The sequence below is a fragment of the Erithacus rubecula genome (assembly GCF_903797595.1).
Source record: "Erithacus rubecula genome assembly, chromosome: 17".
Taxonomy (NCBI): domain Eukaryota; kingdom Metazoa; phylum Chordata; class Aves; order Passeriformes; family Muscicapidae; genus Erithacus; species Erithacus rubecula.
The window spans coordinates 7,171,695-7,458,037 of record NC_136669.1 but is presented as its reverse complement, the minus strand read 5'-3'; the positions used below and the strand labels follow the sequence as shown (position 1 = coordinate 7,458,037).

General features: G+C 47.8%; 4 protein-coding genes and 1 long non-coding RNA gene across 6 annotated transcripts in view; 2 read left to right on the top strand and 3 right to left on the bottom strand.

The window, feature by feature from the left end:
• The window catches only part of LOC306809562 (uncharacterized protein), a 12,903-nt gene extending 6,036 nt beyond the window's left edge, over positions 1-6,867 (bottom strand). The window contains exons 1-8 of one of the 2 annotated variants that reach the window (XM_079321200.1): positions 6,791-6,867; positions 4,785-5,122; positions 4,264-4,393; positions 4,044-4,137; positions 2,986-3,136; positions 2,569-2,731; positions 1,783-1,908; positions 748-816 (exon numbers count right to left, since the gene is read on the bottom strand). In XM_079321200.1, the coding sequence (XP_079177326.1) occupies positions 748-816; positions 1,783-1,908; positions 2,569-2,731; positions 2,986-3,136; positions 4,044-4,137; positions 4,264-4,393; positions 4,785-4,956 (905 nt within the window). In that variant the 5' untranslated portion in view covers positions 4,957-5,122; positions 6,791-6,867. Of the gene's footprint in view, positions 1-747; positions 817-1,782; positions 1,909-2,568; positions 2,732-2,985; positions 3,137-4,043; positions 4,138-4,263; positions 4,394-4,784; positions 5,123-6,514; positions 6,643-6,790 lie in introns of those variants that run through there. The other variant, XM_079321201.1, reaches the window with a different exon arrangement.
• Positions 6,868-40,279: 33,412 nt separating this feature from the next.
• On the bottom strand, positions 40,280-42,192 carry LOC306809103. The gene is made up of 2 exons (XR_013776166.1): positions 41,922-42,192; positions 40,280-41,355 (listed from the first exon to the last, which is right to left on the bottom strand). It is a non-coding gene; the product is annotated as an uncharacterized lncRNA (long non-coding RNA).
• A 3,262-nt stretch (positions 42,193-45,454) lies between these two features.
• Positions 45,455-174,938, bottom strand: LMF1 (lipase maturation factor 1). Its single transcript, XM_079320266.1, has 9 exons — positions 174,764-174,938; positions 140,316-140,464; positions 128,826-128,891; positions 93,141-93,308; positions 68,975-69,143; positions 65,189-65,342; positions 62,100-62,283; positions 53,753-53,865; positions 45,455-46,129 (listed from the first exon to the last, which is right to left on the bottom strand). The coding sequence occupies exons 1-9, from the start codon at positions 174,834-174,836 to the stop codon at positions 45,955-45,957; spliced, it is 1,251 nt and encodes a 416-aa protein (XP_079176392.1). The 5' UTR covers positions 174,837-174,938; the 3' UTR covers positions 45,455-45,954.
• A 16,005-nt stretch (positions 174,939-190,943) lies between these two features.
• On the top strand, positions 190,944-194,698 carry SOX8 (SRY-box transcription factor 8). The gene is made up of 3 exons (XM_079320860.1): positions 190,944-191,644; positions 192,686-192,924; positions 193,766-194,698. The coding sequence occupies exons 1-3, from the start codon at positions 191,196-191,198 to the stop codon at positions 194,494-194,496; spliced, it is 1,419 nt and encodes a 472-aa protein (XP_079176986.1). The 5' UTR covers positions 190,944-191,195; the 3' UTR covers positions 194,497-194,698.
• An 88,377-nt stretch (positions 194,699-283,075) lies between these two features.
• Positions 283,076-286,343, top strand: part of C1QTNF8 (C1q and TNF related 8) — a 6,786-nt gene continuing 3,518 nt past the window's right edge. Inside the window, exon 1 of the mRNA XM_079321198.1 lies at positions 283,076-283,132. The gene's annotated coding sequence lies outside the window, so the exon portion shown is untranslated. The remainder of the gene's footprint in view (positions 283,133-286,343) is intronic.

The following is a 286,343-nucleotide window of genomic DNA, read 5'->3' as shown; positions in this document are numbered from 1 at the left end:
CAATTCCAAAAGGATATTTTCAAATGAGGGGAGCTGTCTTTTTAAATCATATTAGAAACTACACAAGTTTGGTTTTTTTTTGTTTGGATCTCTACTTGAATTTCTGCTTTAAGTTTTGTAGTGAATAATGAAATTATTGTGCTGTGATTCTGTTTAAGTTTTAAAACAAAGATCTCCAAGAAATGTGCACAGCAAACACCTCAAACTGTGCTGGACCTGAGCTCCTGCACCTTCCCTGCTACTGGAACCATTTTTGTATTAATTGATAAGTGGAGATAAAAAAGAAAAGTTTACTCTTCAAAATTTTGTCAGGGAGGTAAAGACAAACTCTTCCCTTTTTTTGTTCCAAGTAAGAAATTAAAAAAAAAATCACAAATAGCAATTTAAAATGCAAAGTGCTGAAGGATTTAGGTTGTAGCTGTCATTAGCTCCAGAAAAGCTGAGAATATAGAACTGGGTTGGAAAAAATTGAATTCTTCACTCATCAACCTTCAGTGGCAGGTGAATTTGAAGGGAAAGGTGAAGGATGGAGCTAAAATGGGAAGTGAGTTCAGCCAGAGGAGCTGGGTGTCCTCATTCTCCAGCCTCTGGGGGAGCTTTTCCTGCTCCTTCCCAGGGGAATCCTGCTGTGACCTCTCCCAGCCACTCTTTACTCCTTGGTGTAACAACCAGAACAGATGATTTGTCACCCAGAACACATTTTAGAGCCAAGCAGAAAGTCTGAGCCAGCAAGGACACCAGGGTTACCTTTGGAACAGAAATGGGACAGCAATCCTTATGGAAGCAGTGTGGCCAAGGTTCTGACAGTTCTTAAGCCTGGAAAAAAACAGCACTAATTAATGCCTGCCTCCCCTTCCTGCTTTTTCCCCTTCTCTCTACTCAACTGTTGAGGAAAACTTTTAAAGGAAAACTCTTGGAAGCTGGCATGCTGATAGAAATTCCTGCAAAAACTGAAGTGCAGAATTCCCAGCTAACAAATGCAGCAAACCTGGCTCACTCCTCAGCAGAACTGCAGGGCAGCTGCTGCTTCAAACCAATCCACACATCATTTCCTTCTCTTTTACCAAAACCCCTGAATTTAAACCCCAAAATGTTCAGGTTTCACAAAGCAAAGCTCTGTAATGCTGAAGAATGTTTTGCTGAGTTGCTAAGTGTAACTTGGAAGTTTTAAGTTAGGTTAAATGCTGTTGAAGTGTTACTCCCCTGAAATTATTCAAGTTAATTTTTAAGCCAAGATTAAGTTAGGTCTAAGTGCTGATTCTTTGGTGAATTGTTAAGCCTAAGGTATAATTTAAAGTATTGTTAAGTGGCAATGCTGTTAAGCTTTTAAGGCTGAGTTCCTTTTAATCTTTGCTGTTCCTTTTGTCCCACACTCCCCTCAGTGGTTCTCAGCTCATTTTCTTTTCTGAATGCCTGGACTAGGTTTGGTTTTGTTGTTGTTTGTTTTCCTTTTTTGTCCCTAAGATCTCCTGTAAGCAGTGGAGCAAATCTTTCCAACCAACTTTGTTGTTTCATATTAAATCTGGCTTTCCCTTGGCAGGGATTTTTTTGATAATCTCAGACTCTCATTCCTGCTTAACTTCACCTTCTCACATCCAACCTCTTCTTTTCCCCAAAATCTCACTTCTCCCTCAATGTGTTCATCCTCCTCCTGCTGTTCTGCAGCCTGGGCTGGGATTTTTACACTTCCCTCACTGCTAATAAACAAACCCCCAGGATTCTGTCACTAATTCCCCTCCCCTGGAGGGAAGAAGGAAGATTCTCAGTGGGCCAGGTACTCACAGAGCAGGGTCTTTGTGCAGGGCAATCTGTTTAGCTGCTCCCAGCAGCATGACAGCAGCAGCTTTGGGGCTTTCTTGTTCTGCCTGATTTAAAAATCTTGTTACCAGCTCAAAAACATCAGAATACCTGAAAAAGTCAAGTGGCCTGTGAGATCAAGGGTCAGCAACAACAGACTTCCTAAAAAAACTGCTAGCTGTGGTCATCCCACAGCTTGAGAGCAATCCAGAGCCCAGCTTTGCCTTCAGAGGATCTCCAGCACTCTGAGAAGGTGCTGGCACAACCAGTACTTTGGGTATTTTGAAGGTTTCTTATACCAGTGAGAAGGTGAAACTCATTCTGAGGAAGAAATTAATAAAAAATTCAGAATCCCAGAATGGTTTGGGTTGGAAAGAACCTTAAATTCTGACCCCAACATCTTCCACCATCCCAGGTTGCTCCAGGCCCTGTCCAGCCTGGCCTTGGGCACTCCCAGGGATGCAGAAGCAGCCACAGCTGCTCTGGGAATCTGTGCCAGTCTCCCTACCCTCCCAGGGAAGGATTTTTTCCCAATATCCCACCTAAAGCCACCCCAAAACCCAGGCCTTAGGTCCCCACTGCCCCAGGTTATAATAATCAGAGACCATCAGGTGTCCTGCACAGCACAGGAGATTTAAACACACATTTAAGAGAGATTTTAAACTACACCCAAGTACAATTCACCTTGCTGACCTCTCTCAACTCTGTTTTTGCTGTCTCAGGTGCCACAATTCTGATTACCCTGACAACCCCAAATCTGTTGGGACTTACTTGTACACCACCTCCATGTTCTGTGAGCTGCACACATTGCACTGCCCCAGGGGCAGCTTTGGCTGGCAGCAGCATTCATGTCCTGGGGAACACAACCTTTCCCCTGTCAGGTATTTGTTATAGGCCACAGAAAGATCCTTGATGAATTTTTCTAGGAGATCTCCTAAGAGACAAGACAGAAAAAAAAAATGCACAAAGAGTTTTGCCTGTTTTTTTCAAAATCAAAAGCTCCCCATATGAAATTATTTAGGATAAAAAAGTTCCCCATGTGAAATTATTTAGGGAATTGTTTGCATCCAGTTTTATTGGTCAGGAAAGATTTGATGCTGATGCTGGGATATTGGGATTAGGTGTTTTGGGAGCACAGCACCCAGGAGGGCTGAGCAGCCCCAGGATTTTTGGGAACACAGCACCCACCCCCACGCCTCAGCTCTGTGTCCAGCTCCAGCAGTTCCAAGTTGAAGGTGGCCAGGACTCCAGCCAGGGCAAAGTTCCTCTGGGCCTTCCAGAAGTTGCTTTTGTTGTGGGCATTGCAGTGGCACAGGGAAGGGGTTGTCCAGAGTGAGCACTGTGTCAGAAAATAAAATAAATAAAAAAAAAACAGGAAGATTGGATTTTTGTGTTTTGCCCTCAGCACTGAGTGAGAGGTTACAACTCCTTTTGTCCTTGCACCTATAAATATTTTGGCAGGCAACAATTTGATATCATGGCAATCATTAAAAAAAAAGCCATTTATTGATTAACTCTCCCTGCTGAGCCCTTCACAGAGACCTCAGGGCTGGAAACTGGGAACAGAGCCTTGTCTTTGCATGTTCACCCCAACCCTGCTCACAGCTCCTCTGAAACTCACAATAGATCCAAGCAAATAAATCACCCCACACAATTCCTTGCACTCCTGACTCCTCTGAGCACAGTCTAAAAAGCTGACATTTCTCTAATTCATTTTAAAAAAAGTCTGATTTAGTGATCTGGTTTTATGACATGCACTGTGTGCCCAAAGTGAACAGGATATCAATAAATAACAAACAACTGCATGTTTACTCCAACTGCCTGAACTAGAAATAAACCCCACCAGAACCACACTTTTAGTGGTTATGAGGAATTATTAATCAAATTTCCTCTATTATTCTCTCAGAGCCCTTAACTCTACTTCTGGGAGGGTAGAATTACTGACTCCTAATCTATCCTGTTTCTTTGCCAGCTTTAATTCAGGTACCTTGTTACTGTGCACTGCTTTGTGTAGCCTGCAGGAGTTCCTTGTTTTATCCTGTGTAATAAAAGCCCTTTCTCTGTTCCCTCCTGTCTACTCAATAACTCATTTGTGAAATATTAGACCTGAAAAACTCATGAGCTAGAGGTATTTAGGCACAATCACCTGAGCAGAGCTGCCAAAAATCTGAGCCTGAGGTAGGGCTTGCCTAAAGCTCTCATTTAATCCACAATTTTGTCCCCTGCAAGCTGTGGCCTGCCCTTACCTCAGCAGCCAGTTTGTCACAGATGTAGCAGTAGCACTGCTCACAAATATCTGCATTTTTCCCAAGGGGGGAGCAAGTGTCACTCTCTCTTCTCCTGCAAGGTTAGAAAGCAGAAGGTTATTTAGGAAAATCCCATCCTGACCCAGCTGTGGTGCTGCTCCCAGCTGTTGCAAAGCTCAGTGTGGGGAGCCCAAAGGGGATTGCCCAGCCCTGCACATACTCAAAGGGGTGAGTGGTGCAGTCATGTCTGGCATGAGGCATCACATTTGCTTGTTTACAGTAGGTAACCACTAAATCCCCTTCCTCATCCACCAGTTCTTCTGATTTCTTCTCTTCCAGGGGAGATTTCTCTGCAGGGAAGAGAGCAGGAGGTGTAAAGCAGTGTACAGTGTAAAGATACTAATTTCTAACTTCTTTACAAATTACTGATATTTAGTTTTTGAACACTTTAAAGCACTTTTTTTTTTTTTAATTTGACAGAATAGCATACAAAACTTCCATGAACTCTCAAACCAGAGGGCATGAAATCATAAAGGACCCAGCTGACATTGAAAAGGCCCAGCCTGAGCATAATTTGAACAATCAGTGCCATCAAAGATATCCCTACAGACTGGGGAGCTCCTCCTGGTTTTATTCACTTGTGCAGCACAAGGACAGATTTTAAGCATAACACAGAATTACTTCAGTTTATTCCCCAAATCTTTCAGGGAACTGCAGCAGCAGCAAGGGAACAGCTCTTACCCTGTGGCTCTACAAACAGGACAGAACTCCCTTGGGTGTTCTCCCCTTCATCATCATCATCATCATCACTGATCAGGATTACATTCTCCTCCTCCTTTTCTGATGGCCACATGCCCACCAGCTTCCAAACTGGAACTACTTGGCAGCCACCAGGGTAACACTGACTGTCCATTTGTACTTTTAAGGTGTTTTCCTCAGCAAGGGAAGAAAAAGACTCCTCTGAAACCCAAATTCTTCTTCTCTGTTGGGTAAATGACACTAGAAATGGAGATTTTTCAACCTCAGTGCACTCAGCAGCTCAAAACCCACTGAAGCTTCCATCCAGAGCTTGGAGAACCCTGAAAACAAGGAGAGGAAAAAAGAAGAAATAACTTTAAAATATGAAATGAGCTGTTGTTTGGTGGGGCTGGCTGTGGAATGAGGACAAAGGGATTGAGTTCCCACTGCCAGGGCAGGGTTAGAGGGGATTTGGGGACAAATCCTTTCCTGGCAAAGGTTTCCAGAGCAGCTGTGGCTGCTCCTGGATCCCTGCAAGTGTCCAAAGCCAGGCTGGATGTGCCCTGGAACACCCTGGTCTAGTGGAAGGTGTGGCACACGGTGAGACTGGACTGCTGGAAATGATGCAAGCTTAAATTTGGGACCAATGAACAGGGATTGCTTTGGGTTTTGTGTGTATAAATCTGCAATATTCCTAACAAAAAGCCATCTCTATATGGAATATTTTCTGTACCACATCTCGGCCAGAATAAAGCAAACCCTTGACTCTCTATCACTATGTAGTGATGGGGGGTTTTATCCTTCCTGAATTTTTGCTGACAGGATGAGCTTTAAAGTTCTCCCATCCCAAAATTCCACGATAACAATTCCTGTTCACAACAACCCAGCCACACCAGGAACACCCAGCACAACAGCCCGAATTCCTCTGCCTGTCCCCAAACTCAAACATCTCCACCTCACCCTGTCCCCACAACCAGTGATGGTGCTCCAGCACTCAGGGGGGGGAAAATTTGAAGACTGATGCTGAGAGAGTTTTTCATTAATAATAACAATAAAAATAATCAGCTAAAGAAAGTCCAGGGAGGATTTGAACTTAAGCAGAAGTTGCCTGTGGCAGGGGGTTGGTCTTTAATGTCTCATTTCTTTAATGTCCAAATCCTTCAGTGTCCCTTTCCTTCCATGTCTCTCCCTTCAATGTCCTGTTCCTTTAAAGTTCCATTCCTCCAGTGTCCCTCTTTTTAAAAGCACATTCCTTCCATGTTCTACTCCTCTAGCGTCCCTTTAATGTCCATCCCTTTAGTGTCCCATTCCTTCAATGCCCCATTCCTTCAATGTCCTATTCCTCCAGTGTCCATTTAATGCTCTGTTCCTTCAATGCCCCAATCCTTTATGCCCCATTCCTTTAATGCCCTATTCCTTCAGTATCTCATTTTTTAAATCTCCCATACATTCAATGACCCATTCCTTCAATGCCCCCTTCCTCCAGTATCCCTTTAATGCCCCAATCCTCAAATGCCCCATTCCTTCAGAATCCCATTCCTTTAATTTCCCATTCCTTCCGTGTTCCAATCCTTTAATTCCCATTCCTTCAGTGTCCCAATACTTTAATTCCCATTCCTCCCATGCCTCGTTCCTTCCCCTTCCTCCCACACCCCCAACCCTCCTCACCCAGCCCCAACCGCCTCCTCCCGCGCCCCCAGCCCACCCTCCCCTTCAGATCTCCCCATACCCACTCAGCCCTTCCAGCGGTGCCGTTTTCCCGCAATTCCCGGCGTTTTCCCGCGATTCCCGATGGTTTTCCCGGTGTTTTCCCCGGTGCCGCTTTCCCGCTCCCGCCGCCCGCCACTCTTTGAAGGCCCCGAGCGCTTCCAGGTCGGCGGCCCCGGGGCGGGACCCGCGCGCGCTTCCGCCCTCACAGCGCCCGCCATGTTTGCTGAGGGCACGGCTGGCACCGCTCAAATCCAAACTCGAAATAACCGTGTTTGGTGAGGGCTGGCACAGATACCCACTGAGCCCTTCCAGCCGTGATGTTTTCCCCGAAATTCCCGGTGTTTTCCCCGCAATTCCCGGTGTTTCCCCCGGGGTTGTTTTCCCGCTTCCGCCCTCACAGCGCCCGCCATGTTTGGTGAGGGCACGGCTGGCACCGCTCAAATCAAAACCCTTTAAATGACCGTGTTTGGTGAGGGCACGGGTTGTCACTGCTCAAATCACAAGTATTTTAAACAAAACAATGAAATAAAGGTTCGGTTCTCCTCTAAATTCTGCGGGTGCTGTCCCGTGTCCCTCATGGTGGCCCCGGTCCCGTGAGGCACTCCCGGGACAAGCCGGAGTTCACCGGGAGCCAGAAAAAATCCTGCAAAAATCAACTTTATTCGGATAAGGCAGAGATGTCACTGCGCCACACCTCTGTGGGATCTCTCTGGAGTTTTTGGAAGCTATAACCTCATTTTATCCTCATTTCCCGATCACTTTTCCCTCCTCTTTTCCCCCTTTGCCGAGGCAGTAGGAAAGAACAGTCCCAAATACTAAATATTCCTCCCTTTAACATTCTCCCCTTGTAAAACCATTAATATTAGATTTAAATTGATCCCGAATTAAGTTCATACTCACAAACCGTTCACGTTTTCCCCTAAAGCTCAAACAACTTCACTCTGAAACAAATCTGAGGATTTTAACCCCCCCAGAACTTTGTTGCTTTTTTCAAATTAAATCAGTGAAAACATTAACACGGATTTGTACAATTACTTTGAGCCCCTCCCCACTCTTTCTACCGCGAATTTCTAATTGATTTTTTCATGTTTTGATACATAAAGAGCACAGCTAATTACTGACACACCCACACTATTTTCCTGATTGGTTCTTACACATAATAAGTTCAATTTTTCAGTAGTGGAGACCTTGCCACTCTGCACTGTGGTTGGCCTCACCTCGAATATTTTAAATTATTTTGGTCACCAAAAAGATAAAATATTTATATATATATATATATATAAAATATATTTTGGATGCTCTCTCATAATTTAAAAGAACAAAAGAATAAAAAAAGTATAAGATCAATTTAAATATAGACAATTGATAATAGCTTATAAACAATGCAAAAGAAGGAAGCAAGGCCTTTACAAGAAAAGAGCTTGTAAAAATGTATTTTAAAATAAACTTGTAAAATGGATATACAAGATAGGAGAAGAAGAAAACAAAAATAACACAAAAGGAAAAGTACCAGAGTTAAAGTAGCACAAAAAAAAAAAAAAAAACCCCAAAATTGCTGAGGTCTACAACTATGAAATTGTGCAAACGCTGCAAAACTCTGAAGCAAAATTGTAGCTAAGAAACCCAAAATAAATCTGCAAAATCATTCCATGAAATAATCTGATTGGAAATTTTATTTTATTGTAATTTTTATTTTATTTATAAAAATCTGCTTGCTTGCTTGTGTATTGACCTAACCAAGCATCTTTTGCTTTATATTCTGCCTCCTTTTCTACATTAAACTCTTGCAGTTTTAAAAGAGTGAATTTGATTTCTCACCTTAAAAGCAGCTGGAGGAGGAGACGCTGCCGTTTCTCCTCACCCCTATCGCCACCTTCTGTCGCGACATGAGCGAGGAAAATCCACATCCAGCAGCTGAGGCTTCCCACCAAACACCAGGTGGTACCAGAGCTCCACACAGGAGCTCAAAAAAATCCGAATTTTCAACCCGGCAAAGGGAAGCTGCGATGTCTTAATGTGCTGTTGGCACAGAAAATCGAATTTTCGAAAGGAAAAAGCTGATGGGAGCTGGGAATAAAATAAAGATATTTTCTGCTGGTCAGGGTAACAAGTGTTGGGAATGAAATAAAGATATTTTCTGGTGGTCAGGGTAACAAGTGCAATGTGTTTGTGGTTAAAATTGTTCAGCAAAGCGATGCTGTTGCAGCACCTGGGAGGGAAAGTTGGACTGGTCCAGAGGGAATTTTTCACTATTAATAATAGTTAGTTTCACTAATAATAATAATTAAAGAAAATCTAGGAAGGATTTTAACTTAAGCAGAAGTTGCCCCTGGCAGGGGGTTGAAAGTGGATGTTTAATGTCCTTTCCAGCCCAAACCATTCTGGGATTCTATTCCATGGTTACATCTTCACAATGATTAAATCTTAAAAAATCATCTTACATCTTTAAAATTAATTGTCCTGACACCTTTAATTCCTGATATCCTTAATATTAGGAATTATTTAAACAGCACTGAGAATTGGATCATCTTTTCCTTCAGCCTGAAATATTCATGTATTAAAGAAAAAAAAAAAAAAAAACCCTCTTCCTGCAAATGAATATTTATTCCATGAATAATCTTTAATGTCTTCATGGCTTTCAACACATTTGGGCAAAATGTTTCAAGTTTCTGTGCTTACAAGGACAAAATCTAAACCTGACACCTCAATAGGTGGCCTGATTTCAGCAGTGTGGGGCATTTTCTGCAGACAGAATTTCCTCCCTGTTGCTGTTTCCTTACTTTTAGCAACCTCGAGTAACAGCACAGCAATTTGGGGGAAGGGATGAAGGATGGAGATAGCAGAGAGAAATAACAGCAGGGCTGGCGCTGGGCCGGAAGGTTTTTCTCTAAAACCTCTCTCTCATGCAGAAATTCCTGATCCTCTGCCCATGGTTGGAACTGGGTGAGTTTGAAGGTCCCTTCCAACCCAAACCATCCTGTGATTCCATGATTTTGTGAAGTCCTGGGAGATGATTTTATGGCTAAATATGGTCAGGATTCCAGTGCTGTGCCTGCTCCAAGACACGGGGACATGGCTGGTTCCTCCTTCCAGATGAAGAGTTGGCGGCTGCTGCTTATTTTTAGTGGTGTGGGTGTAAAATATTGAATTTCACCTCGCCTGAGCTCTGTCTGCTCTGCCCTGGTGGGGTTTGTGCCCAGATCCAGCCAAGCTCGAGGTCTGGGGCTGACATCATGGAATCAGACAGTCCTGGGATGGTTTGGGGTGAAAGGGACCTTAAAGCTTGTCCAGTTCCAATCCCAACACCTTCCACTATCCCAGGCTGCTCCAAGCTCTGTCCAGCCTGGCCTTGGACAGTTCCAGGGATCCAGGGGCAGCCACAGCTTCTCTGGGAATCTGCCAGGGCTGCAGTGTGAAAAGGACACCTTGGAATTTGGGGAGCCAAGGCCCCATCACCCTCTCCCAGTGGATTCCTTGCAGGGATTCCCCTCCCAGGGTTCCCCCCAGGATTAGCTCAGCAGGGACACCAAGATCCAGCCATGGCAGCTGTGGTGATCCCAAAGGAGAGGGATTTGGGCCATTGCTGTTTGAGTTTCACCCAAAGCACAGCGCTAACACACATTTCAGTGCTGGAAAGAAAATATTTCCTTCAGCTCTTTCCCCCTGTAATTTCTTTCCTCTCCCAAGACCACATAAAGCAGAATGAGATGCTGTGAGAAGGATGCTTCTCTGGGTAGCTCAGAACACATGAAATGCTCTTTTTTATTATTTTTGTTTTTTTTTCTTGGCAGGATGACAGCCAGGCCAGGGCAGGAGAATCACGTGGAGCCACCGGCGCTGATTCCCGGGAATGAGGAGTGGAGATGCTCCTGCCTCGGCTCAGAGGCAGCCAAGAGCTCTCAATTTAAGAACCAGATGAGTCTGAACCTTGTTGGAATTCCTTCAAAAATCTGCCAGCACTCTCCTCCCTGCCGAAAACCGGATAAATCCCCTTCGTATTCCCGGCTCTGAGCAAGCACTGAAATATTATCAGTGCTCTTTGACACCCTACCTGCCCCTCATCCCACCTGGCTCTCCACAAAATGCATTTCCTCTGCTTTCAGGGGGAAGGAAAAAAGTCAGATTCATTCAAGCCCTGACACTCCTCCAGCACTTGGGTGATCAAATCTCCTCCGGTTTATATTTGATATTTTAATAGGGTTTCCTTTTGGCCCTTTAATGAGTTTTTATTCCCCTCTGTGCATCAGACACTTCGCTCTGACCGACAGTTTTACTCACCCCTTGTGGAGGAATATGAACAGCCAGGACAACCTTTTCTTCCTGTGGCAAGATTTGCTCTGCCAACATTTTTCTTCAGTTTGAAGTTGGGGGGATGTGTCCTGACCTTTTCCTTGCCCATCCTCCAGCCTTGGAGCTGGTGCTGAGGCGGGAACAAACCCAGCCATGCTGTCCCTGCTCTCAGCTCTGCAACGAGCAAGGAGGGAGGAAAAGAGGGAGAAAAATATCCAAAATTAAAGCAAATGTGGGGTTTGGCTCATCTGAGCAGCTGAGTTTTGCTATTTCAGCCTCAGCCCAGGCGTGGGGGACAATTTTATACAGGGTGCAGTGAGTGGGACAGGCTGGGGCTGTCCTTGTGCTTGTGGAGAGCTCCATTCATAGAAATATGGAGTTACTGGAGGGTTTGGGTTGGAAGGGACCTTAAAACCATCCCATTGCTCCCCCAACAGCTTCCACTATCCCAGGCTGCTCCAAACCCCATCCACCCTGGCCTTGGACACTGCCAGGGATCCAGGGACAGCCACAGCTTCTCTGGGAATCTGTGCCAGGGCCTCCCACCCTCCCAGGGAGGAATTCCTTCCCACCTAAATATCCCACCTAAACCATCTCTCTTTGAGTTTCCCCCTTGTTCTGTCACTACAGAAATAATTTCTGACATCCCCAAAGTGAGCATGGAGAGGGAGCAGATCCCATCCTGCAGGGCAGGAGGTGCTCAGTGTCCTGCTGGGAAAATCCCAGATCCCTGAGTGATCCCTAGGAATGAGGCATTGCCAGATCCCATTTTCCCCCATGGATGGCAGCAGTCATTGGTTTCACAGGGGATGTTGGTGCAGGACACGTGGCTGGAGTTCTAAAGGACCCCACACCTCAAGAAATCAGTGCCAGGCCCCCCAAATCCTGCTGGACAAAGAGGGACAATGGGATGTGGGATGGGATGGAGAGGGGGAAAGGCAGAGCCACCCCAGGAACTGACACCCTACATGGGCAGGCTCCTGCTCTGAATGATCCCAGGTTTCTGGAGTTCTCCAGCACAGAAACCCATGGAAAAATTGAAATAAAGCAAATTTTGGGGTAGAAAAGATTGATGTGAAAAATCTGTGAACCCTTTTTTGGGTGTTTTGTTCTGCATTTTAGGAATTCTCTTCTGCTGTCTGCAGGCACAGGGGTCCCAACAGTGCCTTGTGCTTAATTGCACAGATCCAACAGAATTATAGAATTTAAAACCATCTCCATTGAAGGTTCCACATTAAACTTGGGCTTGGTTTTTGATGTTGCAGGAGGCTGATGCTCATCTGCTGAGAATTAGGAGGTTATTATTCTATAATCCAAATTGCCTCTTATCCATAGGCAGAAAATGACAGGAATATTTAAACACAGATTACAAACTTGGTGGCAGAGCTCTGCACCCAGTAGTATCTTGCATTTGATAGCTGCCAATAATTTCAGGCAACTCTTTAACATCTGGCATTACAATTTAATGTCTGGTTTAAGCTGTAACCTTTTTTTCCCCTCTGCTTTTAGAAAAGCTTTTTCTGCTTTGAGAGAATTTTGATTACCAAAGCCTTGCCCAGGACAGATTTATCCCGTGATTTAACATTTTTGATGGAGTCTCATTTTGAATCAGTTGAATAATTGGCAGTGACTTTGGTATTAAACTGATTCATGATGTACATGCAGGCCCTTCAATAATTGAACATTATTGTCTTCATAATGGAAGCCCCTTTCTGACCATTAAAAACTATTGGAAACAGCCTGGTGATCTGCTTTAATTAAAAATAAAGTGCAGAGGATTAGAAATGAGTAGGGATGAGAGGAACTTTGAGCTCCAAGATGGGCTGAGGAGTCCAAAGGCAGGTTGGATGTGCCTTGGAGTAGGTTTAGGAGAGATATTGGAAGAAATTCCTGCCTGGGAGGGTGGTGAGGCCCTGGCACAGATTCCCAGAGGAGCTGTGGCTGTTCCTGGATCCATGGAAGTGTCCAAGGCCAGGCTGGACAGAACTTGGAGCAGCCTGGGACAGTGGAAGGTGTTTGGATTGGAACTGGATGAGCATTAAGGTCTCTTCCACCCCAAACCACTCCAGCATTCTCTGACTAAATAGATTTTTTTTTCCTCTCTGCTTCTTTTGAGAGCTCTTAACTGGGATCAGTTAAAAACCTGGAGAGAGCCTGAGAGGAATCAACAACTCCCAGCACCATGAGGTGTTTTGGGTGAAACTCAAACAGGAATGGCCCAAATCCCTCTCCTTTGGGATCACCACAGCTGCCATGGCTGGATCTTGGTGTCCCTGCTGAGCTGATCCTGGGGGGAGCCCTGGGATGAGAATTCACTGGGAGAGGCTGGTGGGGCCTCAGCTCTCCAAATTCTGAGGTGTCCTTTTCACACTGCAGCCCTCTGGCAGGGCTCTGATCTAACAGGTTTTGCATAGCTGCTAGACATCTTCCTAATAGCATCCCCTGGGAATTCTAAATTTCACTCACAGCCTCTAAATTTTCATTAAGAGCAGTCACACACGGAGAATGATGGATTAGATTTTATTGTTGGAAAATCTCCAGATAAAATTAAAGTGCTTCTTTCTTTTCTGAAACCTTTACCTTTCCCCTGTGGTGCCCTATAAATAAGGTATCAAATAATGTTTATCCTTTTGAATTCTGCCATCTTACATGTTTCATGCTTATTCCTGACCACTTTCCTGCCTCTGAAGAGATGTCACTCTTCAGTTAAATCTCAGGAACAGACAGCTACCTCATGGATTTCATTGTGGGACTGTGTCCCAGAGCCTTCACTTCAACCCAGTATTTATAAATACACCGTTGTCTCCTTCCCTTTCCTGGAAGCCTTTCTTTCATTTCCTTCCTCTTTCCATCAAATTCCCTCTGTCCTTTCTTTTATCCCAGCCTCTCTGTGTCCATCTAATCCTGCAGACAGATGAGGCACAGCTTTGGGATGTGCTGGGATCACGGGGCTGAGGCACTTCCACCTCCACCAGCCAAACCCTGATAAGTGGGATCTGCTCCTGCTGCCCCTGGCCAGCAGATTTTTATAGCAGATGTTGTTTTCTCCTCAGTGATTTTTTTTAAAAAAACCTCACTATTATTTTAGGATTTTAATAGTTTTGAGATGCGTTTAGTCTTCCCTAGAAAAAGCAAGAGCAGTTGGTAAGAAGTGTCCAAGAGCTGGGAATGCTGCTGTGATTCATACTGGTGTCAGCTCAGTTAAATTAAATTCCATGGGGATTTATCCAACCAGGACTCCAAACAAGTTTTAGACAGCACTTCCCACCCCCAAACCTCACACTTCATCTTAGATTAATGCAGAGAAAGGCTGGGGCTGGCCTGAGACACAGCCTTGGCCAAGAGAGGAGGTTCCTGCTTCCCACCACCAGCCCAGGGAACCAAGAGCCTTTCCCAGGGGAGGGAGAAAAGCAGGATTGCAGCAGGTTTGACACAAGCCAGCACTGCCAGGGGGTCCCCATGGCTCAAATAGGGTCGGGGTCCCCTGAGCCTTTACCTCAGAGCATGTCCTGGCTCCAGGATGTCCCTGGATGTCCCCAGCCCAGGAGGTTCTGGCCATTCTTGCAGGTGGGTCCTGGTTTGTGCAGACCCCCAGGACAGGGAATTTTCCTCAAGCACAACCTTCCCAGCCCTCCTGAACCTCTCCTGCTGCTGTTTCCCCACAGCACAGGCTGCTCTCAAAGCTCATTTTCACCATTTTGGGACAATTTCTTCTGATTTATGTAACTTAAATAAGAAGATATTCCACACTGCCACAGAGCCAAATCCTTGTCTCAAAGTGCCTCCAACCGGCCTGGATCAGCCAGGACTCAGCTGCCCTTCTGCTCAGAGAAGAAGGAAAGAATTCCAAGAGGAATAACTTCCCCTGCTCATTATAGTGCCTCTCCCAGGAGCATGAGAGGGAGTTCCACAGGTGGCTGTGGGGGTCAAACTCATTAAGATATTAAGAATTTACACCAGCTGGGCACCAGGCCCTCGGTTTCCCCCCACTTTTGATTTTCCACCCCTGACCTCAGAGCTGCTTCCCAGAGCAAGGACCCCAGGAAGAGCCCACAAACACTCATGGTCATTATCCCTCTGCTTATAAAAAAAAAAAAAAATCTCAAAACTCCTCTCACACCAGAAGAAAAATTACCCACAGGCTGGGGACCAAATAGAACAGGATCCCAGCCTCACCCTCTGCTGCATCTTCATCATCCCAAAGGAAGCATCAAAGGAAAAAAAAAACCCTGGATTTGTTGGCCACTTTTCCAGGTTTGTCTGTGCCCCATTCCACCAGGAAACCCTTGGTGCTTCCAGAGATGAGCCCTCTGAGGGGCAGAGCTGAGGCAAAGCTGCAAAAGGAGGCAATCTTGTAAATCTGGTACCAGAGGTGACCAAGATGTGCCACGGGAATGAGGTCTGAGCCATCCCCTGCCCCACACAGCAGTGCTGGCACCCACAGCTGGGAGAGGTGCCAGGGTTATTTTTGGGCAGGGTTTGTGCAGGTTCCAAGCAGAAAAGGAAACAGGGGGGAGAGATGGAGCTTTGTTTTGAGCAGAGATGTTGGAAAAACATGGAAGTCGTGAGTGAAGAGTTGGAGCAGCCACTCTGAAAGATGGGGAATGCACAGCCATGGACAAACCCAGCTGTCCCAGAGGAGCTCCTGAGCAGCACTGGGATCCCCAGGGATCCCCAGGGATCCCCACTGCAGCTCTGGGTGCAGGATCCAGCTGCAAATCCAGTTCAGTGGAGCAGAGGGGGCTTCCCTAAAGGCCAACCCCCAGTTCAGGACAGAGGGAGAGCAAAGGGCACAGGGAAGCACAGGACCTTTGACTCTCTTTTCATTTGGGAGGGAGGTGTTGATGTTTTAAATGCCAAGATGGATGAAGAATTGGCAGTGTCTTGGATTCATGAGGTCACTGAGAAGCAAAAAAACTCTTTTTCCATGCCTGTGGTAAGAAGGCAGTATTGGGTTAGAAGTGACTTGAGTGATGGCTGGGGCTGGGAAGGGTTCCCAGCACACTCCAGAGGGTGTTTCACAAGGATCAGCTGGACCCCAGCCTGTCCTCATCCTGCTGGTGAGGTCATCCTGCCTCTGCACCCCTCCTTGTCCCCCTGAGGATGGGGCAGAGCAGCTGCAGCTCAGCTCATCGGGCAGAAAATCCTCCTGTTCTTATCCAGTTCCTCTTTGGGACCCTGATATCAGTGCAGAAAATCTTCCTCCTCTTGCCCAGTGCCTCCCCAAGGCTAAGAGTAGAAAATCCTCCCGTTCTTACCTGGTACCTCCCCAAAACTCAGGGTAGAAAATCCTCCTGTTCTTCCTTGGTGCCTCTCTGGGACCCTGATCTCAGAGCAGAAAATCCTCCTGCTCTTGCCCAGTGCCTCTTTGGGACCCCAAACTCAGGGCAGAAAATCCTCCTGTTCTTACTGGTGCCTCCACAAGGTTCTGATCTCAAGGTTTGGGGCTGGGTTTGCTCTGCCTGGCCTGAGCTCTTCACCTCCTGCCTCGTGCCAAGAGCACCCAGAGCTGAGCAGAGCCAAATCCAAGCATTTTTTCATGGGTGAAAATGTTCAGCAAGGTCCTCCCCCCATGTAGGAGCACCTGAGGTATCATAGCTTGTGAGGAGAAGGAAGAATTTATTTTTATTTCCTGGTTTTTCCTGAAATTTTTGGACACTCAAAGGAACAGGACAGAGGACACGTGGGGCTTTATGTTCCCCATGGATGCATTGAATAAATCTGTTCCACTATCCAGAAAGGACAAATCTGGGAGGAATTCCTCATCCTCAAACTCGGAGGGACTTTCTCATCACTGCATTTACAGAGGGTTTTAAGTGACTCTAGTTGGCTTTAGGAAAAGGTACTGCAATTCAGAACCCCAGGGTGCTCTTCCACAAACCCATCCCCTTTCCTGTGCTAATTTTCCTATTCCTAAACTCAGAGTAATTAATACTGAATAACCTCCAAGGGATTTCACAAGTCTCAGTCAAAGATCTGTTCTTTTTCTCCAGTATGGAATTCTGGAAAGAAACTTTTGAGAAAAATCTTATAAAAAATGGACTTTTAGTATTTTTTTCTCCTTCATCAAAAATAAGGTTCTGATTTTTAGCAACAACAATAACCTGAAAAAAGAACCGGGATTAAGTGGAAAGCTCCTTCACTTTCACTCCATTTCTTTTGCCCCTCCACAGGGAAATCCTCAATGCACAGTTCCCAAATGTTAATGAACACCAGCCCTTTCTCGGTACCTTTTAGGGCCTGATTCACCAGGATCATCCATAAATATTCCTTTAAAAACCTTCCTGAGGAACCCCCGAGGGCAGCTGATGTCAGGAAATGTCGGATATTTCTCCCTCTCCTCCTCCAGCCGTTGGTAGCCTGCTCAGAAAAGAACAGATGCGTTAAAAGTTGGGAGATTTACAGCCCCCCACACACCCGGGAGCCATAAAGCCACAATTTGTTCCATTCCCAGAGCAGCCTCTGCCCGCTGCAGGACCTTTCATCGCTGCTGGAAAGCTGCCTTGAAAAAACCCACGGGCTTTTATGGCCACACAAAGTTCAGTTAAAAAAATGGAGATGGGGAAAGGAAGGGATGGATTCACTGCCCCAGTCCTGCTCCTGGGCTTGGGTGATATCCCAAATATATGGGAATATTTATGGGAATGGGGCCTGGAGGGTGGGAATTCCCCCCCTTGTCCCCACCTCAAGTGGCACTGGGAGCAAAAAAATCCTTTCACTGGTGGCACAGCCAGTCTAACAAAACCCAGCCTTGACAAAGGTGTTGTTTGGTGAAGACCAAACTCACCCTCAGATTTTATGGCTTAAGTAGCTTGAAGTGCTTGCAATGCAGCCAGATTTATTCCTTATATCCCGTGCTGGGATTAGCAAATTTCCAGAGGAGCTCCTTGTACTGAGCACCACCCAAACCTGCTTCTCCTCCCACCCACTCCTCTTCTGCTCCCAGGGAGATCCCCCAAAGCACAAAGGGTTAAACCTTTGCCCTGCCCAGTCCAGTCTGCCCTTCCAGCTTCCCCCAGTTGGGAAGGGAAGGATTAGAGGGGGGAGATTTATGGGGAGCCCATCCTGGAGCTTTGATGCTGGGGGAACAGCCCTGCTCCAACAAAGGGGCTGTAAAGCACTGCCCACCACTAAACCTCTGCTGGGGGCAGCCAAATCCCTGCTGGGATTATCCTGGGCTCTGAGAGGCCTTGGAAGGAAAGGCTGCCCCTTTTTTCTGGCTGTATTATTAATAAAGAGCTGGGGAAATCCTCAGGGCTGCCCCGTAAATCTGCCGAGGCTGCGCCGGCTTTGGGGCTGGGAGGAAACGAGGGGGTCGGGAATTGACCTGAATCCCCCATCCCAAACAGGGTGTCTGTGGAGCAGGGAGAGGTGATCCATCCCTGGAATCCTTTGAGATGCTGTTCCAGAGCAGGGAGAGGTGATCCATCCCTGGAATCCTTTGGGATGCTGTTCCAGAGCAGGGAGAGGTGATCCATCCCTGGAATCCTTTGGGATGCTGTTCCAGAGCAGGGAGAGGTGATCCATCCCTGGAATCCTTTGGGATGCTGTTCCAGAGCAGGGAGAGGTGATCCATCCCTGGAATCCTTTGGGATGCTGTTCCAGAGCAGGGAGAGGTGATCCATCCCTGGAATTCCTTGGGATGCTCCTGCAGAACAGGGAGAGGTGATCCATCCCTGGAATCCCTTGGGATGCTGTTCCAGAGCAGGGAGAGGTGATCCATCCCTGGAATTCCTTAAGATGGTCTTCCAGAGCAGAGAGAGGAGATTCATGCCCTGGAATCTCTTGGGATGCTCCTCCATAGAGGCTGGGGAGGAAAAGAAGATCCATGCCCTGGAATTCCTTGGGATGCTGCTCCAGAGGAGCTGGGCAGGGAGAGGAGCCCAGCCTGGAGCCACAGCTGGTCCCAGGTCCCACCAAGCCAGGGGGCTCTGAATGTGTCCCAGGGGATGCAGGGATGGATGCTGGAGGTGGAAACCAGGAGGAACCAGCCCTGGAATGAATGGCTCTGACTTTCATCCAAACCTGTGCAATTCCTTTAACCCCTTCAGATGTCACAGCCCCTCGGGGCCACTGGAACTCACCCAATAAAGAACAACCAAGTGACCTCTTAGAATGGGGTTTTTTCCACCTTTCCACTGGAATTTTTTGGTTTTTTTTAGCAGAGGTGGAGGAATTAATGGCAAAACAGAACTGTTCCATTTCAAGTGAGAAATGGCAAAAAAAATCCTGCTGGCACTTGCCAGCTGAGAAGCAGCTGGTGTTGGATGTGGGCTCAGAGCAAGCTGTGATCCACAGCTCTGGGTTTCCAGAGGGGAGCAGGGATTTACTCCCACCTTGTCACAGTCCCTCAAGACTGCCACAGAACCCCACAAGGCTGTTCCAGGCTGTGTCCCCTGCACTGGGACATTTGCTGTCCCACACTTCTTTCCTCAGACAGCCACAGAACCCTCCCTGCTCCAGGGAAGGCATCACCCAGCCCTTGCTCAGCTTCCCAACATCAGCACCTGTTTGGAGCAGCATCCCAAAAAACCCTGGAGAGCTCAGACCTGGCTGTGCTGTAGAAAAACCAGAAATAAACAAACCTTCCTGACTACCAACAAAACCCAAGCCACGACAACAAACAACAACAGAAAAAGTTCCTTCCTAATTTCAGCTTCTGGTGATAAAATTTTACTTTCATGGAACAGCATGAAATCTGCACAGCCTGAGCAGGGGCTTTTCATAAAAGGCAGAGCTGGTGGAATATCCCAGCCAAGGTGTTTTTATAAGCCAGAAGAAGAGAGACAGAAACACAGAAGGAAAATAATTTTCTTGACTTCCTTCCAGAAAGGAATTTTATTTAGATTTCCTTTAGCCAGCCTGAAACTCTCCTTCCTCTCCTTGCATGGGTTTGATCAGAGCCATCCCAGTGAATCCAAACCTCTCATTTCTCTTTGCATCTGAGCCCCAATGCCTTTAAAATCCTGGAATTTCGAGGGGCAGAGCAATTTGCAGTGGGAATTTGGCTCCCTCTTAGCCCAGAACACAAAGCAGAGTGTGGAAGTTCAGCCCTGCACCCAACCCTGCCCCTCTTCCCGTGAGGATGGGGGGAAAACACTTCCCAACATCCAAATCGATGAGGTTTGAGAGGAGAATAATGTCTGCTAGAGGGCCAGAAACAGCTCTCAGCCCCATGAAAAATGACTTCCAAATGCCCTCTGCTCTGGGGATTTCATGAGGGAAGATGAATCTTTCTATCCCTTTTCCTTTCTTCTTCATTTTTCAACTCTTGACCTCTGCTGGGAGCAGGGAGCTGGCGGGTGAGAGCCCTCAGCAGAGGAAATTCTTCCTCCAGTTCATTTATCTCCGATGCTCTGAGCAGCTGGAGATGCTCCTGTGGCCAAGAGGATGCTGCTCCCAGCCCTGCCCAAAATCCCAAATCCTCCTCCCTGGATTTCAGCTCCAACTTTGCCACTGAGAAGACAAAAGTCAGAGAGGTTTTGGCCCCACTTTGGAGCAGATTTGTAGCCCAAGGCTGATGTATTTAAGGAAATAAGATGGGCATGGGAGGATATTATTGGGAACTGGCTCCCAGGTGCCTCAGACCCAGGAAAGCTGCTCTGGATAACTCCAACTCAAAGCTCTCAGCTCAGACAATGACACCAACCACGAATTCCAGGCACATTTCAAATTTCAGATTTCAAATCCCTAAAAATTCCCGTGACTCCCAACTTTTGTCCAAAGGCAAAATGTTGCCCAATGGTTCCAGCATGGAATTCTGGAATGGTTTGGGTTGAAAGGGAGCTCAGAAATCATCTTGTTCCAGCTCCTGCCATGGGCAGGACACTTTCCACTATCCCAGGTTACTCAGAATTCCCAAGATCGTTGGAAACCACCATGGCAATGGAACCAACAGGGAAAGGAGAATGTGCTTTGAAGCTTTTTGTTTTAGGAGATAATCCAAACTGGAACATCGGGAACCAGAGCTCAGGGGTTGACAGATGAAGAAATTATCTTCTGAAAGAAATTTCTGCTTAGCACCTTATTTATAATTGAGGTGGAAATCACTAAAGTGGGAGGATCTGTGGCTTTCCAACCTCTGGAGATTTTTTGAGGCATCTTAGAGAGCCCCAATCTCACATTTTGTCCACAGAGCAAGGCTGGAATAGGAAAGGAGGGAAAAAAAGAGTGAAAAGGGGATGCTCAGGTGTCTCCCAGCTTTTCTTCTCTCTTGATCTGAACACAAGATCCTGATTTTCCTTCTGTTTTTAGGGAGAGGCAGAATCTGAAGCACCCATTGGATTTCAGCCCTTTTCTCTTGGATTTGCTGTCCCGTTAAAAAGCAGGACATTGAATTCCCAAAATATCAATCTGGGCTTTGCTCCTTAGGAAAATAAAACCCAAGAGGAGAATTTTTATAGGACAATTTGTTGCTCACCATGAAGGCTTGAGGAGGCCAAAGAGCCCAGCCTGCAGCTCTGCTGGGGGAAGGATCCTCCTGCCCTCCTTCCCTTCCAGACACAAACTCCCCTTTGGTTTGGGCAGCTCATGATCCAGGGAAAACACAGCAAGGGCCACTTCTGTTCTTTATGGAGGCAGAAGAGGAAAAGAGGAGCATCCAAAGCTCCCTGTGAGGTGGAAAAGGCGTCCAAGCTCTGCAGCACTGGATGAAACAAAACACACACAAAGCCAGTGAAATGCTGATGGATGTGAGGGGATGGAGCTGCCTGTGTTTGCCTTGGAGAAGGAGCCAGAGGGTTTCAGCTCAGCAGGTGCTGCTTTGGAGCAGAGAGTGGAGTGAGGCAAAGCCCTCCTGCCAGGCTGTTCCTGTGTCCCTGATCCTGGAATCCCAATCCCATTTAATAGACAGGTGATACCCACACAGCTCCTCAGATCCCAATCCCAAGGACAGGTGGTTCTCATACAGCTCCTGCCAGGCTGTTCCTCTGTCCCAGCTCCTCAGATCCCAGTCCCAATCCCAGTCCCAATGGAGCTGCACAGGAAAGAGCCATTGGAGTCCCCTGGTATCTCCAGGAGCCCCATCATGGACCAGACCTTAAATCCCACCCAGTGCCATGGCAGAGACATTTTCCACCATCCCAGGGCTCCCTCCAAGCTGGCTTTGGACACTTCCAGGGATAGAATTCCACCCCAATATCCCATCCAGTAAATCCATTCCCCCTTGGTCACTCCATGCTCCTGGACAAACAGGAACAGCCTCTCCCTGTTTTTTCCTTGGTGTGAACATCTGAAGGGCACAAATATTCCTGGATTGAAGCTTTGCTCTTCCCAGGGCGTTCCTTTGTCTCTGCAAAAGCAGCTCTGGGATCTCCACTGGAGGATTTTCCCTGATGTGGAAGCAACAAGAGGAGATTTCACCTGATGCTGAAACAATGCCATGCACAGAGGGCCACATTGTTCCCCTGCCATTTGGAAGCAATTACCTGCATGTTACATAAAACCTTTATTAAACGAGGGCAGAAATTCGGGAACGTGTTAATCAGGGGCTGAGTGACATCTGCTCCACGGGGCAGCTCTGGGAGCTGCGGGAGGAGGGGTCAGCACTTCCCTGTGATTACCAAAACACATTGGCTCCTTTGGGCGGCCTCCCACCTGTTAATTTTTGCAGATTTATCCTCCCAGGCTCCCGTGTCTCTCGTATTTTCCCTGCACTCAACATCTGCTCCATCCCTGCCTTTCACAGCTCCTCAGGCTTTGCCCCGCTGAGATCCCAAAGCAGCTCCAGCTCCAGCTCGGGCAGTTTGCTGAGCTGATCCAAGGTTTCCCAGGGAAATCCTCATTTTCCCAGGGAAGTCTGGCTCGTTTCTGCCATCAAAAGGGATTTGCAGATGGATTCAAACTTGAAAAACCTAAAAAAGCCACGAGTGGTTTTAGGGACAAACGTGGCTGTCAGAGCAAGGCTTGGTCAAAAAGGGAGTGTGAGGAATGGGATGGAAAATATCCTGGAGAGATGCTCAGGGATTTTGATGAGCTAATCCAAAATTTTCCAGGGAAATCCCATTTTTCCCAAGGAAATCTAGCTCGTTTTTGCCATCAAAAGGGATTTGCAGATGGATTCAAACCTAAAATAATAAAAAAAAAAACAAACAAAAACAACCCAGCAGGTTTAGGGACAAACTTGGTCAGACTTGGGCAGGCTGGGAGTGTGAGGAATGGGGTGGGAAATATCCTGGAGAGATGCTCAGGCATTTTTCTGAACTAATCCAAAGTTTTCCAGAGAAATCCTAATTTTCCCAGCAAAATCTGGGTAATTTCTGCCATCAAAAGGGATTTTACAGATGGATTCAAATCTAAAAAAAAACCCAAAACCTAAACCCAGCAGGTTTAGGGACAAACATTGTGGAGACATGCTCAGGCATTTTTCTGAACTAATCCAAAATTTCCCAGGGAAGGGAAATCTGGCTCGTTTTTGCCATCAAAAGGGATTTGCAGATGGATTAAAACCTAAAATAAAAAAAATCCAGCAGGTTTAGGGAGCATCCTGGAGAGATGCTCAGTGCATTCCCATTCCTGGCTGCTCCTGGAGTCATTCCCTTCACGTGGCAATCCCTCAAATCCTCTGGGAATGCTCAGGCTGGGAATTCTCGGGGAATATTTGGGGTGGGAGGGACCTTAGAGCTCAGCTCATCCCATTTCCACTCTGCCAGGCTGCTCCAGCCCTGTCCTGGCTGCAGGATGGGTTTGGCAGCTTTGGGAAGCCTCAATGACACCAAATTTCACCCCAAGGTGACTTCCCAGAAAATCCTCCTGCAGGTAATTCCCGTGCATTTCCCTGGATTTTGCTCCAAAAACCTCCCATTATCCAGGAGCTTTGTGCTCTGTCAAACCCCATCTCTAATTTATGCTTTTTTGATTATTCTGTTCCCTCACTTCTGCTCTGCTCCCCTGTCCCAATAAAAATTACAGCTTCCATTTATCATTTTTCCAAAGGTTGCCATAAATCCTGCTTGTTCCATCCCTCCCTCGCCTCTCCCAGCTCTGTCCTCCTCCCTCTGGGGTTGTGGCATTGCTGTCACATCCCCTTCCCAGCTTTTTGGAGAAGGAGATAGAAATAAATTTTAAAAATTAAAAATAAAGAATAAAATAATCCCCCAATCCTAAAATCTTTCCAGGCCTGCAGAATGGCTGGAATTCCACACAAATCAAACTCGTGGGGTTTTACAGCAGAATGTCCTGATTTCCCCCCCTTCTTTTTTTTTTTTTTTTTTTTTTTTCAGATAAAATTCTTTCAGGAATTTGCACCAGCTCTAAGAGGCAGGAGTGACACTCAGCCCTCAGAGCCTGTGGGATCAGTGCTCACTTCAGGAGCCTCCTACCTGTTTCCTCCCAGCTCTTTTCCATTCTTTACTTTTCAGATTTTTTATTTTAGATTTTTTTTAGATTATTTTGCCAAAGGTTTTTAATTTCCACTTTTTTTTGGGTTTTTTTTTTTTTTGGTGGTGAGCACACAGAAAGTTGCTCATCCCATGCTCTGCATCCCCCCACTGCAGCACCACGTGCCTGAAAACATCATTCCTCATCAACTCCTGCCTGGAATAATGAAAAGAATTAAGAAAAATGTGGGAATGGCTGCATTTCACAGGGTTTGCAGTCCCAAATTCCTCCTTCCCCAGTGCCCAGGGCTCTTCTAGGATTGGCTTTTCCACAGGGAGCTGCTCCCTCCTTCCACTGGCTGGCCAGGAATCCTTCCTGCTCTCCCAAAACTGCTGAGAGGAACAAAACTTCCTGCTCATTGAGATTTGTATCATTTGTCCAAAATTCCTCCTTTTCCTCCATCTTGGAGCACCACTTCTCCTATTTTTAACATGGACAGAATAAAAAAATCAAGTACAGAGGAGTCAGTACCTGGTGTGGGAGATTCAAGATTTGGTTCAGGAGGAAAATGAGGAATTCTTGCAGAATCCTGGGATGGTTTGGGTTGGAAGGATGGGCAGGGCACCTTCCACTACCCCAGCTTGTCCTGGGGAGCTCCTATCAAACCTGAACACAAGGAGAGAAAACAATTAACACTGAAAATTAATCAACAGGAATTTCTTGGGGAGAATCAAATCTTTTTAAACCCAGCCTTTAAAGAAGCTGCTGTGACTCAAACATGATTTGAAAGCACCAAGCTCTGGCCCAAATGTGTGACCTTGGATGACACCAATCTGCCAGAAAAGCAGGAAAAAGAAAAGGTGTTGCTGATATTTATTTATTTCCTGCTCTGGTTCCTCATCCATCATCAGGGAAATTCGCTCTTGGCAGCGCCGGCCACTTCCTCAAGCACAGCCAAGGTGACCACGAAAATTAGCATCAAATCCCACCAGGGTTTCCATCATGGACACGTTGTTTTTCACTGGACACAAACCCTGAGGTGTTTCCCTGTTATTTTGCATCCCCAGGGGTCAGGCTGTTACTCCAGGCATCGCTCCATGACGGATTTGCCAAATGGGAAAGTGAAATTTTGTGTTTCACCAGAGAATTTTTTTCCCCAACTGAACAACTCAAAGTGGCTGTGCTGCTCCAGATATCAGACAACAAAACTCTGTTTTAACACTCCTTAAAAATAGTTTTTTTAACTTCATGAGAAGTCCTAGAAGAGCAGATTTTGGTCGTGGTTGAGCAGTGCCTCGTGGGTTTGGTCAAGCTGGGAGTGTGAGGAATGGGGTGGAAAAATATCCTGGAGAGATGCTCAGGCATTTTGCTGAACTAATCCAAAGTTTTCTGGGAAAATCCCAATTTTCCCAGTGAAATCTGGCACGTTTCTGCCATCAGAAGGGATTTGTAGATGAATTCAAACCTAAAAAAAAAAAAAAAATCCAGCAGGTTTAGGGAGAAACGTGGCTGTTCACCAGCAGCACCCATGGCCCTGCTGGAGCTCCCACCCCTGGAATTCCCAGCTGGGGAGTGCAGGGATGCTCTGGGAAAAGGGAATTTTTCATCCCAGAATCACTGAGGTTGGATAAGAGCTCCAAAACCATCCAGCTGTGCCTGATCCCCAGAGAGCACTCAGTGCCACCTCCAGGAATTCCTGGGACACTTCCAGGGATGGGGACTCCAAATCTCCCTGGGTAATTCCAATGCCTGAGCACCCTTTCCATGGGGAAATTCTCCCAGAATCCAGCCTGAGCCTCCCCTGAGGCCGTTCCTCTCCTCCTGTCCCTGTTCCCTGGAGCTGATCCCAAATCCCCCTGGCTGTCCTCTCCTGTCAGAACCAGAAATTCCCCCTGATCCCCCTTTTCTCCAGGCTGAGCCCCTTTCCCAGCTCCCTGCTCTTTGTTTCACACCAGGAATGTTCAGCCCCCAATTCCAGAGGGTTTGGATTCCCCATCCCTGAAGGTGTCCAAAGAATTCCTGGATTCCCTCAGGACTGCTGGGCTGGGCACTCAATGACCTTGGAGTTCTTCTCCATCCTAAAAGATTCTGGGATTCCCATCCCCAGGCAAGACTTTGGGAAGTGAAGGCAGGCAGGCTGACCCAGTGGGAGCTCTAATTAATCAGGGTTAATTAATGAAGTGCTATTAAAGTTGGAACATCATCCAGGGATGCTCACCAGGGCAGAGTCCAGGGAATTCTGAGCTTGGAGGGAAGCTGAGGAGCACCTGGAGGTTCCTGAGCCTGTGGGATCCTCATCCTCCTCATCCTCAAGGAATAAAATAGAATAAAAGTGGGGAAAATCCTCATCAGCAACTCGGGGATGGAAATTCCCTGCAGGGATAACCCCAGTGGTGAGCTGGGATGGAATCCCAGCATCCAGAAAGTTGGAAAACATCTGCGAGCCCAAACAGAAACCTAAATAATGTTGGGGTTGGGCAGGTTCGTGTGCCAGGCTGGGCAGGGGTGGGGGGCACTAGAGGGCACTGTCGCCTGCAGATCGTGACAGGGAGGACTCTGAAAGATATCCCGACATCCCAGCTCTGCATCCCGACCTTTGGAGTGAGAGACTGGGCTGGAAAAAACAGCATTTTTAAAAGTAAAAATTAAAATATAAAAATTTACATTATTATTATTAATAATATATGTATATAATAATAGCGTCTATAATAATTAATTCAATATGTACCTCCTAGTATCAGGTATTTAATAACACAGTATCATAGATTTAAAAATAAAACCTTCTCAGGTTGCTGGGAGATGATGTGGGAGATCTGTGGGTGCAATATCCAAACCTTTTCTCCCTGAATATTGCAATAAATGGGATTTTTAGCATCTCCCAACCCACTCAGCCTCGGACCAGCTCCAAAAGTAGTCGATGGATTTCCTGAGTGACCTCACATTCCTGAGTGACCTCACATTCCTGAGTGACCTCATTCCTGCCCCAGTACCCCCAGGAAGGCTGAAGAGGCAGGAAGATCCCAGCTGTGGATCCTGAGGCTCCCATCCCAGCTGAGCTGCCCCTCTGGAGCAGGGGAAGGGCTCCAGGCTGCTCTGGGTGCAGATCCCTCCCAGAGTGTGGCTGAGGCTCTGCTGCTCCTGCTGCTCCTACTCCATCCATCAGGAGATGCTGGAGCCCATCCCAAAGTCCCCAGGGTTTGTTCTGCTGGAATCACCTGGCAGGAAATGAGCTCCCCCCACCTGGAGCTGCTTTCAGAACTTTTCCCAGGTGAGGAGTGACGTGAGCTCAGGAGCTCAGGATGATCTGGGAGGTTTCCATGGAAGCCACAGGTTCCTGCTGCTGGTTGGAGACCCAGGAGAAAAGGGAGAAACAGTTTTTGGGGACCCCCACCGCAGCTGGGTTATCCTGGTGCACCCTCACCCCCCCAGCCAGATTTTATCTCACAGAGATTTATTTCCAGTCTTCTTTTCAAGACATGATGTCAGGATTCTAATAACCTGACTGAGGCAAATCCTGGCTGGAGTTACCATTGTGTTTATCAATTTCCTCCTCTCTTTTCTTTCCTTGTCTCCATTAATCATGGAACAGCACCATGGAAAAGTGCTGTTAGCCCGACCTCCCAGCCAAGGCAGCCTGCTCCCTGCTCCACCGCCTTCTGCTCCATCCAGGTTATTTTTAAAAATTCCCCAGGGATCACAATTGTTGGATCACAGGAGTGAGGAGTGGAAAAGTCCTCTGAGCTCATGGCAGGCTGCAGCTCCCCCAGGCTGGGCTCCCAGCTCGGGAGATTTTCCTGCTCAGAGCAGAGCTCGCGCTCAGCTTTGTGTTGATGTCATGTTGGGAAGGGAAAGGGCAGTGCTGGCCTCAGCTGGGGCTTTGGGGCTGATCTGTGGGGTGGGATGAGGACTGGAACTGCCCTGCCTGGCATGGGGCACACAGGAGCTGGGATTCTGCTCCTGGGAGCTGCCTTGTCCTGCTCCAAACCTCCCAAACCCTCCCCGATGCTCTTCCAGCTCTGGGGCTGGTGAACAACGTGGGCAGCCCAAGTGTGGACAGGCTAATTAGCTGCAGCACGGCTGTTAATTGGTTTTGAGGCAGAAATGGCTCAGCTCTCCTGATCTCCAAGCCTGCTGTGCTCCCTCTGGCACCGTGAAGGGGCTGGGATGGGGCTGGGGGCTCCTGGGGTGCTGGACCTGCCTGGCCAAGGTGCCCAAAGCCCGAGGTGCCCTCCATCCTCAGCTCTACCCCAGCCTTATCTGCCTGCAGTAATCACAAATAATTGGTGGCTCCCCAGTGGCCTGATCTAATAGCAGCACGAATAAAGTTATTTTGAACAGTTGTTCATGAGTTCATCTCCTGGAAAGCCTCGAGCCCAGCTGTTGCTGTGCTTTTGATTAAAAAAAAAAAAAAAAAATTAAACTCAAACTGGGGATTATCGGGGCTAAGCACGTCTCAACCCTCCCTCCTCCCCGTGTCAGGTGCCCGGCCGGGTTATAAACCCCTCTTTGTGCGCGGCTGCCTCGGGCCGTTCTCCCGGAGCTGGCACCGGCACCGCCGCGATTGGCAGCGCTCCGGAATGCGGGAGGGATGGGAGAGGGTGGGGAGAGGGATGGGGAGAGAGGGATGGGGAGAGGGATGGGGAGAGAGGGATGGGGAGAGAGGGATGGGAGAGGGATGGGAGAGGGTGGGGAGAAAGGGATGGGGAGAGAGTGATGGGGAGAGAGGGATGGGAGAGGGATGGGGAGAGAGGGATGGGGAGAGGGATGGGGAGAGAGGGATGGGGAGAGAGGGGGGGGGAGAGGGATGGGGAGAAAGGGATGGGGAGAGTGATGGGGAGAGAGGGATGGGGAGAGAGGGATGGGGACAGGGATGGGGATAGGGATGGGGAGAGAGGGATGGGGAGAGGGATGGGAGAGGGTGGGGAGAGGGATGGGAGAGGGATGGGGAGAGGGATGGGGAGAGAGTGATGGGGAGAGGGATGGGGGGAGAGGGATGGGGAGAGGGATGCAGAGAGAGGGATGGGGTAAGGGATGCAGGGAGAAGGATGCAAGGTGATGGATACGGGGTGAGGGATGCAGGGAGAGGGATGCGGGGTGAGGGATGCAGGGAGAGGGATGCAGGGAGAGGGATGCTGGCAGCGCAGGCAGCTCGCCGTGCCTGGTCCCGCTGGCAGCAGCCAAATGGTCGCCCAGGCTTCCGGCCAAGTGCATTTGTTAATGGTCGGGGTCTGGGGGGCTGCGCGGGGAGAGGAGAATCGAATTCGGCAGGGATGGGGGGAGGAGGGAGCGGGGACGGGACGGGATGGGATGGATGGGATAATGGGATAATGGGATGGGATGGGATGGGATGGGATGGGATGGGATGGGATGGGATGGGATGGGATGGGATGGGATGGGATGGGGTGGGGTGGGATGGGATGGGATGTGGGAGTTGTGGGGATCTCCAGCCCTCAGGAGGGGCTTGGGGACGGTGTGATGGCGAGGGAGCTGCAGCACAAACGTGTCCCCAGAACCCCGCAGTGGCCGTGTCCCCTCCGTGTCACCCCGCAGGGCTGTCCCGGGACATTCCCGGGCTGTGCTACTCTCCCGACCTCTGCAGGCTCCAGGCTCAGCTTTCCCCCGTCCCAATCCCTGCTCTGATAACCCAGGACGGGAATGTTCCCCCTGCCCTGCGCCGAGGTGGCCGCAGGACCCGAACAATCAGAGCTGAGGCTCCAAAAAATCCGCGCTGGAGCAGCCAGAGTGGGGATGATCCAGCTCCCCGCTGGATTTGGGATTTTGTGCCACCCTTGTTCCACCCCTGTGCCCGGCACAGCTCTCACCAACATCTGGCAGCACAAACCCCAACTGGATGCACATCTGGATGGGGGAGGCGCGGGGTCAGCCCCTTCCCACATCTGCAGGTTTTTTGGGCTCTGGCTGATCCCAAACCCTGCCCAGAGCAGCCCCGATGTCTGGGGGAATTCTTGCTGGGGCAGAACAATCGGGGCCTGCACGTTCGGGGATGTTCTTGCTGAGATAGGATAATTAGAGAGAGGATAGGGACAATGAGGAAGAGTTTCACACTTAACTTCCCTTGTCCAATCAATTAGGCAGGAGCAGAGTCACTCCATCCATCCTCCCAAGGAGATCCCACCCCTCCTGAATAAAGACAATTTTCAAATCAGAGCCATGAACTCGCACCAATAATTGTCCAAAGGTTGGCAAAATTTGGGAGCAACACAATGAAAAAAGGGAAAATGAGCAGAAAAAAATCAATACATTCCAAGCTGAACATGCAGAATATTGTAGCTCAAACTGTTAAGAAATGACCAGTTGATAATAAATTAATTAAAATATTAATTCCCAATTTCTGAATCTCTTTCCCCAACAGTTTCAGAAATAAAGACAGGAACCAGTGCAGGTTTCCCTGGGCCAGTTCCACCCAGCCTCCCCCTCTCCTGCATTTCTTGCCCTCCCTTTTATTTTCCTTCTCAGCATCAGCCTCCAAACATCTGGCTGGTGCTGGAGCTGGGAGCTGGAAGCTCCACAATGCAGTGAAAAGGATGTTTTTTTGCTAAAGGATTTGTTTTTGTGCTCTTCCCAACCTTCCCAGAACAGAGACCTTCAGAAAGCCCCTCACAAAGGCTGCTTTCTTCCTCCCCACCACTTTGAAAAGCTGGGTGAGATCCTCACTTATCTGCCTTCACCAGCCTTGTACAAGACAGAGACGGTCAAAAAGGGGGGGAAGCGGTGACTGAAACCCTGGCCAAGTGTTTTGGGTTTTTTTTTTTTTTGTTTCTTTTTTAGCATCTTTTGGCTCAAACTGGAGTTTTGGAGCCCCTCCAGCCTCCTCTGTGCTGGGGGAAGTTGTGGGATCACGAAGATTTAATAGAGACCCCCATTGATTAGAATTCTGATTTTCCCCATATTAAAATTTTTGGAGGTTTTTTTTGTAAAATATTGAACCAGAGTAAATTTGGGGGGAAGTTTAAAGAAGCTGCACTGCTCAGCACACCCTGGGTTCACCTGCTTGGAAAATCCCTCTGAACATCCATCCCCAGCAGCCAAAATACACCAGGGCTGGCTTGGGAATTGGGGCAAGGAATTTCCCTCCTCCAAAATGGTGTCAAAGAGTGGAAGGATCATGGCCAGGAGAGCCAAAGCTGAGGGTGAGACTCAGCTCCATCCTGGGGATGAGAGATTTTGGGGGTGAGAGATTTTTGGGATGAGAGATCCTTGGTGTTGGAATCCTGAATTCTGGATATTTTGAACTTTCTGTGCTTTCTGAACTGACCCCCAAAAGAACACTGCTTGTGATTTGAGGCCTTGGAGAAGGTTTCCAAATTTGATTGATGGAGTTAAAATCACTGGTGTGTAGTTGGAACAGAAGTGTGTAATATCACACAGTAAATAGTTTGAAATTTGAAGTTTTAGAATATAGTAACGGGTATGGGACAAGATGGAGGTTCTTGGGTGTTGGCTCTTCTTCCTTCTTGCTCCTTCTTCTTGGTTTCAGGTAGTAACTTTTGGTTGGACAGTCAGTGCTGCACTACAGGTCACGGGAGCTTGGTCATTGGGTCAAAAGAATAAATAATATAGATGTTAGTTTTTAATTGCATAGTCAGGCCTTAAAATACCTTGTAATGATCAAGATTCAGCTCCATTCTCTCACTTGTGTCTTGATAGCTCTAAGTGCTGCTAAACTCACTGTACTGTAGATAAGAATTAATAAACAACCAAATCTGAGCAAGAAAGCATCTCTTGTGCTTCAATCCTGACTCTGAGTGAAGGCAGGAAAAAAAAGAGAACCTTGTTCAAGACTGGGGATGAGATCCATGGGATGAGAGATCCCTGGGATGAGTTTGGGATGAGAGGTCCCTGGGATGGGTTTGGGATGAGTTTGGGATGAATTTGGGATGAGTTTGGAATGAGAGGTCCCTGGGATGAGGGTCCCTCTGGCTCCAGGGGCTGCCCCAGGGGCTCCCAGCTGCAGCTGGGGCTCTTTGGGATGGGAGGTTGTGGATCTCAGCTCTGTCCCTGCTTCTCCAGGGATAATCAGAGCCAGAGCTCCATTTCCCATCTCACCTCCAGCTGAGGAGCTGGATCCTCTTTCCCAAAGGGCAAATCCCTGTCCTGATCCCCCATTTCTGTTCCTGCTTTGCCCAGCAGATGCAGAGCAGAGCAAATCCTGCTCTTCCAGCCCTCATCCCTCCCCAGGATCCAGCTCAGCCCCAGTCCTTGCACTGGGCTCCACGTGTCCCCACAGCCTTGGCACAGCTCCCAGCTCTGTCCCCTCTGTCCCCACATCTCTTTTGGGGTGTAATCCCCTGCCAGGGATGTCTACAAACACTGGGATTTGTTGTCCTACAGATCTGCACCCCTCAGCTGCCTCAAGATCAACCAAACTCCCCAGGGAATGTCCAGGAGAAAGGGACAGCAGGGATAAAGCTGCTCTGGGTGAGCTTCCTGCTCTTCAGAGCATCCTCATGCAAAATCCCATCCCACAGACAATCCCTGGGAGGGCTCACACCCCTGGAGGAGAGCACAGGGACTCAGGGAACCCAATCAGGGCATTTTTGACCCCATTTGGGAGCAGTGCCCACAACAACACCAAGAGGGAATAACAGGGAATAACCCCAGCCCAGCCCCACTTCCAGATCCTGGAAAACCCTTTTTTGTATTTTTTGCAGCACATCCCTGCTCCTTGCATTCAGCCTGAGAACATATTTTATCTCCTACATAATCACAAGGAGAAAAAAAAAAAAAAAAAAATCCCCTCGCCTTCGAGATTCCCAGACAGTTCACTCAGCATCCTCATGCTACTGATGTAATCCTGGAGGAAAATCCCCTGGGTGTGGGGAGCTGGAGCTGCTCCCAGCCTGTTCTGCACTGGGGTGGGCAGAGCCCCTCAGAGCTGCACCTCTGAACACCCTGGGCAGGTTTTTATGGCCCCGTTTATGCACTTGTTGAGTGCCTAAATTCCCTGTGCCCCCGTGGGGGACGTTAATAGCTCAGCAGAGCTCTTTGCTAATTCCATTTTCTGTCCTTGGCGTTTCAGCTGCAAGAAAAATTAGCCAGGAATAAAAAAGTGACCTCATCATAAACAGCACTGCAGAATCCTGATCAGGTACTGCCTCCAAGCCCCAAAATCTTCACCCTGCACTAAAAACCAGCCTGGCTGAGGTGGAACAAGTGAAACAGGAGATAAGGCTGTGGCACCAGGCCAAGGGGCAGATCTGACCCAAATTGCTCCAAATCCAGCTGGGTGAGTGATTCACCCCTGCAGGGATGCCTGCTTGGAGGGGGTTTGTTTTGTTTGTCCCAGTGCCCTGGTTGTCCAGGGCAGAGCCTGGAGTGGGGTCTGTGCCCTGAGCTGCCTCTGGGACTGCTCTGCTCTGACTGGGCTCAGGAGCCCTGAGTTGTGATGGGACCCATAACTGTCCTGGTCCCATAAATCTATCCTGGTCCCACAACTCTTGTCCTAATCCTATAACTCTGTCCTGATCCCATAGCTCTGTCTGAATCCCACAGCTCTGTCCTGATCCCACAGTTCTGCACTGATCCCATAACCCTGTCCTGGTCCCATAACACTTGTCCCAATCCCATAATTTTTCCTGGTCTCATAGCTCTGTCCTCATCCTGTAGCTCTGTCCTGATCCCATAACCCTATCCCATAACCCTAACCCAATCCCACAATCCTGTCCCAATCCCACAACCCTGTTCTAATCCCATAACCCTACCCCAATCCCATAGCCCTATCCCAATCCCATAACCCTATCCTGATCCCACAACCCTGTCCTGATCCCATAACCCTGTCCCAATCCCATAACCCTGTTGTAATCTCACAACCCAATCCCATAACCCTATCCCATAACCCTATCCCAATCCCATAACCCTATCCCAATCCCATAACCCTATCCCAATCCCCTAACCCTGTCCAAATCCCATAACCCAATCCCATAACCCTATCCCCTAACCCTGTCCCAATCCCATAACCCTGTCCCAATCCCCAGGTGTGGTACTGGTGAGCTGATGGATTTGGCAGGATCCCGAGCATCCCTCCAGCCCAGCCCTGTTTCCATTTTCACTGTCCCATTCCCCCCATCCCCCTGCCCTGTCCCAGGGTTTGTGCCTTCCCTCCAGGCCATTTTCCCAAATATCCTGAACCCAAGTTCCCCTGGAGGCCTGTGGGGCTGGGCAGGGTGGGGACCCTCAGCACCAGCCCAGCTCCATCCCAGGGAGTTTTTGGGATGCACACACAAACCCTGCAGGGCTCAGGGCTTGGCCAGACAGCTGCTGGCACAGTGACCCCAAAAACCACTGAAACAGAAAATACAACAAATTCTACACAGTTCCCTGTCCCTTCCCATTCGGGTTTTGCTTGGATAAATGGTTCCTGAATCAGCCAAGCTGTGTCAAAAATGTCCTTTAATGAAGTGCAGCAGGGCTCTGGCTTTATTTTAATCCCCTGCCTCTCTGAGCCATATTTCCTTTAAAGAGGAGATTTTTTTCCTCCCTGTGTTGTATTTTAACAACACAGTTGCTAGTTTACACCCCCAAAAAGTTGGTGGCACTTCAGGGAGAATAAAACAATAATTTAAAAAAAATAAATTAAAATTAATCTCAGAGGAGGGTGAGGCACAGCCTGAGTAGGATCCTAGAAAGGCTGGAGATGTCCCAAAAAAATTGGGAAGGGTCTGAAAATATCCTGGGGGTGATGAGCACCCAACTTCCATCCTCAGCACTGCTCCAGGGATAATCCCAGGGGACACCACAGGCACCAGGAATGGATTTTGCTGATTAGTCCTGGCTTAATTTGGGCTCTGTTTGGTTAAGCCCAGCCTGGAGTGAGCCAATGTGCAGCAGGGAGGAAAAGCCCTCCTGGCCTCTCAGATCTTCCCTGGGAGAGCCCCACTCAGGGGAACATTAAAGGCTTTTGTTTCCAAGAGCTGTCAAAGCCCTCACCTTTCACAAGCACTAAAACGGCTTGGAGGGGAAAAAAAAATCAACAAAAACTCCAAAAAGATCTGGGAGTGGAATAATAATTCTGGAGTCATAAATCTGAGCCTGTAAATCAAGGATTGACAGGGTGGTCGCTGTAATGTCTTGGGAGTTCAAGTTCGAGGGTTTCTTTCACCTGAGGAAAAGAGGAAAAAAAAAAAAAATCCCTGAGTCTGTGCCCTTCCACTGCAGGGATGCTGTAAATCACCTTAATGTTACACTTTGGCTCTTAAACAGCCCCAAAAGAGCTGAGAGGGAAAGTGGCTGAGTGAAAGAGGACGGGGAGCAAGCTTTGATTTCATAAAATAACCCCAAGCATCCCCTCCCTTAAAAGCAAATCCTTCATTCCCCAAGCCCTGCTGCTGGTCCTGCTGTGCTCACCAGCTCAGGACAGCTTGGCTGCAGCTGGAAAACCACGGGATCAGCCCCTGTGTCCCCATTGGGTGGGATTTGGGGCTGGGGGACCACGAGGTGAGAGTTGGGATGGGGAGGGAGGGATGGGGGTGATGCTCAGAGGATGTGAGCACCCCACCACGGAATCATGAAAAAAATAAACATTGGGAAAGGTTATGAAGGCCAAGTTTGGGTAAATGGAGCAGGGAATGACCTTCAGTGTCCCCATCCATCCTGGGAATAGGGGACATGTCCCAACATGGGCTGGGGTGGCAACGGGGCCACCCCTGAGTGTCACAGGCCACCCTCTGTCCAGGGCAGCTCAGACCCAAACTGGGGCTCTCTGCCCAAACTGGGGCCAAACTGGGGCCATCTCACCCAAACTGGGGCCAAACTGGGGCTCCCTGCTCAAACTGGGGCCAAACTGGGGCCATCTCACCCAAACTGGGGCCAAACTGGGGCCGTCTCACCCAAACTGGGGCTCCCTGCTCAAACTGGGGCCAAATTGGGGCCATCTCACCCAAACTGGCGCCAAACTGGGGCCACCTTACCCGAACTGGGCTCCCTTCCCAAACTGGGGCTAAACTGGGGCTATCTGCTCAAACTGGGGCCAAACTGAGGCCACCTTACCCGAATTGGGTTCCCTTCCCAAACTGGGGTCCCAGCACAGCCCAGCTGGGGCTGCAGCAGCTCCAGCATTTGGGAGGTCCCACAGGAGGAGCCCACCCTGGCCAGCTCACAGAGGGGACACTTGCCCAGCTGGGCCACCAGCCACTGGCTCTCCTCTTGGGAGGGTTTAAAGGGAAGTAGGGAATGGGATGGAAGAAGATGGAGTGAGGAAAAAACCCCAAAACCACACTTGGGCACCGGGCTGTGCCCAGGAGCAGAAATTGAAGAACATTGTGGGTTTGGTGTGGTGGTTTTTGTTGTTTTTTTTTTTCCCCGTGGGTTTACCTGTTTATTTTCCTACTGTTTTGGGGTAAAACAGCTCAAGCTCACCTGAGCATCCTCCCCCTCCATCCCGCCGTGCCCCGGCGGCTCCGGGAGGCTCCGGGAGAGGGAAGAAGGAGGAAGAGGAGGGTAAGGCGCTGGCAGGTGCAGCACAAGTGCGTGCGGGGATCTCTCCTCTCCCTAATCCGCCCTTCAAAGCTGCAGCTGCAGTGTCTGAGCTCCAACAGGTGACACTCAGCTGTCCCCTCCCCGCAGAGCCCCGGGGGGACACAGCATCCCCAAAATTCCATCCTGCCCCGGGGACACCTCCCGGCTCCCAGGGATGGGAGGAAGAATCCGGTGTGGAAAAAATCGGGTGTGGAAACCTCCCCGAGCTGCTGAGAAAGCACCTGAGAAGCTCCAAGTGCATCCCTGGCCTCATGAGAACCTGAGCATCCCATAAAGATTCCCATTCCCGCTGCAAAGCGATGCCCAAATTTCCCACATTCGTGCGTGAAAACACCAAAACGTGACCCCAAATATCCGCCCCCAGCTGCAGCTCCGGGTAAACAACTCCCTCACCTCCAGCCCCCCCAAAAACACCCCTTAAAGCCCGAACGGTGCAGGTGTGGGGGCGGCTCCGAGCCCCATCCCGCAGAGCTCATTAAGCGCCCGGAGCTGTCTGAGCTGCACCATTATCCGAGCAGCCCCCAGCCCCCTTCCCCTCCGCTCATTTCTCCTTATCTGCATATTTTATTGAAAATTAAAATCCTGCCGCGTTTTTCCCAGGGCTCGCGCGGGAAGGATCTTTTCTCGCAGCGCTACTTGACTCCAATTAGTTGGGATAACAAAGCTGCCGCTGTCGGGGGATTATTGACAAATGCTCGAGGGGATAAAAAAAAAAAAGGGGCAGGAGAATGGTCTGTTAAAATGACAGCTTTTAAAGCTGGAAACAAAACGTCCGGGCACGAACAGCGCTGGGGAGACAAGGAAAATATCAATTCCTGGGTTTTTTTTTAATGGTATTTCATTGATCAGCCCCCCAGAACCAGGATTTTGTGTGGTGCTTCCCCCCGGGCCACCAGCAGCATCCTTCCCTGCATCCTGCAGGATGTGCTGGGTGCAAATCCAGGGTGTAAATCCGTCTCATCCCATCCCATCCCATCCCATCCCATCCCATCCCATCCCATCCCATCCCATCCCATCCCAGGTTCCCAAATCCTGTTCCCATGGGCTCCCATCGGCTCCTGCCCCCCCAAACCTGCTCCCCGCAGCTGCACCCCTGCACAAAAGGACTGAGGAGCATTCAGAGCAGCACAACTCCTTCACTGATAACTCCTTCATATTTTTTCCCTGACTTTTTTTTTTCTCCTTAATTTCAGCTAAAAGAATAGAGGGGGTAAAAAATGAAGCGCGCTCCATAAAGGGCAGTGAGTGTTATCCCTGAAAAAAAAAAAAAAAATTATCAATAAAAACTGCACAGAGCTTTTTTTCTTCCCTAGGTGGCTCGGACAGCTGGCTCTTTAAATATTAATCAGGGGCTCATTGATATGCAAATAGGGCGAGAGGGGGAATAATGCTGCTGCAGCTGCGCAGCCCCAGCCCAGTGCTGGCCTCCACTCCAGGATGAATGGGAATATCTGAGGAATATGAATGGGAATATCTGAGGACACAGGTGCAGCGAGCAGGGATCTGCTTTTATTTTTTTTAAATTTGGTGATTTGTGAGTGATGCCCCATAGAGCCCCAATGGGGCAATCTTCCCCCTCCTGATGCTCCCAGCCCACTGAACAAGTGATTTATCATTGATAATTAGTTATTAATAATTAATAGATTGGAATCCTGAGACACTGAGGCAGATATTTTTTGACAACAAAAGCCCAGTTCCCAAAGTTTGGTGGAATTTTTTCATCTCTTTGCCCCTGCAGTAGAACAGAGAGGTCAAGAACCAGCACCAGACAGGCCAGAATTTGAGTCAGAAAATAAAACTCTGTGTCCAGGAAGAATTTAATTTTTCTGGGAATGACCCAGCACACAACCCTGGCCTTGATGCCACCCTGCCACGAAATCTTGTGATTGTGCTGCACTGTTCCCTCTCAGCCTCGCTGGCCTCTTGCCCTGACACTTGGCCAGCTCAAATCAGCCCTGCTGGCCCCGCTCCAGCTGATGGGAGAGGGATTATTTATTGTTCCCTTCCCAGAACCAGCAGTAAACAGGAAAGATGGGGCATCCCCCCATCCTCTGTGTCCCCGTGTTGTCACCTCATTCTCAGTGATGTCCCATCCCAAGTGACAGCTCTGGTGGTGGCATCTGTGACCTGCAGGTGTTGGGGTGGCACCCCCTGTCTCTCTTGCCCTGATGTGGGGGCCAGAATCGAGGCCAGCAGCTGCTGGGTGTCACTGCTGGGTGATCTGGGAGGTGGGACAGGGGGGGGTGGCCACGAGGGACAGGGTGGGGTGGCCACACTGAGCTGCCCACCCCAGGAACCTCAGCCAGCACTGAATTCTTGCCCTGTGCTCCTGCAGTGCCCATGGAGGGGGCACGGGGGACAAGGGGAAGGTGGGGCAGAGCCCTGGGCAGCATCTCACCCCAAAACCACCCCAAAGGCTCCACTCACACAGGTGGCTGTCCCCTGCTGTTTGTCACAGAATTACAGAATCATGGGATGCCCTCAGCTGCATCCACAGGGATCATCCAAATCCTGAGTGGGTCTGAAGAATGGGGAAAAAAAACCAAACCCAAACAAACCTCCCACCAAACCCCACTGATTTAAACACAACCCTTGTGAAGGGACTCTCCCACCCCTGGGACCATTCCCCCCTTCCACCACTCCATCCCCACCCCACCCCACGGGCACATCCTGCCCTGCCTCCCCCTCCTGCTCCCGGGGGTTTGCAGGTCTGCCTGCCGTGGCTGCCATCCTCTCCCCCTGCCCAGCCTGCTGATGGACGGGCGGGTGCTGCTGTACCAGGCACTGCAGCTGCTCCCGCGGGCAGATGGCAGCTCAGCCACAGCTGCAGCAGCTGGATGGGACAAAGGCACCCAAAATGCTGCAGCCAGGGAGACAGGGGTGTCTCTGAATTCTGCAGGGAGAAATCAGAGTGCAGCGATTGAATGAAAGCCTTTGGGTGGATTGAAGTATGGCAAGACACTCTCACATAAAGTAGACGTGTAAGTTTAAGTTTTAGGATAAATAAGTGAGTCAGTAAATTTTAGTATGAGCTCTAATGCTTTTAGTAAGTGAAAGGTTCAAATGCCAGAGAAGTGTGAGTTCTAGTGAAGACTGAAAAATATATTAATGTTTTCTGTGGAGACTCCAGGAATGTAGTTTTAAACATAATAGAGCTGTAGTAAGAATATTGCTTACATTTTTCAGATAAAATAAGACACGTTGAATGCAGAGTTTATACATAACCTAATGTGTTAAGAAATTAAAATTCTAGTATGTTGCATTTTAGGCTATGGGAGAGCAGCAAAAAGGATAATGCAACATAGTTCCTCATGCAATGGAGAAGTAAAGGAGGGAAAGAGCTTTATTAAAGAAACACTACACATATATATGTGAAAAACAAAATAGAAAAGACTTACTGGTCAAAGAAGGCAACACCTCTTTGAAAACATGCTTTAAGCAAAACAGCACATCCCTCATTCACCCTGCAGGTGTTTAATCATTGTTATATTTCCTTGTCCTTGAGCAGCCTGAGAAAGGCAAGGCTTCAAGGCTGCTTTTCCCCTGGTTCCCAGCAGTATCCAACAGCACTAACAGGTTAAGGAGTGGTGTCTGAGTTTGTCTCAGCTTATTGGGAAGATTCTACATAAGAGCTTGCACTGGGGACAGCTGGTGCTTTTTGCTTTTTGCTTTTGCTTTGCTCTCCCATCATCATCAACAGCCAAGAAGAAGGCAGGAGCTGCCACAGCAGCATCAGCTTCCCAGGACCCTGACAGGAGCAGCTTCTGCTTCTATCTGGACTTTATACCAAAAATTAGCATGAGCTGTGCCTTTGGAGACTGATGTGCTTCTGCAATAAATAACCTTTCAGCAACTATTAACTGCTTCGCTCATTTAAAAAAACAACCCAACGAAGTTGGTGCCCAGAGCACTGGAGGTCATTAACCTGACAAGAAATCCCTCTGACAGGCAAGGAGAGATGAGGATGGGCACCAGGGACAGGCAGGGAAAGCTCAGCTGGGACAGCCAGGCATGGGCAGGGTGGCGTCAAGGTCAGGGTTGTGTGCTGGGTCATTCCCAGAAAAATTAAATTTTTCCTGGACACAGAGTTTTATTTTCTCACTCAAACTTTGGTGCTGGTTCTTGGCCTCCGTGTTCTATGGGCAAAAAGATGAAAAAATTCCACCAAACTTTGGGAACTGGTTTTTGTCACCAAACAATATCTGCCTTAGTGTCTTAGGATTCCAATCTATTAATTATTAATAACTAATTATCAATGATAAATCACTGATTATTCTAGTTCTTTTATTTCCCCGGGGTTTGCCTCTTCCCACTTTGTTGGGAGCAAACCTGGATGCACAACCTGGGGTGCTGATCCCCCTTCCTGCTCAGACCCTGCTCCAGGGGAGCAGCTGGCTCTGGGATTTGGCCCAGGGGATGAGGATTAATGAACCAATTAACTGCTCCAGCCCCAGGGCAGCACCTGGGGTCACACAGGATGGCAAATCCCAGTCCTGCCTCGCCCTGGGAGCTCATCCTGCAGATCCAACTCCAACCCCGATGTGATGCTGCTTCCCTAAAAGATTTTTTTCCCTAAAAATCCTTTATCCACCCTGAGGAGCAGCAGAGCTGGCCTGTGATCCCAAAAAGATCAAGCCTGGAGCTGCTGTGGGAGGATGGAGCTGTGCTGGAGGAGGCTGGGATGAGGCTGACACCAACATTCCTGGGGGATCTTCTTTCCCTGGATCTCCTTCATGAACAAAAGCTTTGGGAGCGTGTGTGGCTGGGCCAGACAGGGAATAAACAGGGATTAGAGCCAGGATTGGGCTCTTTTCCCTTGAAATCCAACTCCTTGTCTTCCTGCACCATCCTGGGAGTGCTCCATCCCCTCCCTGCCACCATCAGCTGGGAAAAGCAGCTTTTCCAGGAGATTTTACAGCTAGACCAGCCTTGTTCTGTTTCCCTGTGCCTGTGGCAGAGCAGTGCTGGAGCTGGAATATCCCAGAATGGTTTGGGGTGGGAGGGACCTTAAAATCCATCTTGTTCCACTCCCTTCCACCACCCCAAGCCCCATCCAACCACTTGGAACACAACACTTGGAAGTGTTGACTTCCAAGAACATTTTTTCCAACCAGGGAATGATGCTTCTCAAATTCAGAACCCCAAACTTCCTCTTCAGCCCTAAACCACGGTGTGTCCCTACATTTGTCAGTGAACACCAGAATTTCCACCTCTATAAAGCTGGAAAAAAAAAAAAAAAAACCAGTCTGGCTTGTTCCATGCTCTGTAATGAGCAATTATTCCTTTCCAAAGCCCAATGAAATCAAACCCATTCCCATAATCACCTACTGGATTTTATCAGCATGTTTGGGTTACGCTTTGCCCCTTTGGCTAATTCCTAATTGATTCTTTAATCCTGACAAGTTTTTTATTGCCTGATACAAGAGGGATTTAGCCCTCCCAAACCCTGGGAGACGCAGGACATGGGGCAGGGATGACCTCATCCCAAGCCAAGGCTTTATTTGATAATCTATCAGTTATTTATTATTGTAAGTAACCACTTGCAGGTGCTGTGGGATTGTCCCAAAGCTCAGCCCTGTGCAATCCTACCCAGAGTTGCTACTGCACAGGGAGAGGGATCCAGCCTGCCAGGGAAATGGGGGAATGAGGGGATGGGCATGGCAAAAACTGGGAAAAATGGGGCAGAATGTGGGGGGAAAATGGGGGAGAATCCATAGAAAAATGGGGGAGAATGTGGGGAAAAACGGGGCAGAATCTGTGGAACAATGAGGCAAAATCTGTGGAAAAATGGGGCAGAATTAATGGAAAATGAGGCAAAATCTCTAGGAAAATGGGGCAAAATCTGTGGAAAATGAGGCAGAATCTGTGGGAAAATGGGGCAGAATTATTGGAAAATGAGGCAGAATCTGGGGGAAAATGGGGGAAAATCTGTGGGAAAACTGGGGAAAATCTGTGATAAAATGGGGAAAAATCTGTGTAAAAATGGGGCAGAATCCATGGAAAATGGTGCAGAATTTGCAGGAAAATGGGGCTGAATCTGTGGAAAATGGGGCAAAATCTGTAGAAAAATGCAGCAGAATCTGTAGGAAAATGAGGCAAAATCTGTGTAAAAATGGGGCAGAATCCATGGAAAATGTGCAGAATTTGCAGGAAAATGGGGCTGAATCTGTGGAAAATGGGGCAAAATCTGTAGAAAAATGCAGCAGAATCTGTAGGAAAATGAGGCAAAATCTGTGTAAAAATGGGGCAGAATCCATGGAAAATGGGGCAGATTTGGTGGAAAAATGAGGCAAAATCTGTGGAATAATGGAACAAAATCTGTGTAAAAATGGGGCAGTCTGTGGAAAATGGTGCAAAATCTGTGGGAAAATTGGGCAGAATCGGTGGAAAATGGGGCAAAATCCATGGAAAATGAGGCAAAGTCTGTGTAAAAAAGAGGCAAAATCTGTGGAAAAATGGGGCAAAGTCTATGGAAAAATGAGGCAAAATCTGTGGAAAAACGGGGTAAAATCTGTGGAAAATGAGGCAAAAATCCCTGGAAAAACGGGGCAAATTCTGTGGGAAAACAAAGCAAAGTCTGTGGGAAAATGGGACAGGAGTTTGTCCTGTCCACCTTACTGGAAGAGTTTAGGTGGGATGGGCACCCCAGGCAGGTGCAGCACCTGGGAGCCCAAATCCAGCCTAATGTCCCAAAGCTGCCACTCCAGGCTGACCTGGCAAGGGCATCCCTCCCAAACCATTCCCAACCTTCCAGTCCTGGGGAATGCTGCTCCCACTGGAGCCCCAGTGAGGGGTGGTGACAGAAATGTCACAGCACAGCTAAAACCCCAAAAGGGGGCTTTTAACATCAATGAATCAAAATGAATCCTGCTCTGATGCTGGAGCTGGAGATTTCTCTGGGATAGAGGCACTGAAGTGTTTCCCCAGTGGGGAAGGGGCTGGGGGTGCCCCCAGGCTGAGCAGAGAAGGTGCATTCCCAAATTATCCGCCCCTTGTTGTCTGCCCAAGCTCCTTCAACCAAGCAACACCCTCAGGAAAGCTGGAAAATGGGATTTTGAGTGGCAAGACCCCGTTGTGGCTCCAATTTTAACCCCAACTGGGGGGGAAGAAAAAGGCAGGGACTTGGGAGAATAATTTTTTCATTAAAATCAAAATCTATCCATAATGAAAATAGACTTGGAATGGGAAAAGTTGAGTGCAAATGGAAGCTTTTAAATATTCCTTTGACTGACAATAACCTGAAGACCCTCCAGGAACTCCAGCCTGGAATAATCAGATTAAATGGAAACTAATATACGATCCTGAAATTCATCCCATGCTGCTCTAAACTTGGAGCAGCTGGATAATTTTGCCTACAGGTTTGTGCCTCCTGCCCAGCAGTTCACACAGAATTGTTTGGCCAAACTTAATCTACCAGGAAGGAAAAAAAAAAAAAAAAGCTTTTCCCTTTCATATGTGTTAAAGCAAAGCCAGCTTTTCCAAGCAGCTGGGAGCAGGGAATGGATATGGCTGCAGGTATTTCCTATGGGAATTCCCAGCCTGATATTTGGCTGCTTTAAAAATCAATTACTCTGATTTATAAAAGATCCAGGAATGAGGAATTCTTGGTGTTGGTGCAGTGTGGGTGTTGGTGGGGATAATTCCAGCATGGGCACAAACTCACCTCCAGCAGCTCTTCCACAGGGACACATTCCCAAAACACAAACCAAATCCATGTTTTTAGAGGAAGGGTTGAAAATGGAACCTAGGTGGATCCAGGGATTCCCAGAGAAGCTGTGGCTGCCCCTGGATCCTTGGGAATACCCCAGGCCAGGCTGGAGCTGCTCAGGATGGACATGGGGTGACCACCTGGCCTTGTCCTGCCTGTCTCAGCTCTGGAATTTCCTTGGACCTCACAGAGAAACGGGAGGAGAAAGTGGGATGAGCTGGGAAAACACAGCCAGAGAAAAGCATCATCCCAGGGGGATCAGCCCATTGAAGGACCCAAATCCTGCACTCCAGAGCTTCTGGAGAAGGGGGTGGGACCTCAGAGACATCAGAGCTGGCAGGAGCAGATCCCAGTTGGGTTTTCCTCCCCACAGATTCCCTGTGCTGCAGAGTTTTCCTTCCAGTGCTGAACTCTGGGATAAAAACTCTCCACAAAACTCTGCCACTGAACAGATAACACAACGTGGTTCTGATTTTCTCCCACCTCACAATAATTGTTCCTTTTCTTTTTAAAATTCTTGTCCCAGGGAAGCATTTCCAATGGAATCCCCTCCTGCCCCTTCAGATGGGTTTTATCTTCCAGGCACTGCTCAGGAGCAGAGCAGGGAGCTTGGATTGAAAAAAAAAAAGCTTAACAAGCATCAAACAGGAATGGGAATGTTGGTCTGGGATCCATTATCCCTGACCCAGAGGTTGGAAAGCAAAAGAAATTCATTAAACTGGGGAGAGGAGAGGCCAGTACTGTTGGGTGCCAGTGTCCAGTCCTTGGGGGGTGCCTGGGGGGTGTCATCCATCCCCTGTCACCCATCCCCTGTCACCCAGCAGGGCTGGATCCACTGGAGAAGGAGCAGCTTGGAAGGAAAATCCACTGGAACCATGAGGGAGCCCTGTGTAAATTCACCCTGGAACCCACAGGAGAAGAGGAGGGAGAATTCTCCTCTCACAGTCCTGGATCCCCAGGATGGGATCAGCCATGGATTCCCCCCAAAAAACAAACAAATGCCAGGACTCACCTCATTCCTCACCTGCCACCCCATTCCCATGGGAGCTGCCTTGTTCCTGATGAGCCACATCAGGGCAGTCACTGAGGCTCCTTCTTTATTTCCCTTTTTAGCACTTCCAGGAAAAATAAAAAACCAGTGAAGCTTCTGCTAGTTACCCAAGAATTGTTTGCTTTAATCCCTTTCCAGGAACACGCTTCCACTGGTGCCCATTTGCTACATGTGGTCAAAAAGGTGGGAAAAACCATGGAAAAGGGCATTCTTGTGTCTGCATCCAGAGCCCACACAACCCCAGAGATCTCTCCTGGTTTGTTTTCCCCTGTTTTTGTTCCAAACCCCCATTCAGCTGCTTTTGGCAACACCAACACCTCCCCCAAAACCAACCATGGTTATTTGCTTGCCTTTTTTCCAAATTCCAGTGGAATTCCTGAATGGCAAAAGAACAGTGAGGTGAGAAAAAGCAGCTCAAAAAGCAAGTGGGCAAATTGGCTGGGAATATTTTGGAAAATAGGTGTGAAAAAAGATATGGAGAAAAAATAGAGAGGCAGGAAATTTTTAGAATCTCCTTTTGGAAGATTCCAAAATTTTTTGGAAGGGAGTTGCTTGTTCTCCTCTTCTTAGCTGGTCCCTCTTGTTCTGGCCATGCTTTTCCCTCAGTCCTTTTGGGGAAAAGGCCAATTCCTGTCCTCAAAGAACTTCTTGAGGCCCTGCAGGTTGACAGGGGGGAAATAGGGGCCGATCCTTTTCCTGATCCACCACTTCCCATCGCTGGCGTGCTTCCCCCAGGGCTGGCTGAACTTGTACCTGAAGTGTTCCCCCCGGATCCACCTGTGGGACACAGAAACAGCAGCTCAGGGTTTGGCATGACTGCTGGGGAGAGGCTTGTACTGTGTTTTTATTCCCTTGGGATTGGTGTTTGGGAGCCTTTGTGGATGGAGAGATCAGCTTGTGGGTGCTCAACATCCTGATACTGCATCCATCCATCCATCCATCCATCCATCCATCCATCCATCCATCCATCCATCCATCCATCCATCCATCATCCATCCATCCATCATCCATTCATCCATCATCCATCCATCCATCCATCCATCCATCCATCCATCCATCCATCCATCCATCCATCCATCCATCCATGCATCTATCATTCACCCATCATCCATCCATCCATCATCCATTCATCCATCATCCATCCATCCATCCATCATCCACCATCCATCCATCATCCATCCATCCATCTATCATCCACCCATCATCCATCCATTCATCCATCCATCCATCCATCCATCCATCCATCCATCCATCCATCCATCATCCATCCATCCATCCATCCATCCATCCCTCTTTGGGATGCCCACAGCCAGCAGCAGTGACTCTGGCCAGGCTTTGAGGAGCTCCCAGGCTCCTCCTGATGTCATTTAGGAATCCAGTTGTGCCTCGGGAATGATGCACGAGGAGCTTTACCACCCCTGCCCTGAGCACTCCCCGCACCTTTCCACGTTAAATATGAAAGAATAACAACCAAAGCAGGAATAATAGGATTTTTTTTCCTTTCTCAGAGCCATTTCTGCCTGGGATATTTCAGAGCAGGGAGCTGAGCCCCAGCACCCCCTGCCCCGCCAGCGCGGCTCTGAGCGCATCTGTTTTCCGGCTGCTCCAGGAGCTGACAGCAAAGGAGGTTTGAAAGCAGTGCAGAAAGCAACATTCATCAGTGTCAGGAAACACTCTGGAGCTGCCCATGCTGCTGGATCCAGGGGGTTTGTCCCCCTTGATGTAGGACATGCTGACAAGGGCCGGAGCGGCGCCCGCGCCGGAGCATCGCCGGGCGAGTCCATAAAATAGCCACAAAATAAAACTGTCAAAGTCATGTCAGTGCTCATTTAAACCTGCTCTGCTCTGCTAGGAAAATACAGACCCTGCTACTGAGCAGGGCACCGCAGCTGTGGGGTCCCTGGAGCGGCCAGCAAGGTCCTTCCTGCTGCTGAAATAATTAGGGACGGCTCCGACGCTTTGGGGAGTGGGGCAGGGTGAGGGGCTCGGAGGAAACTGCACACAAGCCAAGGGTGGCTGCCAGTAAAGCTCTGTTTGAGTCCTGCTGGCACCCAGGAGGGATTTTTCCTACAAAACTATGGGAATATGGGATGCCCAGGGAGGTTTGGAGGTGTCCAACCCTGGAGGTGTCCAAGGAACTCCTGGAGGTGGCACTCAATGCTCTGGGCTGGGGACAAGGGGGGCATGGGGCACAGCTGGGATTTGCTGGACTCAAAGGTCTTTTCCAGCCTCAGTGATCCTGGGATTCTGTGTTCATCACACCCATCATGTTTTCCAGACAAGCTGTGGCTGCCCCTGGATCTCTGGGAATGTCCATGGACAGGGTTTGGAGCAGCCTGGGACAGTGGAAGGTGTCCCTGTGCCTATGGCAGGGGTGGCACTAGATGAGTTTTAAGATCCCTTCTATCCCAAACCATTCCATGATTCTTGATTCAATGACCCCCATTTTCCCCCCTCCTTTGAGGATGAAGGAAGAAAACAGGGAAAAGGAGCCCTGAGTGGAATTTGGGGAGCACCAACCTGCATCTGACCCCCACAAACGCTGCCCTGCAGCTGCTGCCTGCATTCCAGCCTCCCTGCACTCCCTCTTTTCCCTGCTTTCTGAGGCTGCAAAAGCCAAACAGGGGCTGAAGTGTTATTCCCACAGGGTTTCCTTTGCAGGAGCACAAAATTCCTGTTAATAACTGGAGTGTTACTGAACAGTCCCTGAGGCTCCAGGTAGCCACTCCACAATGATTGGAGATTTCCAAGCTGTGCTGTCTGTCTGCTCTCTGGAATTCCCAAAACATTTCCACCTCCAGTCTCAGATCCACCTCTCAAAAATGCTTCAGAGGCTGATTTTATGGCAATCCAAGCATCCCTCCACCTGCCATCCTGATACTTTGGGGTTTTTCCTTCATTAAGTGACTGCAGAGCACCTCCCAAGCTGGTCCCATTTCTGGATATTCCCAAAATAAACGTGGAAAACCTGGAAGCCAGGAGAGAATATTTCCTTTCCAGGCTCAGGATGTAAAAGCTGCAGCATTTAATACCCACTGGAGCCCCTCATTTCAGGGCTCACAGAGTTTACAAGCTCTGCCAATGTTTATAACCTGCTTGGGTGCCTCAATCCTGGAATTATGGGGTTTTCCAGCTCCTCCAGTGCTGGTCCTGCTCCCTCTTCCCAGGATTCAAGGAGGGAAGTTGCCACAAACTGACAGCCCCAAGTCCATCCCTCCAGCAGAGTTTGGGCAGATTTGGGGTTTCCACAAAGATCTCCTGGCAGCTGGAAGGGATCCACAGGTTTTGGAGCCTCCCTGATGCAGGAGACTGAGCCTGCAGGAATTCCCTGATTCCTGCTCTGGAGAAACAGCAACAGCAGCTTCAGGATATCAGGAAGAGCTGCCTGACCTCAGCAGGATGTCCCAGGTACTCAGAGAAGGATGAGGACAGAGGGGCAGAGTGGAATGGGTTAACTGCACCACCTAATTAATGACTTGTGTTCATTTTCTTCTGTCTTCACTCAGAGTCAGGATTAAAAACATGAGGGAGATGAATTTTCTCGTGTTTGGGCTTGGTTGTTTATTAAATCTCATCTGAAGTACAGACAGTTCTGCAACACTTCTAGTTACCAGCTAAAATCAAGTAAAATGGAGGTGAATTTAGCTAGCTACAAGGATTTTACAGCTAAATAGTCCAATAGATGATTTACACCTATGTTATTTATGCTTTTGACCCAATAACCAAACCCCTGTGACCCTCAGTGCAGCACCAACTGTCCAAGCAGGAACTATCTGAAATCATGAAGAAGAAGGAATAAGAAGACTGAAAGACACAACCCCCCAAAACCTCCATCTTGTCCCATTCCTATTACTGCATTATAAAAGCCTCAAATGTAAAACCCTTCACCATGTGAGATCACACACTTCCACTTCACCACACAGCCATGATTTTAACTCCATCACTCAAATTTGGAAGCCTTCTCCAAGGCATCAAGTCAAAAGCAGTGTTCTCCAGGGGGTCAGTGCCAGAAAGCACAGAAAGCTCCCAGGATTTTGGGATCCAACAGCAGAGGAGCCATGGCAAGGTGGGGAAGGGTGACCCCAGCCCCCAGCAGCTTCCCAGGATTTACAGAGCAAACACAACCTGGCAGCTCCTCCTGGCTCCCTGGGAAACAACTGGCACCAGCTCCCATTAAAAACTGGTTTTAAACTGAAGGATTTCCATGGGATATTGGGCAGGAATTCCTCCCTGGGAGGATGGGGAGGCCCTGGCACAGATTACCAGAGAAGCTGTGGCTGCTCCTGGATCCTGGAGATATCCAAGGCCAGGTTGGATGGGGTCTAGTGGAGAATGTCCCTGCCCATGGCAAGGGTGGCATTCCAAGGACTTTTCCAGGAAATGGAAAGAGGGAAAAGGGACAAAAGGGACCTTTGGGCAACTTCTGATCCAACAGCAGTGCCAGCAGAGCAATGGCATTGATGGAGGAGGGAGGATTGAGCCACCACAAGGATTTTTCTGGGCATCCCCACTGGACTGGGCAAGGTGGGGAGGCCAGAAAGGCTAAAAATAATCAGGATGATTTTTAAAATCAATATTTTGCCCCGAGCAGATGCCTGGCAGCAGCTGCCCTGCAGTGCTCGTATATCAGCCCCTCCTGACATCTCCCAACTGGATGTGTTAAAAATTAGCAGCAATATTGGAGTTGTTGGGATGGGGGCCTAAATCTCCCAGACAGCTGAAATTAGTTCCAGAGGGTGCAGCTGTCTCCCTGCAACAGCTGAGGGGTTCCAGGGAAAAAACCACTGGTGCTTTCTGTTAGAATTAATGGCCTGACAAGGCAAGGAGGGGTGGGAGAGGGATGGAGGAATGAAAGAAAGCAAAACATGGGGTGTCTTTTTGGGTTATTGGGGATTTTTTTTTTTTTTTGGTGTTTTATCTCAAAGTTCCCTGCTCTGTTGTAAATAAGCTGGTGGGAAGTCCAAATTCATCAGGGTAGCATTGCTCCAGCATTGCTGTTGGTGGGAAGGGAGCATTAATTCATCTAAATTTAGGGAATCAGGGCAGTTTTGGGGTTGTTTGTTAGTGCTGCTGATCCTGAGGTTCTTGCAAGGTTTGGTCCCACAGAGTTGGAGCATCCCACAGGCAGCTGATCCTCAAAATCCCCTTGGGAAGTGGCACAGTGGGGATTTCCCTCTCTGGATTTCTCTTTCTGGATTTCCCTCTCTGGATGGGTTAGAAAGGGTGGGACAACACCAAGGGCAGAACAAACTGTGGGGGAAAAATCCAAACCTGGCTCCAGATGGATCCAAAGCTGGAATTTACCCTGCCAAGGAAAAGAGATCCCATGGCCACCAGATTTCCCAACTTGGGGGGAATTCTGCCAGTTTGGGATGAGCTCTGCCTTCCCTGAAATCCTGAGCTGTTCTTCCCTGAAGAAAACCCCTTAAACTTCTCTTCAGCACTGTGGGATTTAATTCTGCTAATAGCTGAGAGATTCATTTCCACCTAATCCCAGTGATGCCTGGATTTTCCAGGAATTTCCACTCCCTGCCTGCTCCAGAGTCACCTTTATCCCTCTGGGGAGGGTCCAAGCCCCAAACTGGCTTCTGCAAAGTGCAAATATGACCAAGCTCTTCCCATGGCTTGGGCTGACTCCATAGATCCCAGCCCAGCTATAAAGTCCAGGTACTTTCAAATGGGAGATAAAATCAAACTCAGTAAAAAACAATCCCAAATGCCACATTCTTTAAAGCAGCTCCCTCAAAACCACCACAACAAATCCAGCTCTTCACACCCATGGTGGGGCTTTTCCAACAAAGTGCTACTTTAATTGGAATAAAAATCCTGAAGTGACCATGATTTAATACCAGAGACACCACACAGTCCCAAAATCCTGGGGCTTTTTTCCCCCTCCTGTGGGCTAAATCTGAATTTTGTTTCCTTTGATTGCTGCAGCCTTTTCCATGGTGTGTTCAACACTTCTTAATTTCTCAGCCCAAGCCCTCCTGTTCAGATTTATGAGGGCTGGGCTTTTATGAACTATCCACTGCCCCAGAATATTTGGGAAATCCACATTCCCCAAACATCACTGGCCTTGAGGTCCAAGCTTCCCACTCAGCCAGGCTGGGCCCTCAACAATGCCCTCATTTTTAATCACTCACCTGTTTCTCATTTGAAGTTTATCACACTTGAAAAAATACTATAATTTCTTGAGTTGTAAAGAACCCTCCAAACTTTGGTCTCCGAAATTTCATTTCGAAGGCATTAACTCATTCTGAAAGTCCCTTGGCTATTTAAGGTGTAGAGTTTCCATTAACAGAACAAACTCTGTGGAGGATGGAGCACAAGGTTCTTATGGAAAACAGTCCCTTCCCCTAATTATTTAGTCTAGCAGGGAATGAAAATAATTGAGTCTCAAAATTCCCTTTAGAGTGGAGGGAGGGAGGAATAATGGTAGGAAAATTAGGAGTTTTTTCCACCCAGCTACTGTGGTGGGAATGAAGGGATCCCTAAAGTTGGCAGCAAACTTTTCCCTCAACCTGGATTAAAGTCCAGGATTGTGGAATTACAGGATCAGAGATGGTTTGGGATGGTTAAAAATCATTCCAAGGGCACTGGGTTTGAGGGCAGGGTTATGGGATATTGGGAAGGAATTCCTGGCTGGGAAGTGGGAGGCCCTGGCACAGATTCCCAGAGGAGCTGTGGCTGCCCCTGGATCCCTGGGAGTGCCCAAGGCCAGGATGGATGGGGTTTGGAATACCCTGGGATGGTGAGAGGTGTTTGGGTTGGACCTGGATGGGCTTTAAGATCCTTCCCAACCCAAACCATTCCAGGGTTTTTGGTTTTTTACCATCTTGGGGTTTACAAAGCACCTCAGATGAAACATTTTGGTAAAAGTGGGAAGTTTTCTGTGCCTCACCTCTCTCAGTTTGGGGGGTGCAGTGCCCTAAAGCTGGAAAACATCAGCAGGATCCCAGGGGAATTTCATTCCAGAGCTCTGGACCTGCATCCTTGTTTGCAGTGCATCCTCAGAGCCTCGAATGGAAAACATTAGCAGGAGAATAACACGACTTGAGTTGATCCAAAATGCCCCAAAAAAATGTTTTCTCAGCTAAAAATAACTCCATCAACAAAACAGATTCTTTTGGGACAAAATTACTTTTGTATAAAACCTCTGAGTTTTCCTCTGTGTCTTTCCCTGGCTGATGTTGGCTTTGTCTCTTCCTTGAAAACACAAACAACTCCAAGACAAGTGTCCACAAACTCAACAACTCCTGCAGGGCTGTTTTGTCTTTGAAACACCTCAGGAGGTCCATGGCAATGGTGGGGTTTGAGCTGAGCTCACAAACACAAGGTGGCAAAAAACCCAAAAAGCTGAGGGGCAGGAAAGCAGCAGCAGGAGGGACCATTCCTGGCCAGGAGCAGCAACAGTGAGAGCTGCAGTCAGTGAGTTGGGGGATTCTCTGAACCCTTCAGGGAGAAATCAGAGTGCAGGGACTGAATTGAAACCTTTGGAGGGATTGAAGTACATTAATCACACATAAAGCTTCAGTAGAAGTTTAAGTTTTAGGGTAAGTAAGTGAGTCAGTAAGTTTTAGTGTGAGCTCTAATGCTTCCAGTAAGTAAAAAGTTCAGATATCAAAGTGTGAGTTCTAGTGAAGGTTGAAAAATATATTGATGTTTTCAGTGAAGGCTCTAGGACTGTGCTTATAGATAATGTTTAGACATAACAGAGCAATAGTAAGAATATTGCTTGCATTTTTCAGAGAGAACAAGACAGGTTGGTTGTGTGGTTTATATGTAACCTGGTGTTAAGAAATTAAAATTCTAACAGGTTAAGGAGTGGTGTCCGAGTTTGTTGAGACACCGAGTGGTGTCTCAGCTTGTTGGAAAGATTCTATATAAGAGCACTGGGGAGAGCTGGTGCTTTTTGCTTTTTGCCATTTGCTTTGCTCTGCTCTCTCATCATCATCAACAGCCAAGAAGAAGGCAGGAGCTGCCACAGCAGCATCAGCTTCCCAGGACCCTGACAAGAGCAGCTTCTGCTTCTCTTTGAGACTTTATAGCAAAACTTAGCTGAATTCTGATGTCTGTGACTGTGCCTTTGGAGACTGATGTGCTTCTGCATTAAATGACCTTTTAGCAACTGTCAGCTGCTTTGCTCATTTTAGAAGATAACCCAATGAAGTTGGTGCCCAGAGCACTGGAGGTCATTAACCTCACACTGGACTGTTCCCTTCATGGGTCTGCTGGGATTGGGCTCATCCCAAGGGTCCCTGTGGTTCCTCCAGGGGGAATCCAGGTGCTGGCAGCACTCTGGGGTCCATCAAACCCACCCTAAATCCCACCAGACACAAACTCCAGCAGGATGGGATCCAGGAGCAGCTTCCAGCTCCCCTGGGATAGCTCCAGGCTTACCTTGGAGGGTCTCTGCCTGCAAAGGGGTTTGTGGCCAGCAGGGACAAGATCTCCTCTTCCTGGGCCAGCAGCTTCCCAGCCAGGTGGATGATCCATTCGTTCTGCTCATAGGTCTTGGGGGAGGAAGAAGAAATAGAAACGTTAGGGACTGCTGGGCTTATCCTGGAGATGAATGATTTCTGTCTTTGGGGAGAGATTCAGTGGATTTGGGTGGGAAATGGTGAATTTCCCAGTGTTTCAGCACAGATCCCATGGGATTCTTGAGGTCCAGACAGAGACTGGCACCCTCAGGGAGCAGGGAGAGCTTTGTCTCAGCTGATCATCTGCCAATTCTGCCCCCAGATATTTGATTTAAATCATTTATTTAGCAGCAAAGCCCACTGGGGAGCCATAACAGCACATTTTCTATGGATAACTCATCCATCCTTTTAATCCAGATTGTTTTCCCCTGGGAAAAGGGTTTGGGTTGGTTCTCTTGTGTTATCCCAAGGAAAACAGAAGAAAGTGGCTTCTCTATCCCCAGTTCCTGTCTCCTCTTCATTTCCTGCTGTGTCATCCACCCTCTTTCAATTCCTTCCTCGTGGAACCACTTCTGGAGCAGCAGTGGCAGAGTTTACTCTGAATTTAGGTAATCCTGAGGAAGCAGGGATTTGGGCTGGATGACCCTTATGGATCCCTTCCAGTTTGAGATATTCCCTGGTTTCTGTGAGTTCCCTCCTTACAGGAATCCTCTTTGCTCTTGCCCAGACTCCTGAAAGCATTTCCCCACTGTGACTCTCAGTGCTTCACTGAGATTTCTCCTTTTCCTGCTTTTTCCACGAGTTCCTCAGTGGATTTTTGAGTGCAAGCAGTAGGGGACACTGTGGGAAAGGGAAACCCAGCAGCTTTACCTGCAGGGCTCTCAGCAGAACCCAGCCTGAGGCAAAGCTGGCTCAGTTTGTTATTCCTGTCACCAAGGGAAACGGGACAGGAACCATGGAAACACCCAGGCCCATCCAGGGCAGGGTTCTGACCCCAGCTCATCACCATTTAGAGGAAAACCACATTTATTCCAGCCAAAAAGCTTTGCAGAATGATTTCAGATTTTCTCCCCCTCCTGCTTCCATCCTTCCATCTGCTCTCATCCATCAGGGGTGGGTGATGGGGACAGGGATGCTCCCAACAGCCCCTCCTGGCACAGAGGGCTCTCAAGGAGGGACAGGGCTGGATTTTGCCCTTTTCTGACCCAGAACTGGGGCAACTGAGAAGTGTTTTAAAGAACTTTCATTCCATTTTCAGTCTCATATGAAGGATGAGACAATACAGATTCTATAATTCACACCATCACAATCAGAAGCCAACTATTTCTTAATTACAATAAGTGTTTCTTGGCCTATCAGCTTTTGTCACATCATGCTGTAAAATGCCTTAAAGCAAATAATTTAAAATTATCTTTCATGGGTTCTATTACAATGCATCTTTCATAGTTCTATTTCTCCAAAGTATCTAGTTTTATTTGCAAGACCATCCTTTGAAACTTTTTTTCCTGGCTCCATTTCTCTCTCAGCAATATCTGCCCTATTCCATGGCATTTCTAAGTCAGCATTTCATATCTCACACAAATGTGTGAGCCTGAAAACTCCATACAAATCCATTTCTCACAGGACAAGGGACAGAAGCCACAGTGGGACTGAAGCCACTGCACTCCTGGCACAGAAATCCAGGGAGGGACACAGGGTGAGCCCTGGAAGGAGGAACCTGGGATGTGCCAACAAAGCTCAGCCACCTCCCAGGGATACCTGGCACTGTCCCCATGGGTCCCTCAACAGCTCTGGGGTGCTGGAGGTGCTCAGGATGGGATTTGGGAAGGTGGGAATCACTTTTGGGAGAGAGGATCTCCCAAAAAGTGCCACAGCAACTGCAGGGATCAAACATCACAAGTGGCACCTCCAGCATCCTGAGACATCCCAGAGCTCTGGATGTTAAAATGATGTTAAACATCATTTCCAGGAGATGAAAATGGGAGATTTGGGAGCTGCTGTGTGAAAGCTGGGAAGCAACAGGAGAATGGAAACAGGAACCAGCAGAATCCCTGAGCTGGAGCTCAGTGGAGGCCCCCAAACCTTCCAAGGCTGACTGAGAACAGGGAGGCTCCAGGAAGGTGGGATCAGCTCCCGTGGTCTCCAAATTGTTAATTAGCAGCTCTGTGCTCAGCAGAGTTGGACTTCTGGTCTGTAAAGTGTTTTTCTTGTAAAATTTACAGCATGTCTGGCCCCAGTGAAGTCTGCAGTGGGAGATTTGAGGCGGGGCTGCCCCTGCCCCCCTTCCCTGGGCTGGGCTAACGACCCTGCTCAACTCATTACTCTGCAAAGTGGAAAAAAAAAGGGAAAAAAGAGTCCAGGAGATCTGGGTTGCACCCAGGGAAGTGTCACTCCAAGGAGGTCCTCTGTGGATTCAGTGGGATCCAGCTCTGGACTGGTCAGGATGGAGGGATCTGAGTGAGCAACACAGAGCCTGAACCATCCAGGGGATTCATTGCAGGAGAAATAATAATCCAGGATAGATGGATTGCTGGGAGGTGGAACAGGCCTGTTTTGGGGTCAATTTTAGGGTTTGGATCTTCAGTGAGCAGGAGAAGCAGCCAGGACTGATCCTGATGGATCCCTGAGCTGCTCCTTCTCCATCCTGACCTGGACCAGACTCCCAGAGCTGCTCCTGCCCTGCCCCAGCTCCACACAGAGCCTGGCTGCACCCACAGGGGAACTGGGGATCCAGGGACTGCACAGCCACTGCAGGAGCACCAGCACTGAGGGACCCTGCAGAGCAGCCAGAAACACAGGGACACAGGGACACAGGGACACAGGGACACAGGGACACAGAGACACAGGGACACAGAGACACAGGGACACAGGGACACAGGGACACAGGGACACAGAATCAGAATCACAGAGTCACAGAACCACAGGGTCACAGAATCATAGAGTCACAGGGACACAGAAACACAGGGACACAGAAACACAGGGTCAATCAGAGAATTACAGAATCAGAATCACAGAGTCACAGAATCACAGAGTCACAGAGTCACAGGGTCACAGAAACAATCAGAGAATCACAGAATCAGAATCACAGAGTCACAGAACCACAGGGTCACAGAAACACAGGGACAGAATCACAGGGACACAGAATCAATCAGAGAATTACAGAATCAGAGTCACAGAATCACAGAATCACAAAATCACAGAATCACAGAATTACTGTGTCGGAATCACACAATCACACAATCTCTGGGCTGGAAGAGACCTCCAAGACCATCAAGTCCAACCCAGCCCCAAAAGCTGAACAAACCCCCAGCACCCAGTGCCACATCCAGTGTTTTGTAAACACACCCAGGGATGGTGACTCCACCACCTCCCAGGCTGACAATTCCAGTATTTCATCACTCTTTCCATAATAAACTTCAGGTACAGCAGAGGGGACTAACAAAGAACTTCAGGCATTTTTTGCTAAGCCCCTCCAAGCTTTGAATTCCTGATGGGTTTCAGCCTCGTGCAGAGCCCAGGCAGACACTTCCCCCACCTCCCATGCCAGTGTCACCCCAAATGCCACTTGGGGGAGGGGATTTGCTCTTTCTCCCAGGCACAGGTGAGGAGCTGAGCATCCCCTCCCCAGCAGTGCTGCCCTGGTGCTTTTGGCACTCTCTGACCTCTCCACTCTGACACTTTTCTAGGGAATAAACACGGTGTTCTCACCTTGAACACACTCATTTGTGTCCAGGAGAATTTAATAACTGCACAGAATGGAAACTCACAGCTCTGCTAAGTCAGGCACCAGAGCAAGGCAGCCACAGTAGCAACCAAACTGCTGATAACAAATTCAAGAGAATGTTATCATCCCAAAAAAACCCATACAAACCCCCTGGTGCTACAGGGAACGTGTTCCCAACTGAAATAATAATAATAAAGAGGCTTTTCCTTGAGCTTTAATTGGTCATTTAATGAAAAAGGACTGGGGATTAGTGTGGTGTTTTATGGAATCTCGGGGCTGGCACGGGCACAGGAGGAGGTCAGGACTAGATGCACATGTGGGAACAGCTGGAGACTTGGCACAGGAGCCCAGGGTTATTATTTCACATGTTTGGGAGCCCTGAGTGGTTTCAGGGCTGCCAGAGGGGCAGGGCAGGTTCCATTTCCCCTGTTATGGGCTGGTTTTGTGTCACAGCTGAGCCACCGTGAATGTGACAGGGGAATTCCACTGTGGGATTTCAGATCCTGGGCATTCTCACCCCATATGCACACTGCTCTTTGCACTGCTCCAGTTAAATACCTTCAGCATTTGCTGTTTAGGGAGTTTGAGCTGTCAGGAGTCAATCCCTGTCCCACAGCAAGGAGGCCACAGTCAATGTCACCCTCTGTTGTTTTATGAAATTCCATCACTTGTTCCATCTCACCATCACTTGTCACCATCCTGCTGGCCAAGGAAGGTCCATTCTGTTGTCCCCAATAACCACATGAAATCATGGAATGGTTTGGGTTGGAAAGGACCCTAAAACTCATCCAGTGCTACCCCTGCCATGGCAGGGACACCTCCCACCACCCCAGGTTGCTCCAAGTCCATCCAGCCTGGCCTTGGACACTGCCAGGGACCCAGGGGCAGCCACAGCTTCTCTGGGAATTCTATCCAGCCCCTCCCCACACTCACAGGGAAGAATTTTTTCCTAATTTCATCCTTTTTTTCTGAGTTTCCCAAAAAGCCGTGTCTTTAGCCCAATGTGAAGTTACTAAAAGCCACCCCCCAATCCATCAGAAAATCCCTGGGAAAGCAGCTGCTCCCCAAAGCAGGCAGGAATAAAAAGCTGCAGGAGAGAGCAGAGCAAGACTTTGGGAATCAGCTCCTCCATCCCACCCACCCAGGGAAAGGCCACACCTGGCACAGCTCCTGTATCACCTCTGGCTGGGGGAAGAAAAGTCCCTTTGTTGCAGAGGGCAGGGTCACAGGACAGGAATCATTCCCCAGGGACAAGGTATTGATCCAGCCAGTGGCACGATAGGATATCAGGCTGCTCTGGGGTTTGGGGCACTTCCCTGGCACTGCTCCTGCTGGAGCTGAGCCACCCTGGAATTCTGCACGGCCACAGGGAGACAATAATCCCAGGGAAAAGGAGGAAAATCCCCTCTGCACGTGGAGCAGAGTGCTGAATGGAAAATGGGACTGAGCTGAGTGTGGGAAGGGGATGGAGGGAGATGGAAAAGGCTGAGCTGGGTACAGGAGCACAAGGCTGAGGGTTGATTACAACACTCACACCTCCTCCTCTGGGCAGACTTTCCCTCTAAGCACCTTCTGGCTGCAGAACTGAGATAACAGGAGGTTCAAATCAAACATTTCACAAAAATATGAACCTGCTTTCTCTGTAAATGGGGTTACTTTTCCTCAGCTCTTTCAGGTCATGCACAAGCTGAAGTTTCCATCACTCTGTTACCACCCAGGGCAGAACCTCAGAGCACCAACCCTGCTCTGCTCTTAGGAAAGCAGCTGAAGGTTTTTTTTATAAATAACCTCATGTCTGGAAAACACACATTGCACCCCAGAGCATCCCAAGCTCTGCTCTATGGCAGGTTTTACATCCAGAGACTTTTGGAGCAGCTTTAAGGAATGAGCCAACAAACACTGGGCTTCAAACCCAATCTGAGGACAGCAACATTTTGTTATTTTGGAGCAGTTATTATTTGATAAGCACCAAAAGGGTGCCTTTGTGTTGGCCATGCAGTCCCCAAACAGAATAAATACCCTTCATGCCTCAATAAGGAAGGAAAAGCCTTTCCTTTTGATTTCTCCTTTTCCACATGGGCAATAAACACCCAACTTTTGTAGAATCCATGACATCCCAGCACCAGCAGAACTGAACAACTCAAAACCCCAAAAGTACAAGAAGTAGTTTGTTTTCTGGTTGTTATTGATCAGTGATGCTGAATCCAGGAATTGGAATGACTTTTGTGCCAGCCCAGCTCAGTGTTGGGCTATTCCTGAAATTCCACCATAAACCAGAAGTCAAATAATTACAGGAGGGTTGGCATCAGTGGCTGGAGCAGAGATAAGCCTTTACCAGGCTCCTGTAAAACCAGGATGTTTCTGCCCTAACACATGCAAGTGTTGAGGGGGGAAAAGTTATTGCTAATGCTTAACCTCAATTTTGTGGGATTAAATCCCATTCTGACATTTCAACCATTATTTCCTCCCTTCTCTGGGGGTGGGGTGCCCCTGGATCAGTGAAAGTGTCCAAGGCCAGGCTGGAAAGTTCATTCCCAGTGAATCCTGCAGCCAATCCAGGCTGGAAAGTTCCTCGGGAATGCCGGGGTCGTTTGTCAAATGCTGATGAGGTGCAAAGAGGAGCCTGTCAGGAGCAGCACCAAGGGATGGGAAATATCCTTCCCCCAGCTCTGGGGCTTTTCCACAGCCTGTCAGAGCTGGGAATGTCAGCCCCATCCCTCGCCACTGCCAGGGAGGTGCAGACACAGCCCTGGAGCCACAGCAGAGCAGTGCCAGAGACATCCCAGGACTCGTGGAGACAAATTAAATCTAATCCAGAGGCTCAACTCGCTGGGGTTTATGGACTCTGTGAACTCCCACAGGGGTTTTGCACAACTCCACAGGCTCCTCCTGGGCTTTCAGCTCCTCTCCTCACCCTTTCTGTCACTCTGGGGTTTCTGTGGCTCTGCAGGACGAGCAGCCCAGGGAGGCAGCTGGCAGCAGACCTGCAGCTCTCAGTGCTCCAGAGGCCATTCCAAACGGGATTTGCTTCCATGCTTAAGCAGGTATTTACATGCCTGAGCATCCCACGCTCACTGCTGTGCCAGAGCAACTTGCCTTCCCACTGCTTTCCACAAATGTTATCCCATTCCCACTGTTTTCCACAAATTATCTCCATTCCCATTGTTTTCCACGAATTATCCCCATTCCTGCTGTTTTCCACACAAGTTATCCCCATTCCCAGTGTCTTCCACAAGTTATCCCCATTCCCACAGGAGTTATTCCCATTCCCACTGTTTTCCACAAATTATCCCCATTCCCCCTGTTCTCCACACTAGTTATCCCCATTCCCACTCTTTTCCATGAGTTATCCCCATTCCCACTGTTTTCAACAAGAGTGGGATGGGATGCAGGGTGACAGGTTCACCCCACAGGAGGGGTGCACCTCCTTCTGGGAAGCTTTTAGAGAATTAAACACTAAAAATGATGGACTAAACACTAACGATGAAATAAACACGAATAATACTGAATGAAGCACTAATAATAATGAATTGAACACTACAAATAATGAATTAAACACAAATAATGTTGGATTTAACAATAAGGATGGAAAGAGGCTGAGTTATTTCCTCTTCCTCCTCCCAGGTACACCAGGACCTGGCACAGCCCACACTCTGCACAGCAGGATTTCTGTCCCATCCTCTTCAGCTTTAAACCTCAGATCCTTTTTATTTTAAACCTTCAGGACATTTCTGCCCTGGGCAAAGCCTTCTTCACACCTCAGACACAACCTTTGCCTGGGGGAGATGATTTCTCCCCACTCAGAGCCCTCCCAAAACACAGCCCTGACTTCAAGCCCCAGCTCCATCCACCCCCTGCACCTTTCCCTAATTCCAGGCACTGCTCCTGGCTGGAGTTTGGACCTTGGCTGTGGTTTTCCTGAGGGATAAGCAGCCCTAATGCAGATTAAATGAAATTCTAGCACTCACAAACCGGCAGGGTAAAAATCCAACCATGGCCCGATGTCACAGCCCAGGAATCCCAAAGGCACCAAAATGAAAATACCACAGGGAAAGCAAACCCAGGGGTTTGGGGCACAGGGAAGAAGATATTCCAGGAGAGGATGCAGGGACAAACAGAAAATCCTGGGATACTCTGAGATGGGTTTTCCTCATGCCACTGCTGTCAGTGAGTTTTGGAAAACCCAGCCCATGTCATGTGGGTAAGATTTGCAAAATAAGCTAAACAAGAATTAACATTCAAATTGCACCCCCACCTTTTTTAATTTCTGGCTGTCACCTGTTTGCTGATATCACATGGGGAAAATATTTAGAAGGACCAATGTCCACGTGTGGGCAGGTGGGGAATGAGAGCTGCTGTCCCCAGGGGTGTCCCCAACAGGGATTCTTGGCACTGCTAAGAAACCTTTAAAAAAACCTCACATAAAACTGCCAAGAGTTTCATTACAGTAGCACAGTCCTTCAGGAATACAACCTTTGTTCTTGCTTTTTAAAAAAAAACTTAATTAACTCAGCCACTGCTTCCAACACTCCCCAGTGATCCCAACACATAGTAAATCCATGGAATTGTTTTTTTTCAGGTCCAAGCTTCCAGAGGCACCTACCTGGAAGGCAGCAAACCACATGAGCCAGTCGAGGCGATAGTGGTAGGGGGAGATGAGGCACGGCCTCCTCCTCAAGTCCCCAGGCTTGCACTTGAACTCAAACTCCTCCCAGACTGCTGTGGGATCGTTGGGATCCAGGCTGGATGTTCCCTGAAGGATCACCTCTGTCCTCTCCTTGGTGATGCTGTGGGGTACAACAGGATGCTGTTATTTGGCTCGAATCCTGGAAAATCATCAAATCACAGAATGGTTTGGGTGGGAAAAACCAACCCAGTTCCAATCCCAACAGCTGCCACTATCCCAGGGTGCTCCAAGCCCTGGCCTTGGGCACTCCCAGGGATCCAGGAGCAGCCACAGTGTTGCTCTCAGACTAGGAATGGTGAATGATACAGCAACACACACTTCCTTCCGAGGCAGAAAGGAGCTGTTTATTAAAAAGCAACTGCACTTTTATAGAATAGATCATGGAACACTTAATAGAAAAAGCTCGTTGGTCCAAGAAAGGCAACACCTCTTGAAAACATGCTTTTACCAAAACACCACACCGCTCTGTGATCAACACCAGGGTTGCAATGCAGGATGTGGCCAGAAATGTGCATTCTATCCCCATCTGTTAAACCAGGTGGGGCAGTGACCCTGATCTCCTGGCACATATCCTCTGCTAATGAGCCATCTTTAAACCAGCTGAGCAATCATCTTTATCTTCCCACAGCCCATCCTCCCTCCAGGAGATATCTCCTGTTAATGGGCCATTGTTTAAAACTGGGTGTGGCAGTGACCCTGATCTCCTGGCACACATTATCTGCTAATGGGCCAGCTTTAAACCAGCTGGGCAATCATCTTTATCTTTCTCATGACCCACCCTTCAGGAGGTATCACCTGTTAATGGGCCACTGTTAAAAACTGGGTGTGGCAGCGATTCTTATCCCCGTGGGAGATATCACCTGTTAATGGGCCATTGTTTAAAACTGGGTGGGGCAGTGACCCTGATCTCCTGGCACACATTATCTGCTAATGGGTCAGCTTTAAGCCAAGTGAGGCAATCATCTTTATCTTCCCACATCCTATCCTCCCTCCAGGAGATATCTCCTGTTAATGGCCATTGAGTCCCAGTGCATGACTGATAAAATTACATCATCCCTCTGGGAGATGCTCCAGTCAGGGGAGGAGCCAAGCCTTTCCTACCCAGATAAAAACTGAGATTTTGGACACCAAGGTACCTTCTTTCCTCTGGATTCCAGAGGAAAACTGGGCCTTTCCACATCATCCCTGCACCTACAGAAGAAAACTGCCCCTTCCACAGGAGGCCCCCAGGGAGGGATGCTCCCAAACTAAGGAATGCTGAGCATCTCCTCTTATAATTGTTCCCTCCATTGAGGAGATCTGTGGGTTCTCCAGCCAAGTTCCATTTTATGCCCTGGGCTGAGTTCTGAGCCTGGCTTAGGGACACCAAATCCCCAATAAAAGAGTGGTCCTACTGTATGATTCCAAACCTGTCAGCTTTCAGGTTCATTAGAAGCTGCAATCCTGCTTTTTTTTGTTTTACACAGGCTGGAGTTACCAACACACCATAGCAGCATTTCAGCACATGCTCTGTAGGGCCTGCTAACTGCTGAGACACAAACCAAAGGCAGCAGAAGAAAAAGGACAACAACCCAAAGAAAACAATCTCCTGGAGCTTCACCACTCCAGCCTTCAAAGAGGTTCAGCGGTTGTTTATCTTTCTCTCAAAAAAAGAGGAAATTTTGGCATTTTCCACAAGTGTTGATGTTTTTAATAATTTTTTTGAAATTTTTTTCTGTCCACAGAAATTTCTGCTGTTTGAAAAATTGAGGAGAATATTCCATTCATTTGATGTGTCCTCAGCACCTCCAGTGCTTGTGATGGGACTCGTTCCTCCCCTTCACTGGGCTGGCCAAACCTTTAACAGCCAAACTGCTTCACCTTCTGCAAAACAGATTTATTTTTATATCTATATTTCTATCTATCTTTCTCTCTTTCTATATTTATTTCTATATTTCTACAGTTACACATTATTTCTATTTCTATTTCTATTTCTATTTCTATTTCTATTTCTATTTCTATTTCTATTTCTATTTCTATTTCTATTTACTGCTGCCTGCTCCTCTAGGGCCTTGGCCAGAGCCCATGCCAGAGCTCTGGAGAACATCCATGGTCACCATGAGCAGGTGGTGGCAAAGCCTGCAGAGAAGTCCAGCCCTGCTGTTGTCCCTGGAATAATCTGATGATGCAGCCCTGATTTTCAGCATTTCCCAGCTGAAAATCAGTCCCCAAAAACCCAGATTTTGATATTTAAAACCCAGCCCAAACTAGTCTGGTTCCAAACATAGCTGGAGATGCTTTCTGTCCATCCCAGCTTGCAGCCCTGAGCAAGGAATTCCTGAGCTGCTGCTGCTGCTGGCCCTGTCCTCCCAAATATTTTTTTTTTGTTTTTGGTTTTGTTTTTTTTTAATACTTTGGTCTCCACCATTTCCTGGAGCAATGAATTTCCCAAGCCACCCATTGGAAAAATCCTCTACCAAGAGCTGTGTGGATCTTTCCAGGAGGGAGAGCAAAGGAGTGCAGGGAAGAGAAGCTCACCAGAAATGAAGAGGGCTGGGGATGGTGAAGATATCCTGGATGAACTCTCCTGTGGATATTTTCATCCTGCTCCTATGGGTATTTTCATCCTGCTCTTACTTTTGCTATGTCGATGGAACGAGCTGACTCATAAACAGCTCACAGAAAATAAATTCAGTGGGAAAGGAACCTGCTCCTTTTCTCCTTCTGCCTCATATAAAGAAAATCCATAAAGTGTTATTAAGTGGAAAAGAACTTGCTCCTTTTTCCTTATTTCTCATTACCAAATAATCCATAAATTGTTATTTAGTGGGAAAGAAACCTGTTCCTTTTTTCCTTATTTCTCATAAACAGATAATCCATAAATTGTAATTTAGTGGGAAAGGAATCTGCTCCTTTTCTCCATGTCTTTCATATTCCAGGAGTGCTGGAAGGATTTCTCTCTGGGTGCCAGGCACACAGGGTGGCTCTGGGATCCCTGCAGAGGGCTCTGGGATGTGCCCAGGTACCTGCCAAAGGCTCCATAGGTGTTGACAATCCTGAGGGGGTTGAAGGAGGTGTTCATGACCTGCCTGGAGCTGAGCAGGTTCAGGATCACTGGGATGCTGAGGTAGGTGATGAGGAGGCCCAGGGAGATGTTCAGCACTCTGCGGACACAGGAGCCTGTGGGGGACAAAACCAGTGCAGAGGGAGGTGATTGCTCTGCTCTGCTCTGCTCTGCTCTGCTCTGCTCTGCTCTGCTCTGCTCTGCTCTGCTCTGCTCCCATCCCATCCCATCCCATCCCATCCCATCCCATCCCATCCCATCCCATCCCATCCCATCCCATCCCATCCCATCCCATCCCATCCATCTCCATATGGACTCAGAATCACAAGTTTTTACACTTTTATAAGTTTTGGTCCATTTCCATCTTGGGGTTAATTGTCCAATTCCAGCTCCAGGTCTCATCCTCCTGGCTTGCTCCCTTCTCTTGCTTTCTGGATAATTGCCCTTGGTTCTCAGGCTGGGAAAGGATTGTTTTGTCTAACTAAGCTGTGAGGAGAACTTGCTAACACTTAATATGGAGTTCAGAGTCACACAGTAATGCAGTGCAGAATATGAAAAATATAAAAGCTAAAGCTTCAAGCATCACCCAGGCTGACAAACCCAGCCTAACCACCCCGACCTTGGCACTATCGCTGCTGGGATCTGCCTTTCTCTAAACAGTCTGAGCAAGGGCTAAAGTGAAAAATGTCTAAAATGTGACATCAATCATGGCCTTAATACCAGGGGAAAAACCACAGCTGGCACCTGCACCTTGCTGGGGATCAGCCTCGGGTTTTGTGGAGTTCTGCTGCCCCATCCTGAGGGTTTTCCTGCTGCAAAGCCCCAGTTCCCCACTGCTGGAGGGGATGTGTGTGGCTGTGGGGTTGCAGGAGCAGCTTGGGGCTGGGCTGGACCCCAGGCCACCATCACACAAACAAGCAGAGGGGACCCCCAGGGGCTGCATCCCTCACGGCCTCTCCCATTTATTTAACATCAACAGCCCAAGGATCACATTCAAAGCAATTGTGTGCAGCTTTCCCCTCATCTCTGCGGGAGAGGGATGTTTATTTGAACCTCTCTCAGAAGCTATTAATAATTGTTTAGTCTGAGAACATTGCTGGGGAATCGTTTGGATCAGGCCTTCCATCATCCCTGTGCTGCTGCCTACGAGCTTTGGGGTGTTTTTTATTTTTTTTTTTAAGATGGGCTGAATTTCTTCCCCTTTAATTCAAGTGCAGGTACAGGCACAGAATCTCACAGAGCCTTTCCTCACCCCTGTGCTGCTGCCTACGAGCTTTGGGGTGTTTTTTTGGGTTTGTTTTTAAGGGACTGAATTTCTTCCCCTTTAATTCAAGTGCAGGTAGATGCACAGAGTCTCACAGAGCCTTTCCTCACCCCCTGTGCTGCTGCCTATGAGGTTTGGGGTGTGTTTGGGTTTTTTTTTTTAAAGATGGGATTAATTCCTTCCCCTTTAATTCAAGAGCAGGTAGAGGCACAGAGCCTCACTCAGTCCATGGCCATGCAGGGACTGCTCATCCTTCAGCCACTCAATCAGAGAGAAAAAAGGAGTTAGTTCAGGGGAAAAAAAATAACCTGGATGGCAAAGATGGAGTAAAATGTGAGGAAAGGAGCCAGTGGGGTCAGGATGGGAATGGATCAGTAGGAATCAAACACTTCAAGGATTGGCCTCAGAAAATCAGGACATGCTGGGGACCCTCCTGTCTGCTCTGGTGGCCCAGGAGGGCTCCTCTGAGCCTCATCAGCACCAGCTCAACAGCCCCTGCTTCCTCACCAGAGAAAACAGGCAGGAAATTCACATTCTGGGCTATTAGAGACACCCCACCCCTCCTGGGGGTGGGATACTGCAGTGGGATGTACAATCCTCCTTGCCTGGACACCCTGGCTCGGCCAGACTTTCTGGAGAACATCACAGAAAAGGTGCAAGTTCCTCCAAACAGGATCTGCCTCCCCCTCACAGTGACTCCCTTTGGCCTCTCCTCCCAAAAAGAAGCTGCAGCCTCAGTGTTGTTTGGGGTTGGAGACATAAACAGAGGTGGGAGAAAAGTTTGAGAGACTTTCACAGCCTCTAAAGCAAAGCTCCAGCAGAGGAAAAGCTGATAAAGATTTATTCCAGCAAAATATGTGAAATAAAAGATGAAATTTAACGAAGCTGCACTGCTGGAACTCCCGTTTTTGGTTAATAAGCTGCTTCTTGGTAGAAAAGCCTGGAGACAGATGCTGCCTCTTGTTGACATTTTTCCTTCCTCTGACAGATGTTTGGGATATTTAACCCCAGCAGCTGTGATTGTTGTTGATATTACAGGCAATTTGTTGCTTATATGCGGTTTATAAAAATGCTGCAAACACCACTCTCCATCTGTTCTGCAGCCTCATGAGAAACATCCCAGGGCTGCTTCTTCTGGATCAGGGCAGCTTGGGAAGGGGGAATCAGCCACCTTGAGCTGTTTTTTTTTTTTTTCTTTTTGGTTACAATCTCCCTTGCATTTGCTTTTTCACGTTTGTGGGCTGAACAGGAGTTCTTTTTCTCCCTGGCTTGGGGAATTCTCTCCCCACCATGATGGTGGCCACCAGCAGCTGCTCCTTCCACCAGCCCAGGCTGCTCCAAGCCCTGTCCAGCCTGGACTTGGACATTTCCAGGGATCCAGGGGCAGCCACAGCTTCTCTGGGAATCTGTGCCAGGGCTCCCCACCCTCAGAGACAGGAATTCCTTCCCAATATTCCACCTATCCCAGGAGGGTTTTTTTATTAAAGCCCAGTATTAATCATGGTAACTGGGGAGGAGCTCTGAGGTTATAAAACCTTATTAACGTGCAGGCAGTTCAGAGCCATCCCCTGTGTCCTGCCCCTCCACCCCTTGTCCCAAGTCCCTCTCCAGCTCTCCTGATCCCTCTTTAGGAACTGGAAAGGCCTCTAAGGTCTCTCTGGAACCTTCTCTTCACCATGCCTTGAAGGAGGGCAAGTGAAAAAATAGCTTCTAACCCCACCTCAAGTCCCACTGGGTGTTTCATCCTTGACTTTAAACAGTCGAAAATAAGAATAAAAAAAATTAAAACCACCCTGAAATTAAATAATTCTACTCCACATTCTTATTTTGTGTTTGAGCCACTGGGGGCAGAGCAAGGACTGACTTTGAGGAGCTGCAGGACTCGCTGTGAATTGATCCTGCCGAGAACATGTCCCAGATTAAATTTCCCCAAGGCAATGTCCCCAAGGCAGTGTCCCCATGGCAATGCCCCCATAGCTGTGTCCCCATAGCTGTGTCCCCATAGCTGTGTCCCCATAGCAATGCCCCCATAGCAATGTCCCCATGGCAATGCCCCCATGGCAATGCCCCCATAGCAATGTCCCCATAGCTGTGTCCCCATAGCAATACCCCCATAGCAATGTCCCCATAGCAATGTCCCCATAGCTGTGTCCCCATAGCAATACCCCCATAGCAATGTCCCCAAGGCAGTGTCCCCATGGCAATGCCCCCATAGCAATGTCCCCATGTCAATGCCCCCATGGCAATGCCCCCATAGCAATGCCCCCATGTCAATGCCCCCATGGCAATGCCCCCATAGCAATGCCCCCATAGCAATGTCCCCATGGCACTGTCCCCATGTCAATGCCCCCATGGCAAAGTCCCCACAGACCCTCCCGAACCAACCACCACCCTGACACCACGAGCTCCTTTTGCCCAGAGATGAGCAGAGCTCTGGAGGCAGCCCAGCAGAGGCCCACTCCCCTCTGTCTGGGAATAACTCACCCAGGGACACCCCCCGTGGCCCCTGCCCCCGGAGCTGCAGCCGCGCCGCGCGGTGCCGGAGCCCCGGGCCAAAGAGCAGCCCCAGGCTGGCGTCGTCAAAGCAGGCCATGCTGGGCACCATGGTCAGCCAGTTCAGGAAACTCAGGTTCCCACTGAGGATCAGCAGCACCTGCACGGGAAACGAGCAAGGAGAAGAGCGTTGGGACTCATGAAACGTCAACGAGAACGTGGTGATGGATGTCAGCATCCCAAGATGGATTTTGGGATCCCAAGATGGATTTCAGCATCCCAAGACAGATTTTAACATCCCAAGATGGATTTTGGGATCCCAAGATGGATCTTAGAATCCCAATATGGATTTTAGGATTCCAAAATGGATTTCAGCATTCCAAGATGCATTTTAACATCCCAGGATGGATTTTAGTGTGCCAAGAAGGATCTTAACATCCCAAGATTGATATCAGCATCCCAAGATAGATTTTAGCATCCCCAGATGGATTTTAACATTCCAAGATGGATTTTGGGATCCCAAGATGGATTCCAGCATCCTAAGATGCATTTTAACATCCTAAGATGGATTTCAGCATTCCCAGGTGGACCTTAGGATCCCAAGACGAATTTTAACATCCCAAGATGGATTTCAGCATCCCAATGCGTAGCTCGCTGATCTTCCGAGATGGCAAAGCTTTCCTGGAGCCCAGGATCAGCCAAAATCTGTGCCCCTGGTTCACAGTGTGTGCTCTGCCTGTGCTTTCAGCAGGAGGGATCAGCCAGGGGACAGAGTGACTTGATTTCCACAAAGACTGGATTTCCAAAGTGACTTGATTGCCAGCAATAACTTGATTTCCACAGTGCCTTGATTTCCACTGTATTTTGATTTCCAAAGTGACTCAATTTCTATTGTGACTAGATTTCCATTGTGACTTGATTTCCAAAGTGACTCAATTTACACTGAGCCTTGATTTCCATTGTGACTCAATTTCCGAAGTGACCTGATTGCCACAATAACTTGATTTACAAAGTGGCTGGATTTCCACAGTGCCTTGATTTCCATTGTCTTGATTTTCATAGTGACTTGATGGCCAAAGTCACTTGATTTCCACAGTGCCTTGATTTCCAAAGTGACTCAATTTCTGTTGTGTCTCGATTTCCATTGTGTCTTGATTCCCATAGTGACTGGATTTCCAAAGTGATTTGATTGCCACAATAACTTGATTTCCAAAGTGACTGGATTTCTGTGGTGCTCCCACAGGAATCCCCCCCTTCCTCCTTATTCTGAGGGATCCGTGACAGCAACGCTCCTGAAACCCTTCAGGAGGAAATCTTGGAACTTCCAATTAAAGAGCAGCATTAAATATAGAAGTGTGTGTTTTAAGAGGCGATATTTTGTTTTAATTTTAGCTTTTATTGGCTGTTTAGGAGAATTTCTTGCATGTGGTCTCCCAAAATCCTACTCCACAGTACAAACATCAAGAACACGGGGACAGTTTCAGCCTCAGGACTTTCAGCCAGGGTTCTGATTAAAAAAATCCATGTTTTCTCATTAAAAATGACAACAAATAAATGCTAAGAATGTGTGATTTCATATTTTATATGACTGGCAGCATGGTTTCTGACACGGTGATTTGCAAGTTACAAGTTTTAAAACCCCAGCAGGACTCTTCAGAAAGTCACAGATTGTTAAAAAAAGGAGAGCTCTGACCAATCACAGCAAGGAACAAAAACCCTAACTATTATTTCGTTAAAAAAATAATAATTTATGCTGAGTTGGATAATTAAGAGGAAAAAAAAAGTGATTTCTATCTGAATTCCAGACACATGTTGGGTCCTGGAAGGGAACATGTTACAGTGGAGGTTTGGGGCTCACCCCATGACCTGAATGTGATTTAGCTCCATGCATATTAATCAGCCTGGCTTCATTATTACACCTCTCACTTGGGGAACTCTGCTCCTGTTCCGAGGTGATTTTGCCTTGTGCAGTTGCAGTTTGTTAAGAAAATCCTTCTGTGCTTTGCCACTTGTGGTTCCCAGCTCTGCAGGAGCCCCTGGGTGGTCCATAGGAGGAATTTTTTTTTTTTTTTTTTTTTTTTTTTTTTCAGGAGTGATTCACCTCTCTTTATAGCTTGGAAGTCAGGAGCTGGAGCTCTTATTTCCAGCAGCCCTGAAAAATCAGGGGGATTCAAAAATAACACGAGTTTGGTATTTTCAGGGTGGAACTGCGGGGCTGACACGTTTTTAATTTCAGTGCTTCTGGCTGAGGCTCGGAGCTCGTTCCAGCTCCTGCTCACCCAGGGGCTGATGGAACCATGGACCCCTCGGATCTGGAAGCACAAACCTCCAAGGAATTCCTGCATCAAAGCCAAAAAAAGGGATTTGCCAAACATGCTGAGGGGTGCTGTCCCAGCAAGTGGCTGTACTGAGTGAGTTTTTTGTTATTTCACCATCGTTATCATGGAACGGTTTGGGTGGGAAGGGACCTTAAACTCATCCACTTCCACCCCAAAACCTTCCACTATCCCAGGGTGCTGCTGTCCAGTCCGGCCTTGGACACTTCCAGCTTCTCTGGGAATCTGTGCCACCTTCACAGGGAAGATTTCCTGCCCCAAATCCCACTAGCCCTGATCTCTGTCCATGTGAAGCCATTCCCTGTGTCCTGTCCCTCCATCCCCTGTCCCCAGTCCCTCTCCAGCTCTCCTGGAGCCCCTTTAGACTCTGGAAGGGGCTCTGAAGTTTCCTTGGAGCTTTTCTTCTCCAGATGAACACCTCCAGCTCTCCCAGCCTGGCTCCAGAGGGGCTCCAGCCCTTGGAGCATCCCTGGGGCTCCTCTGGATTTGCTCCAGCAGCTCCATGTCCTGATGCTGGTGGCAGATCCAGGTGAGAGTCACCAGAGCAGAGCAGAAGGATGGATGAGTTCAAGGCATCAAGGGTGAAGCTGAGCCCACAGGAGCAGCATCTCCCAGGATTTAGGGATCCCCTGCCATCCAAACCTTGGCAGATATTTCCCCAAATCCTGCCTTTGGAGCTTCCATGCTCTGCTCCCTCAGTGCTGACTCCAGTTGGGATGTTCAGTTCAGGATGGATTTCCCAGGGCAGATCCCTGCTGGAAGAGCACAGGGAGCTTCCCTGATCCTTCACCAGCTGAGGAGGGAGAATTCATCCCCACTTCCCACAGCAATTCCAGCCTTTGGCTCACATCACCTGGACTCTTCCATGCTCCAACCACCACCAAACCCCAGCTGAATCTCCATCCCCATCCATCCCCATCCATCCTCAGCCCTGATTTCTGCTCCCAAAGTGTCTTTCCCTTGCTGGACAATATTGAAACTCCCAATTACACCAACCAGATGGGATCAACCCCTGTGGTGATCGGGAGAAATTTTTTATTAAAGCCCAGTATTAATCATGGTAATTGGGGAGGAACTTTGAGGTTATAAAACTACAGCATGTCTAATGAGCGAGCTCCTTCTAGGAGGAACTGAGGGTTTTAATCTAATAATGTCACTTTTATGGATTATGACTGGAGTTTTATGAAGTGTGATATGAAATACAGTGGATTCATGGCTCTCGCTGGATTAATTTGGAAAAGTAGTTTTCCTGGTTCTAGGCCCAAAACCAATTATTCCTCACATTTCTGTCCCTGCCCCGTTACCAAACCCTTCTGTCAGAAAATGGGCACCTCCAGCCGTAACTTTTTTACAGGTTGGGCTTCTTTGTTTGGCCTGGGTTTGCTTTTTTTTTTTTTGTCTTTTTTGAAATCCCAGATTGTTACAAACATCCAGTAGGCAGAGGAAGCTCAAATTCCATGGCACAGGCTGGAAATTTGTCCAGGAGGGACAAAAACAAACTGGAAACTCTTAAACACAGGTAAGGGCTACCTGGAGCTTGTCCTAAGCATGGGGACAGGATCACCTCATTGGGGATTCCTGATATTGAGCTTTGGCACAGAAAAAGCAAAATTGGCAAGTCTGGAAGGACTATAAATCATTTAAAGGGAAAAAGGAGACCTCAAGAACCATCCAGTCCTTCCTGCTGCCTCAAAGTAGAGTTTAAAAGTCAAAGTAGAGTCTCTGCCTGCACTGGAGTGTATTTGTTAAGCTAGAAAAATACTCATATATGTAGTTTTCCCCCAAAATTTATCACAAACACAGATTTTTTAAAATTGCCATTAAATAGCAACAATAATTTTTAATTTTCCCCCACTATGAATTTAATTTCTTGTTAACTCTGTAATTGGCTATTTGTATGAAGATTTAATCTCTGCTGTTCAGTGTGGAGAAAAACAGGTAAATAATCACCTCTGTCTAGACAGGAGATGGTTTTGTGAATCCCAGAGAAACTCAGGGAACTATTGGAAGCACCAGGAGAAAGGGGAGCAGGTCTGCTTGGACACAACAACCATGGACACAGAAATGCACAATCTTCACTAAAACCCTTCCTTGTCTGAGTCAGGCTTTGAAACATTACAAATTGCACTTTTTTGGGGGGGGTTTCAATTCCAGGTGTAAAGAAGGACTAAATCCTTCCCATTGCTGTCACACACCCCACATTTAGGTTTGATCTGAACGTGCAGCAGTGGAAGTGTCTCCTCCAAACTGGTTTTTAATTTGTTCCTGTATGAGCCAGCTACTGGAGTTCCCACAGATTGTGGGTTGGAAGGGTTTAAAATCTCACCAGTTTCACCCCTTTGCCTTCCACTATCCCAGGTTGCTCCAAGGCATATCCAGCCTGGCTTGGACACTTCCAGAGATCCAGGGGTTTCTCTGGGAATCTGTTCCACCATCCTCACAGGGAGGAATTTTTTCCAAATCCGAGCCAGGTTGTTAAAACTGCACCCCTTGCAGACACCCCAGCAGGACCCTGCTCCCTCTGGCACACAGCAAGGATTGGTGACATCCCATGAGCAGCACAAAACTCCACAGGAGCTGCTGGAAAAACATGCCAGGATCCACCCCTGGGCTGGGGGGCTGCAGGAGCAGGCCTGGGTTCCTTCACTCTGCACTCGTGCTGATGAGCTCATTCCAGCCATAAAGTCCAACAGCTCCTTAAAAAAGTCCCTGCATCCATTAATGCTCCAGGTGCTCCTCTGGGCAGCCCCATCCTGCTCATTAAAATGGCTTTTATGGCACGTGCAGAGCTGAGGTCCAGCACAAGGGCTCTGCTCCACGTGTCTCCACGTGGGGATCTTGGGAAGAGCATTCCTTGCCCTCCAGCTGCCTCCTCCACAGACAGCAGCTTGGGATGGTTGGTTTTTTTTCCCAGTCAGAAGTTGTGGATTCATTAAAATACAAATAAAAGGTCAGGCTCAGCTCTGAGCACTTTGCCCAAGTTCTGCTTCATGTGACACCTTCCACTAGACCAAGTTGCTCCAAGCTCCATCCAACACGTCCACATCAATTTTGCAACCAACTGATTGTAAAAAATTATTTAATTATGTTTTTTTCATTTGTCAGCACAACTTTAGGTCTTTCTGAAGTGCAAAGTTTTGATTAATTTTTGCTTGTTTTGGTTAAGGCCAGCAGATGGTTTGTGATATCAAAATCAGCTTCCTTCCTGAAGAGTGAGGAATGCACACATCGACTTTTTTTCACAGCTCCCTTTCAAACCACTTTCAAATTGGGGTGAGACACCCAGGAAACAACTTCAAAAAAATAATCCCAAATATTCTGGATGGCACTGGTAGGACTGGGCAATTCCTGCAAGTTGTTCTGGAAGCATTTTGCTCCAGGATTTTTTTATTTTCCCTCTCTGCTGAGCTCTGCTCCATGCTCGGATATTAAGACATCATAAGAAAAATTCCAGCACAGCAATGAATCATTAACTGTCACTGTTCTCCAGAAGGTGCAAATTTAGGGTTATAAAACTGTCAAAACCCTAAACAGTTACCAGGGGGGGCTGTGCCCTTGGCTGGATGTGCCTCTGGAAGGGGATGGAGACAAATCCTGTGGGAGCTGTGGGATGCAGAGCCTCAGGAACAGCCAGGGCACAACCATGGCAGAGCCCAGCCCTGGGGGGATGCCAAGAGGGGCTGGGGGATTGTCCCTGTGACCCCCTGGGGTGGGTGGAATCATGGAATTATTGAGGTTGGAATCATGGAATTATTGAGGTTGGAATTGTGGAATTACTGAGGTTGGAATAATGGAATTATTGAGGTTGGAATAATGGAATTATTGAGGTTGGAATCGTGGAATCATTGAAGTTAGAATCATGGAATAATAGAGCTGGAATCATGGAATTGTTGAGGTTGAGATCATGGAATTGTTGAGGTCAGAATCATGGAATGTTGATGTTGGGATCATGGAATTATTAAGGTTAGGATCATGGAATTGTTGATCCTTGGATCATTGAATCCAACCATTTCCCCACCCCAACCAAAGCCACCACTGACCCCAAGTGTCCCCAAGTGCCACCTCCCCATGGCTTTGAAATCCCTCCAGGCCTGGGGATTCTCCCTGCACAGCCCTTTCCATGAAGGAATTCCTCCCTCATTTCCAACCACGTGAAAACCAAAACCAAAAGCAGAGCTCACTCACTCAAGGGGTGAAATGAGGGCTCTCTAGTTCTAAACAGCAGCCAGGATGAGAAATTCCACCCCAAGCATTCCCAGCACCTTGGTCCATCCCAAAATTTCCAGGCATGCAGTTTTTGGGGGATGGAACCAACCCTCAGCTCCATGGGGTCTTTCCCACCAGCTTCAGCAAGGACCAACTCTGGGCTTGGGGAAAGCACAAAAACCATTTTCATTTTGACATTTGTGCTGCAGAGCCAGGATTATCCCCTAATACCAATACACACAGGAAAAGAAGGATTCAGGAAAAATGTTTTCCTGTAGAAATAATCCAGATCTGAGGTTTAATTATAGCCTGGAATGGGCTGTCAATAGGCACCAATCAATAACTCCATTACACAGAACTCCCTTGTAATTAATGCTGGATGATTACTGAGTGAGCAGTAATAAAGTGGAACACCACCAAGAGAAGAAAGTGAAAGCCTTTTCCAGAATATCCTCCTCCCTACTAATTAGGACATTTTTCACCAGGAGATGTGTGGGTTCAAAATTCCCTGTGTGAGAAATGATGTGAATTAAACCCTGCTGTCAAATCCTGGATCAGCCCAAAGTCACATGGAACTGTTTATGTTCCTTGATTGAAGGAATGCTAAAACACTTCTGGCAAAAATGCTTCCATTCCCTTTCCCCATCCAGGCACTGCAGGCTCCTTTGAAATTCACTTTTTCTGCAATATTTAGAGGTATTTAACAATTGCCAAAGTCAGAGCAAACTTTTTGGGAAGGAGAGAAGGAGAACACATGAAAAAAAAAAAATCTATTCTGATAGCAAACATCTTCTCTAGTCCAGATCTTGGTAAAATTTGGATGAAATTGGTATTAAAGACAGAATATGGGTAAAACAATGTTCTGGGGAATAAATATTGATGGGAATGATGAGTATGGCCAATCTCAGACAGTCCTGGCACAGGAAAATGGGAAAACTGTGTCACAATCCCCTTCCAGAAGAATTCACATCCAAGGTTTTGGTTTCACCAGTTGTGGAGACATCTGCAACAGCTGGACTGGGACTCTGCTCCCCAAATTCAAGCCCAGCACGGATTCAAACCCATCTCTGCCTTTTCAAGCTAAGAGGAAAGGACGTGAGCACATCCACAGGCATGGGGAAAACTCAAGGAAAAAGTCCAGGATGTCACATCTGATCAGCCTGACACCAGCCTGGAACACACTGGTGGCCTCCCTGATTTGGATCTTTCTGCAGCTCCTTTCCTTGCCTGGTTAAATCCATAATTTTGGGTAACTTTAAGCTCTCAGCAACATCTGCAGTGAAACATTTCACTTGGGTTGGCTACTCAGTGTCACTGAAGCCAAGGCTGGGTGAGTTTCCAGCTCTGGGATGACCTGGATTTTTCCAGTAAACCAAGAGCACATTTTGGGGAGCTGAGCCCTGAGCCCTGAGCCCGTGGGGATGGAGAAATGGGAAACACTTGTGGCTGAAAACACAAAACCAGGAAAACCCAGCCTGGTGCTGTGTTTGGGGCTGGGCAGCATTTGATTTTAATAAAGCCAGGCTGCAAAAGCCTGGAGGATAAAAAAAAAGTGAAGGACTGGATGTAAAAATTTTATGGAAATGCTAAAAAAAAAAAGAGGAGAAATGTGAAGGAAGGGCAGAACAGCCACTGTGCCTCAGCATCTCTGCAGCAAGGCACCAGCTCTGTCCCAAATCCTTCCCTCAGCTGTGCTGGAAAATGGCTTCATAAATAAATAAATACATTTCAATTTATTGAATTAAATTTATCCTGTGATAAATAGGGAATCAAGGAATATCCTGAGCTGGGAGAGACCCACAAGGATAATTCCTTGGTGAGGATCTGCCACAGATTCCCAGAGAATTTGTGGCTGCTCCAATCCTGGAGGTGTCCAAGGCCAGATTAGACAGGTCACCCTGGGATAGGGAAAATGTCCCTGCCCATGGCAGGGCTTGGGAATGGTCACTGAGGTCCCTTCCAGCCCAAATCATTCCAGGATTCTGGGATTCCAAGCCCAGCTCCTGGTTGTAACCACCCAGCTCACTGACTCACATTTAAATTACAAAATGCCCACCCACTGGACATGGAGCCCTTGTTAAATTTTCTGAGGTCAAAAGAAGAAAAAGCAGGAAGAACAAGAATTTTCCCTTTTTCCTTCCATCCCAGATGGCAGCTTAGCAATCCCTGAGCTGTCAGAGGTGGGGACTAAATAAATAGCAAATGAAATGTACCCTGGGCAAAACCAGAGATGCTTGAGAAAACACAAAATGTGTTAAAAATCACATTTTTATGCTGCCATCTGCAGCAGTTTCTTTTCAGCCTTACTCATAATTCCAGTTACAATGGGAGTGAGGTGTAAATTATGAAATTATTTTTTAAAAAAAGAGGTTTTTCAGTTTTTTCCTTCCCTGAACAGTTGGTTCTCTGTGGGGCAAAATGATGCTGGGATGGAGGCAGAGAAAATCATGAGAGATGGGGATGTTCATTGCTCCAGGCCTGCTGGGGGAGCTTGTATTTTATTTATTTGGATTTATTTACTTGTAGGGATCTGAAAGAAACCTCCAACACAGGGATGGATGGAGTCTGTTCAGCACTAGATAGGAACAGAAGCCAAAAGAAACCCAAATCCTGATTTAAACTTTGCAGAGGAAGACAAGGTGCTCCAAAGGGACGGGATTTAATAAACTCCATTTATCTCTGAGCCTGCTGCCTGCACAAACGAGGATTTCAGGCTGCCTGAGGAGCCTGGCTCCTCCTGGGAGCTGTGAAGATCCCATCCATCAGGAGATGAGTGCAGTGGGTATTTCCTGGTAGCCTCCTCCTGCTTTTCCCAGCCCGGATTTGGCCCGTGGCAGACGGGATCACATGAGCTGCGGATCCCGGAGGACGCAGGGGAGGAAGCAGAAAATGCCACCCACTTGTAAGGTCACAGCTGCAAGATCCCTGCACTGATGGCTTACATATGAGAGGAGCCTTGGAAGAGAAATAAAAATATTCCAGGCTGGATATTCCAGGCAGAGCTGTCACCAGAGGGGGGGATGCTGCCCTGACAAACCCCAGGGGCAGCTGTGCTGTTATCAGGGAAAGATGCTCCCCTGGAAAAATGCTGCCCAGCTTTTCCAGCTCCAAGGAATCTGCAGCAGAGGATGAAGTGCAGCTGCCTGTCCTGTGCTCTCCACACTGACTCATCCCACAAAACCCAAGGGCATCCACATCAGCCATGGGGCTGGCTTTCAAAGGTTACTCATTATTCACCCACAAACTGGGTTTGTCAACAGAGGGGAACAGCAAAAAAATAATCCACCATTGCCTCATCCTGTGATTCCAACAGGCTCGTGGATAAGGAGCTCCTCTGAGCCAGGTGCCAGAGGGACAGAGAGAGGGAATGAGACCCCAGGGCAGCAGAATGTGCCAGGCACTGCCTGGTGCTGCTGGAGGAGCACTGGGAAGGCACTGATGAGAAGGAGCAGGGATCTGAATGTTCCCAGGCTGCTGAGCTGGGGAAAGATGAAGGGAGGTGGAAGAAGATGCAGAGAACTGAGAGGGGGGGAAATGCAGAGAGTTGGGAAAATGCAGGGGGCCAGGGAAAGCTGCAGGGAGCAGGGGAAAGATTCAGGGAGCTGGGAAAGATGCAAGGAGCCAGGAAAAGATGCAGAAATCTTGGCTGCTCCAGTTTTCCTGCCCCATCCCCACAGTGCTCAGAGCTTTGGCCATGTGTGCACAGCCAGTGCCAGGTCAGGACATGGATCAGGAGCAGGACAGAGGCACCTGGAGAGGTGAGAGTGGATGTGCCCAGGTGTCCTGGATGGATTGTGCAAGAGGAATGTGCTCAGCAAGGTCCTGTTGGGTGAGCATCTCCATCCTAGACCCTCAGGCCATGGATTTTTTTCTGTCTGGCTTTGGAGATTAATTTCTCCTGACAGCAAGGAGGAACCCTGAAGGTTTCTGCAAACCAAACTGTTCAGGAGCCAAAGGCAGAGCTGGGGCCAGCATGGGCTGGGAGCAGCAATCCCAGAGCTGCAGAATTCCCTGCTGGAGCACAGGCTGTGCCACAAGGCACTCACACCCCATCTGAGCCTGCAAATGTCACCCCAGACAGCACAGAGGCAAATTGCAGCTGTGCCCAGGATTGTCCAGCCAGGTGTTGCCCAGCTGTGGCCACATCTGCTCCTCCCTGGTGCCTTGTGGTGGGGCCACCTGGGGCACTGCCAGCAGGGAACAGCAGTGGGGACAGCCCAGGTGACAAAGGGGCTGCCACGGGTCCAGTCAGAGCCTTTGGGACCAGCCTGGAGGTGTCTCCTGTCCTGAGGAGCCTCAGGGCTCCTTGTCCTGCACAGGGAATGGTTGGGAGTGTTGGTGGAGGGATTGTGACACTGGCTCTCCCCTGGTGCAGCATCACCAAGGGCTGTGCCAGCTCAGGGTGCAGGAGAGGGACAGCAGGAGCAGCAGTGGGACACAGCAGAGCCACCTGAGCCCCAGGCAGCCACCCACCTGAGCCACCTCAGCTTTGGGACATCCTTAACCTGTCAGCCCCACCCACAGAAATCCAAACATCCCCAAACACAACCACTTTTCCCACCTTGCCTGTACTTTCAATAAAAATACAGGATATTTTGGCTGGAGGTTTGCACTCAGGAGCGACTGCAGGGGAGGAGAAGCAGCAGGAGAAGCAGCAGAAGCACAAGAACATCCCTGGAACAATTTCCAGCCAGGACATCTCCAAGGGCAGCCCAGGGAAGGCACCACCAGCACTCTTATCACAGCAGTGGCTGTGTGCAGTATTTCATTTGGCACCCTTTGGAGCTCTCATAATCTTTTCCTTTATGATTAATATTAAACAAGTCATATTCCTTATGGAATTTCCTAACCCTGTCTGTTTATATTTTTCTCTACATCAGAGTTAATATTTTAAGATTGCCTCTTTTTTTTTTCGCTCTTTTATTTCACGTTCATCTGTTTTTCCTCATTTTATAAATCAGGTTTCTTGTTTAGTAGTCATGACAACATCTGCCTGTGGTGGTTACACCACAGCCTGGGGTTTTTTATTTTCTTTTCTCCCCCCAAAGCTGCCTAAGAGAGAGAGAATAAAAAAATCCTTTAAATAAATAAAAGCATAAAATGAAAGGGGCAAGTTGGGAAGCACCTCCTCCTCCTTTCCCTCCAATGACCCACTTCAACAAGACTTCCCAGCATGGTGGGTGAGGACTCATTTGGCTTTAATCCTGCAAAGTCTTATCCACTTAGTTCACTTCAATGGGAATACTCTGAGCACATGGAGTCAAGCACATATGAAAGTCTTTAAAACCTTGAGGTCTGGGCCTGAGAGGCACAAAAAAGCCAAAAGCTGGAGCTGCATTTTCCTTCTGGGCGTTGAGGGCTGGGGTGGGCTGGGGTGGGATGGTGCTGCTCCCAAGGGGAGGATGGGGTCACTTCCAGGAGATGCTGGAGTTCAACATCATCTTCTCAGCATGGACCACCATGAATCCAGGCAGCACAGCCACCCCATGGCTTTGGCATTCCCAAAAATCCCAGTGGCTGGAGGCAGCAGGACCAACCTTCACACCCTCATTTCAATTCAACCCTGGAGATCAGGCAGAGGGATTGCAAAGCATCCCATCCCCACGTGCATCTTTAAGATCTAGGGAATATTAAGACATGAATTTTTCCCCCCTAAATTCAATGTTTCAGGATGTTGGGCACCAGTAGCCTAGAGGGAATTTTTCCTTTTGGGAAAAAAAGGAGTGTTTGATTTCAGATTTTCTCCCAAATTGTGGATCTGTGGCAGATCCATCTGTGTGGGAGATACAGGATTTTTGGACTCTAAATTAATATGATTCTGTAGAAGTTGATTTATTATTTATTTTTTAGTTTTAATTATATTTTTTAAGATTATTTTTTATGTGATTAAGTATTTTTGATTGGTGTTTTTATGTTGTTTACACATTTTGCACGAGTTTTTTAGGTATGATGATTAGTGGTTGTTTAAAACTACTTTTATTTTGGCTTTTTTAACTTTGGTATTTTGCTTTTTAGGGTTTTTTTTTTCTTTTTTTAAATATAATTTATGTTTTAGTGGCTTTGAAGGGTTTTAACAAATGAAAAGTATTTAATATTTGAATATTTTAAAATACTTAAAAATGGTTTATCTTGTGTACTTGTTATAAATATTGGTTTAAACTGAGAATTATACAGAAAAACAAAGGAATACACAGAAAATCAGTTAAGTGTGTGAAGAAATAGTAAAATATGTAAAAAAAACAACTAGGCAGCAAAATATGGAGAAAACCAGCTAAGTATCATTTAGTTGGTGCACACAATACAGAGCACAGCTTGGACTTGTCCAACTTATTTAGTATTACTGCACATGTGCCCATGGAAAACCACCACAAAAATTCCAGGGGTGTTTCTAGAGAGCCAGGAACACTGGGAGCAGCCCTGAATCCAGAGGAAGGGAAAAGGCTGGGGACTGAGCAAGGGCAGATGGAGCTTCCAGGCAGCAGCAGCAGCTCTGGGAGCCCTGAGACACCAGAGCAGATGTTCTGGGGTCGCTGTAACCTGACTCTGAGAAGGAAGAGGATGTGCTCCTGCCAATTCCCCCTGGTGCTTTCATTCACTGCAGCATGTGGGGAGCACAGGTGGGGTTTCACACTGGCCATGAATGGGGAGTTGGGGGGCAAAAGACTCCAATCCTTTCAGCTTTGGCTGCCAAGGTGGTTGAGGAAGAGATTTCCATGAAAGCATCTCCTTTTCCCTGGTTTCAGGGGAGAGGAAAACCTTCCAGCAGGGATTCTGCAGCACCAAGGACCTGAGACTGCCCAGCCAGGACCTTCCAGCTGATCCCTTCCTGCTTGGGTGCAGAAGGGGAGTTGGAAAGGAACACAACACTCTGAAGCTCCAGTTCTTATCTCTGGCCACATTTATTCCCCAAATAACCCCAGGAAAATGAGCTCTCTCCATCTTTAGGACCCCAGTGTCTGCAGCTCCATCCCTCTGGCCCTGGAATCTCAGAGGTGGAGCTGATTTGGGTGCACTGGGTGCCCCCCTGACCCTTTTACCTTGGCTCTGCTCCCTCTGAGGCTTCTGGCTGCAGGGATGATCCGTGTTGGATGAGGAGAGCTGGCAGATTTGCTCCAGAGGGATTTGTGTGGGGATTACAAGTGCTCTCTATGGAATAAATGGCATTAATGATGCCATAAAAGCAATCCCTGTCTCTTCTCCACTCTCTACTCCTGCCATTCCCAACCCCATCCAAACAATCAATGCAATCTGATTTGTTTTTCCAGAGGAAATTTTAAGTTTTCTACACTCCTGGATTTTGGCATCTCAGATGAGCTGGCAGCTCCTCTAAGGGTGACCATGATGTAGAACCTGGTTTAGTGGGATATGTCCAGACTCAAGATGAGCTTTAAGGTCCTTTCCAACCCAAATTATTCCAGGATTCTATTTGCTCACAAAGTGCAGGGAATCCACCCATGAGCCATCCCCACCATCACTGCCACACCACACAGGCCAAAATTTGGGACAAAACATTCCCAAACTGCTCTTTTGTTTTTGTGCATTTTCCTCCCAGATTTCCTTAGCCTTTGCAAAACTGACCTGATCTGGGATTTCTCCCCACTTCCAAGTTTTTCTATTTGGAGCAGGGTTAAATTTAAAGTGTTGCTTCTCTCCCTGAACTGCTCCACGTGTGGACACCAAGGCCAGACCAAACCCACGTGGTTCCTGCAGAGCTTAACCCAGCCCCAGAGGGAGTTTCAAGTGTGGAAAAAGTTACTGAGGGACGTGGACAAAGCAGCATGGGGCTCCTGGCAGCAGTGGAATTGCAATCCAAGAGGAAAGCAGCAGAGGTGAGACCCCGTGCTGCAAACACCTGCCTGGAACGAGGTGCTCTGGGGCTCAGCTCAGGGTTTAGAGCAGCAACAAAAATCCAGGACCTTCAGCATAAATCATGGAATTCTATCCGTGGATCAGTCAAAACCAGGGGGTGGTTTGGGTTGGAAGGAAGCTCAAAGCTCATTTCCATATCCTGGCAGGGACACCTTCACCAGCCCAGGCAGCTCCAAGCCCTGCCCAGCCTGCCCTGGACACTGCCAGGGGTGGGGACAGGTCACAGGGTGCTGGGAATCATGTACAGCAAAGAGGGATGGGATGGGATGGGATGGGATGGGATGGGATGGGATGGGATGGGATGGGATGGGATGGGATGGGATGGGATGGGATGGGATGGGATGGGATGGGATGGGATGGGATGGAATGTTGTTCCCCAAAAAAGGGAAAGTGAGATTGGGGTTTGCAAACAATTCCCCAGGGAATTGGCCACTGAGCACAGCATCTCCATCCCACCTCCAGGGGAAGGAGCCTGTCCCAGCACTGCACCAAACCAACCCCAGCTGCTCCCAGAGGATCCTGCACTGATCACTGAGCCACAGCCCCCAACTCCCAGTTTTCACAGAAGATGAAAGGAGCAGTGACACAGGTTTCCTGCAATTCCTGGTGTTGCATCAGCGTGGAGATGAGGACCCTGCTGAGCCTGGGGCAGGGGATGCTGCAGCTGTGTAAACTGCGTGTGGGCTGGAGCAGCCCAGGGCTGCAGCTCAGCCCAGAGCCTCCAAAGCAAAATAAAACCTCTCTGGAGGCAGTGGTGCTTCTCAGGAACATAAACCCGGAATGAGTCAAGCAGTTCTTCTCTTCAAAGCAGGAGAAGAGAAAATCCATCTTCACCTCCATCCCTGGGCAGCCCAGACAGTGAGATCCACCCCTCTGAAATGAGGTGGGTTTGTTTAAATGGCTTTAATTAAAGCTGCCCAATCCTTGGGGGAAGTGACAGCTCTGTCTGTGGATGGTTTTACACATAAAGGCATCTACTCATTTAACTTGGAGGACAGAACTAATTAGAATATGCAAATTATTAAAAAAAACCCCAAGTTGACCCTCTGGGAGGACACAAGGCACAGGTTTCCCAGGGAAGAAGTGTCCAAGACCAGGTTGGATAAGGTTTGGAGCAGCTTGGGATAGTGGAAGGTGTTGGAAGGTTGGAACTGGATGGGCTCTAAAAGTCCCTTCAACCCAAATCATTCCAGGAAAGCCATGCCAGGAACCCACAGTAGGAGCAGAATGAAAGCTGCTCTGACAGCCAGTGGTGGCAGAGGGAAGATGAGGGAGCAGGGATGGGAAGCAGCCTCCTTTCAGCCAGGAAAGTCACTTTGCCAGCAGCAAAATCCTCCCCTGGCTCCAAGAACACCACACCAAAGGCACCATCCCACTGCAGCCCCTTCCACTGCTGGCATGGGCACATTCTGTCCTCACACGTCCATCTCCCACACCAAGAAAGCAATTTCTTCATCATAAATGTATTAAAAATCCTCTTTAAAAGAAGTTTCTCATCTGCCATCTGTTTCCAGTTAGGCTGCTCTGATTTCATCTTCTTTTTTTTTATTATTTTTTTTGAAACGGAGTAGAAAACATTATTTAAAAGTCCTGTCATCTTGCTGGTAGGAGGAGAGATCCCAAATCCCAAATCCCAAATCTCACCACTGTCACCCTGCTGAACAGCAAAGCCTTGGGGGGAGCCAAGAGCTGGGAAGGTGCAAAGGCACCAGCTCAGATAAGGACTGAAAATGGAATTAAACTTGGAAGACCTTCACCATCTCTTCAAACCATTGCACTGAAACTGCAGAAATTCACAGCTATTTAAAGATACTTGACACATTTTAGTGGGTGGGTGCTTTGGCTCGGGCACAGGAACGGGTTGTGATGGTTTTACTCAGCTTTAGCAGCTACACCTAAACGTAAATAAATAATTATCCCTGGAAACACGGTGCCAGAACATGGTGAAGATCATGTCAGGGACACCAGGAACAGTTCTGCTTTGCAGCTGCTCTGGCTCTCCTCACACAGAAATGTTTTATGCCCCTGCACTCACATGTGCAACACATCCTTTATCTCCCAGCCTGGAGCTGAATCCCAAATCCCATCTGGGAAATGCAGATGTTGGGAGCACCAGCTCGGATCATTTCACTGCCAGCATCCTCCTGCTGCAGAATTTCAGGATTTCAGAATTCAGAAATTCAGGACACAAAGCTTCTGGAGCACGGAGGAAAATTTGAAAAATCAGGTGTAAAATCCAAACAAGGAGAAAAACCTGGAGCTGCCCCAGAGCCACATCATTCCATGAGCTCTGGAAGCTGCTCCTGGAGAGGGAAAGGGGGACAGGGAGCAGAAAAAGGCCCCTGGAAAGCTGTGAGGTAGCCAACACTCAGGATTGGGTGAGTTGAATTTAAGCAAATTTTGCAGTTGAAGGATCCAGCTGCTGATTCTGGAGTCAGTGCTCAGCAATATTCCCAATATTCCCAAGGACACATTGCCATTCCTCTGTGCCACCAGCTCTGTTCCAGCCTGGCACACGTGGCTGGAACCTGAGACTGCTGGAACATGAGGTGTCCTAAAACCAGCCCGAGCTCCTGGATGGCCAAAGCCATCCCAAACCCAGCCAGGAGTGAAAACCAATCTGACTTTTCCAGCTCTGGGAGCCTCCTGTGCAAATCTGATTTCATGGCTGGGCGTCAAATCTCCCTCTCAGGTTTAACAGCAGAGCCAGGAGCAGCAGCAAAGGTGAGCTGGAGCCATCCCAGGCTGGGCCAGGGGAACCAGAGACACCCCAAACCTGCTCCATGGAAAATCCACGGAAAACCTGCCCCTTCCGAGCCAACAGCAGAGACTCCACCACTCCAGGGCTGCCAAAATCCCAAGTCTGAGCCCCAGAAAAGCCCCAGGGCAGGGCTGTGGGATGGCTGCAGAGCCCTGTGCCAGCAGGGTGGGTGATGGTGAAGGAGCCCAGCCCCAGGCTCTGCCTGCTGCACTCACTGCTGCTCCCCTCCCCAATTAATCAAGTCCCCAGACTGATTAACAGTGTGATTCATGGCTCTCGTTAGGAGCATTCTGGAACAAACAAGGCTGTATTTCAAGGCCACTGGCTTAATGGTTAAAATAAATACCTTCCAAATTTCTATTTTCAAGTAGCTGAACCTTTTCCACCTTTACAACTAATTCAGACTTCCTTCAAATTATTTTTCTAAGTAATATAACAATTTGTTTTTCATTAGAGCTTGTCAAAGCCGGGCTGGGGTTTATTTTGAGAGAAACCAGCACTCTCCAGAAACTGTTTAGTACAATCTGAATGACGCCCAAAGGGGTTATTGCAGCCACAATCAAAATAGAGTTTACAGCACTGGCTTGGGGTGACACTTTATTTAATGATTTCAAAAAAAAAAAAAAAAAAAGAAAAAAAGAAAAAAAAAAAGAGAAAACCCCCCCCCAGTGCCCTGAATCAGGAGCTAATTAAATGCACTCCTATGGCTCCCAGTGAGTGTTTCTCAGTCCCTCTGACTACTGCAGAATGCAAGGACTTAACTTGTTGCTAACTAATCCCAGACCCCATTATGGGAGCAGTGTTATTTACTGGTTTGGGGTGGTATGTGCTGCTATTCCCGTGTCTGGCACAGCAGATCCTATCGAGCTGGATGTGAAATCAAATATCAGAGTGATTAAATAGTTTGGGTTCTGCCTGCTTAACTCAGAATGTTTCTTGTAGGGGAGGGTGTAGAGCTCAGCATTTAATTTAAGGGGGCTTAAATGTAACAGAAAATCTGCCCTGTAACTGCTTTGATTTCACATTCCTTTTGTTTTGCTGTGGGGAAAAGCTGAGCTGGAGCAGGGCCAGGGCTGAGGGAGGGGATTTGGGGGATGCAGGGGGGACTGAGGGGCAGGGACACCCCATCCACCCTCACCCAGGAGCAGGATGGGTGCACAGGGCTGGGGATCAACCCCCACAATCCCAGTCCAAGCTCCAACATTCCCAAAGAACCTCTGGATCCCTCTCCCTGCACCTTCCACCTCACACCCCATGAGATTTAAAAATACAAAGTGGATTTTTAAACAACTGAACTGCAGAACTCTTTTCTGTGGGCCCAGTCCTCTCTGCTGTTCATTTTCCTGGGATTCTCTGTTTGTTGTTTCTTCCTAAACCACAACAAAATCAACAAGGTTTGGGCTTTGGGGAAGGCTGAATTTCCTCTGTTCTCACTGGGGAGCCCCTGCCCAGCCCAGGCAGTGACACCCACCCAGGTGGGCAGGGGGGACCTCCCCCCCAGCATCCTCAGGGATTTGTTAAAAAGCAGGAAAGTGACTTTTTACAGGGACATGTACTGATAGAACAAGGGGGGATGGATTTAAACGGAAAGAAAGGAGATTTTTGTTAGATATCAGGAAGAAATTCCTTCCTGTGAGGATGGTGAGGGTCTGCCCAGAGGAGCTGTGGCTGCTCCTGGATCCCTGGAAGTGCCCAAGGCCAGGCTGGGCAGGGCTTGGAAAAACCTGGGACAGTGGAAAATGTCCCTGCCATGGCAGGAGTGGCACTGGATGGGATTTAAGGATTTTTTCCAACCCAACCCATTCTGGGATTGTGTGATCTGCAGAATAATTCCTGAATTTTCTGGCTGCTCCATCCTCCAGCGCGCTGGGCCTTATCCTCACACACCTTAACAACACCACACAGAAAAACCCCAAACCAGCAAAAACCCCTCAGTGAGCAGCACCCAGGTCCTGTGGGTGCCCAATTAAAGCCTAATGAGGGCCTGATCCTCCTGCCACGAGCCTGGCACTGCTGCAACCCTGCTAATCCTGCTGGAGACACCCCTGATTTGCACCAGAGAGCAGCCCCAGCTCGGATCTGACAAGTGAAAACAAACACTGGATTCAGACACTTTCTGCAGGGAGGGGGGGCGGGTTAATTTTTGTTCCCTCACTCCAGGCTGCTGCTGTGACCTCTGCTACCTCCTAAGTCAGCAACACAATCTCTTGCAGCTGTGGCACTGCAGCAGCCTGGTTTCATTTGTGTGTGTGTGGCTGCAGGGGCAGCTCATCCCTCCAGCATCTCGTGCTGTGGCAGAGGCAGTGCTGGGATAACAGGGGGGCTCTGTCCTCCCTTCCCCAAAAAAACAGGGGGGAAAGCCCCACTTGGCCTGCCCTGCCTTCCTGGAGAGATGGGATAAAAATCAACCAGAGGGAAATGTCTGCTTCCATCAATGTTTTAGGAGGTTGGGGTTTGGCCAAGCCAAGGAGGGAAAAAAAAAAAAAGCCAGAAAATATCTGTTCAACAACTGTTTTCTGCCTGAAAAAAAAAAAAAAAAAAAAAAAAAAAAGAGGAAGAGAAACGACTTTGGTGCTGCTCTCCTGCACATTCCCAGTCCCAGGGGCTGCCTGTCCCTGGAGCAGTGCCCAGCTGGGCAGGGCAGTGCTGGCAGATTGTTTTCCAGGGGAGCAGAGCTGGAGTTTGTGCCACATCCCCCCTCAGGGTCCCTGTCCAGCTCCCAAAGGGGGGAGCTGCCTTGGGGTTCTGTGCAGGGCTCTGAAACTTGGAGGGGTTTTGGATGTGGAGGTTTCATCTCTGCCTTCTGCAGGGCTGGGATTGTGCCTCGATGGCATTGACACCCCTCTGCTCCTGCCACTGTCACCCCTCTGCTCCTGGCACTGTCACCCCTGTGCTTTGGGCACTGTCCCCTCTCTGCTCCTGGCATTGTCCCCTCTCTGCTCCTGGCACTGTCACCCCTGTGCTTTGGGCACTGTCCCCTCTCTGCTCCTGGCATTGTCCCCTCTCTGATCCTGCAATTGTCACCCCTGTGCTCCTGGCACTGTCACCCCTGTCCCCTGGAGGTGGCTCCTGCTGAAAACCATCCCAGAATTGCCTTGGCAGGGGTAGGGCAGAACCTCACACTCCATCATTCAGCATCTGGAGGGGGAAATGTTGCACAGGCTCCAGCTCAGCTCAGCTCCCCCAGGGAATTCTGTCCTGCTGTGCCCTGGGGGCTGAGCTCACCCAGGATTTCTCCAGCCACCAGGATGCTCCAAGCTGGAGAACACACCAGGGGCCATGGGGAGGAGTCAGACTCCAAAATCCACCCAGATCCAAAAGGATTTAAAAGCTTAAAACTCTCCCCACATTCTAAACTCCCCAGACTGTGCCTTTATGGCTGTGCCCCTGCCTTTCCAACAGCACCAGCCTTGGACTTTCCATTCTATTTATTCATTTATGGATTTCACCTTTCTGATCCTGCAGCTCCTTCCCACCTGGCACTGCCAAATCCACCCCAGCCCCTTCCCTCCCTTGCTCCATCCCAGCATTACCTGCCAGCTCTGAGGGGCAAGGTGGCTTTTTCTGTTTTTTTTTTTTGGCTTCCCTCTTGCTTCCCCTCATCAACCCGTTTGCCAAGCAGTGTAATTTTACTGCCTGGCTTCCAAGGAGCCAAGAAATACGTGTGGTGTGAGCTGGGAGTTAGAGTGAAAAACCCACAGATCCAGGGTTTGGAGGAGGCAGATTCAGGGAGCAGCAAAATCCCCACCAAGCTGAAGGATTTGCCTTCCCCAGCAGCACTTTCAACCTCCCACACCCCACAAATCCTTGGGGTGTGGGCAGGCTCTGCTCTGCTGCTTCCACAGAACCAAGAATAAGAGTCCAGACCTTCCCTGGGGTCCCCAAGACCCTCTAAGGTATCTTCTGCCCCCCTCCAGGTACTGACAGCCCTGTTTTTAATTTGATTTCTCCTGAATATTGGGGTGTTTCAGATCCAGGTGAGTATTTCCAAGGCCCAGACCCCACCTCTGCTACAAAATCCAGCAAACCACAGAATTGTTAAGGTTGGAAAAGCTCTTTAAGATCATCAAATCCAAACACCAACATTCAGCACTAAACCATGCCCTGAAGTGTCACATCCACAGTTTTCTGAACACTTCCAGGGATCATTTATTCCTGGCAGACACAAATGGTGGGATTGGAGCTGAGCTCACAAACACAACGTGGCAAAAAACCCAAAAAGCTGAGGGGCAGGAAAGCAACAGCAGGAGGGACCATTCCTGGAACTGGGCTCATCCCAAGGGTCCCTGTGGTTCCTCCAGGGGGAATCCAGGTGCTGGCAGCACTCTGGGGTCCATCAAACCCACCCTAAATCCCACCAGACACAAACTCCAGCAGGATGGGATCCAGCAGCAGCTTCCAGCTCCTCTGGGTAACTCCAGGCAGGAATCCCAACCCCCTGGTGGACACCCATCCATCCTCAGGCTGCTGAGCACCTCCTCTCTGATGTTTCCACCCTCTCTAAGCTTTTTTCCTTACAAACATGAAGCAGGCAAGAAGAATAAGTTCACACTTGGAAAAAAAAAAAATCAAAAATCACTTTTCCCCTTTAAAGCCCAACTTTTTTTGGGTTCCTGACAAAGCAATATTCTCCAGGCCAGTTGGAATCTGGAAAAATACACTCACTCAACCTCGCCACCACGACTCCAATAACAATTATAAAATGTCCAATAAAACTTGTCTGTAATGTCAATTCAAATCTTGAAAAGCAGAATTAAGTGGTATATCAACATTAAACTTTATTGCTTCCTTTGCAGAGCACAAGGATTGTCAATAAAAGTCATTCTGAATGAAGAAAAGGGCAGTAAATATTAAATAAACAGGTTTTTGTTGAAATGCTATAAATGCACCAGAGCTGCCTCTTACACTGGGAGCCTTTTTGCCTTCTCAGACTCCCCTCATGATTGAAACAAGTCAGTAATTGCCAGCTATCAATAAAGGGCCAATTAAAGGGGGCTTGGTGGCTGCATTTCCTCGCTGTCATTAGGACATTTATGGGCTGGGCTGTTCCAGGTCCCCTGGCTCTGCCTGAGCTCCCCCAGGACCTGCTGCTCGTCAGGGAGGAGCCAGAGTTGGGAGCAACCCAAGGAGAGAAGGGGATGAGAGGGGAGAATTGAGCATGGAATGGGCTGGGGTGGGAGGCACCTCAAAGATCATCTTGTTCCAACCCCCCTGGGGACACTTTCCAACATCCCAGGTGTTGGGATTTTGAAATTTTGAATTATTTTTGTCGTGGTTGGGCACTCTGACTTGAGGCTTTAAAGGGGGTTTCTAGATCTAAGTGATGGAACTGAAATCACTTGTGTGTAGTTTCAATAAATGTAATTTACATGTGTGATGTCACATGGTAAAGAGTTTGAAATTTGGGGTTTTAGAATATAGTAATAGGTATGGAACAAAATGGAGGTTTTAGAGAATAAGTTTTTCTTCCTTCTTGTTCTTCTTCTTCTTCTTAGGTTTAGATAATATTTTTTGATTGAATAAAAAATGCCACACTGTGGGTCACAAGTGTTTAGCTATTGAGTCAAAAGTATAAATAAAAAAATAAATAAGTGTTAACTTTTAATTAGACTGTTTAGCTTTAAAAGATTTTGTAATGAGTGAGATCAACATTTCTTCAATTTCTCCTTGATCTTGAATCTAACCCTGCCCTCCTTCACTGGGGGTTCTGTCAGACCTTCCCAACCTGATCAGCATTTTTGTGGCTCACCAAGAACCTTTCTGAGCTGTTCTCCAGTTTAACCATCACAGGAACTCACAGGAAGCTGTAACAGCTCCTGAGTATGGATTTCATGATGCTGAACAAAGCCAGGGCAGCAAGGGCTGGAAACAGAGCCTGAGAGGTTCCATGAGCTCCTTGAACTCTGCCAGGACAGAGAGGAGAGGAGAGGAGTCAGATGGGCTCTAGGGAAGTATTTATGCAGTAACTTCTAAATTCTGCAGAGATACAAAAAAAAACCTCACCTAAAAAATCAACTGGAACGTGAATCCATTAAATTTGCAAGGAATTATTTTAATTTTAAACCTTGGCCCAGTGAATCTGTTATTTGTGAAATGCAGCTCAACCATTTTCAGATATAAAGAACAATCCTTGAATGATAAATACAGAAAGAAGAATCCCTTCAGAGATGGAAAGATGTCTATGAAAAATAACTTTTGGGAGAATCACAAGGATTCCCCACAGAGCCTGTGCACTGATCCTGGGCTGCCATTTCTCTGCCACACAAAAACAAAGCAGGGAAACACCCAGGAATTCCTGGCTGGGAATCATCCTCATTGCCTGGAGCCTGAACTCCTGTCCAGCCCCTGAGCCAGCTCCTCTGGATGCTGCTGGGAGGAACCCCAGGAGAGGAGGGGACTTCAGGAAATCACAGAATCACAAAGTCAGAGGGCTGGAATCACAGAATCATCAGGCTGGAATCAGAGAATCACAAAATGACAGAATCACAGAATCACTGGATTGGAATCACACAATCACAGAATCACCAGGATGGAATCACAGAATCACCAGGATGGAATCCCAACCTCACAAAATCACTGGGTTGGAATCACACAATCACACCATCATTGAGTTGGAAGAGACCTCCAAGACCACCAAGTCCAACTCAGCCCCAGCAGCTGAACTAACCCACAGCACCCAGTGCCACATCCAGTGTTTTGTAAACACACCCAGGGATGGTGACTCCACCACCTCCCAGGCTGACAATTCCAGTATTTCATCACTCTTTCCATAATAAACGTTTTCCTAACATCCAACCTGTATTTTTCCTGTGTCCTCTGGCTCTGTCAGTGCTGTCTGGAGAAGGAGACCAACCCCAGCTGAGCAGAGCCACTTTCAGGGAGCTGAGAGTGACCAAGTCACCCCTGAGTCTCTTTTCTCCAGAATAACCAACCCCACCTCCCTCAGCCGTTCCCCACGGTGCTGGATGGAGCAGGAGCAGCTCACCTGGAAGAGGATCTGCAGGAGCCCGTGCAGGATGCTCATCCTCCTGCCCAGCAGCAGGAAGAAGGGCACCAGCAGCTCCACAAAGTGGTTGACCAGGGTCTCGAGGCGGTGGAACCACCACGGGGAGCGGTGCATGAAGTACGAGATGGGGCTGGGCACCGGCTGCGTCTGCAACGGCAAAGGAAACAAAAAAAAACTGATTAATCCCCTCCAAAATTCGGTGTGAAATCACAGACTTCCCAAAATAGTTTGGTGGGATTGAAGGAAATGTTGGTTGTGGCACAGGGTGTAAAAGAATGGTGTGTTCAGTGGGGGGATGCTCTGCAGAGGAGCTTGACTTGCTTCGCTGCCACTCGTGGTTGGGAAAGCTGTATGGAAAAAAATAATCTTGATTTGGAAATGAAATAAATCAAATCTCAGAGTTACAAAGGTACAAAGTTCTGGTCTTACTCCTTATTCTTCTCCTTAGGTGAACCATCCTTCACCTCTGGGAACTTGTCTTTCTGCAGAGAAAACGACTTCATTCGAGTTTTTTCACACATCTTTAAACAAATTCATCTCTTCAAAACCAAGAGTTTTAATTTTTGTCATCATAACCAAACCCCATCTTAAATTAACCCCACTATTATTGAACACTGAAATCTTACACTTAGATCAGCTCTGAGGGATGTTAAACTGAGTGAGGATTCTCAGAGCAGATCCTGAAACGGAGCCCAAGGTTTGCTCAGGGTCAGGCCTCGGGTCACACAGAGCCAGGAATGGAAACCAGATTTCAAAACCTCGAAGATCTGCTTTCAAAATGTTTAAAATTCAAATAAAAGTGGTGGTTGGAGCTGCTTTCCAAGATGGTAATTTGGGAGAGGAAAGTGTAATTCCTCTAAACATGTTATACTGGTTAAGGTATTTACATACTGGCCTTGGGACAATATTATTCTTTTGTCAGCCTGAATTTTTTTGACACTGGGAGAGTTTTCCATCCAGGAGAAGAAAACAGCAAATTTTTCAAAACAACCCCAAATACTGATATGTTAATAAGTGCCACCCCAAGAAATCCCATAACTGGAGCAAAAAAAAAAAAAACAAAAACCAAAAACAAAAAACAAAAGTGAATTTATCTGACAGGCTTAAATTCCCTGCTATTGTTTTAAAACTTCAACAACAACAACAAAAGAGAGAGGTCGAAAACACAAATGTTAACTGAAGGAGACACAACACATCTTTAAATTATTTGTAGTGAAATCCAAAATGCAAACAAAAGAGGGCAGATCCTGTAGGATGCGTGGCAGCCAAGCACGCTCCCGCTGCCAGGTCCCACAGCTATTGTAATTGCCTATTAGCAAAGCTGGGATTAATAAAGGCTGGCCTGGCTGCAGGCTGCATGGCCCTGAGGATGAGACCGCATCCTTCCTGGCCGGATGGAGCCGGGCTGGGCTCGGGAGCTCTGCCAGGAACTCGCCTGGGGGGTCGCGGCAGCCCCAGGTGTCCCCCGGGCTCCTTTCCCCTGCCAGGACCTGCCCCCGCCTCACCCCGTGCTGTGTCCTCGCAGGGATTCCCAGAGGGATTGTTCACACCCCTGAGGGATGAGAAATGAAAATCCTTCCAAGCAGGCAGGTTGTTCCTTGGCTATTTATTATTATTATTATTATTATCATTATCATCATCATCATCATCGTCATCATCGTCATCATTATTATTATCATTGTCATTATCATTATTATCATTATCATGATTATTTATTGTTATAATCATAATTATAAATATAAAATGGCATAATTATAATTGCAAAATTGTTATTATCATCACTATCACTATCACAATCATCATTATCGTTATTTATTGTTATAATCTTAACTATAAATATAAAATGGTATAATTATAATTGCAAAATTGTTATTATTATTATCCACATCACTACCACAATCACAATCATGATCATGATCACAATCATCATTATCGTTAATTATAAATATAAAATGGTATAGTTATAATTGCAAAATTGTTATCATAATCATTATCATAATCAATATTATTATCATCACTATCACTATCATTACCATTATAACAATCATGATCACAATCATTATTATTATTCATTGTTATAATAATAATAAATTGTAAGTATAAAATGGTATAATTGTAATTATAAAATTGTTATCATCATCATTATCACTATCAATATCAATATCAAAATCACTATCATTATCATTATCATAATCACTGTCATGATTACAATCATGTCATTATCATTATTATTTATTGCTATAATATTTACTTATAAATATAAAATGGTATAATTATTATACAATTGTTATCATCATCATTATTATTGCTACAATCAGAATTATCATTAGTAATTATTTATTATCATTAATCAATTTAGTAATTTAATAATAATAATAATGTTTCAAGTATATTAAAATACTTAATATTTTTAAAGTATTATTACTTAAATAATACTTAAAATTAAGTATTATTTAATTATTTTCCATTTAAATTTGCAAATTAATTTAATTTTAACTTAAACTGAATAATTTTTAAAACTCTAATTTAATTTAATTTGCTGTGGCTGTCCCTGGATCCCTGGCAGTGCCCAAGGCCAGGCTGGACACTGGGGTTTGGAGCAGCCTGGGATGTTTGGAATTGTCCCTGCCATGGCAGGGCTGGGATGGGATCAGCTTTAAGGTCCTTCCAACCCAAACCAGGCTGGGAATTGAGGATAAAGCCAAGCCCAGGAGAGCACAGTGATTCCGTGTCCCACACACCCTCCAGGAGGAGCAGATGTGTCTGTGTGTATTTGTGTGTGTTCCTCCAGAGCCTTCCAGATGCTGCCCAGCACATCTGGGAAGGGAGCCCTGCTTCCTTGGGATGGCCACTGAATCACCAGGAGCCTGGAAAACCTCCTGGATATTTATTTTTTTTGTTTTGTGCCCACCAGAGGCACTCAAAGAGAAAGCACCCAGGGCACCTTGCTGGGATTTTGGAGAGGGAATTTGCACCCACACCTGGCTGTGCTGTCAGGGGAATTACGGAAACCCAGAATGGTTTGGGTTGGAAAAGACCTGGAGGATTAATTAATTTCCATCCAGTTCCACTATCCCAGGCTGCTCCAAACCCATCCAGCCTGGCCTTGGACATTCCCAAGGATCCAGGGGCAGCCACAGCTTCTCTGGGAATCTGTGCCAGGGCCTCCCACTCTCACAGGGAAGGAATTAATCCAAATATTCCATTTTAATCCATTTTATTCTATCTTCCATCAAATAAAAGTTTGAAGCCATTCTCCCTTGTCCCATCACTCCTGATGAAAATTCCCTGTCCATCTCTTCATCCTGGGGAGCACCCTAAAAGCAGCTGGGAGCTCTCCTACACCCAGAACTGGGATCCCCTGGCACACAGAGATGGGGAATGGTGATCCCTGGCACACAGAGATGGGGAATGGTGATCCCTGACACACTGACATGGGGAATGGTGATCCCTGACACACTGACATGGGGAATGGTGATCCCTGGCACACAGAGATGGGGAATGGTGATCCCTGACACACTGACATTGGGAATGGTGATCCCTGACACACTGACATCGGGATATAATGATCTCCTGACACACTGACATGGCAGATGGAACCAAGCAATCCCAAGGTGGATGCACACAGAGAGGGAGCAGAGCTGTGGGCTCAGAGCAGCCCCGTTTCTGGGCATCTCTGCGAGACTGAAAATGGTATTAAATTAAAAAACCCAACAATTAGCAAACCCTGTCTTTGTGTGTCATAACCCTGGTGGCTCCCTCACCCCTCCAGCAGCCAGGGAGGAACCACTGCTGCAAACGCCTGTGGGAATGGGAGCAGGAAAATGAATTCTGTAATTCACAGGGCAGATTTGTAAGGTGTGAGTGCTGCTGGAGGAATTCTGGGTTGCCAGCTCAGGCCTGCTCCCTGCCTTGCATTGAGCAGGTTTTATGAGGGCTGGTAACAGAGTCTAAAAATAAGCACAATAAACCGTTTTTTTTTTTTTTTCTCCCTACGGGGTCTACGGTTTAATTATGTTCTTAGTGAGAACCATTAAAGTGCTAAGTACCTGAAGACTCCTAATTTACTAAACTGCACCCCACTAAAAGCCAACAGAAGGCCATTATACAGCAGAGTGAGGGCTCTTCTTGGGGGCTGTGAGTGCCCATGCTCCTCCCAGCCCCCTTATTGCTTTCCAGAAACTCCAAGGGAGGATTTAATCCCGGGTTTGGAGAGCCCAGCCCAGGGAAAGCTCCAGGGAAACAAATCCCACATTGTCCTCAAACAACCCAGTGCTCAGACAGGGCTGGGACTGGGGCAGACTGGGATGGGGGAAGGTGTCCCTTCCCATGGGATGGGATGGGCTGGAAGGTCCTTCCAACCCAAACCAGTCTGGGATTCTTTACTGGGCTCAGAGCACAGCTGAGCAGCAGAGTGTGGAGTTGGAGGGTGAGGAACCAGGGGATCATGGAATGGTTCAGGTTGGAAAAGCCCTCTAAGATTGACAAATACAACCAAGTGCACTTCATGGCAAAGAAATCCTGAAAAACAAGGAAATGGAACAACAGCAAATAGGAATAAATAATGAGAAAAAAAAAAACCCAACAAACTATTTGGTTAAAAAAACCCCAGAATTCCAGAATGATCTGAAATTGGAATGACCTGAAATCTCATCTAATGCCACCCCCTGCCATGGGACACCTTCCACTGTCCCAGGCTGATCCAAGCCTGGCCTTGGACATTTCCAGGGATCCAGGGGCAGCCACAGCTGCTCTGGGCACCCTGTGCCAGTGTCCCACCATCCTCACAGGAACAATTCCTCCCCAAAATCCCATCCAGCCCTGCCCTCTGGCAGTTTGGAGCCATTCCTTGTCCTATGGAATGATGGAATATTCCTTCTGTGACCCCACAGAGGGGCAGGGAACACGTCAGGGGCAGCTCTGCAGGCTCCCAGTCAGCAGAGAGGGAAAACCTCTGGCACAGCCAGCCCAGCTTGAGGAGCAGCCGTCCCCTGCAAAAGCAGGCTGGGAGGTTTATTAAATGTTTTCTGGAGTGCTGTGGAAGATCCAGATGAGCTGCAAAGCTCAGCTCTCCAGCTTCCCAAGCACTGAGGCATGAACTCATCCTCTCAGCTTCAAAGCAAAGCCCTCTCTTCTCCTGTGCTTTGGACCAAAAAATAAAAAGGATTCTCCATCGTGGAGTGTAATTGGATCAGCGTGGTCCAAAGGCTGATCCAACAGGTCCAGCAGGCTGTTCCCTGCCAGCCCATCCTGCCCCAGATGCTGACCTGGCTGCTCAGGCATCTGCAGATCAAAGCTCCACGTTCCCAAACCCGACAGGAGCATCTCCCCAGCCTTGAGAGGAGGCAGTGAGCACACAGGAGATAAAGGGGCACTCCCAGCTGCTGGAAAGTGTGGCCTGATGAGTGTCCTGCCTCACATCAGCCTGTCCTGGGTTCTACAGCAACCAAGGATTCCTAAAAATCACCCTGCTTGGAACAGGGGGAGATTCCAGAGCTTCCTCACCATGGAAAGGCTCCACGCAGGCAGCGACCTTGATTAATGAGCATTATCAAGTGACCTTGATAATGAGGAGGATTTTGCACAATTCTCATGTAGGGAAGGGTTTGGGGAGGAAATGGAGCAGGGAGCTGTTTAGGTTGGGTTTAAACCCAGCAGCACCTTGTGCTGGGGGTGTTTTACCTGTACACTCAAAGCTCCACGTCCACGCTGCTGAAATACTCACCACAGCTAAGCAGTTAAAAATAGCCCCTTCAAAACTTTCCAGTTATTAATAAGATTCCAATCCAAATAAAATCAGAAGGAAAGAGAAAAAAAAAAGAGAATAAAAAAAAAAAGAAAAGCAGGATCTGGCTTGAAATGCACACTGCTCTGACATCCAGGGGGTCACAAGGGGTCAGCTCTTCAGCAGAGCAATATCAAAATAATCAAGGCTCGATAAAGCAATAAAAAGAGAAGTTGCCTGTAGGTTCTTGCTGGGCAGAGCTCCCCTCGCCCAGTCAATAGGAATATTCAGTCCATAGAAAAACAGACTGGAATCTGCCTGTTTAAGACAGCAGAGCAAGCCAAGGAGATGTGTGTTTGACTCGGTGCCAGCACGGCCATAAAATGTTGGCAATTTAGTAGAGACGTGGTGCCGCGCCACTCTCCCAAAGGACCTAAATAAACTTCAGATGGAGAACATATATTTTTACTTTTTATATATATAAAAAAATCTGCTGGTTCATTTTTAACTCCTTTCCCCAGCCAGCCCTTGCTCGGAGGTTTTTCAGAGCTCCAGCAGGTCCCAGCTCCTCCCGGCTGGGCGAAGGAAAAGTTAAAATCCCGAAAAAATCCCAGCAGTGATTCACGTCTGGAGGTTGGGTTTCTTAGGGAATGGTGGCTGCAGCCACCAGAGGGGAAAGGGGGCTTGGGGAGAAGATTCTGCTCTGCAATTTCATGCCTCAGCACTGTAAAATATTCCAGGGAATTCGCTGTTTTCCTGTTGAAAGTCACGGGTGGAGGTGAAACCTCCCTGCCACGTTCAGGTTGGGGTGAATCACCCCGGGAGGATCTGGGGGACACTGAATGATGGGGGTTGGAATCCCAACCACCTGGGTGGGGGCAAAAGGCTCCTTTTTATTTGCTTTTCCAGCCTGCACCCAGCTCCTGGTGTGAGGAACATTTCCAGAACTCACAGCATCCCTGTTTATTGACACAGCTCCTCCGTGACGTGCTCCGAGCTGCTCCCGGAATATCCACTTAATTGGGGATGGATTACAGATTCACCTATTTATTCTGGACATTCTTGGAGAGGTCCTGAGCTAAAATTACACAAGGAGCCACTGAGCTGTTGAGGTTATTTATTTGTTCAAATCCCCGTTCAAACAGCTGGCGGGGCCTGGGGCAGACGGCTTGGCTCTGGTGGAACCAACTGTGGGTCCTCCCTGCCCTTGGGGTTTGCCAGGAGCAGCAGAGATGGGGTGACTTTAGATGGGTTTAGGGAGTGGGACAGGCTGGAAGGTCCATCCATAAGAATCAGAGAGTGGGAAGAACCTCCAGGATTGTCAAGTTTGACCCGACACCACCTTATCGTGAAGAAAAACCAAGATTTAAAGAAGGTCCCATCCCAAAGGCAAGGGAGGAGCTGAAATCCCTCTCCAGGTTTGCTGTTTCCATCAGATGGTGCTGTTCTGTCTCACACTCCAGGATTTTCCAACTCAGGCTCCCTTTCCCCACGGATCACTCACCAATATTTTAAATTGCCATTTAAGAGCATATTGCAAATGTGATCCTTTAATTGGTCACTGTTATGACTCTCTATTAGAGAAGACAAGTTTTTCCACACAAGGTAAGCCCTGAAAATGTTTAAAAACAACCCAGAGCTGATGTATTTATTATGCATTTCTCCATATATAAATAATTCCATGAAAAGGGGACGTAGTGAGTGGAAACTCCATTTAAAATGTGATCCCAGATGGTGGCAAAGCTCTAAAATTGCAAGGCAACATGTAAAGAAAGATTAACGACCTCAAACAGGCCCAAATTTATGAGGTGAAAGCCCCTGTAATCCTGGAGAAAAATGATACCAAACCTTCGACCAGACAGCCAGAAAATACCTCTGCTTACTCCATGTGCCCTCTGCCATTTTACATTTTCCTTTAATTCCCATTATTTGGGTTCATTTGGTGTTTTCTCCTGCAGGCCAGAGGTTTTGCTTTGATTCATGAGCATGGTGAGTGGTTTCCCAGCTCCCACCACTGATAAATCAAGGAACAAGAAATGATGGGAATGAGCAGAGCAGAGGGAAAACGGAGCCAGGACACCACAGGAAGTTTTGAGCATCACTGCAAGACCCAAAGCTGCCCCATGGACTGGGCTGAGGGGACAGAACTGAAAAATTCCAACGTGAACCCCTCGTTCTGCCCAAGTGGGAAATGTTCCAAAGGGAAGGATGGCAAAGATTGGGAGATTTCTTCCCAAGGAACGTGGGTCATCCCACAGAGCATCTTCTGTGCTCTGAGTTCCAGCACAGCCTGTTCCCCTGGGACCCCTGGCACCTCCAGCATCCCCTGACAGTTCTCCTGCTCACCTCCTGGCCATTCCCACCTCAGCAAAGTCACCTGGACTATTTCATTACAACATTCCCCAAGGATTTTCCAACTTCTGTGAGTTCCTTGCACACTCTAGAGCCTTGAAGGGCAAACCTATGGCTTTGGAGAGTGGAAGAACTTCTTTCTGAACATCTCCTGAACATCTTTCTGAACATTGTTCTGAACATCTTTCTGAACATTTTTCCAGTGGCTACACCCACCCTGTGATTTTACCACTCACAACCCCAAAAACACCCCACAGCTGCTCTCCCACAGCCCCTTATTCCTTCCTTTCCCCCCTCTTTGAAAAGTCCAGTGCTAAACGCAGGCCCAGTCTGCTCCAGAGGGTTTTTTTTGGTGTGTGCTCATGAACACGAGCTCAGCACCAGGCCAAGGAGCACAGGGAGTCCCAGCTCGTGCCTGTGTTTGGATTAGGAACTCCGTGGCCTGGACGTTTACAGTTGGGTTGGGTTTGTTGTTTTTTTTTTTTTTTTTTTTTTAATTTCCCCCCCCTCCACAACTGGAGACAAACAGTGAGAGCTTTCATGGAACGTGCTCACAAAGGGTAAATTGTGCCATCAGGAGCTGACTACCTGGTTGGTCACTGGAATTCTCCAAACTGGAACCAACGCCAGCGCTGGGAGGGGAACTTTTAACTCTGCAAGAGCCCAGGACACAGAGCACACCCAGCACAGAGCTGCACAATCACTCAGGTGGGAAAAGAGTCTGAGACCATCGAGTCCAAGGCCACCAACTCATGTCCCTGTGTGCCACATCCACATGGTTTTAAATCCAGGAGCCATTGTGACTGGCTCAGCTCTGAACCTCCTGCCCATCCACCAGCATCTACAGCAGGATGGGGATGAAAATGAGACACCAAGAAAAAACAGGCTGCTGTGCCAAAATGGAGCCAAAAGCTGAGCAGAGTTTGTTTCTGTCTTAGGCTTTCTCCTGAGTAACAAAGGATGCACTGGGAAGAATTTAGGGCAAGCAGAACAAGTCACAAGAAAACTCTTGGCCCTGAGGAGATGATGTCCAAACTCAGCAGGGTGAATCCAGAAACCAATTCTGTGAGGGCCTGGAGTGGCAGGACAAGGGGGAACAGCTTCAAACTGAAGGGAGAATTAAATTAGAGATTAGGGATAAATGCTTCCCTGGGAGGGTGAGGAGGTCCTGGCACAGGTTTCCCCCTGCATTCCTGGAAGTGTCCAAGGCCAGGTTGGAGCACCCTGGGGTAGTGGAAGGTGTTGGGGTTGGAACTGGATGGGTTTTAAGATCCTCCCCACCCCAAAGCACTCTGATTCTTGATCCCATGAGCTGCACTCTCCAGCAGCGACACAGGAACTGCATCTCCTGCTCTGGCCACCATTCCAACAACTCTTTTTCAAACAATTAAAGGGTTAAATGAGTGACTTACAAAAACATAACAATATTCCAGGACATAACACACACACACAGCAACACAGAACTTTAAACCCTACTAATGTCAGGAAACAGGCTCGGGCATCTTTGGACTCCTGAACACAAAACTGTGCTCGTTAGGAACATCCTTGTCCTGCTCAAGGCCTTCCTTGGGTAAAACCAATAATTAACTATGTTAAAAGGACACAGTTTGAGGGAAGTTCTCCAGCACACCCTTAATAACTCCAGTGGTTTCCCTTCTGACACAAAAACCTGATGGATTTCAAGCAGCACGTGCCGGGAGCTGTGCTGTTATCCAGGAGGGAAGAATCCTCTTGCCTGGAGCTCTGGCAAGTCCTGCCCTTGTGTAATCACTTGTTTTGTAAGGCTTGCTTGTTTCTATGCTTTTCTTATAAAAAGAAATAAGGAAATTCTCCAGGCAGATAAATTCCACCCAATAAATGTGTCGTTCCTCCATCCCCATGGACGTAATAACGCCCTGACTCTTGTCCCAACTTGGAGCGCTCCCAAATCACCATGATAAATAAATCTGCCAACCCAAGGCAAGCAGCTCATTTTTAATAAAGCCTTTTACCTCCTTTCCTAAGGCCAGACAAGATCCTGGAGCAGCTCAGTGCCCAAGGGATGGCAGCTCCAGCCCTCTGTGCCAGCTGATCCCGGTGCTGCCATGGGGCTCCTGCCCTGGGTTTTTATGGGATATTTTGGGGCTGGATTTTTCCACCCTGGTGTCACCCTGGAGCTCCTGCCCTGGGTTTTTATGGGATATTTTGGGGCTGGATTTCTCCACCCTGGTGTCACCCTGAGGCTCCTGCCCTGTGTTTTTCTGGAATAGGTTTTGGGCTGAATTTGTCAGTCCTGGTGCTGCCATGGAGTTCATGCCTTGTCTTTACACAGGATCAGTTTTGGGCTGGATTTCTACATCCTGATCACACCCTGGGGCTTGTGCCCTGTGTTTTCCTGTGATATTTTGGGGCTGGACTTTGGTGCTCTAATGGAGCTCATGCCTTGTCTTTATCTGGTATCAGTTTTGGGCTGGACTTCTTCATCCTGGTACTGCCATGGGGCTCATGTCCTGTGTTTACCTGGGATGTTTTGGGCTGGATTTTCTTGGTCCTGGTGCCATCCTGGTGCTCATGCCTTGTGTTTTTCTGGAATATTTTGGGGTTGGATTTCTCCATCCTGGTGCTGTAATGGGGCTCGTGCCTTGTTTTTACCCAGGATCAGTTTTGGGCTGGAATTCTTGGTTCTGGTGCCACCCTGGGGCTTGTGCCCTGTGTTTTTCTGGGATATTTTGGAGCTGCATTTCTCAGTCCCAGTGCCACTGCGGGGCTTGTGCCTTGTTTTTACCCAGGATCAGTTTTGGGCTGGATTTCTTCATCCCAGTGCTGCCATGGGACTCAAATCCTCTGTTTACCTGGGATGTGTTTATGGCTGCATTTCTCCACCCCAGTGCTGTCCCAGGGCTGGTTTGTGCCTGTTTTCCTGGGATATCTTTAGGGCTGGATTTCTTGGTGCCGGGGCTCGTACCCTGCATCTCCTGGGACAGATTTTGGGCTGGATTTCGGTGCCACCTTAGGGCTCATACCCTGTGTTTACCCAAGCTATGTTTTGGGCTGGACTTCTCCCATCTCCCCAGGGCTGGCACCACCCCATCACCCCGGGAGCAGCACGCTCTGGTCCCAAACACTGCTCCCATTGATGCCGCAGGGCCGGGGTGAGGATGGGGGGGGTTTGCCTGCTGAAATTCGGTTCTGGCTGGGTGTTTAATATTCCCCATCATGCTGGGCTGTTTCTGCTCGCTGCTGCCTGTCAGTTAAGCCCGGGGATGTTTATTTTAATGGCCACTTGTGGTCAAGGCTGGTGCCAGTTTCGTGGCGTCGGTTACGCAGATTTCGCGCTGGGGACGCGGCCCCGGCTCCCTGAGCACGGAGAGCAGCCAGGGCTGCCCAGCCTAATGTGAAACAACTGAACTCTTCCAGCACTCCCTGCTCCAGCTTTAACCCTTGCTGGGCAGGAGCTGGCTGTCTGCATAGCCCAGCCTTCCCAGACCATCCCATATCCTGGCCTTTGTCCCATCTCCTGCTTCCCAAACTCCCCCGGCAGCAAAACGCCTCCAGTGATGATCTGAGAGCACCAGGAGGAGCAGGGAATGTCCTCACTCGTTTTTAGGGGAAGGAGAGGATTTTTATTGCTCCAAGGACACAGCACACTGCTGGGAGTGATCACAAATTAATTGGAAAAGCCCTCCACGATGGAGTCCAAGCTGATCAGCACCCGATCAACCAGACCAGAGCTGAGTGCTCCAGGATGCTCTACATCCCTGCCTGGTGGGCTGACACGTGCTTGGGACACAGAGCCAGGCCACCCCAGCCCCTGACAGGAGCCTGGCCTCAGCACAGCCCCTTCCCCAACCCCAAAGCTGGTGGGGAGCGACCAGGCAGCGCAAGGCAAGCTCCTGCTGCTGCTCAGACATAAAACAACCCACAGCAGAACCCTGCATCATTTCTGATCGCCTGGACGGGCTCCAAGATGCTAATCAGCCCCAGATTAAGTCATCAAGCAAACTGATGAGCAATCACATTCTGTCAGTCCAGCTGCACAGCATTACTCGCCCAAGAGGGACGGGATGGGAAGGGAGCAGGGAGGGCTTGGAGGAGCTGGGCTGAGCTGCCACGGGCTCTGCACAGCAGCAGCCACAGCTCCTGGCCCTGCTGCAGCTCCCAAAATTTGCCTCTCATCACGCCAAGGTGATAAATGTGGCCCTGCCCATTTAATATTGCTGGTGGCACACGGCCGCTCCTGGAGCATCCCCGTGTTTTTCCTGAATTACCACACGTGGCAAAAGAAGCAGCTTTGTTTCCATGGAAAGACATCAGCCTGTGGAAATGCTCTAACTAACTTCATCAAAGCTAAAAAGACCATCAAAGGTGCTAATAAATATGAGGGATAATAATTAACAGAAACCCGTTAATGGTGAAGTGCATGGAAAATTGACACTCAAATCCCAACTCCATTCCCCATGAAGGAGAAGAGATTCCAGGCTTGTTCTCAACATTACTCCACTGGATTTGCAGAGTTCTCACCCAAACAGAGCTTTTTTCCTAAAATCTGCCCAGGAAATAAATCAAAACAGGAGGAGAAGCAGCCTGAATGTTCAAAAAAGAGATGCAAAAAACCTCTGGAAGTATCAGCATAAAATCCTAATTTTGATTTTTTCTGTTCTCACAAAAAGTAAACGTGATAAAAATAGATAAATTCTGGTGATATTAATTAAGAGAATTATTTCTACTTGTTATTTAATACTGCTTGAGAGGAAATGAATTAACTGGAGCTGCTATCAGGGAATTGATTCTTTTCACAGATCTGGGACATGGATACACAGCACCTCATCTCCAGCCATCCCTTCCCTGTGGTTTTCTCATCACTTTTTTTGGCTCCATTGGGAACTCCCCTCCCAAGATGATTTTTTGCCTGGATGTGAACAACTGGAAAGTCCCAGAATCGCTGCACAGGTCAAACTGGAAGAGCCCACACTGGGAATCTTCTCCCACCTCCCTGCTCCAGCAGGGTCATCCCAGAGCACGGGATTGTGCCCAGACAGCTCTGGAATATCTCCAGCCAGGGAGATTCCACAACCTCTCTGCAGGCACACAGGGAATGGGAATGATGACATTTAAACCAGGCAAATGACCCACAGCCTCTTTTCCTCTAAAAATAAAACAGAATAAAATAAAATAAAATTTTAAAAAACAAAGAAAAGAGAAGAATCTCTGCATTTCAGGGCAGGTGATGGAGATGAAACCAGGACACAACACCAGACACTTCATAATAAAACCCTGGGAATAGCAAGGCCGAGCTGCACCGTGTTAAAATTCAAGGCTAATTTAAAATCTTGTTCCTTAGTGCAAAAGCTGGAAAGATGCCCAAGCAGAGGGGAGGAGGGAAAAAATAATAACCAAGCCAATTGTATATTTCTCCTAGAAATTCCATGTCAGGAGGTAGCTCAGGACTGCACCCGCGGGCTCCAGTTTCAATAAATCAACACAGCGTGCGAGGCAACGGTAGCACAGAGGGCTGCTCTCCCTGCACAGCCCAGCCAGGTAAAATCACCAGGAACAAAATGCCCATTCTTCCTGCTCCTTGGCAAGGGGACAAATTACTTTCTGCACCTCGCTGTGTTGAAGGAGTGGTTATTAAATGCAGTTGGAGCAGCCAGACTCAAACCCAGGCGGGATCGAGGGAATCCAGGGAGCAGCACAGGGATGAGGCCACCCCTCTGCTCATGCAAGGGTTAAATGGTTTGGGTTTGGGGTCAGCATTTGGGTTTGGGGTCCAGGAAGCTGCAGCAGAACTCTTGTTAGGGGTAGAGGCAGGACACAGACTCTCATTCAACAAGGTGAAAATAAAGGGTTTTGGTTTTTTCTTCTTTCCAACTTTGCCATCCTGACTCTGTTACAGCAAGATCCTGCTGTAGGATCCACTGCAGGCTCTGCTGGCTGTTCCCTGCTGGACTCTGACTGCAAATATTGGTTTGCAGGCTCTGAACACAGGTTTTACCTAGCTCAGCTGTGGCTGCAGGCTCCAGCCCCATCAGAGCCAGGCTGACCTCACAGCACATCTTCTGCAGCAACTCCTCCTGGATGGAGGAGCCGGTGCACAAAAACGTGGAGAGGGAGGGTTTTAATCAGATTTAAGATCTGGGATCACTTCAGCAGCCTGAAGTGCAGATCTCCTATCTCCTGAATGTCATCCAGGCCCTGCAGAGCTCATGGAGCAATGACTTATTCCCAAAAATAAGAGAATAGGAGCATTCCCAAACCCAAAGGAATAGGAGCATTCCCAAACCCAAGGGAATAAGCATTATCAAACCCAAAGGGAGTAGGAGCATTCTCAAACCAAATGAACCTTGAGGAACATTGGGAATGCTGGCATGAGAAGATGCTGGAGACAAGGCCAAAGGCAGAGAACTTCTCTTGGCTTTGTCCAACAGGAATATCTGAACTGAGTATCAGAATATCTGAACTTCATCCCTCATGGTTTCATCCTAAAAATGCAGCTCACATGGAAAAACAGCGACTGTTGGAGAGGAGGAGGAATTACTGCAAGGAATTCAGAATAAGTTGCCATGGTCAGTGTAGAGGGAGGTGCCCAGGGCATGGAATCTACAATAAACACCCCACAATGTTTCTGTGTCACATTGCACCAAAATGCCTTTTTCCAGTATTGGCAGTGGAAAAATTGTAGGCTGAAATTCTCAAAAATTGTCACAGTGAATTCTAAAAAGTGACAACTTGGGTGATTTTTAAATTTTTTTAAACAAAATCTTCCTGCTGTGTTTCACCCAGGACCTCCACAACAGAGAGAGAATTCCTCACAGATCACTCCCCATGACTAAAACTGAGATGCACAGATATTGATCCTTCCCTTCCAGGCAGCCCCCAGCTGGCAGGGGAAGGGTTAATCCTGGGAACACTGGAGCTTTATGGTGTGCACAGCCCAGAATGAGCTCCCACCCCAAAATGAAACACTGCCAAAGCTGTCCTGCATTAAGGGCACTGGAACTCCATAATAATTTATGAACTGGACTCTGGTTTTTTACACCCTGGGCAAACAATGGCGAGGCAGGAGGTCTGAGGAAGCTGAGGGTTAAAGGTGATTTTGTATTACCTGAATTCCCTTCAATAACTCAACACATGACCATTAGCCTGCTTTATCTGCCTCTATTAAGAAGAGCTGATGAAAACTTTTTAATCTGCTTCCCAATGGCTCCAAGCAATGGGGGGGGATAGGAGATTGTTTAGCTGGGAGAGTGAAAATCTATTTAAAAAAATTAAAATAAAAGTGAGGAATGAGGGTGCCCAGCCTTCGGCAGGGATTGAGGAGTTGTGTCCAGGGGTGACACTGCCCTGTCCACACCTCTGCAGGTTAGGGATAAATGGGGTATTGGGAAAGAATTCCTGGCTGGGAGGGTGGCACAGAATTCCCAGAGAAGCTGTGGCTGCCCCTGGATCCCTGGCAGTGCCCAAGGCCAGGTCCCCGTGGTACATCCCTTTGAAACAAACCAGTGGGATAGCACAGAATCACCAGGATGGAACCACAGAATCACAGAATCACCAGGATGGAACCACAGAATCACAGAATCCACAGAATCTCAGAATCACCAGGTTGGAATCACAGAATTCACACAATCTCAGAATCCCAGAATTATGGAATCTCAGAATCACAGAAATCACTGGGTTGGAATCACACAATAACACAGTCACTGGGCTGGAAGAGACCTCCAAGACCATCAGGTCCAACCCAGCCCCAGCAGCTGAACTAACCCCCAGCACCCAGTGCCACATCCAGTGTTTTTTAAACACACCCAGGGATGGTGACTCCACCACCTCCCAGGCTGACAATTCCAGTATTTCATCACTCTTTCCATAATAAACTTTTTCCTAACATCCAACCTGCATTTCCCTCAGGGCTATGTCCTCTGGCTCTGTCAGTGCTGCCTGGAGAAGGAGACCAACCCCAGCTGACCAGAGCCACCTTTCAGGGAGCTGAGAGTGACCAGGTCACCCCTGAGTCTCCTTTTCTCCACCCCAAATTTCCTTCACCCCCTTTGCTCAGTGTGGCCCATCCCAGATTGCACTTGCACCACTTTTCTGTTCTAACTAAACCAAATAAATTTGGATTAATCCTGGTTAGCACCTGGTTCCCCACCTTCCCAGCCAGGAATTCCTGCCCAATATCCCACCCATCCCTGATCTCTGTCCATGTGGAGCCATTCCCTGTGTCCTGTCCCTCCTCCCCTTGTCCCCAGTCCCACTCCAGCTCTCCTGAAGCCCCTTTAGGTCCTGGAAGGGGCTCTGAGCTCTCCCTGGATCCTTCTCCTCTCCAGATGAACAATTCCAGCTCTCCCAGAGCTGGGAGGAGCAGCCCCCACACCCAGGATGGCAATGCCAGCCTGGGAGAAGCAGAATCCACTAAAAAAAAAAAAAAAAAAAAAAATTGAAAAATCAGGAATAAACCCAACCTTTTCCCTCTCCCTGTAGCCTTCACAGGCAGAAACAGGAGCTGGAAGTTCAGTTTGGAGTTTTAAATCCTCCAGGGCTCAAACCCAGCCCTTCCTCTTCATCTTTTTCTAAAGCTCTGTGGAATCTTCAAGCAGGTAAGGAAATAAAAGCCCAATTAGAGCTACTGTAACTCCCCAATTGTTTAGACATAATTGTCTAAATAAAATAAAGGGCTTAATTAGCAAGATCATCAACATAAAGGCAGATTTGAATAAACATTCACTTTGTCAGTCAGAAGCAATTAGGGTTTCTCTTGATAAGAGCAATCTCAGCTGCATGCAGATGTTTTTAATAATGCAAATATTTTTCCTACTTGGAATAATTAAGCCCAGTGTTTTTTAAAAGAAACTCTGCAAAGGTTGGTGCTGGCAATAATCAATATTTCCCTTTCTCCCCCAAAACCACGTTATGAATGCTTGATAAGGGAATTTTCAACAGCAAAGAAAATGTCCTCACTCTGGGGATTTACAAGAAATACTTTTGTATCCCACTTTAATCAAACAAACAAAAAAAAAAATCTGGCGTTTAAAAGTCTCTCCCAACCCAAATCATTCCAGGATTCTCTGATTTCAGCTGAAATAAAAAGATAAAGGATTATATGTGGAAGATATAAAGAATATATATGGACGATTTATATATTAATATGTAATGTATACATAATCCATATTATATATATGTTATAATATAAATAATATATTAATATACAATGCATATTAATAATATATAATGTATATTAATGATATATAATTTATTATTTATATATTGTGTGTTAATAATATATTTTATATATTATATACAAGAGATATTAATTTATATATTTATATATAAAGAATATAAATGGAAGCAACTGATATCCAATAAGTGGGTTTGTACCCATTAATACCAATGGAAAATGCCCAGTGGGATATTTTTAGGGACAGATGAAGGAAGGACTGACAGAAATCACCTCCTGTGACAAATCTGATGAAGTTCCAACCCACCTGACTGCTCCTGGCCCTGCAGTCCCCAAAAATGGGACTGTCCCACCCCCTGGGCCCTGGCCCAAGGCTGGGCTGGATGATCCTGGAGGACTTTTCCAGCCTCAGTGATCCCATCCCTGCCCCCAGCACTGGGGTTTGCAAGATTCCATCCACGCAGGAATATGAAAAAACACTCATTAAATACCCTCTGAATGGGCTTTGCTCCTTGCTGGAGATCAAGGGGAAGTAAAATACGGTAAAAATAAATAAATCACCCCAGAACTTAATTCTGGTGGTGCCCAGGGCAGCTCCTGTCAGTGCTGAATTCCTCCTCCTGTGGCTGAGCCATCTGCACACGCTGCTAATCAGCTCAGCCCTCCCTCCCTCTGCCCCAAACTGCATTTAAAACACAAATAATAATAATAAAACATCATAAAAACGTCACCAGACAAAGCAAATACACCAGAACCCCGAACCTGCTCTCGCTCATATTTTGTCCCAGCCCCTATAAAATTAACTTTTACAACTTTTACTGGCAACTCCAACCTGGGTTGAAATTATTCTCTGATTACTGTGCCCATATATCTCAGGGCAGCCAGTGACCCTCATCCAATTACCTTCAGGAACACTTTGCACACACCCAGGCTCCACAATTAAATCTGGGATAATGCACACCCTGCTCCTGGGGTGGAAAAGTCTCCCTGGATGATTTGAAACGTGGCAAAGACCAAAAAAATTAAAAAAAAAAGAAAAAATTTGCTCTTTTAATCCCAAAATCAATCATGCACAAACTTTAATGGCCCGGGAGGGTCGTGAGTAATTTTTTTTTTTTTGTTTTGTTTTTTCAAGCACAAAAACCCAAATAACAGCCCCCTCAGCATGCACGGTGCTGGCTTTAATTTCCTTGAGTAAACAGCTTGTTTGCAGGGAAGAGGAATACCTGGAATTTCAGCTTGTTACTGCCCTATGAAATATGTCTGCAATGCCAGGCCTGGCTGGGGGATTTAAGCCTGACTTAGTGCAGTTGCTCCAGCCCAAGTGTCAGGAGGTGGAGTTTAATTAGGGCTGTGCTGGGCACTGAAGTCACATTCTGCTGCATTAAAAGGGAGGCAGGGCAAGAAATGGAAATTCCCACTGGAGCAGATTAGAGGGCAGCTCCCAGATTGCCCCAGGTTTGAGGGGCATGGTTTCCCATTGGATGTATCCCATTGAATTGATCCCATTGGATTCATCCCATTGAATTTATCCCATTGGATTTACCCCACTGAATTTATCCCACGGGATTTATCCCATTGAATTTATCCCATGGGATTTATCCCATTGAATTGATCCCATTGGATTCATCCCATTGAATTTATCCCATTGGATTTACCCCACTGAATTTATCCCATTGAATTTATCCCATTGGATTTATCCCATTGAATTGATCCCATTGGATTTATCCCATTGAATTTACTCCATTGGATTTACCTAATTCAATTTACCCCATTGAATTTATCTCATTGGATCTATCCCATTGAATTTACCCAATTTAATTTATCCCATTGGATTTATCCCATTGAATTCACTCCATGGGATTTACCTAATTCAATTTATCCCATTTGATTTATCCCATTCGATTTATCCCACTGAATTTTGATTTCCCTCCTCAGATTTACCCCATTGGATTTCAATTTATCACATTGGATTTATCCCATTGGATTTACCCCATTCAATTTATACCACTGGATTTATCCCATTTGGTTTACCCCATTAGATTTATCCCATTGGATTTAAATTTCTGGGGTTTTAAATCCCCCAGGCCTCAAACCCAGCCCTTCCTCTCCCTCTTTCCCTAAAGCCCTGTGGAATCTTCAAGCAGGTAAGAAAATAAAACCCTGATTGGAGTTTTAAGGTTTCTCCCACTTCTGGAGGAGCACAAATCCTTTGGGAAAAATGAGTGAGTTTTTTAGGAAAACCTCACATGGGCAGAGCCCAGGCCTGGCAGCACAAATTAAATGTGGAAGTTAAATAGGCCTGGAATCTGCTGGAGATTATTTGAATTTCCAGGTTAAAACCATGAATTGTGATCTATAAATTCTCTAATTCTATGTACAGCTGTGTGCACTGCCTGCAAGCTTGAATTTGCCATGCAGGAAAATGGAAGAGACTCCGTGATAAAAGGGCAGAAAATCCCAACTCTAGAGACATCCAGACCTGCTCCAGCAGCATTCCCAAAAGCCAGAGCTCAGTCAGCAGATAAAGAGCAAATCCTTATGGAAAAAAAAGATGGAATTTACTAAAAAAAAAAAAAAAAAAAAAAAAAAAAAAAAAAAAAAAAAAAAGCAAATTGAGAAAATAACCAAATAAACTTCAAATTAAGCAGCACAGGAGAGAACACAATCCTAAAATCTCCAGAGCTGGAAGGGACCCACAAGGATCATCAAATCCACCTCCTGATCCTGCACAGGACAATCCAAATAATCCAAATAATCCCAACAATCCCAGCTCCACCTGAGCCTGCCAAAATCTGAGCATCATCATCATCATCATCACCCCTGACATTAAAAATCCAACAAGAGGGGTGACCCCAGCTGCAGAGGAAGCCAGGCTGAAAAAGAGCTGCCAGGAAATCCTCCTTTCCAAAAATTCCAAAGGACAGGCAGGGAATGGGGAGGAGGAGAAGCCCCGGGATGCCCTCAGGTATTCCATGTGCAGCTCCTGCCTTTGGGATGCACAAAGGGCTCCTTCTTCTCCTTCTTCCAAGGGGAGAGGGAGCCATGCAGAACATTCACCATGGATAATTAATTTCGGCCCCTCAATTACCGGGGGGGATCTCGTGACACAGCTTTATTTGTAGCCTCTTTTTTTTTTTTTTTTTTTTTTTTTTTTTTTTTTTTTTTTTTTTTTTTTTTTTAATAAACAAGAAGCAGATAAGAAGCGTGACACCTTTAATGGCTTTACAATGGCTTTACAATGGCTTTACAATGGCTTTCCTGCCAGCTCATCCCACGTGGAAAGGCTTGTCCTGCCTTTTGGGACTCCCCACCACTCATCCCTAATGGGATCATCCCTGTGCCAGCCACAAAAATCACAAAAATCATGGAAAGGGCTTGGAATGGGATGAGCTTTAAGGTCCCTTCCCACTTTCCACTGGAATATCCATCCAAATCCTCTAGGCAACGGAAATGCAAGTGGAAAATGGAAAAGTGCTAAAAACGGGATTAATTCAGAATATCAAAGCAGAAAATAAAATCCTATTTTATTACAAAAGATTTGAACCTCTGTCACTCTGTTTGGGCAGGAGATGCCCAGAGTTCCTGGACAAAAACCACAGGAATAAACAACGCTGTGGGATGTTTTTGGTTTTTTTTTAACTGGAATGGGAAAAGCTTGTTGTTTCTACACCCCAACACAGATTTCCACGTGAAAATAATTCACCAAAGGCACCACGGTGTGGTAGAGCTGCTGCCAGCGTGCCCATGGGGAACTGGGGATGCCAAACTCCCCAAAAATGTGACAAGACCTCGGTAAATTTGGGGTGAAACCCTTGGGGAGAACCCACCCTCCTCCTGCCCCTGCCAAGGACACGTGGGAATAATGGGGAATAATGGAATAATGGGGAATAATGAAATAATTCTTCCACCCACCCCAAGCCTCCCACGGGAGGGTCACAGAAACAGCCCTGTTAATTTGAATTTAAAGGAACAAAGGACATTCCCTGAGCACCCAGGGGCTGGAAATAAACCCTGAAGTCAAGTTGGTGTTCTTTAACATCCAGGAGGGTGGAATGCCATGGGGTGGAAAAGATCAGAATCCACCATGTTGGATAATATAAAATAAATCAAATTTATCCCATTGGATTTATCCCATTGGTTTGACAGCTGCCAGAGCAGACCTTGCCTCTCACAAACAAAATTCTGCATCCCAGCAGATCTTCCCAAGGAGAAGACCAACACGAAGCCAACAAAGAAAGGACCCAGAAATTCTCAAAATTGCACAAAATTCCTGAATTCTCCAGAGCTGGATGCACCAAATCCTCCCCAAATCCCCAAAAATTCACATAAAATCCCTAAATATACCCAAAACTCCCAAAAATCTTCTCAAAATTCCACAAAATGCTGATGGAATTCCTGCCACTGGAAAAGTGGGAATATCCCAACCCCACTGTGGAACAGAGCTGGGAACCACAAAGGCTTCTCAGAATTCGTTTTTTTTCCATAAAGATCAGCCTTGGATAAGCAGATCCTGACCTGGAATTTGGGGAGAGGAGAAACTCCTGATGTTTCTGGGCTCTCCAAAAGCTGATTTAAACAAAAAAACAAAAAAAAAAACAAAAAAAAAAACAAAAAAAAAAACCAAACAAAAAAAAAAGGGAAAGGAGAAGCCTTTCCTGCCAGACAACTCAACATAAAGCACATTTTTGGGCCAACTTCAAAAGTTTAAACCATCCCCAAAAGTCAGGCACGGAATAAATTCAAATTGGCAAAACATCAGCTGAACTTGGAACCCCAAATCCAGCCAGAGGAATGCTGGGCCTGGGAGGGATGCTACAGAAAGAGATAAAATATTAAATTTCTGCTAAATCTCAAGCAATAAAATCAAATTCCAGCTTGGAGGGAAGGGAATGAGAAGGCTGGGGTGGAATTGCTGGGTTGGTGAAATTTGTGTTGGGTTTGTTTGAGAGGGACATTTTGGAGTTTATCAAAAGCAGCTGCTGTCACAGGCACACATCCGTGGTCCTGGAGCATGGATGTGATTTATCCCAGGAAATCTGGGAATGAAACAAGACAAAGCTCCCAATATCTTCTATAATAAATTCTTTCAGCAGGTCAAGCAAATCCTGGAGCAACTTTTCCTAATGGGTTACAATGACAAAAGTCAGGAGTCCAAGAGCTCTGAGTGGTTTTGAATTTTTAATGGTTTTGGGGTTCTCCAAAGTTATAAAACTATTTAAAATGTGGAATATTAAATGATGAGTTAATTATTGCCCACTACCACCTGTAACTCTGACACACCCATGGCAAGCTCAGGACAGGGATGAAGAAAATTTCTTTGCTTTTAGGACAGCAAATTTTGGCTAAAAGTCAAATATTTGGATAAAAATCCAATATTCCCATGGGCTGGCACCTTCCCAGCACGAACCTATGACCACATCAGGCATTGTGGAAATTCCTGGTTCCACATCCAAACCCAGCTCTGGGATTTGAGGGTCCTTATTCCCCTTTCTCATCCCAAACTGCAGGACAGAAGCCCAAGATCTGCAGTCCTGAAGATGATCCTCACTTTTCCAGCTGGTAGATTTGAACCCAAGGTAAGTTAAAGGAGATCTAAAAAAGTAATTTTACTGCTTTTTGGGATCAAAGGCAGCTCTTCTGTAACAGCAGGAGAAACAAACTTAAATCATTTCATCCACTATTCCAGGAGAAAAATTCCTGTCTGGAATCTCCAGCAGGCCTTAAAAAAAAAAAAAAAAAAAAAAAAAAAAAAGGAGGTGGACTAAAAATCTCCAGGGAATACATCAGTGTGTGGATATATAGGGGTTTAGTCCAGGAATGTCACAGCACACCCTACAAAGGGCTCTCCTGCCACAAAAACCACAAGGATTGGCTCCATCATTGCAGGGAATGAGGCCAAAAATGCAATAAAAGCTCCTGGATGTGCCAAGGAGCCCGTGGGATAACCCAGGGAAAGGCAAACCTAAAGTTCTCCACGAGGGTCTGGCTAAATTAATAAAATTGAATTAAAAACCAAAAAGGTTTTGGTCATCACCTTTAACCATCAGCACAAAAAAAATTCCTGACTGTGGTACAGAGGTGTGGATGAAGATGAGCAGGGGGAGATTCCATGAAGTGCAGGATCCTTGCAGCCCCTGGAGCAGGGGCAGAGCTGCTGCCCAGCCCCAGGGCAGCAGTGACCCCTGACCCCAGTGCCCCTCAGCCAGCAGGACCTGCCTTCCCAACCACTGTGTCCCTAAAGCTCCACTGCATTTCCAGCATTCCTGGCATTCACCATCCCATTTACTCCTCCATTTCCAGGATTTCAGTCTGTGTCCTGTTTTATTGCAATGTTCTGATTGCTGTTCACACCCCTAAAATGTGAAATGGATCCCAAAATGCATCCCCAAATCTCCTTGTCTGCAGCATCTCCTCCTTTATCCATGGAACAGGCAGCACTTTGTTCTTTTAGTGTGTAACATTTCCTATATCCTATGTCTTATATCCTATATCCTATCCTATCCCATCTCATCCTATATCCCATATCCCATCTCGTCCTATATCCTATATCCTATCCTATATCCTATCCCATCTCATCCTATATCCTATCCTATATCCCATACCCTATCCCCTATCCTATCCTATCCTACCCTATATCCCATATCCTATATTCCATCTCATCCTATATTCTATATCCTATATCCCATCTCATCCTATATCCTATATCCTATATCCTATATCCTATATCCTATATCCTATATCGTCCTATCCCATCCCATCCCATCCCAAAAGGAACTTTTCCTTTAGCCCAGGAAATTGAACCAAAGTGCCAGAGCAATTCCAGAGGAATTCCAGAAAGCCCCAGCCCCAACAGCTCCCGTGCAGGTGACATAAAATCCTGGAGCAGAGGAAAGATCAGACAGCCAGAAGTCAGGAATGTCCTGCCTGGCAATTAAACCCATTCCATGGGCAATCCCACTAAAATCCTGGATTCTTGGCCCCAAAAAAGGGCTCTGGGGAAAGCACAGCACAGCAAACCTGGATTCATCCCTGGAGGATAAAACAGGAGATGGTGCTAAGCCAGGAGGGGAGGAAATCCCAAGGTCCTGGGTCACTCTTCAGTTATTCCAGCTTGGAAGGAGAGTGATGTGCAAAAATCCCTACAGGACACAAATAAAGACACTAAAGAGGGATAAATGGGTTTAAACTTCCAGAGGGCAGGGATGGTGGGATACAGGGAAGGATTCCTGGCTGGGAGGGAGGGCAGGCCCTGGCACAGGGACCCAGAGCAGCTGGGGCTGCCCCTGGATCCCAGGCTGGACTCTGGGCTTGGAGCAGCCTGGGATGCTGGAAGGTGTCCCTGCCACGGGGTGCAGGAGCCTGGAGAGGCACCAGCACCTGAACTTTCATCTCTGCAAGTTCCAAATCCAGTTCCTGTGTGCAGCACCAACCCAAAGTTTAATTAGGAAAGTCAGGTTTGGGCAGCTCTGGGACCCCCCTTTGCTAACTGTGCCTGAATTCCCCTTCCCCTTCTCCTGGCACAGCAGAGTTCCCAAGCTCTCCTTGGCTCTGCTCCCTCCTGTCACTCCCTGTGCCCTCCCAGAGTTCAGGTTCAGTGTTCAAAGGAGGGAAATGTCCCCCAGCCTGTTTACCTGGGGGACAGGGAGGGGAAAGCACCTGGAGAGCTCAGCATCCACCCGGAAAAAACCCTTTGGGATGATTTTCAGCAATGGAAAAACGTGGCAGCCACATAAATAAAATCATTGATGAGTGACAGAAAGAGCCCAGAAACATTCCCAGCCTGTTCCTTCAGCTGAGATCAGAGCAGGACAGGGTCTCACATCACCTGCCAAGCTCTCACAGGCTGCTAAAACTGCAATTAACTCCTGCAATTAAAATATTCCCTCTTCACCTCGGGGCCAAGGATAACACATTCCATGATTTCCATTGTGGGCTGCTCACAAAATGTTCATGGCAACTCCTGCCTTGAGGATTTACCAGCCCTGGTGGATCCCACGTGGAGCTCCTTGGGGACAGGGACACTCCTTCAGCAGGTGACAGGATCAGGGTCAGAGTTCTGCTCAGTCATCCCCATGGGGACACAAATCAAACAAAATCAAACAACCAAAAAAAGAGTCAAGCCTCCCCCCCCCAAAAAAAGGTCATAAACTGAAATTTCTCTTCTTTATGATATGGAAAAAAACCCTCTTGTTTCCCTATAACACATAAAAATATTAAAAAATAAATATAACTATTCTAACTAAATATAAATCAAAAGATTGGTGTTAAAGTAAATAAATGTTAAAATTACTTGGTACTAATTAATTCTTGTCAAATACAAAAAAAAAAAAAAAAAAAAAAACCCTACCAAAATCTCAACAAGTAAAAATTTTAAAAAAATCTTTACAAACCACCACAGGCAGCAAGTCCCAATCCCTATTTTGTAAATTAGTCAAGAGGGAAAAGCCTCTGGACAGAGCTTGGAGGAGTCAAAGCTTTTCCCCTGGAAAAGCAGGGATGGGAAGAGGTTTTATTTCTTTTTCTTGAGCTATTTGGAGGCAGACTAGAAAAGTTGGTTCTAAAATTTCCTAACTAGAAATCCCAGAAAATGGAAGAAATGGTTATGAAAATGGGAATATTCCTAAGGCTGGGAAGAGAAACCAATGTCTCATATCTGACTCCACACAGGGATTTCATAACTTAATAACAATTAAAAATTAAAAAATCCAAATTTAAAAAAGAAAACAAACAACCTAGGAAAGGGTGCCCTGTTTTAAAGTGGTGGGAAAAGGCTCCCTCCTGCTTTTATGGGAATTTTATCCCCAGAGTGGCTGTTTTTTGTTGCAGCACAAATGACATCACACAGGAGATGATTGGATGGCTCCACACATGATTTCACTGATCTGGGCAGTTTTTAGGCTTCAAGGAGCTAATCCACCCTGAGTTCCCCTCCCAGCTTTTCTGGAGAATGCATTCCAAAAACGAGAAGCAAATTATCTGACATTATACCTAATTACAGAAGCTCCTAATTACACCCCCCCTCTCTGGAGGCAACGCTGCTCTTCCCAGAACAGCAATTCCTGCAGAGCCCAGTAAATCAGCTTGTGCTTGCCACTGATTTGAAACTTTAACCTATAAATTAAATTAATAAGAGACAAAGGCTTCTTTTGTGCCTTTGCAAGCCTGTAGGATTTTAGAAATAATAGGACTGGAAAGTGATTTATATTCCAAGATTAAAGGTCAGTTTGGCGCACACGACTTTGGAGCGAAACACCACAGCAGAAATTTCAAATTAACTCGTTCCTGCACCCCCCCAAGGCTGGATCCTTCTTTTTGCAGTTTCCAGGGCTTGCTGTGAGCACTCAGAAGGTGGGAAAAAAATAAGTGGAATTTTTCCTGATCTCTGGGAAGGAGGGAAATGTGTCTGGGAATTGGCTCAGCCCCTGATCACTGAAGTGACACAACCTCTGAGCTGCACTTCCCATCAATGCATGTCCAACATGGAGAGGCTAAAACCACAGGGAACTGTCTGGAGATGGCAGAAATGACCTGGAAATTGCAGCTGTGCAGATAAAGGGAAGGACTCTGCTATTTTCTAAGGTTCTGCCCACGGTGTGGATTCTTGCCCTGTTTTATTCTGGGAGAATAAAAATTCCAGCTGAGCTTAAAACCTTCGGTGCTTGACAAAAAAATATTATTGTGGAATTGTGGAATGGTTTGGGTTGGAAGGGCCTTGAACTCACCCAGTTCCAACCCCAACACCTTCCTCTATCCCAGGCTGCTCCAAGCTCCATCACTGCCAGGGATAGGGCAGCCACAATTCCTGTGCCAGGAATGTTACCCAGAGAACTGGGATTGGTCATTACATTTATTCCCAGGAGAAAATCCCAGAAAGAGACTGGAAGAGGAGCAGGAGGAAGAGGAGGAGGGATGTGCAGCCCCATCCACCACTGGGAATGCAGAACTGAGGCAAGGGACATAGAATGAGGGGAAATTCCCAACAATGAGAAAGGATGGGATAAATGCCTCTCCTTAAACTGCACCTGCTAAGGAGGAGACCAGGAAAGAGATTATTTAATTCCTAATTATTTATTCCTAAGGGCCAGGAAGGATGAGAAGAAACGACTCTACTCATGGCCATGGGGATTAGTTCTGACCATTGGGAGAATCCAGAGGTGGATAAATTGGGATGAAGGCTCTGGGCAAGGTCTGGAGGCCAAAAGGCCCCAAACTGGAGGATGAGAACCAAGAGACCTTTGTAGAAATCAAGGAGCTGCCAACAACATCCCCTGGGCCTTTCTCTTCCCTAAAGCAAGAGGGAAAGCAGACCTGCTGGAAAAGTCCTTCCCTGAGAGGGTGGGGAGATCCCAGATTCCCAGAGAAGCCTCTGGATCCCTGGAAGTGCCCAAGGCCAGGCTGGAGACCCTGGGATGGTGGGAGGGCTTTGGAACTGAATGGGCTTCAGGGTCCCTTCCAACCCAAACCATTCCATGTTCCTTCTAAAGACTGGGGAAGGCTCTTGTGCCACTCCCCCCTCTCATTTCTGTCTTCCAGAAAGCATCAAAATGTGTCATCTTCCTTCTTTCTGAGCATTTCTTAGAACACCCCATTAACAAGCTCATCAATCCATATTTAATTACCAGAGCCTTGCCTGTGTTACCTTCCAAACCTGCAGGGCCCTGCAGGTTCTTGATTCCCCACAGCCCTGGGGGGCACAGGTATGGGATGGGATCCAAAATTCCTGCCCTTGGAAGAGCCAAGTGAGGAGAAAAAGCCACAAAAGGGGCAGAGCAGGGAGAGCTGGTGAAGGGAGGATTAATCCCATTAGCATTGAAAACAGACCAAATGAGTGGAGGGGGGGAGGAAAAGGGAATATTTAAGGGAAGTGAGGAGGGTCCTGGGTGGTCTGTAAATGAGCTGGGAGAGTGTGAGGAAGAGATGAAACCCAATAGGTGTACAGGAAGCTTTCACCAGGCTTAAAACAAATCCCTAAGAAAAACAGCCAAGAATCCAGGAAGAGGAATTGTGTTACTGCTGGGAAGGGGATTGGAATATTCCCAATGCAGTGGCACTGAGAGCTCTGCTGCTGATCCCAAACCCTCAGCACACAACGTTCCCAGGGGGGAAATATCCATGGAACTTTCCCTGGTTTATCCATGAAACCCTTCTTGCTTTATCCATGAATCCTTCCCTGGTTTATCCATGAAACTTTCCCTGGTTTATCCATGGATCCTTCCCTGGTTTATCCATGAAACTTTCCCTGGTTTATCCATGGAACCTTCCATGGTTTATCCATGAAACTTTCCATGGTTTATCCATGAATCCTTCCCTCGTTTATCCATGAAACTTTCCATGGTTTATCCATGAATCCTTCCCTGGTTTATCCATGGATCCTTCCCTGGTTTATCCATGAAACCCTTCTTGCTTTATCCATTAAACCCTCCCTGGTTTATCCATGAAACTTTGCCTGGTTTATCCATGAAACCCTCCCTGGTTTATCCTGCTCTGGTTTGGGATTGTTGGGAATCATGGAAAGCTGAGGGAACCAATGGGGGACACCAGTGGCAGGTGCCACCCACCTGCTCAGGTGGCAAAGGGGGAAGCCCAGAAGGTGTTTTTGAGTAAATACAGATATTTTTGGGCAAGGATCACAGAGAGGAAAGAAGATCTGAACTGGAGCAAAATTAGAAATTAAATCCTGCCCCAATCCTGGCACTCCACTGCCCATGGAAGCTGTGTCTGGGAGGGGTCATCACTGGAAGTTTGAATTTACATGGAATTCTGGAATGGTTTGGGTTGGAAGGGACCTTAAAGCTCATCCATGCCATGGCAGGGACACTTCCCACCATCCCAGGGGGCTCCAGCCTGGCTTTGGACACTCCCAGGGATCCAGGAGCCTCAGATTCTCTGGGAATTCCATCCCAATCTCCCATCTCTCCCATTCAGTGGGCAGCCATTCCCTGTATCCTGGCACTCCAGACCCTTGCAGAAATTCCTGCAATTCTCCTTTGGGAAGTTTCTCCCTCAGCACCTGCCCATATCCACTTTTCTTCCTGAATCCAAAGAAGCTGGGGCTGTTTGCTGATGCTGATTTGAAGCTCCATCTTTTCTTTTGATAATTCCCTGACCAGACACTCTTGCCCACTTCTGAATTCCCTGCCAGGATCCTGGTTCCCTTGGATACAAAAGTGATGCTGACTCCAAATTGTGAGAAAACCAGGAGTCCAAATGCTGGGGAAACCAGGACTCCAAACCCTGCTAACCAGGAGTCCAAATGCTGGGGAAACTAGGATCCCAAATCCTGGGAAACCTGGACTCTCAGTCCTGGGGAACCAGGATCTAAAATCTTGGGGTATCAGGACTCCAAATCCTGCAAACCAGCACCCCAAATCCTGGGGAAACCAAGACTCCAAGTCCTGCAAACCAGTACCCCAAATCCTGGGTAGACCAGGACCCCAAATCCTGGGAAACCAGGATCCCAAATCCTGCAAACCAGGACTCCTTCCCAGAAGTGCTCAGCTGGAAGTGATATCCCTGAATCTCTGCCAGCAAACCCGACCTGTGCAAACCCAGCAAGGCAGATCCTCCAAGCCAAACCCAAATCCCTCTTTCAAAGCATTTTCTGGCTCTTTTTGTAAGTGATGGGCACCTCCAGAGCAGCAGAGCCATCCCAGCCTTGGGAGTAACAAACCTTCCCAGCAAACTGCACTCCAGGATCCCTTGAATCCGTGTTAGAGACCTGGGATTCATCTGAACAGCTGAAAGGTTCATCTGAAAAGATTCATCTGAGATCAAGCTCTTCTTGCAGAGCCCCACACAAAGTCCAGATACAGCCTAACAAGCTTTTGATGTCCTGCTGACATTTATCTGCCAATATTACTGCTCCAAGCACTTGCCCCATGATGGATCTCATTATTTCCTTGATCCCAGGCCAGCTCAGCCCTTGGTCTTTCCTCCAGCCTCACAGAACTCCCCAAAACCCAGCAGAGAGCCCCAAATCTTCATCTTCCAGTCCCCCCAAAGCAGCCCTTGGAGACATGGGAATAAAGACAAGTGGTTTTGCAATTTTGCCTCTTTGCAAAGGTCAGCTCTCAAAATTTCTGACCAAATGGGAAGGACAAAAAATAAAGCAGCTGAGCAGCAGTGTGTTCTTCTTTTGGTATCACTCACCTTGACTCAAAGAGCAGTTTGTTTGCACCAGGAGGTGAAAATAAACTGAATTTACAGCTCTCCATGGGCAGAATTTTGCTCCCTCCTTACCCAGAACTCATGCCCAGCAGCTCTGGCTCCTGCCCAGAGCTGCCCACAGGGCAGGGATGGAGCACAGCTCATTTCCCTCCTGTTTTCATGGAAACACAGCTTCCAGTGGAGCAATGTCCCCGTTCCAGGTTCCAAATCCCTTGGGCAGTTCTTGGAAGTGCCCTGAGCTCACAGCCACGTGTCCAGCTCTCCCCAAGCCCTGCAGGCTGCTGGACTGCCACAAACCTCCCCAATGATTTTTGGGGAAATCTGGGAAATCTCCCCGTGTCAAGGCTGCCAGATTCCAGCCCTGAGCTGGAACCAGCAAAATCCATCAGCAAAACCCTCCAAGTTCCCACCCTGCACGAAGGAAGGAGCAGAGACACAAATTATTCTGCATTTAATTAAATTTAAGAAGGAATCCTTCCCTGTGAGGGTGCTGAGGCCCTGGCACAGGTCCAAGGACTGTAAACTTCAGATGCTCCATAAATATTTTATAATATAATTATTAATGTTACCAACAAAAAGATCCCCAAAATTATTTGCACGGTAACTTCCTGTAATAATTACTGTTTTCTCTTTAATTCAGCACCACTTCCCTCGTCTGAATTTGCAACTTTAGAATTTTCAGCACGAAATCTGAGCACCTGCTTCCCTGCTAGGAACATTTTCCCTTCCAGCCATGCAAACTGTTGGAACAAAGCCCACCCTGAGCCATCCGGGCTCATAAAAGCAGCTCATTTTCTGATTCATCCCAACAGATTGCTAAATATTATTTACTTTTTCTTTCATAATGGCTTGGAAAAAGCTGGATGAAAAGCTTAACGAGCTCTAATCCAGGCGAGAGGAGGGAGAAAAGGAATGAAGAGGCAGTTAAGGAGCAGTTTGAGCTTCCTTATCGCCCTTATCAGCTCAGCTATCAGTCAGCAGGGCCTCATTAGGCACAAAAGGCATCTCAGGAGCCCAGAGCTGGGGCTGGAGCCCTGCCTGACAGCTCCAGGGAATCAGGGACAGTCTGTCCCCATCTGCAGTGGCTTCTGTGGCTGTGCAGGGTGCTGGGGACAGAGCAAAGCTTTTTTTTTGTTGTTGTTTTTGTTTTTTTTCAGCAGCAGAGACACTTATGGAGCTCAAATGAGGCTAAAATGAGGTTGGTTCAGTGAAATCCTCCAAACTTTTGGGGTGACCAACCCATCCCCAGCTCCTCCAGGGAACTCTGGAGCAGGGAAGCAAATCCTGGATCTCACTTCAAACTCTGACCCAGATTTGCTGCTCCAGGAGTGCTCCAGGGCTCTGGTTTTGCTTTCCCTTTATCCCTTTGCCTCAGAAGATCGATTAAGGTTGGAAAAGACCTTTAAGGAAATCCAGTCCAACCATTCCCAGCAGCACCATGGTCACCATAAACCGTGTCCAAAAGTGCCTCATGCAGGTGGGTTTGGTCACCTCCAGGGATGGGGACTGCCAATGCCTGAACAGCCTTTTAGGGAAGGGACTTTCCCAAATATCCAATCTAACCCTCCCCTGCCCAGCCTGAGGTCGTTCCCTCTCCTCCTGTCCCTGTTCCCTGGAGCAGATCCCAAATCCCCCCTGGCTGTCCCTTCCTGGCAGGGAGTCGTGCAGAGGCAGAAATTCCCCCTTTTCCCCAGGCTGAGCCCCTTTCCCAGCTCCCTCAGCCTCTCCTGGTGCTCCAGTCCCTTCCCTGGACACTCTCCAGCCCCTCCATGTCCTCCTTGGCTGGACAGGTCAGTGAGCTGCCCCAGCTGCCCCAGGGCTGTGTCCAGCAGCTCTGCTGTGGATTCAGAGCCCAGCAGGGCTCCTGCCCCAGCAGCTGCTCCCACAGCTGTTCCCACCAGTTGGTGGCTGAATTTTCCAAGATATCTGTCTGGAATTAAAAAGCAGCAGCAGCACTTTGGCAGGCATCAGGAAAAATGCATCACTGGATTGCATCCCACCCGAGCAGGAGAGGTGAGACCACGGAGAACCTTCAAAAAACCCCCTGATGGTCTGAGCTGCTCTGCCAAAACCTCCAGCAGCACCCAAAGGCTCCTTCTGGAGTGGCTGGGGTCTGAAATGTCCCTGTCCTGCCTGTGCCAGGAGATCTGGGCAGAGGCCTGGGAGCTGCAGGGCTGGTGGGATTTTCCAGCCTGGCTCTTGCCTGAGGGGATTTGCTTTGTTTGGAGCAGGTTTGGATGTTGTGCCCGTGCCAGGCAGGCTGAACTCCCAGATAAAGCCTGGAAAAAGGGAATGCTGGGCAGAAGGAATTCCCATCCCCATCCCCATCCCCATCCCCATCCCCATCCCCATCCCCATCCCCATCCCCATCCCCATCCCCATCCTGGCTCAGAGGGCTTGGAAAGCTGTTCCAGCCCACCTGGGTGATGTCCACACATGGCCTGGAGTGGCTCAAAACCTTCCCAGGCAGAGTTTCCCAGAGGGGATGGAGCTGCTGGGCTCTGGGATTGACCCCTGTGGACAGGCAGGGATCTGGGATCTCATCTCTGCCTCCCCTGGCAGCTGGGATGTCCCTGGCACGGTGGGATCCATGCCAGGGGCTCCAGTGGAAGCAGAATTCCAGCCCCAGCCTGCAATCCTTGCTCATGGATTTGTCAAGCCTGGTGTCCACAGCAGATAAATCTGAATAATCCTGATGCCAAACAGAGCTGAGAGCCAGAGCAGCTTCTCCCTGCAGCAGCTGCACCAGGACCAGGTTGCACTGAGGGAAAACTCCTTTTTCCTGGGATTTCCTGCAGGGCAAAGAGCCCCCTAAGCACAGGGAAACAACAGCAACCTCAAAAAAGGGACAAATAAACCCATGGATGGCAGATTCCAGGACTTCTCCTGCCAGGTGCCACCCAGGTGTGTCCATGGGGACAGGGTGATGTGGACACACAAAGCCCCAGCACACCTCAGGGGTTGGGATGACACTGCAGGTGAAAACCACACCTTGGAGCCCCTGGAGAGCACAGAAATCCAGAGAGGAGCTGAAATCCCCTGCTGGTGGTGTCTTGCCAAACTGGGATTAGAGGCTGGGGCTGCACAGCCACCATGAACCCCCAAAGCAGCCAAAGCTGTGCCAGCAAAGTCCCCTCTCCCCCATTTCCTGGAGCCCATCTCCTCCTCCAGGAGGGTCAGGCTGGTTGGAAAATCCCTCTCCTGTGCCAACCATGCCATTCCCTCTCCAAACCACACAGAGAGCCCCAGCAAGGCTGGGATGAAGGCCCTGCACAGCAGAAGGAAAGAGGAAAGGAAAATCACCCATTTAACCATAACACCACCAGACTGTTCCATCCACCATTCCTGACAAAAGTGGAAATGTTCTTTTTCACGAGCCTACTACAAATAAATAGTGCAGGCAGGGATGGAGGCCATGTGTTTCCATTAATTCTCTTGGCACAGGAGCCCATGTAGATCTTGGATGCAGGAGAGCTGGGGTGGCCAACACACATCCCAGCACAACCCATCTGGCCCAAATCCATCCCTGACCTGCTCCAATCCCCACTTTTATCATCCTAATTACGAGCAGATTCCCTCCCTCCCTCCTTCAGTCCCCTTTTCTCCCTCCCTTTGCCTGAAACCAGCAGGTGAATCCCAACCTTTTGGTATTTTTGTTCCATTATTGCTGGTGGATGAAGTTTGGCCTCTTTCATTTTCCTTCCCTTGCAGCCTCTCTTTTGTGGGGATTAAAATAATTGATATTGATAACAAGATCTGCCCCCTGCCCCTGGTGCCAATTACTTGCACAGGCTGGGGATCCTGCCTTATGGATCTGACAGGAATGGTCTCAATTATCCCTCTGGGCTCCAGGACTGATGCTGGGATTGATTTGGGAGAGCTGGGATTATTGGGGCTGATTGTTGTGGGCTGGGGTCAGCAGCAGAGCTGGCTCAGAGCTGGATTTTCCCCGAGTGCTGCCAGGTGCCTGGAAAATTGAAAATTTACTGCAGCCACCCCCATGTTCAGGATTAGGAATGACAGCACTGAAGGGGCTTTTCATCCCAAGTTTTCCTGGGGATGAAGTTGGATCCTTGGTGTTGTGCAGGAGCCAAGGGAGATTTTGGAAAGGCTCAGCCCCACACCAAGGGGGGAAACCCCAGTGAAAGTAAATGAGAGTGACACAGAAAAGGAGATTTAAAGCTGTGAAGGCAAACAGAGCTTTTTGGACCTGCAAAATCTTGTTTCATACAGGCAGGGAGTTGTTAAAGGTGGAGAAGCCCTTTAAGATCAGCAGCACCAACACCAAGTGTGCTCATCATGTCCAAAAGTGGTTTTGGGTCACCTCCAGGGATGGGGACTGCCCTGGGCAGACTCCCAGTGCCTAGCCACCCTTTAGGGAAGGGATTTTCCCAAATATCCAATCAAACCCTCCCCAGGAGCAGTTTGAGGCTGTTCCCTCTCCTGTCCCTGTTCCTGGGAGCAGATCCCAAATCCCCCCCAGCTGTCCCCTCCTGTCAGGGAGTTGTGCAGAGGCAGAAATTCCCCCTGCTCCCCCTTTTCTCCAGGCTGAGCCCCTTTCCAGCTCCTCCTCCTAAGACTTGTGCTCCCAAATACTTGATGGCCATGGATTCCAGAGCAGAGCCATTCTAACACCCTGTGAGCTCAGTCCAGGGAAGGGAATTCCTTCACCAACCCAAAACATTCCCCTGGGAACAATGGATGCAGCATTTTCCTTTTTACCACCATTTATATAAAACTCAAATGCAAAAATAGAAGTGAGAAGTGGAGCTGAGTTTGCCTCTGCAACCAGAGAGGAGATGAACCCAGAGCTAACAAACCACCCCAAATTTATAATCAAAATGCAACATAATCACTGCAACAGATGTCAAAAAGATAAACCCACAGAGCTCTGAGCTGCTGCATGCTGGAGAGCACTGGGATGCTCTGTGGCTGTCAAATGGCCACTTTTGGGGATGGCAGCAGCAACAACACCACAAAAAATCCTTTCTACAGCAGATTTACAGTGCAAATTCTCAGTGAGGCTCAGGTTTGCTCCTGGATTCACCATGGGGAGGGGAGGGGAGGAGAGAAATTGGTTTTTTAGGAGTGTGGTTGGGAAAAACAGCATCACCCAGCTGGCACAGGCACATGGCCTGACTGCCAGGGGCTGGGATAAAGAGGGAAAACATGGAGAGCTGCCTGGCACGAGAGGACAGGCTGGGGAAACGATTTCACAAAAGAAAAGCAGACAAGAGGAAGGAGATTTTGTGTGCACATCACTCACCTCGTAGTGATAATCCATGCAAGTTAACTCCCTCCAGCAGCGATCTCCTCGGATTTTAATCAGCCCCTGGGGGGAAAAAGGGCAAAAGTACAGTCACAAATATTTTATTTTACTTGGTTTTGTGCCTCAAGGTGCCAAATTCTGTGGTTGAATGAGACCACGGGAGGGTCCAGTTGTTCCCAAGGGAACATAATGGGTCTGACTCATTCCCCTGCCTGGTGAGTGACAATCTGACATAAATCCTGGTGGAAAATGCCAAATTCTCCTTCCAGGAAGAAGCCTCAGGTACACCTGAGCCTTTGCTCAGGTCTGAGCAGCTCCTGGCATCGCTTCCAGCATCCCTGGGAAGCAGCAGTGGGAAAAACCAGGCTGTGTCCCAGCAAAATTCACGATTTTTACAAAAATCCCCAACTGTTTCCCATCTCTGCTGCCTGGGGAAAAGGGAGCAGTGCCATGGAGCAGGGATGGGGACACAGAGCTGCAATTAAAATAATTAGGGAAACAAAAGAGGGGCAGGGGAAGGAAGCTGCCAGCCCCAAACACAGCTGGCTGCACTGCTGACAGCTCTGCCCCAGCTCAGCTCAGGGCTGGACCAGCAGCCACCCCCTGCCCTGGGACTTGACAACAACAAGAGGGGACATTTCCAAATCACTGGGTCCATCCCAGGGCTGGCAGCAATATTGGGATTGAATTTCTTTGCCTGGGAGATGAAGAGCAGAAAGGAATCAGTGGGCCAGAGCAGGAAAGACACCTGGGCAGGGATGGGCTGGAGCAGGAAGCTGAGCAATCAAGGCTGGCTTTGATGTCCCAGAGAGGTCCCTGATTAGGATCACAACATCCCAAATTGAGGAAAGCTTCACTGGTCAAAAGGTTGGGGCAGCTCTGTCATCTGCATACAATTAGGGGCTATTTGCCTACTCTGACATGGCTCTGATTGTGATGGTCCTGCTTTCCCCAGGAGAAAAACCCGGGGAGTTTCTGGGAATTTCTGGGATTTTCTGGGAGTTTTGGGAAGGTCCTGTGGCTGCTCCAGCAGGAGCATCCTGAGCATTCCTTACACTGGCAGCAGGGAGGGGATCAGTGACCTAAAATCTGAGCTCAGAGGAGGAGATCCCAGATTTTATGAATTCCATCCCAATCCCCAGAACTGGAACAGGTTGGAAGAGACCACAGTGGCTTCTCTGCTCCAACTTCCCTGATCACACTGAAACAAATCTTCATTGCAGCATTAAATAAAATTTAACACCTTTGGAGCTCAAAAGAAATTCAAAATTCCAATTAAAGACCCTCCAAAACTGCCCAGACCTGGGAAATATCCAGGAATATCCAGTTCCCAGGGCTGTCTGTCTGTCTGTCTGACAGCTGAAAGCACAGGGCAGGGCAGAGTTTATGAACTCCTGCCTGGCAGAAAAGGGATGCACAATGCAGGATTTCTGGGATGGCAATGCATTTTTATCTCCAGGGATTTTCTCAGCACATCCCCATCCATCCCTCTGCAGCTGGGACAGGACATCCTCACTGTCAACAGCCACTCCATCCTCCCCTCCCCAGCCTGTCCTGCCCTCCAAGCTTTTCTAAAATTACAGGATCTGGTGATAGCATCTGCCAGGATGTGCTGCAGCTCCAGCCTGGCAGGGCCAGGACACACTGAGGAAGCTCAGTGCAGGAATGCTGCAATATTAAAACAGGACAGTTATCTTGATGACCTTCCCTCCTCCCTTCCCCAGGCTGTTATCAAGCTCTGTTATTCAGCAGAGATAATTAAAACTCCAATTAAAACGAGGATGGGGGGGAAAAGCAGCACTCTGAAAATCCTGATTTTTCCCTGCAATGACTCACTCAGGCAGCTCATCCTTTTTTTTTTTGTTTACTAGAAAGCTTTCAGACAGGAAAGTCTTCATATCAGAGATGCTCTGCAGCATAAAAAACTCCCACTCTCATCACTGAGGGGTTTCAAGTCAGCTTCACCCTGAGCTTTGAGGTCACTTCACTCCCACACTGGCACTCACTTTTCCATTTTTTCCATTTTTCCATTTTTTTTTTCCACCCAGTTTTCCTTTTTCCCAAGGAATTTGGACCAAGGAACGAGAGCAAAATGTGCACAGAAAATCTCTGTGCTCTGAGGCTGCAGCTCTGCTGAAGAGAGGCAGGAAAGGAGGAGGAATCACAAAATCCTGGAAAAGATCTCTGAGCACCAGGCTGCACATCCAGGGGACTCCTGGAAATCAGGAAGTTTTCAGGAACACAAATTAAATCTGAGCTCAGGGCAAGCAACCAGGTGGCCAAGTGAACCAGCAGAGGCCCTTTCACCTCTGTGGCCTGGCTCTGAAGCCAGGATTATTAAATTCCATTAAATTCTATTAAATTCCCACTGCTGGGCTGGTGGCTGCAGGGACAGTGGGGTCAGGCACTCAGGATAATGAGCCTGGGAAGGGGGAACTTGAGGTCCTTGTCACAGGAATTTACAGCAGGAGGAGTAGAAAATGTTGCCCCCTGGATTGAATTAAGCTCCAGAATGAAATATGGGCTCAATTCCTCCTCCCCTGCCAGGTTTGCTCCCTCCAGGGCATGGCCAAGGAGCTCAGGGCAGGATGGAGATGCAGCACCTGCCTGGACTTGGGAAACTCCAAACTCCTCAAATCAAGGGGAATTAAATCCAGATTTTAAAGGATTTAAATCCAGTTTCTCACAGAAAATTACATTTAGGATTTTTAATTTTTTTTTTTCAGATTTGCTTTAATGGTTGATAGTGAAATTCCTGGGTGCCCTCACCATGAGCCCTGCTCTGGAATATGGAATAAAACATTCCCAAAGCAGAGGGAGCATTCCTGTATTTACAGGATGCCAGAAAAGAAATCCAGGGATCCAGGGGCATCCACCATGGATCCAGGGGGATGCAGCCCCCACCTGAAGGGAGGGAAGAGCTCAGCTCCAACCCCAAATCCTGCCCTTTCATCTTTCCCTGATGCTGCACCCAACTGTGCCCCTTCCAGGCTGCTCTACTTGGGTGATTCAAAGCAAAAAAAAAAAAAAGAAGCCAGAATAATTAAAATGTCATTCAAGCCCTAAGCCCATATGAGTCACTGTTCCAAAAAATATCTGAAAAATTCCTTCAGGAGTGGGGGATAATTATATTCCTCCCTATCTATTGATTTTTCTCTACAATGCAGATGTCAGATTTTCCACGGGCTTTTTTTTTCCTTTTTCTCCTCTTTTTTTTTTTTTTTTTTTTTTTTTTTTTCCTGGAGTGAGTGTCAAGGAGGAACAAAGCACTTCTTTGAGACTTTTTCAGCCCAAAATTAATTCTGAAAAAAAAAAATGGTACAGACAGGCCAATAGCACGGGAAGCTGAGCAAAAGCTTGGTGACTCAAGCTATGTCTGCAAAATTCCCTATTGATCCCAGCTCCAGAGGGAAGGGTGGGGAATTATTATAAATTTAGAGTCAATTTAAAGACCTTTCTGTACAAAAGATGGGCAAAAAACCCAACCCAAAAATCCCAGCTAAATTCTAGATTTTCATTTTGCTCCTGCTGTAAATGCTTGCAGAGAAAATCCCAGCTCTGTGCTCTTCCCACCTCTGCTGCCCACAGGAAAAGTGGTTTCACCATCTCTGTGAATGCCAAACCCTCACCAGGGCATCCTGAGACAAATTTAGAGCCCAGCTCGTGGGAGAGGATGGAGCTTCCCAAGGTGAAATCTAAAAAAAAAATCATTTAAGGATTATAGGGCAGGGCTGGAAGAACCTAAATCCAAGGAATCCAATGAAACCAACCTCAGCTGGGGAGATCTAAAACTCCCTCAGGACTCCAGACCTGCCCTACCTCCCTCCCTGCTGATGGATCAAGGGCTGAGGTGCAGGAAGGATGAGCTGGATCCCAGATTTTCTGATTTTTTTAGGGAATGTTCCACAGGGAACAGGTGGCACAGCTGTGAACAGCAAACCAAAGAGCTGCACCTGATGTTCCCACCAACCTTTCTGGATTCAATTCCTGCAGCTTCTCTCTTGGATAGAGAGGAATAACAAGATCTCCATCCCTGGAAGGGTTTGAGGACAGGAATGACAGAATTTGTCAAGCTGTGGGTGTGCTGGTGGATAAAACCAGCACTGAGAGATAAAAGAATCAATGGGAAGGATTCCACTGATTGATGAATGTGAAAAAAAAAAAAATTGCCTTTACAAACAAACTGTAGGTTTGCTGAGGAATTAAATTGGGTATTGGAAAATGAAAGAAGCAATGGGGAAAAACCATGAACTCTATAAGAATTAAAAATTTAAAGGGAGGGTTGTACATTAGAGGGGAATCTTGGGTGTCAGAAGTCTGTGCCTCTCAAGTAGATCAGCCAGGGAGGACAGAGAGGGGGAAATTGGGATAAAAAGGAGACTGAGGCCTCCAAAAATTGGAGAGAATTCCCCATGGCCTCTCCCTTTATTCAAATAAAATAAAAGGACTCCTCTGCCTCCTTTTTGGACATAAACCTCTGGTGTTTGTGGTGTTTCCTGACAGGCTGGATGGGCTTGGAGCAGTGTGGGATGGTGCAGGTGTCCCTGCCCACGGGGATCCTTCCCAACCCAAACCATTCCAGGATGATCCAGGTGAGCAAACCCCACCTGCCTGCTCCCTCCTGCCCAGGGGTGATCCAGGACAGCTCCCACCTGCCCAGGTGAACCTGCTCAGAACCAAAGCAGAGCCAGCACAACCCCAAAACCCCACAGGAGAATCCCCTGGCCTTGACTCTTTGCTTCCTTTAATTTGCTGCTTCTTCCTTCTCTCAACTCCCCCCCAAAAAACCCTTGGGAAGAAGCCACCAGCAGCATCTGGGGGCAAGTGGGTGAAAGGGATTCTGCAAAATGCTGCATAATCCTGCAGAATCCTGCAGAACCCTTGGCACTGGTGGCTCCAGCCACCAAGGAGCAGCCAGTGCTGCTGCCAAGGGCTGTTAGCAGAGGAGTGGAGAGGGATCAGAGGCACAAAGGAGGCTGCTAAGGAGTCAAGTGTGGGATCCCTGCAGAGAGGAGGAGGAGGCTGCAGCTGGGACGGCAAAGGTCAGAACATTGCAGACATCATTTTCCAAAAATTCCCATGAAGGGAGCCGGGAGCTGGCCCCGCCGCGCTGGCCGAGGAATAATGAGAGAGGCAGGGAAGAAAGCTCCCTTTCTTCCCTCCTACCCACGCTAATGTCATCAAACAAATTAGAATAATTATTCTCCATTTCAGGGCCACCATGGGCAGCGCCTGTCACCGAGCTGACATCTACATCCTGCTGCCCCCCCCCCTCTGGATCCCCAAAATCCCGAAATTCCCGCTTGGATTTGATGCTGTTTTAATGCAGGCATCCAGATTCTGTTTGCTTCAAAGTCTTGCTTATTTTTTGCCAGAAAGTTCATCTCCTTTCTTAGCTAATCACAGCCCCACCCTTCCCAGTAACCTTTCAAATGCCACCCACGTCCTGACACTTTTAACAGGCTCCAAGGGAAAAAAGGAAAAAAAAAACACAACAAAACAAGGAACACCAAGAGTTTCGCACCAACCACGAGGTTCTGAGAGGATTTGCTGCAGTGGGTTAAAAGAAATCTTTTTTAACAGAAAAGAAAATTCAAAACCGTTTAAAAAGATATTAAATATCAAGTAAAGTGTAAATAATCTGGAAGGAATTGATCCTTTTGCTGTGAAAACACATCTTGGAGAGAGATGGACAAATCCACAGGAAAAGGGGAAAAAAAGTGATTGTTATAATTATTTCTGCAATATTTTTTCCCCCAGAACTGTCACTTTAAATGATCTTTTATCTTCCTGCAAAAGGGAAAAATCTCTCTCGTGCAGATTTGAAACAGCAAAGGATTGAAATTATTTTCTAAGTCTGTGCCTGCCAAAAACTGCTCCCAACTCCTCTGTTCTGCAGCCACTTCTGAGGATGTTCCTGAACAGCTCAGAGGGGCTGAGCCTGGAATTGGGAAGGGATTTTGACAGAAAGGGAAATCTAAAAAAAAAAAAAATAAAAAAAAAATTGTTTACAGGAAGCAAAGCGAGGGGAGGCACGGCCAAGTCCCAAATCCCAAGTGGAAAGATGCTTTTGGGTTTCACTAAATTTCTTTAAATTCCCCTTAAATTCCTCCTGAGAACCTGGTGTATGGTGTGAGGAGAGCAGAGGGAGCAGCTCCTGGGCAGGATAAAAGGGGGAAGAAAACCTTTCCTGAGTGATCCCATCCCAGATCCTGCAAGGGCATCACACAGGGCAGGTGATTAATAAACATCCATTTCTGTTATAAAGAATAAAATGATTACAGAACCCACCTATTAAAGGACCTCACTCCTGGGACAAAACCAAAGTTTGGGATTGGGCTCATGGCCCCAGGACCCATCTGGACCCAGACCCCAGAGTCCTCCCAGCCCCAACACCTGCAGCAGCCAGGCAGAGATTGGCAGCTTTAAATCTGAATTTCCTTGCTTTGGGCACTTTTAAATTAAAGTGGTAATGTGCTTTAAATCCCATTTCCCTGGTTTTCCACTCCACTCTTCAACCCTTTCCTGCAGAAACTAATCAAGATGTCTCAGGCTCACACTCACTGCTCCAGCCACCTTCCCTGGTAACTCATTCCATATGTCTGGGATCCTTTGCTCCACCTTCATTCTCTGTTTATTCCCAGTTTTCCAACGTGCTCTTGCACCCCTGATGCCCCAAGCTCCCCCATGTCCTCTGTGCACCCCCAGCAGGGATAATTATACCATATTATTAATTATATTATACATTACTATGTCCCAGCAGGGATAATTATTCCCTGTTTCCCAGAGCAGCCCCATGGAAGTGTCCAAGGTTGGATCACCTGTGACAATGGAAGATGTTGGAACTGGATGAGTTTAAAGATCCTTTCCAAGCCAAACTATTCCACAATAATATTATAATATTATAGTATTAGACTATTTTAATATTCCTTGTACAGAACATCACCAGGTGGGCACACATGACCCAGGTGTGGCTCATGGACACATCCCAGCAGTGCTGAGAGGAAATTCCTGCTGGATACCAAGCAAGCAGCCCAGGCTGCCAGGGAGCCCAGGAACAGCCCAGAGGCATCAGGAGGAGCCCCCAGCACTGCCACCCTCCCTGGATTTGAAGCTGCTGCTCCCAATCTTCCCAACCCCTTTCCTGTTCCTGCAGCTCCCAGGTGTGCTCAGTGCTGCTGCAGGTGTTGCTGACAGCCCAATTCTCACATTTCTCAGCTCCCTCAGCCCCTGCACTGCAGCAGACACTGAAACTCTATTTTATGGTTTACTTCAACAATCCCTGACGACTTTGAGGGCACAGGGAGCTCCTCCAGGATGCTGTTGGCAATTCAGCAGCTCCAGTCCCTCTGTGGCAGGAATCTGGGCTCCCCCAGCATGTGGGTCTCACCTGCAGCAGGGAATTCCCCAGAATGTGTCAACTCCATGAAGTTGTCATCTACTCCAGGCCTTGCAGGAAAAGCCCAGGACTAACCTTTGCTGAATGGGGTTTTAGCCATAAGTTGTGTTTGATGGAGAGCTCCTGAGCAAGGATGCTGCCCAGGAAAACCCCAAAAGAGCCCAAAAATGAAGCAGAAACTCTTCCACCCGTGAGGGAAAGGCTCACCTTGGAAGCACAGGATGGGGGTTCAGTCAGAAGCTGCCCCAAAAGCTCCAGGCAGAGCTGGCACCAATGGGGCTGGGATTTGGGAATCCACAAGATTCAGGGACTCTGGTCTGTGGATGCACAGCTCCAAACAATGTTTTTTTGAGAATCAGGGGTTATTAAAAGTGCCAGGAGCCCCCTCAGGACCCCCAGGCTGCAGTGAGGGCTTTGGAGAAGGGGCTGACACCACCCCAAACCCATCCAGCAGCAGCTGGAAAACCAACCCTGCCTGCTGGATCCAACATTTGTGTTTACTGGGGAGAGGGACGAGGCTTGGAGAGCACAGCAGAGTCCCCAGGTGACAAAACAGCTCAGTGCCACCAAGCCAAGGGCCCTGCTGGCAGTGGGGCTGCTCCTCTTGGGAAGTCCCTGGGCTGGGTGAACATGGAATCACAAAATTATCCAGATAGGAAGAGACCTCCAGGACCAGCCAGTGCAACCACATCCAATGTCCCAAACACTCCCATGGTGACTTCACCACTTCCCTGGGCAACTCATCCCAATGCTGAACATTCCTTTAGAGAAAAAAAAAAAAACCGAACAACTTTAATGTTTAATCTGACTCTCTGAGTCGAGGCTGTTTCCTCTCACCCCTTCACCTGGGGAGTGGCAGAAATCTCAGCACTCCTTTGCCTCCCAGCTCGTGGCTCTGATGGCATCACAAACCCACACTGCATCTCCCAAGCCTGGAGAAATCCGAGTGACACAGAGTCACAAACAAAACGATGGAGCCATCAAAGCACGAGGGAAAGCAGCAAATGTGTGTTTGCATCACTGCCTAACGAGCTGCTGGCTCACACAAAGAGCCCCTATTCTGTGTTCCTGGGAAGCATCCCTCTTTACATCCTGCTCTAATGGATGATTAGGAACATCAAACATATAGATTGAATCACGTAATTATGCCTTTTAAAAAGGCAGCAATATTTGAGCTGAGCCCAGCACTCGCTGCCAATCAAACCTGAGCTGCTCGCCTCCCACCACAGCAGGGATTATCTCACTTCTCCTGTGCTGTGTCACCCCCAAACAAGCCCAGCCAGCTCCTGTGCACAATAAAACAAGGTCTGGATGTGATTTTTTTGGGAGGAGGTTTAGCCAGGCAACAGCAAAACTCCCTAATCATGAAATGTTTGTGTTGGAAGAGACCTTAAAGATCATCTCGTTCCAACCTTTCCTCCAACATCCTCCCCCAAACCAAACCAGGTTTGCTCAGTGCAAAGTCCCAGCTTGTCAGGGCTCCACGTGGGAAAAGATCCCGAGTAGGAGGCACTGAATGGAGGGGAAAGGGGGAATGGAGTCAGCCCCTGTGGAAAAAAAAGAGATGAGAACCTGGAGAGGAGGCAGCACCTCACCCACCCAGGCAACATTTCCAAAATGCTCCCCTAAGAATCAGCACAAGGTGAGGAAAGCCCAGCTGCCCCCAGGGAATCCTGTGCTTGCTTGGAGGATTTCCCAAGGAAAGCCTCACCCCAACCAGCCTGAAGAATCCCGGGAGAAGCCCAGGAGAAATCCAAACTTCCTGCACAAAACACAACCACTGCCAATCCCAGCCCTGGGAAAAACCCCTGGAGCACCTGCTGAGCTCCTGGCCAGGACAGGAGGAAACCAAAGATGCTCTGGGAACACCTGGATTCCAGGAGGATCCTTCTGAATTCCCACACCCAGGAGAAATCCCACATGACTCTGGGCCCCAAAACATTAAAGATCCCATCAATCCCTCATTGTGGGGGTCCCCATTTAATGACCTTGCCATGTTTTCCTCTCCTGTGGCTGTCAGTGATGTATCAGAGTCCCAGGCACACAGGGACACGTCTCTTCCCAAAAACATCAGGAGTTACTGCTCTCCTGGGAAAGCTGAGATGTTTGGGAAGCACAGTTTTCCTTCATATCCAGCCTGCCCCATAATTCAGAATATATGAGGCACATCAGCAGGAAAAAAAGCTCAGGCAGATCCCAGTTTAGAAGGAGGATGCAAATTGGTGATCAGATAAAATTTTAAGGAAATTAGGGACGTTTTGCTACACTTGGTGTCAGTTTGCTCCACGATCCACAGCACAGCTGAGAACCACAGAATCCTGGGATCACTGGGGCTGGAAAAACCTCCAGGATCATCAATGCCCAGAGCAGGGCCCTGAGTGCCACGTCCAGGCATTCCCTGAATCCAGAGCAGCATCAAGACCCTGGGATCCAGCCTGCATCCCTCCCTGTGCTGACATTTGGATCCCGTTGGTGAAAAATGCCCCAAATGAAACCTTCACCCTGAGATCCCTGAAAAATAAAAAAATTCCAAGCCAAAATTCCCAAAAAAACCCCCAGCTCAGCTTTGAAGTTTTGGGATGTTCTGGAATGTCTAAGCAGATGGAGCTGATGGGAGGAGGTGCCTGCCACACCTTGATTTTTACAGGGATGTGTCAGTTCCTGGTGGATTCCCTTACAAGCTGCTTGGGAATTCTGGCACCAGGATGGTTCTGCAGCGATTGTTCCATAAAAGTGACAGCTCAGAAAAGCAAAAACAAAGGAGAAGAAATCCAGGAAAAGCTGGGATTTACCCACCAGATTCCAGCAGTGTTGTGGAAAAGCCACAGTGCCCAACTGCTGCATTTTAGGCTATAGGTGAGTGGCAAAAGGATAATCCAACACAATTCCTCTGCAATGGAGAAGGAAAGGAGAAAAAGAGCTTTATTCAAATAATCACTACACATGTGTAGGGTAGTGTAGTAATGCTAAACTAGTTTAACCCACAGTGGACATGTCTGAACAAGTCCAGGCCTTGCTCTGTATTGTGTGCACCAACTAAATTATATTTAGCTGCTTTTCTCCATATTTTGCTTCCTAGTTGTTTTTCTGCATATTTTGCTGTTTCTTCACATGGTAAACTGTTTTTCTGTATATTTCTTGGTTTAAAACAATGTTTATAACAAGTGCACAGGATAAGCCATTTTTAAGTGTTTTAAACAACTTGTTAAGACCCTTCAAGGCTGCTGAAACATAAACTGTGCTAAATCAAAAGAAAAGGAGCTAAAAAACAAAATACTAAAATTAAAAAACCCAAAATAAAGGCAGGCAGTAAAGTTCCAAACAACCACCAATCATTGTACCTAAGGAAGTCGTGCAAAGCACGTGAACAACATAAAAGCAAACCAATGAAAAAATATGTAATCACATGAACAGTAGTCTTAAAATATAGAATTAAAACTAAAAAGTAAACAAGAAAGCAGCTTCTGCATAATCATGTTAATTTACTGTCCAAAAGTCCTGTTTGCCCCAGAGTTGCATTTTAGGCTGTAGGTGAGTGGCTAAAAGGATAATGCAACATAGTTCTTTGTGTAATGGAGAAGCAAAAGAGAGATAGCTTTATTTAAAGAAGCAAAACAAAATAGAAAAGTGCAAAACAGAACAGAAAAGTGCAAAACAGAACAGAAAAGGCTCATTGGTCCAAGAAGGCAACACCTCTTTGAAAACACACCTTCTGCAAAAAACCACGAGAACTCACACAGCTCTCACCCACCCTGCAGGTGCATAATCATTGTTATCATTTCTTGACCTTGCAAAGCCTGAGAAAAGCTTCAAGGCTGCTTTTCCCTGTTCCCAGCAGCATCCAGCAACACCAAACTCCCTTTAACAACTCCTTTGGAAAAGCCACCCCAGTGCAGCACCAGCACATCCCCACGGATCAATCCCTGCTGCTTTTCCTCCCCAAAACCAACCCAGGAGGCAGCTGAGGGATCCTGAGGAGCAGAGCAGGAAGCTTTTCCAGGAAAAACACCCAAACCAGCTCCGGATTGGGTAAATTCCCAGCTGGGATGGGACATTCCTGCTGAAGCCAAAGGAGAATTGCCACTCACCGCTCCCAGCATGATCCTGAAAATGAGCCAGCGGAAACTCCAGATGACAATTCTGGAAGGAGGAGAGCCCTGGGGCAGGCGGGACAGGCTCCAGAGGGGGCACAGGAATATTCCCAGGAATCCTGTCTCCAGGAGCTGTGATTCCCATCCTGCAGGGACAACAAGAAGTGAAGAAGGAAATAATTATGGTGTGAGTGCTGGAAGTTAGCCTGGAATTAAATTAAATTGATGAAAAAAAAAAATGAAATTGAAGGATTTAAAAAAAACCCACATTGAATGCTTTTTAAGATTAATTTGGGGGAAATCAGGCAGATTTCTGCCCTAAAACAGACATCTCATACAGGGGGGATCCAGGGGTTTGAAGATTTGGGGTTGTGTTGTTTTTCTCCAAGCACAAACTTCATAAAAGCAGGATTTTATAAAAATTAATAACTTCCATGAAGCATTAAAAAAGTGCCCTGGGAAGTGGCACAGGACAACCAAGCAGTGTCACTGATTCCTCCAGTCATGGATGGATGCAGCAGTGCCATGGACTGGGCTGGATTTTTGCCAAAATGGGGCAGTTTGAGCTTCAAAAAATAGTAACTAAGATCCCAATAGGTCTTGTCATCATCAACATTCAGTGGAACGAGAAGCTTGGAATTTTAATCACAAAAAAAAAAAAAATCAAAATGGTAACAAAATTGTCCATTATGCCACTTTTCACCAATTGCTGGATTTGACACATCCCTGGATTTCACCAAGTTACCCAGGACTGAGCTCACAGCAGAGCCTTGGAATCCCACCATGAATCCATTCCCTGGATCCTCTACTCCACCTAATCCATGCAAATCTGTATTTTGCATTTTCTCCTCCATCTCAGCCTATAAATATTGGAATGATTATTCCAAGAGAGGCAGAGCACACAGCTCTGTTTTGACAGGTGAAGTCCAACCCCCACCACGTCTGGAAGCACCAATTTATCCCTGCCAAAATTAAATATGTCCCACCTCCAATTATTCTGATTCTCAAATATTTCTGTGTGATAGAATTGTACTCTGAAACCCTTAAAAAAAATACATTAAATGGCACATTGGTGATGAGATTTGTTGGAGCCAGTTAAGGCACTGATAATCTCAGCTACAGAAATTAAACCAGGCAGTGTCCATGGCTCCTGTTCCTTTCCAAGATTTCTCCAGGCATTTCACCAGTTTGATCCATAACAATTCCCTTCACCCAGCTCAAAGAGGCAGGGAAACCCATCCCAAACCCATCCCAAACCCATTTCAAACCCACCCATCCCTTCCACATTTCCAGCTTCAGCCTAAGCCCCCTGATCCCCACCCCAAGATTTTTCCAGCCTTGATTTGATGCTGCCACACAAGAAAAACCACTTGGAATTTGCTTTAAAATATTTTCAATAACAGTCGTGAAACCCCCATACTTTTTTTTAATCTTACTGTGCAAAAACCCCTTAAATCAAAATGGAATTTTTAAAACTCAGATTATTACACATCAAAGCCATTAAAAACTCCCCCTCCTCCCTCCACACATGCTGTGGTTCCCAGCACAGCCCCTCCCGATGCCCAAATTAATGTTTCTGGGAGGAGAAGTAAGGAATATTGTCCCAAAAGCAGCTGCAGCAGGAAAACACGGGCTCATCCCAAAAGTGAAAGGTTAATTGTGCCTGAACGCAGCTCCGGGGCTGACTGGCACCGAGAGGGTCGTAGATCTCCTTCATTCCTGCCCGCACAAGAATCCCACTGTTATCCCTGTTTTCATATGGTAATCACCACCCTGCCCTGCTGGGGATGGGTGTTGGGGTGGGATCCAAACCCCTGCACCCCCTGCATCCATCCCTTGGGGACACAGATCCAAACCCCTGCACCCCCTGCATCCATCCCTTGGGGACACAGATCCAACCCCCTGCATCCATCCCTTGGGGGCACAGATCCAACCCCCTGCATCCATCCCCTGGGGGCACAGATCCAAACTCCTGCATCCCCTGCATCCTTCCCTTGTACAGCAGCACTGCAGGGCACAGCAGCAGCTTTTCCTGCTTTATTTTTAACCCAAATCCCTGTGGAAGGGACACAGAAGGACGCTGGGATCCTGCAGGACAATTCCCACACATCCCATGGCTCCAGGAGGATGCTCCCAGCACCCACGTGGGCCATGCCAAACCAAGCCAAGCCTTCCTGGCATGGCCTGGCCTCCCTAGAGCACGAGTCCAGCCCTGCACCTGGGCTTTTATCCCAAAGGGATGGGTTGGAGCCCTGGCACCAGGCGGCACAGCAGGCTGAGCACGGAGTAAACAGAGCTGGCAGCTGCTGGGACACAGCTCAGCCATCCCCTGCTGCTCTGCAGATAAGCCAGCTCCAAGCTGGGTTTAACTGCAAGTGCAGCCCAGGATAGACTCTGCTCACAGGCCAGGGCAGGAGTCTGGGCCCCAAAGTTGGCTCAGTTTGGGGTTAAACCCTGCCTGGCTCTGGCTGCTCCCTGGTGGCGTGTGGGGCTGTGTCACAAGGTCCTGCTAAAACCAGGTTTAGGGGCAGGTAGGCTGGGACAGGCTCTGATTTATTCATAACCCCATTCCTGAGGGATGGAGTCTCCACAGCTGCCACTCATGTGGGATCAGTGTTCTGGGATACATCACCCACTGTGCTTCTTCCCAGGCTGCATCCATCATCCATCCATTCATCCATCCATTCATCCATCCATCCATCCATCCATCCATCCATCCATCCATCCATCCATCCATCCACCATCCATCCATCCATCCATCCATCCATCCATCCATCCATCCATCCATCCATCCATCCATCCATCCATCATTCATCCATCCCATCCTCACCCTGGACCTCTCCTGCCCAAACCCTTCCTTCTCCCCAAACCCTTCTCCATCCAGCACAGATTTATCCTGACCATAATCTGCCATTCCTAGAAAAACATTAAGCTTGGAGAAGACCTCCAAGACCCCCGAGCCCACTCCTCTTTCAGGCTTCATCTCTGCTGGCTGCTGCTCCATGGCCAGTGGAATTGCTGGGGGTGGTGGGATTATCCCAGATGCTCCTGTGCTGTGGTTTCTATAAAAATTCCAGCTCACTCAGGAAGATTTGAGGATGTGAACATGTTGAACACCACAAGTGAATCCACAGCTCAGGGGACGAGGGGGGAGCTGGGCTCCAGCTCACCCTGACTGGGCTGTAAGATGATATCAGGCCCAAGATTAGCAAATCCATCAGCAGAACCTCCCGTTCCTCCCTGCTGACTCACACACAGTTGTTCACATCTGCCCTAAAAGACTCCAAATCCTTCAGATTCTTAGACAGGTCTGAGGCTGGAGCCACGTCCCTGCTGAGGTCTGGGTGTTGTCACCTCTGAGCACCATTCAGGGGTTCACAGAGCCCAAAGGGATCTGGGTGACACCCAAAGGGATCAGCCAGGACACCCCACCTGGCAGGAGAGCCCTGAGGGGCAGCTGGTTCCTCACTGACCCTGCCCAGCTCATCACCTCCAGGATTTCTCCAGGGTTCCTCACTGACCCTTGCAGCTCTTCACTCCAAAATTTCTCCAGGATTCCTCACTGACTCTTCTGAGATCATCAACTCCAGGATTCCTCCAGGATTTCTCCAGGTTTCCTCACTGAGCTTTCCCAGCTCATCACCTCCAGGATTTCTCTCCTGGTTTTCACCCTCCTCTTGCTGCTGTCAAGGGGAGCAGTGATGAAGGTGAGGAAGGTGACGATTTAAGGTCCCTCCCAACCTGAGCCATTCCAGGATTCAGCCCCATCCTCCATGTGCACCAAACACCCTGGGAAGGGCATCCCAAGCCCTCCTCCAACTGCAGCAATTCCCACCCTGAAATTTTGTAGGGCAGCAAACAACAGACACAAAGGAGTCATCTCCGTGACCTGGGGAAAGTGGGAGAAGAAACTGGGATCGAATCATGGAATGGTTTGGGTTGGAAAGGGATCTTAAAGCACCTCCAGTGCCACCTTCCACTGTGCCAGGGTGCTCCAAGCCCCATCCAGCCTGGCCTGGGACACTCCCAGGGATGGAGCAGCTGCTTTTGGGACAGCCCCACTTTGGGCAGACATTGGCCATGGAAGCCATGGAACATCCCAAACCCAATAAACAATCTGGGAATGAAGGGAGCAACGATCTCCTCCATTAACATTCCCCAGCCCTGGAGTTTTGGGGGGTGAAACCCACCCCACAAACATCAGCAAAGCCCATCAGGGCTCTCTCCAAGAGACAACCAACCCATCCTTATTCCCGGGCTCCATCCCAGGGCTCACTGATACCGCTGGGAACGAAAGGGTCACGTTGTTGATCCACCTGCTCCTGTTTTCCTCACTTGGATCTCGTCAAATTTCAGCAGCTGCAGGGCAGCACAAAGCCCCCCATTGTTATCTCTGGCACAGCCGGACAGGGAGCCACGGGCTGGGTTTTATTTGGGGGGAGAAAAAAAAAAAAAAAGGAATAAAATCAAGCGCCAATGGCGGCTGCGCCCGCCCCGCACGCGCGCTGAGGGTTTGGGACACGCCAGGAATTGGGGTGGCAAAATCCATGGTTTGGGATTTTCCACAGGTCTCTGCTGGGGCAGGGGAGGAGGAGGAGGAGCAGTGAGGGGAGAGAAGAAGCAAACCCCAAACCTGAGTACACTTTCCCCTGGTCCTTTTAGGGTTTTGCCTCTTTCAGATGCTCGAACCTCTCATGTAGGATTTGTATTTGTGGCTCGATGTCAGGTGATGCCAAATTTTCACCTTTATTATTTACCATAAATAATTTCACCATCCCAAATTACCACAGTCTGGCCATGGCTGCAGAGGAGTCAGCACAGTCCTTTTCCCCAATCTCCTCATCACAAACCCACTGCTGGGAGAAATCACTGAGGGAGGGAAGGGCTCAAAGCCTTCATTCAGAGAAGATTCAGAAGATAAAAACTAGGTCCAAGGATAATGAATTTCCTTATTTTCTGTTTTTCTGACAAAAAAAAAAAAAATCAACCCTCATAATGCTATGCTAGACAGAGCTCACATAATTAATTCTGATTAATTCCCCTTCCTAAAACACGGGATGAGGTGAAAGCAGCCGATGGTTTCTCTCTGTACAGAAACACCCACACACCAAATTGACACCGAGCACGTCTGCACAGCACAGACAAATGCTGCTCCAACAGATCCAGATTTTCCAGCTCCCAGTGCAGCTGTCTGCCTGTGGATATTGTGTCAGACAGCCCAGCAGCCAAGGGGAGGGAGACATCCAACCCAGACTGACTTTCCCTGGAATTAAACCTGCTCCCGAGCCCACCTCCCTGAAAGCCAGCCTGCTTTGGTTTCAGCTCCAGCCTTAAAGCACCTGTTGGAGATATCTGAGTTGTGCTGTGCAAGGAGGGACTGAGCCCTGCTCCAGCCTCTGGGTCACTCCTGCTTTGGGATTTGGGATTTAAAATGATTTTAAGTCATTTGACTTTAAATCCCAAATCCCACTTTGGGATTGAACCTCTCCAGGCTCCCACAGCTTCCAGCTCCAACCCTGAGGGTCTGACAGCCAAAAAACCTGGAAATCCTGGAGGTTTTGGGGACAAAGCTGCCTGTGCTGTGCCCAGGGAACAGGAGAGTGGGAATAGCCCCAGATGCCATTAGGGCCATTCCATGGAAACATCAACCCCAGAGCTGGGTTTGCTGCAGCTCACCTTTAAAGGGTTGGTTCTAAACCACCAAATCTTGATTTTAAAATGTTCTCCTCTCCCTGGCCAGGGGCTGGAGCTGGGGCAGGGAGATTTTGGTGGGATATTGGGGAAAAGGCACTGCCCAGGCTCCCCAGGTAATGGGCACAGCCCTGAGCTCCAGGAGAATTTGGACAAAGCTCCCAGGGATGCCCAGACTGGGATTGCTGAGTGGATGATCCCTGCACATCCTTTAACAACTCCCTCAAAGGAAAGCAAAGCTCCAAACCACCCCTAAAGAGCTGCCTGGACAACACATCCCAAAACCCCAGGAATGCTGCTCCTGGCAGCTCACACAAACACCTCTCCAGGGTGGGATACTGGTCCCAGTCCAACCAGAACCCCCCAGTCCCAGTTGGGTTTGACTCTCACAGCTCCCAGTTACCACCTGCTGGAACCAGTTACTTTTTCACCAGTTTTTTTTTTTAACTTTTCCCAGTTATTTTTCCTTTCCCAGAGGGTTAAAACTCTCCCAGAGGGACAGACTCTCCCTTCACTCCCCAGCATCAGTAGAAACAGAGGCACAAAGACAAGAAATGCTCCAGTTCATGCTGATTTTCCCAGTTTCCCTCTAACTGGGCAGGATTTGTGGTGATTCCTACTGGAGAGAGCAATAATCTCAACCTGTGAGCACCAAATTCCTGTTAATAACCCAAAGAGCAGCTCTGGATCTCCTCTATCAACAGGCAGAGGGCATGAGTGAGGATTAATATTGAAATAATTCAGGTTTTCCAGTCAGTGGGGAAAGCAAAGCCCAGGCACCTGCACAGCAAAGCTCCCTTTTTAATCAATATAAAGCAGAAACTTTCAATTTTATGATTTAAAAACACTGCAGAGCAACAAGGATGATTCATTTTGAGGTCAACACCAAAAAATTCCCCCCAAAATTCTGAGATGCTGCTCTGAGAAGTGGAGGTGGACCAAAACAGAGAAAGGATAAATTATTAAGAAAGGAAGAAATTGCCCATCAGATCTCTGAGGAGGAGACAACAAGGACAGCCTGTGATTTATTGCTTCTCAATAAAAAAATTAAAAAATGCAAATGAAAATAAAAAATTAAACTTGATTTATTTCAGCAGTGCCTCTCATTCCCAGACTCCAAAACAAAGGGACACCTCTCACAGATGGGATCTTGAGGATTTTTGGGGCCCTGAGAGCCAAAGCTCTTTGCTGAAGCTCACAATCCCCTCCACAAATCCAACATCTGACCCAGCTTCCCAAAACCACCACCATTAAATATTTCCCATTTTTTGCTCACCCAAGTCACCTCATCCTGGGGATATTCCACATTTCTGCAGCCACCAGAAAAAGTTCTGGCTGTTGCTGGAAGATTTGGGAGAACGTTAGCAGGAACTTTTGTTCTTAAAGTATAAACTACCCAGAAGTAAAAAAAAAAAAAAAAAAAAAAAAAAAAAAAAAATTTAGCATAAAAACTTTTAAAAGCTTCCAAGTGCTCTCTAGGGTAGTCATTAGGAACTACTTAGGTAACAGGAGGGTGATAACAGGGAGTTAATGCAGCGTTAAATTAGCCCTCCTTCCATGCAGAACTTTAAGTGACAGAGGAATCAGTTGGGAGGATTTTTATTTTATTTTTTAAATAATGAAGTTAATGGATTTCCTGTTTTTAGCTCTGTGGGCGGCTGTCAATTTGAGGGATCTGTACATACTGGATTTAATTACTCTGTCTTCAAGGAAGGAAAATAAGTTCAGCCCTTCTCCTGTGAGCAACCAGGAGCTCTCCAGCTTGGCCTCAAGGTGAGGAGAAGGTGCCCACGGTGGCCAGGCAGGGTGAGATGTCCCTGGAGAGGAAAACAGCATTTTCCAGAGAATTTGTGGCTGCTCCATCCCTGGAAGTGTCCAAGGCCAGGCTGGATGGGGATTGGAGCAATCTGGGATGGTGGGAGGTGCTGGATGAGCTTTAAGGTCCTTCCCAACCCAAACCATGGCAGGATTTCTGGGGTCAGTGACTTGGGGGATTCTCTGGATCCTTCAGGGAGGAATCAGAGTGCAGGGATTGGATTGAAGCCTTTGGATGGACTGAAGGGTATTAAGCCACTCACATGTAATAGAAGTTTAGGTAGAAGTAAGTCAGTAAGTTTCAGTGTGAGCTCTTTAGTAAATAAAAGGTTCAGATTGCAGAGTCAGACCCAGTCTGAGCCTTGTGCCAGCACAATCCTCACCCTGAGTGTTTGCAGGAGATAAATCCAGGCCAGGGGATGGTGTGATGGTTTTCCCCATGGATTTGAAGTGAATCTCTCATGGAATATCATCTTTACCTCCCCGATTTTTATTTTTTTCCCTGAATGGTGTTTTTAAAGCACAGCTTGTGTACAGAGTAGGATAAAAATTGTTAGATTATTGATGAATCTCAAGGCAGATATCCCTGCCCAGCACCCCACAGACACAGGAGGGGCACCAAAGCTGGGAGCTGAAAAGTCTGTGTGAGAATTGTGGAATTTATAGGGTTGGAAAATCATCAACTCCAATCAATCCAGAGCCACCATGTTCCCCCTGTCCCCAAGGGCCACATCCACGTGGCTTTGGAACAATTCCAGGGATGGTGATTCTCTTGACAACTCTTCCCATGAAGAGATGTTTTCCTAAGTTCTAAGAGAAAACCATGAGTGGTTTCTGATGGAATTTACCAGTGCAGAAGGATTTTTTTTTCATGGAAAGGGTTTCAGGCATTGGAAGAGCCCAGGGAGGTTTGAAGTGCCCATCCCTGGAGGTCTCAGAGGTATCTTCTATCTAAATGATTCTGAGATTCCTGCACCATCTTTTACACCCAAACCCTTAAATAAACCCCCAAAACCAACCAAAAAAAAAAAAAAAATCCTATTTAAACAAGAGACCATGACAAAACAAGTATCTATAAATATAATTTTTTTTTATTCTAAAAGGGGAATTTCTCTCTCCACACTCAAGGCTATTTTTCAGGATTGCAATTAAATATGAAAATGGATATTGCCAGGTCCTTTTGGATATCCCTCTATCCCAACAAAAGCAAACAAGAGTCTCCACTCAGCCCCATCCCTCGTGGAGTTCAACAGCTCCAGGGAAGTTTTGGGGCTGGAAATGTGCTGCTATTCAGGGCTGCTTTCATCCAGGCCTTTTGCAACACCATGAGCTCAGAAGTGACCAAAGTGACCCCAACACCCACAGGCTGAACCTCCAGGAACAAAGGAAGGGGGAGCAAGAGGGAGGAGACCAAATGTGCATCTCAGGAAATCCAAAAGCTGCTTTCAAAAGCTGGTTTTGAAAGAGATCTGAGGAGATGGAGGAGGAAGCAGCAGATTTTTGGTGATTATGGGACAAATGGCAAGAAATCAGCTGGGTTGGGAAACTGTTCTCACCCTGCATAGTGCAAAGAGGAGCAAACACACAGAGAGGCAAAGATGCTGATGGTCAGATACCTGAATTATGGGGCAAGGCTGGAAATCTCCCTGGTCATCAAAAAAAGAAGAAAAATTAAAAAGGAACCAGCTCAGCAATAACAGTAATAATAATAATAATATTAATAATATTGTTATTATATTAAAAAATATATAACATTATATATATATGTAAATGTATAAGAAATATGTATTTATAGATATAGATATATATAATTTAATAAAGTAACAGAGTGCAGTGAGAATCCTGGGATGGTTTGGGTGGGAAGGAGCTTTCAAGATCAGCTCATTTCAGCCCCTTTCCATGGGCAGGGACACCTTTCCCTGTCCCAGGGTGCTCCAGCCTGGCCTTGGACACTTCAGGGATGCAGGGACTCAGATTCCTTTGGGAATCTGTGCCAGGGCCTCTCCAGCCTCTTTTCCATGGCTCCTGGAGAAAGTCCCAGGGTTGGATAATCCACCCAGGGCACTCCAGAGATCCCCTGCTCCAGCTGTGCTGCAAACCCCACAGACCCTGCTGGTGGAGAGCAGAAAAGCAGCATTTCCCCCAGAATGTCCCCATGCCCTGAGTGCAGTTCCAAGCTAACACAGCCCCAGCTTTTCCTCAGCTGCCTGGGTGGTGGCTTTGCCATGTGAGTGACATCACAGCCACTTATGAGCACATTCCCCCACCATGGAATTAAGGCTTTTCTTTTTTTTTTTTTTTTTCTTTTTTTTTTTTTTTTTCTTCTCATTTGAAGAAGCAGCTTTTTACATTTTGCTGGGATTGACCACATGAAAACAGCAGAGAGCCAGGGCAGTGACAAGTGATATTAAACAGCTCCTCACAGATGTCCCAGCACCACAAGGCTCCTTAGCCCTGTAAGGAATCCAAATGACTTCAGTGCCTAAAATGAACCAGATGAATGATTTCAGTCCTCACTCTGCACTTATTAAATCAGCCTGAAAATCCTGCAATGCTGTGGGGTGGGAGGGACTGCTGAGATCGTGGTGTGCATGCACCCAGAACAGAAAGATCCAGCAAAAAAAAAACCCCAAAAAAACCAGTTTTTAAAGTGTTTGGTAACATAAAACCAATTGGAATTGTAAAATTGTAAAAAGCAGGCAGAGCTCAGGGATTCTCCAGACAAATAATCATCCATACCCTAAAACCTGAGCAAATACCCTGACACTGCTTTATGCTGCAGCTTCAAGTGGATCTGGCCCCAAGAATTAATTCAATTCTTGACAGAAATCATTGGCCAGGATTTGATGGAAATGTTCAATCATTGATGGGGAACTTGTCAGGAATTGGGGCTGGAATTCCCTGAGTGGGAAGAGCAGCACTGCTTATCCTGGAGATTTATCAACCACCTGAGGCCACTTTGGCACCCCTGGGTGCAGGAGGAGGGAGAATGTTCTGGTTAAAAATCATCTGAAAGGAGAAAAGGGAACCAAATCCAAATGGAAAATATCTGTTCTTTGGTAAAATAATTATTAAGCAGCTAGTTTTTTAATGGTATTGGGTTTTATACACAAAGATATTCTTCTTTTATAGAATCATAATTATTTGGGCTGGAAGTAACCTTGAAAATAATCTAACTCCAAATTTTCAGTTGGGATAGAAAAGGATTTAAGAGATCAACCCCTTATAAAGGGAGAGTGTCCCACTCTAAGTGACCACACAAGCACAGATATTAAAGAGAAATTATTTTTTGAAGTATCTAAAAATGTGGAGATAAAGAGATGAGAGCATAGCAAAGTTCCCCAAAGGAGAGAAAACTGCATTTCCGAAGAAGATTCCAGATCTTCTTCCTGATGCATCTGCAGAGGGGGGAGATTTTAGCACCTGTGGCATCCCAGGATTCAAAAATGAAACCAAACACTTTGAGATATTCCTGTACAGGATAATTTTCCAAAGAGAAAGTGCTGACCCTTAAAGAGCAGCACGTGTTGGGAGCTGCTTTAATTTCATTTCACTTTAAAAACCTCACCAAGGAGAAGCTGAAAATGCTGTTTGTAACTGAGGCAGAGTTAAAAGGTACTCAATAAAAACCTCCACCAATTTCTCCTGGCCATAAATCCAAAAGGTAAAATTGTGCAACACCAGTCCTTCATATTTAATAATAACAAACAGATGGGAAAATATTCTAATAAATTATTTGAACTGTCCAAGCTGTGTGCCAGAAAGTCCTGGCCAAATTCTCCTGCTTAACCATCTCTGGAGCATTTTCCCTATTCCTGGAGGGGGAAATATCAGCAATATCAGCATCTAGTGATTTTCTTTTAAAATAAATTTTAGGAAGAGATGAAATCAGCACTGGAGCTACATCCTAGGGCAGACACAACACAGCCAAACATGAGGAGGGGTTTTCCACCACAGCACAGATCAAAGAGCCAGCAGCACATGGAGAAGCCCAGGGATAAATGGGATTGAGCCCTGCTCCTGGTTTGGGATTTGGGGGTGATTTTAAACTCCAAATGACACTTTGGGATTGAACCTCTCCAGGCTCCTGAGGGTCTGACAGCCAAATAACCTGGAAATCCTGGAGGTTTTGGGGACAAAGCTGCCTGTGCTGTGCCCAGGGATGTGCAGGAGAGTGGGAACAGCCCCAGGTCCCATTGGGGTCATTCCATGGAAACACCAACCCAGAGCTGGGTTTGCTGCTGCTCACCTTTGAAGGGTTGGTTCTAAACCACCAAATCTTGATTTTAAAATTCTTCTCCTCCTCTCCCTTGTCACTGTGTGTTTGAAAAGCTGAATGAGCCAGAAGAATGTTACTAGCAATATTTATATAACAATATATAATATATATGTTATTATATAATTATTCTTTTTATTAGGAATATTAGGAAATGAGAATGGAAAATATTTATATTACATGTTGTGATAAAGGGGATGAAAATTGGGATTTTAAAGCTTAGCAAAGCACAGATGGGGAGTTGCACAGCTCTGCATTATCCCCTCAGACACCCCCTGGCATTGCCATCCCTCTGGGAATTTCTGTCTCTCCAGGCTGTGCTTTCCCCTGGGCACAGCTGGGCAGCTCCAAGGGCACTGACACTGGCCCAGATTCACAGCTGGGATTTTCCCCTGGTGCTTCCCACCCTGCATTTCATGGAATAAAAAGCTCAAGACAAGAACCACTTCCCTGGAGGTTTCTGCCCCTCATCCTTCACCTTTCCATGGCTTTTTTTCCCCCAGGGATCCTTTTACATCTTCTCCCACTCCAAGTGACCACATAAGCACAGATATTAGAGAGAAATTACTTTTGAAGCATCTAAAAATGTGGAAACTTTCAAAATAACAGCATTCCTTCAGGAATCCAAAACAGGGACAAGAATCATTTCCCTGGAGGTTTCTGCCCCTCATCCTTCTCTGTGGATCTTCCCCCCAAGGTTCCCTTCACACACTCCAAGTGACCAGAGAAGCACAGATATTAAAGAGAAATTATTTTTGAAGCATCTAAAAATGCTGAAATAAAGAGAAGAGAGCACAGCAAAGTTCCATATTTCTTATGGCTCCTTCAGGTGCCAAAATCTCCAATTAGGTCACCTGGAGCCTTCTCTCCTCCAGGCTATAACAAGGACAGGTAATTTTGGGATGCATCCTTAAAAAAAGAACAGGAAAAAAACCAGAGAATTGGCAGAAAAGCAGCAAGCTCAGGCACAGGAGCTGAGTGAGGTGCAGCTGGAATTTTCCTTTGAAATCCTGACACTTATCTGCTTGCAGCAACAGCAAATATGTACCTTGGCTCCCTCCAGCTTCCCAGGATGGCTGGGGAGAGCTTGGCTTAACACTGTGGTTTCACCCAGCCTGGGGATGGAAAAAAAGCCCATGAGAAAATCACTTAGCTGGGCTTAAAGTAAATAAATAAATCCCATTTCTTGAGGAGTTTCAGGGATGCAGTGAGGGGGTGGCCAGAAATATTTGGCTAGGTAGCAATTGCCCCCGAAATCAGGAATGAGAACATGAGCCTGGGACACCCCAGGGATGGAATTTTTCAGGAATTATTTCAGGAAATCGAGGCAGCCCACACAGGGCTCAGCAGGAAGCAGAAAAACACAAAAAGATTTTGGCTCCCAGGAAATTCCTGTCAGCAAACAAATGCTGGGACAGCAGGGAAAGGGGCAGCTCATTCCTGAGCTCCCTGGGGGGTTTGGGGCTCCCACTTTCTGCTCTTTTCCTTCAGGTTTGGCACATTGGATCTTTGGATTTAACCCCAAAATCAGGAGTTCAGGTGATGCAGTGAAACCCCAAAATTGCCTCCCCACCCTGATTTTTAATGATGCTCAGTCATTAACGAGCTCCTGCTCCCATTTAAAGGGAGGAGAGGAAGGGAAATACAGAAAATCTGATTGCTAAGATATTCTCCCATGAACAAACTCACTAATTCACAAACTCACACAATTCCTGTCCCCACTGGAGTCTAAATTTGTGTTTATCTCTCAATTCTGATACATTTCCTTCCCAATTTAAAGGTGGCAAGGCAAAAAGAACTGCATCAGTTCCAAAACTCCTGACTTTTCTTTTTGTTGATCCAGAAATCTGCTCGACCCCACAAACAATACCAAGGAAATAACATTTTGGGCCAAAGAACTTCAAGGAGAAATGCACAGCCAGCTCCATTCATGGGGTTTGTTCCCTGCTCTGGGCAGATCAAGGAGTTTGGATTTAGAGGAAGATCAAACTTGACCTCTGGCTCTCACTTCCACCAGTTCTGATGCACAGAGGGAACACAGAAAATGCAATAAAACCTCAAAATAGAGACTTGTGAAGAATCCCAGAGAATTCCAAAAGGGGATCTGCCAGCACAAATACAATTAAACAATATTTATCCTTCAGTAGCATCGAGCTGTCAAATAAATCCCTAAGAGGACAACTTAAAAGAAGGGAAAAAACCAATCCCACACCATTCCTTTTCATGCAGGAAAAAAAAGGGATAAGAATAGATAAGAAAACAGGACAAATGTCCTGGAAAAAAGCCTTAATTTTATTACTCAAACCAATGGATTTTTAATCCATGGCCAAAAGATAGGAATGGGCAGAGAAATTGAATTTTTTTTCCATTTCCAAAGCAATGCTGTGGCTGGGATCCTGCAGGGAGATGGTGAAGGTGCTCCAGACCTTTTTCAATGATTAAAAAAAAACCCCAAAAAAATCAAGGCTATTTCACCTGACCCAAACTTCTCTGCTCATCAAAAATTCCTGGTGGAAAGCAACCAAAATCCACCCAAACTTCCCCTCCCCAGATCAATTAAAAGGATGGAGAATATCCCAAGAGTTGGATTCCTCAAAAAGGGTCTGACCTTCCTCAGAGCTCCCCAGCTGCCCTGAGATGTTCAATGCTAAGATCTCAACCCTTTAATTAATAATAAAATTAATGATTCTACCACAGAGGAACATCCACCAGGACTCATCACTCCAGGGAAAATGGAGCTCCCAGATTCCATAGGAAGAGCTGGAATCATCCTCACAAATCCCTGCCAGAAAACTTTTATGGGATGGAGATCAGGGCAGAAAAAGGGCAGGGAATGGGAAGGAGGCACAGATAAATCAGATGTTGGAAAAGCCAGTGGATAATGGAAAAGAAAAACTCCAGCAGTTCCTTGGATGCCCTTTGGTTTTTTTTTTTGTCATTATCCAGGGGTTGCTCTGCACATCAAGGTTTATTTAACTTCAGGAAAAGACAAAAATAAAAATCAAAACTTCTTCCCTCGTGCCAGAGCTGGTCTGGGGATGGGAGCAAGTCCTGAAGGCAGCTCTGCCCAGCTCCCATCCTCCCTCCCTGCAGGGCCTGGAGACAGCACAGGGATCTCAGAGAGCTGAGAAATCTCAGCCTGTGGGAGCCAGCACTGCTCCACTGTTTTCACTGGAGCCTCCCCAGCTTCTCTTCCTCACTAAAAATCAGGAGAAAAACTTCCTATCTCTGCTTTTAGGTGGGTTCTGGGCTCACCAAACATGCCCCAGAGCTGATTGTTTCCAGGGGAAGCCAAGCAGGAGGTTTTTCCCCAGAGGCTGGGACAGCTGGCAAATTCTGCAGGGACAAAAAATGTGCCAAGGTTGTTGGCATCTCAAGATCCTTCAAGCACAAAGGCTTTAAAATCCAGCAGAATTCCATAAATCAGGTGGAGACCAGGTTGGACAGGGCTTGGAGCAAGCTGGGTGTCCCTGCCCATGGAACAAGATGAGCTTTGAGGTCCCTTCCAACCCAAACCATTCCATGATTCCATAAAATAAAGCCAATGTCCTCTGCAGCTGCTGGAACACCTGCCAAAAATCCTCTTTAAAACTTGTCTGGGTTTGGTTTTTAAAAAATAGAACAAAAGCTGAAAAGAATCACACAATACAATATTTCCAGGAGCACTTTGTGTGGGTATTGCAGGTCAGCCTTGCTGGGGAACTTTGGTTTTCCAGAGGGAAAAACTCATTTTTTGTAATGAAACAGGAACAACCAAAAGAGGGAGAAAAGCAACAGCTCCCAGGATATTTGTGACCAGAATTGGAGCAGGCTCAGAGCAGTCTCATATCCCTGAATTTCTTTTCCAAACCCTTCTGGGCCACAGGACCCTGCAGGTGACACACCTCCCATCCCAAATCCCAGCACAGCCTTTCCTGAAGGATGCACAGAATGAGGATTTGTATCACTGGGGTCATTAAAATCCCCATTCCTGAAGGAGTGGGGGAATTCTTCACCCCTTCCCAGCCACATTCCAGCTGGGGAATTCCATGGGATCTCGCTAAACCCCAAAGAAGTGGCTGCAGTGTCCAGGTCACCCCATCCCACCCTGGACATGGTCACACGAGCTGAACTTCAGCCCAAAGTGGTGGCAGCACTTCCCTGTTTATAGTAAATTTGGAACAAGCTTTTCTTGGTTAAAAAATCCCTTTTTTAGCACAAACAGGGAGCAATCAGCCCGAGCTGGGATGTTTGGAAATCAAATCCTAAAAACGTGAGCTGGAGTTCAGATCCACCTCGCTGGGAAAAGGCTGCTGGAAGATTTGGGAATTTTTTAAAGAGCTGAGCTGGCACTTCCCTGAAGCCCAGGGGAAACTCTTGCACAGAAGGAGAACTGGGAACAGGCTGTGGGTTTAATGAGAGGCTTAACACAAATCCAGGCTAAGCTCAGGAGAGATAAGAGAGGCTCCTGCAAGATAAGAACAACCTTGGCTTGATAAGGAGCCCAGGGCCAGCATCAAACTCTGCAGGTGAACCTGTGAACAGGTTCAGTCTTACACACCATGAGCAATTACAGCTAATTAAGCTAATTGCCTTTCTCCTAGTGTAGAATCATGAAGGGTTTGGGTTGGAAGGGCCCTTAAAGCCCATCCAGTTCCAATCCCAACACTCTCCACTGTCTCAGGGTGTTCCAGTCTGGCTTGGACACTTCCAGAGATCCAGAGGCAGCCACAGCTTCTCTGGGAATTCCATCCCAGCCTCTCCCCACACTCACAGGGAAGAATTCCTTCCCAATATTCCATCTATTCCTGTCCTCTTCCCTTGATCCTGTTACAAAATCCATATAAAATGTGCCTTTCCCTCTTTTTCAACCCAGTCCAAACTGGGAGAGAATTCCCTCAGCCACATCCAACACCAGGCACTTCCCATCTAACTGCAGGCCAGGTTTTCCCAAATTCTGGGAGACCAGGATCCAACTCTCTGCTTTGAAACCAATGTTGGAGACAATTCCAGTGAACTTGGCAAGGCTTCAGCCTGAGAGCCTTAACAAAGGAGATTCCACCCCTGACAGTCATCCAGCCCAATTCACCTTTCCTCATGGAAATCGTGGAATGTCAGCAGCATAAAAATTGGGAAAGACCTCCAGGATCATCACCAAGTCCATTTTTAGAGAAAGATCACAAAATCCCAGGATCACTGAGGCTGGGAAAGAGCTCCAGGATTCCCCAATGCCCATCCTGTCCCCAGCCCAGAGCTCTGAGTGCCACATCCAGGAATTTCTTGGACATTCCAGGAATGAGGACACCAAACCTCCTTAGGCAGCTCCTTCCAAAGCCCCACCACCTTTTTCCACAGAAAAACTCTCCCTGAATTTCTCCCCAAAACCAAAACCCCATGCTTGCAAAAGACATTTTTCTGTTTGTTTCCTTTTTTTTTTTTTTGTTCTCCAGGCCTGGCCAAAAGTCACTCACAAGAGCTGTGCAGAAACAATTTGCTCAGGGAAAGGCTCTCCCAGTTTCTGCAAGGCCAGCGTTCCCATTCCACCCACTTACATTCCTGGATTAAGGGAAAATAAAAATCACATCCGCAGGCCGGTCAGGTCGAGATGCAGGAACATGGCAAAGGGCTGCAAGGAAAATTCCAAGCATGGAAATCTCTTTGGGAGAAGTTCTGCACTCCTTCCAGCATCACCACTTCCTCCTTCAGGAGGATTTTATCCCTCCAGCTCATTTGCATAATTGCTGCAATCAAAGGCACTACTTTGCAGTAATGACTTTAATGGCAGATTTTTCCTTAAACATTCTTTGCTAAATGCATCGAGGTCGCTGCATCCATGTGCCAGGAGGAGCACAGGCAGCAGGTGACACTCAGGGAATGTGGGGCTGCTTTTTTTGTTTTGGGGTGATTTCTGCTTTATCATGCTCGAGGTGCATCCCAGAACCAAAATATTTGTCAATTTAACAACAGCCTGGTTGGTATATTGGGAATTTCCTGCTTGTTTTCCTCATTAATTTTGCTGTTGTCTTATTAGGAGGGAATCTGGCTCGTTTCCAGGCTAAAACCAGGAAGGGAGAGTCCAAATCTCAGCTTTTGGTTTGGTTTTGCAGAATCTTGGCATGGTCTGGGTTGGAAGGGACCTTAAAGCCCATCCCATTCCTTGGCAGGGCCACCTTCCACTGGAGGATTTTCCTGAGAATTTGGAGCTCTGGCCCCTATCCTTCAAATCCATGGAGATAAGACCATCTCCAAGGCTTCAGCCACACTGTAAGGTTTATTTTGAAGACAGGCAAGAACCACTGGGCTAATTTTTAACATCAAACACAGAGCAAACAAGCTGAGGTGCAACTGGAAGTTCACAGCAGAAGCCAGCTGGGATTTCCTCCCTTTTCTTGAGGTCTGTGCCCTCCAGAAAACCCAATTTCACACCAAACCCTGGCTGTTCCAGCAGTGCATCTCCAACTCCACCATGCTGGGATGGAAAACTCCCCATGGCAGCTGGTCCACACCTTATCCTGCAGAAGATTTTGGGGAACACTTCCCCTAATTGAGGTTCCCAAACGAGCCTCAAGGCCAAGGTTTCACTGCCCTTTAATGCTGGCCTAACATTAAACCCAAGCATGGGGCAGGGAAGGAGAAAAGGCAGCAATGAAGGCAGAGGATATGAGTTCTGTGCAGCCTGGGTCTGGAAGCAGTTTAGGGAAAACCTGGAGTGGCCAAGGGCCAGCTCTGAGCTGAGCTGCTCTGGCCTAATCGTTTCCTTCAGGCAGCCTACTCCAGCTCACTAATAGGTTTTAATAAAAACTTCCAATTGGGCCAGTAAACCCCTCATTAAGCTGTTTTTAAAGCATGAATTTAAGAGGGCTGGGGGTAAAAGGTCAGGGGGAGTTTTTAATTCAGACCGGCTGGCAAAAGGTGCTGTTGTGATTGAAAACACCAGAGTTCAAGTGTCCAGGGCCACATAAACATCCGACTCTGTCACTAGACCTGCTTAAGTGACAGCTTGAAAAATAGATTTAATAAGACAGAGAGAAAAGTTTCCCACTCTTGCAGCAGCAATAGGAACAGCAGATCCCAACAGGAGGCAGGAGCAGGAATATTGGAGTGGGGGGATGGATAAAGAGCCAGCTGGGTGTCCCAGGGGCTCTGGGACACTCAGATCCCTGCTGGGAAGGGAGCAAAGTTCTCTGGGAATAGCACAGAGCAGGGTGTCCCCACTCACCAGCCATGGGAATTGTGTGGAGCAGCTCAGAGTCCCACAGTGGGAAGGGGATTGGGCTGGAAGGGACCTTTAGGATGCTCCAGCTCCATCCCCTGCCACGGGCACTTTTCCACTGCTCCAGGTTGATTCCAGCCTTGGGTTCCTCCAGGGATGAAGCAGCCACAGCTCCTCTGCCAGGGAATTCTCTTGGGCAGCCTCCCCCAGCTTAGCTCTGAGCTCAGCCCATCCCCACCTTAAGCCAAGCTTTGGGCCTGCACCAGTGAAGTGTGACCTCAGTTGTTTCATTTTGCTCTCATTTTCCTCCTGCTGCTCTCCAGGCTGGTGCAGCTAAAGGAAAATTTCCCCCCTTGCCTGGGAACACTCACAGAGCAGAAATATCTCCTCCATCTCCCCCAGAACCCCAGCTGTGCACTCCAACATTTAATTTTATGTCAATGCACATCTAAAATTCGAGATCCCTGAAGACCTTTTAAAAGAAAATCCTCCTTGGAACAATTTGCATTGAAGCAAAGAGTGAGGATTTAACAAGTGATGGAGAATTACAAATACTCGGCTCTCAACTTTTTATTCTACTTCTAATCAAAACACACTTCAGCTCAAATTCTGAGCTAATAGATGCAATATCAAATTGGGGGGCATTTTGGGTAGGAACTCAGTTATTTGCTCATTTCATGTTTACAGATAATGGGGAAAAAAACCAAACTCTGGAGTTTGTTCAGGAATTGTCTTTTCTCCACACCAAAATTAACAAGGAAGTTTACTGCGAGAAAAAAAAAAAAAAACAAAACCAAAAAAAGCAAAAAAGGAAAAAAAAAAAAAAAAAAAGCTTTTGCTTTTAAAATGTGCTTCTAATTCGGGCCTGCCAGGAGAGCAGAAGCCAGGCTCTCTGGAATGATCCCTAAGGAAACATTTGCTTTGGCTCCAAGCAGGACACTCTGGAGCATCAGGAGTCAAATGGGATCAGCTGCTCCTCCATCCTTTCTGTCTAATGATCCCATTTTAATGATCCCATTGATAGCCACGAGGACAGCAGATGCATTCCTGCCTTTCCTGGCTGGGAACAGGGATCCTGGAACCTCTGGGATAATTCAGCATCTCTCTGGACAGTGACCTCATTTTCCCTGGATTTTCACTCTGCACACATCCACTACAATTCCTTCCATCCTTGAAGTTTTCCTGCTTTTAACTCCCCAGTACCACCTTTTGGCTTTTTTTTTTTTTACCAAGACAAACTCAGAACCCTCAAAGTCTCTTCTGGATATCTGGGGCTCCTTAAAACCAGAAGGCAGAGCAGGAAAAAAGAGGATAAAAAAGAGCAGCACCTTTTCCAAGCCTCTGCTAGAGCAGGGATAATAAATCCCTACATGAAATCAGATTTTCCTTGAAAAAAAAAAAAAAAAAAAAAAAAAAAAAAAGAGTCCTTGGAGGCAGAAGCTTCTCCAGGAATTCCTGCTCCAGTGGAGAGCAATGGTGGCACCACCCCAGAGCTGGGGAGTTCTGGTCACACTCTAAGCCAGGAGAATGAGGATTTTCAGGAAGGATAAAGCACCAAGATGGATTTGGGGGTTCTTTCTAATCCCAGCAGCACAGAGGGAACCTGAGCTGAGCCAGGACAGCTGGGAAGGGGCTCCAGCAGGGAGAACACAGGGGAAAGGCTTTGGAACAGCAAAGCTCAGCAGGAGTTTCAGGCTGAGGAGAAGCCAGGAAAGATCTAAAGGAACAGCCTGGTCCTAGAGCTGTGCTCCAGTGAGGGCAGACAGCCACCCCAAAAAGCAGCCATCCCAAAAAACCAGCTATCCCAAAAAAACAGCCATCCCAAAAAAACAGCTATCCCAAAAAACAGCCATCCCAAAAAAACAGCTATCCCAAAAAACAGCCATCCCAAAAAACCAGCTATCCCAAAAAACAGCCATCCCAAAAAAACAGCTATCCCAAAAAACAGCCATCCCAAAAAAACAACCACCCTAAAAAAAACAGCTATTCCAAAAAAGCAGCCACCCTCAAAAAAACACCCATCCCCAAAACACAGCCATCCCAAAAAACCAGCCAGCATCCATCCCAAAAAGGCAGTCACCCCAAAAAGTCATCCAGCCATCCCAAAAAGCCTCATTCCCAACTCTGAATTCCCATTCCCAGCTCTGAATTTCCCATTCCCAGCTCTGAATTCCCATTCCCAGCTCATTCCCTCCACGTGAGCAGGGAATAAAAAACTGGTTTTAATCCCTTTTCCCTGCCAGGACTAAGATCAAAGAGCAAAACCTGTGACAACACCAGCTGATCCCACATTTTGTTGTTATTTCCAGTTCTGGAAATTTCTGGAGTTCTGTAAAAATCCCAAGGACAGCCTGGAGTTGGAACAGAGGTGACCAGAATCCATCCTAAGATGCAGCAAAAAAAAACCAAAAAACCCTCACATTTCCTGGAGGGGGATAGGAAACAATCAACTTACAAAGAACTCTCCAGGAATTTTATTTTTTTTTTAAAGGATCTTGCTTTGAAGTAGATGCTCCCAAAGAATGAAGCTTCCAGAGCTCAGCAATATTTAATGTACTGCCCCAGCAATGGGTGACTCTGTTGTTGTTTCAGCTATATTATAACAAAAATATTGTGGTTTTCCTGTATTCTAACAAAAGGAACTGGAGATTTACATCTCCTTCATCTCATTCCTAAGGAGCCCTCACGCCAAAAACGGGGCAGGGAGAGACCCCACTGCGTACAAAGGACACTTGGGATGCAAGGAAAGGCCAAAAAATAAAAAAAAAAAAATAAAAATCAGATTTTCTACACCCATCAGCAGCACATGCAGAGGTTTGTGTTGTTGTGGATTAAATATTCACATTTAGCAGGGAGGAATTAGCTGGAATGTTCTGTGCATCAAGATGGAAAATTCTCAATGTTTTGTTCTGCTCCACCTCAACATTCCCAGAAACCCCCATCAAATACCAGAATTCCAGAAAAACCCATTGAAGTGAGGAGACAGCTGCAATTCCCAGAAGGAAAAGGGACCAAACCTCCCTAAAGCACAGAAATGGAATTGAATCATTTTCCTTTGGGAATAACCAGCTCCAATCTGGGACAGGCTGGGAACATAAATCCCATTTTTAGGATCCATTTTTAGATCCTTTTCCAGCCATTCATCCCATGAGCACATTCCTAAAGGGAGAAACCCCAGCCATTTAAAATTTCAATATTAAATTTCAATATTATATTCTGCAACTTTAAAATTAATTCCAAGAATAATAAAAAAATTATAAAATTTATTATCAAAACTACACATACTCCCCCACATCCTTTACACAAACAATATTATCTACAATAAACAACAAAAACCCTTTTTTACTCTTAATTAATTTTTCCAACTAAAACAAAAGAACTCCCTAAATTATATTTTTTCCTTTTTCTTAAAATTATTCAAAGCTAAACTAAAAGCCCAAAAACCACCAAAAACTCACACCTATAACTCACCAAACCTAAACCCCAACATTTCCCAACACTAAAAAACTAAAAATAAATTAAATAAAGCAAACTACAACCCACAAAAACAACTCTTCCAAATTTATCATCTCTTTGAAACAAGAACAAATTTTACTATTTAATGTTATTCATTTTTATGCTAAAAAATACTTTACCTTAAATAAACATTTTTTTCCACTTCTCTCCAAAAAAATATTTCACCAAACCAATTAAAAAAAAAAAAAAACCTACTTAAATATATTTCCTAAAAAACGAAAATTTCAAAAATTTTCTCCCAAATTTACCCAAAACCAAAACAAATTCCCTCTCAGGAATGTTCTTCATTTCCTTCATCTCAGTTTACAGAATTTCCTTTCTTTAAAGACATATGGACAGAAAGAAATGCAGTAAAATGTAATCAAAAGCTTAATTAAAAATTAAACTTAATAAAAATACCCTTACATTTAATAAAAAATCAAAATTTAAATATGAAAAAGCTCAAATCACAATTAAAACATACAAGAGAAAAAAAAATCACAATTTAAATATGCAAATAGAAAAGCAAAAGAAAATTCACAATTTAAATATACAAGAGAAAGAAAAAAATAAAATAAAAATTCAAACATGCAAGAGAAAGAGAAAAAAAAATTAAACATGCAAGAGAAAGAGCAAAAGAAAAATCACAATTTAAATATGCAAGAGGAAATAAAATAAAATTTAAACATGTCAGAGGAAACAAACATAAAATTTATTTTTTAGAGGAAGAGCAAAGCTGGAACAGGGAAAAGCTACATACCCAAAATTGCATCAATAAAATTTTACTGCAGCTTTGGGCTCAGTTTGAGTCACTTACCAAAGGAATACCTGCAAAACAAAATGAAGAAGAAGCCAAAGATTTCAAATTGGGGTTGATAAATCAAATAAATTTCATAAATTCAAGGGAATGAGGTTTATTCCTCATTTGTAATATTTGGAATTTTTAAACACTGTCAAGGAGCACAGAAAATGGAACAGAAATGGGGAAATGCTGCTCTGTGGAAATGGAAAAAGGAAAATTCCTGAATTTTTGGGCTGCTCAGATTTCAAGGAATTGGAACAAATTTTAAATTAAAATATATATTTTTTAATTTTTTAATAGTGTTTATTCCCAGTACAGCTTCAATCCCACATTGGGACTTTATTTGGATTTATTTATATTTATTTGTATTTGCAGCAATATTAAACAAACACAAAAACCACAAAAAACCCACTCCCAATACTAAAAACACACCAAGTTTCAAAGATTTTTAGAAGGATTGGTAAGATTGAAAAATATCCTGGATAAATTGCCTTTTATACTTATCATTGATGGGTTTTTGAATTAATCAACCTCAATATTTTGGACTGTGTTTGACAACAATTTCCTGCAGATTTACTGATGTAAAAAGAAAAAAAAGCAGAGTGATTTGTAATTAATTAATTTAAATAAAATTTGTAACATTTTATTTAAATTAATTAAATTTGCAAAATCTTATTTAGACTAATTAAATTTGTAAAATTTATTCATTTTTAATATCTTTTTAAATTGCAAAATTCATTCATTTAATTCTTTCTGCAAAATTAATCCAAACAACGAAATTTGCAATTTAATTAATTTCAATAAAAGCAGCTTTTTAATAAAGTTCTCTGATCTTTGCTGATCTCCACCATGCTCCTGCTGCAGGAATTCTCATTTCTTTCCATTCTCATTCTATTTATTTCTATTTCTCATTCTATTTTTCTATTTTCTCATTTTATTTATTTCTATTTCTCATTCTCTTTCTATTTCCTCATTCTATTTCCTTCTATTTTCTCATTCTATTTCTCATTTTATTTCTCCTTCTATTTCTTTCTATTTCTTTTTCTATTTCTGTTTCTCATTCTATTTCTTTCTATTTCTCCTTCTATTTCTTTCTATTTCTTCTTCTGTTTTCTCATTCTATTTATTGATTTCTATTTCCTCATTCTATTTCCTTCTATTTTCTCATTCTATTTCTCATTTTATTTCTCCTTCTATTTCTTTCTATTTCTCCTTCTATTTCTCATTCTATTTCTCCTTCTATTTTCTTTCTATTCTCCTTTCTTGGCACAACTTAAGAACCCCCCTGAGGCTCATTTAAAAAAAAAAAAAAAAACCTCAATTAAAAAAAGGAGGAATTAATAAAATCTTGTATTTTGCTGAAGCACATGAAGTTTTCTGACGTGTGTCTGGTGCTGATTGCATCAATCCAGGCTCCTCATGTGATGACAACCACACATTTTATTTATTTATTCTGGATTTCTTTCTCTGAAGAGACAAATGCCAAGGCAACCAAAGCAAAAGGGCCACTCAGAATCCATAAAACCAGCAGGAATTCCTGTAGGAATTCTTCATTTTTAATAGGTACAAGAAGGGCAGGTACCCAATTCCCAAAGATTTCACCAATTTTCATTTCAAGGTGGCTCTAATGAGTTCACAGAATTATTTATTAAAAAATGAGGTTTTCCCCCACATTTTGGTGTTTGAAACGTTCCCATCAGATAATAAGGAAAAATATGGATTGGATATTTGATTTTTGATCTGCACATTGTCAAATTCTGCTGATTCAAAGAACATTCCACTTGGATTGCCTAAATCTCATTTAAAAATGATCTCATGGCTGATTTCTGCAGAGACAACATTTTACATTTTCAGCCCTGACTTGTCAGGGGAGGAAAATCCACTTAGCCAAGATCAGCTGGGAATCATAAACATCATTTAATATTTGAGTTAAATTGTTTTCACCACCTTGTCCTGATGATTAATTCTGGCTTCTGTAGATTCCTGGAAAGTAAAAACTGAGAGCAAAACCTGCTTTGAACTTCATTATTCCCAAGGAAAACACTTTTTGCTCTCAAGGGTTTGAGGACACAGCTCTGAAAAACTTTCCAAGGATCAGGAATTCCCAAAATGCCACTTTTTCCAGAAAATCCCTTTTTTTTTTCCTGCATGCAGAGCATGTGGGATGATGGTTTTTATTTGCTCATCAGCCAGACTTGCCCCATAAATTCACATTTCCTTCCTCACTCAGCTACCCCAGAGCTGCACAGGTTAATTAATAATTATTTAATGCAGGAGTTGTTCAGGAGAGGGAGATCTAAATGTATAAAACATTCCCCCAAAAAATTCCAAACAGAGTCCATTAAAAATAGGATAAATCAGGACATCTATGGATGTTCTGAGGAAAATCCAGCTGGATTTGGAATAAAAATGGAATAAAACCAATCCCACCCCAGCAGTGCCCAACACCACCAGGTCCTTGCAGCTGAGTTTCCACATCCAGGAGAATTCCCTGCTCATCTGCAGCTCCCATTGCTGTTCTCCATGGAAAATGAACCCAGATTAAAAATTCCATCCCTGTCACAATCCCTCTCCTTCCCTGGGCTCTGTAATTTGGGATGAAGGAAAAGTTTTTGGGGTCCAGCCACTTTTTTTTATTCTTCATCAGAATTTGGTGCCCAAAAGGACATTTCCAGGAGCTGCACTGGGATTGTCCCATCAAAACAAAAATATTAAAAAAATTGGGAATTTTAGTTCTCCAGCTCTTTTCTCTCCAGGGAGGGATGGAAGAAGGGAAACATCTCCCCATGGCCAGATAAAGGAATGAGATATTCTAATTTTTATTCTTCTTCTTGTTGTTATTTTTGGGGTGTTTTGGAGAGTTGGGAAAATAAAGCCAGGTTGTAAAAAGGATTCTGTTTTCAAGGCCCTAAAAACTTCCAGTTTAGCAAAGGCATCAAAGTGCTGTTGGTTAATGAGATTTATCTAAAGGTATTTCTGTTTAATACAAAAACTGGACACTGGGTTCAGGCACAACAGGAATTTCTGCTTCAGTTTCCAACTGGAATGGAAAGCTGGTCTCAGTTTAAAAGGCTTAAGCCTTTTCAGTAGTAGTAAAGAAGTTTTAGTTTTAGAAGTACAGAAAATGTGGGAAATCCACCTGTCCCAGGATAGGATTGGGAGACAATCACTATTACATACAGGTAAAAAAACTGTGGAAAGAAAGATTTTTTAAGTCTTAAATAAGACTTTATAAGATATATAAATAAGACTTTCTATAAATAAGACTTTCTATACATAAGACTTTATAAAGAAAAGTTTTTAAAAATCCTGGTTTAAGCCTGCTACTTCAGCTGAATGCAATTAACAACCAGCCTGGAAAGTTCCCAGAAAGAATTAAAATGAGAAAATGAGGAAGAATTAGAATGAGAATCAGTAAACACAAGAGATTCACACCTATAAAAACCAGAAATCTATCCCATGAAAATGTGTGAAGAATCTAAAGAAATCTCAATAATCTAAAAAGAAGAGTTTGACAGGTACATACAATAACCTTTACCACCCAGTGAACTGGGTTTCACTAAACTGGTAACCAATTAAGTTTAACATGGTATTTCCTAGAAATATCCACCATAAGAATAAAAAATTTGCTTTTCTACATGAAGAAACCAAAATCCCATCTGTTTATATTGTAATAAATCTCACACCTTCTCTCTGTCTCCTTTCCCACTGCTAATTATTTAATTAGCTTTATAATTTTTCCCTCAGCTCATCCAACTCAGCTCTTTCAGCTTTTCCCCCTTGAGCCTCTCCTGTGCCTGGGGCTGTTCAGAGCAAAGGGACATCCAGACACTTCCCTGGCTCTGAGCAGTGGAAAAGCTCATCCACAGCTCCCAAAAGTTACTGAAAGCTTGCTGGAAAAGCACCAAATTAAAGCTACCAACCAAATTAAAGCTGTAAACACTTAGGATGGAAAAACACCCTTTTTTTGCTGTTTTTTTCCCTGGGACCTGGGGATTCACTTCCCCAGCCCAGCTGGGAAACATCGTTGGCAAAATCCATCAAAATGAAATCCAGGATTAGTCTGGTGCACCATTAATTTCAGAACATCATTAACTGAAAAGTGTGGGGGTAAGAAACTTTTTTTTGACAGCTGGTTTTGGTCCCTGCCAAGCCTTCAGCACTGCACAGCCACAGTGGGGGGAGGAAATCAGCTGGGATGGGAGCAAATGAAACCAGTCTGGTTTCTGGATTCACTTTCTTGTGGTCACAGAGCTCTAAAAGCTGGGATGCTGTGCTCTGTAATTACAACATCCACATTTAAATGGGAGGAACAGGGCTGACACTACAAATAAAGGAGGAGGAGATTTGCTCCTCGGTGCTGGGAAAGGTGCCTGGGCAGGGCTGGAGCCAAGCAGGGTGTGAGGAATGGGATTTCCCATCCTGAGCATCCCCCAAAGCATCCCCCTGTGCTGCCCTGCTCAGGAGAGAAATGGGAATGATGCAGCTGAGCCCCAACTCTGGCCATGCTCCTTTGCAAAGTCAAAAATTGTTCCAAAGCCTGGCCTGGGTGACTGCACAATTTGTCAGGCTCCAGTGGGGTTTGCTTGGATCAAATCCTGCCAGTGCCAAAAGGAGATGCTGAGGTGGCAGCCTTGGGAATCCCACTGATTCCAGCTGGAACTGAGCTCAGGAAAAGGGAAAATGGGAGCAGACCCCAGGCTGAGCTCCAGCAGCAGGGCAGCACTGGGCACTGATGGAAAAGTTTGGGATCAGCATCCAGGATCCTAGAGCATTAATTTCAGAACATCATTAACTGAAATCACATCCAGGATCCACAGCAAGTGGGAATCAACTCTTGAGCACTGCTGGGATCCTGCTGCTAGCAGCAGAAAGGTTCTGCAGGTGAAATCCCGGGAAAACAGGATGTCAGTAATTGCTTGATTAAGAAAGGAATCCTTTAATTGCATTAATGAATCTCTCAGGTTGGCCCCTGCTGCCAAGCACCATGAGATTCCCCAGTGCCACCTGCATTCACCTCACCCAGGATGAGTTTCCATCACATTTCCAGGTCTCCAGCACCAATCCAGCCATGGCTCAGCTCCTCCTGCCCCTCCACTCCAAAGTCCAGCTGAGCAGATCCCACTGGGATCTTTCAAGGTTTGGGCTGGGAGGGAATTCCAGGATGATCCCATTCCACACCTTCCACAATCCCAGGCTGCTCCAAGCCCTGTCCAGCCTGGCCTTGGACACTTCCAGGGGCAACCAGAACCAGGAATCCTCACATTCCTCCCCAAGACCCCACCTAGCCCTGCCCTCTGGCACTTTGGAGCCATCCCTCCTAAATCCTCTCTCTCCATCTTTCTTGCAGGCTGCCTTCAGGTCCTGGCAGGTCACAGTCAGGAAGCTTCTCCAGGCTGAACAATCCCAACTATCCCATCTCCATCCCTCTGCCTATCCTGGGGGTTTTCTCTGGCCTGGAGGAGAAATATCTGATGAAAAACGAGATGAAAAATCCCCCTTGGATTGCTCCCACCCCAACCCCAACCAAGGAGGGGAAAACCTTCCCCACGCTGGGAGATGGGGGGGAAAACCCTCCATGACTCATTTGTGCCATCAGCCACGGTTCCATTTCCACCTCCCAGCCCCAATGTGGTTCTCATTAGCTTCATTAGCTCCCAGTGGTGCTGCCAGGCAGCAGTGTCACATGGAATTAATCTGTGCTTTCATTAATGTGTCATCCCCAGCGCTCAGGGCTGCTCGCTGCATTCTTTGAAACCGATCCATCCCCTCTCTTCTGGGTGGGGAGGAAGTGCCAAAAAGCAGCTTCCTGGGCAGGAAGGATGACCCCCTGAGATGCTGCAGCTCTGGCTGGATGTTTGCAGAGATCATCTTTTCTTGCTGGGGACACAGAGAGGGCAGCTCGGAGTGAAAGGGATGCGAGGCTGCGATAACAAAGAAATTCCTGAACTCCCCTGCCAAGGGCAGATAAAGGAATGAGATATTCTAATTTTTCTTCTTGTTGTTGTTTTGGGGGTATTATGGAGAGCTGGGAAAATAAAGCCAGGGTTCTATTTACAAAGCCCTAAAAATTTCCAGTTTAGCAAAGGCACCAAGATGCTGTTGGTTAATGAGATTTACCTAAAGATATTTCTTCTTAATACACAAAACTGGACACTGGATTCAGGCACAGCAGGAATTTCTGCTTCCACTTCCCACTGGAATGGAAAGCTGGTCTCAGTTAAGAATTACAGCCCCTCAGTACAAGCTTGTATCACTTCCAGACATGATAAAGCAGGACAGAGACTGATGGGGAGCCCTTGCCAAGGTCACTGTGTCAAGCACAGCTGCCACTTCCATTCCTGTGATTCCTGGGAACTTCCCACGTGTCCTGAGAAAACCCAGGACACTCAGGCTGCCATTCCTTCCTTCACAGCTCCTGATTTTTCAGGGTCTGGGGAAAAAAAAAAAAAAAAAAAAAAAAAAAAGGTGTTCCTGAATTATCCACACTGCTTAAACTCTGATTCACTGATCTGGGAGCTCCAAGGGGGATTTTTCATCTGATTTTTCTCTTTTAGACCACAGGGAAACCCCAGGATGGGCAGAGGGATGGAGATGGGATAGTTGGGATTGTTCAGCCTGGAGAAGTTTCCTAACTGTGACCTGCCAGGACCTGAAGGGAGCCTGCAAGAAAGGTGGAGAGAAAGGATTTAGGAGGAATGGAGTGGCAGGAAAAGGAGGGATGGCTCCAAAGTGCCAGAGGGCAGGGCTAGGTGGGATACTGGGGAGGAATGTGAGGATTCCTGGCTCTGGATCCCTGGAAGTGTCCATGTCCTTTAACAGGAAACTCCCCAACTCTTCTGATGGAAAACCACCAGGAACTCAGGGGCAGAAATTGAGGCATCTCCTCCCCTCTGCACAATATTTTAGGCTTCAAAGGGCAGATTTCAAATTCCTTGCAGGATAAAAAAGTGTAGCTTGGTTTTTTTTTTGAACCCCAAAATCCCTGTTGGGTCTTTTCTTACCCCAAACACCTGCTGGGTCTCTTGTGACCCTAAAGTATTTTCTGGGGTTTTTTCTGGACCCCAAAATCCCTGCACCCCCCTTTTCCACAAGGGAAGAACACACTCAAAAGAACCTTGCAGCCACCTCATGCTAAAACATTTTATTTATTGCCTTGTTTAACTTATCCCCTTGAGCTCCTGTAACTCAACCAGAACCTTGAAAGAAAATAAAGAAAGCAGGATTTAAAAATACCACAATTCCAGCTTTTTTGCCTTTTTTTTTTTTTTTTTTTAATATCTGTGCTGTCTGACAATGGGCAGTGAGCTTTGGGAATACAATAACCCAGGGAAAGGAAAGGTTTATCAGATGCCAGTTGGAAATTCTGGAAGGGAGGAAACAACAGGAGAAGAAAAAGGAGATCAGTGGCAGAGTAGCTGAAAAGTTTGTTGCTGTAAGAAAATGTAATAGCTCTCTGGAGACACCTTACTGGGGGATAAAAGTGAATTTATCCCAGAATTACTCAGTCACTTTAGAAGTGCATTAGTGATTTTTGGTACAAAAAAAAAAAACCAAAAAACAAACCTGATTGAATTCCTGCTGGAAACCTCTCCCACAGAGCTTGTCCTGCTCAGTCCCAAAAACACCAATCCCACAGGGAATGACCCCACAAATGGAGGCCTCACCTGCAACAAGGATTTTGCTTAAACCAAGCAGCTTTTCCCATATTCTTGTTTAAAAGGGTGAAAATCCATGATAGGTGGGAGGAAAAAAAGCAAAGCCCTTTGTGTGGGACTCTGGATAAGCTGGGTTTGCAAAATGGATGTTGGACTATGAGGAAATGCCACAAAAATCTTTTAAAAACATCTTTAAACAGCTTCTACTTGATTACCATAACTTTACTCCTATTTTACTATTGCAGAAATGACAAATAATCAAGGTTCAAATGAACATAATGATTCAGCACCTCACCCAATGGGTCAGATATGAAATATTAAATATTCCTCAAAGCCTGGAAGGTTTTGAGCTTCTTGACAGACTCTTACTTCAAAAGGAAAAAGTTCAAAGTGGCAGATGGGGGGAAAAAAGAAGAAAAAAAATCCAGTATTTTAAGGCAGACCCACTGAGCTTCTGATGGAAGTTTGACACCTTCTCATGGGTGGCCTTGACCCCAAACATATCCAGGTTTATTCTGCACAGACCCACAGCTGCTTTGGGAAAAAATTGTGCCCAGAATGACAAAAATTGCCACATTTCAAAGTGGAAAACACTGGGGGAATCTCAACCCCACATTTCCCAAGCACCAAAATAAAACAATTTTTCTGCAAGAACACTTAATTTTGAGAACCACCAAAGTGCATCTTATTCCAGAGTCAAGGACTGGCAAAGCCAAGGGACACAAACTGGGCTTGGTTCTTGGGATTTTAGGCTGCCAAAATATTTCTTTATGCTACAAACAGCTCAGAGGAAGAGTTTTTTTGGAGGGTTTTAAGACCCTGCAAGCCCCCAGCTGGTGCTGGCTGTGCTGTCCCCAGCTGCCAGGTGGGGCCAGGGCAGGCAGGGGACGTGTCCTGCCCTTCAAAGGCCACACTTTGCTCTTCTAAAGCTTCCCCTGGCTGAGCCCAAGCCAGCTGGGCAGCAGTTGAAAGAGCTGCTCCTTCAGCAGCCCAAAACAAATAGGGACATTTAAAATTAAAATAGACAAAAAGGGTGATAAAAGGAATAAATTGTCCCTCACTGGCCTAAAGAAGGGAGCTCTATTCCTGCTGCATCTTCCCTGGAGTGCCTTCCCAGGGAAGCTCAGCAGAGGATTTTGGTGCCCAGGCTGGCCCAGTGAATAGGGACAGCAGGATTGTGCAAAAAAAAAATAATTCTAAATAATGTTTTTATTTTGAGCCACAGAATGATTTTTTTTTTTTTAATTTGGGCCCCAGGAGGAATTTCTTCCTCGTTTCAGACACCTCTGCTGAGCTGGCTCATCACTCCAGCCAGGACATTAGTCCTTCAGGAGAGCTGGGGTCTCCTGCAGGTGGCTTTGGAGAAGCAACAAAACTCATCCAAACCTCTCAATCTGCCCCAAATTGGGAGCAAGACAATCAATGCACCATCCAACTCCAGCCACAAACTGTGAGAGGGGAGTTCCAAAGCCAGCCTTGGTTTTAAGGCCAATACTGCAGATTTTGGGTGCTCTGAGCTCCACAACTCCTGAGGGACAGGGAGAATTCAGTGAATCCTGCTTTGCTCTCCCTGTGTTTCCCTGCAGCCAGCATCTCTCTGTCCAGGGAATTCCATGTCACCCTGCAGGCACAACAGGAATAATCCAGGTTAATTTTATTATTTGAATAATCTGACCCATTCCAGAGGATCTGGTGAAAAATGAGCTGAGCTGCTTGGATTTTTTTTTTCCCCAGAACCACCTCATTTTCTGTTTAAAACAGAATATTAAGAGGAAAAGAAGTAGAGGGAACATCTCTAATCCCCCCCTTTTCTTTTTCATCCCTTCTCCCTTGGTGTGTTTTTAGTGTACACCAGGCTAAATTTCACCCCCCAAAAATTTCAAGGAGCAAAAAAAGGGGGGGGAAAAAATAAAAATCCATCTTATCTCAACTATCAAGAGTCAATTCTTGTCATTCCTGCCAGGCAGATCATTGTCCTGGAGCTGGGAAGGGACCCCAAATCTCATCCCTGAGCTCAGGAGGAAGGGTTTGGATATGGGCTGGAGGAGGAGAGGAAAAGGCTCCTCTCTCTATCCCCCACCCTTGGCCTCTTCCCTAAAAAAGGTGCCAAAACAGCCACTCGAGGCTCACCAGGCACAACTGGAATTATTTTGGGAAAACCTCAAGGGCTCTGTCAGAGAAGGCAGCACCCCCCATATGCCAGGAAAAGTGGGAGCACAGCACGCATTGCTCCAAGACATGGGAAAAAACATTCCAGGTTTGGGGTTTTTTTTAAATAAAACTCTAAAAGCTCTACAGCCACAGCACCAGCACAGGGAACACTCCAGAGAGCTGTGGGCACTAATGAAGAGAGTCTGTCTTAATTATCCCACTGCTCCAGAATTAACAGAATTAACAGATCTAACCTCCAGCCCTGGAGTCACTGCAGCTACAAAACCTTGGCAATTTCAGGGGGAACATCTTGGGATTTTTATTTTCTGTTTCCCCCTCCAAGCAAACACAAAGTTAAAGATGACATCCAGGTTTTGCTCCTGCATCCCTGCAAGCCAGAGCAGGAGGATGCTTGAATTCCTGCCCTTTTACATTAAAACATGTAGAAAATAGACCAGAAATTCTGGAATAATTTGGAAACAGGCAATAGAAAAGCATCCACACAGTTATTTTTCCAACTCTGTGGCTTGGTTTCACAGCTTTAAGTTCATGCTGAGTAAAGGGCTCAGAGAATGGAGCTTTTCTGCTTCACCCACTGACATTCCAGCTGCAGTAGGATGGGAAGGAATGGGGCAGCACATGCAAATCCTTACAATTCAATCCACTGAGCCCATCTGTGGAAAAGGTGTCCTGCTGTAAAGCCAGAAAAATTGGGAGGAATATCCCTGGGCACCTCTGGATGGCAGAACCTTTTCCCTCCACATGACCTCAGCTGCAGGCAGGGGGTGACCTAAAGAAATCTGGGATTTTCAGGGCTCATCCTCTTTCAACCAGTGTATTTGGGGCCTTAACAAGAGCAAGGACAGCCTCAACCCTTCCCTGCAGCAGTGATTTACAGAGTCAGGGTTTCTCCTTTTCCACCCACAAGTTTCTGTATTTATTCTGAAATAGAGAATACCAGCTCTCTCTTGGACAGAGCTGAAAACTGAGAAACCACCCCAAAAGCAATTATTGAGGGAATTGCCTTGCAACAGCCATGAGGGGAAGCACAGCTGGGATAAAGCAGTGTGGAATGTTCTGGAATAACCTCAGTGGGAAGGGAGCCATGAGGATCATCAACCCCAATCCTGCACCAATGAACTGAGGAGAACTCAGGGCAGATATCCCAGGTAAGGCAGAGCTGGGACATGCCCATAAATCATTTCTGTGCCCATAAATCATTCCTGCCAGGTGCTGTCCTTACCTTACATTCCTACATGGATCACCTGGTGAGGAACAACCACAAAATGGATTGGAAATCCAAATTACAACAGGAAAACCAATGTGTACCACAAACAGAATGAGGAAATAGCAGAGCACAGGAACTGAGAACCCACCAGATCTGTCCAACATTGACCAGGGACAGGTGGAGGAGCCACAGCAGGGACATGAGGACCATGCTGGCACAGCCAGTGCCCACAAGGACAGCACCTGGCAGCAATGATTTATCTCACAATTCCTACACAGATCATCTGGTGAGGAGCAGCCACAAATTGGATTGGAAATCCAAACTGCAAATTGGAAAATTGCAATTGGAAAACCAACGTGTACCACAAACAAAATGAGGCAAAAGCAGAGCAGAGGAATTGAGAACTCACCAGATCTGTCCAACATTGACCAGGGACAGGTAGAGGAGCCACAGCAGGGACATGAGGACCATGTTGGCACAGCCAGTCAGCAGCACAAAGGCTGCCACTGCCAGGCCAGCCAGGGCCAGGCAATCCAAGGTGCTGTCCATGGCAGACCAGTCCAGGAACCAGATGAGAGTGGGGGCATAGCTCAGGGCATCCAGGCCAACCTTCCCCTTGAAGTGTTTCTTGATTTCCTGCAGGTAGAGCTTGCAGGGGAGCAGCCCCTTCTCTCCTATCAGCTGCTTGTTCTGCTGGAATGCCACCAAGAAGGCCACAGCTGCAGGACAAGGAGAGGGGGAAAGCACGTGAGGAATCACCCAGGAGGAGTCAGAGAAGTCATTCTTGGAAGGAATTTATTCCCAAATCCTTATCTCCATTAAAACCCAACACAGTGCCCAACAAAAGGGTCCCTGGGTTGCAGCTGGATGATTTTTAAGGTCCCTTCCAACACAAACCATCCCAGGATTCTATGATTTCTATGAACCACAATGCAGAAGACAAAGGAATTCTATAAATCCTGTTGGCTTTGGAGGACAGCAGATCTCCACCTTCACCTGGGCATCCATCAAGTACCTGAATCTTTTCCTTATATTGAAAAGGCATCTCAAAATACTGTTAATGAGACAGCATTAATGAGGTGCTCACAGAACCCCAGAATTTGGGTTGGAAGGGATCTCAGAGATTCTCTCATCCCACCCCTGCCATGGCAGGGACACTTCCACCATCCCAGGCTGCTCCAAGCCCTGTCCATCCTGGCCTTGGGCACTTCCAGGGATCCAGGGGCAGCCACAGCTTCTCTGGGAATCTGTGCCAGGGCCTCCCCACCCTCCCAGCCAGGAATTCTTGCCCAATATCCCATCCATCCCTGATCTCTGTTAATATAAAGCCATTCCCTGTGTCCTGTCCCTCCATCCCTTGTCCCCAGTCCCTCTCCAGCTCTCCTGGAGCCCCTTTAGGCCCTGGAAGGGCTCTGAGCTCTCCCTGGATCCTTCCCTTCTCCAGGTGAGCACCCCCAGCTCTCCCAGCCTGGCTCCAATCCTTGGAGCAGCTCTGGGATTGCTCCAACAATTCCCTGCTGTGCTGAGACCCCCAGAGCTGCTCAAAGCACCCTCAATTCTTTGAGTTCACCACCCAAAACAGCAGCTCTGACCCTCTGCATCCTCTCACACCCTGCAAGGTTGGAAATCCAAAATCTTAGCACTTTCCCATCCCTTCAATTCCCACTTTTTCCATGGTCCTAAAGCTGTCCCATTTATAGCATTTCTGCTCCTGCCCTGGACAATCTTAGACCAACCAGCTGCTTTTTTTAACAGCACATCAGCAATTTAATTACAGCTCACAGACCTAGCATTTGATGTCCTACAGGGAAAGTTGGGCAGTTGTTAGGCATTATCTCATATTTTAGGCATCTCCTGCAGTTACCAATTTGCAGTTTGTAACTCCAGTAATCTCCATGTCTCAGGGAAATAAATAAAAAAAAAAAAATTTAAAAAAATGAGGAAGACTAACATTTCCTGATTAGGCTGCATCCACTAATTTACCCATCCTTCAAACATGACCCAAACACCAGCCACGTCACGGGCAGCAGCACCAGAGCTCCTGGAAAAAGCCAATTTGTCCCCCTCCCCAATCTTCCTTGGTTAATGATCAAATCTGTTTCCTTCCTCATCTCAATGCTGGCATTCTGCAAACAACAATCCTGGTGTTCATCTGGTGTCTCTCACTGGGAGCACTGGGGGAGAGGCTGTGTGAAATCAGAGCCCAAATTCCCATTGCTTTGAAGTCTGGAGCAGCAACCCCAAGTCTGCAGCCCCAGGGAATCCAACTGAAAGTCCCATTCCCCAGACAAAGGTCTCCAGTGGGTTCCACTTAATCCACTTAACACTCCCCCTGCTCTCTGCACACAGCCATGGGTTTTATCCTCATTTAAAAACCACTAAAAGTCATCACCCAGCACATAGCAGAGGTCACTGGGAGGGTTCCCTTTGATTCCAGCAGATCCTGAACCCCAGGGATGACACAATAAAGTTGGCAGTTAATTGGTTGTGTCTCTTCCCATTCATCTTTTATACACAGTGAATGGTTTTACAAGTAAAAGACATTTTTCTTCAGTTATTTTACTCAATTGTGGACAGGGAGAGACATGAGAAAAGCTGATTCCAACACTACAGGATCAGTTCTGGAACATAAATTAAGTGTTTTCAATTTGATCCATCTTTTTCTACCAACATTCAGCTCAGCACAACTGTGTAATCGAAAGCCTGACATGAAACCAGAAGAAATAAAATTCTTCTGAGCTTTAGACAGCTTAATATCTTCATTTTTGCCTTTAAAAAAGCCAACTGAAAGCCAGTTCTGCCTTAAAATTCCATGGCTTGATTTCCCATGATTAGCACTGCAATTTGCTGCACAGTTTTCCAAAAGTGCTAATCAAATTCACCTCTAAATGCTCCAGAATTGCTGCCCCAACCCATAAATGCTGAGCAGGTTCTTGCCTAAAAAAGTCCAAATTAGACCCCTGTATGTGAGACAAACAAGGAAAGGGTAAATTAGGAAAAAACAAATTGGCAATTCCAAAGAGCACATTGGATGGGCAAACCCCTGCTCAGCCTCTCTGAGCCTGCAGGCAGCACAGACTGGGCTGGAGCTGCCATGAAATGCACATTTCAGGATGGCCCAGGAGAAAAATCTCACTGCTGGGATTTCCCACAGCACCATCCACAATGAAACCCCAGCCCAGATTTTGGGAGGATTCACCTGCCCCAAAGCAAACCCAGCATGCCAGCTGTGTTTGATGCATCCCCTCCCAGGTGATGCTCACGTTCCCAGAGCTCCAGCCCGGATCCAGCTCCCTCTCCTGGACACTCCCTGTGCTCAGATCACTCCAGGCTCCCTCTCCAGCATCTTTTGGAGCATCTCTGAAGGGCTCACCTCTCATTCAGTTCCCATTTCCACACACCCATCCCTGCTCCATCTCCTGATGTTTTCCCCTCAGGCAGCAGTGCTGGACACAGGGAAGAGCTGGAACTACAGACAGGGACTGCACAGGATTGCAGCAGCACAGGAGATGCCCAGATCCAGCAGGGATAAAGGGAAGTCATTCATCATGTCATTGCTTCCTCTCCCTGAACCCCAGAGAAACTGAGCTTTAAATTCAGTGTAACAGACCCTGCTGCCTTCTCCAGGAACCCTCCCTTTGACCACAGCTTGGTCAGGGGGTAAAAAAAGTCCCTTTTCCCCCAAAGCCAGTGCTTCTTCCTCTTCCTCCACCCTTATTCTGGAACCTCTCTCCCTGTGGCCTTGTGTTTGGAGATTTCTCACTCCAGCTCAACTTTTCTCCCACGTTGGGCACTGAGTGGCTCCATCACCACCCTGCTGGCCTTGGGGCACACTGCTGCACCTTCCCCCTGGCATTCTGCACCCCTCCAAACCTGGCACAAGCACCCCTGGGCTGGCTGCCTGCCCCTTGCAGGGACAATCCCAGGCTTTGGGAATGCAGAGGCCAGTCCTGCTGCAGCTGGGTTTGCCATTCCTCAGGCAGTGCAGGTGGCAGAGCAGGCAGGGAGCAGCTCCAGGTCTGCCTCCCACTGCAGAGCCTTTGACAGCTCACATGGGAGCTGTGCCTGCTGCCAGCTGAGCTTTACATAATACATGCAAATTATCAGGGCTGCTAATAGACCTTCCCTACTTATCCTCACCTCACAAGGTGCTTCACTGTACTTTTCCATTAACTCCCCCCCTCTCCACCTTCTCCTTCCCTTCCCAAACCCAGCGTGTTCCTTGCTCAATCCCACACGAGTGTGAGGCAGGATGCCCAAAGTTTGCTGCCACTAAGTTTAAGTGATTTCTCCAATAAGTTCCTAAAGAGGCAGAAGGATAGCATAAATATATGTAATGTTTTAATTTGAAGTATCAAAAATAAATACAATGGTCCAATAGATTCTATGTTGTCACATACTGAAATTGTCTACACTTTTCACAGGTAAGAAATTCCATAGTTTTGGGACTTTTTTTCAACTTGCATTTACATATATATTTTGTAAAAAATTAATTTGGTTTTGAGGTATTTAGACAATTGGGTCTGTTTGGTCACCACACAAACATCCCCATCCAAAGGGATTCACTCCATCCAGATTTCCCTGGCACCTCAGCTCCTTTCCCCCAGCCTGTCATGGTAGGAGAACAAGAGAATCCCATTCTTCATGCTCAGGAAAGATTTAAAGATGTGAAACCCAAACCTTTCCGGTCATATGGCTTTTTCTCTCTTCCTCCCCTCTTGTTAAAAGAAGTCTTAACTTTTCCTTAATGGCCAAACCACAAGAAGAACTGAACCCAGAGCACAGAGCTTTGCCTGAAAACCAAACTACATTTTGCACACACACACAAACTCTGCCTGGAGCAGTTCATCAGGTGCCCCTTTGACCCAACCAGGCATTTGAACAGGCCCTGAGCTGGATGCTGCAAGCTGAGGTTGCACTGCTGCGAAGAAGAAAGAGCAGAATACTCCTGGTATTCTATTACCAGAGAAATGAATCAAATAAATTTTCAATTGATGAATTCCCCTGCAAAGTTTTGCAACAGAGAAGCAATAACCCCAGAGCACTGAGTGAAGGGTAAAGCCAAGTACCCACAAAAAACACACAACAAAGTGCTCTGCTCTTGACACCTTTGCTGTTTTCTTGCCTTTCACAGCCAAGCTGAAAACTTTGGGGTGGTTGCTCGGGGGGTTTTGAAGTGCTTATCTCTCTGCTGCCTCCTTGTTTGAAAAGGTGTGGAAATAGAAAAAGCTTCCCTTTGGGTCTGAGGATGTTCAAAACCACCCCAGCCTGCAGCTGGAGGATGCCCTGAGAAGATCCCTCTGCTCCAGAGCAAGGAACAGACTAGAAGAGAGCTTCTCTTTTCCATCTTTGTTATTTTTTTTTTCTCCCCAATTCCAGGAGGATGCAGCTGCTCAGAGGATCCTGCTGCAAAGCCCTGCTAAGGAGCACTGAGCTGAAATAAAAACCTATCAGGGCAGCAAAAGTGCCTGAAGATGTTCTCTAATCCTGAGCAGGCAGGCTGAAAGCTACTGGGAGCCTTTTAATAAAACAGAGGGAAGGGAAGGGAAAGCAGGGGAGATGGCAGAGAAAGAGAGGAGGAAGGACACCGGGGAGAGCCAGGAGCCTACAGGAAGCCAAACCCCCCGAGAGAGCTTTAGATTTCAGATTTAGGAAGAAGGATCATGAACCTCCCGTAGCTCTGGCGCTGGGGAAAGAAAATACTATCAAACAATACAGAAGGAGAAGGAAGATAAACTGGATTTAAATAATAGCTTTTATTTCAAAGCTCTCCACAGAGCCTGGCTGAGATTGGGGAGGGTAGTATCTAATTACTGAAATTTCTACAGCTGGAATCTGATGATGGTAATCACCCAAAAAGGACACTGACACTTAAAAATGATTTAGAAAGAGGGTGAAGGGAGCAAATAACACATATTCGTTGTCCAGAGCTTTGGGACCAGCTATTTACCTGCAAGAGCACTTCCAACAAAAGTATTTCTGGATTGCCACAACAGTGATCCCTGTCACAGGGAACAAACACACAGGGCAGAACCTGAATGGAAAAGCTGCAAATCTCAAAGTGACATTTCGCCAAACCTCTGCCCTGCTCAGGTGAGGGCACAGCAAGGACCTGGAGCTGCTGGAGAGAGTCCAGAGAAGGAACCAGGATGATCAGAGGGATGGAGCAGCTGTGCTGGGAGAGCTGGGATTGTTCACCTGGAAAGGAGAAGCTTTGGGGCAACCTCACTGTGGCCTGAAGGAGCCATCAGGAAACACAGGGAGAAACCATTTCCAAGAGATGGAGTGACAGGACAAACCTCACAGAGCCCTTCTGGCTGGATCCTGAAAGGATTTATTTCCCTGCCCTCCCACTCCTGCCAGCAGCAGGTGGGGTACTCTGACCTCTCCAAATCCTCAGATCCTCTCCCACCTCCCATCTCCAACCTGCCTCTCACACTGCAGCTGCTTTGCCAGGGACTTCCCAGGCTCGGGCTGCTTCTGGAAAACCCCTTCAAAAGACACAAAAAAAGAAGGGGAGAGTTGTTCCAAGCCAAGGGGGAGGGGGAGAAGGGAGGGCACACAGGAGGACACTCCACACCTGCCTTACTCTGCCTGGCCTCCTTCCACACAGGAAGATCTCCAGGGAAAACATCTCCCGTGCCTGCAGCAGGCAATGAACAGCCCTTGGGGATGGGGTGGGGGCAGGAAGGAGGTGACAAACCCTCAGATCACACTTTGGGGTCACTCTACACCCCAAATCGTGTTCCTCTCCATCCCATAAACAAGTTTATTCACTCTCCCACCTCTCCCTTTCCTCCCAGGAAAGGAACAACCCCTCATCTCCCCGAGCAGCTCCGATCACACTCCCCCCAAATCCACCCCACAAAGGATCTGCTGCTCAGCCCAGCAGGAAGGAAAGGGTTACACATAAAAGAGTGAAATGAAAGAAGAGGGGGGGAAACATCCCAGGGCTGAGGAATGTCAAACTGTCACAACGGCATCAGCGTCTCCTCAGCGAGGCTGAGCCTCGGCGCGCGCGGAATCGCCGCGGCCGCCAGAAAAATCAGCTGTCACACTAAACGCTTCCATCTCCAGAAAAAACCCTGCAAGAGCAGCTTGGCACTGAGGCACTGGATTGTTTTCTGCTGTTTCTAAAGCCAGGCTCTCCAAAGAGATCAAAGGGCAGCCCTCCTTGCCTCTGGAGCATCCCCGGGGCTGTGTGCCTGCTCACAGCCTCTGCAGCTCACACACAACAAGCACTTTCCACCCCCAAATTCTTGTGGGGCACCTCTCCTGCACTGCTGCCAGGAGGAATCTGACCTGTCTCAAACCAGGCCCAGGTTCCTGGCTTTGGCTCATTTGGCTTTGGCTCACCCCAAACCAGCAGCAAAAGTCCCTGGGGCCTAAAGCCAAGCACAAGTTGCACAACAAGCAGGTGAACTTTTCCTCTCCTCCACCTCTGCCCTTAACAAGAGACACAAAGATTTCTCCTGGCCTGCTCCTCCCAGCTCCACTACCCCAAATTCTCCATCTCCCACCCCATTTTCAAAAAGGTTTCCTCACTCCACACTACAGAAGCATTTGGGTATCTTCCCCCCCATTCAGCCATTCCCCCTCCTCTCTCCTGCTTTTAAAAGCACCACAAATAATTATCCCTCTTTTTTAGCATCCCACATTTACTCACCAACCTGCAAGCTCAGCTCCATCCTCTGGTCCAGCCCCTCCCAGCCTTTTTCTCCTGCAGCCCATCAGTTTCAATCTGTAACTCACCTGACCCCCAATGACACCCTTGTTCCCCACCTCGTTGTCCCAGGTGTCCCACTCACCACGAGCTCCCACACCTTTGATTTCCCACCAACTCCCACCCCTCCAGCCAGCCCCCCACCCCCCTTCTGGAACCAGGTGTGGCACATTTATCACCCCAAATCCACCACCGGCAAGCAGCAGGCTCCACCGAAGGCACTGCAGAGAGCACTAATCAGTTTTTCATAAGGAAACTGCAAACTGAGCCACGGGAAACTCAGCAGCCTGGATTTACACACGGGGGAATATCAGAATCGCTTTCATTTTGACTGAAAGAGTCATAACCTCGCATTTCACCGAGAGCTGAAACCAAACTAGAACCAGAGCACGTGTCAAAGCCATACGAAACTACAACTTCTGCATGGTTTTGATGCAAAATAATCTAAGCAGGCTGGCAGGCTACAAATTCTAACGATTCTGTGGACAAATCTGGGGCAAGTTTAGAATTTGTACCGTAGTGTGTTACTTGTCAGTTTTGGTTTCATTGTAAATATTTTTAAAGGGAGCACCAGTGGGCTCTGAGCACAGCTCTCAGTGCCAAAGCAAGAGGCAAACGAGCACGGCAGAGGATGGAAACTGCTTTAACTGCAGAGTATTTTAGGGTCATGTCACTCTAGGTCCTGGCTGTTGTTGGTGTTGGCACCCAGGGGTGGCATCTGTCCCTCCAGTCCTGCTGCTGCATAAGTCAGAGTTCCTCTCTTGCACTGTGAGCTCACAACTCCAAGGGAAAGGAGGAGCAGCTCCTCGTGGTGTGAACAAACTTCTCCTTCCAGCATCACCAACCCCATCCAGCCACTGGCCACGGGGTCCTCAATCCACCAGGAAAAAGAAGATAATCACAGATTATGCGGAGCTGGAGGAGACCCACAACGATCATAAAACCATGGAATATTCTCAAGTGAGAGGGACCCGCAGGGATCATCGAGTCCAGCTGCTGTTCCTTCCTGTACAGGACATCCCCAAGAATGTCACCACTGGCTTGGGAGCGGTGTCCACTGGCAGCCTTGGGAATGTGCTCATTCCCTGGAGAGTCCGCTCAGTGCAGAAAAAACCCAAAACTTTCCCTGCTGTCCCCCAACCCTCCCTGTCACAGCTGCGGGGACACGGCGGGGGCAGCGCCCGCCCGGCACTCACAGTACAGGAAGGCAATGGAGCGCAGCAGCACGATGCGGGTCAGCCAGAAGGTGCCCGGGGCGAGCGGCGAGGCCGCGGTACCGAGCCCGGGCTCGGGGGATGCAGCGGGAGCCGCTCCGGGAGCTCCAGCCGGGGCTCGGGCCCGGCCCGGGAGGCGCTGCCGCAGCTCGGCGCTGGCCGCCGCCATGTCGGGCACAGCGAGCATGTGCGGGCCGGCGGGGCGGGCCGTGAGGGGACACGGCGGGGAAACGGGAGAAACGGGGAGAAACGGGAAAAACGGGGCAGAAACGGGGGAAATGCTCTGCAAAGCAGCGCCGCCGTGTCAGGCACAGCGAGTGTGTGCGGGCCGGCGGGGCGGGCCGTGAGGGGACACGGCGGGGAAACGGGAGAAACGGGGAGAAACGGGAAAAACGGGGCAGAAACGGGGGAAATGCTCTGCAAAGCAGCGCCGCCGTGTCAGGCACAGCGAGTGTGTGCGGGCCGGCGGGGCGGGCCGTGAGGGGACACGGCAGGGAAATGGGAAAAACGGGGGGAAACCGGGGAAAACGGGTGGAAATTGGGGGAAAACGGGCAGAAATGGGGAAAAACGGGGCAGAAATGGGGGAAATGCTCTCCAAAGCAGCGCCGCCGTGTCAGGCACAGCGAGTGTGTGCGGGCCGGCGGGGAGGGACGTGAGGGACACGGCGGGGAAACGGGAAAAACGGGGAGAAATGGGGAAAAACGGGCAGAAATGGGGAAAAACGGGGCAGAAACGGGGGAAATGCTCTCCAAAGCAGCGCCGCCGTGTCAGGCACAGCGAGTGTGTGCGGGCCGGCGGGGAGGGACGTGAGAGGAAACGGCGGGGAAACGGGAGAAACGGGAAAAACGGGGAGAAATGGGGGAAAATAGGGAAAAAATGGAGGAAAACCGGGCAGAAATGGGGGGAAAACGGGAAGAAACGGAGATAAATGGGGGAAATGCTCTGCAAAACGGCGCCTCCGTGTCGGGCACAGTGAGCATTTGCAACCTGGTGTAGGGAGGGATGTGAGGGGACACCGGGATGGGGAGAATTCTTTGCGAACCAGTGAGAAAATTGTAAGTTTTATTTTAAAAAAATAAAAATAAGCGGTCAGTGTGGCTGCAGAGGTGGTGAGAGGTCTGAAGCATTTCTACGATGAGGATGTGGGAGCTAATGGAGGGGATCCCACACATCCAAATATTTCTGGGGTTCTGGAGGATGATGCTGGGCTGTGATCAGTGATGCTCAGGGCAGGATGAGGAGTGATTAATAAGCTAAACCAAAATCCAAACTGCTCAAACCTTAAAGCTCATCCAGTTCAAATTTCAAGCACTTTCACTATCCCAGGATGCTCCAAGCCCTGTCCACCCTGGCCTTGGACACTCAGGGATTCACAGCTTCTCTGGGAATTCCATCCCAGCTCCTCCCCACCCTCACAGGGAAGGATTTCCTCCTAAAATCCCATCTAAATCTACTACTTGTTATGCTGCCATGATTTTTACTTTAAATAATTTACAGACATAAAACATTTGGCTGTGTGGAGTTCATAAAATAATATTTTTGAGCGTAAACATTACATTGAGTATCCCCTTAGTAAACACCTCAGTGCTGGTCACTGAGAAAGCATCTGCTATCAGGTGTAACATTATTCAACACTTTTCAGCCTCTAAACCAGTCCTTTCTAAATACCCCTTTTGTTTTTCCAGTTTCTCATCACTGCTGCTCACATTGTTCTCCTTAGGAAAAAAAATAGAAAAAAAATCTCACATAATGGTGCATTGTATAGGGAAGGAAAAATCAGCTGTTTGTTAAAGAACACTGGAATACTGCAGTTCTGCTCTCCCCTTGGATCAGCAACAAGGTTTGGAGAGGAAAATTTAAATAGATGGGAGCTAATGGTTTCCTTTGTGGGGTCTTTTACAGCAAATTCCACGTTCAACGGGGATGTCTGTAAAACAAACTGGATAATTGAGGAAATTACTGCGGGGAAAGCGTAGAGTTTAGGCTAAAGATTTAAAAAGGGAGGAATCACTGGGGCTGGGAAGGGAATGCCGAGCTGGGTGGATTTCATTACTGGGGGTCCTCTGAGATGTGCCACACCAGGGTGGGGTGGTGGCACCACACTGGGGACATCGTGTGTGGGGAGCACCTTCCAGCAGGACAAGCTGTACATTTTAAGCCTAAACCAGCAGAAATACGTTGTTACTAAAAAGGAGTCAGCTCACATAACAGGCAGTGGAAGCCTTTCCTGGAAGATGATTCAGGCTATAAAGAAAAACATGTGATAAACCGGTTGATTAGGACACCAAATGACGTCTTTTCTGTCCCAAATGTGACTTTGTGTGTCACTTCCAACTCAGAATATTCTATGATCTCACAAATCCCTTTGTGGGGCCCATCACCTGTGCAGGCTTTTCTGCTCGCTCCTTAATTTCTTCTTTTATTTTTATTACCAGGCGACTTCAGAAAAGAAAACCCCGAGCAAAAATAACTCAGACAAGGCACTTCAGAGCGAGGTTTGGAGCCTTTCAAGCCTCCAGGGGAAGGCAATTCATGAATGCCAGGCGGGCAGGGGCATCATTGATGCTCATCTTCATTCACCAGGCCGCCCCCAACGCCACGTCCCCTCTTTTGCTGTGTTCCCAACCAGCTGCAGCAGTGCCAGGGGAACAAGCCTTTACTGTCACAGCAGCCAGCAGCTGTCCCCAGCAGCACCCCAGCCCCGCTGCCCGGCCCTGGCACCCGAAATCGCTCTGTGTTCATTCAGCTCTGGCCTTTCGCCCCTCTGGCTGCCAGGATTTGGGTTGAAAGGGAGCAGAGAAAGCCGAAATCGGGAGTTGGGGAGGCAGCAGGAGCACGGGGGGCTCCTCTGAAGAGAGCAGACATTGAGCTGTGAATAATGCAGGCACACACCGGGCACTCAGCTGCGGTTGCTGAAGGGGACGTGGGCACGGCACAAAGAATTTGGGAGCTTCTTTCTGCTAAGATGTTTTTTTCCCAGCAGTAATAATTCTTCCCTTTAAAATCCCCAATTTTCCCTGTGGAAATCTGGCCTTTAAGTCCAGGATTAAGGCTGGAAAGGAATTTTAGAGGAAGAATCACATTTTTTTTCTCATGTATTTGTGCAGGTTAATGAGGAGGGGCTGGTTCATAGTGGACAGTAACAGGACAAGCAATAATTCCAATAGTCATAATTAATCCAAATAATCCCCATTATTTTGAAATATGCCATCCAGGCCATGCTGTGCAGGAGGAAAGAGGAGATTCTTTACCAACACCTGACCTGACATTTAATGTGTAATTCATGCGTGGGTGAATTTTCATCCTGCAAAAACATTTTCTTTCTGGGATCTTCGAATACTTGAATAAATAACAAACTTTATTCAATACAATTTGGATAAAAATATTGACATCAGATGTCCTTTTTCTTTGGTATCCACTGCTCAAACCTAGAAAAGAATTTAAGAATTCCAGGCACTCCTCTCCACTTGCATTCTAAGCAGGAAAGAGAGAAATCAGTGGAGTCCTGCCCAATGCAGGTGTGCAGAATTTTTTTTTATCCACAGGTAAATATTAATGTTGGAAAAGAGCTGCTGCAGGTCACAGACTTGTGGGATAGGGATGGAAAAGCACCCTTAGATCATCCAGTGCCTAAACCACCCCTAATCCCTGTCCCCAAGTGCCACAGCCACACAAGCTCTGGGTGAGGCAAGGCTCATTTTGTGTGAACAAAAAGCAAATTTTGCACCTGAAGTGACCTGCAAGGAATGGATCCACATAAATTTAGCCTTAAAATTGTGTGAGCAGGCAGTGCAGCCTTCCCAAGCACCCAGTGAGGGATGGGACCTACCACTGTTGTCCAGCTTGAGGGCAAAGCTTGTTTTAATTGAAATTAATTGAAGTTACCACCTGTCTTTTTATTCCTTCTTTTCAGATATCAGGAGTTTTTCTAGAAAGGGTTGAATGTTGTTTCACAGCAGCCTCAGAGCTGTCACATCATCTGGGCTGAGCATTAATCCTGCAGGTGTCAGAGGCTGATTTTAACACCACCTCTTATCTGATCAGTTTAATTCCCCATAAAGCTCCTTCTCTTTGCTCCTTGGAATTCCCAAGTGCAATCTGCTGGCTGGTCAGAGGAGGCCAGCTTGGGATAAATGAGAACTTTCCCCCTTGATCAGAGGAAGGATGGAGGAACCTTGTGTGCATCTCAGAGCACATCCACAGGCTCCAGAGATTCCACGTGCTCTCATCCTCTAAAAATGGCTTCCCTGGCTGCCACTGGAAAGGAAATTTTTCCTTCCTGGCACCAGCAGGGCTCTGCCTGCCCTGGAGCCAATGCACACACGCTCTTATTCCTGCAGGAGGAAGGGGTATGGAACAGAGGAACCGGGATGGGAGCTCGAGCAGCCTCCATCCCACAGGGATGTGGAAGATTCCAGAGTGGGAATGTGATGGAGCCAGGCACTCAGAGCTTGGATTTACTGCCTGATTCCCAGAAACACTGGCTGAGCTGGCCGGGAACTTTATCAGAGGCCACGTCAGAAAATGAAGCAATATTCCAAATATCAACTCTGCTGTGCCCCTTCTGTCGGGAAAAGCTGGAGCTGTTCTCCCAAATCCTCTCTAAACTGGGCGCACTGGGACCCCTCCTGGATCTGCACCCTTTTCCTGGGAATGCTGATGTCAGGGCCTGCTGTGACACATCCTGTGGGATCCTGCCCTGCAGCTCCAGCCTGTGCCCATCCCTGAGCAAACATCCCCCATCCTTTGTCATACAAAATCCGGCCTCGAGACCCCGCAGCACAAACGGCCCCACTTGAACCCACTTGTTCCCTGAGCTTTATCTCATTCCATTTCATGGCTGGCTGAACTCAGGAAAGCAGAGCACCTCCAGGTGCTCCAGCTCCCTCCTTGCCCCGTGCTCTGGGTGTGTGAGGCCAGGAATTCTGCTGCATCCCCCAGTTGTGGCAGGGGAACACGGAACGGTTCGTGCAGGATCACGGACGTGCAGCAGGACACGTTCCCTGCCCCGCTCCCAGGCACGGCCTCATCCCTGAGCCCATCTCTGCAATAAGAGGAAACAACCACCCAAAGTCATCTTCCTCCTTCTACCTGTGCTGGACAAAGAGGAATTCAAGCCTGCGGGCTGGGAAATGCAATTCCCTGCCTCAGGCAGGGCTGGGGAGCCCTGGAAGGCAGCAGCGAGCAGGGAAGAAAACCAACGTCTGTAATTCTGTAATTCCTCCTGTCCTTGGGGGCTTCTTGTGCAGGAATCTTTAGAGCTGAAGACAGGGAGCAGAAAAAAAAGGGGTTCTTGTTCCCATTCCTACCTCCAAAACTCCAGGCATCCCACAAATCCCTTCCCAGCCTCAGTCACGCACTGAGGTTGGGATCTTCTGAGGAAGGTGCTTCGCAGGACAGGCTGGAGTGGGAAAGATGGACTAAAAATAGTGATTATTGCTTGGACTCACCCCTGGCTAAAAGGCATGAAACACTGGAATTCTGTGAGGCAAGGTAAATTGCCCAATGAGACAGGATTTATAGGAATACACATTAATTATGTGTCACAGGAGAGGGGAAAAAAAGATTTTCCCAAGTGTCCAACAGCATTGCAAAGTCACCAATCCACAGCCCAGGGAAATATAAACTCATCCCCAATCTCATTAAGTTTTAAAAGAAAATTTCAATTATTCCTCATTAGCAAGTCCAACATATTTAGTTTGCCTTGAGCCTTAAAATATTGTTTTTTTTAAAGCCACTTTGAAAATTGTATTTCAAATGTACCAGGAGGCAACTCTGCAAACGGAAAGCTGAAAACTGGAAAAGTTTTTTATTTTGTTGGTTTTTTTTAAATAAAATTAAATCCTGCTTTACCATTTGAGAGAATAAATTAATTTTCACATAGAAGGCAGACGGATGTTTGGGCGCATTTTAACACATTTAAATTCAAAGCATACGGTTTATTTATTACACATCACAGTAATTAAACAAAAACCAACCTGTTCCTGATACTTTTTAAACGCTGGAATGCTTGAAGCCAAATTTCTTATTTTTCCCCAGTCAATCTTATACGTGACCGTCTATTTTTTTCGGGGGGAAGCAGCGGAGAAAACTGGAATTTGGGGAGTTGCTTTTACTCCCCCCCTCTCCCCCCCAGTCGCAATTAGAAGGCTGAATTCTTCGGATAATTAGAATCAAATGCTCCAAATAAATGCTGGCTCGGAAAGGGGCAACTTCAACAGAGATTTTGGGGGTCACCCTCCCTTTTCCCCCGATCCAAAGGCTCACCCCGAGGTGCCGCATCCTCCTCCGGCCGGGACCTCCCGGGCGCTTCCCGGTGCTCGGGACCGAGCCTGCTGCGGGAAAGCTGCGGGAAGAGAGGAGGGAGAGTCGGGGAGGGGACACGGAGGGTCTCGTGTCGCTTTTTTTTCCCAGCGATTCCCCGATTTCCTCCGCTGGAAAGAGCGCTCGGAGCTGCGGGAGCGCACCGGGACACACAGAGAGAGCTTGGACCCCGCTGCCACGCACGGACCGCCCCAAAAACCCCTGGAAAAGGGGATTTTAAAGATTTAAAAGAATCGGCGGTCCCACGGCACCGCTCCGGAGCCTCTTTCCCGCAGCATCCCCGTTGCTCCCGCCGCTCCATCCCGCACCCTAAAAAAAACAAAAACCGGGATCCGGGCTGGACACCGGCGTATCGAACACATCCCGCCGGCGGGGAAGCGCCCGGAGGATTTGCAGAGGAAAAAGCACAGAGGAGCTGAAAGAGGCAGCCGGAACAGAGAGCCCGAAGAGCGGCGGGTGCCGGCATCCAGCGGGCCCGGGCGGCGGGAGCGGCAGCGGGACCCTCGGGGGATCATCAGCAGAACCCTCGGGGAGTTCCTCGGCCGATCCCTCAGCAGGACCCTCAGGGGGTTCCTTGAAGGATTCCTCAGCAGGACCCTCGGCCGGGACCCGCAGGGGGTTCCTCAGCAGGATCCTCGGTCGGGACCCTCAGCGGGACCCCGGCAGGACCCTCGGCCGATCCCTCAGCGGGTTCCTCAGCCCGTCCCTCGATCCCTCAGCAGAACCCTCGGCTGCTCCCTCAGCAGGACCCTCAGGGGATCCCCCAGCGGATCCCTCGGCAGAACCCTCAGGGGGTCCCTTAGCGGATTCCTCAGCGGATCCCTCCTCCCTCAGCAGGAGCCCAGCGGGTCCCTCAGCCGGGTCCCCTCGCTGGCGGCAGCTCCGGCCGAGCGGAGCAGGGGCTCTGAGGCGGCGCGCGGGCGGCGCGGCCCCGCCAGCCCTGAGCCACGCCCATTATTCAAATCACCGCGCCCTCTCCACCAATGGCGAGCGGCGGCGGGGGCGGGGCCGCTCGCCCTGCCCTTAAAGTAACTTGTTGCCAGGGGCCCCGTTTCGCACTGGACGTGGAGCGCGGCGCGGGGCAGCGCGGGGCCCCGGCAGCGGCGGCAGGACCGGCTGCGGAGCGAGAACGGGAGTGGGGTGGAGAAAGCGCAGCGCGGATTTTGGGCTGAGTTTTGAGCGTTTCGTGTGTTTCTCCCTTCTAGAACTTTCTGGTTTTATTTTATTTTTTTTTGCTCGTGTATCCCGCGGAGGGTGCGCGGCCCCCGCCGGGGCGGGCACAGCGCTCGGCCGGCCGGGCTCTGCCGATGCTCAACATGACCGAGGAGCACGACAAAGCGCTGGAGGCTCCGTGCAGCCCCGCGGGCACCACCAGCTCCATGTCCCACGTGGACTCGGACTCTGACTCGCCGCTTTCCCCCGCCGGCTCCGAGGGGCTGGGCTGCGCCCCCGCGCCCGCCCCGCGCCCTCCCGGCGCCGCCGCCGCCGCGCTGGGGGCCAAGGTGGACGCGGCCGAGGTGGACGAGCGCTTCCCCGCCTGCATCCGCGACGCCGTCTCGCAGGTGCTCAAGGGCTACGACTGGAGCCTGGTGCCGATGCCCGTCCGCGGCAACGGGTCGCTGAAAGCCAAGCCGCACGTCAAGCGGCCCATGAACGCCTTCATGGTGTGGGCGCAGGCCGCCCGCAGGAAGCTGGCGGATCAGTACCCGCATCTGCACAACGCCGAGCTCAGCAAGACCCTGGGCAAGCTCTGGCGGTGAGTCCCCCTCCCTGAGCAGCGCTTCTTCAGAGCTTCTGCCCGCTTTGTTTTTATTAATCTCTGTTTCTCGGCGTTCTCGGAGCGGTTCTAAGTGAAGTGCGATGCTCTCCCCGAGCATCCCGGCGCGCTGCGAAGGACGCGGAGGTGCCTGCTCCGAAAAATCCCCCCGAGCAGGGTTTGGATACCCTGGCTCCTGCCGCGGGTGGATTTTCTCTGCTCCATCACGGAGATGCACAATCCCTTCCCTTGCCTGCGGCTTCCCCATCCCCACGCGATGAGACTTTTTTAATGACTTGTTTTATGGCTTTTCCTAATTATTTTTTTCCTTTTGGCTCGCTTGATGCTTAACAAGCTATAAACGCAACTGAACTCATTTTTAGCGGTTATTTTAACGAGCTTCCTAATTTCCCTGCTTATCTGCTCGGTGCTGCCCGGGGATGCAAACTTTTATTTGCTGGGCAGCATCCGAGCCTGCTTTGCTTTCCAAGGCTCTTTCCCGAGCCACGTTTTTCCATGTGGTTTTTCTCATGCCTGTACCTAATTCCCATCTTTGCTGCCTGCTTTGGGCCAGCGATGTTCCCACTGCAGTCTGAGCCCCTCCAAGAGTTTGCAAAGAGAGGTGTGGGCAGGGGGCAGAGAGTTTGGAAAGCAATAATCCCATCCCTGGTGCCTTGGTGGCTTCTTTGTAAGCACCAAACAAAGCTGGAAATGTTTGTGGCAGTGAGAGGGTGGCATTTGCGGGCAAACGTGGGAATTATATTTTGTAATTGCGTTGGGAATGGGGAAGGGGGATTTTGTTTTGCCCAGTTACCCCTGTCTATAGTGGTGTTGTAGTTGGTGGAGTTTTTTTTGCCGTGGATTTTAACTCCTTCTTACGACAGCAAATTAATTTTGTAGTTAACTTGCTGAGCGCTCAGACCCATGCATGAGAAGTGAGGATGTGCAAGTCTAAAAGGAAGAAAACTTTTAAGGAAAAGATCCTAATTTCTGCTTGTTTTATATTTTTTTCTTCCCCTCTCTTCCTTTTAAAACAACCAGTTTACTGAGCGAAAACGAGAAGCGTCCCTTTGTGGAGGAGGCCGAGCGGCTCAGGGTGCAGCACAAAAAGGATCACCCGGATTACAAATACCAGCCTCGGAGGAGGAAAAGCGTCAAAGCCGGGCAGAGCGACTCAGACTCGGGGGCTGAGCTCGGCCACCACGCCGGCAGCCAGCTCTACAAGGCTGACACGGGGCTGGGGGGCATGGCTGACTCCCACCACCACGGCGACCACGCAGGTAAAGGGGGTGTTCTGCTGCTTTGGGGTGGGATGGGGTCCCATGTGCACAGACAGAGGAAGGAGTTGTCCCAAGTGCTTGGGAGCGTGGCCATAGGGAATCCCAAATCACCGGGATCTTCCTGGGTGGGGAGAGTGAATGGTGGGGTAATTAGGGTTAGGAAGGGGCAGAGGTTCCCAGCGCTGTGCTGACATATTTTAGGAGCACTGTGAGTGTCCTGCAGCCTCAGATCCTGCTGGGATCACGGCCCTGGGTTGCTCCGTGGGAGAGCCACAGGGAGAGGATGAGCCCCTTCATGGGATTCACTCTGTGAATCCACCCCCTGGTTCTGCCCTGGCACCAGGGAGTTTGTGCTGCCAGGGTGTCCTGCTGTGTCCCAGAGTGATCCTGGTGGGCTCCCAACTTCATCCCATCTCCCATGTGGGACACTCATCCCAGAGGGGACACGGTCACGGGGGACATCAGATTTCAATCCACTAGGAGCAATAACAGGTGGGGTAAAACACATTTATTGAATGGCCAAAGAGCTGGGTGTGCCGTGATCCAAAAGAGAGCAATAACGGCGTGAAACTTGTTTATTGAATGGTGAAGGAGCTGGATGTTCTGTAGTCCCCCAATAAGAGTAATAACCATTAGGTGAAATACATTTATTGAATGGTGGCAGAGTCAGGTGTTCTGTGATCCAAAAGAGAGCAGTAACAGATAGGTGAAGCACATTGATTGAATGGTGAAGGAGTTGGTGTTCTGTGGTCCCCAACAAGAGCGATAACCATTAGGTGAAACACATTTATCTGTGTGTTCTGTGGTCACTGCTGAAGCCTCGCTGTCCCTTCCTCCCCAGGCCAGCCCCACGGGCCCCCCACGCCTCCCACCACCCCCAAAACCGATCTGCACCACGGCAGCAAGCAGGAGCTGAAGCACGAGGGCCGGCGCCTGGTGGAGAGCGGCCGCCAGAACATCGACTTCAGCAACGTGGACATCTCGGAGCTGAGCAGCGAGGTCATCAACAACATGGAGACCTTCGACGTGCACGAGTTCGACCAGTACCTGCCGCTGAACGGGCACGCGGCGCTGCCGGCCGAGCACGGCGCCGCCTCCTACGGCGGCTCCTTCCCGCACGCGGGCGCGGCCGCGCAGGTGTGGACTCACAAGAGCCCGGCCGCGGCGTCGCCGGCGGCGGCGGAGCCGGGCCAGCAGCAGCAGCAGCAGCAGCGGCCGCACATCAAGACGGAGCAGCTGAGCCCCAGCCACTACAGCGAGCAGCCGCACGGCTCGCCCGCGCACTCCGACTCGTACGGCTCCTACGGCGCCCAGCCCTGCGCCACCTCGGCCGCCCCGGCCGCCGCCGCCGCCTCCTTCTCCAGCTCGCAGTGCGACTACACGGACCTGCAGAGCTCCAACTACTACAACCCCTACCCCGGCTACGCCTCCAGCCTCTACCAGTACCCCTATTTCCACTCCTCGCGCCGGCCCTACGCCACCCCCATCCTCAACGGGCTGTCCATCCCGCCGGCGCACAGCCCCACCGCCAACTGGGAGCAGCCCGTCTACACCACGCTCACCAGGCCTTAAAGGGTTCCCAGAGCCTCCCCAGGCTTCCCTGGAATTATGCACTAATGAAGGAATGAGGAGGAAGAGCGTGGAGTGTTCCAAAGTGCCTCCCCGAGCCGCTGGGAACTTCTGCTCGTCGCCACCTTGCTGAGAAACTCCCCGAAAGGACAGAGCTCTATTTTATTTTTTTTTTTTTCCTTTGATTCGTAGGAGTTAAGAAATTCAAAAAAATAACAACAACAAAAAAAAAAAAGCAACCAAACAAAGGACTAAAAATTTAAAAAAGAACAAGACGAAAAAAATAAAAAACCAACAAAAGGAAAAGGACCGGTGATGCCTTTTGAGTAAATGAAGGACAAAACATTCGACTCCTCTGGGAGGACTGAGCCGAACTCGCTCGGCCTGGAAGTTTGGCCAAGTGCAGAACGTGGAGCAGGGGGTGGGCAGAGAGAGGGGGAGACAGAACAACACCCCCCAAAAGCTGTTTGAGACTTTCAGGGTCTATTGCAATGTGAGGCACGGACCAACCTTGAGGGCAGGAACTCACTGGGACCAGCAGGGATGAGCCCCGAAATCCCAGAACAATCCCGTGGGAAGAGTCTGATGGGACCAACCAATTCAGTGTCTGAAGTGTTTGTTGATTTATTTTATATTTTTTTTAGGAGTTCTTCTAAGCAAGGTTTGGCTGTAATTAACGTTTTGTTTTGGGGTTTTTTTTTTGTTGTTTTTTGGAAGCTTCCAATGTTTTTGGTTGTTTTGTTTTGGGTTGTTGTTTTTGGTTTTTTTTTGTTTTTAAATCTGTTAAATATGTATTTATGTTCTGTATTATTTTGTCTCTTAATTAATGAAGTAATTTTGTGCAAAACGGAAAAAAAAAGTAGAATTTTTAAAAGATTTTAAAGATGGGGGAGGGAGCCTAAAAACTAGTGGAGATGATACAATAAACTGGTGTTATGAGTCTATAGATTTTCCTTGGTTTTTGGGTTTTTTTCATTTTGGAACCGCTGCAGGAGCCGTGCTGGAGAGAGGCACTGAAGGAATCTGCCTGGAAACTCCGATGGGAATGTCAAATAACAAGGGGGGGAATTTCCAATTCCATTGGGAGGCTCCAAGGCTGCCCAAAAAAGGGCAGGTGATTTTCTGGCCACCCTTTTTGAGGCTGTTAAAATCAGATTTCAGGAGTCTTCGAAGGCTTTCAGATCCAGGACTGCTTTAAAGGAGCTGTAATTCCATGAGAAACCATCGACTTCTGCTTTAATTTTGGCTTTTAGGGACCAGATATCATCCATCAAGCTGTGAAACTAAAATCTCCTCCACTAAAAAAAAAAAAAAAATGGGTTTAGGGTACTTAGTTTTTAGACTAATATTTCATTGATATATTTCTACTTCTTCCATTGTATGCTGAGCATATAAATAACCATCTATTTTATGGGAACTCGTGCCTTTAAAAGCCTTTGTAAATCTAAACCCACCTTTCAGAGGTTATTCATCTTTTTACCTTTTCTACGTTTCCTACTCTTTTTTCTAAAAAATATTTTTTTGCATATTTCCTTTCGGGAGGGGGGGGAGGGAGGGACAAGCTGGGCTGGGGGAAAAGACAAAAAAAGCTCATTTTTATGCAATCTATTTTTCTGTATAAAGTTTGAAAGACTTTTGGTTGTTACTGATCTGTTCTCTTCACTCGCTTCTGACTAAGCAATGCTAACTTTTGTACAGATCCATTTGATAAAATTAAAAAGTGCTTTTTATCAAGGATGTGTTCTGTTTTCTTTCTGCTTGAGCCTGTTTTCTGTGCTGGGGGAAAAAAAAACTGGGAAAACAGCTTGGAAGGTGATGAAATCTTCAGAATAAAATATTTTTATCAAGGATTTCTTTTCCTTTTAGTCTCGATTTTTTTTTTTTCCTCGCTCCTTTCCCCTATGCTTTGTATCTTACTCTGAGATTTTTATTTTTTTTTTAATACAGATAAATTAATTTGATTTTTCCTTTACAAAGGGCATTTCCATGCCTATAATCCCAAGGATTTTATAGGATTTCAGTCTGTTCACATGAGGCTGGCTTTGCAAGGTCAGCCCGTGTGGTTTTAGCCCCAGCTGATTTTCCTCCTGTAGCAAATTTACAGGAAGAAATTCCCTTTTCTGCGTGGTAAATAAATCCCTGTGAATTACTAGAGCAACCAAATTACATGTTGCATGTCAGACTCGGTTTATTTCTTTTTTCAACACGATCATTGTTACATTTGTAACTTTTATTTTGCTTTCTTCTAGAAAATCCTCGCTGTTTGCATTTTGAGACTTTTTTAAGTCTCAACCTGAGAGGAGAAAAAAATTGGGAATTCCAGCCCTCCCTGCTCGAGAGAAAAAGCTGGGACACGAGGGGGAATAAATGTGATGACAATTAATGAAGCTGCAGCCCATTAAGGAGGGAATTTGCTGCTCTGCCAAGAGGGGCTGGAAGGCGACACCATTTTCTCCGTGCTCCTTTCCAGAGCTCCTGGCAGAAGGATTCTGTTCCAGCCACAGCCAAAGTGCAGCGTAATTCCCTTCCCTCCCTCTGACACTGCAGATTTCATCTGGAAAAATGGAAAAGTGTTTTCCTTTGCCCTCGCTACGTTGGGGTTTGTCTCCAAACCTGCTCGCTTTGAAGGGGAAAAAAAAAATAAAAGATGGGAATGTTTTTGGGAATGATCTTTGGGTGGATTTGCTGGTAGCTGATAAAATTTCAATGCCTGTGTGTGATAAAATGGTGAATCGCCCAAAATAATGACATGGAAATGGGAAAATTACCCCAAAATATTAAAGGTTGTACTGAAGCATCCCTGGATCCTGGGAGAGCACAGGGAGGATGGATCCCAGTCTCTTCCCTGCCTCCTTTCCCTTGTCCCAGTGACATGGGTGACACCCAGTGCTGTGCTCTCACCCCAAGGTTTGCACGTCCCACCCAGGCAGCTTTTAAATCCACTTGCTGGGGCCACTTCCCAAAGATAAATTTAATTTTTATTGGTATTTTCAGAAATAAGGTAATTAAATTGTATATTTTAATATAGATCTGTATTGTATTTTACCATGGAATTGGAATTGGGAAGGATCCATAAGGATTGTGGAAGTCCAAGTCTGATTTTTAGATATATATTATATATTAAATGTTATATATTATATTAGTATTACATAATATATATTAGGGGGTTTTTTTAGTTCTGTATTCTATATTTTTGTTCCCTTCCATTCCACAGGTTCAAGAGGTGACAGGAGCTTTGGAATCATCAAATCCTGGAATGGTTGGGGTTGGAAAGGATCTGAAAGCTCATCCTGCTCCCATCCCTTCCACTATCCCAGGCTGTCCCAACTAGCCTGGCCTTGGGCACTTCCAGGGAGCAGCTCCTGGGGTATTTTGGGGCTGTTTTGGGTCAAACTCAGAGATGTTGCAGAATGGAAGTTCAGGAAGGTGCCGGGCAGGTAAAACACAACATCCAGGGCTAAAACTCACATTCCCAAAATCTCCAGAATTTCATTCCCTACCCCTCAATTTACCCCTGGGCAATCTCCCGTTTCATTTCGCTGGGAGGAGAACCCAGATCTGTTTTTACCCCAAAAAAAAGCATTTTGCTCAGAAATTACTGCTGCTCCCACAACTCCACTTCCACCCCTTGTCCTGCCCTTCCCTTTGCCGAGCTGGGCTGCAGGGGGAGAAGGATTTTCCAGGAGTTTTCCAGCCTGAATGGCAGCATTGTGTGTCCCGTGCTCGGGGCTGGTGGCTCTCTGCTGGCGTGGGGCTGGAATTTCTCTGCAAAGTCAATGAGATCAGGTGAAACCAGGGCTGCCTTTTGACCCCTGGCTGCCAACAAAAAAGGCTTCTCGAGATAATTGCATGAAATCCACGGGTGAGAAAAGTCCCTCCATTTTATTTTTGGAGCAGGGAATAAAGAGTGTTGCTGTTTAGCTCAGACAGTGCTGGTTAGCAAGAAAGAGGAAATTAATTTTATAGACCATATCCACATTCTTTCTGCAGGCTGGAAAAAAAAAATCCCTTCCCATCATCCTTGTTTTAATTTTTCCTGGAGTGACATCAGCTGGTGTCACACTTTTATTTTTTGTAAGTTTGTGGCAAAGAAATTATTAAAGGGCATTTTTGTGATGGCCTTGAGCTTTAATAAACTCAAATAATCGACCTTTTCCCTCTGGCACTTTTATATTCCCATTGCCAGGGCTGGATGCTCCCTTTGGCCTGGGATTTTCGGAAAAAAAAAAAAAAAAGAAAAAAGAAAAAAAAGAATAGAAAATAAAAATGCCTGGAGATGTGATATCATTTGGAATACAGGGAATATTCCAGGAGGGCAGGAAAAACATTTTCCAGCTGATCCTGAGAGGGCAGAGCTTTGCTGCTGGGGGAATTCTGGGATCAGGAGCTGCACATCCGAGCCCATGGGAGGCTTGGTGGCCAGGGGAAGGTTTTGGTGGCCAGGGGAAGGTTTTGGTGGCCAGGGGAAGGTTTTGGTGATCCCAGTGTGGCACAGCCCTGTCCCCACAGAACCAGGATGAACTTCCCTTTGGGAATCCTTTAAGGAAACTCCAACATTTCCTTATTTCCAGCCTTCAGGGGTGTGAGATTGGATTTAGGGCTCTGATGGCAGATTCCTACACACAAATTGACCAAGGGCTCCAAACTCCATTTTTGGGGGTGAGAGGAGGGAATTTCTCATCAATTCCTGACTCTCCATGGGAGATACATGGAAAAACCCCAGAGACAACATTGCCACAGCATCACCACTGCTCTGCTCCTCCTCAGAGACCCTGCAGAGGCCCCACCAGGTTTTTTGGGAATTAGCACAGTGAGGGGAAGCTGCACAGGGCTCTGGGATTCAGGGAGAGCTGATCCAGCCCTGGATCCAACCCCTCTCCACCTGAGCCAGGGCAGTGCCATTCCCAGTCCATTTTCTGTCTGTTCCAGGCAGGAATTTGAGATAACACCAGGCTGAGGCTTGGGGAGGGGAAGCCAATTCCCAAACGAGCCAGCAGGAGCTAAAAATAATCCCCTTACAGATAGAAACAGGGGATAAACCCAAACCACAGCAAATGGGGCTTATTCCAAATTGCTCCATTCCCTGCCATCCTGCACCCCCAGCCTGGCCCTGGGGCAATCCCTGCCATGGGATGGGGTGCAGGGGATGCTGCCTGCTGGGATTTGGGGCATGAGAGCCCTGCAGGCAGCACAGGTGGCTCAGGGTGGCTGTCAGGCTGCAGGGTTGCTGTCACAGTGTTTGCAGAGGTTCCAGCTGGGGGATGAGGCTGGAGAGAATGAGGTGGGAAGGAGTTTATGATATCCCAGACATCATTTTTCCATAAAAGCACGCTGTCTGCATGGGAAAACTCATTTTGAACAGAGCTCGGACACCAAACCAACCCCGGGTTCAGAGAGATGGGGCACTGTGGGGTGGCTGCTGCCACCAACCCAGAGCCTTTTGCCCAGAAACAGTCAGGATAAACGGGGTGGCTGCTGCTGGAATCACAGCTCTGCCCTTCCCAGGCCTGAAAGAGCTGCCAGCATCACTGCTGACCCCTGTTAAACTGTTCCCATATGGCCCCAGAGCTCAGGCAGCCCCAGTGTGTCACTGGCTTAACTGCAGGCTTGGGCTTGACCTGATTTAGGGCAGCCCGGGTTAAAAAAGCTGGTTGGACACACTGAGTCAGGTTTAAAAACCCCTTCCTTCAGTTTATTTCAAACAAATTAGGGATGAAAACCAAGCTGCTCCTAATCCAGAATAAGAGATTCCCTTCTGCTTTGAATCTGCTCCAAGGCTGGGCTGGTTTGGGGAAAGTGAGGGAAAGGCATCTCTGGAATGGGAGGGGAGGTCCAGGAGGGATGGCACTTTACATCCATCCCATCCCATCCCATCCCATCCCATCCCATCCCATCCCATCCCATCCCATCCCATCCCATCCCATCCCATCCCATCCCATCCCATCCCATCCCACCCCTCCTCTCTCTCCCTGTCCCTGGGTTTGTTTGTGGCTGTGTGCTCAGGCAGCCCTGGGCCTGTCACAGTGACATTAAAACATTTCCCCAAACACCTCTGCCTGCCTTTCTCCTCCCCTTTTCTCACCCCCTCCTCCTCTTCTCCTCATGTGTTTTTTTTTTTTTTTTCCTGGTGCGTGTCGAAATTCCCAGCACGGGGCTGGGAAAGGGTTAAACATTTGGAAAGGTCTTGTTTGAGGTAGAGTGAATTTTAACCACCACACACATAACGAATGCTCAGCAGCCTGAATTGCTGGTGAGGAGCCAAGAGCACAAGAGAGGAGCTGCTGAATTTTAATGATTCATTATTGCATGGAAGGCCTTTGTCTTCCTTTATCCGGTGCACAATAAAAGAATTAATTGGACAGAAAATGGCAGGGCAAAGAACTGACAAGTCATTAAGGGGCTCTGAATGGCTGATTAGGTGCACATTGGGGGTGGAATTTCAACTGCACTGTTGCAGCAAGGGCTCTGGAATAATAATGGCATGGCACAGTTTATATTTTGTATGCAGTACCAGAAAGGCCTTTCTGTCGGCATTGTGGGGCTATTTATTCTGCTGTCTATTTAGCCATTGTTGGCATTGTGCTGCCAATAAGAATGCGCAAACAAAGTTGGGATTTTTTTTTATTTTCTTTTTTTTTTTTTTTTTTTTGGGCTGGGGAGGGGGGAGTTTGGATTTCAACTTCAAAATAATTGGGGAAGCAGAATCTCGCTCCGTGCATGGTTTTATTAATTTTGCTCTCTCTCTGTGTGTCTCTGTGTGTGTGTGTGTGTTGAGGACTGGCTGTAAATATTTAGACTTGCCAGAAGGAGCTTCATTTAGCAGGAGGAAAAAAGAAGGAATAAACTTCTCCTGCTTTTTTTTTTTTTGTTGTTTTTTTTTTGGTTTTCCCCCATTCCCAACGTGCCGGCGGAGCCTCGCAGCTGCCTGAGCCCCTGTGGTGGTGAAAACCCCGGGCTTGGGGCACTGAGCACTTCCCCATCCCCACATTGGGAGGATGCAGCCCAAGGAAAAGCAGCCAAGTGGAATTATTGGTCGCTAGGAAGTTCCTGGAGCACCTCACGCTCGCATCCTTCGGGCGGCTCCTGGCACAGCCAGCTCTTGTTGCTGTTGGTGTTGAGTTTTAATCAAACCCACTCACACACACGGGAGGGGGAAAAGCAGGAATAAAAGCCCTGGGTAGGTGTGATTGCCATGAGGAATGGGCTTGGTTGTCAAAGGGTAGCAAACAGGAATTGCTGCAGTTTGCTGTTGGGACCGGGCACAGCTGCTCCGAAGTTTCAGGAAGAAAAACGGGACAGATCCAGCTCCCTTCCCTTCCCTTCCCTTCCCTTCCCTTCCCTTCCCTTCCCTTCCCTTCCCTTCCCTTCCCTTCCCTTCCCTTCCCTTCCCTTCCCTTCCCTTCCCTTCCCTTCCCTTCCCTTCCTTCCCTTCCCTTCCCTTCCCTTCCCTTCCCTTCCCTTCCCTTCCCTTCCCTTCCCTTCCCTAATTTGCCTCCATCCCAGTTGATCTCATCCAGCTCCTCTGGATGCTCCTGCTAATGAGATGGGAAAGACTGAGGTGAATTGGGATGGACTGGGAAGGGCTGGGAAGGACTGGGGTGGATTCCAGTTCTGCCTCCCCATCCCAATCCATTTCCCATCCCAATCCATTTCCCATCCCAATCCATTTCCCATCCCAATCCATTTCCCATCCCAATCCATTTCCCATCCCAATCCATTTCCCATCACAATCCATTTCCCATCCCAATCCATTCCCATCCCAATCCATTCCCATCCCAATCCATTTCCCATCCCAATCCATTCCCATCCCAATCCCTAACAGATCCCATCCCAGGGCTCTCAGGGCCCTCCCAGAGTGATCTCCACTCTGGGACAGCTCCATTTATTTCCTGCTCCATCTCTGATCCCAAATTTTCCTGTCTGGAATGGATGGGACCGAGGGAATCTCATCCTTACATGATGTCATTGGGGGATGGCTTTGCAGGAATAAAATCCATTCCCATTGGATTTATTTGGATTTTTTTACATGTTTTTATAATGAGGGAGGCACAGGATGCTCCATCCCTGGAATTGTCCAAAGCCAGGATTGAGGGTTTGGGATCCTGGGATCTGTCCCAGCCTCTTTCCCACTTTTATCCTGATCTTAATTCCTCCTTGGAAGCTGCTGGCCAATCATGGGTTAATTATTTATAGATTAATTATATATATATTATATATATATACAAATGGGAAAATGAAATTTGGGTGGGCTGCAGTTTGGGAGATGGCTGAGCTGCAATCCCAAACTTTTTTGGGAAAAAGGAAAAGGAAAAACAAACTGGAGCTGGACCAAAAATGGCACTGCTGGGAGGATACAGCTACAATAGTGAAATAAAATGTTTATTAAATTGAATATTCTATGAAAAAATAATCAATAAAATGCTGGAATCATATTTAAGGAGTGGCACTCCTCATTCAGAGTGGGAAGGGATGTTTGGCAAACATTAAAAATAAAAAACATGAATAAAATTAAATAAATAGAATAGAATAGATAAAATAAAATAAAATAAAATAAAATAAAATAAAATAAAATAAAATAAAATAAAATAAAATAAAATAAAATAGGAAAGTAACTGGTTTCACTGGAGGTTGTTTTTCCTTCAGCTTAACAGTGTGAAAAAAATAATATTTAATACACTTAATATATTTAATATTTTATATGCACTTATATTTAATATATATAATATATTCATATGTATTAACTATATCTAATGCCATTTGTTCTCCAATATTTTAGATATAAATTCATATATCTTTATGTACTTATATTTTATATATATAGGTATATTTAATATATTTACATCTCCTTACAAATTCATTTTTATAAATATATATATTTACAAATTAATTAATTTATATGTGTTTAATGACTTTATATATATATTTATAATTCCTGAATCTCTCGGGAAATCACTCAAACCTGTCTTTTGTGTCTTTCCAGGGATACATTTCAAAATCTTCGGAAAGATCCACTCAAACCAGGATAAATCCTGAGGGTTTGGATCTTCCCAAAGATAAATTTCTAAACCTTTAGGAAAATCCACTCAAACCAGGAAAAATCCTGAATTTTCGGTCTTCTCAGAGATAAATTTCTAAATATTTGGGAAGATCCACTCAAACCTGAGTTTTCAGTCTTCCCAGGGATAAATTTCTAAATCTCTGGGAATATTTATTTAAACTAGGATAAATCCTGAGTTTTGGCTCTTTGGAAAACCCACTCAAACCAGGAAAAATCCTGACATTTTGTGTCTTCCCAAAGACAAATTTCTAAATCTTTGGGAAAATCCACTCAAGGGAATGTTGTGGAAATGACGTTGGGATTTTGGATGCTGCAGGAACCAGGATTGTCCTGCAGGATGGGAGGATCAGCCTGGGAGGAGCAGCTGGAGCTTCCTTAGGGAATGATCCTGTGATCCCAAATGATCCAACTCCAACTTTCCATGGGGTAAATTTAGGAATGGATCCCAAACTGGGGCTTTCCTGGGAATTGCCTCTCCAGGGATGCTCCCCCAGCTCCCAGGGGCTGTCCTGATCTCCCAACCCAAACCTCAGCACACGAATTTCCAGCCCCCCAAACGACTCCAACAGCATCCTTAGGATTTTCCCTTTTCCCTAATTACAGGGATTTGTTTTTATTGCCACCATGGGCTTGTTCCAAACCCGGCTGGCTCAGCAAAAGCTTCCACAGGCTCTTGGATCTGAGCTCTTGGATCAGCCTGAGGCACTCGGGGGAGCTTTTCCTATAACAAATTACCCATTATTTGCTGGTTCTTATTTAATTATCCACCAGAAGCTGCAGATATTTCCCTTCCATGTTCCCTGGGATTGAGGAGAACACTCCCAGTGCCTGCAGGAGGATCCCACTCCACTCCCAAACCCCCAAACTGGGAATAGTGGGATTTGTGGGGTTGTGTCCCAGGTTCTTTGGAGCAGAATATTCCCGAGCTCAGACACAAGGAGGTGAATTTTGGCCAAGGTTTCTCCAGCCCAGACTCCCCTGGGAGCTCAGAGCACCTCTGTGTCCAACACCTGCTTCACTTTTTTTGGGAAAAGACCCTGGAATTGCCTCAAACCTCAGCTAGACACAGAACTTGGAGGGATTTGAGAAATCCCTGCTTCCTGGGTTGAGCTTCAACCCTCAAGGAGTTTTGGAAAAGTGGAAAAATTGGTGCTGCTGACCTCTTGAAGAAGGTAGAAAATAAAGGTATTTTTTGGGTTCTTATCCTCAGGGTGTTTTTCCTGGCCTGAGGTGTGTCCCATGGAGCAGCAGGGATGAGCTTTGGGAAGCAGAAATGTTTTAATTCCCTTAAAACCAGTGAGTTTTGCCATGGATTTCACTGGAGACCACCTGACCTTTGGGAAATGAGCTTTGCCTCTGCCTCAAAGCTGCTCTTGGTCCTTTCTCCCAATCCTGGAATGGTTTCCCCATGGATGTTGCACAGGAATATTTGGAGAGAGTAATTCCCAAGGCCCTGCCCCATCATGGGATATCTGATGGTGACTCTGATTTATTGGATTAGGAGAGGTGGGGTGTGATCTGCTGCTGCTAACAGGAATCCACCTCTTTTCCCACACTGGAAATCAGGGATTTCAGTGCTGGATTGCTGTCTGGATCCAAGGCTTGGCTATTCTCTGCAGGATTGCAGCAATCACCAAGTCCAGGAGGAAAATCTTCCCCCTGGGGACACCTGTGCCTCCCTTGGAACTGGGGCTCTGCCATTTCTGGAGGTGTAAAGCTCCACAGCAGCAGTTAATATATGCATACTTTGGGTTCCCTCATTTCCATTTCAGTTGGCTCGTTTACATAATAACACAGAACAGAAGATCATTTGCATAAAATTAAAAAAAAAAAAAAAAAAGGGGGGAAAAATCAAATAACTGAAGGTTGTTTTTCTCTGGAGAAGGAGGCTGTGAAGTTATTTATACTCCCAAAATCCTGAGGAGCCAGATCCCCAGGGATCCGTGCTTTCCACACTAAATGGGAATTGACCAGTGCAATTTATTCATGGAATATCAGCTCTCTCCATGCAGAGGGTTTGTTTTTTTTCCAGCAGCTGACGGGAAATCCCCTCCCAGCTGCAGCGGGAGCAGCCCCACTCAGAGCCAGACAAAAGTCAATTCCCTGCACCTGAAGGGCTGGGAATGAGGGCTCTGCTCCTTGGAGACGATTGCAGTGCTGGAAAAATGCTGTGGAAAAACTCTGTTCTCTTCCAGCACTTCTGCCTGGTGGTCAGAACTGGATCTGGGGGGGTTTCACCCATTCCCATCCCACATCCAGCACCAGGAGATCAGGGAAAGCTCCTCGTGGGCTTCCCGGATTTCCTGTCGTGTCCTGATGGAATCAGGAATTATCTGGGCTGGAAAACACATCCAAGGCCATCAAATCCAACCTTTTATTGATGGAATTATCCCAAATTTCCATGGGTAAATATTCCCAGCTGGCTTTCCTATGAGATGGGTCCACACTGCAGATGGTGTGACCAGAACCATTTGGGTTTGGATTTGGGTAATTTGGAACCACAGGATCATTTGGGCTGGAAAACACCCCCAAGGCCATCAAATCCAACCTTTGATTGATGGAATTATCCCACATTTCCATGGGTAAATATTCCCAGCTGGCTTTCCTATAGCATGGGTCACTGCAGGTGGTGTGGCCAGAACCATTTGGGTTTGGAGCTGGATCATTTGGGCTGGAAAACGCCTCCATGGCCATCAAATCCAACTTTTGATCCATCACCACTGTGACTACTGAACCACAGCGCAGAGTGCCACGTGCCAGCAGGAATTATCCCAAATTTCCATGGCAAATATTCCAGCTCTGGGATGGGTCATTGCAGGTGGTGTGACCAGAGCCACCTGGGCAGGGTGGAGCTGTGTCTGTGAGGTGAGGCCGTGGGGAAGGGTGGGAACAGGGAATGGGATGGTTATTAGGGCCTTGTGGATATTTGGGGCAGAATTCCAAGCCTGGCAGGCTCAGGGAGCTGGGCCCCACCACACCCACAGCAAACAATTCCCATTCTTATTGGCATTCCCAGCCAACTACCATTTTTCTAGAGAGCATCACGCTGAGGGACAGGGAATTCCCAGTAAAACATGGTCCCATTGTCCCCTGGATCCCAAAAAGCAGACAGAGGAGGCAGCTCTGGGCACATTTCTGAGCTTCCATCTGCTCTGCAAGATCTTGCCAAGTTTGGCACTGCTCATCCCAAAAAACCTCTGGGAGGATTTGCACTGGAGGGAAAAACATGGAGGTCAGTTCATCACCATGGTTGTGGTTGAATTTCTGGGATGGTTTCAGCAGGAATAAATGTCTGGATTTGCAGTCTTAGATGCTCCTGGGCCAGGCTCAGCTCCTGTGACCCCTCTGCAATCCCAAATCACATTCCCAGTGTCCAGAAAGATGCTGCAAGTTTGGAGACTCGGAAATGAAAGGAGGATTTGGCCTGAGATCTCTCCCACCAACCCTTTCTCATGCAAATCCCAGCCCTCTACACACGCCTGGAATTCCAAATCAGCCCCAATTCCAGCACTCAGGCTGACATTCCCTCCTGGAATCCACACTTCCAGCTCTGGGGAACAGGCACACACAGCTCTGCCTGTCCCTGTCCCAGAGATTCCACTGGCTGGGAATACCCAAACAGCTCCAAGAGGCCACTTTGGATCTGCTTGGAGCTGGATCCAACCCAGGGTGATGCCCTGGAAATGAGGGAATGGGACACCCCTCCTGCTGGGAATTCCAGGGCCATTGGGAATTGCTGTTCTATGGCACAGGACAAGTGCTCTGCCTGCTAATAATGAGAAAAATAATTATGACTACTGTTAATTGCCAAAAAATTGCCCCACTTCCGTGGTTTGTAACGTCCTGTTTAGCAGAGCCCATGGAGGATGTGGAATCTCTTTGCTTCAGGAAGAAAATGAGACCCTGGCTCAGCCCTGGAGCATCCCAGAGGGAATGACCAGCTCAGTTTTTGGTGTTTTATTGCCCAAAGTGGAAGATTTGGCCCAAGCTGGGTGCTGAGCCCCGCTGGGGCAGCACTCCTGATTTGCAAGGGAAATGCTGGGTAAATAATCCTCATTACCTGGGAATGAGGTAACTGCCCCTTCCAGTTCCCTTGTTATTCCCATCACCTGACAAGCCTCAATTGCTAAATTTTAAATTTTTTTCTACCTTCTGGTCTTGCTGCCACAGCTCAAAAAGGGTTTCATTACTTTATTTTAAATAATTTTAATTGTTGTTATTAATAATACTATGTTATCTTTACTCTATGTGCTCATCCCAACTGAGGATTTGTGATTCCTTTGCCTCCAGGCCTGGGAGCTCTGTGTTTTTTCCCCACTAGTTCTCTCTGCTGGCTGAGAAATCCCAGCTCATCATCCCCACCAGGAGCTGCCCAGGCCCTCAACCAGGATAAAAACACCAGGGCAGCCCCCTTGGAATTATTCCCAGCTGCTTGCTCACTCCCAGAGCAAAGGGGCTCCTGTTTTTTTTCTGGGGATTTCTGCTTTTTCTCCTCTTTGAGGTGGGATCAGGACATGGCCTCAGGGCTCTCTGGGATGGTGAATCATTCCCCTTCCCACCTCCTTGCTCCCATCAGTTCCAATTTTCTCCTCAGGTCAGCCTTCCCTGGAACTTTATTCACCTTTTAATGGTGGTTGAAGCTGCATCATCAGAGTTCCTACACAAGGGAGAGGAAGGGAAGTGTCAGCTCAGGGGCTGGTTCTGGATTGGGGACCTGCCTGGAGTGCCATCAACCCCATCCATGGCCCTATCCCTATCCCTATCCCTATCCCTATCCCTATCCCTATCCCTACCTCATTTCCATTCCTGTCTTATCCTTATCCCATCCTATTTCCCATGCTAATCTCCATCCCTTTTCCAATTTCAATCCCTTTCCCCATTCCCATACTCATCTTCTTTCCCATTCCCCATTTCCATTTCCATTCCCATTCCCCACTCCTTTTCCCATTTCCCATTTTCCATTCCCATTCCCATTCCCATTCCCCCTCTCCCCCAGCCTGTCCAGAGCAGGAGGATGATGCAGATGAGATGCAAAGCAGAGGGACAGGGATTTGCATCCTCAGCTCCATGCAGAGGCTGCTTGGAGCGGCCCCAGGGAGGGAGGGAGGGAATTGTTTTCCAGCTCTCCTGGGGGTATCCATGTCCCTGCTGGCACACGGGGGATTTTGGGATGTGGGATTTGAAGGACGAGGATGCAGAGTTTGGTCAGTGCAATCCTGCTCCTCCCTGTGAAAATGCAGCTGCAGCAATTCACTGCCTCATTTTAATTTTTTTTTTTCCTGTGGAGTTCCGTGAATTTTAGCTGATTAAGACACTCTTCCCTTTCATCCCAGAGCTCTTCATCCCCCTGCTTCCACAAACTCTGCAGTGCCTCATTCTCACAGAGCTGTCCTGGGACAGGGGCTCAGTGGTCCCCAAAAGCAGCTCCTAGAATAATCCCAGAAATTCCAGGAATGGATTTTTCTCAGAGGGATGTAACTTCTCCCACTCTTTTCCATCACAGCGAGGAACTTTCCTGCCTGTAGAAACTAAAACACTTTGTCCCAATTTCTCAGCATCTCACCGAAATGTCCCTCCTGCCTGCTGGGTGCTGGAGCCCGGGATATCCATGGATGCATCCCAAGGGATTGGGCAGCACCAGGAGGGACAATCCCGGCGGGATCGGGATTCCTGTGTGCCTCTGGCTCCTCCTGAAGGACACAGGGAGCAGCTGGGAGCAGGGCAGGGGGCCCTGGATGGATTGGATGGATGGATGGATGGATTGGATGGATGGGGCTCACAAATACAAGGGTTGGAGAGATGGGATGCAGAGGGATGGGGATTGAAGGGATGAAATTTGAAGGGAGTGGATTTGGAGAGATAAGGATTGAAGAGATAAGGTTTGGAGGGATGGGGATGGAGGGAGAGAGTTTGGAGGGATGAGGAATTGGAGGGATGGGGCTCACAAATATGAGGATTGGAGGGATGGGGTTTGGGCAGTCAGGGTTTGGAGACAAAGGGTTTGGAGGGATGGGATTTGGAGGGACAGGATGGAGAGATGGGACATGGAGGGATGGGGTTTAGAGGGATGTGGATTGAAGGGATGAGGATTAGAGGGACAGGGATTGCAGGGACTGTCCCAGGAGGGTGGAAGGAGCAGCCAGGGGCTCAGTCCCTGCTTCAGAGCCCTTTCCCATGCATGTAGCCAGAGCAGATCCCATCCTCTGAGATCAGGACAGGAGCTGGAGTACAACCCTTTTATTTAATCTCCTTATCCCCAGGGGCTTGGAATTCTTACCCTGGGCTTGGATTCCACATTGTGCTGCCAGTCTCTGACTCTCAGACCCCGACAGGGGTAATAAACCTCTCCCTGCTTTGCTGGGAAGAGTTTTCCCAGTCAGGCTGAAGGGACAACCTGCTGGGCTGGATTGCCCCAGGGCCACCAAGCCCTGGATGCCCTCCCTGGCCCTGCTCCGTGCCAAAAACCCAGCTGGCACAGAGCTGGGAGGTGGCTCTTCATTCCCCAGCCAAGGCACAGCCCTTTTCTTTTTCCTGGGACAAATATTTCATGTTAATTGCTGCTGGATTCCTGTGGGGTGCAGTGGGAAGGCAGGGACACAGCTCTAAAGGGACAGGAAAGGGAAAAGGAAAGAGAGAGGGCTGAGCCATAGAACCCAAACATTTGGGTTGAAAGAGACTTTCAAAAGTCACTTGTATCCAACCCCAAAACTTGCACTCAGCTGGGGATAAATGTTGGAATATCGACTTCACAACTTCTCACTGTGTAGGGCTGTTAGGGTTTTCCCAAATTCTTCTTTTCTTTCACCTTTTTTTTTTTCTTGGATGACATTAACTCTGTCACTCCAGATTTCCTGCAGAACATTTTGTGTCTATTAATCCCCATCTGAGGTGAATCTCCTGTGGAGAGAAGGAAAAAACCCAGGAACAGCCAGAGCCCATCCTGGGCAGTGCCAGCTCTGCCACCCAAACATCTCCATGGAAGAAAGTGCCCATGGCAGAGCTCCCTGAACATTCCAGGCAGGATCCTGCCTGCTCCTGGATGCAGGAGCCTCTTTCCACTGCAATAACATTCCCAAAAATCAACCGTGACTCCGCTCCGGGGCAGCCAGAATGGGGAGGTGCCAGGGGGCTCCTTGCTGCCCCCCACTCTCCATTTCCAGGGAATTCTCTGCACAGGGATGGTGTTGGAGAACCTGAGGGTTCAGGGGGGTCCCCATGGGGTAAATCCAGGTTGGGCATCCAGGATGTCTCCAGGAGCTCTCCAGCCTCTGTGCCTGGCACCCGGCACTCCTGGCAGCCATCCCGGCCTCCTCCAGCCCTTCCCTGGCTCCTGCCAGCCTGGATCTGCTCCTGCCAGCCTGGGATCTGCTCCTGCCAGCCTGGATCTGCTCCTGCCAGCCTGGGATCTGCTCCTGCTTTGCTGGGATCTGCTCCCTGCTTTGCTGGGATCTGCTCCTGCATTCCCTGCTCCCTGCCCAGGACCTCACAGCTCCAGTGCCCTGCATGGGCACAAAGTGACCTGGAGAGATTCTTACTTGGATTCTGGATCACTGCTGGGCTTGGTTTATTCCAGGAAAAACTGCTGGGATTCATAGAACCAGAGGCTGGGATGGCACCATGAGGCACCTCCAGGTTGTCTGTGTGCTGAGCCAAGAATCAATGGATTCCAAAGAAAATTGTCACACAGAACTATGACCTGGCATTTGAAGAACTCAAAGGCTTATCATTTCTTATAGAACCCAAGTGCCAGTATCTGTTTTTAATCCAAATCTTGCCCTGTTTGCATAGGCCAGGGTTTCCCTCCCCATGCAGTGACATAACAAATGGGTGAGTTGTGAGGAGTGCTGGAGAGTAACTCATTGTTTGCTCGTGGACCACTCTCTAAGGTTGGTTGTTTTCTATTCATGACCTAAAAAAGTCTAAAGAAAAATGTTAGGACTTGGAAGATTTTCTCAGTGCTGCAACTCTAAACTGGAGTTTGGCAAGTTAGGTGTTGGAAGGGAATCTGAGAGATTTTAGGGCTTTCTAGATGCTGTCTTAAACATGAGTTAAACAGTTAATTTTAATATTTCACTGCTTATGAAGTGTTTTGAAATCTGCCAATAAATACCATTCATTAAAGATGCATGGAACTGAGTGGTTATCATGAGAATCCTGCAGGATTCTCAGAGCCAGAGGCTGGGATGGCACTGAGAGGCACCTCCAGGTTGTCTGTGTGCAGAGCCAAGAGGGATTTCACTGCCAGAACAGCAGCTCTCACCCTGCATCCCTCCAGAGCCGCCAAATCCATCATTTTTCCAGCAGCCAACACCTCTCCCCAGCTCTGAGCAGCCCCTGTTCCCAGCTGGGCTCTGGGTGGTTTCCATCCCTGCTCTGCCTGTGCCACCCCAGAGTCTCCCTGCACGTTCCCAGCCCGGTGCTGCCGTGGTTTTTCCAGGAGAGCTGGCGGCTCCTGCCTGCCCAGCCTGGGCCCTCTCCAGCCCCCAGTGAACAAGGAACCCATTCAGGAGGAAATTCAGGCTGTGCTGCTGCCCCTTCACACCTCCCCAGCCAGGCCATAAACCCCAGGGCACAGAGGCGTTTTTGGGATGTGACTCTGGGCAGTGTCCCCTCACTCAGCCTGGCTCTTCCTGCTTGGTCCAAGATCCATCTCCTGGTGCCAGCTGGGGACAGCGCTGGAGGGGCTCTGGGTTCACCCCAAATGAGCAGAAAATCTGTGGAGGGGCTGGGTTTGGATTGGGATCTTTGTGAGGATCCAGGAATAGGAGTGGAGTCCCTGCAGCCCCCAGGAGCTCTGAGGGCCATTGAGATCCCAGTGCCAGATCCCAGTTTCAGATTCAGATCCCAGTGCCACATTCACATCCCAGTGCCAGATTAGGATCCCAGTGCCAGATCCCAGTGTCACATTCAGATTCCAGTGCCACATTCACATCCCAGTGCCAGATTAGGATCCCAGTGCCAGATCCCAATGCCACATTCAGTTTTTATTGCCACACTGAGATTTCAGCGCCACATCCAGATCCCAGTGCCACATGCACATCCCAGTGCCAGATCCCAGTGCCACATCCAGATCCCAGTGCCAACTCCCAGCTCCTGCAGCCCCGTCTCTTTGGGGCTGTGTTTAACCCCAAATCCCCCCTCGTTCCCCCACCTGAACGCTTTACAAGACAAACACCTAATCCCACATGGAAATTAGAGCCACATAATATCTCTTTTCACTCCTTGCTGAGGTGTTGAGTCTGATCACAGCACACACTGTTTGCTTTGTGCCAGGGCAAAGCCCCTGTAATTTCTCGGCGAGTCAACATCGTTCCTGCCACGGGGCTGAAAATCCACAGGCTACTGTGCAAACGAGCTAGCAAATATTAATCCAGGGGAAATGATCTGGGAGGGGAGGCAGGGAAAGGGGAGGGAGGTTATTTCTACCCCCTTCCCCCCCTCTTGAGATTAATATTGCCAAATTAAAATGGAAAAAATTAGAGAGGGAGGTGAGGAGGAGGAGGGGGGTGACACATTCCTGCTGTCGCTGCTCCTGATTTCCTGGGAGGGAAAATGTCCCAGTTCAGAAGATCCTGGAATGTCCTGAGCTGGAAGGCACTCACAGGGATCATGGATGGATCCTGCCTGGTGTCCCAGCAGCTTTGGAGGGTGATAGGGATGGGTCGAGCTCCTCACATTGTCCTGATGTGCCCTGTGTGGGCTTCCAACAAGGAGAGAGTCACTAAAAAGTGCTGTGACTCAGTTTCCTTATTTTAAACATGGAATACTGGGGATTCCTAATTCCCAAGAGCACCCTGGCTGGATGAGAGGGATGGAGACTCAGTGCTGAGGGTGTCACTGCCCAAATCTCACCTGAGGACTTGAGGAAAGCTTTTTCCATGTGCTGCTTCCCCAAATTAAGGCATGGCTGGGGGATCTGCACTGCCCTGGGCTGAGGGCAGACACTTTGAGTTTCATCAGGTGAGAGCCCTTTGCTGGGAGGGCTGAGAAGGCTCCTCTGGAATCTCCCCAAATCCTCATTCCAATAAGGATACCCCCCTCCCCAAAGCCCTGCTCAGCACCAGCCTGCCCTCTCCTGCTGTGTTTCCTTCATTTCCCACCCCCAGACCCCCAGGAATGGGGTTTGGGGTGCAGCCCCTCCTTCCCCCACAGCTCCCTGCAAGCTGTGCACCTTCAGCAGGGCCCTGCAGTCCAGCTCTTGGGCTCTTCCCAGGAAAAACATCACCTCAGGCTGGGATGCAACAAGAGTGATTTGTCTGGGAAGAAATAAATAAGGGTTTGCTTTAAGCTGGTTGGGTTTGCAGGCAAAGCACCCCAGTGGCTCCAGGAGAGAGAGCCCTGGAGCCTGGGATGGGATGGGATGGGATGGGATGGGATGGGATGGGATGGGATGGGATGGGGAGCAGGACTGGGATAAGGAGCAGGACTGGGTTGGGAAGCACGACCAAGATAAGGACCAGGGCCAGGATGGGGAGCAGGATCTATCCTATGCAATCCCATCCCATTATCCCATCCCATCCCATCCCATCCCATCCCATCCCATCATCCCATCCCATCCCATCCCATCCCATCCCATTATCCCAGCCCTGCTGACCCCTCCCAGCACTTTCAGAGCAGCTCACCCCGGTTTTCCCCCATGGATCCCGTTTTCCCTGGGCTGGGCTGGCAGCAGGGTGGATCCCACAGCAGGTCCCGATCCTGGGGTGGCACAGGCAGGGCTGGGATGTTGACCCCACGTCAGGAGGTGTTCCTGAAGGAAAGCCAGGCCCTGCCCTGCGCCCCAAACCCACGGGACAGCAGGAAAAGGGGAATTATTGCTGCCAGCAGGGCTATGGGGTCGCTGCTGGTGCCATGGTCCCACTCAGCTCCAAACCCCCCTGATTGCATTAACCACACTCAGCTGCAGCTGCAGCAGGAGGGTGAGTGCCCTGGGAGGATCCTGCCATCCTGAACTCACAGCTCTGCCCCACCTGGTGCCCACACGGGTTTTGGGGCTGGTCCCAGGCAGGGCTGGGAGCTGGAGAACAGGGAACTGTTCCTGCAGCACTCCAGCTTTCCTTCCAGCCTCCGAGCTGCCTTGCCAAGTGTTATAAAAATATATCAGTGTGAGCCAAAACATTTAGCACTCCACTTATTACTTTAAGGTTATAGGTTAAACAAATTCCTTCTCAGAATTTACTGTGTTCATTTTAGCTTCACAACACAGCCCTGCTAGTGCTGGATATATTTCACACTGTAATTCCTCCCTTATGGATTGCAGGGGCTGGGGGGAAAAGGAGAAGAGGAAAGGAGCTTTCTAAATTTTTATGTGAACAAAAGCTACTATATAAACTAGCTGCAAACAAGTCCTCTGCAAGAGATAGTTTGTAAAACTTATTTTCCAGTAACCAATAAAAGCAGGAATGAAAGGTAAAGTTTGTTTTTACCAAACCTAATAACTACTTTATTTTTTTTCCTGGGTTTTGCCTTTTTTTGGAGGAGGGGGCAATAAAGCCTCAAAAGAAAATAGAGAGCCCAGTTCACACTTTGAGCAAGCAGGTGGGATTGTTGCAGGGAAAGTGCAGCTCTGTGTGCTGGGCTTAAATCCCTCTTGGGTGGTGCAAGGATTCAGGGAATGGGAATGGGAATGGGGATGGGAATGGGGTGCCCAGAGAAGCTGGGGCTGCCCCTGGATCCCTGGGGGTGTCCCAGGCCAGGCTTGGAGCAGCCTGGGATGGTGGAAGGAATCCCTGAGGGTGGATCAAGGTGATCTTTGAGTCCCCTTCCCACCCAAACCATTCTGGCTCTCAGCTCCATCCTATGGTGCTGTTCCCATGGGTGTTACAGGGAAATGCTGAAGCAGCTCCAGGATCACAAAATCCCAAAATAATTCGGGTTGGAAAGGATTTTAAATCCCATCCAGTGCCACTCCTGCCATGGCAGGGACACCTTCCACTTGCCCAGGCTGCTCCAAGCCCTGTCCAACCTGTCCTTGGACACTGCCAGGGATCCAGGAGCATCCACAGCTTCTCTGGGAATCTGTGCCACCTTCCCAGACAGGAATTCCTTCCCAAAATCCCATCTTTCCTGCCTTCTGTCATTTTAAATCCATTCCCTGTGTCCTGTCTATCTGTCCTTACAAAAGCCCCTCTCCCTTTTTGAGAACCCCCCCTTACAGAACTGGGAGGATTTTCCCCTGGTGCTCCAATCTGCTGCTCTGGTTTCTATGGAACAAACCTCAACAAAAGGGCTAAAAAACCCCACAAAAATTAAAATAAAATTTAAAAAAAAATCAGGTCCAGTTCACATTTGGGGCTTGGATTTCACCTCGAAGGGGAGGGAGGAGGGAAATCAGACATGGAGGTGTCGTGTCTGTGAGCTCATAAACCGGGGCCAGCAGCTTGAAGATGGAGGAGCTGAGGGACTGTTTAGAGGTTTCCATCACCAAAATGAGGAGGTGGAGGAAGTCTGGATGATAGTAACCCCATATTAAAAAATTCTGCCCTGTCAACAGGCGAGGAACTACACGGTGGAAATCCGTCTGTGCCGCTGGAACTGGGAAACCAGATGTCTCTGAGCAATAACTGTCCTGGGAAGGACGACAGGAACACGTTTGCCTACGAGTTAGGAGGAGGGAGGGGGGGAAAAAAAAAACCCTAAAAAATCCCAGCCGTGGTTTCAATTAAAACGGCTCAACCCAAATATTGCTGCTATTAATGGGATGTCCAGCTGTGACAGCACCGTGAGCAACATCTGCGGGAGGCTGCTCGTGGTGGCTCAGCCCTCGTGGGAAGGGGAAATCCAGGCTGGAGGCACAGCAAACTGGGCCTAACTGGGGAAGGGAGGGGGTTTGGGGGTGTAAAATTGGGAATATGGCATCAACTTTGCAGAAACAAGCTGGGGTGCTGTAAGAGGAAAGAAAGCGCTTTGCTGGTTTTCCAGCTCCGGCTCCTTGCAGCTTTCAAGCTGTGTTTAAAAATCCTAAACCCAGTCCTAAATTCCAGGGATTTGCACAGCAGGAGCAGTTCCCACCTTCCCAAGGAGCGTTGCCCTGCAGGGTGGAGACTCTGGGATGATATTCCTGGGTGAGATCTGGTGTTTCTGTGCCCTCTGAGGGGAGGCAGAGTTGGGATGAGCATCCAGAGCCATGTCTGGAATGGTGGGAAGGAGCTGCTACCAGTGCCTGGCAGGGCTTGCTGTAAACAGTCCTGGAATCATGGAATTTGGGTTGGAAAAGATCACTGATTCCAAATGTTCTCTCCCTAAACCGTGTCCCCAAGGGGGAAACCCACTTTCAAATCCCTGCAGGTGACAAGAGAACGCTGGAATGAGGCTGGGTTGATGGGACTTTGCAGCCTGGCTCCTGCTGAAATCCCTCTCCTGAGCTCCTGCTGCTTAGGAATTCCTACACACCAAGTGAGATGGAATAAAGGGAACCCCTGGTTTGTGCTGGGGAAGGTAAAGGGATGCTGAAGGGTGCAGAGAGAAGGGAAGGCAGGGGAAATGTCTGTCCTTGAAGGGAAAAACAGCTGTGGGAGAGGGAATGATGAAATCTGAAGAAATTACTTGGAAGAAAAGTGTGGGAAATCCCTGATTCTGTGGAGAAATGAAAGAGGAGGAGGATGAAGGTGTGCAGGAGGTGGGAGGCTCCAGACCTGCCCTTTTTGCATTCTGGTTCCTCTCTCAGGCAAAGGGGTGGTGGAGGAGCAGGGATGGAGCACAGGGCTGTCCCTCCACAGCTCTGACCAAACCCATCCATCCAGGCTCCGTTTTCAGAGGCAAAGCACAAAATTCTCCCAATTTTTCCATCCAGATCTGTGCCCTGTTCAAACCCCAAGCTCCTGGGACATCCCTGCTCTGTCCCACCCCATCACTACTCAACATAAAATCCTCCAACATTTCCCATCCAGATCCATGTCCTGTTGCATCCCCAGTCTCCTGGAATACCCCTGCCCTTGCTCAGCACAAAACTCTTCAACATTTCCCATCCAGACCTGTGTTCCTGTGTCCCCCAGTGTCCCCCAGTATCCCCCAGTGTACCCAGGCTCCAGGAACCCCCTGCTCTGTCCCACCCCATCACTGCTCAGCACAAAACTCTCCATTTCCCATCCAGACCAGTGTCCCCCAGTGTCCCCAAGCTCCTGGGACACCCTTGATCTGTCCCACCCCACCACTACTCAACATAAAACCATCCAACCTTTCCCATGCAGACCTGTGCCCCTGTGTCCCCCTGTGTCCCCCAGTGCCCCCCAGTGTCCCCAGGCCCCAGGAGCCCCCAGCTGTGTCCCAGCCCAGTGCAGGGCTGTCAGTGAGAGCGTGCCTGCCGTGGTTTGGTGTTTCCTGCCGTGGTTTGGTGTTTCCTGCCCGGGACAGCAGCAGTGTAATGTCTGTCTGCTTTTCCTGCTTGTCTCGCTCCAAGGAGCCACAGGCTCCTCCTGCCGTGTTTATGGAGCTGCAAAAGGAGCTCTGTGCAGCAGCAGTGGCCGCTTGGCCGGGCTCCAGGGGACCCTGAGCCCCTGCACTGGCAGGGCTGCACTCAGAGCAGGGGAGCCCGTCGGGGGAGCGATTCCAGCGCTCAGGCACCCGCGCCGGCCTCTCGTTTCTACCTCATTAACTTTACAGTTTGACAACTTCACAAGGCAGGGACTGCTGTGGTGACTGCTGCTGCACAGACAGTGTCTCCCAGCCTGGTTACCTCATGCTCTGGGGCCGTGGGGGTGTCCCTGGGGGTCGCAGCTCCTCAGGTGAGGTCTGGCCGTGCTCTCGCACACCACGGGCGGCTCCATCCCTGCTCTGCCCAGGCAAAGGCAGAGCCGGGCTCATGGCAAAGTTAGTTAAAATTAATTAGCTCTCTAAAAGCAGCAGAGGACCCAGTGCCCTCTTCCCAGTGTTCTGTGGTCTCAGCACAAAGCTCTGAGTTTAAAGCTCTGTTTTCTTTTGCCATAAAGAAAACGACTCTGAAGCGCACGGGGAGAGGTGGAGGGTGGAAACACAACTTTTATAACCTTCCTTCTGTTCACAAGGATGGTTTAACCTTTCAGACTTTCCAAAAGCTGGTTGCACAACCCCTGTCTGGGCTGGCTGGGGCCTTGTGCCGTGGCAGGTGAGTCGGGATGGGCTGGAGCTGCAGGCAGGGAGGAGGAAGAGCCTCAGGAAAAGCCCAGAAGCAATAGCTGGGATAGATTATAAATTCTCATGCTCCAGTGCTCTGCAAAGCTCCAGTGAGCAGGGGGGAGGATGACCTTTCCCTTCTGGACACCTTGGCTGCCTGCTTGATGTCCCTCTCAGCTGGCCTGAGGGTGAGGGAGACCCAACTTGATTAAATTCCTCCCTCAAAGCCCAGCTTGGGGATTCCTGCTGGTTTGTGGAGGAGACAAGGCATCCATCACTTCCCAGGATTTTGGATCCAGCCTGGGCTGGTGGAGGCTGGGAATGCTGGGCTGCAGGAGGCACACTGGTCACAGTGACCTACTTTGGGCTTGCAGACCCTCCCAGAAGCTCAGGAAATGCAGGAAACCCAGGAACTGAACTGGGAAAATGCCTCTTAGTGGTGCTCAGCAGGCATGAAGAGCTTTCTGGAAATATCCCCACATTCCTCTGCAACCCAACTGTCACATCCCAGAGAAATCCCACTGGGAACATGGGCAGGAGAGTTGTTGTGCTGCTGAGGGGCTGCTCCATGGGATGGGACAGGGATCATGAGAGGGAACATGGGAGGTCACGGAGGGAGTGGGAGGAAGGTGAGGAGGAGGAGGAGGAGCAGAACGTGCTGGGTGCCCAACAGAGGAGCTTTGTTTGGAAACACCACAGGGAGCAGAGGGATCTTCCTGGTACAAGAACAAGTGGCAGGGTCAGGTTCTGGCTTGACCTGAGATGAGATTAGATGAGATTAGATAAGAGCCCGTCCTTGCAGTGCCAAAATTGAGGGATCAATTCCTGCCGTTCTCAAAGCCCTGCAGTGGGCAGGAGCTCTCTCCTCTCCCCCAGGGAGCTCAGCAGCAGCTTTGTCCTGCAGGATGAGCTGAAGCTGTGATCCCCTGGCCATCCTGAGCACCAGAACCCATGCTGGGAATCACCAGAATTAATAGCAGCACAATTCCACTCAGGAAGGTTTAGAGGCAGGAGATAAAACATGGGCACAACCCCCCACAGTTACAAAGCGATTTTATTTTCCCTTTCCTCCAAAAGGAGATCAAAGAGGCGTTTGATGGAGTTAAAACTGGGGGCCAGCTCTTTTGATGGCATAAATTGACTTCCCTCCAACCTAGTGCAGGTGAGAATCTGGCTTTATCTATTTAAATAAAAGCTGGTGCAGCACAGGAGGTTATAAACTCAGGATTATTGTTACAGCAAACAGCTCCGAGCTGCCAAAGTGGTTGGAGTTAGATGGGAATCAGGATAGAAAAGGTCATGGCTGTCACAAAAAACGGGAGGATCAGGCTGGGTTGGTTCACCAGCAGGCCAACAAAGGGATGGGGTGCTTGGAAAAATGCAGTGAATCCCTGCAAGGCTTTGAAAGCAGCCCCTGCTCAGCCACAGTTTGCTGCTGGTTGCGCACGAAATGCCCACGAGGTGAATTTGATGGAAATTCTTCACCTTCCCCGGGCCAGGCTCCTGATGAAAGCTCAGCCCTCTCTCAGTTTGATTTTCCAGCCTGGGCTGGGGTTTGGTGTAAGAGCTGAGATGAGGGATGAGGGGTTTTAGATTGGCTTTTTAAAATGCTGTTTGTTGTATTCAGGTGATGCAGCAATTCAGGGGTGGTGGGTGACAAGAGCCCAGCCCACGGCTGTGGGTTTGGCTGAAGCCACCCTAATTCTGGTTACAAGGCATTAAATACTTTTAATTGCAGAGCATTTTAAAACATGACATCCAATCAATACCTTCACTATTACCTATAGCCCATCATAACTAACATTACCATATTCATGTTACTGTTTTCCAATCACAAAAAGTTAGTGTGTTACAGTTCAAGTTAGAAGTTGTTTTTTAGTTTTCTTGCAGTGGAAAATTTTGAGATCTTCCTTTTTATTTGCAATGTGACATTTTTGATTAGCTGTAAAAATCATTTTGCTTGGTAAAAACATCTTCTGTTTGAGGTGGATTTATCTTTTGCTCTGAGTAGATAAAAACCTCTTCCAACTCATTTTACCTTTTGCCTTCTTGGTTACCCAGTACGACTGGCACAGCAATCCTTTTCTTCTATATCAAAACTCACCATTATTTCTATTCCTTCTTCAGATTCTACATTCAATTCTACATTTCTGTTGTACATAGATATCTGTGAGACTTTCCTGTCCAATCCTTATCTTTCCCAACAGTTTGGGAAGCAGCAATCCCTGCCTTGGGGCTCACCCCTGGCAGGCTCCTGCTCTGGGATCCCGAGTTTGGGATGCTCAGCTCTGCTGGGAGCACTGGGACCAGCACCAGGGATGTCCCTGGTGGATCCCAGCACTCTGAAATGAGCCCATTTCCATCAGCCCATGCCCTGCTCCTGCCCCTCTGCCCCATGGAGCCCTCACAGAGCTCAGACTCAGCCATGCAGCAAATTAAACCTGCACAGAGCTGCTGCCAGGTAATTGGGTCGCAGACCCTGCGTGTGGCATCACTCATTTGGGGACACTGCCACTCTGCAGCCTGCTGGGGAGCCCCAGATCCACCCAGCTCTCTGCTGGGGAGGGGAAAAGTTTGGACACTCATTGCCAAGTGTAAACCCCAGGTTGTTTTAAATTGGTTTTTATCACCAAGAGGAGGTTTCTGGGTCTGTGACTGCCTTTGGTGCTCGGGGCAGATCCTGGTGGCAGAGTCCAGCCAGGACCAGTTTTACAGAAAAGGGATCCCCTGCTTGTACAGAAATTTAGGTTGGATTTGATGATCTTGGGTTTTTTTTCCAGCCTAATTTGTTCTGTGGTTCTGTGGAAATCAAAAGGATGAGCACAGCTTCTCCTGATGGACCCTGAGAACCTTCCAGAGCCTGAAGGGGCTCCAGGAGAGCTGGAGAGGGGCTGGGGATGAGGGATGGAGGGACAGGACACAGGGAATGGCTTCACATTCACAGAAATTAGGATTAGGTGGGATATGGGGAAGGAATTCACCCCTGAGAGGATGGGGAGGGCTGGGGATGGAATTCCCAGAGGAGCTGTGGCTGCTCCATCCCTGAACTGTCCGAGTATCCAGGGGCTTGGAGCAGCCTGGGGTGGTGGGAGGTGTTGGGTTTGAGGGTCCCTTCCCAACCCAAACCACTCCAGGATTTTATGGGATGGCACTGCCTGAGCTCAGTGGCCTCTCCCATGTGCCTGAGCAGGAGGAAATCACCCCTCAGTCAATCCCTGGATCTCAGTGCAGGGAGGAATCTCAGATTCTCCTCAGCATTCCAAGCCATCCCAGCTCCTGCTGGAAGGAGTTCAGGCCTCATTTCTCCCAATAACTTCTCACTCAGCACCTCCCTGCTCTGGTACCACCATGCTCCCACTTCAGACACCGGGAAATTCTCTGGGAATTCTCCATTCCTGCCCAGCCAGCTCCTCAGTTCCCTCATCCATCCTGCCTGCTCCACTCTTTATCCCCCACGACCCACCAAGAGTTAAAGCAGAAGAAAACATTTGGCTGGTGGTGGTTTCCAAAGCCTCATTACAGCTGAAATCAAGTAACCACTAAATCTTGTGTGGTTACAGAGGTCACTGCTGTTCTGGCACAGCGGCGCCAATCCCGGGGCAGGAATTTCACTTCCCTCCCAGGAAAAGTGAGCACAGAGTTGAAGGGATGACAAGGAGCAGCCTCGTGGGGACCACAAGGGCTCTTTCATGCCTGCAGAGCCCAAGTTTTCCCCTCTGGAGCAGGGACAACACTCTGTGTTTCCAGGCTCCAGAGGGGAATTTCAGGGGGATTTGCCACCAACTTTGAGAGTTTCCTGTGGAATAAGGAGGAATTCCTTGAGGATGGAGCCCAGCCAGGAGCAGGCTGAGCTCTGTGATGGCATTTTTGAGAATGCTGAGGGTGGGTTTGGATGTCCCAGTGGTGCTCCAAGCCCTGCTCCTGGAGGGATGGGAATCTCTGAGTTATTCCAGATTTGCAGGAGTATCCCTGATGCAGCAGGAGATGAAATTTTCCAGTGGCCAGAGGATTCCAGGCCCTAGCAGTGGCTGCATCCAGGGATTTGCAGGCTGGACAGAGAGGATGAAGTTTGCAGGGCAATTCCTTCCCTAACAGCTCCAGAGTGGATCTCCCATGAGATATTCCATTCCCACAGGGAGAGGATGGAGCAGGGCATGGGGAGCCTGGCAGTGCCACCAACAGCACTTCGGATGCTGGAATTTGGGAGAGTGGAGCTGCCCACCCAGAGCTCCAGGAAAGGCAGGGATGCTCAGGGAGAAGAAATGGATAAATGAAATCCCTGGAAAGGCTGGAGCAGGCGTTCATTCACACCTCAAACACACTGCACTCCGTTCCCTCCACCCCACGCCCAGGGAATCAATCCGAGCTGGATCGTGTGATCTGTGAATGGAGAGGGCTGCTGGGGTGGCTGAGCTGATCTGCTCGAAACTCACACCTTTAATTAGCTGGAATTAATTGTCTCGAGTGTCGCCGCACGCAGACAGAGCCGGGGGGCGGGTTCGAAGGAGAATTCCAGAGGCAGCTCCATCCCTCCCCTCCTGCTCAGGAATGCCACCCCAGCTGAGTGATTTCAGCGCTGTGCTGCAAGGACAAAATGAAACACGTGCCACACAAACAATGATGCACCTCATTTAAATGTTCCCTGGTTAATTAACCCTCGGTAATTGTGCTGTGCCCTGTTATTGCCCTCCCGGAGCAGCGTGGCTGTAAAGTCACTTCACACATCCTCAATTCCTGCTCCTGGATGGAATTCCCAGAGGAGCTGTGGCTGCTCCTGGATCTCTGGAAGTGCCCAAGGCCTGGTTGGACAGGGCTTGGAGCAGCCTGGGATAGAGGAAGGTGTCCCTGCCCCTCTGCTCTAAGTTTGGATTTTTAGGGGAAGTTTAGGACCAGCTTTGCACTCGGTTTAGACCAAGGTTTAATCTGTAAAGAACCTTTGAAAGCAGCCCTTGGATGGAGACCTTGGATAGTTTTTGCTCCTTCCAGAGGAAGAATTTCCCAGGTGTGCTTCCCATTATGAGAATTCATGGAACCACAGACTGGTTTGGGCTGGGAGGGACCTTTGGGACCATCCTGCCATGAGCAGGACACACTCCCCCAGACCAGGCTGAGCAGCAGGCACGGCTCATTGCCAGCAAACTTCCCTTCCCTTCCCTTCCCTTCCCTTCCCTTCCCTTCCCCTTCCCTTCCCTTCCCTTCCCTTCCCTTCCCTTCCCTTCCCTTCCCTTCCCTTCCCTTCCCTTCCCTTTCCCTTCCCTTCCCTTCCCTTCCCTTCCCTTCCCTTCCCTTCCCTTCCCTTCCCTTCCCTCCCTCATGGAATTCCAGCCCTGGAAGTGCAGTCAGACCATCCCTGGGACAGACAGGAGGTGACAAAGTCACTGCCAGCCCCGAACCCCATTTTTTGGGGAAGCTCTCCCTGCCAATGCTGCTTTTCCATCCCCAAATTCCTGCAGCTGTTTGCCCTGGCACAGCTCCACGTGGGATCGGGGCAGGAGCACCATTCCCTGCCCTTCCCATCCCGTTTGTTTGGGCATCACCCCGGGCTAATCCCCAGTTAATTACTGCAGGGTGACGCTTCCCAGGAATCAAAGAGCACCTTTGTGCTGCTCCAGCCCTGCCCTTCCAGAGCAGCGTTCCAGGGCAGCGGGAGCACAGCAGGAATTCTGCACCCGTGGGAGATGCTCCCCCTCCAAGCGAGCACGGGTGGCTCAAGCAGTTCCTTTCTCTTCTCTCTTTTTTTTGAGGTTTTTTTTGGTTTTGGTTTTTTTTGGTTTGTTTTTTTTTTTTTTTTTTTTTTTTTTTTTTTTTCACTGCTAATTTCCAAAAGCTTTGGTGGGGGTTAAAAGAGTTCAGCAAACTTTGACGTTGATGTTTTGGTCAGTTCTGCCTGAAATTTGTCAGCTCTGCCATGTGAACTTCTGCTGTTTGAACTAAAAGGGGGAAAGAATTCTGGAGCAGGAACAGTCTGGATTTGTTTTTTATAGGTATGTAGGAAAGGCACAACTCCTCAAAATACTCCTGGAATCCTGGAGTGGTTTGGGTTGGGAAGGACCTAAAGCCCATCCAGTTCCCACCCCAAAAAAATCTTCCACTATCCCAGGGTGCTCCAAGCCCTGCCAGCCTGGCCTGGAAATGTTTTCCTGGTTCTTTAGGACACTGCAGGTGCTCAGAGATCAGGGCATTCACCTCTTTCACAGGTAGAGGCAGAGCAGCCTCTCTTCTTTCATCTACTGCTCACAATTCCAATTTTTGGGAAGTTTCTGTAATGTGGGAATGATCCCTCTGGAGAAAGAGAAGAAAAAGAATGATGAGAGAAACAAGAAAATCAGAATAATTATCATCATAGATGATGAGATCTCCCAGGTGCCTGCAAATGAGGGATAAAACAATTATTGTAGACTTTAAAAGGAATTCTGCTTTACATCTTTGGGATATTTTACAGATCCCAGCTAATTCCAATCCACAGCATCCCTGGAAGGAACAAACCCAGTTTTTAGGTGGGATAAGTAATAAAGCAGAAAAAGAAACCAGAGAGGTGTGGGAGCAGATTTTCCTTTTCCTTTTCCTTTTCCTTTCCCTGGGATATTTTCATCCCTCCACGAGGATGAAAAACTGAAAACAAAACTGAGATAAACTCTGGGATTTTCTCATCCATCTCCTTTCCCTCTCAGCTCCCCTGGATAAGAGCAGCCACAAGGTGCCCTCAATGCCAAGATGGGATTCCTCTGTTCTTCCCTCAGCCCACAGTAATTAATTTTGACTTACAGAAGCTGGATTAAATTGGATCGAAAGGGGTGAAAATAGGATTAGGAATGGAGTTTAGCCAAGAGCAAACAGAATTAAAACTCTCACTGCCACAGCTGAGGGCAGTGATGGGATGAGAGGAGACAACCTGGCACATTTTTGAGGGGTCATGGCAGAGACTGGAACCTGGTACCCGACTGGATGGGGGAGAATTAAAAAATAAAGTATTTTTTTAAATTGTTCTTGTTGGATTTCTTGGTGTTTCCAAGGATTCATTTGAAAGCAATTGTGCAGAGCAAGCAGGAGTCTCCCTGAAGCCCAGCCCACAGAAAGTGTGCAGGGCTTTCAACACATGCCCCGAAATCTAATTAGTCTGGGATTATGCCTGTCACAAATCATCAGAGTTGGAAGGATCCTTAGCAGGAAAACCAGAAATCCTCCTCTCCCAGAAATCCTCCTGGCAGAGCCTGGAGACAAACCAGGCTCAGAATTCCCATTCCCATTCCCATTCCCATTTCCCATCCCCATTCCCACTCCCACTCCCATTCCCATTCCCATTCCCATTCCCATTCCCATTCCCATTCCCATTCCCATTCCCATTTCAATTCCCATTCCCATTCCCACTCCCATTTCCCATCCCCATTCCCATTCCTATTCCCATTCCCATTCCCATTCCCATTCCCATTCCCATTCCCATTCCCATTCCCATTTCAATTCCCATCCCCATCCCCATCCCCATCCCCATCCCCATCCCCATCCCCATCCCCATCCCCATTCCCATCCCCATCCCCATTCCCATTCCCATTCCCATTCCCATCCCCATTCCCATTCCTATTCCCATTCCCATTCCCATTTCAATTCCCATCCCCATTCCCATCCCCATTCCCATCCCCATTCCCATTCCCATCCCCATTCCCATTCCCATCCCCATTCCTATTCCCATCCCCATTCCCATCCCCATTCCCATTCCCATTCCCATTCCCATCCCCATTCCCATTCCCATTCCCATTCCCATTCCCATTCCCATTCCCATTCCCATTCCCATTTCCCATCCCCATTCCCATTCCCATTCCCATTCCATCTTCCATGGTGAAAATTCCTGGGGCTGCACTGAGTGCCCATCCACTGCCAGGGCTTGGGAATTCTTGGATTTGGGTCAGGCTTAGCCCAGTGTTGCTGCAGGGAGTGAGGAGCTGCCTGTGCCTGGGGCAGCATTGTCCCAAAACTGTCCCAAGAGCAGTGTGGGGAGGGGACTCAGTGTCACCAGGCCACCGCCCTGGTGGCTTCCATGCTCCACATCCATAGCAGGGATGTCCAGAGTTGTGCTGGATGGACCAAATTCCAGATTTTTTATTGAACAGACCAAATTCCAGAATTTTTTTTAGATGGATCGAATTCGTGAACTTTGTCAGATGGATCGAATTCCAGAACTTTGTTGGATGGACCAAATTCCACAACTTTGTCAGATGGACCAAATTCCAGAATTTTTATTGAATGGACCAAATTCTAGAACTTTGTTGGATCGACCAAATTCCAGAATTTCTGATAGATGGCCCAAATCCCCCCCCATTTCTTCTCAAAGGAATTTTCAGCTTGGAATGAGCACCCAGCCTGCCTCAATGTGGCAGAGCAGGTTTCCCAAATCCACAGATTTTCCTCCATCTCCTGGTGCCCAGGAGCTGCCCAGCAGTGCCAAGGACATCAGGCTCACCCTCTTTTCCCAGGATTTGGGAAGCAAAGCCAGGTCAGCCTGGCACGGGGCTCACCCCTCTTTTAGCTGCAAGGCAAGGGGAGGGGATTAATTTGATTTTTCCTCTTTTTTTTTTTTTTTTTTTTTTTTTTTTTTTTGTCTGGTGGCTCCAAGGCAGTTCAGATCCCTGTCACTTCTCCTTCCTCTTCCCAGCGTTCTGCCTCCCCCTTCTCCTCGGAAGGTAACAGTATCCCTGCTCAGACATGCATTCCTTTCTAATAAGGTATTGTGCCTCCATTTATGCCTCTTAGGTGCAGTCTGGGGCAGCTGCTGCTCGGCAGGGCCCTGGTGAGGAGCAGAAAATCCAATCCAGCCTGGAATGTGCGGGTGCAGCCGGACATCTGCTCCTCCAGCCCTTCCCCTGGCAGCTCTCCCAGCCGGGTGATGCTCCCTGCCATGGAATTTGGGGGGTGTTTGGGGTGCCACACATCAGTCAGGGCGGTAAATCTGGGATTTTGGGAGTTCTCCTGATGAGTCTCCACCTCAAATTCTGGGCTAGCAAATCCCTGGGGGTGGCAACAGGAGTGGGACAGGGAGTTGGGAGTGGAGTTAAAGTGACAGGGATGATTCCCAAAAAAACCTTTTGTCCTTCCAAATCCCTGCGGAGTTTTCTTAAATCCTGATTTTCAGGAGCATTTTTCTGTAGGGATCTGGGCTATCCAGCCCTGGTGCAGTGGAATTACAGAGCGGCTTGGGTTAAAAAGGACCTTAAAGCTCACCCAGTCCGAACCCCAACACCTTCCAGGGTGCTCCAACCTGGGCTTGGACATTCCAGAGATCCAGGGGCAGCCACAGCAAATCTGGGAATTTGTGCCAGGGCTTCACCTCCCTCCCAGCCAGGAATTCCTCCCCAACATCCCACCTAATCCTAATCTCTGTTAATGTGAAGCCATTCCCTGTGTCCTGTATCCCCAGCCCCTCTCCAGCTCTCCTGGAGCTCCTTTAGACCCTGGAAGGGGCTCTGAGCTTTCCCTGGATCCTTCCCTTCTCCAGGTGAACATTCCCAGCTCTCCCAGCCCTGCTCCAAGAGGGGTTTGGAGCATCTCCAGCACATCCACGTCCTTCCCAAACTGGGGACACCATGCCCATGTGAGGGTGAGGCTCCCAGACTGTGCAGCAGCTGCAGGATTTTGGCTGCTCCCAATGTCCCCAACCCCATCCCAGCCCGCTGCCACCCTGGCACCGTGACCAACGTGACACCAGGACCCAGCTGGGATGGGGAATTTCAGCAGCTTTTTGGGATTAAGCTGTTTCAGACCCCACTGCTTGCCTGGGCCAACTTTCCCTAATGATTTTCAGAGCAATAAATCCTTTCCCTGCACAGCAGCATTGGCAGGATGCTCCTGTGGCTCTGCAGGGACGATCCAGCCTCAGGAAAATCCCTGGATTTTTACTGCTCACCTTCACGTTCTGAGCTGTTTGTAAATAAATCCCTTTGGAAAAAAAGAAAAAAAAAATGCTCCTGAAAAATCAGGATCTAACAAAACTCCACAGGGAGTTGAAAGGACCAAGCACAAAAGTTCTTTTTGGGAATCACAGCATCCCTGTCAGTGCCAGGGTGACAAACTTGAACACCACCCTAAACCCACTCCCAATTTCCTGTCCCTCTCTTGGTGCCACCTCCATGAATTTGGTAGCCCAGAGTGACCTTCATGACCCCATCTTTAGCTCCTCCAAGTCATCTGTTTCACCTAAACCCGACTTTATCTTAAAATTTTATTTATCTTGAGCCACTCTGTGCTGAACCACGGCCACACCCCGAGGAGCTGGAGGTTTTTTTGGGACATCCAGGCAGGGTCAGGGCACACGAGCAGCACTTGGAGGGCTCATCAAGGAGCTAATTAATGACCCTGCCGCCGTGAGGCTGCCACCAGCCCTCCCTCCCTGATTAGCTCTGGCTAATGAGGCTGAACCTGAGCCCCGGAAAGGGGGATCCCCTCCCTGGGGGCGATCGGGGGTCCGCGGCTCGCCCGGGGTTATCGCCCCTCTCCCTGCCCGGGAGAGCGCAGCCCAGCTGGAGCTGCTGATTAATTAATCACTTCCAAAACCCGGCCTGATTAATTGGCCGCTTCCAAAGCAGCTCCAGCCTCCGCCAGGAACCGGCAGATAGCCCCCATTAACCCTTTCAGCGCCTGGCACTCCCCGGGAGGGGCTGGAGATGTTCCACAAGGAGAGAATAATTCCAAGTTTGGGGGTTTGCACTACAAGGATGGAATAAATCCAAGTTCTGGTGTTCGTTCCACAGGAGAGGATAAATTCAAGTTTTGGGATTTGTTTCACAAGGAGGGAATAAATCCCATTTTGAGCTGCCCCAGGGATGCACAATCCTTGAATCTTCCTCTGATGCTGCTGCAGCTCCTGGAGAGTCCCCACCCCAAACTCTGGGCTACCAAATCCCTGGGGATGGCAACAAGAGTGGGACAGGGAATGTGGAGTTAAATTGGCACAGATGATTCCCCCAAAAAACTTTTGTTCTCAGTCCTTCCAAACCCCTGCGGAGTTTTCTTAAATCCTGATTTTCATGGGGACTTTTGTTTCCAAAGGGAAATGTTGTTTCCATTCCAAAGGGAATGTTTGTTTCCAGCTCAGAATGCTGGGTTTGTGTGATAAATAAAATGCAATGAGCCTGATCTCCTTATTTTTCCAAGAATTGGAAAATGGATTGTCCTCAGTGCCCATCAGATTCAGACATTCCTGGGGACAGGAATTCCACAGGAACAACCGGTGCCTGCCTTTTCCCCCTGGAATTGCTGCAGACACCAGCAGGGAATGATTTGGGTGTGCTGTGGATTCCTGAAGACTTAAAAACAAGGAGTTTTTTCCCCAAAAGTCTGTTCTGGCTTCTGGGGTGGTGTGGAAAGGAATGTCCTGTGCTCTGTGTGGAGCCAGGCGTGAGGATCAGCTCTGGGTGGGTGGGAAGAACATCCCAAGTGGGTTTTCCTTCTGTTTCATGCAGGAACATTCTCCAGGAAGGCTCGTGGAGGAGCTGAAAAGGAGGAACAGGGGGAGAATCAAAGGGGAGATGTCTCTGCTCCCAACCCAGCTGCAGCTTCCTGCTCCAGAAAATACCCTGGGAGTGGGAGCCCTGCTTCCCCAAACGGGGTGAATGATGGAATTGTGGGGCGAGGGAAGGGTGGAATTCCCAGAAATTCTCCTCCTGAGGGAGCACAAAGAGCGTGGCTGTGTGCTGGGGGAAGGAGAGGGCTTTGCTGGGTGCTGAGCACTTTTTGATGGAACATCAATTGGGATCAGGCTCTGCTGCCAGGGGAGTGCTCTGGAGCCCATCCAAGGTCAACAGCCCAGCTTCCATCAGGATTGGGCTCCTGGAGTTCTCCTTTTTCCCCTTTATCCCCTCAGGGTTTTTTACCTCATGGACCTTGTGGCTCAGACCACACTGGGATATTTTCCTACCTGAGGAATCTGGAGGTACAATGCACCTTTCCCATAAAAATGGCATTTTTTTCAGGGGGGAAAAAGGGAAGAAGAGTCCTTCCAGGTGTTTTGACAAGCTCAGTGGGTGTTGCTAATTTGTTATCCAACCATAAAAGTGATTTGGGGAGAACAATGGTGACATTTCAGTACAAATTTTCCAGCAGAACACTGACATTCTGAGGGGGAAATGCCTTATCTTTCAAAAGCTGGATTGTTCAGGTGCAGTGGCAGCAGTGCCAGCACAGAGATGAACATTTACATCAGATTTACCCTGCTGGTGGATGGACAAAACTTTGGGATTTTGGCCTTTCTGTGTTAGGGCAGGTGTGGGGACAAGGCACCTGGATTCCATGGATTCAGGGAATTTTCCCAAGGTCTGATCCCATTCAATCTTTTAATTAATCTGGACAACCTAATCATGTGTATGTTTAATAAAATTAGGAGGTGACTTTTCTGCTGGAGGAACTGGGGAGGAGCCACAACTCCAAGACTGAGTGACCCCAAAATGAGATTATTGAGAGACAAATGGGAGATATAACCCAGGAATTGCAGGAAAAGGATGGAAAGGATGGAAAACAAAGCAGCCAGGAAGGGGGCTCTCAGCAAACAGCCTGGAATGGTTGCAGTTGAGCACAGTGTGAACCAAGAGCCTGCTGGAGGAATGAAGGGATGAGGGAATTGGAAAAGCAGAGGAGAGCAATATTCAAATTTAAAAAGAGAGGGAAGGCTCAGCTCTCCACACACTGGAGAAAGCAAGGCTTGGATTTCAGGGAAAGAGGCTCTGGATGGATTTTGCTGAAAGCTGCTGGAGGGGAGCAGAGGGAAGAATTGTCCCAGATCTCCTGGGGAAATTTTAATCATCAGAAGGGACCCCTGGGGCAGCAGCATCAGCTCTTCCAGGGACAGGGAATTGATCCCCATAATCAGTGAATAATGGAGTGAGGGAAAGGTGGAATTCCCAGGAATTCTCATCCCAAGGGAGCACGGAGTGGAGAGATCCAGCTATTCCAGGGGCAGGGAGGGGTGGGAGAGCCTCCCCCAGCCCTGGTGTCCTGACCCACAGGGCTCAGCAGAGCCCTCAGCTCGGTCCCTTTGGGACAGGATCATGGTTTATCTTCCTTTTGAGTTGGGATTAAAAGCTTGAGAGAGGAAATTTCTTGTTGGGACTCAGTTGTTTATTAGTTCTTATCTATGTTACAGTTAGTTCTACAGCATTTCAAGCTAACAAGGTGAAAACGGAGCCCTCTCTCCCTGCAAGGTCTTTTAAGGGCAAACTGTCCAATTAAGAACTAACACCTAAATTATTTTTACTTTTAACCCAATAACCAACCACCTGTGGCCTGCAATGTGGAATTTTCTATCCAATTGCACAATATCACCCAAACCCATGAGGAAGAAAGTGAAGAAGAAGGACAAAACCTCTGTCCTAAAGCCTTCATCTTGCTTTATATTTATTACTATATTCTAAAACTTTAAATTCTAAGTTTTCCACCCTGTGGTTTTACACACTTCTATTCAAGCTGTACACCCATGATCTTAATTCTATCATTAATTTTGGAAGCCTTCTCCACAGTCTCAGTGTTTTCCTGGGGGTCAGTGCCTGTCAGCACAGAAAATCTGAAATTTTCAGTGACCAACAGGACAGGAGCAGTTTCCTTTTGGGGGCAGGTATTTGTTAATCACCTGCTGCTCTGATTGTGTTACCTGCTGAAAAGAGATCCCTGGAAGGAGCCAGAGCCCTGGGAGCAGAGCAGGGATAACATTTCACTTCACTTGTGTGCTAATCTCAATCCTCTTCTCCCAAATCCTCTTAAACTCTTTTTTTTTTTCTTTTTTTTCTTTTTTTTTTTTTTTTTTTTTCCAGCCACCTGCATTTGCATCAAACATTAGGAGACATCTTCGTTCCTGAGCTCCTAACGAGCCTGCTAAAATATTTATGGTCGGGTTAAACGCTGATAATTTGATCCCCAACTGTCTGCTCTCTGCTCTGGGCCTTGCCCCACCTTTTGTCTGGTTGGGCATTGTCATTTTGGGACATTTTAGGACGTGCTGGTCCTTTCAGAGGGCTGAGACCGAGTAATCGAGGCTGTCATCACAGCAGAACTGGCTCTGGAGGCAGAAATCTCCCCACTGCTGCCTTTTCATTTCCTGGCTCTGCAGCAGGGGAAGAGATTATGTGATCTGATAGGTAAAATTATCCCATCAGAGGTGAATGTCCTCATAAAAGGCTTTTGCAGGCCTGGTTGTGTGATATCCCTGAGAAGGGGATGTTCATTGGGAGCCTTTTATTGAAGGGAATTCTCAGTCCCTGCAGAGAGTCAAGGGGACAAAAGGTGCCCCGAGCTGGAGGACAGCACACACACACACAGAGGGGTCAGGGATGCACAAATGTTGCTTTTCTGTGGATGGAAAAAACCCAGGAAAATCAACAAAATGCCCCAATGCTGGATTTTGGCTCAAAGCAGAGTGGTGTTTTCCCAGCTGGGTAAAATTCAGGGTGATGGGATAGGCCTGGTGTGTGAAAAAAAATTTAAGAAAAAAAATCTAAAAACCTGCATTGGTGGCTTTGGGGAAATAGGATTGGGGTCAATCAATCAGAAAAATGGGATTCTTCCATGGACACCTTCTCCCAGACCTCTGACTGGAAGGAGAGGAAAAAAAATAGGAAAATCAACAAAATGCCTCAATGCTGGATTTAGGTTCAAAACAGAGTGGTGTTTTCTCTGCTGGATAAAATTTGGGGTGATTAGATTGACCTGGTTTTGTGAAAAAAGAGAAAATTATCTAAAAACCTTCATTGGTGATTTTGGGGAAATGAGGTTGGGGTCAATCAATCAGGAAAATGGGATTCTTCCATGGAGACCTTCTCCCAGACTTCTGACTGGTGCTGTCACTGTTTGGGAGGTTTTCAAAGAATTTTTGAAAAGTGAAAAAAATTCCCCCCCCAAAATGTCTCAGATTTACTTGGAATTATACAAAATCCTGAGGGTGAGGAAGGTGCCTGTTGGGAATCCTGCTCTCTCTGCCCAGGAGCTGGTGGGACACGATGCCAGAGCTTTTCCCAGCTCCTGGCTGAGCTTCTCCTGGGAGATCTGAGCCCAGGAGGCTGCACCAACAGGAGAAAAAAATGAGGATGTGTCCTTCAATCAGCCTGGGGGATTTTGGGGAAGGAGGAGCAGCAGCTCTGTGTTTGCTCTTCAAACCCCACAGCCAATGTTGGGATTTGCTCCTGCTCCTTGGGAAGGCTGGAGGGGAGCACACTGCACTTCCCAAAAGTGTGGTTTCAATTAAAAGAAGAAAAAGCTCCAAAACTCACAGTGGGTTAAACATTCCAGTAAAAAGCATTTACACTGCTCTTCCCTTGCAAAGTTTCTGTGGGTGATTGCAGGCAGGTGGTTCCTGTTCCTATTAAAAATGAGTAATTCCAGCTCCCCCAGGATTCCTTCAGAGACAATCTGCACAGACCTGCAGGTCCAATGTGCCTTTTAAACCATTAAGTGTTTCCCCTCCACATCCACAATTCTCCTTCCTGAGCTTTTCCAACAAGCTCTTGGATCAGGATGGTCTCAGGGAGGGAAAACTTGCTGCCATAAATTAAGAGATTCCCTGTTCCCTGCAGCCTTCAGGGAAACCCAAGCTGGAGCTCCTGGTGTGGTGGGGGGAGTGGGAATCATCAGTTCTGGCCATTTATTTCCCTAATTTCCTTATTTCTCCACCCTGAGAGCTCTGCTCCTGATGGGATGGCAGGTCCAGCAGGGGAGGTGGGCTGGGACACCTTGTGCCATTCCCAACTTCCAGTCATTTCAACCATCCCAAAGAGCTGCATTTCCCTTTCCAAACTGAAATTTGGGAATGAGCTCTTCCAATACCTGGATGTGCTCAGGCTGTGCCTGGGCTGCAGAATTCCCAGTTTAGTCCTTGGAAGGGGATGATGGGAATAGTCACTTCTGGCCCTTTTTCCCAATTTCCCAGTCTCTTCATCCTGATGGGATGGCAGCTCCTGCAGGGAAGGTGGGCATGGACACCCTTGAGCTCACCCTGTGCTATTCCCAAGTTCCAATCATTTCAGCCATCCCAAGGAGCTGCATTTCCCTTTCCAAATGGGAATTCCTAACACCAGGATGGATCCCTGGGCTGTGGGATCCCAAATTCAGGCTCCTTGCCCAGCCTGGGTGAGGACAAGGAGCATCCCTCAGCTCTGAAAGGATCTGAAGGAATTGTGGCTGTCCCAGTAAATCCATTTGGAGATTCCCATTCCCTCCCTGACAAAGGAGACAAAACCTGCAGGATATTGGAGCAGAAGGCCTGAGGGCTGCAGTTTCACAGATCCCCTGGGGGAATAAAAGAACACCACATGCCCAGATCTTTGACTGAACATTGGGATGGTTAATCTTGCCCAGTCAGCAGTTTTTGAACAGATTCCAGGAAAGCTTTTAAGCCTGATAAAGCCAGGCCTTTTGCATTTCCAAGTGATACTTTAGCTCCCAATGACATGCTCCACTTGTCATTTGGCTTTAAAGGGAGGTAATTAAAATCTTCCTCCGAGTATGGTTACACCAGGGAGAGAACCCAACGTAAACTGGAATAAAAAGGGAGAGACAAGCCCACAAAAATGCAATTTAGCAGCTGAAAAATGGCGAAGTGGGCAAAGATAAAAGTATCAAATGCACAATTGCTGTTTGCCCAAGGAGGGCTGGGTGATATGGGAGGTGCAGAGACTTCCCCAGAAAAAACAGGGCCAGGGCCAGGGAATTTCCAGCAGATCTTATTTGCAGATTTTAGGGCCACTGGAAGCCACAAGACAGACTTGGAAATGTGGGTTGGAATCCTGGCAGCCCCTGCTCTGCAAGGTGGGAAGTGGAGGTGAAAGAGAAATCCTCCCCCAAGATGGGAGAGTTCAAGAAAAGCTTCCCAAGAAAAGTTTTGAGGAAAAAATGGATCAGATTGGGTTCAAAGTTATCAGCTCTGCTGGGTTTGGGGAGGGCAAGGTGGAGCAATTCCCAAATGATTGGGGTGAATCCATGCAGGATTCCTGAAGCTCCAAGGGGAGGTGAGGGCCAGAGCAGAATTCCATAGGGATGGCAGAGCAGGGAGAGCAGCTCCCTGGGAATCCAGTACAGGATTCAGCACATTCCACCCCAAAATCACAGCAGGAGCATCTTCCCTTCTCCTCCCAAAAGCCTCAGGCTGTGGTGTCATTGTCAGTTCTGCTCTGTGGGGAGGAGGACGATGCATCATTCCCAAAAAACCTTTGCTCCCAGACAGCTGGAACAACTCAGGGATGTTCCAGCCTAAAAACAAGGAAATTAAATTTTCTCCTGGGGTAACACTGAGCCTGCATCATTCCACAGTGCAGAGGGGCTGAGGAGCTCAGCAAAACCAGACACAATGCACCTCTCTGGGACCAAGTGGAAAATAAAAATCCTGTTTGGTTTGTTGGGTTTTTTTTTCCCTGGGGTGATGCTCTGCTGCCAGACTGGCCAGAGCAGCTGGGGTTGGACCCTGGAGATTCCCAAACCCGGCCGGAATTCCCTCGGGCTCTGTGTGTTCATCAGAGTCATTTGCTGATGTAAAATCGGCTGCTTGGGGTAGTTTCCCTTTTTTTTAGGAATTATCACTCCCTCATTTCCCCACCTCTGAGGCAGAATCCTCCTCCCTGCTCCAGTCAGGCCCAAATTCCAGCAGGGAACAGCAGCAGGCTGCTCCCCTGGATGGGAGAGCAGGAAAAACTGGAATTCAACAGCTCCAGCTCCTTGTCCTGCCTTTCCACGGATCAACGTGAGCCCAGAGAGGGACAAAGTTCTGCCAAGAGCCCCTGGAAGGGCTTCCCTACTCCAAAGAAACAATGGGAATGCTTAGGGGAGGAGGAGTGAGGGGGAAAGCAGGGATGAGATGCTTGGGATGGGGCAAAGCGACTTCAGAGTCACCCCCAAATTTCTGTGTGTGCCCACAGAGGGGCTGCATGCACAGGACAGCCTGGATCCTATGGGAATCATGGAATTATGGAATGGTTTGGGCTGGAAGGGACCGTAAACTCATCCAGTTCCATCCCCAACACCTTCCCCCATCCCAGTTGTTCCATCCAGCCAGGCTTGGGACACTTCCAAAAATCCAGAGGCTTTGAAATCCTGGGAAGTATCACAAATACAAATAGTTGGTTGAGGTGAGATTTTTGGGAAGCAGTTCTTCCCTGTGAGGCCCTGGCAGATTTTCCAGAGGAGCTGTGGATGCCCCATCCCTGGAAGTGTCCAAGTGTTCATGGAGGAAGGAACAGTAGAGGAAAGACTTGGAGCTCTTGATGAAAATTCCTAAATATCTCTGTGATCACCAGCCCATTTCTGCCAAAAAAAGCAGGGAAAAAGAAAGAAAAATCAGGAATTTTCCCTCTCCATATCTCTTGGTCTGCTACCTTTAAGATGGGATAAGAATTATTATTAAATTATTATAATATTTTTCTATTAGATGGGAAAAGCAGCAGCAGCCATTCTTTACCCTTCTCATTGTTTTCCACTGAGTCCTCAGGGAATATTTTTGGAAGCCTGTGAACATTGATTGGTGTAACTGAGTGGCCTCCAGGAAAACAGGAGCTGTGCCTTGCCTCGAGTCCAACTCCCAGCAAAGCCCAGCTCAAAAAAGCAGGAAAAGAGCTAAAAAAAGTGCTGTGTGTGGAATTTCTGTGAATGCCTCTGGGAAGGGCAGCAGAGAAACCAACATTCCTGTCTCCAGTGAGCATTCCACAGAAATTCACTGAGGAAAGATGGAGGAAAACCCACCCAGCCAAGGCACAAAACAATTCCAGCAGCTCCAGAACTCCAGGATTTGCTTTGTCACCCCTGCCCCAGCCATCCCTCAGCTCCTTGCTGGGAGCTGCTCATTCCTAACCTGGATTCCTCTGGAAAGGAATTCATTCCTCACCCTGCAGGAATGGGGTGAGGTGGCAATGGGATCTCTGCCAGCAGGACAGGGGTAGGACCAGATATGGAGTCAGAATCCATCGGAATTCCAGAGTGGCTCAGGATGATGGGAGTACTGGAGCTTGTCCAGTGCCACCACACCTTTTCTCAGGATTGTGTCCTGGTGGCTTCTGAGTCTCCCCAGTGGCTCCAAGCCCACTCTGGCCAGGCTGGAATAGCAGGCAGGCTGCAGGGAGAGGGGCAGAGCTGTCCCACAAGGGGGTTGGAGATGCTGCCAGGTGGGACAAGGATTGGGAAGGGCTGGTCTTGGAACCCTGGGCACTGAGAGTTTCAGATTTTCTGTGCTGACAGAAAGGAGAACACTGCTTTTGATCTGAGGCTGTGGAGAAGGTTTCCAAAATTATTGATAGAACTGGGATCATGGGCGTGCAGTTTGAATAGAAGTGTGTGATATCACATGGTGGAAAATGTAGAATTTGTTAGAATATAGTAATAAATATAAAGCAAGATGGAGGTTTTAAGGCAGAAGATTTGTCCTTCTTCATCTTCTTCATGGGTTTGGGTGATATTGTGTGATTGGGTAGAAAATTCCACATTGCAGGCCACCGTGGTTGGTTATTGGGTTAACAGTAAAAAATAATTTAGGTGTTAGTTCTTAATTGGACTACTTAAAAGACCTTGTAGAGAGAGAGAGATACATCTAAATTTTTAGCTTGTTAGCTTGAAGTGCTGTAGAACTCACTGTAACATAGATAAGAACTAACAAACATCTGAGTCCCAGCAAGAAATTCTATTTTGAGCATTTAATCTTGACCCTGGCAAGAAGATAAACCACGATGGGATGGAACTGGAGCAACACCTCCTGCTCGTCCCTCACCTTGTGACAACTGGTGGGAATCCTCCTGGATTCCTGGTGGTGGGAAACCATCAGAGGTCAAACTGGGATTGAGCAGAATCCCACAGCTCACCTCTGTAAGGAATGTCACCTGTCTCAGCAGCACAGGTCACCCTAGGGTGTTCCATGCTCCTTCTTCCTTTTCCAGGGAAGTCCTGACCTCCCTACATCTACCTCGTGCTCCTGGTGTCCCAGCACCTGGAAATCTCCCAAATCCTTTATAGAATAAAGCTGCACGTCAGCAGGTGACTCAGCCACAGCCACTTCAAAGGGAATCCAGTTCCTGAGAACTCTTTTCTTTTTTTTGATAAAGGGACTTTCCTTTTCTCTTGGCTAATTAATCACCGAGCAGAGCCATTGTTGGATCCTAACGACTTTCCTTCATCCTCATTCCTGCTTGCTCTGCTGTGAAAAACTCATTCCAAGGGAAGACTTCAGCCAGACCTCCTTCCAGTGACAAAAAGGAAGGGAAGGGGATGAAAACAGCGTGTCCAGGGTGAAAAGAGAATTCCAGGAGCACGGAATTCCATTGGGAATGCACAGGGCCTGAGCATGGTCTACAGGGACCTGCCTTAGCCACAAAAACATTGTTTAACTTCTTCAGGTTGACTAAATGTGGGCAGTGGAACTGGTCAGGCCAGTTTGAGCCATTTTCACTTCCTCATTCTGGTTTTCAGCGGATGTGGGAAGTTAAGGAAAAGTTCTGCAAGGGAAAGCTGGAATCCAGTAGTGGCTGGAAAGAAATGGAGGAATTTGCTGATAGATTCATCAGTTTGGAGGGATTCCTTTCACTACTGTAAAATCCCCTCCTGTTTCACTCTCTCCAGAGATGTTCCCTCATCAAGAGGAGCCTCACAAGCTCTTGGTCTCCAGCCTGGAAGAATATCCAGCTAATAAATGGAAGGGGAATTGACCATCTGGTTTTGGTTTTTATTTCAAACTGTGTGAATTAGCAATATCTTCTTGTTCTTCGTTCGTCTTTAATTCTTCGTCTTCTTCATTTTTCTTCTTCTTCTTCATCTTCTTCTTCTTCTTAATTTTTCTTTTTATTGTTCTCTTCCTTCTCCTCCTTGTCCTCGTCCTTGTCCTTCTCCATTTTTCTTTTAATTATTCTTCTTCTCCTCCTTTTCTTCCTCTCCTTCTCCTCTTTTTCTCCTCCTTCTTCTTCCCCTTCTCCTTCTTTTTCTTCTTCTCCTTTCCCATTTTTTAAGGAATGTGAAGGAAGCTGTTTCCCATGCCAACTGATGAGTCCTCCTGCCAGCCTCCCTCCCCACCAGACAATTCCTTGCTCCAGAGGATTGATTGGATTCAATCCCCGAGGAGGGGATTGTTGAAAGTGGCTTCTTCCAAGCCAAACACGTTTTTAAGGCTGGATCCTATGGCAGGAATCACTGGATATTAAGGGAAAGGCTCCAGCTGATGAATTTAAGGATTTAAGGCTGGTCCAGTCCCTTTCTCCTTCCCTGATACTGAACCTGGATCAAGGGTGATCTTCTAGAGGCAGCTGCTGCTTATTTCCTTGAGAGGGATGTGTTGGATAAATCCCTGTGGGCATCCCAGGGGCACAGAGAGGGTTGGTCAGTACAGGATAATTTTTAGGAAGAAATTTGGGCACAGATTGGTGCTGTGTTCCTTGGAAAGGAATACAAATAATAACATCATAATAACATGGGACAGCAACCAAAGTTTGGGGATGCACCTGGAGCCCAGTTTGGAGCAATCCTGGGACAGAACTGGAGGAGAAAACCCGCTGTGCTTCTGCATCCTGAATTTTTGCAGGATAGTGGAATCCCCAACAGGGTCTGCAGCAGAAGACACCCCAACAGCCAGGGATCAGCAGAGGCAAGCCCTGAGCCTGCCCTGCCTTTCCCGCTGCTCCAACAGCAGCGGGGCCGTTTGGGAATCAGCGGGAAATCGAAACCCCGCAGCTGGCGGGGCCACCTGTGCTGCAGCCCCTCCCTGGGGACACCTCCAGCCTCGGGCACGGGGTCAGCGGGGAGGAAGGGCTGCCGGGGCCCCAGCACGGCGGGATTAGGGCGGCATTAGCGCCGCTGATGAGACGGGCGCGGGCACAGCCGGGGCTGCTGCGGAGCCCGGAGCGTCCCGGAGCGGGGCTGCGCCCGATCCAGCTGGAGCAGCGCCGCTCCTAATCCCGCTGCACGACGGCAGCTGCCCCGGGGCCAGGGATAGCAGGGATGAGCACAGGGATATGGGAATTGGATGAGTCCAGGGCCAGCAAGGATGGTGTCCTGGTTTGAAGGACAGGTGTCTGCCAATAAAGGCAGAAGCTTTGCTTTGAAATGGAGAATTTAAACCCCCTTCCCCCAAATTATTATAATTTTGAAATTAAGGGGCTCTCAGGCAAAGATATGGGAACAGGAATAACAGTTCTTTACTAGGAAAATTAAAATAAAAATACAATATTACAAAGAACAAACCCAAAACACTGCCAGAGTCAGAATCCAAGCTGATATCCGTCAGTCTGTCAGGGTGGTGGCAGCAGTCCCATTCAATGGTGGCTGCATCCTCCTGCAGTGACAGATGTGGTTCAGCTGGAGCAGTGCTCCTGTCGAAGGTGCAGTTTTCCTCTGAAGGTCCAGGGATGATGTAGAAGGGTCTTGTTTTCCTCCGGAATCCAGTGGAAAAGGCTGCTTTGATATTCCAAATCTCAGCTTTTATCTGGGTAGGAAAGGTTTGGCTCCTCCCCCTGGCTGGAGCATCTCCCAGTGGGATGATGTAATTTTATCAGTCATGCACTGGGACTCGATGACCATTAACAGGAGATATCTCCTGGAAGGAGAATGGGCTGTGGGAAGATAAAGATGATTGCCCCAGCTGGTTTAAAGCTGGCCCATTAGCAGATAATGTGTGCCAGGAGATCAGGGCCACTGCCACACCCAGTTTTTAACAATGGCCCATTAACAGGTGATACCTCCTGGATGAAGGGTGGGTCATGGGAAAGATAAAGATGATTGCCCCAGCTGATTTAAAGCTGGCCCATTAGCAGATAATGTGTGCCAGGAGATCAGGGTCACTGCCACACCCAGTTTTAAACAATGGCCCATTAACAGGAGATATCTCCTGGAGGGAGGATGGGCTGTGGGAAGAAAAGATGATTGCCCAGCTGGTTTAAAGATGGCCCATTAGCAGATAATATGTGCCAGGAGGTAAAGATCACAGCCACACCTGGCTTCAGCAGATGGGGATAGGATACACACTGCTGGCCACATCACCCCAACACAGATGGGATGAGCCCAGGGCCAGCAGGGTGGAATGATCCCAAGGCCATCCCCAGGATGGGCTGGACCACTGGAATCCTCCGAGCTGCAAGGGGAACTTGGCCATGGCTGGAGGCTTCTGGGCCCCACCTGTGTGGTGCAACCTGGTTCTAGCCCAGGTGTGTCAGCCTCCAGCTCCCTTTGCTGATCCTGCTCCTTTCCCTTTGGATATCCCTGAGACAAAACTTTTGGAAGCTCCTGTTGATGAGTGTTTGGAAAGCAGGAAGTGGTGATGCTTCACCCTCCTCATCAGCCTGGCTGCATCCCTACAATCCATGGCTGGAAAACCATCACTCTTCCTGAAGGGATCCCAAAAAACCAGCCCAGGACAGCCCCTCTCACCCCAGCTCCCGTTCCTGGGGTAATTAGTCTCTGTGAGTTAATTCCCAGCTGTCAGGACCAGCTGGATCCCACTGCCCTGGCCCCGCCGGACACGGATCCTGTCCTGGCGCGTTCTCCTCTGATCAGGGCTGCTCCTCCCTTCCAGCTTTCTGTCACCACACCATTGTTTCAGAACTTGATACCTCATTTATTTTAATGACAACAAATAATTTGGCAAGTCCTCCCCTGTTCTGGCAAAATCTCGCTCTGAGATTGATAAAGCTGTTTAGCTGGAGGGGTTGGGGGTTGGTTTGTATGGTTGGGGTTTTGTTGCTTTTTTTTTTTTTTGGTAGGGACTTCTAGACTTTTAGGAGATATTGACAGCCTCAGTGTCTCATTTTCTTCCTGAGCTGTCACTCAAAGAAGAGGCTGCCAGGCCAAATATGGGGAGAGACAGAGGTGTGGGGAGCACCAGAGCCTCTTCCTTTCCCAAAATCATCTGCTCAGCAGGAGCCAGGCTGCTCCCTGCCCTCAGCATCCCATCCAGCAGGAGCCAAATCCCTCATTGCCCAGGGCTTGGAGCAGCCTGGGATAGTGGAAGTGTGTCTGCCCATGGCAGAGGCTGGGACTGGATGGGCTCTAAACCATTCTGGGATTTCATGCAGCAATTCCAGGGTTAAATCTAGCTGCCTACAAAAGACTGGCATCTGAGGGATCTGCAGGGATCAGAGCAGAGATGTAGATGGAACAAAGTTAAGGTTTGGAAGAGAATTTCTCTCCTTCCTATGTGGCTCTGACCTTCTCCTGCCTTCCCTTTGCTCAGCCTCCACTGAGGGTCTCAGGAATTCCCTTCCCTGGAAAAACCCCTCCTGCTTTCTCCAGGGCTCCAGGGGAAGCTCCAGCCTTGGTTTGGATCCCGATAAGCAAAAAACAAAGAGCCCAAGTGGAGCAAAACCAGATGCAGGAATTAAACAAACACAAGCTCCATGTCCCCAGTGTGGAGTTGGCTCTGATTTATCAACTCACGTTGGGCTGGAGGAGAATGAGGCCAAAGATCTCCACATCTCCAGCTTTTTGGAGTCCCTAATCCATGACTTTTCCATGCTGGCTCGTGGGCCATGGCCAGGGAACTCCCCTTCTTGTCCTGGCTGGAATGTGACACAAGTGGGACATACAGGTGGCACTGCCACCTCCCAAAAAATCCCAGATCTGCAGCATTCCTGGGCTTTCCCATCCCAAAAACAACAGGAAAAACAAAGGGAGAAGGGTTGTGGAGGGAGTACAGCAGCGTGGGGAGCGCAGAGAGGAGGGATTCCCAGAAAACTGGGGAATGGATCCTTGGGGAACCCTTGGAGGGATGGATGCTGAGGTAAGGATGGATCACAGGCCAATTATATTTATTATTAGTAGTATTATTATTATTGTTATTCCAATCTCCTCCTTTCTCTTCTCAATGCTTCCAGTGTGTCAGAGCTGCTCCTCCCTCCATACCCATGGGGAAAAGCTCTGGAAATTATGGGAGTTTTAAGGTAGAAAAATAATTTTAACAGGATGGCGTTGAGCACTGGGAAAAACCTGGAAAACTGCAATTATCCTCCTGGAGACCAGATTTGCCTCACAGGCACCACCTGAGGTGGGAGAATGGCTGGGATGGGCTGGGCAGCTCCTTCCCAGCCTGGTTTTCCATCAATCTCTGGGACAACATCCCATTTTTCCAGGGATTCTTCATCCAGCAGAGGCACCTGGCCCTGCTGATCCCAGTCCTGCAATGCCACCAGTGGACCCTGGAGTTAACCCTTGTTTAAACCCACATCACCAGGGAGCAGAAACCCCTCAGGCCTTGCAGAGGTTTAGTCTGGAGCCCTAAGCTGGGCTTTTTTTTTAAGCCACTAACAGTGTTGCTGTCCAAGGCTGGGATTTTTGTCGTGCCAAGTCCTAAAATGTGCACTGGAGCTTCTGGCAAAGGCCAAAATCCCACAATGAGCTGGAAAGCCTCAGTCTCCATTGGCAGTGCCCAGGGTGGGGGAGTTTCTTTTTGGGACTGAGCAGGGAAAATCCATGGGATAAATTAAACTGTGGCTGCCTCTGGCTCAGCCCTCCCTGCCACTTCTGGCTGGAGAAAGGCAGAGATTTTTTGGGCAAGAAAAAGATTGATTTTCACCTCCAGCTCTTGCTGCATGAAATTGGTGGTTTCTGCTCACCACTGGCTGTTTTTTTTTTAGGGTTTTTTTCCCTAAAACAGCTGCTATAGGATCTATTGTCAGGGTAATAACTCCTATTTAAATACACACAGTTAACAGGGAAGGCTCCCATCATTGAGCTCTTTTTTGGGTTCAATTTCAGTGATTCTGGAGCCCCAAACCTGCCCTATCTGTGGTTTATTCACAGGCAGAGCAGATAATTGCAGTTTCATCTGGAAGGAAAAGCATCCCATGCAATAATGAGGATTTATTTGATGGAAGGAGAATCCCAGCAAGCCATAAAAATACCATTCACATGGATCCACATTCCACTGTGTGCCACACTGAGCTGTTCCTTTGCTTTTTGAAGGAAGGGGAACAACCAGGCAGCCAAAAAGAAATGAAACCTGGAAGTGAAGGCGACTTTCCCAAATGGAAAAGGATTTATTCCCTTGCAAATGCAAGAATTGGGATATGCTGGAGGGTGGTGCAGACTGAAGGAGTGGAAAATTAGAGGGCAGGTCTAATTCCAATGATTTTCCTACTCTGGCTTGCAGTAAATTGAGATATTTTTCAAGTTAAAGGGGCTGTGACCCTGGAAGGGGAATTCTAATTAGCTGGGGTCTTCTGCAATTAGCTCCCAAGTCCCCTTGCCCCTGAGGTGGTTAATTAGGGGCTGTCAGGTCAGGGAGGTGCCTCCTGTGGGGTTGGGTTTGGCTGTTCCTGGGCTGGCTGCAAAGTTTGCTCCGTGGGGATGAGCTGCAGATCCAGCAGGGATCCAGGAGTGATCCTGGGTCAGAGAGGGGGAAACAGCCCAATCCCAAGGATTTATGGATATATCACCTTCCCTTCTGGCTCCATCCCAGTGAGATCTTTATTCCTGCCTAACCTGGGGGCTGGAGGAAGGCCTGAATCCCTCCTCATCTTCCTCCATGTCCAGGAATTTCCACGCTGCTCCTTAGGCAGGGAGTGCTCTGAACACCCATCAGGAAGGGAGACAAGTTTTTATTTTCAATTTCAAATGGAAATAGTTCCAAGTGGGCCATCATTGCCTTCAGACTGCTCGTCTTGGAGCTGTTTCCCAATTCCTCCAGCATGTAATCTTCCCATTTCCTCCAGGCCAGCTCCTCTGCACATTTATAATTAGGGTGGTTTTTATTCCTCCCTCTCCCAAACCTCAGGCTCCAGGAGATTCCAAAAGTAGCTCATGTCCCATTAGTTCCTTACTATTATTATTATTATTATTATCATTATTCCCTATTCTGGAGAGAGGGGTTAAGGAAGGGGATAGAGAGAACTGTTTTCTCTGCTGTGTCCTGGAGAAATTCTGGAGCCAAGAGAAGGTTGGGAATGGTTGAGCTGGGATGTGTCCAGTGGCACCAGGAAAAACTCATCAGCCATGAACTTCACCCTGCTGCAGCCAAAGATGTTGGGTTAGACTCATGATAAAGGAATTTATTCTGAATTTACCAGCAGGGCTTGGAGCCTTCACAGCCCTTGCAGGGTTTCCCCTCATTACTCTTCAGGAAAAGCAGAAAAAAACCAATCCAGGCTGGAGTAGAAGGCAGATCCCTGGATTTAAGCTGTCATGGGATCTTTTGTTCCCTTGGGGACCGTGCCAGGCTGAGCCTGGCTCCAGGGATTAGCCAGGAAAATTGCCTGGCCTTGGGGCAGAGCAGAATTCAGCAGCTCCTCGGGTTTTTGGGAGTGAAACAGCCCTGGCTGCTTGCAGGTTGGAAAGGGAATGGTTTCCCAGCTGGAATGAGCCAGCATTCCATGACCTGTAAACCAAAAACACAAAGGGAATGAGTTATTGGGGATGAGATTTTGGGGATGAGTTTTTGGGGATGAGTTTTCCCAGGGAATTCTGAGTCCTGCATGGGATTTCACAGGGAAAACTCCTGCAGGGCACCAAGGAGATTCCAGAGCTGCTCCCAGAGCCCCCAGAGAGGTTCCCATGGAAAACTGGGATGCAGCAGATTGTGAGGTGTCTGAAATTTAGTGGGGACCAGAAACCATTGAAAGTCCTTGAAATGAGAGCAGATTTCCCAGCTGTGTCTGTGCAGTGACTCCCAAGATCCAAGTTTTCCTTTGGGTGGTCTTTTCCCTGCTTTCCCATCTCTCCCTGTCACTGCCTCCCTCCCTGAGCTGCAGCAGATCCCAGGATTTCACAGATTGTTTAATTCAGAGCGTGGGGGCTGCCTTGGTATCTTTTCCTGAGTTTATCTCTTTGATACCACTCTTGGAACAGGGACAATCCTGGCTCCCAGAGACCTCAGCTCAGCATCCCAGCATTTCCCAAGGAATTTTCCCAGCCTGGGAACTCAGGCTCTGCAGCCCACCAGGTCCTGCCAGAAATCCCTGCTCAGGGGGCAGGGCTGGCCCTTTCCTTCTGATCTTCACCAGATTCTGGGATTCTTTGGTTGGAAAGCTTATCCTCATCCATGCCATGGGCAGGGACATCTCCCACTATCCCAAGGTTGCTCCAAATCGCATCTCAGACGTTTGGAACTGAAGAATTGGAGATTCAGGCAAGAAAAAATGATTTTTTTTCAATGAGGGTGGGCAGAGCAGCTGTGGATTCCCCATCCCTGGGAGTGCCCCAGATTGGATGGGACTTGGAGCAACCTGGGATAGTGAGAGGTTGGAATTGGATGAGCTTGAAGGTCCCTTCCAACCCAAACCATTCCATGGTGTTGGAAAAGATCAGCAACAACAACACCTGAGGATGTGAGAAGGCTCAAAACGAGGGTTTTTTTGGAGAGGAATAAAATACAAAAATATTTTGGAATGTATTTAAAAAGCATGGAAAGAAAGGATTTCCCCCCCTTGCTTTGCACACTTCCCATATCCACGGGGATCTGCACTCCAGGGAGGAGCTCTGGGATCAGGATCAGCTCCCCCAGCCCAGCTCAGGCTTAAACTCCTGACCCAGGAGCAATTTCCATGGGCTGGTGTCTGGTGTCTGCCCTCTCCAGGAAAACAGGGAATCATTTTCCCAGTTCAAGCCAGCAGCAAAGTGCAGCTCCCAGTGCCACATTAGTGCTCAAATCCCTTCATTCCTCAGGAATGAAATGGATACTGATCATTAGGAATGGGCAATAAACTTCCAGACAGGAGAGGCAAAGTTCATCCCACCGTGGACACAGGAGGATTTACAAATATTTCAGCCTGGTGGAAAAATTCTGCTAAAATAAATTTTTTTGTCAGTATTTGAGTGAGTTTCTTGGGGTTTTTTTTCTTTTTAAGAAATTCTGTTTTAGGGATCAGGGAAGTTTAGTGGGTATGGAAAGGCCAGGAAAAGTTGGGTTGAAGCAGCTGCTGCAGATTTTAAAGCTTTTTCTCTGAGAGAAACCTCTGAAAAAACTTGGATTAATGAAATTGCACTCAGGTCCAACCTTCCTTCCCTTTCCTGACACATTCCCTCTCCAGGATCCTGCATCTCTGGGCTTGGAGAAGAAAAATCTCTGTTATTCCCAGGAGAGCTCTCCTTGTTTGCATCCAAATCAAAATTTTCCAAAGAAAAATGGTGAAATTCCCATCTGACTTCTTTGGAATCTGGATGGGAGCAAGGAGACACAGAAAGGTGGGAAGAGCCTCAGGTACTCCCCCAAACCCACCTCCATCCAAAGGCTGAGTCAACCCACTGAAATTTGGTGTTTTTTGGGGAAAAAGGGATTTTCCTGGCTTGTGGCTGCGCCTCAGAGGAGCCCCTGGAGCTCCAGGGAATTCTGAGCGTTTCAAACTGGGCTCCAGCAGGAGCTCCAAGCTCAGAGGAGCTGGAGCAGCTTCTGGGATGTGTTTCAGGAGCCTCCCCTCTCTGCCAGCCCGCAGAGGTCACAAACTGTCCCAGCAGCAGCTGCTGAGCCCCTGCTCCTGCTCCAAGCTGTTCCAGCTTTTAACTGGATTTAGCAGGAGGGAAAACGAGCCCGAGCTCTCCCATTAACTCCATCCCCGGCTCCCCTGGCAGCTTGCACAGGCAGCTGCTGCCCACCCGCTCCTCCGCGGGAAGCCACAGGGTCAGGATTGATTTTCCTGGAATTCTGGTGTGTTTAGGGGCTGGGAGATGCCTCGGGAGGGGCTCTGAGTGCTGATATCCCAAAAAAAGATGGAGATTCCTGAGGGGCTGGGCTCTTCCTTGAGCATCCCACGCTCTGGGGGTGAGGGGGATTCACAAGGGAAGAGAAGGTGGCACCTGCATCCTCTGGTCCCATCCTGATCATCCCATCCTGCTGATCCCATCCTGATCATTCCATCCTGCTGATCCCATCCTGATCCCATCCTAATCCATCCTTGGCTCTCCCTTTACAGTGATTCCCACCAAATTTCCATCTAAATCTCCCTGTTTCCCACTCCCTTGGACACACTCAGGACGATCCCTCTCCAATCCCTCTGACATCAGGATAAAATCCCTCCAGCACCTCAAGCGTTAACCCAGCCCAGAAAAACAAAATTATTTTGATTTTTTTTTTTTTAAGACTCTTTCACCCTTTTTTATTTTCATGTTTGGGGTTTTTCAGAGCTGCAAACTGACAGCCGAGTGGGAGATACGAATACAGAAAAGATTCTTTGCTGAAAAGCCACAACCCTCAGATCAAACAACTTTTTTTTTTGTGCCGCAGCAAAACGAAATCCTTGTGATTTCCATATCGCCGGCGCCCGGAGCGTTGCCATGGCTCCCTGAGGATGGGCTGGTCCAGGGTGAAGGAGCTGCTGAATTATTCAGCCCCATCCCTGCCAAAGGGGCTCCCTGTGATCCCTGCCTGGGATCCTTCTCCTCCCTGCCCTGAAGGAAGGAAGGGAAAGATGGGTTTGGTTTGTTCTGCTTTGCTTCCCTCCCTTCCCTGGTGCTCATTTTCCTCTGGAGGCTCTGGAAATGGGATCACAGCAGCCTGGGGCAGCAGAAGGTGCCCTGCCCTTGGCAGGGGTGCAATGGGATCGTTTTGAAGGCCCCTTCCAGCCAAACTGTCCTGATATTCCCTTGGTTCACCTGTGCCTCAGTTTCCCTGTTCACTGAAAGCTGCAGAAAAGTCACGACCCTCAGATCAAACAAAACCCTGAGCAAAATGAAATCCATGTGATTTCCACACTCCAGGCTGCCAAAGAGGGGTCTCTGTGATCCCTGCCTGAATGGATCCCTTCAACCCTTTCTCCTCCCTTCCCTGCCCCATTCCCTGAAGGAAGGAAGGGAAAAGTGGATTTGGTTTGCTCTGCTTTGCTTTCCTCCCTTCCCATTTTCCTCTGGAGGCTCTGGAAATGGGATCACAGCAGCCTGGGGTAGCAGAAGGTGCCCTACCCATGGCAAGGGTGGAATGGGATCATTTGAAGGTCCCTTCTAACTTTAATATTCCATGGACATCCCCCTTGTGCCACCTGTGCCTCAGTTTCCCCATTCCCACAGCCACAGGGATGGTGATGCTCCTGGAGGAGCCTTTTCCTACAGAGTGCCCAACTCTGGGATGTGCTGGCTCTTCCCATTTGGAATGTGGGCATGGCTTGGGGCATCCATTCTCCAGAGGAACTGGGAATGTTGCCCTGGGAACTGCTGGAGAAGGGCACAGCCCAGCTGCTGGCCAGGGCAGAATGGGATTCACTGCCCCAAGAAACTCCTTGGAATAGTTTTTCCCGAGTTTGACATGTTCGGCATGTTGGGAACATGTGTTGCTTTCTTCTAATGGAGCAAAACAATGAAAATATTTGGAAAAACCCCAACTCTGCTGGTCGAGACTCCCTCCTTAAGGAGAGTTGTGCTCTCAGATGCTTCCCTCTCTTTCCAGCTCTCCCTCACTGTTTAACTCCAGAGAAACCCAGGCTGTGTCCCATCCAAACTCCAGAGCTTTTCGTGCTGGAAATCACATTAAAAGCACTGCCTGGGCCAGCTCCTGATGATTGGCCTGTCCTGTGATCCAAAAAAAAAAACGGGGGTAAGGTGAGGTAACAGCTCCAAATCCACCTCTTAGTCACTGCTGGCCATGAAAAGCTGCTTTGGTTATCAAAGAAAAATGTTGAAGCAGACCCTGAGAGCCCCTTGGGGGCCAAGGACCTGCCTGGTGCCAGCAAAAAGAGACGGATTAATGAGCTCCAGGGCCACTTGCTCCTGGATTTTTTTTTTCCTTAACCTTTCTTTTGCAGAGGACTTCCAGACAGATAAAGGACAGCGCCTGGTTAATCATTTATCCATCTGCTTATCCAGCCTCTCTCCTCATCATCTTCTCCAGGCCTCAGAGGGAAAATTCCCATATTTATGTGCTGCTCTCTCCCCCACCAGCCAAGGGAAGCAATTTGGGTGCAATAGGAAGTGGTGTCCTGTCCAACTGAGTGGGAAAAATTGCAGGGAAAAAGGAGCAGAGCAAAAGGCAGGAGCTGAGAGAGCAGGGAGGGACAGAGGCTGCTCCAGCCTGCCCTGGAATGGTTTCCAGAATGTTTTTAGTGGCTGTCACAGGGTGATTTCCTCACTGTCTGCCCCAGGGTTGGGATGCTTTGCTGAAAAGCTCAGGGCAGACCTTGGAGCTGGGGATGGGAATGGGGATGGGGATGGAGATGAGGATGGAGATGGAGCATCCCAACTGCAGGATCCCAGCTGGATGGTTTCTGTTCCCAGGGCTGGGCTGGGGAGACATTCCTGGGCATTTCCTCAACATTTCCTCATCCCTTCCTCAGCCTTTCCTCACCCTTTTCACCTCAGAATTCTGTTTTGTAAATAAACCAGCACACCAGGCTGTGTGGCCCTGCAGCTTTCCCTGGATAATGCATCCTTCCTCTGGGCATTTTCCCATGGCCTGCAATGATAATATTCCACGATTTATGTGGGATTTTTGATGGTTACAGGTCAGGAATGGCCCAGCTGGATGCAGGGACCATCCCCAAGAGTGTCCTCACACACACTTTTATTTTTCTTTGCTTGAAACATAGAAATTAATAACAAAAAAAGTGTTTTTAGGTTGATTTATTTGGTTGCAGCCGAGCTGCAGCAGCTCTGCTGTCTGATTCACTACTGAAGCTTTAATAAAATGATATTTTAATAAAAGGAAATTTTAATAAAAAGAAAATAACTAAAATGGCACCTTAATAAAATGACATTTTCTCTCAGGTTTGTGGTGGGTGAAGGGTGAGTGGGATATGCTCCCAGCTGGCTCTGGCTGCTTCCTCCATCCTGCATTTTCCACCACCAAAAATACCTCTGAATTTCAGGTGCTTTGATTTCCTGCAACCTCTACTGAGAGATAAGAAAATCCTTCCTTGCAAAGCTCGGGAAAAACAGAGAAATGTCCAGAATTGGGGCCATTATGGAGTTTTCTTGAGGATCAGGTGTGGTGATCAATCCCTGCTCTCATCCCAGTGCTCCCAAAATTCCCTTTTCCAGGAGCACTTCGGCAGCATTTAAAGCATTCCCAAGATGAACAGGAGATTCCTGGCAGGAAAACATCCTGGAAAGATAAAAAACCCCACAGTGGGGTCTTCTCCTGCTCCATCAGATGATGGGAGCTCTGAGCAGGACAATTTCTCTGAGGAGAAATCCCTCTGGGATTTTTCCAGGGGAAGGTGACTCGGCCAAATGGGTGCAAAATTTGGGGGCTGAAAAAACGGCTTAAATCAAAGGAATAGGGCAAAAATCTCCTCTCATTTCCCAGGAAAAGCAGGTCCCCAGTGTGTGCCTGCATTGAGATTAATTTGTTAATTGTTGCCCGCTGTTAGCAACAGTTGCCATGTTTAGGGTGAGTCAGAAATGCTGCTAAAAACCCTCAATTCAAAGGCACCTCCAGGAATAAAATCCAGCCTTGAAATGGGATTTCATGGCAAACACAGCACTGCCTTCTCCACCCAGCCCCTTCCCAATCCAGGGAATACAGATCATTCATGGGTAAGGCCAGTGGAACTGCAAATTTTTTAAAATGTGGGGTTTTTTTTCCCCTAAATATTTATTTCTGGATTATTTCCCCATGGCAGGGCAGTGCTGGGGTTTGTGTATCCCATGCTCTGAGGTGGAAAATCTGAGTTGTCCCTGTGTGATTCCTTGGAAAAACAGTGCAGGGATTGCTCTGGATCCAGAGGAATGGACATTCCTATAATCCCAGACTGGTTTGGGTTGGAACAAACCAAAACTTTTCCCATTCCATCTCCCAGGAGGTAGAATTCCATCTCCTTCCACTATCCCAATGGAGTTGGGATTCATTAAGCAGGGATCCAGTCTGAGTTTTACAACCAATAATTGTAAAATTCCAGAGGGGAATGGATGGATCTGTGGATCATATGGAGCTCCCACAGGCAGAATTTGTGATCCCAGTTTTCCTGCCCAAATGCCTTTTCCTGACTTGCTGGCACTTGTTTCCAAAATTTCCCCTTATCACTACATCTGAATTACTGGAATGCCCTCCTGGTTTTGGTCTTTTTTTTTTGTTTTTTGCCTTGGCATCTCCTGGCTCTGTCTCACAGAGTTAAGCCAGGAAATTGGGAAGACAATATTGAAACACTCCTTGTGAATCTGAGGCAGATATAAAAAAAAAAAAAAAAAAATTATTAAAGCCTCTGTGTGCCCAGGACTGTGTGGTCCCTGCTCCTGAAATATCCATGGGAATCATGTAGGGAGCACAATCCCTCTCCTGCCTTCTCTGTGTGCTCCTGAAGTTGTCACAACTCTGATTTTAAACATGGGCAGAGTTGGATGTTCCAGCCTGAGACAACACAGCCGGTTCTTCAATCCATTCTTCACAGCAGGAATCACCAGGATAACTGGATCCTTATAGGATAGAGGGAGGTATCGACCCTCCAGGAATGGGATTTATAAGGATGGTAAATCAGGAAAAGAGGAGAGCTTGAAACAAGGAAATATTCCCAGATATTCCCTGCTGCTGGCTGGGAGCAAAGGCACTGCCCAGCACAGAGTTTTTTGGGAATGCCACTTGTTTTTCTGGAGCCATCTGGGATCTGAAGGCTGGAGAAACCACTTCTTTTATTGGACTGTCAGGGAGTTGGGAATCACGCTAATGACCCCTCCCAGAGCTCATAAAACCAGAGGGATGCTGCCAAAGGCAAAGCATGGAGCCACACCAGCACAAGAGGAGGAGGAATCAAAGCTTCTGACACAATTTTGTGGGAATAAGGTCGGAACATTTTGTTTTGGCTGCCTGAGTGGGACTTTCCCAATGGGACACAGTGTGGAAATATTTTGACTCTTTTTTTGGGGTAAAGGAGGTAAATCCCAGAGTGCAAGTGCTGTGTGGTTCCCAGCTGACTGAGGTGATGGAATCCCATGAGGTGTGGGTGCAAACAAACCCAAATTGGATTGATCCAAAGTGGATCCTAAATCCACTCTGCTCCCCCAGAGGATTGTGTGCTCTGCCTTTGACAGTCACCCCATCATCCTTTTTTTTAGAAATAACCTTTCCCCAAGGTGCAGCTTCCTAATCCACCTGAAATTCCTGCTCTGCCTTCAGCAAGGAATAAAGTCCCCCTGGAAAAGGCAGAGAGGTGCCTGAAATTCAGGATGGACAATTCCCAGATATGCTGAAGGAACGAGCTCCACTCCCTCATGGAAGAACTGAATCCACCTCTTTACTCAGCAGCATGACTTAATTCAGCAGGGAAAAATGAGCTCACAAGGACTGCCAGTTTCCCTTTCACCTTCCCTCTCCCTCCTCCTGGAGTGGGAACGGGCAGGGAAGGGTTGGACTCGTGCTGACAGCATTGGCTGAGCCCTGGAGGAGAGAAATCTGCACAGAGCTCACCCAGCTTGGCCTTGGAGGGAGGATGAGCAGGGAAGGAGCTCCTCATCCATCCCCACAGCTCCTCCTGCCTGTGCCCGGCTCGGGCCAGCTCCATCCCCCCCTTTTCCGTGGGAAGAGGATCAGTGTCAGTCTGACACCTCGTTATTACTCATCCCGGTGGCTTTGGCACGTAGGGATTTAACATCACACTTTCCTTAAGTGCTCTAATTCCTGCAGAGCCTCTTCCAGCTCCTCTTGGAAGTGGTGGGATGACAGAGGGGGGTGGGATTTCACAGGGAGAAGTCCAGGTCGGAGCCTCAGCCCGTGCAAATCCTCTGGGATGAGCTGGATTTCAGCATCCCAAAGTTGGCAAAGTTGGAAGTGCAGATGTCCGGGCGAAGCAACGATCCCCAGAATTCTGTTTAAATGATAGGAATAAAAGGAAAACAACTTTAGGAAGTGGATGTAAACCATCCCTAATCACAACCAGGAAATCAACTTTGCTGCTGAGGGGCTCGGGGTGGGGACAGGAGGAACGGAGAGGGAATCGATTTTTGCCGTGTTATGCTGAGGTCACACTGACAGACAGACAGACACAAAGCAGCTGCTGGAGGCACAACTGACCACAGGGCTCCAATTTAGGGGGAAAATCCACTGGCAGGACACCCTCAGCTCCAGGGAAATCCATTCTCCTGGAGATGAGTAAAACACCAGCAAAGGTGTGCTGGAGGAGATTGTCCTTGTGGATGTGGCCACTGGGAAATCTGCTGGAGAAACAAGCTGAAAGAAAATGATGAAAAACCCAAAAGAAAATCTGCTGGTTCTACTCTCCTTGGGGACTTTTCTGTCAGTGACAAAGTCAAATTGGCTCTGGAGCTTCCAACTCCCAGCCTGACTTCAGCCTCTCATGGAACTCTGGTGGATATTGAGTCTCTTCCCTAATAATTCCTCCTCCTCCTCATGGGCATTTCTGACCTTCAGCAAGAGCAGAAGGTGAGTTCATCAAGGGTGGCCACAATTCAAGAGGAATTTCTTCCTGGAAAGTGTGATCAGGAATTGGAAGGAGCTCTCAGGGAGGTTTGGAGTGCCCATCCCTGGAGGTGTCCAAGGAATTCCTGGATGTGGCACTCAGAGCTCTGGGCTGGTGACAAGCTGGGAATTGGGAGTTGGACTCAAGGATCTTGAAATGCATTTTCAGCCTCAGTTCTGGGATTCTGGAATTCTGAGATTTTGGGATTCTGGGTTCTTATCAAACCCCCAGCCAGTGCCCAGAGGGTCGTGTGTGGGATAATTCAGAGTGACACCAGCGACACGCCAAGCACCCAAAGCATTCGAGCAGATCCCATGGGCCAAAAAATGATCTGATCCAAAACTCCTAAAAACACCATGGAACAACAGCAACAAAATCCTTCCTAAAGCAGGGATGCAGCTCCAATCTTTCCTGGATGGTTCTGAGCACTCCTGCATTTATGAACGTTGACATCAGCACCGGATGATGTTTTTTATTTCGTTTCACGCTTTGTTAACTTCTCTCAATTACGTGGAACACTCTTTTTTTTCCCCTTTTTTTCTGGTGTGGTTTTTTTTTTTTTTTTTTTTTAATACCCCAACTTCTGCCTGTTCCCAATTACCAAAACGAAGGAAAAAAAACAAAAAAAAAAAAAAAAGAAAGAAAAACAGAGTGGAAGAAGCTGGCACTGAAATGAAGTCAAGCACACAATGGAACAGAAGAGTTGGAGGCTGGAGAGATGGAGGAGTTAAGGCACGTGGTCGTAGGAAGCAGAGGAAGGCACTGACAAAGATAGAAAGAGGCCTTGAGGATTTCACAAACCCTGAAGGAAATGTCAGAGATATTTCAGTGATAATTATCCCTGCCTTCTGCTCCGGGTATTTAGAGGATTTATGTTGTCTTGGAACAACAAAAAAGCCAAATCAGTGCTGCTTTTTGGGGGGTAATTTGTTAAATCTTAATAAATGCAACCAAAGCTTCGCCTTGTGCCAGAGGTTCACCTTCAGCAGGAAAACAGAGTTATCCAGACCTTTAAATAGCTCAGGATGTGTGGTTTGCTGGGCTTTTGAGCCTTTCTCCAGCGTTCAAAGTTGTTTTTAACACAATTGAAGATGGTTTTGATTCAATTATTGCATTAGTGGGAGGCTGAGCAGGCTCGGGAGCAGCGGGGTTATGGCTCTATGAGTTAATGTTCACACCCCTTTCGGGTGTCCCCGAGGAGCTCCACGGGCTGGCAGCCAAATTTGAGCTTGACTCGGCTCCCAGTGTGCGAGCCAACTGTTCCTGCATTTCATTTCTGTCATATCCTGGACATTAAAACACCATTAATCCAAACCTTTTGTTTCGAAGAACAACTGTGCTGTAAAACAGCGAGAGGAGCTGCCAAAGTTGCCTCAAAGCTGTGTAATATTGTGGTCATCCACGCAAACTGGGGTGCAAAATGAAAAAAAAAAACAGGGTTTTTTTGGTGGTACTTGGGTCTAAAGCATGCTACAAATAAGATTTTTTTTTTTCCCTGGTTGGCTTTGGGGGATGAATCCAAGAGCAGGTTTGTCCCTGTGGGATTCCACAGCAATTCCCCCCCATTTAACCATTAAATAAGGGACAAGCTGGGAAAAGATTTTGCTGTTGTGAAATGCGTTAACCCCAGGCTTTATTGTGGAAGTGGCTCTGTCCTACTCCCATTGGCTTTTCGTGGGTAACATGAGAACCACTCTGGCTTTTTTTTCCTCCCAAATTGCTGGGTGATTCAGCACGGTCTGGGAGACGCCTCCAGAGGCACGTTCCCTGGATTGGCCACAGGAGTCAGGGATGTAGTCAGGATTCCAACAGTTCGCCCATCTCCACATGAATCCCGTTATTTTATCCGTGCTTGTTTAATTATCTCATTAATTATTTTAATGGAGGGGCGGAAAAGGCAGCAAAGGGTGAGGCTGGAAAACCCACAAGGGAAGAGATTTGTCCCAAACTTGCTCCAAGTATCCCCTTTGTCCTAAAATCACCTCAGCAGCCACCATTCCCACAGGGAATGTGTTCCCAGGGGAAGGATGGGCACGGCCACATCCCCATCCCAAACACAGCAGCTGAGGAAAATGTAGGATCAGAGAATCCTTGAAGTTGGAAAAGCTCTTTAAGATCAGCAATTCCAACAGCGCATGAATCAGCTGTGTCCATGTCACTGAGGGCATTCACCCTCCTCCAAACCCCCATTCCCAGTTTTTCACAGCCTCCCCATGGAATCTTGACTTCCTCCCACAGAGCTCTCAGCTTTCCAGGTCAAACAGCACCACACACCTTCCTGCTCCACCCAGGCAGGAGCTGCTTCCTTGGCTTCCCGAGGCTCTGGATGAGGTGAATCCACAACCCCTTCCCTCTCCTCATGGTGCCTTTGGGACTAGGATGAAGATGATGATTATGGCCAAGTGTCAGGATGTGATTTTCACCGTGGGGTGATTTTTGGGATGTCCTGCACAGGGCTGGAGATTGGATTTGTTGATCCTTGTGGGTTCCTTCTGAGTTTGGATATTCCATGATTCCAGGACACTCTTCAGCAGCTGTTCCCTGGCTCTCATGTGCAGGGTCTGAGTGCTGGACTGGGCTCCTTTCCCAGAGCAGCTGAATCTCCAGGAATCCCCCATCCCTGCAGGAATATTCCAGGTAAAACTGTCCTGGAGCTTTTCAGGTGCAGCAGTGGCTGCATCACTTGAAAGACCAAGTGTTTCCTGCACGTCCCTTATTCCTCCAGAGCTGGCAGTTGGAATAGTTGGGGGAACAAGGGAAAGTTAGGAACTGGAAGGAGGATTTAGGAAGCAAAGCCCTGCAGGAGGATCTCTGGCACCAGACATCCAGGAGCCACGGAAGCAGCACTGAGCCTTCCAGGCTGGGTTTGGAGGGGCTTTAAAGGAAATTCAGACCTTCTCCCTAAAAAGGGATCCAAACATCAACATCCATGACTCAGCTCATGCCTCTGGATCAACCTGCCATTCCCAAAGAAAACCTGGGATGCTCTTGCCAACAGGTTTGCTCCTTCATCACACCCTGTCTGTCTTTCATGCCGGGGCTGATCAGGGAATATTTTCAGAAGAATTTAAACCACTGTAAATCCAAGCTCAAGGCAGCTCCAAAAGAAAGAAAAAAGTGGGAAAAAAAATAAAAATCCAATACCACCAGGAGAGAGGGAAAGATCTTTCTCCAGGCTACAAATTCTAAAGCTCCCAGACGAATTTATGACCTGGTGGTTAAACCAACGCTCCTGGAGTCCAGGACCCATCCTGGAACAAGCTGAGAAGGATCCATGAGCTGTGTTTTGGGCAGGATGTTTTGCCCCCACTTGCTGCAGTGTTGTCTCCAAAATTTCCCAAATCCCATCCTGAGCATTCCCCCTCCTCTCCCTGCCTTAAAAGCCTTGTTTTGGCTCCGGCTGCAGGGAATAACAGAACGGGGAAGGGGAGGGAAAAGGGATCTCCGTCAGCTGCTAAACATATAAACCTGCAGATTTATTTGGTAGGAATAATCCCTGAAGGAGAAACAGATCCAATACTTCATCATCCCACAAACTGCCCACATCTGTTCGGAGACAGCAACAGGCGGCCAGGAACATGTGCCAGGAGCGGCTCGGAGGCAACCTGTCCCTGCTTCCCTGCATCCCCCTGCTCCCAGAGGCTTTTCTGGATGCTTCTTTTCCTTGTGGAAATTCCCTTGGCTTCTCCTAGACTGGGGAAGTATCCCAGGACAGCCTGAGGAGTTCATCTCAGAGTCTGTAATGGGATATACTGGAAATTTTCCCCCAAAAAATCCAGTGTGCAGCTGGCTTTAACCTGGAATTTTCTACTGTAAGCACCAGGAAAAATATTTTCTCTGGTGGTTTCAGCCCTGGAGGTGATGGCACAAAGTGCTGAGTAGCTTCCCACAAGGAGCACAGCCCACAGAGCCCTAATTTTGGCATTTAATTAGGATTTCAGCTTTTTGGGAGCCCAGAAATAAGGAATAACCCAGTGCCTCAATCCCCTGAGTTGTTATAGGACCAGGATCATTCCAGCTGGATCAGGAGCCTGGCAGGATAAATTCCACCCTGCAGAGAGGCACTGAAAACACCCAAAATCAGCCAAATTTTAGTGGATGAATCCCCTCAGCAAAGGAACTCTTGGAGGAATAGGTGGAGCAAGGTGCTGTCAGGCTCTACGGGTTCCAGGATTTCCAGGACCACTTCCCATGGGGAGCACATTGCCCTAATTTCAGCATTTAATTAGGATTTCAGCTCTTGGGGAACCCAGAAATAAGGAATAACCCAGTGCCTCAGTCTCAGTGTTGCTCCTGTCCATGACCACGATGATCCCAGCTGGATCTGGAGGACAAAATACTGAGATGCACCCAAAATCATCCAAATTTCAGGGGTTGAATCCCCTCAGCAGAGAAACCTTTGGAGGAATGGATGGAGCCAGACTCTCCAAGGATTTCCAGGATTTCCAGGCTCTCCCTGTTTTGCCATGGGAGAATGGATCAGGGCTGGCTCCGTGGCTGTCAAAGGGCAATTGTGGGGTTTGGAGCAGGGCAGGGTGGAAGGGGCTGGCCCTGGAACAGCCTCCCCAGGCTCCCCTGTGAGAAGCAGGCAGCTCCGTTGACTTTTCACACCTCATTAAGGAGGAAAACTCACCAGGCTCCCGGTTTGGCGTTCCCGGGATCGCGCTCCCAACCGGCAAACAGCGGCTCTGTGTTCGGCCTCTCCTTATTCTGGGGCCCAAGCTCAGCTGGAAAAAGCTGCTTGATGAAACTGCCTCAAGAAATCTCCTTCATGAAGAGTTTAATTGTCCAAGTTTACTCTCCAATAAAATCCCCAAGTCTGGGCCTTTGGTTTTCCAGAGGGAAAGCGATCCCGCTCGGATCCCTGTGGAAGTGCCGGGACTGGGGACTGTCCCCTTTGCTGGGCACAAAGTGTGGGGCAGAGTTGGGATTTCTGGCTCTGTGACTGCAAAAAGGTGGATCCTGGGGCACAATCCATGGCCTGGTGTCACCTGGAATGTGCCCAGAGCAGAGTGGGCATGGTGGACAAGGCCATAGAAAAATTGTGGAGAAGGCCATGGAAAAATGATGGACAAGGACAAGGAGAAATGCTGGACAAAGCCATGGAAAAGTGGTGGAGAAGACCATGGAAAAGGGGTGGATAAAGCCATGGAAAAGTAGTGGACAAGGCCATGGAGAAATGGTGGACAAGGCCATGGAAAAGTGGACAAAGCCATGGAAAAGTGGTGGACAAAGCCATGGAAAAGTGGTGGAGAAGACCATGGAAAAATGGTGGACAGGGCCACTGAGAAATGGTGGACAAGGCCATGGAGAAATGAAGGACAAAGACATAGAGAAATGATGGATAAGGCCATGGAAGAATGGTGGGGAAGTCCAAGGGCTGGAAATGTCTGGAAGAAGCAACTCAAGAGATGCTGTGAGTATGAAAATCCCTCCCTGAGGATTTATATAAATGTCCAACTCCACCCTAATTTTGTCCTTAAGACCATCACAAGATCTCTGCTCTGGACTATTCACAGCAAAATGATGAAACATTAAATTAAATTATAAAGGCATCACCACAAATTCAGCTTAATTCATTCTATGTCCCATTTAATTTGAGTGACACGCAGGAAATAAATACTAAACATTGCAGCAAAAAATAACAAGATGATTTGTGTGAATGTGTCGTGGCTGCATAAAACAGGCAGGTTTTCACTTGGCTACTTTTTAGTTCCTGGAGTGGGAGAACTGCAAAATAAAAACACTCCAGGAAGCTCCAACTGTGGGTCAAAAGCCACAGTTTAAGTCACAAACCCTCAGGGGATGACTTTTGACACAAGGAGCAGAACGGGTAATTCAGAAAACACAATCTGAGGGACTTAATGCAGATTTAGGATTGAGGAAATCAATTTTTTAAATGGGAAGCGATTTTTGGAAAGAGCTGGATCCAAGAGGAGACACACAGATTCCAGGGGGAGAGGATGGAAATGATTTTTTTTTTTTTTAAGAGTGGGATCATGTTACTGGTGGAAAAATTGACCTGCAGGGACTGAGTTCCTCCTTTGTGTCACTGACCATCTGCCAAGACCTGATTCTTTCTGGATATTAAGGGTTCAAAATCCAAATGCTGGAAGGCCATGTTTAAACCTGAGCCTTGTGCACTACCCAACCTCCTCCATATCCCAAATAAAAATCCTAAAATTGAACTCATCTGGGACAGAAACTACGCCCTTTTTGAGGACAAAAGACCATCATGAGGCATCTTCAAACCTTCACCATTAATTTATGAGGAGCCCAAACTCCAACCACTCTGTTCCCTTGGCTTCTCCAACAACTCCAGCATTCCAGGGAAATCTCAGCAGCTATTCCTCTGTCTTGTCCTAGGATGTTGCAATTTTTGAAGTGTCTCAAGCCCTGCTGAAGGTCAGGAGATACCTGGATTTGGTGTCCAGCTCCAGCTTGGAGCATTTTGGTGGCACAGACACCAAGCCAGGTCTTGTCTGCTTTTCCCAGTTTCTCTCCTTGCCCCTCTTGGGGTTGGATCTGATCCTTTTGAGGGGAGGTGGGTGCCAGCCAAGGTTTCTCCTTGTCACAGTTTGATTCTGATGAACTCAGAGGAGAATTCCTCCCAGAAACCGCCTGGAATGTGTGGAGGAGGTTGGAGTTCAGCTTGGTTTTCTCACAAAGTCTTCCCTGGGTTTTGGTTTGGAAACCCCAAATTCAAATGAAAGATTAGGGACGGAGATAAAATAGATCTGAGATCCAGCTCAAGCTGATTTTGCTTTCACAAGCCCCAAACCATCCTGGTTTGTTCTTCACAGAAATGGGGGAGGAAACCCCCCAAACTTTCATCTGACCCCTCGAAATTCTTTTGATGGTCAAGATAAAATGGAAGTGAGACTCCCACAATTCTTGGGGGAAGAAGAGGTTTCAAAACAAGAGATCCTTACCCTGAATGGACATGACCCAGCACAGTTTGGCTGCCCAAATTCTGAAGTCATTGATCCTGGGAGAAGCAATAAATCCCACTTGACAGTTCAAGAAAGCCCAGTCTGACCTTGGGCTTTGTTTTGATCTCACTGATGCAGCTGGAGACCTGCAGGAGCACAAAAATGGCAGCTCTGAGCCATGGAAGATGGGTGGAAAAAAATCCATCCTGCTGAGATGAGGAATAGGAAAACGTCTTTGCAGGGCAGCATCCCTGACATCATTGGCTGAATTTATTCAAAATCATAGAATCATGGAATCACTGAGGTCAGGAAAAAAATCTCCAGGACCATCAAGTCCAAGCTGTGCCTCATCTCCACCTTATCCCCAGCCCAGAGCTCTGAGTGCCACATCCAGCAATTCCTTGGACACCTCCAGGGACGGGACTCCAAAGCTCCCTGGGTAATTCCAATGTCTGACCACTCTTTCCATGAAAGAAATTCCTGCTGGTGTCCAACCTGAACCTCCCCTGGTGCAGCCTGGGGTTTTTTCCTCTCCTCCTGTCCCTGTTCCCTGGAGCAGAGCCCGACCCCCTCAGCTGTCCCCTCCTGTCAGGGAATTGTGCAGAGCCAGAAGATCCCCCCAATCCCCCTTTTCTCCAGGATAATTCCCCTTCCAGCTGCCTTTCCCTAGGCAGGGGAAAGCTGGGAAAACAGCCCTGTCCCCTGTCAGAAACCCGTGGATTGTCCAACTGGCTCCAGTGGGATGGAAACGCAGCATCTCCCAAGAGGAACTGTTTACTTCTTCCTCCCACCACCTTGGGCTGTAACATCAGCAGCCAGCTTGGATTTTGGAAGTTCTCAGAAGCTCTGGAAGCTGCACAGGGCTGGGGGCTGAGCCTCGCCAGGCTAAAGGCTCACAGCCCTCCAGGTCAAGGCCTTTTAAGGACTCTTTTATTGCAACTTTTGCAAATCCATTAAAAAAAAAAAAAAAAAAAAAAAAAAAAAGAAAACAATCCTCCTGAAGATTGCACCTTTGAAACGACAGCTACCTACAAAGTTTCACCACAGTAGTTCAAAGTGTTGGAAAAGACACTTTTACATTTAGCAGGAAACAGCAGGTTTTAATCTATTGTGAAGGCTTTTTTCTCCCCAGCATGTTCCGAGTCTGTTCCATGAGTGTTATCTGTCCGGTTTCCAGGTTTTTATAATCCACTGGGGCCTGTGTAAATCTCAGGATTTCCTCTGCAGACTCGGCTCATGTTCCACAGCTGTGCTGGAGCACATGTGTGAGGAAATTAGAAATGAAATCAGCTGATCCAGCATGGATTAGGACAAGGAGAGAGACCCGAGCCTTGCAGGCTGCTCGGCGTGTCCAGGGGGTCAGTGCCACCCTCCGGAGCGTGGCCATGGCTGGATCAGTGTCACCTCCCAGGAGGAGTGACATCTGCTCCCCCCAGCCCTGCCCAGGGCACACCTCCTTCACTCAGAGGGTGGGAACGCCCTGGGAGAGATTCCCAGAGAAGCTGTGGCTGCCCCATCCCTGGAAGTGTCCAAGGCCAGTTTGGATGGGGCTTGGAGCAACCTGGGATAGTGGAAGGTGTCCCTGCTCATGGTGGAGGGTTGAAATTTACAGGACCTTTAAAATGTTCTTCCAACCCAAACCATTGCATGATTTCACAGATGGTTTTCCCCATCTCTTGCCTGTCCAGTCACAGGAAATTTGCCCCATCAGGAGGTGTCAGCTCAGAGGAAGCCACTTGTGGTTCACTGAGGTCATGGTTCCAGAAATGCTTTGAACTGGATTCACTCTGTCCCTCTGCTCCTGCTGCACTTGGCTCCTGCAAATCTCCAACTGGGAACCAGCAGCAGGGAATGGACCTTGAAGGATGCTGAGGAAGGGCAGGGTGATGTTTGATCCCAAAACCTGCAAATATCCCACAAAATCAGTGGCAGAAACAGCCAGTGGACCTTGCAGGATACACACTAAGGGCAGAGCAATGCTCAGTCCCAACATCTGTCTATGGCAGATGCTTCTTGGAATTCTGGGAAATTCCCTATCCCGACATCCGCAGCAAATACTTCTTGGGATGTTGAGAAATTTTCTGTCCCAAAACCTCCCTCTTGGCAAACCATGCTCCGCCAGGAGAATTCTGCTCCATGGGCTCCATGTGCTCCCTGTGTTCCATGTATTCCATGTATTCCATGTATTCCATGTATTCCATGTATTCCATGTATTCCACATATTCCATGTATTCCATGTCCTCCATGAGCTCCATGTGCTCCACGTGCTCCACGGGTCCAATGTGTTCCATGTGCTCCATGTTCTCTATGTATTCCATGGATTCCATGTGGTCCATGTTCTCCATGGGCTCCATGTATTCCATGTTCTCTATGTCCTCCATGTTCTCCATGCTCTCCATGTGCTCCATGTGTTCCATGTGCCCCACATTCCCCATGTTCTCCATGTTCTCCACATGTTCATTGTGCTCCGTGTGCTCCATGATTTCCATGCCTTCCATATTTTCCATGTGCTCCACATCCTCCATGCTCTCCACATGTTCCATGTGCCCCACGTTCCCCATGTTCCCCATGTTCTCCATGTTCTCCACATGTTCCATGTGCCCCATGTTCCCCATGTTCCCCATGTTCTCCACATGTTCCATGTTCCCCATGTTCCCCATGTTCCCCATGTTCTCCATGTTCTCCATGTTCTCCACATGTTCCATGTGCCCCACATTCCCCATGTTCCCCATGTTCTCCACATGTTCCATGTGCCCCACATCCTCCATGTTCTCCATGTTCTCCACATGTTCCATGTGCCCCACATTCCCCATGTTCTCCATGTTCCCCACGTTCCCCATGTTCCCCATGTTCTCCACATGTTCCATGTGCCCCATGTTCCCCATGTTCTCCACGTGTTCCATGTGCCCCACATTCCCCATGTGCTCCGTGTCCGTGTGCTCCATGATTTCCATGCCCTCCATATGTTCCATGTGCCCCACATCCTCCATGTTCTCCATGTTCTCCATGTTCTCCACATGTTCCATGTGCCCCACGTTCTCCATGGCCCTGGCAGAGGGGGCAGGCTGAGCCCCTGGGGCTCTGGGGTTTATTTGATGCCCCCTGAGCTGTTGGGGGGTGCAGAGCTTATCAAAGCCGGGCTTAGCGTGGGCTCAGACTGAGGGGGCCAGGCAGGGGTTAAGTGAAGCCCGAGGGCTCCAGCAGTTCGGGGCTGAGCCTTTCCCTGCCAGCAAATCCCACTTCAGAAAGATTCCCCCCACACAGCCAACTTTTTGCCCTGGAGATGGGTTTGCCATGAAATCCCCACTCCAGGTGAGCTCTACCTGCTTGAAGTTCTCCTCTGAGTGCCAAGGGCCAGGAGGGTCACCAGAGAGGGTCACTTCTTCCCTTGGGAAGATCCAAGAGCATCCCAGGAATCTGCTGTGGGATTTCTCAAGCCAAACCATTTTTTCATTATTTTTTTAGGCTATTTCCTTCTCTGACAGTGACGAGGAGCCCAAATTCCCAATTACAGGACCGTTTTCTACTCCTATTAGTGATGGGAAACCTGACAAAACTCTCCAGGTTTCCCAAAGTTGGGAACACCAGGAAAGGGAAGAGAATCAAGGGAATTGCAGTGGTGAGCAGGGCAGAAGTGGCTCTGCAAAAAGTGTGGACAGCTGTGGGTGAATCCTTCATCTCAACCACCCCGAGCAGGTAAATTCAACCAACTCCTCCCCTGAATGGTTCCTCCCTTTTCCAGCACCTGGAGGATCACAAACATCCCTTTATCTCGGGATTGTCTCATGTGGAATTGGCAGCTGGGCCGGCTCCAAATGCCTGTGCAAAGTTGGAATTCCTGAAAGACTTTTCAAGGGGCGAGCGCTGCATTCCACGGTCTGGCAGCACCCCCAGCCCCGCTCCTGGAGCAGGAGAAAAAAGGGAATGAGGCTTGGAGAGCGAGTTCCCAACGAGATCCATGGAGGTGACACCCGTGTGGTTGGAAAACCCCGCTCCTTTTCCTTTTAAAGGAGTTGGAGGAGCAAAGGAACGGGAATCTAGCCCAGGTTTCCTGCATATTCAAGCAGCATTCCTCCCTCTAGGCCACGGGCTTGTGCGCAGGGAAGCAGAACAAAGGGAAAACACAACTGCTGTGAACTGGGATGAACTTCCAGCCGAAGTTGGGAGAAGGAATTCCAGCTTTTGGGAGTTGCTTGGTGTGGTGGCCACCGGTGCTGCCTCTTGGCCAGCCCAGCTTTACATGGATTTGCTGTCAATAAATCCCTACCCTGGATTCCTGGTGGGCTCTGGTGCCAGTTTGGAAAGGGTGGTGGAGCAGGTAGGACACTCCTATGTCCAACTGCTCCTGGCTTGGGAATCTGGCTGGGATAAGGCTTGTCATCCACATCCCACCTGAGATCGAGGTGAAGGTGCCTCCAACAGGGAATGCTTGGTTTCTCCCAAGGCAAACACAGCAATTCCATGCAAATACTACTCCAGTCAATAACATTTCTGAGGAAACAGAGCCGGACTTAATCCTTAACCATTAACCTTAACATTCCTGCTCCTGTGGAGAAGGATGTCCCAAGGGAATTTCCTATAAACTTGCAAAGAAACAGCCCTGAGATCCAGAGCTTGGTTTCCTACATGGATTTCTTGACCTTCTGAAGCTTTGGTGTCTCAGGAGGTGCAAACTCTGCCTTCATTTTCCTCCCTGATGAAGCACCTGCCCTAATCGAATTTGCTGGCTCTTACAGGGATTTTTGAGGAGTGCCACATTGGGATCTTGATCAAGGAAGTCGGGAAGCAGATCTGGATCAGGGAAAATTTGGCAAAAGTATCTGTGAGCTTCCCAAAAACAGGGGTGGAGAGGCTGGGCAGGTGCTCACACCCGTGTGTGGAGATTCATCCACTGCTGGAAGCCAGGAGGGGCTGGGAAACTCCTGGATTTGGGATCCTCGGGTGCTTTTGCATCACCCATGAGGCTCTGGGCATGGCCATGGGGAAAACATCCCTCTTGGAGCTGCAGAAGCTTCCAGCAGCTTTGCTAAGCTAGCAGCTGTGGGAAAAGTTTGGATAGATTTCCTACTCTTCCCTCCACCTGTTTGGCTCTTTGGCCCCGGTAGGGTGAGGAGTCTCTGCGCGCCATTGGATTTATGGAATTTCAGTGGTTCCTGTGCAATCCCGGGACACTGAGGAGGGTCTGGAGTGCATGACCCCCTATCAGGGCTCTTCCTCCCACCTCTGCTCCGTGGGGGGGCCAATCCATCCCCATTCCCATCCCCATCCCTGCCCCGTGGCCCCATCCCAGCGTTCCGCACCCCGAGGATCCCGGCTCGCTCCATGCTTGTTGTTCCTCCCAAACCACCCAGACTGCAGACAGATGTCCTCCCTCAGATCCAGCTGTTCTGGGGGAGGGAATTGCAGCTCCCAGCTGTTTGTCCCTGCTCCCCTGCCAGCAGGGTCACCGGGGTCGGCGCTCCCTCATCCGTCTCTGTCCGGAGAGCTCCGTTAGCACAGACCTGCTGCTCGTTCCCTCTTGGAATTCAGCTCGGGTTTGTCCGAAGGAACTGGGGCAGAAAGAACTTCTGGAAAACTCCTTTCCTCCATCCCAATATCAGCATCCTGCTGGACAGGATCAGGGTGACACCGCTGAGCTTCCCAGAGGATCCTTTTGGGGTGAAAAATCCCTTGGAGCGACTCACGGTGCAGAATTCCTGCTCATCCCACCCTCCCTCCCTCTATCCCATCTTTCCCTGCATTCCCATCCCAAGAGAAACTCAGGACAGTGGATCCTGGGCCAGCAGATTCTTAGGATTAATCCCATCCTGCCTCTCCTTGGGCAAGGCAGGGATCCCCCAGTCCAGCTTTGTAAAACAGGGATGACGTTCTCAATTTTTCCCACCTCCCTGGGGGATTATTGGATAATGCTTTGGAAACACTCACGGAGGTGAAAGCCCAATTTTCAGAAAATCCAAACAATCCCAGCCCTCCTCGGGAGTGGGAACAGAGCAAATGTGATTCCCAACAAATCAGGAGCCACTAAAATGTTGGGAAATTCATGTGAGTGCGTCCAAGTGGGCAGGAGCAGCAGTTTGAGCTCAGTTTAACTTGATTCATGTGGGTTTTGACTCAGATTAGCTGAGCTTAAAGGGAACAAGGCTCCTATTTCTGCTCCTGATTCCTAAGCTTGGGTGGGATGTTTTGCTTACTTTTTTCCTCTCCCACTTTTCCTTACTCAAACAACCTCTCCTGGATCTTCCTCACATTCTGGAAGTTTTGGGTGTGCTGGTTTTCGCCTCCAGCCCCAAAGTGTGGCTCATCTTCCTTTATTTCAAAACAAAAGCTAAGTTAGGGAAAAATTCTGTGTTTCCCCCCCTTTTTTTTCCCAGATACGCACAATGTTTTCCCCCTGTGGAAAAATAACAACACATCTGGAGAGTGTTTTCCAAGGAATTGTCAGAACAGTGTCCTCAGCTTCATATTTTTATGTGCCACACATTAAAAATCACTGAGGGGAGGAGGGAACCCATGAGAAATATTTTAAAAAGGCAAATTTTTAAAATTATAGATATATCTATAATTATTATATAACTAATTATTATTGAAATGAAATGAAATGAAATGAAATGAAATGAAATGAAATGAAATTAATAAAATAAAATAAAATAAAATAAAATAAAATAAAATAAAATAAAATAAAATAAAATAAAATAAAATAAAATAAAATAAAGCAAAGCAAAGCAAAGCAGAGTTTCCATTTGGGAAGGGTAAGAATTGGACCTTATGGAGGAGTTTGGAAAAGCTGTGATTTGTTGATTTATTCCTGATTTTTTTCCTTGGGGGTGTCCTCAGGGAAGGGGGGAAACATTTGGGAGCAAAGGATATCAATGTTTTAGGCTGGGCTGAGGATTCTGGGGAAAAGCAGAGCTTGGATGTGCAGGGATTGGGATTTTCCCTGGTGGAAGGAGCCCTGTGTGTCTGTCCCTGAGGCTGTCAAGATTCTGAGTCTTACAGATCCTCTGGGAACGGATCTTGGGAAAATCTCGGTGATTTCAGAGGTTGTTAAACTTCAAAATTTTTGGGGAATTGTCTAGAAAGGGTTTGACATGTAAAATGTGGTTTATGGGTCCCTGCTGTCCATGGAAGGGACATTCTGGATGCACATGGGCACAGATATCCCTCATTTTGGGACACTCCAAGCCATTCCATATGGAAAAACAATTCCTGAAGAGCCCAAACAAGCAATAAACTCCCAAAAAATGCTCTCAGTAAATAAATCGTGGTCCCAAATCTGTTGCTTCCTGCCCTTCCTTTCCATGCATCCCTTGATGAGCTGCACTTGGCAGATTCAAAAGCACCTGAATTCCTTTATTGGCTCGTTCCAAGGGGATATAAAGCACTCCCAGGAACCAATGGGAAGCAGGATCCTAAAAGCCATGGTGACAGCTGCATTCCAAAGGCAGAGAGACAAAGGAATGGTAGAATAATCTGGAGTGAAATAAAGATTTTAATAGGAAAATGAAATCTTCGGAGAGTGAACATGATCCAAAGCAAACCAGACCTTTATTTGGGAATGTGGGAGAAGGAGGGGGAAAAAAATCCTCTAGTTTTTTTCCCCCCCACTAAAGCAAATTATTCCTCATGGAGCAGTTTCAGATTTGCTGCTAAATTATTAAACTCCTTCTCTGGGGAAAACAGATCAAATAAACATCCAGCATTCCGTGGTTTTTGTGTTTCATAAACGAAGGAGGTTTGGGTGAGTGGAAAAGCAGCCTGGCTGTGGATAACCAGGCAATTGGAATAAAATCATCAGATGTTTGGGAATGCTGAGGAGATGTGGAGCCTTCAATAAATCAACAACTTGAAACAACAGGAAAAAAAATCATTTTATTGGGATCTGGAGGTCAAGATTTTCCCAGTGGGGAGGAAGTTGTGTCCCAGCACTGTGGATGGAGGAGGGGGGACATTTGTCTGTGCTGGAGTGAGGCTGAAAGGGACAAAAAGATGGGAATGGGATTGTGTCATGGATAAGAAAGAACAGGTTGGACATGTGGGAAGGAAAAGCCAAGGAAGAAAAGCCCAGCAGGAATGGGATCCTCCAGACCAGCTGAGAGGGATAGGATGGAAAACCCTCCCAGTACCAAGAGCTGGAGGAAAACCCTCCAGCATTCAGTGATGGGAGATATTCCATGGATGGGAGATATTCCATATGTGGGAGATATTCCATGGATGGGAGATATTCCATGGGTGGGAGATATTCCATGGGTGGTAGATATTCTATGGATGGGAGATATTCCATGGATAGGAGATATTCCAGGGATGGGAGATATTCCATATATGGGAGATATTCCATGGGTGGTAGATATTCTATGGATGGGAGATATTCCATGGATAGGAGATATTCTATGGATGGGAGATGTTCCATGCTCCAGGATGTGGGAGAGGTGAGGGAATGATGGATGTTTGGGAATGTTTTAACCCCTTGTCGTGGGAACTTTTCCCACATTTTCACCTGGAATTAGGTCTGGACGTCCCCACACGAAAATCAGGCACAGGAGAGCTTTGAGATCTCCATCCTGGCAGGTTTTCCTTATCAGAAAAAAAGCATCCCAAAGCAGAGATTCCTAAGGAAAGGAACCTGATTTCACCAACCCAGGATTTCCTTCCTGATGGCTCAACCAGACCTGGGCAAATCCATTGGAATTTGGGATTCTCTGGGTGTTTTCCTGAAGGAAAATACAACCCCATGTCATTGGAAATTTGCTTTTTCAAAGAGGGTTTGAATGTTCAGCTTAATTTTCCATCAGCATGGGAAATTTTTCATGGATCTTGATGGAATCTACCCCCAAAACAATGCAGCTGATATATGGAAATTTCAGACTTTTCTCTTCAAGCAGGGAATTTCATCCCTTCTGCTGGTCTAGATGATCCATCAATCCGTATCTTTTTAGGGAAAAGCTTTTGCAAGCTGTCCACACTCCAGGATTTTATGCTTTTCCTCTTTTACTCTCAAAGGAGTCAGGGTCAGCACCAGCACTTGGCCAATTTGGAATGAACTTTCCCACAAAATTCCCTTTCTCCTTTATTTTCCACAATCAGGAAATTCCCTTTTCATGGATATGTAACCGGGAAAAGGAAGCACAAAGGGAAAAATCCATGGATCTGGAAGGAATATTTGAGTTTGAGTTTTGGCTCCCCAAATATTGTGATAAAAATCAGGGAAATGGGATGGAAAAGGAAATTTTCCACGGCTTGTAGGCTGAATTGAACAGATTGTGTGAAAAGTCCTGGGATGAAGCAGAGCTTTTCGATCTGGAATCAATCCTGGCAGGAAGTGGAAACATTTGCCGTGGAGTGGGAAACAACACATGGTTGTTGCATTATATTTACCCAATAAAATCCTTTTTTTTTTTTATTTTCATATAGGATTGGAATAAAAAAAAAATAAAAAGGCATTTAATAAAAGAAGGATGCTGGGAATGCTTTTCCAGTTAAACAGGCAGAGATGAGGAATATTTTTTTTCCATTTTCTCAGGATTTTAGCAGGTAGCGAATGATCCTTCCACCATGCCTGTGTTGGAAAAATAAACAAATACCTTTGATTTTTTTTTTTTTGCCTGATGAAATCGAGGAGAAATATTCCTCCTGTATTTCAGGTTCCAAATTATTCCATTCCATTCAGAGAGCCCCTGGACACCTTGGAGCTGAGCACGCCAGGCTGGGGGAGAAGCGCTGGGAAGAATTCCCGGCTTTGATTGCCACGTGTGTGGGATGCCACAGGAGGAGCGTGGGCAGGGAAGCGATGGAAGGAGCATTGCCACCTCCACACGGCATTTCAGGAGGAATCAGACCCTGCCTGTGAGGAGAAGGACCTGCTGGAAAGGTTTGGGGTTGTGTAACGGGGTGGAAGTGCAGGGGCGGGATGTGGGATGTGTCACTCCTGCCACCACTCAGGGAGCCAGGTGAGGATCCTGCTGGATCCATGAGGGGTGACAGCTTCCCATGGGATGTGGTCATGGCACAGGGTCTGTGTGAGTTGTTCCATGGTGCAGGAAAGTTTTCCATGCAAACCTCAGGAGTTGTCTCCTTGAAGGTGCCTTTAGGAGCACAAAGTGTGGCTGGAGCTCCCCCAGAGCATCTCATCCACTGAACGGGGGGACAGCTGAGGAGCCCACTTGTCCAGGAGTTTAGAATCCCAGCATCCCAGCATCCCAGCATCCCAGCATCCCAGCATCCCAGCATCCCAGCATCCCAAAATCCCAGAATCCCAGCATCCCAGCATCCCTGCATCCCAGAATCCCTGAAGTTGGAAAACCCCTCCAGCACCATCGAGTCCAAGCTGTGCCTGATCCCCCACCCCGTCCCCAGCTCAGAGGTCTGAGTGCCATCCCCAGGAATTCCTTGGATACCTCCAGGGATGGGGACCCCAAACCTCCCGGGGTAATTCCAGTGCCTGAGCACCCTTTCCATGAAGAAATTCCTGCTGGTGTCCAACCTGAGCCTCCCCTGGCACAGCTTAAATCCTTGGATTTCTCAGATTTGTCAATGGGTGAAAGCTCTGCTGGGTCCTCCACACCTGGAGGGAGTTTCCCAGGATGGAGATTGGGGAATGGAAGGGCTGTGGGTGACCTCTGGCCTGGCCATGGGAATGTCAAGATCATCCAGTGCCACTTGTGGCATGACAGGGACACCTTCCATCATCCCAAACCCCATCCCACCTGGCCTTGGGCACTTCCAGGGATCCAGGGGCAGCCACAGCTACTCTGGGAATCTGTGCCAGGGCCTCCCCACCTCACAGGGAGCAATTCCTTCCCAATATCCCATCCATCCCTGCCCTCTGTCCATGTGGAGCCATTCCCTGTGTCCTGTCCCTCCTCCCCTTGTCCCCAGTCCCTCTCCAGCTCTCCTGGAGCCCCTTTAGGCCCTGGAAGGGGCTCTGAGCTCTCCCTGGATCCTTCCCATCTCCATCCCAATTTTCCCAGCCTGGCTCCAGAGCAGATCTCCAATCCTCTCATCCCCTTCCCAGCTCCCACAGGGGCTCTCCAGTGAAGTCCATTTCCAGGGAAACAGCACCAATTCTTTCATTTTTGCTGCTCTGAGCTGGTTTCCACAGAAACATTTCAAACTCTGAACCTGGAGGATTTTCTTCCCTCCGCTCTCCCTTATCCCATTCTTGATGGGAATTTTCCCAAATCACAGCAGCTCAGACCTTCCCAGTGTCCTGAGCATTTCCCAACCAGGTAAATCAGGTTGGGAAAAGGCTCAGGATTTAAACCAAGATGACACTTGTATTTATTCCTGATCGTTTTAACCTTTGCCTGTTGGAAAACCTCTCTGTGGCTGTCTGGGAAGGGAGAGACAACTGGAGACCAGGAGAAAAACAACTTTCCTTTTCTCGGAGTGCCTGCAGCTGTCAGCTGAACCCATTCCTGCCCTCTCCAGAACAACAGCTGGAGCAGCCAAAAATGGGATGCTGGGCATGAAGCAGAGCTCCTGCAGGGATCGTTTACAGCCAGCACCTCGCAGATGCCACTTCCGTTAAAAAACATAAACTGGGCAGGAAAAAAACACCCCACAGATGGAAAAATTATTTGCCTGACATTGGGAATTCTTGTTGTTACATGACCCCCGCCATGTGTTGCACTGGAAAAGGCGGGAGGGGGAGAAAAGGGAAACTGGAGGAAGGAAAAATTCTCCGTGAATTCGCTTTTCACCTGTTGTCTCAGGCTGGGGTGTCTGGGGATGTCTGAGCTGGTGGGGGCAAGATGGGGCCACTGGGTTGACTCCAAGGATTCTCTCTTCCCCAGAAATATTTCCAAAAGGATGGAAATTTCTCACCAGCAATTGGGGTTTTATTTGCTGGCTTGTGGAGTGATGACATTGTGTGCTCTTCCCTAGAAAATCCCAGCTCGACTTGGAGTGAAGGAAAATTTGAAAATGGGCTCTGATGTGTTTGGTCCTGGTTACCCAGGGAATGTCTGCCTGGAGAATGGGATGGATCACTGAGCAGGATTCCAGGGAATGGAGCCTTTGGACAACATTCTCAGGCATAGGGACAGTTGGGATGTTCTGGGCAGGGCCAGGGGTTGGATTTGATGTTTCCCATCACTTCCAGCTCAGGATATTCTGTGATTCCATTAAAACATTCCTTCCACCAAAGGAATCATCAGCCTCATCTCCCTGCTGTGGAGATATCCATAAAATCTGGGGAGATATCAACGTGATTTGTGAAGATATCAGTATGATCTGTGAAAAAATTCAATGTAATTTTTGAATATGTCAGTGTGATTTGGGAGGATATCAATAGAATCTGTGAAAACATCAATGTAATTTCTGAACATGTCAGTGCAATGTGGGAAAATATCAACATAATCTGTGAAAACATCGATGTAATTTGTGAAAACATCGATGAGATTTGTGAATATATCAGTGTGATTTGTGAAGATATCAATAGAATTGTGAAAATACCAATGTAATTTGTGAATATGTCAATGAAATCTGTGAAAATATTGATGTGATTTGGGAAAAGAGGGGGAAAGAAAGGAAAAGAGGGGGAAAGAGGGGAAATTAAGGGAAAAGTGGGCAAAAAAGGGGAAAGAGAAGGAAAAAGGAGGAAAGAAGGGAAAATAAGGAAAAAGAAAGGAAAAGATGGGGAAAGAAGGGAAAAGAGGACGAAAAAGGGGGAAAGAAGGGAAATGAGGGGAAAACAGGAGAAAAGGGAAAAGGAGAAAAGAAGGTGAGAGAGGGGAAAGAAAGGGAAAGAGGGGAAAGGAAAGGGAAAATAGGGGGAAACTGGAGAAAAGAAGGGGAAAGAAAAGGAAAGAGGGGAAAAGAAGGGAAAAGAGGGGGAAAGAGGGGAAAAGAAGGAAAGAAAGGAAAACAGGGGGAAAGGAGGGAAAAGAGGGGGAAAGAAGTGAAAAGAGGAGGGAAAAGGGTGAAAGAGGGGGAAACCGGGGAAAAGAAGGGGAAAGAAAAGGAAAGAGGGGAAAAGTCCTGACACAGGAAAAGTGTGGATCCTCCATGCTTGGAGCACTTTGATGCTCATCCAGGTGAAGCCCTGGAATTTCCTCCTCAGGTTGTGCCTCTTTTGAGCTGGATTAGGGAGCTGTGGGGTCTCTTCAGAACTGCCCCAGTGTGACACAGGGTTTTCCAATTTCCCACAACATTCCAAAAATTCGGAAGCTCCAAAACGTGTATCCAAACCACCAGGATGAGGACGACAACCCTAGAAGAGGGGAGACTTCCCTCACCACCTCTTCCCTCCACAGGAGCCTGGCATTAATCCCCCTCCAATTTGAGGCTTTCTGGATTGAAATTTTGCCATCACAGAGCTGGATTCACTTCCCAGATCCTGGCTCTGCCCATCCCATCCCATCTCCCCCTCCCTGGGGATTTGGGAAGCTGCACAGCTCCACATCCCCTCCCTCCAGAGCTTCCCAGAGCTTTGGGAAAACGCAGCGAGTGCGAGGGAGGAGGGAACTTTTGCTTGGAAATTCATGCTCCCCATTAGGGAAGCGTTTGCTGGTGGGAGAATGTTCCCGGTGACAGGTCCTAAAATAATCGTGGAGGTGACATGAGTGAGCGACACGGATAATGAAGGCGAGTTGGTGGAGCTGCCATCATTTGCTGCACAGCTCTGTGGTCCCCAAGGAGGCTCTGCCACCCCCACTGGGCCTAATTTAAGAGAAAATTTGGGAGTTTGACTTCACCCTGAGCGGAGCCGCCGCGCTCCAACTTTTCCCGTTGCTCTGGTGAGAGATGAGCATTAACTCTTGGCTGGTCGAGGGTTGGGATTTGATTCCCAGCTGGTTTTCAGCCCTCTGGGAATGTGTAACTCTGTGGGGACTCTTTCAGTGCCCCCCAAAAAAATGTACCCAAAAAGTGGGGTGTGCTCGGCCATCGGGATGATCCCAAAGGAGTTTCCCCTTTTTTAGCAGATCAGCTCCAGCAAATGTCCCTTCCAAAGGGTTCTTTTGCTTGTGGCTTTCAGGCAGTTATTTGTAGAAATGTTGGGGAAAGGATTTAGGATCAGGACAGCTGATTGTGGCCACAGGGCTGGAGTTCTGTCAGGATTTGGAGGTGTGCTTGTATATCCTCAGATTTTTTCCAGCTCTGGAAATTCAGATTAAGTGTTTTGGGAGGGACAAATCCCTCTGGATTTGGAGCAGAGCTGGACCCTCTCTGTGAATAAATTGAATAAACTGAATACATTTAATAAATGGAGACCTTTGGGTTGTTTAATTTAGAGGTGGCAGCTGGCATTGGGCTGAGATCATCCCAAGCTCATCCAGTCTGGGAATCTCACAGATTTTGGGCTGGAAATCATGAGAGATTTGGACTGTGGGTCCAAACTTCCACCCTGGAGCCTTTGGGAAGCTCAGGATATCCAGGGATGATTTGCTGCTTTATCACACACCCAGGAGAGAGGAATTCAGCTCCAAGCTCCTCTTGCACCAAATCCAGCTAATCATTCCTGTTCATCCCTTTAAATCTCCCAGTGAACTTCCACCTGGGCCTCCAGGAACAAGGATTTCCCATGATCCTGGGAAAAATGCCGACGTTTTGCTGGAGAAATCAGCTGGATCTTTAAGAGCATCCCTTATGGTTTTCCCATGATTTTTATATCCAGACAAGCACAGGGAGTTCCCATTTGTGCAAACCAGCAAGGACACCCCATTCCCTCCCTCCTGACCTTCCATGGAGCAGGTTAAAGAGAGGAGAAAAAGTTGGGATGAAGGGTTGGGAAGCAGCTGGAGGAGGAGCAGCAGGATTGCAGGATTTGGAGAACAATTCTCCTGAATTTTCCTCCTCAGTCCCTGAGATCCCTCAAGTTCCAAATGCATTCCATGGGATGTGTTCCATACCCTCTCCATATCCAAAATCTTCCCACCACACCACTCAAATCCCTGCCAGATCCCAATTTCTGCTGGGATTACCCACATTCCAACCCCTCCAGAAGTATTTAAAAATTCCCAGCATTATCCAGATAATAATTAATTAATTTATTAACTAACTGTAAATTATTCCAGATAATTTACAGTTTTCCTCTAAATTAATGAAGTCACTGATTTTCTGACCCTTTCCTTTTCATCTGGGAACTCACGTTTTGGAGAGAATTCCAAACTCCCTCCTACTTTTCCCTCCTTTATGTTTCCTCCAGAGCATCCTAATTAGTGCTCATCAGCTTCAACACCTCCAGATTATTGCAAATGAGCGATGCCTCCCTAATTAATAACATCTTAATCACGTTATCAGCCTTTGCCACTGCCAGACAAACTGCACAGAGAGGATGCCTTCCTTTGGGAAGGAGTGATGGATGGTTTGGAATGAATCCCTCTGTGTTTGACACGTGTTCTCCCCGTGTTTATCCCAAACACCCCATTTTGAGATAACCTTATCAGCAAAGGCCTTATCAGGGCAGATTCCCTTCCTTTATCACCTCCTGTAGGTGTCAGCTTGGGAATCCTTGGATTTGCTCTCCTTATGCCTGGGATAATTGCAATTAATAATATTGATTGTTTTCCTGCTGCAGATAAGGAGCGACACCCACGCGGGGCTGGCGCCTCCAGGCCTCCAATTCCAGAAAGTTTTTCAGTGCAAATCTGGGAAATATTACAGATCTTTATTCCCCTCTAGTGGCACATCCACAAAAACCCAGCTGAATATCCAAACTGCTTCTTCCTCAGGGATTTTTTTTTAATTTTTACTTTTTTTTTTTTTTTTTTACTTTGCTTCCCGGTCCAAATATCCAGGTGATGTTTGATTATTAAATTTATATTTGATATGTTTAGGGTGGAGGAGGCATTTCCAGCTGCCACTTTTCCAGGATGGGAATGAGGATCACAACCTGTCCTGGAAGAGATTTACCTGTCCCTCAGCCCAGGATAAAATCAGGAATAATTTGGAGTTCAAGAAGAGGAATTGATGGGAAGATGAGCATCTCGGGGGAATCAGCATCACCTGCCTTGGAGGTGCTGGGAGAACAACCCCATCCCAAAAATGGGGTGGAAAAATGGGATTGAGGAGCTCACAGGGAGGAATTTGTTAGAAGGAAACAATTCTGGGATTGATGTGATTTTTTTATCCGGAAGGAGGCTGAGCCCATCTGAGGCTCCACATGGTGGGACTGGGATCCAGCACTGGGAACATCCCAAAATGTCCAACTGGGCCAGTTGGGGTGAGTTCACCCTCTAAAGCAGACCTGGAAAACGAGAGAGATGTGGAAACTCAGCAGAGATGGATAAGACAGGGATAAGAGAGGGAACAACATCAGTGGGAAAATCCTGATATCTGGGAATGCAAAATATTCCTCTTTTTTAAGTTTTTGTGGCAATTTTGGTCAGCTCCAGAATTCCCCAATTTTTGCCTTTGGCTTTGATTCCTCCAGGTGAAAAGGGAAGCTCATTGCACCTCAGTTCCATTGGGAAGAAAAACAAATAAAAATCCGATTTTTAGAACCATGGTCAGACCTACTGAAGACTTCCTTTAAAAAATTCATAAATGATGGAATTAACAGCAGAATTTCCTTAGGAATTGTTTTCCTAAAATACAAGAGTGGCCTCTAGTGGTGTCATCTCCTGAGTTGTCTTTCCCAGGATATGAAAACCAAGTGATTTGATTTATTAATTACTAAGAAATAATTTGTATAAGACTTAATTAGCAATAAAACATAATTAGAAAATTTAAGAACTCTTTTGGGAACTCAACCCTCTTTTCCCTATAGTTTTTCTGCTTCTTCTCACTCCTGATCTTTCCAAGCTAGCCTTACAATAAGAAATAGACTAATATGAGGGGAATTTTAAATTTTAATTATTTGGGACATTTGATGCTGTTACAATAGAAGATACAGTTAATCCTAAATGTTTTTTTAAATTAATTAAGACTTGGAAGAAATTTTGGTTTGGGGTCTGGTTTGGGGATGGGTTTGGGATTTGTTTTGGGGTTTGGTTTCTGTCTGGTTTGGGACTTAGTTTGGGACTTCCTTTGGGATTTGGTTTGGGGTCAGGCTTAGGGTCTGGTTTTGGTGTGGTTTGGGATCTGGTTAAGACTTGGTTTGGGGTCTGGTTTAGGGCCTGGTTTGGGGTCTGGTTTTAGTCTGGTTTAGGGCCTGGTTTAGGGCCAGATTTGGGGCCATCTCCAGAGCCCAGCTGCAGAGTTTCCATGTAGCACTTACAGAGAACACAGTAAAACCATTTTTTGTCCCAGGATAAACCCACACATCCCACATTTGTTGTCCCTCAGGAGCTCTCTGAGCCAGATTCTCCTTCACCCCCTGGTGACTTTTGATTGCCACCTGATGAGACAAACCCTGGTTGAATAAATGATTTTAAAGCTTTGAGAAACCACTTTTGGAAGAGGTGATCAGTGCCAGCTCTCTCCAAAGCTCTGCCAATCACTCTGGGAGATTATTTGGATTATTCCTGGTTTATTTCCCTCTTTTTGCTGCCAATTTCAGCCCCTGCTTTGTGCAACTGCCTGGCAATTCACAGGTCCAGCAGGAAGGGAAATGATGATAAATAACTGTGCCAAAAGCAGACAATGATTTGAGCTGCTCTGAAGGTTTGGGTAAAGCACAAATCCCACAAATTCCCTTTCAAAATGGAGGGAAAAGAGCTGGGTGAGGATGGTGGTTCCTGGCATGGGTTTATCAGAAATAGACATCACATAAAAATCATTATTTATCTCTAGTGAGAGTCCTTCAATCACAGGGGGAAAATGTGGGAAGAGGAGTTGCATAGAAATCCTTCCTGGATTTATAGAAATGTTTGGATCTGGCTTTTGGGGCTGAAAAATTGAACTTTTTGCCTGAGCATGGATCTGGATAAAGGAAAATCCAGGGGTTATATTGTGCTGTTCCTTGTTCATAAGATGTTCCTGTGTCACAGGAATGGTTCTGCCCAAAACAGGACAAACCCAGCTCAGCCACCTGCAGGAGAATTCTGGGAATTATGGCCAAAACCTCCTGGAAATTATGGTAAAAAAAAAACCAAACTGGAAATTATGGTAAAAAGCCCCCTGGAAATTATGGTAAAATCCCTCTGGGAATGATGGAAAAAACCTCCTGGGATTTATGGTTAAAACCTTCTGGGAATTATGGCAAAACCTTGATTGGAATTATGGCAAAAATACCACTGGGAATGATGGCAAAAATACCACTGGGAATGATGGCAAAAACCTCCTGGGAAAGATGGCAAATACCTCCCAGGAATTATGGTTAAAACTTTCTGGCAATTATGGCAAAATCCCCCAGGAAATTATGGCAAAAACCTCCTGAGAATGATGACAAAAACCTCCTGGAAAATATGGCAAAAAGTCTCCTGGGAATTATGGCAAAAACATTCTGGGAATTATGTCCAAAACCTATTGGGAAATATGTCAAAACCTCGTGGGAATTATGGCAAAAATCTCCTGGGATTTATGGCAAAAACTTGATTGGAATTATGGTAAAATCTCCCTGGGAATTATGATTAAAATTTTCTGGGAATTTTGTCCAAAACCTCCAGGGAATTTTGTCCAAAACCTCCTGGGAATGATGGTAAAAACCTCATTGGAATTTTGTCCAAAACCTCCTGGGACTGATGGCCAAAACCTGATTGGAATGAAGGTAAAACGTGGTTTGTGTTGGTTTTTAAACTCCTCCAGCTCCCAGTGCCCAGGGAGCTCCTTGAGCATCCCAGGCATGAAACACCCTCAGCTTTCCTGGGAATCTTCTCCAGGACCTCCCCACCTCTGTGCAAAAAAATTCTCAATATTCCATCTAAACCAACGCATTTTTGGGTCAAACCCACTGCTGTCCTCTCCAGAATTCCTATTTTTGGAGCTTGGCTGCCCAGCAAGGACGAGCTGTGCCCTCCCTGAGCTCCTCCAGGCGTGTCCCAGCTCCTTTTCCTCGGGAGCTCAATGATCTTCTCTGACCTTCCAGCTCAAGCTGTTCCCACAAAAAAACTGCTCCACAAAATTCCCTTTTTGCACCTCGCAGTTGGTTTGGGAAACTTGCCTGGGAAAATCTCCTTCAGGAGCTCAACTCGACTTCCAGGGTTCTTGGTTCTCTCAGGAACTTCAAATTGCAAAAAATTTAATAGGAAATCCTTAGAATCTTGGTCCTCAGAGAAATTGAAAATTTTAAAAAAATTAAATAGAAAATCCTCAGATTCTTGGTTCTCTCAGGGATTTCATATTGCAAAAAAATGAAATATTGCAAAAAATGAAATAGAAAATCCTCGGATTCTTGGTCCTCTCAGGAATTTCAAATGGTAAAAAAATTAAATAGAAAATCCTCAGATTCTTTTCATCTAGGGAATTTCAAATTGTAAAGAATGAAATAGAAAATCCTCGGATTCTTGGTCTTCTCAGAAATTTCAAATAGCTAAAAATGAAATAGGAAATCCTCATATTCTGTTCCTTTCAGGAATTTCAAATTGAAAAAAGTTAAATATAAAATCCTTGGATTCTTAGATCTCTGAGGAATTTCAAATTGCAAAGAATGAAATAGGAAATCCTCAAATTCCTGGTCCTTCCCAATCTTCTCTCTTACCTGGTTATTGTTAATTCCCTTTTTCAGACTCGCTGTTCCTCTGACTTTTTGCTCTAATTTTTTGTCTTTTTTTTTTTTCTCCCACATGGACAAAATCCAAGCTCTACAAAGCCACAGTGTAAACACAAACATCCTTCCCTGAATGGGATTATTATTCCCAAAAAGCAAGCTGTCATTGCAAGGGGCAGAAATCCTGTTTATTCTGGAGACACCAGCCCTGCTTCCATAAAATCCAGACTAAATGAAAAGCTCCTCTTTGGACCATTCCTGGACAGTTTGGAACCAGTTTTCCAGGTTTTCACACCCTTAAATTCTCTTTTTTCTTCAATGAAGTCCTTGTTCTCCCCTCTATGGAAACAGTGGAGATGAAAAATGAAAAATAAAATTTTATTTATTTTTTGTAAAAATGTTTCCATTATTAAAAATATTTTCTTTAGAAAACATTTATTTGTAAAACAACTTTATTTATAGGAATATTTTACTTTACTCCAACATCCCATAATCCCTCTCCTTGTCAGTTGGGATGCAGATTTCTGAATTAAAAATTGAATTTTATTCTTTTAATAAAAACATTTTCATTAATAAACCCCTTTTCTTTATAAAAATATTTTCTTTGGCAAATTTTTTATTCATAAAATATTTTACTTATTAAATATTCTCTTTATAAAAATATTTCTTTCTTTTCAATTTTTGAGTTTATTCTACTTTAAAATACTTTTTTAAATTAAAAAATCACCTAACTCCATTAAACTTCCATTAAACTCCACTGCCATGGGATACCTGGATCTTCCAACCCTCCTGCAAGTTATGGGAAGTAGCTAGAAACAGGAAAAGGAAAAGGAGTGGGAAAAGGGAAAGGGAAAGAAAATAGAAATAATGAAAATAATGGAAATAATGGAAATAATAATGGAAATAATAATGGAAATAATAATGGAAATAATAATGGAAATAATGGAAATATTGGAAATTGAAATAATGGAAATGGAGTGGGGAAAATAAATTCCAAGCCCATAGTGGCTTTAAATAAATCCCCACAGTGTTTTTCCCAAGAAAGTGACAGAGAGTAAAAAAGTGTGGGCACAAAAATCATGGAATTCTGGAATGGTTTGGGCTGGGAGGGACCTTCAGGCTGACCCGGGGACAATTCCACCATCCCAGGGTGTTCCAAACCATCCCAGCCTGGCCTGGGACACTCCCAGGGGTCCAGGGGCAGCCTCAGCTCCTCTGGGAAATACATTGCAGCCCCTCCCAGGGAAGAAATCCTTCCCAAATCCCATCTCCATCTCCCCTCTTTCACCTTAAAGCCATTCCCACTTTTCCAGCTCACACACAAATCCCTGAGGTTTTATTGCAGCCTCATTTTTTCCTTTTTACCCTTTCTCCTGCTTAAAAAGATGCCGAAATGTCCCAAAGAAAAATTCTTTCCATGTGATCCCAGCACTTTCCCTCTTGGCTGGAACTCTGGATGTGGTTTTGGGTTATGTGGTGGAGTTGTGTTTTTTTTAATCCCAATTTTTTTCGCTTTTATTTCCATCCCTGGGAGAGGCCCTGTGGAATTCCAGACTGGCAGCGAATCCCGAGAAAACCGGAGCCGGACAAAGGCGCAGGAGCCCGGCACAAGCTGGTGCAAGCAGAGAAAACTGGGGAAAAAATTCCTTTTGCCAAAGTTTCCTGGCTTTCTGTGTTCCTCTTCGATCCCAGCACGGAAGCTGCAGCCTGCCTGAAAAACTGCAGCAGCAGCAGCTGAGGAATAGGGAAATAAGGGAAGGAAAATCCAGGGATTCTGAGGGACGAGGTGAGTTACAGGGATCGGGATAGAGGGATCGGGATAAAGGGATAAATCCCCTGTGGATGCACAGCATTCCCACCCTGCTGAGCAGGGAAAGGTGGGAGTGAGAGGTTTTGGAAGTGCTGGACTGGCTTGAATTTATCCCAATTAAAATTCCTTATCCCATGATCCCGGGATAATGGATCCTGGTATCCCTGGACACCCCGGGCTGGAGCTTTTCCCGGCGGGATGCTGCTCCCGGTGGGATGGGGATGGATCCGATGTGGCTGCGGGACACGGGGCAGGAAGGAAAACGGGGGTGGAAACTTGCAGGGAATTGCGCTTCTCCAGCCCTTTGGAATGTGCTGCTCGCTCCCGGATTGGATTGGGATGGGAGCAGCATCCAGGCATCTCATCCTGCAGGGAAAAATCCCACCTGGGAATTTCTCTGCAGGGACAGCCCCGATTCAGCTTCTGGCTGAATCTCCAACGCTGGCAAATCCCGGGAAAGCTGCTTTTCCATGGGGAAGGGTGAAGGAAGGATCAGGAGAAACTGCCCTGGGAGTGACTTTTACAGTAATTCCTGCTGAATCACCGCCTGGGCTGGCTCGGGAGCCGGGAATTCTGCCAGGGAGCCGCCCAGGCTGGAGCAGGGACAATTCCAGGACACGGCAGGAGTCAGAGGTGCGGGCAGGGACACGGAGGAAAGAGGGGACAGCTGATCCCTTGGGAATCGGGAACATTCTCCTGCTCCTTGGGAATCAGGATGATCGTCCCTGTCCCAGGGCACCGTGGAGCCTTGGGATAAAGAGAAGAAAAAAGGGAAAAGCTGTTCCCTTGGGAATCATGAATATCCTCCTGCTCCCTGCCCATGTTCCCTTGGGAATCACGAACCTCCTCCCTGTCCCAGGGCAGAGTGGAATATTGGGATAAAGAGAAGGAAAAAGATAAAAATTCTTCCCTTGGGAATCATGAACATCTTCCTGCTCCCATGCAGGGCAAGGTGAAACTATGGGACAAAGAAAAGGAAAAAGGGAAAAGCTGTTCCCTTGGGAATGATCAATATCCTCCTGCTAGGGCAGGATGGAACCCTGGGAATTTGCAGGAATCCGGGTGCACAGGAATGTTTCCATCCAGGCACAGCCTCTCCTGCTGCAGCATCCCCATGGAATTGTGTTACATCCATGGAATTGTGTTAAATCCATGGAATTGTAGTAAATCCATTAAATCCCCCAGGTGTGCAGGGATATTTCCTTAGGAATTTCATCTCTTCCCACTCCTGGTGAATTCCCAGTGAATTCCCAGCAGGTGAGCACCCCAGTTGCTGCTGCTCAGGGCTGGCTTCTCCCAGGATGAAGGAATACAGGGAATCACCCCCACTGGAAACAGGCCCAGGATAAAGCACCAGAAAATTAAAAAGAAACCAGGTAATTGGAAAAGGAGCTTCAAATTCCCAGACAAATGTTTACCCAGGCACTGCAAATCCAGATGCAGCTCCACTCCTGGATCTCTCCATGGCTGGATCCCATTTTTTGGGGTTTTTTTCTCCTTTCCTGCCCCTCTCACAGCTCCAGCAGCACTTCCAGCCCCTCTTCTCCATTATCCCAGGGTTGGATAAACACCCAGACAAGGACATCACTCATCCTCCAACCACAACAGGCTGTGGGAATTCCTAACCCACTTCCTTTTTGGGATGTAAATATTCTTGCCTGGGAGTTCTCAAATCACTTCTGCCCCAGTCCAGCTCCTGCAGGATCTCTGGGATATTTTGTCCGACAGGAGCTGGGCACCAGAATCCAGCAGCATTTTCCTTGGAAAACACACAAACTCCTCCAGTGCTTTGGGCTTTTCCACAAGGAGCTGCCCACTAAGAAATTTTAGATCCTCCTGGGGGAGAAAATAAAACAAATTTTGGAGAAATCCTTTCCAAGAGGACGGGCAGTATCCGGAAAATCCCAGCCCTGAGGATTCTTCGTTTCCTGCTGCTCCCCATCCAAGGAGCTCCGGAGCCCTGAGGAGCTTGAGGCTGGAGAGAAGATTAAAAAGGTAAAAAAGGCACAACTGGAATATTTTCCATGTCTGGAATGGTGCTGAGTTTTGGGGCTGGAGCATCCGTGAGTTTTCCATCAAGATTTTGGGTTGAACTGTGGGGTTTTAATCCAGGTTTGTTCCAAATTAAAAGGGGCAGTCCCTGGAATTGTCCATGAATTTAAAGGTGAAGCTCTAGGAATAACAGGAAGGATAATATCACAGGAATTCAGAACATGGCTCAGGGAATCCCAGAATTCCTGAGGTTGGAAAAGCCCTCCAAGACCATCAGGTCCATCCTGGGCTGGTTTTTAGGATTTTCTGCCCATTTAATCTCCCTGTGTTTCCATTCCTGATTGGAAACTCCAAGATGGCTTTAAAAATTAATGGAAATCAAAAAGGATTTAATTCCATGGAATTCAAGGCATGAATCCTGATGGAAAAGGGGGGTTGATCCCTCCTTCAGCTGCCTACTGGAATGAGACACAACTACAGATCCAAAGGAATTTCCAGTTCGGATAGATTTCAGGAAAGAACATTTCCTGCTCTCAGAGGCAAAGTCATTATTTTCCGGCTAATAAGGATTTCTTGGATTTCCAGGAAGCTGGAATTGTGTGACTGACACTTCTTGTGGAGCAGGGAAGAACGGGGAGAATTCCCAGGAAAGCTGGTCCAATCCCATTCCTGACAGGTTTTTCCTCCTTTTTTCCTCCCCTGACTCATTTTATTTTCAGGGAAGCAGCTCCAAGGCTGGAAGTTCTCCCTCCTTCCCTCTCTCTGGGTGCCCATGGAATGAAATCCATGAATCCTGGATTTCCAATGAAATCCAGGCCATCCAGCACCCCCTTCCTGACCTATTCCAGGAATTCCAGCTGGTGGGAGAGGAGCCATTCCCAGCCTGGGGTCAGCCTGAGTCCATCTCACTAATTGGACTTTGGAGAAGATCCACAGAGGCATCGATCCAAGAAATCTGTCCTGGATGAGGCTCCACTGCAATCAGTGGAATGACACTAATTACACATGGACTGGGAATGAGTGGCCAATCTCCAGCCCCAGTCCTTCCCTGGGAACAGGTTAGTGAGGAGCCAGAGAAAATTCCTCTTTTTTTCCCATCTGAGGCATTTTTTTCCTTTTTTTCTCCCAGTATCCCTCTCCAATCCCTCCCTAGGAACAGGTGAAAAGAAAAGGAATTTTCTCTGGCTCCTCACTG

What these genes read in the sequence shown, in the direction of transcription:
- SOX8 (XM_079320860.1), top strand. Translation starts at nt 191,196, where the DNA reads ATGCTCAACATGACCGAGGAGCACGACAAAGCGCTGGAGGCTCCGTGC. An exon ending in ACCCTGGGCAAGCTCTGGCG is followed by an intron (nt 191,645 to 192,685) that starts GTGAGTCCCCCT and finishes TAAAACAACCAG; the next exon opens with TTTACTGAGCGAAAACGAGA. An exon ending in CCACCACGGCGACCACGCAG is followed by an intron (nt 192,925 to 193,765) that starts GTAAAGGGGGTG and finishes CTTCCTCCCCAG; the next exon opens with GCCAGCCCCACGGGCCCCCC.
- LMF1 (XM_079320266.1), bottom strand. Translation starts at nt 174,836, where the DNA reads ATGGTCCTCATGTCCCTGCTGTGGCTCCTCCACCTGTCCCTGGTCAAT. An exon ending in GCATGGATTATCACTACGAG is followed by an intron (nt 93,309 to 128,825) that starts GTGAGTGATGTG and finishes TTGCCGTTGCAG; the next exon opens with ACGCAGCCGGTGCCCAGCCC. An exon ending in TCCTGCAGATCCTCTTCCAG is followed by an intron (nt 69,144 to 93,140) that starts GTGAGCTGCTCC and finishes TTTCCCGTGCAG; the next exon opens with GTGCTGCTGATCCTCAGTGG.